Below are 250582 nucleotides of genomic sequence, written 5' to 3' on the forward strand. Positions count from 1 at the left end.
ACTGCTCTTCTTTAATCCCCTTTTCTGGCTTCTATGTTCAGAGGCTCACAAATGGAGTAGAGGCCAGAGTTCGAATCACGATGCGTCATGAAACTCATGACTCCCGTACTATCTCTCGCCCCAACCTACTTTATGAGGTGAAATGTCCAGGTTGCACAATCAGCTTTGATTTATTCGTTTGCTTGCAAGGGGACGGAATTGTGACAACCCAGACTTCTGCTGCGGCAGCACTGGAAAAACTTCCTTTGCGCTAGTTTCCTTTTGCAGAATCTCTTGTCTCGGATAATATTCCCTCCTTGAAGCCGCTAAGACCCTCGGAACCCCAGCTGGCCTCGTGGAATCATAGTCAGAAGGGACCCTATTCATACCTTCTTTGTATTTCCCAAAGGATTATCAACAAATGATAAACGCATCTCCTGCAAAAGCCCAAAGTTTATATATCTGCGTTAATATCTTCCATTCTTTTTCTCCTCCGTCCCCAACCCCAAAAAACCCGGTCAGAATGTAGCAGGCAGGGTCTTGATGAACCTAGTTTCACCTCTTTCCGTACGTTAACACAATTGTTCTGGAAAAGCGCTACAGTTTTTTTGTGTTAACCAAATACCCAAATATGCCAACTTTTTCCCACTCCAATGCCCGTTTTGTTTTGCAGATTTTTTTGGCCCGCATTTTAGTTTTATCTTCGTTTATATAGAAACCAGCTAAGTCTCCAAATTGTTTTATCTCCCTTCTTACCTGAGACACTGAGGTCCAGCTCCGAGGGCCTTCTGGCGGTTCCCTCGTTGCGAGAAGTGAGGTTACAAGGAACCAGGCAGAGGGCCTTCTTGGTGGTGGCGCCCGCCCTGTGGAACGCCCACCCATCAGATATCAAGGAAATAAACAACTGTCTGACTTTTAGAAGACATCTGAAGGCAGCCCTGTTTACGGAAGTTTTTAATGTTTGATGCTGTATTGTTTTTAACGCTCAATTGGGAGCTGACCAGAGTTGCTGGGGAAATTCAGCCAGATGGGTGGGGTATAAATAATAAGTTGTTGTTGTTGTTGTTGTTAATACTACTACTACTTGGACACGGGTGGTGCTGTGGGTTAAAACCACAGAGCCTAGGACTTGCCGATCAGAAGGTCGGCGGTTCGAATCCCCGCAATGACGGGGTGAGCTCTCGTTGCTCGGTCCCTGCTCCTGCCAACCTAGCAGTTCGAAAGCATGTCATGTGCAAGTAGATAAATAGGTACAGCTCCGGCGGGACGGTAAACAGTGTTTCCGTGTGCTGCTCTGGTTCGCCAGAAGCGGCTTAGTCCTGCTGGCCACATGACCCGGAAGCTGTACGCCGGCTCCCTCGGCCAATAAAGTGAGATGAGCGCCGCAACCCCAGAGTCGGTCACGACTGGACCTAATGGTCAGGGGTCCCTTTACCTATTTTTATTATTATTTATTTTTACTTACCGTCTTTGTATTTCACAAAGGATGATCAACAAATAATAACTGTGTCGCCCGCAAAAGCCCTAAGTTTATATATCTGTGTTTATATCCTCCTTTCTTTTTCTCCTCCCGGTCAGAATGCCGCGGGCAGGGTAGCCAACCTCCCACTGGTCAGTTCCGCCTACAGCATGGTCTCTGCGGCGTATACATCCACAAAGGAAAGCCATCCCTATGTGAAATCCGTCTGCGACGTGGCCGAGAAAGGCGTCAAGACCATTGCTTCGGCGGCTGCCAGCGGTGCTCAGCCCATCTTGAGCAAACTCGAGCCCCAGAGTGAGTGGCCTCCCCAGTTGCCGGGGGGGTTGCCACGGGGCAGGGTTTTTTGCCAGGGGGGGGTTGCCAAGGGGCGGGGGTTTTTGCCACGGGGCAGGGGGTTTTTGCCAGGGGGCGGGGTTTCTTTGCCAGGGGTGGGTTTTTTTGCCAGGGGTGGGTTTTTTTGCCAGGGGGTGGGGGTTTTTTTGCCACGGGTGGGTTTTTTTTGCCAGGGGTGGGGTTTTTTGCCAAGGGGCGGGGTTTTTTGCCAGGGGGTGGGGTTTTTTTGCCAGGGGGCGGGGGTTTTTTGCCAGGGGTGGGGTTTTTTGCCAGGGGTGGGTTTTTTTGCCAAGGGGCGGGGTTTTTTTGCCAGGGGTGAGATTTTTTTGCCAGGGGGTGGGATTTTTTGCCAGGGGTGGGTTTTTTTGCCAGGGGGCGGGGTTTTTTGCCAGGGGGTGGGTTTTTTTGCCAGGGGGCGGGGTTTTTTGCCAGGGGGTGGGGTTTTTTTGCCAAGGGGCGGGCTTTTTTGCCAGGGGTGGGGTTTTTTTGCCAGGGGTGGGGTTTTTTGCCAGGGGCGGGGTTTTTTGCCAGGGGGCGGGGTTTTTTGCCAGGGGGTGGGGTTTTTTGCCAAGGGGCGGGGTTTTTTGCCAGGGGGTGGGGCTTTTGCCAGGGGTGGGGTTTTTTGCCAGGGGTGGGGTTTTTTGCCAGGGGTGGGGGTTTTTTTGCCAGGGGTGGGTTTTTTTGCCAGGGGGCGGGGGGTTCTGCCATCCTGCTTGCTCTGGTATCAACGCTGCATTTTGCATTTCTTCTGCGTTTTGGAAGCCAACAGGAGACCTTGCCTTGATGATGATGATGATGATGATGATAATAATAATAAAATTTTTATTTATATCCCACCCTCCCCAGCCGAAGCCGGGCTCAGAGCGGCTAACAACAATAAAAGTAACACAGCATTCTAAAATCAGTTCATTTCAAAATCAATTCAAAATCAAATTAATGGCAACCATTGGGCTACAGTTCTGTGAGGATAACCAAAGGAGGGAGTCAGGCTGTGCCTTAGCCAAAGGCCTGGTGGAACAGCTCTGTCTTGCAGGCTCTGCGGAAAGGTGAACCTACAATCTAAAGTCCAGGGTACGTCGGAAGCCCAATTGCTTGGCTGCAGGAGTGCCAACTTGGCCCCGCGACCATGGGTTCCCAGGGCCGTGGGTAAACCGCCAAGCCTCTTGGACTTGCTGATCAGAAGGTCGGCGGTTCGAATCCCCGCGACGGGGTGAGCTCCCGTTGCTCGGTCCCTGCTCCTGCCAACCTAGCAGTTCGAAAGCACACCAGGGCAAGTAGATAAATAGGTACTACTGCAGCAGGAAGGTAAACAGCGTTTCCGTGCGCTCTGGTTTCCGTCATGGTGTCCCGTTGCACCACAAGCGGTTTATTCATGCTGGCTGCATGACTCGGAAAGCTGTCTGTGGACAAATGCCGGCTCCCTCGGCCTGAAAGTGAGATGAGCGCCGCAACCCCAGAGTCGCCTTTGACTGGAATTAACCGTCCAGGGGTCCTTTGCCTTTACCTTACCTTACCTTGCATGGCCCTCGCCCCTTCATGGGGAATTTTGTGGGTTCTTGAGCACCCAGGGTCCCATGGAGTTGACAAGTATGCTTGGTTGAAAGCTCTGGAGAACATAGTTATTATCTTTTGCATATTTAACTTTCATCCTGAAAGGAAGCCTGGGGCAGCAAACCAACTCCAGGATGATGATAATAATAATAATAATTTATTATTTATACCCCGCCCATCTGGCTGGGCCCCCCCAGCCACTCTGGGCGGCCTCCATAAAAACCAAAAATACAGTAAAATATCACACGTTAAAAACTTCCCTGAACAGGGCTGCCTTCAGATGTCTTCTGAATGTCAGGTAGTTGTTTATTGCTTTGACATCTGCTGGAAGGGCGTTCCACAGGGCGGGCGCCACTACCGAGAAGGCCCTCTACCTGGTTCCCTGTAACTTTGCTTCTCGCAATGAGGGAACCGCCAGAAGGCCCTTGGCGCTGGACCTCAGCGTCCGGGCAGAATGATGGGGGTGGAGACGCTCCTTCAGGTATACTGGACCGAGGCCGTTTAGGGCTTTCAAGGTCAGCACCAACACTTTGAATTGTGCTCGGAAACGTACTGGGATGATGATGATGATTAATATTTCACCCACCTGACTGGGAAAAGTTACAGAGAGAGACTGTAAAATTTACAATGTGCTGTGTGTTGAAGGACAACTATATGAAAATATTATTATTATTATTATTATTATTATTATTAATTTATTATTTATACCCCAGCCACTCTGGGTAGCTTCCAACAAATTTAAACACAGTAAGACATCAAAACATTAAAAACTTCTCTAAACAAGGCTGTCTTCAGATGTCTTCTAAAAGTCAGATAGTGGTTTATTTCCTTAACATCTGATGGGAGGGCCTTCCACAGGGCAGGCGCCACCACCGAGAAGGCCCTCTGCCTGGTTCCCTGTAACCTCACTTCTCGCAGGGAGGGAATTGCCAGAAGGCCCTCGGAGCTGGACCTCTGGGTCCCCTCTGTGAGATGCCCTCCCATCAGATAACAAGATGATGGGTAATGCTCCAACCTTTAGAAGACATCTGAAGGCAGCCCTCTATAGGGAAGCTTTTTAACATTTAATGTTTTATAGTGTTTTTATATGGCCAGAGCAACCCAGTCAGATGGGCGGGGTACAAATAAATAATAGTTATTAATTAAGAATGTGAAAAGGCGTGGGGAAAGAAAAGTATACTGTATCGCCAAAAGAATTAACAATTACAATTCCATATATTCTTCTCTAATATTATTGCTATTATTCCTCATTCAGTTTCAACAGCCAACGAGTTTGCCTGCAAAGGGCTGGACAAGCTGGAGGAAAACCTGCCGATTCTTCAACAGCCCACCGATAAGGTAAATTGAGATGTCCTTCCTGGAGGACAGGATTCACTTTTCCCTCTTCACGCATCCAGGGAATTCTGCAATGTGTATTAACTCTGCAACGTCCTGGTTGGGTTAAACAAGTTAGGGAAGTTAGGAAAGCATCCCAGGGAGAGATTAAGGGGCCGACTGCAGACTTGCTGTTTGTTTTAAGTGCATGCAAGTAAAAATGTGAACATCAGGCCGCCAATTTATTGTTTAAAGGTAAAGGTAAAGGGACCCCTGACCATTAGGTCCAGTCGTGGGGTTGTGGCGCTCATCTCGCTTTATTGGCCGAGGGAACCGGCGTACAGCTTCCGGGTCATGTGGCCAGCATGACTAAGCCGCTTCTGGCGAACCAGAGCAGCGCACGGAAACGCCGTTTACCTTCCCGCCAGAACGGTTATTTATCTACTTGCACTTTGACACGCTTTCGAACTGCTAGGTTGGCAGGAGCTGGGACTGAAAAATGGGAGCGCACCCCATCACACGGATTCGAACCGCCAACCTTCTGATTGGCAAGCCCTAGGCTCTGTGGTTTAACCCACAGCGCCACCTGCACCTATCTGGCTGGGCTTCCCAGCAGAATATTAAAAGCGCAATAAAACATACGGAACTGCCAAACTCCTTAGAGCTCTCCTACAAGTCCCCAAGTTTCAAACGCATGGGTTAGACTAGAAATGGGGATGATGAGAGTGGAGGCTTATATCCACCTAACATCAATCTATAAATGGCTGGCATTGAATCTGCTCCCCTGAGGAATATCCCTACTGATATTCTGCGACCGGCTCCAGTCAGGCTGGCAGACTGCACTCCTGAACACCCTTCAGAAACTGGGTTTTGCCCCTCAAGCCCTTCTAAGCCTGGGGTTGGGCCAGGCAAAAACTACGGTCAGGCAAAGAATCATAGACACCGAGAGACAACAGGACTGCTCAAGGTGCCCCGGCTATAAAATTTGAGAAATCGAGAGAGATATAGCCGCACCGGCAGCATATCTCTTCTTTCTCGTATCCAAAAATGCAAGAAGGGCTTTTACACTCGCCAGAAGCTCGGCTCTGCCCTCGCCGGTCCTGGAAGGATCCTTTCAAAAAGTCCCATATGCTCAGAGACTTTGCGCCTGTTCAATGGGGGAGATAGGAAGCCCAGAGCACTTGCTCTTTAGATGTCCCTTTTAGGAAGAGGCACGGAGTGAGACCATTGATCCCCTGCTGGTGAGGCTCGCTGACCTCCCAGAAAAGCAAAAATGTGACCTTTTCCTGTTAGGCAAAGATCATAAGACGACCCGGATGGTCGCCAGATTCTGTGTAGGTGCAGATCATCCCCCGACCCAAACTAGTTTAAGAAAATCCCCAAACTTGGTTCCATCGGTGACTCTGGGTCATCTCTCTGCGGTAGCTTATCTTAAAGTTTTAAGTGTCTATACGCTTATCGCAATTATAAATTTTAAATTTATTGTTGTACATTGTTTTATCCCTTCTGGGATTGCACCCCCAAGTGCATTTTATAAGCTGGTTTCCGACCGTAATAAATTATCTATCTATCTATCTATCTATCTATCTATCTATCTATCTATCTATCATACGGAACTGTCCTCTAGATCATTTCTTTTTTTTTTAGAAAATATTTATTAACATTTACCATTTTATACAAACCAAGAAAAAAAAGGAAAAAAATTAAAAAGAAAAAATATTAAAAACACATAAATTTCATATCTTATTTTTCAATAACATATTTCTCTGACCTCCTCATACCTCCCCTTCTTGTATTCCAGTTCAAATTGTTCATCCAGCAAATCCTTATCTCATAGCATTACAGCTAAAAGCCTTATTTCCTATCCGTCTTCTTAAATTATTGTAACTTATACTTTTACTTATATACAAAAAGAGAACTATTTTTTCATATTCTTTTATACCATTACAGCTGATAACCCCTTAATTTCAATCCAGCATCACTCAATATTCCTTAATATTACAATATTTTTGCAAATAATCTTTGAATTTCTTCCATTCTTCTTCTGCCGATTCTTCTCCCTGGTCACGGATTCTGCCAGTCAATTCTGCCAATCCTGTCCTCTAGATCATTTCAGGCACCAAAGATTTGGTGACCTCCACCATGACGGGAGCCAAGGACGCCATCAGCAGCACGGTCTCGGGTGCGAAGGACGCCGTTGCCAGCACTGTGACCGGGATGGTGGGTCGAACCAAGGAGGCGGTCCAGGGGGGCGTCGAGATGACCAGGTCGGCGGTGGCCAGCGGAGTCAACACAGTGATGGGTTCTTCTGTGGGGCAGATGGTGACCAGCGGTGTGGATGCTGTGCTGGGGAAATCGGAACAGCTGGTGGACCACTACCTTCCCATGACGGATGAGGAGCTGGGTGAGGCCCCTGCACGCTTTCAGCTCTCCACAGAGTTGGAAAAGACCCTGGCAGTCATCTAGACCAACCTGGGAAGAGTTGCTGGGTTGTCTCCCAAGGCTGACAATCTCAGCAGGCTGGGGTTAATGGGGCGACTCGCCTGCGACTCGCTTGCTACCTGGGTTTTCTAAAGTGGGGTTCGTTTAGGGAGAACTCTGAAATTCTTAACAAGAGCCCTGAGAGGGAGACCTCTTCCGTCTCCATAGAGGGACTGGTTCAGCTGCAAACAAGTGGGACTTGTGACAGAATATGAGGGTGCGTTCTGTCCTGCAAATAATAATAATAATAATAATAATTATGGTAATAGTAATAATTTGTTACTTATACCCTGCCCATCTGGCTGGGTTTCCCCAGCCACTCTGGGCAGCTCACAACAGAATATTAAAAATACAATAAAAGATCAAACATTAAAAGCTTCCCTAAACAGGGCTGCCTTCAGATGTCTTCTAAAAGTCTGGTGGTTGTTTATCTCCTTGAAATCTGGTGGGAGGGCGTTCCACAGGGCGGGTGCCACTACCGAGAAGGCCCTCTGCCTGGTTCCCTGTAACTTGGCTTCTTGCAGGGAGGGAACCGCCAGAAGGCCCTCGGAGCTGGACCTCTGTGTCCGGGCAGAACAATGGGGGTGGAGACGCTCCTTCAGGTATACTGAATTAAAGTTAATGCTTAATACATTACTTCTGGTCAATGAGCTGCCAGAGAGCTGTGAAAATTCAAGTCCCAGGCTTTTTAGACTCATCTACCCATGTACTAGGGACGCGGGTGGCGCTGTGGGTTAAACCACAGAGCCTAGGGCTTGCCGATCAGAAGGTCGGCGGTTCAAATCCCCACGACGGGGTGAGCTCCCGTTGCTCGGTCCCTGCTCCTGCCAACCTAGCAGTTCGAAAGCACGTCAAAGTGCAAGTAGATAAATAGGTCGCGCTCCGGCGGGAAGGTAAACGCCGTTTCCGTGCGCTGCTCTGGTTCGCCAGAAGCGGCTTAGTCATGCTGGCCACATGACCCGGAAGCTGTACGCCGGCTCCCTCGGCCGATAAAGCGAGATGAGCACCGCAACCTCAGAGTCGGCCACGACTGGACCTAATGGTCAGGGGTCCCTTTACCTTTACCCATGTACTATTTGAAATCCAAGGGGAGCCAGATGTGGATTATTTTTTCCCAGCTCTCCTATCCCCCTAGGGTTTTGCCTCAGGTGCCAGACTGTCTCTGGCCGGCCCTGAAGTGTTTCCAAGAAGACATTGAAAGGTCTTGGGTTTTCTCCTAGCTAAACTGGCCACCGCTGTCGAGGGTTTTGAGATCGCCACCGTGGAGCAGCAGAAGGAGCAGAGGAGCTACTTTGTGCGCCTGGGGTCTCTCTCGACCAAGGTCCGCCACCGAGCCTACCAACACTCTCTGGGCAAGCTGAGGGATGCCAAGCAAAGCACCCAAGATGCCCTCGCCCAGCTGCACCAAACCATTGAGCTGGTAAGAAGCATTCTGGGTAGAGCAAGGAGATGGGGCAGCCCAGATATTGCTGGGCTTGCAACTCCCACCAGGGCCCCAGACAGCATCAGTGATTTGGGGAGGGGTGGCGGACCTTCTGATCGGCAAGTCCTCGGCTCTGTGGTTTAACCCACAGCGCCACCTGCGTCCCGGGATATCAAATCCAAACTCCTCCTCCTCCTCCTCCCCTCCTCCTCCTCCTCCTCCTCCTCCTCCTCCTCCTCCTCCTCCTCCTCCTCCTTCTTCTTCTTCTTCTTCTTCTTCTTCTTCTTCTTCTTCTTCTTCTTCTTCTTTCCTCCCAGATGGAACATGTCAAACAAGGCATGGATCAGAAGATCCAAAGTGGTCAGGAGAAGGTTCACCAGATGTGGAAGCAATGGAGTCAGAAGCAGTCCCCCAAGCTGAGCCAGAAGAACGTCCCTGAGCCCGAGGTAAGTCTCTTTCGGAAGGTCCCTGCGATGTGTCCCGGCCTTTGCAAAACCTTGACGTGCTCTTGCCCTCTTCCAGCAGATGGAGACCCAAGCCTTGGAGGTCTCCCGCGGCCTGGCCCAGCAGATTCAGTCGGCCACCATGACGTTGGTCTCCAACCTCCAAGGCCTCCCGGCCAACCTCCAGGAAAAAGTGGGCCTCCTCCGCCAGAACGCTGAGGAGCTCCGCGTGGCCTTTGTGTCCGCCAATTCCTTCCGCGACCTCTCCAGCACCATCTTGGCCCAGAGCAGGGAGAAGGCCTCTAAGCTCCGCGAACTGACCGACGAGTTGATGGACCACGTGGTGCACAACGCCCCCCTGTCTTGGCTGGTGGGACCCTTTGCTGCGTCCGGCAAGGCGGAGGCAGAGGAAATAGAGATGCAGTAGTAGCGTAGAAGAGTGCCAGACCCTTTTTTAAAAGCATATACCGTATTTTTCGCTCTGTTAGACGCACTGGACGATTGGACGCACCTAGTTTTTAGCGGAGGCTCTCCGCTCCCCTGTGGAGACTTCATTCCGTGGCTAAGCCAGAAGCTAGAACAGCCAGCAGGATCCCAATCGCTGTCCTGGCTTCCTCTTTAGCCGCGCACAGCCTTCATCCCTTCCCGGGAGAGCCTGCGCGCGGCTAAGGCTCCCCCAAGAGCTGCGCTCCCTTTAAAGAGCGTGCGGAGTATGTGTGCGGCTCTTGGGGGCTTTTTCCTGAGGGAGAAGGGCAGCCCCCAAGAGCCGCACACACGCTCCATGCGCCTCTTTAAAGGGAGCGCTGACACAGCCTCCTGCCTGCATTCACTGCATAAGAAGCACACACATTTCCCCTTCCTTTTTAGGAGGGGAAAAGTGCGTCTTATAGAGCGAAAAATACGGTATATATATATTTGTTCCCAGCATCTAGGCAGGCCTTGAACCAAAGAGAAGACCCAACTCTAGGACACGTCCATTTCGTTCTAGAGCAGTAAATTTGAGAGGGAGTGTTTTGAGGGGTTGCTGTTTTTGCCTCTCTCTTCAGCTTAGCTGAAAAGTCATCTTGGACTCAACTCCTTGTGCTTTTCTGTATCCAAAGAAGGAGTACTTCTTGCTGAGGGGTGGTCCATGGGGCGAACCACAACCTAGCTAAGAGCAAATCCCATTTTCTTCTCCTTTCCTCCCAAAATACTTTCCTCTAAGTAAAGCTTAATTGACTGATCCTAAATCTCAAGACAACGGAATATTTGGGTGGAGGTGAAATGAGATTGCAGTTCAGCTTCCTCTCAGCCATCCATGTGTCCCTTAAAGCCTGTTCTTGTATGGAATTTGTCCCTCGACTTCCTCCTAGCTCCACGTGTCACATTATGTACGCTCAGTGCCTTGATTCGTAAATAAAACGCTTGTCGCATTGAAAACACGAGCCGTCTTGAATGAGCAGGGAGGTGGGCAGCAGTCTTGCTGGGTCAACAATCCATGGGGGCCACCTGTGAGGTCCTTTGTGGACCTGCTGGCACCTCCCAGAGAATGCACCTTCCCATGGACACCTGGGGGAGGTGGAATAGTGAGGACTAGAACCTTGATGGCGGATGACAGGAGGTGGGAAAGATCCTGCATGCAGTTCAGCATGAAGTTGGATGAACTGAGGAAACTGGAAGAAGTTGAGGACTTGGACCAGCCCAGAAAATGTCATAAACGTGTGGGGAATCTTAAGAATTGTAGGAAAGGGGGTATTGAGTAAGTATTATCCGCTAGTGAGTGATGTAGCAGAGCAGATTCCGCTCAATATAGCTTGAAGCTAGTTTGCAGATTCGGGAGGACCTTAACAAATAAAATGGCAACCCCATTTTATCAATATCAAATTACAATGCCCATCCAAATATAAATCAACTATACAACCAATTGAGGGACGCAGGTGACGCTGTGGGTTAAACCACAGAGCCTAGGGCTTGCCGATCAGAAGGTCGGCTGTTTGAATCCCCGCGACGGGGTGAGCTCCCATTGCTCGGTCCCTGCTCCTGCCAACCTAGCAGTTCGAAAGCACGTTGAAGTGCAAGTAGATAAATAGGTACCACTCCGGTGGGAAGGTAAACGGCGTTTCCGTGTGCTGCTCTGGTTCGCCAGAAGCGGCTTAGTCATGCCGGCCACATGACCTGGAAGCTGTACGCCGGCTCCCTCGGTCAGTAAAGCGAGATGCGCACTGCAACCCCAGAGTCGGCTACGACTGGACCTAATGGTCAGGGGTCCCTTTACCTTCCCACAAAGACCAGGCATGGGGCATCATCTTCAGTCAGGAAGTTCCATTTGTGGCCTTGGGCAACTTTCCAGGAGTTGTATAAGTTAGTGGCAGGTGGGCAGAATGTGACTCTGGACCTGTTATACGTTCAAGCTATGCAAAGCTTTCCTGCATACACACACCTCCATCCAAGTTAAGCAAGGTGCGTTCTCAAGAGTTCAGGAGCACATTCCCAGCAGGCGAAGACAACCCCTTGGGGCGTGTGGATTCACCCATTTGGGTTTCTGGTTGTAATTTCCCCAACCTTCAGTTCAGTTTGCAGTTTCCACTTCAGTTTTGCGTATCTTTCCGTTAAGGTCCTCCTGAAAGTTTGTTGGCGCGTTTCTCCCAATTTTCATGCTTTTGTACGCAGTTCTGCCTAACATGCACATTCTGTGCAAAGCAAGGCTCGCGGGTATAAAACGGATGCCTTCTTAAATGTCGTTTTCGCTCATATGCATTTTTATTCATACTTGACCCCAGTACGGTATATTGCAACACATTACAGTGGTACCTCGGGTTACAAACACTTCAGGTTACGGACTCCGCTAACCCAGATATAGTACCTCGGGTTAAGAACTTTGACCCACGATGAGAACAGAAATTGCGCAGCGGGAGGCCCCATTAGCTAAAGTGGTACCTCGGGTTAAGAACAGTATCAGGTTAAGAATGAATTCCGGAATGAATTAAGTTCGTAACCAGAGGTACCACTGTACATGTCTGGAGAACAGCATTGCAAAATTCAGAGAAGTGTGTGTTTTGAAAGAGGTCTGCGTTTCAGTTTGGGGTAAGTGTGAACTTGAAATATGGGATAGTATTGAGTTTCTTCCCATTCCTGTGTGAGGAGCAGGGCTGCTGAGGAGTGCAGTACAGTGGTACCTCAGGTTACAGACGCTTCAGGTTACAGACTCCGCTAACCCAGAAATAGTGCTTCAGATTAAGAACTTTGCTTCAGGATGAGAACAGAAATCGTGCTCTGGTGGTGCAGCGGCAGCGGGAGGCCCCATTAGCTAAAGTAGTGCTTTGGGTTAAGAACAGTTTCAGGTTAAGTACGGACCTCCGGAACAAATTAAGTACTTAACCCAAGGTACCTCTGTACTCAGGAGGCCTGAGATACAGAATTGTCCATAATGCACTGGGACAAAAACCCCACCCCCTATAAAAATGTCTTATTCAGTGACTCTTAACCTTTTTAAGGACACTGACCCCTTTGGGAATCTGATGAAAGCGAGCGACCCCACCCTCACCGAAGCAATGTGCGTAATAAATACACAACATTTTTGCATGCTGTTTATTTTATTGCATTGTGGTTGGGATTTGTCCAGATTACAGACTCCCATAGACCATAGCATAAGAAGTCCTTGTCTACTGAATTCTTCCATTTGAGTTGTTTTACTCATGGTGATGTAACCTATCACAGTCATTAATAATAGTGATAATTCAATAATAATAAGGCTGGGCCTCCCCGGCCATTCTGGGCGGCTCCCAACAGAATATTAAAAACACGATAAAGCATCAAACATTAAAATGCCTTCTAAAAGTTAGGTGGCTATTTATTTCCTTGACATCTGATGGGAGGGCGTTCCACAGGGCAGGCGCCACTACCGAGAAGGCCCTCTGCCTGGTTCCCTATAACCTCACTTCTCGCAGTTAGGGAACCGCCAGAAGACCCTCGGAGCTGGACCTCAGTGTCCAGGCAGAACGATGGAGGTGGAGACGCTCCTTCAGGTATAGTGGACCAAGGCAGTTTAGGGCTTTAAAGGTCAGCACCAAAATTTTGAATTGTGCTCGGAAATGTCCTGGGAGCCAGTGTAGGTCTTTCAAGACCGGTGTTATATGGTTCCATCAGCTGCTCCCAGTCACTAGTCTAGCTGCCGCATAAGTTGCAGTTTCCGGGTCACCTTCAAAGGCAGCTCCACAGAGAGCACATGGCAGTAGTCCACATGGGAGATAACCAGAGCATGCACCACTCTGGCAAGACAGTGCGCAGGCAGGGAGGGTCTCAACCTGCGTATCAAGTGATTCAGGAAAGCAACTTTAGCGTGTAGAGGATCTCTAGCTCCTGTGGGATGGGGAACTGAAAAATATACCCAAGGAATTTCCTGGTGATTCCTGCTTTGGGGAAAGAAGGCACTGGGAGACCGAATGCCCCATGGGATTTTGAAACACGGAAGCAAGAGTTGAGTTCCTCTTTGTCTAACACAACATACATGTGGTTCATTTGGGGGGCGTTTTGCTAATCCAATATACAGTGGTACCTCGGGTTAAGTACTTAATTCGTTCCGGAGGTCCGTACTTAACCTGAAACTGTTCTTAACCTGAAGCACCACTTTAGCTAATGGGGCCTCCTGCTGCTACCGCGCCGCATGAGCACGATTTCTGTTCTCATCCTGAAGCAAAGTTCTTAACCTGAAGCACTATTTCTGGGTTAGCGGAGTCTGTAACCTGAAGCGTATGTAACCCGAGGTACCACTGTATGTGGGGATTTTGACACTTAAATGCTCCCCACAAAAGCAATTTATGCAAGTACAGTGGTACCTTGGGTTACAGATGCTTCAGGTTACAGACTCCGCTAACCCAGAAATATTACCTCAGGTTAAGAAGTTTACTTCAGGATGAGAACAGAAATCATGCTCCTGTGGCAGCAGGAGGCTCCATTAGGTAAAGTGGTGCTTCAGGTTAAGAACAGTTTCAGGTTAAGAATGAATTAAGTTCTTAACCCGAGGTACCACTGTAGTTCCTTGCCCCCGGGGCAGTTTCAGTCTGGCCAAACAAAGCAAGCGAGTTTATGGCAGCTGAGAGAAGAGAGAAGCAGGCAAAATAAGTCGGCATTCTGCCTGTCGGGTCTTCGAAACGCTGAATAAACAGGTGGCCCCAAGACAGACTGGTCTTCTGGAAATGGTGCCGTCCCAAGCTCTGTGGGTTACCTACCCTTTCCCCCTCTGCTTTGCGTTTGTGGTCGTTCCAAAGCGCCCCTTTGGAAGGGAGAGCAGGGGCCCAGCGCCTGATCTGTGACGTCACACCTATGACATCACACCGCATCACAAGGGGGAATGGATGGAATGGTGGGGGGAGCTGAGGTGACCGCTCCTCAGCGGGGAGGCTGCAGGTCTCCTCTGCCTGCATGGGAAATGATGTTGCTTTGGTGATGCCATGATTTGGGCCCTGCCAGTTGGGCAGAGATCATGGCAGATAGTGAGTAGGACAGCAGGCTGGCATCCCCCCCCCCTCTCTCTTTCTCTCTCTGTCTCTCTCTGAATTATAGGATAGTTGATGATGAGCCTAGGACTTGCCGATCAGAAGGTCAGCGGTTCGAATCCCCGCAACGGGGTGAACTCTCGTTGCTCGGTCCCTGCTCCTGCCAACCTAGCTGTTCGAAAGCACAAAGTGCAAGTAGATAAATTGGTACCGCTCTGGCGGGAAGGTAAACGGCGTTTCTGTGCGCTGCTCTGGTTTGCCAGAAGCGGCTTAGTCCTGCTGGCCACATGACCCGGAAGCTGTATGCTGGCTCCCTCGGCCAGTAAAGCAAGATGACTGTAAAGGTCACGACTGGACCTAATGGTCAGGGGTCCCTTTACCTTTACCTTACACAGGTTGAGACCCTCCCTGCCCACACACTCTCTCGCCAGAGTGGTGCATGCTCTGGTTATCTCCCGCTTGGACTTCTGCAATGCGCTCTATGTGGGGCTGCCTTTGAAGGTGACCCAGAAATGACAACTAATCCAGAATGTGGCAGCTAGACTGGTGACTGGGAGCGGCCGCCGAGATCATATAACACCGGTCCTAAAGGAGATATACTGGTTTCCAGTATGTTTCCGAGCACAATTCAAAGTGTTGGTGCTGACCTTTGAAGGCCTAAATGGACTCAGCCCAGTATACCTGAAGGAGCGTCTCCACCCCCATCGTTCTGCCCAGACACTGAGGTCCAGCTCCCAGGGCCTTCTGGTGGTTCCCTCACAGTGAGAAGTGACAGGCGTGGAACCAATTCTGTGTCTGTCTTTCTAGATGCACCTACCTATCGAATCTTCTTTTTACCTTCCAGATTCCCCCCCCACCGCCCCCAGAAATACCTCTAACAGTCTGGGAAAGGGATACGTCCTTGCTGTGTTGCCTCCCCACTTCTCCTTTTAAATTACACCCAATCCCACAGATAATTCCTTTTCCCATCACCATCCACCACCCTTCACCCCCCCCATTGGAAGTAGACTTCCAATCTACTCAACTGCAATTTCTTTCCACTTCTATTACTTTCTTTCACACACCTTTGACCTAATTCCATGCTTCTTTTTCTATCACACATTGTTATCCATCTTATTTAGTATTTCAGCATTTAAAACGGAACTTGTTTATTCTAATAGTTCTGATTTTTCAATATGGTTTTGCAAGTATCCTTTAAACGCCTTCCAGTCCTTGTTTATCTTCTCTTTTGAGATCCTTCCAATTTCTCCCATTGTTTTGGATATATTGTAATACTCCAGTAATTTGGCAAGCCACTCTGCTTTTGTCGGTATAATACCACTTTTCCAATTTTTCGCAATCAGTAGCCTTGCGGCTACTGTTGCGTATAAATATAACGTCTTGTCTTCTTCCTTTAGACTTCCGGGTTCAGGATCCCCACTTATCCTTTCTGCCTACACTTCCCCTCTTAAGAATAAAAGAAATATCAAATTGTGGAGTTGGAAAAGACCACGAAGTATCGTTTGGTCCAAGCCCCCTGCAGGAATCTTTTGCCCAAGGTGGGGCTCAGACTCACCAGCTTCTGCCTCGTGGTGCAAACTGCAACTTGCTCGGAGGTTTCTGGCGTGGGCTAAGATCTAAACCCCACACCAAGGGGGCTGGTCTCTTTTACAGAGTAAAAGCAGTCTGCTGCTGGCCTCGAGGGAAGAGATGGGAGTCAGGATTCAAACGCGGAGGAGCAATGAGAAGTATCCATTCAAAGAAGTCCGGCTTCAGAGTTAGGGACAGATAGGTTCGCCATATTTCAAAAAGTGAAAATCTGGACATTTTTGGCCAAAGTTGAGCTTCTTTTATGGAGGGGGGGGTTTATGTCCGGGAAATTTCAGACGTATGGCAGGCGTAGAGATAGACATGCCATTTTGGTTCTCTCCCTTTCTCATTTCCCCAAACTTACACCCAGTTCCGCACGTTAGCTTTTGCAAGCAATTCTTATCAGGAGGCGAAAAAGGGATAGTGGAGCCCGTTAATTTGTTCCGTGCTTTGGGTCTAGTTAGCTCATCGGACGAACATCATGTGACTTCAGCATCAAAGGACCCTTCAGTCAACACACCTGGCACGAGGACGCAAGAGAATGAGGTTTGTACGTCACAGTACAGTGGTACCTTGGGTTACATACTCTTCAGGTTACATACGCTTCAGGTTACAGACTCCGCTAACCCAGAAATAGTACCTCGGGTTAAGAACTTTGCTTCAGGATGAGAACAGAAATCGTGCTCCGATGGTGTGGCGGCAGCAGGAGGCCCTATTAGGTAAAGTGGTGCTTCAGGTTAAGAACAGTTTCAGGTTAAGAACAGACCTCCAGAACGAAGGACGCGGGTGGCGCTGTGGGTTAAACCACAGAGCCTAGGACTTGCTGATCAGAAGGTCTGCGGTTCGAATCCCCACCACGGAGTGAGCTCCCGTTGCTCGGCCCCTGCTCCTGCCAACCTAGCAGTTCGAAAGCACGTCAAAGCGCAAGTAGATAAATAGGTACCGCTCCGGCGGGAAGGTAAACGGCGTTTTCGTGCGCTGCTCTGGTTCGCCAGAAGCGGCTTAGTCATGCTGGCCACATGACCCGGAAGCTGCACGCCGGCTCCCTCAGCCAATAAAGGGAGATGAGCGCCGCAATCCCAGAGTCGGACACAACTGGACCTAACCGTCAGGAGTCCCTTTACCTTTACCACTGTGCTTTCCCTTCCGAAAATAAGGAGCCAAATCAAACCACTTGGCCCCTATGGCTTGTTATTTGGCGACACAAGGGGTCGCCAAGCCATCATTTCTGGGCACCCACAGCCTCCTTCGCTGGTGTTCCCACCCAGCCAAGGGCCCTGGACTCTGAGCAATCGCATAATAGCCCCAGCTATGCTTGTGGGAGGTATGTGTGTGTGTTTGCCAAAGTTTAAACCTCAGGGAAATGGAGTGCAGCCAATGAGTGAAGTCAGAACTGTGATGGACAAGCGAGTTGTCTGCACACAGGAATCCCTCAGCGGCAGCTGTTTCCCCCCTTGAAAGCACTTTCCCTGCTTCTGTCGTATTTTCTGGGCAGAAATCCAACAGGTTGAGCCAGTGCCGGATTTACGTATAAGCTAAACAAGTTATAGCTTAGGGCTGCACTCTGTTGGGGGCCCCCCAAAAAATTAAAGGAAAAAGAAACTGGATGTGCATTTCCAAAATATAAGATAGAAACCAAAGCAACAGTACAGTGATACCTCAGGTTACATATGCTTCAGGTTACATACTCTTCAGGTTACATACACTTCAGGTTACAGACTCCGCTAACCCAGAAATAGTGCTTCAGGTTAAGAACTTTGCTTCAGGATGAGAACAGAAATCGTGCAGCGGCAGCAGGAGGCCCCATTAGCTAAAGTGGTGCTTCAGGTTAAGAACAGTTTCAGGTTAAGTACAGACCTCCAGAACGAATTAAGTACTTGACCCGAGGTACCACTGTGCATAGAGGGCTGCAGCGAGGTGTTTTCTTGTCACCCCCACAGACACCCCCACCCCCCCGTTGCAACGTCACTGAGGTAGATAAGATTAAGTGACCGGGACTGCAGCGCTTTCCTCGTTAAGAAACAGAACCTTGTTTTTTGGTTGTGTTAAGTTGTGGGTGAACATATCAGACGTCACAGCGATTCTTCAAACAGCTCTTGTTTATTCAGAGGCCAGGACAGAACTGAACTGAAGGGTTCAGCCAGCCTGCTTATATAGAGCTCCAGTACAACATAACTGAAACAACTTGCTGTAACTATCCAATCACTGAACGTCAGTTTCGATCCCTTATTTGCATAACTACCTACAGTATCCCCGTGCTGGACCAGGGTGAAAACTTCAGTACATAACAGGTTGTTTGGCGACTGTGCAAACCAACCTCCCCACCCCTTGTTTCTCAGCTTTCAGATACTACCCTCCACAACCCAAGCTGGCCTCCGGAGACGACAAACCCTCACACCACAAGCAGCATTCTGTGTGTCCCCGATGAAGCCATCCGGAGGATTTCCACCACGACCAAGAGCAACAGCCTCGCACCCTCTACCACGAGGTATTTAAGTGAGTACCAACCAGACTGGCGGGAAAGCGAGCGAAGACGGGGAGCTGGTAAGATGATGGATTTTTCGGAGCTAGCCGACCTAACCGGAAGAGTCCGCGACCAGAAGGAGGAGGAGTATCAGGAAGAATGGAATAAATTTAATGATTATCTAGTTAGATTTGTTAAGTTAAATTAACTGAAAATAGCTTGCAGATACTTAATGGGCTTAGGGTTTTATTTATGTTAAGTGATGAATTAATATGTTTAATTCCATAAGGCGAAGATCTAAGGATGTTAATGGGTGGTTGGTGGTTTAGTCGTGTCCGACTCTTCGTGACCCCCTGGACCAGAGCACGCCAGGCACTCCTGTCTTCCACTGCCTCCCGCAATTTGGCCAAACTCATGCTGGTAGCTTCGCGAACACTATCCAACCATCTCGTCCTCCGTTGTTCCCTTCTCCTTGTGCCCTCCATCTTTCCCAACATCAGGGTCTTTTCCAGGGAGTCTTCTCTTCTCCTGAGGTGGCCAAAGTCTTGGAGCCTCAGCTTCAGGATCTGTCCTTCCAGTGAGCACTCAGGGCTGATTTCCTTAAGAATGGATAGGTTTGATCTTCTTGCAGTCCATGGGACTCTCAAGAGTCTCCTCCAGCACCAAAATTCAAAAGCATCCATTCTACGGCAATCAGCGTTCTTTATGGTCCAGCTTTCACTTCCATACATCACTACTGGGAAAACCATAGCTTTAACTATACGGACCTTAGGATGTTAATGTTTAAGTAAAATTGGGATTTGGAAAAACCATTAAAAGGACATGCAATGAAATTCAACCAAGGGGAAGCAAGGAAGTCACTTAACAAAGTTAATAACTGTAATTTTCAATAAGGCTATGGTTTATGTCTGTTTGTTTTGTGTGTTTGTTTGTTTGTTTGTTTATAATATTGTGAAAACCACTGTATTTTTCACTCTATAAGACGCACCAGACCACAAGACGCACCTAGTTTTTGGAGGAGGAAAACAAGAAAAAAAATATTCTGATTCTCACAAGCCAGAACAGCATGAGGGATCGCTGCGCAGTGAAAGCAGCAATCCCTCTTGCTGTTCTGGCTTCTGGGATAGCTGCGCAGCCTGCATTCGCTCCATAAGATGCACACACATTTCCCCTTACTTTTTAGGAGGGAAAAAGTGAGTCTTATAGAGCAAAAAATACGGTAATAAAAAAAAGGGGGGAGAAGACGGGAAGCTGGTAAGCGGCGTCTCCAAGATGGGCTCACGGACAAGGAGGATAACACAATATGCTTTCTCTGCAGCCACAGAAGCTCAATCGAGACTCGAGAGGCAGCCCTCGCAGGATGAGGAGCTGCTGGGCACCAATGAGAACGAACTGGTGATGCAAATGACGATATCAGAATATGAGCTGTTCCCGGGACTGGGAGATAGCTTTTCTCAGGAGGGACCAGGGAGCGGGCTGCGACATTCCTTCGAAGAGCAACTTGCCGCTTACAGGGCTCCCCAAAATAAGATAGCGTCCCACCAGGAATTGCCAGAGGAGGTACGTTGTTGGTTTTTTTAAAAAAATCAGCAAGGTGGGGACTGTTTGGTTCACATTTATAGGAATGGTATGCAGGCTGAGGGGACACAGGTGGCGCTGTGGGTTAAACCACAGAGCCTAGGACTTGCTGATCAGAAGGTTGGTGGTTCGAATCCCCATGACGGAGTGAGCTCCCGTTGCTCGGTCCCTGCTCCTGCCAACCTAGCAGTTCGAAAGCACGTCAAAGTGCAAGTAGATAAATAGGTACTGCTCCGGCAGGAAGGTAAACAGTGTTTCTGTGCGCTGTTCTGGTTCGCCAGAAGCGGCTTAGTCCTGCTGGCCACATGACCCGGAAGCTGTATGCTGGCTCCCTCGGCCAGTAAAGCAAGATGACTGTAAAGGTCACGACTGGACCTAATGGTCAGGGGTCCCTTTACCTTTACCTTATACAGGCTGAGACCCTCCCTGCCCACACACTGTCTCTCCAGAGTGGTGCATGCTCTGGTTATCTCCCGCTTGGACTACAGCAATGCGCTCTATGTGGGGCTGCCTTTGAAGGTGACCCAGAAATGACAACTAATCCAGAATGTGGCAGCTAGACTGCTGACTGGGAGCGGCCGCCGAGATCATATAACACCGGTCCTAAAGGAGATACACTGGCTTTCAGTATGTTTCCGAGCACAATTCAAAGTGTTGGTGCTGACCTTTGAAGGCCTAAATGGACTCGGCCCAGTAGACCTGAAGGAGTGTCTCCACCGCCATCGTCTAGCCCGGACACTGAGGTCCAGCTCCAAGGGCCTTCTGGCAGTTCCCTCACTGTGAGAAGTGAGGTTATAGGGAACCAGGCAGAGGGCCTTCTCAGTAGTGGCTCCTGTCCTATGGAACGCCCTGATGTCAAGGAAATAAACAATCTTAGAAGACATCTGGGGATGCAGGTGGTGCTGTGGGTTAAGCCACAGAGCCTAGGGCTTACTGATCAGAATGTCGGTTCGAATCCCCGCGACGGGGGGAGCTCCCATTGTTTGGTCTCAGCTCCTGCCCACCTAGCAGTTTGAAAGCACGTCAAAGTGCAAATAGATAAATAGCTACCACTCCGGCGGGAAGGTAAACGGCATGCTCTGGTTCGCCAGAAGCGGCTTAGTCATGCTGGCCACCAGTCATGCTCGAATATGTCTGCGGACAAACGCCGGCTCCCTCGGCCTATAGAGCGAGATGAGCGCACAACCCCAGAGTTGTCCACGACTGGACCTAACGGTCAGGGGTCCCTTTCCCTTTTAGAAGACACCTGAAGGCAGCCTTGTACTGGGAAGTTTTTAATGTTTGATGCTTTATCGTGTTTTAAATACTCAATTCAGAACCACCCAGAGTGGCTGTGGAAACCCAGCCAGATGGGCGGGGTATAAATAATAAAATTATTGTATGCTCCCAGGATATTTCTTCTACAGAACTTGTCGCTTCTATTAAACTCCTTGGTCAGAAGCTCTGCGTTGCCAGTCTGTACTAAAAGGGATTTCTTTTCCCTAGGAAGAGGAGGAATGGAAGGAAACATCGGCAGAAAATTTACCGGGAGAGAAGGGGTCACAGGAATATGTGCTGGCGTCTTCACCTCCGCCAGAATCCATGCTACCGCCGCCACCAGCAGAAGGGGAGTGGGTGACCCCTCTAACAGCCCCAGAGAGGGAATGGGTGCCCCCTCCGACACCCCCGCAGAGGGGGCGAATGACTCCCCCAGTGCCACCTTTGGAGAGCGAGTGGGTGATATTCGAGAGGACACTTATAGAGAGGGAGAGGGTGCCCCCGCAGACTCCACCAACAGAGAGGGGGTCGCAAGTTTCTCTGCCGCCATCCCCTCAAGTGTTGCCTGTCGTTCCACAGCCACGGGACGAGGAACCTCAGCTAGCAGCCCCCACGGAAATAGCCGCCACGCACCAGCCACCGCTGCCAGGCCCTGATCTGCAGCCAGAGAAAGCGAGGACCCCCCCTCGGCAGATGTCGGAGGAAGAGCCGCTTATCCCCTGGGCTTCAGCCTCAAATGCGTTTTCGGTTTTCCAGACGGTGGAAAAGGTACTGTATTTTTTTGAGGAAAAAATATTATTTATCAAGACTGTTACTTCTTCAAGAGACAGTAAGCTGCAGAGGGAAATCTGGGGAAAGGAAGGAAAATGCAAAGCAACAACTCATTTTTGCTTTGTTATTTCTGCTGGTTTTGACCGGAACGAATCCTCTCAAAGGGCCTTTGGAAAAAACTGCCCATTGAGTAAATGTTTCTTTTTTTCTATCAGTCCTACTGGTCTGGAGAGCAACGCCTACTGGCAGATTTAGTCTCCTCAGGAAATCTTGAGGTGTCTTTTACATCCCCATGGAGTAAAGATAGGGAGGAGGGTCTCTCCAAGTGAACGAGGCTCCTGAGAACGTGAAGAGTGATTCTTTATTTATTTACTTATAATGCCCCCAGGTCTTTACGGTTGCTGAATGTTTTCTCAAGTAGCAGCGAAAGCTGAAAAGGTGCCGTAATATCAGGTTGCCTGTCTTCCAGAGAATGGGGTCTGGGGAGCAGAGCAGCAACGCCCCGTTAATTTATGGAAGGTGCATGCTTCTAGAGCAGCGTTTCCCAAAACTTGGGTCTCCGGTTGTTGTTGTACTACAACTCCCATTATCCCTAGCTAGCAGGGCCAGTGCCCAGGAATGATGGGAGTTGTAGTCCAAAAACAGCTGGCGACCCGAGTTTTGGGAAACACTGTTATAGAGCAAGGATAGGCATAGCTGTCAACCGTCCCTTATTTGGCGGGAAACTCCCTTATCCCAGCGCCGTGTCCCGCTGCTGTCCCTTATTGATGATGTCCCTTAAATTTCCCGGGTTTCATGCTCGCCCGGCTTGGGAGGGAAGCAGCGGCTCAGGGTCCTCCGCCGTGAGAGAGAGAGCGCGCACGAGCTGCCGCGTCTCTGTCTCTCCCTTTTCCCCCTCAGGGGCACGTCGTGAGGAGACGGGTGGCGGCGGGCGGGCAGGCAGCCCCTCTCTTGCGAGACTTCCACCACGCTGCCAGGGGAAGCCGGAGGCGGTGGCGGCAGCTGAGGAGGCGGCCTGAGGGAGGAGGAAGAGGAGGGGATGGGGAGGGACACAGAAGGGCGGCGCTTCGGCGGCGGCGGCGCAACTGCCTCATGCCGGGCTCACGGGCGGCGTGGGTGAGAGTCTCTCTCCCTCCCTCTCTCTTGGACAGGGAAGGGCCGATGGAACTCCTCGCACCAGGACGGCAGCCCCGACGTGCTGCTTAGCATCCCCTCCAACCAGTGCAGCATCTTAATGTAGTGATTTCCCCCTCTGCATCCCTTTCATAACTCTATTTTTATAAATCATTTGTCCATCCGTAGTTCAAATTTTTACTACAAGTCTTCTGTCAATCCTACCAATGTATGTAACTCTTGACAATAGCTTTTCAACTAAATTATAAACCTTCCCCGTTCTTTATTAAAGAGGTCCTCTTCCTGGTTTCTAATTCTGCCTGGAAGCTTTGCCATCTCGACGTCGTTCATCAGTTTTGTCTGCCACTCTTCTTTGGGTCAGAGTGGTAGACCCTTAGGATCATCTAGTCCCCTGCAAAACACAGTCATGGCAGCCAAAGCAGCATGGCTCCATCAGTGGCGGATTGATTTATAAGTTAAGCAAAATCCCTTATTTTGGCTGCTGATCCCTTATTTTCAAATCTGTAAGTTGACAGCTATGAGGATATATATATAGGGGACATCTGGGCCCCAACGATGTTGTTGGATTCCGGTTGATCTTTTAGTCCACCAGCAGCTACACTTCGGAACTCCCTGCCCCTTGACGCTGAGCGCCTTCACTGTACTATTTTCGGTGCTTGCTAAAAAACCTTTTTGTTTAGGCAAGACTTCCCAGATGTGTGGACGTGTGTTTCAGTCTGTTCTTAGTTTATCTCCCCCAATGTGTTTTAAATATGTTAAGTTGTGGGCGAACATATCAGACGACACAGCGATTCTTCAACAGCTCTTGTTTATTCAGAGCCCAGAACTGAACTGAACTGAAGAGCTCAGTCAGCCTGTTTATATAGAGCTCCAGAGCAACGTAACTGTTGCAACTTTCTAAAACTATCCAATCACTGAACGTCACTTTCGATCCTTCATTTCCATAACTATCTACAGGGCGAGAACTTCAGTACATAACAAAATAGTTGCTTTCAACTGTTTTTAACTGATGATTTTATTGTTTTTCTCTCTCTTTGTAAACCATTTTGAGGGTGTTAACAACCAAGCGATGTATAATTTCTATTAAGTAGACGAACTCCCAGCATGGCCCAAAATTCAAGGGGTGTTTTTTTTGTTGTTTTTTTTTTTGAGTACTTCCTACTACAGGGAAATATCTGGGGTCGTTCAAGAGAGTCGAAATAGCTTTGGGGTTGCTGCCCTGTACTAATTCAGATATGGTTTTACATGTTTCGTATTGCTGCAGGAATTTATGTATAGGTTGGGGGATAACACGCACATGCAGCCCACTACCAAAATCAGCACAATCGCTTTTGTGACTTTTGTGATTTGTCCCCACAAAGCACTTCGTCACAGTTTCTTCCTAACTATTCAAAGGGCCTCTGCTGCAGAATACCAAATGTAATAATTCACTGATCAATGTATCTCTGTACTGGCTCACTGGGAAAACTTCAGAAATTCATATAGACATGTGAGCTCAGCTACTCAGCAGCCCCTCTGCCTGAGTGATAATCCCTGGCATCCTGATACCTGAGTGGCAGACAGGTAGCCATTCCAGAAATAACAAACCCAGATGAAGACAAAAGGGTGTGATTCACTTGGCTGGGAAACAGGGAAATGTAAATATCTCTTTTGTTACACTTGGTGAGTGTTTGGTGGAGGGCAAGGAGAACCATGGGGCAGGGTCCAGGATGCTCAGATTACGGCCACCAGACCTCCCCTTTAATGATGTAACCGTGATGTAACCGTGATGTAGTTTTTTGGGGGGTGTAAGATGGGGATTAGCAGCTAATAAAAGTTTGGGTTCTCTTTTGTTCGGGGCTTCCATCCTGTTTCACCTGGTGGCAGGTGGGAGTCCTGTCGCGACCGTCTTCAATAAAGACCAAGCCTACTGGCTGCTGTTTTGCTCTGGTATTCCTGGCTGGTGTCCTTGCTTTTTGTCCAAGGGAGCCCTCAGATTTCTCCGTTAACAGTTTGTGTGTTTACCTTGTGCACCCATGAAAACCCATTCTGTTTTCAACACCCCGGAATTTGTGTCCCAATAGCCCTCTCCCTCCATGAATTTGCCTAATTCTTCTTTAAAGTCCTCCAAATTGGTAGCCATCATAGCATCTTGGGGCAGTGAACGCCACAGTTTGATTTTGCGGTGCGTGAATAAGTACTTTTGCCTGTCCCAAATCCCCCAACTTTCATCGCCTCTTGTCAGCGCTGCCCCTTTCATTCCTTTCCGCTTCCAGCCTGAAGCAGCCGCAGAGAAAGTCTCTAAGGAAACATCGCTAAGGAACTACGAACCTCCCATGGCCTCCCGCTCAGGAAAGGAGATTGTGACCCGAACGGAAACTAAGGTAGTCTTTGGCCAGCTAGAGCACGGTACTGTTATTGTTCCATTTCTTCTACGAACCAGTTCCTATAAACCATCTCAAAACGATTTCACAACAAAAACTTGTATTTCAAAAACTGCACATATAAAGACAGTTAAAGCCATTGTATAAGGGGAGCACGTGGCGCTGTGGTCTAAACCACTGAGCCTCTTGGGCTTGCCGATCGGAAGGTCGGCGGTTCGAATCCCCATGAAAAGATGAGCTCCCGTTGCTCTGTCCCAGCTCCTGCCAACCTAGTAGTTCGAAAGCACGCCGGCGCAAGTAGATAAATAGGTACCGCTGTGGCGGGAAGGTAAACGGCGTTTCTGTGCGCTCTGGTTTCCGTCACAGTGTCTTGTTGCTCCATAAGTGGTTTAGTCCTGCCGGCCACATGACCCAGAAAGCTGTCTGTGGACAAACGCCGGCTCTCTTGGCCTGAAAGCGAGATGAGCGCTGCAACCCCATAGTCACCTTGGACTGGACTTAACCATCCAGGGGTCCTTTGCTTTTTTACCTTTATATAGCCCTAACCCCGGCATGGCTTACGAAGTCTAAGAAACCAAAAAAACCAATTGAGTTTTGTCAGGGAATCAGGAGCAGGAGCACTGGGGAGAGAGGATTGGGAGAGCGAAGGGGAAGAATCCGAGGGCAGCGTAGGGGAGTATGACAGTGGCCCGAGAGATTCCATGAGCTTCTCCAGCGAATCAGAAGATTCCCAGAAGGGGGCGCCGATGGTCAGAGCAAGGGGGGTCCCAGGGGGGACGCACCAGAAACAAGGAGCCAGAGGGGAACCCCAAAGCAGCAGTGGAGGATCGGGACCAGTTTCCCCACCAGAGCGTAGTGGGGGGGGAAGAGTCACATGTGTCAGGGCCAGCGTCTCCTCCAGAGAGGGAGTCAGGGCTGACCACGCCTCCATCGGAGAGTGTAGGAACGGAAGGTAGGTCAGTTGCAGCTAGCCCCCCCGAAGGGGGAAGCAGTGATAGCAGCAGTGGAACGGTCAGGAGGAAAGCTGCTGGCTGGGCGCGTGCGCCAAGTTCAAATGTGGAGGCGCGCGGGACAGCAGGAGACCCGGATGGGGAACCAGCTCCTAAAGCCCTCCGAAGGGAGGGAGAAGGCTCCGGGGAATCAGCGTCAGAGGAGGCTAGAAAGGGCGAGACCCCGGCGGGCAGGCGGACCCAGAGGAGGAAGGAGCAGCGGAGAAGGTGGAGCAAGGCTAGAATCTTAAATTGGTGTCAAGGGGGAGGAGACTCAGACGGAGCATCAGTGGTCTGACACTTTAGACGTGGGGCTGCGCGCTGCGGCTCTGGAAGTGAAACTGAACTTCAATAAAGACTTTTATACTTAACAACGAAGCAGCGTTGGTCCTTTGTGAGCTGGGACCTAGGGTAGCTCTGACAAGTTTCAAAATCGGTTTTGAAAGTTTCAGCCTGCCCTCTTGTATCCAAGGATACAAAGCCCTGCTCCCTGGATCTCAGAAACCACCATGCAATATTTGGTTATAATATAGAATCATAGATTCGTAGAGTTGGAAGAGACCCTGAGCATAATCCAGTCCCACCCCCTGCAATGCAGAAATATGCAGTTGTCCCATACTGGGATTCGAACCTGCAACCTTGGCGTTATCAGTACTGCGCTCTAACCAACTGAGCTATGTCTTCAAATGTGTCCAAATGCAGAGCGAACAAACAACTTTCTGAAACATATGGTAGAGTAAGAATTAAAAACAACTGCCCATATAAAAACCAATTTAGACCCAGTACCTTGGTTCTCGAAGGTAATCTGTTTCGGGAGCCCGTCTGACTCCCGAAACGGTTCAAAAACCAAGGCGCGGCTTCCGATTGGTCGCAGGAGCTTCCTGCGCTCAATCGGAAGCCGCGTCGGACGTTCGGCTTCTGAAAAACATTCGCAAACCGGAACACTCACTTCTGGGTTTGCGGCGTTTGGAAGCTGATTTGTTTGGGAGCCAAACCGTTCGAGTACCAAGGTACCGCTGTACAGATATGGGGGGAATAGGGAGAATCTAACAGGTGAGAGCTAGGAGGGATCACTCTTCTGTCTTTGGAATAAGGGTTAAGCTATAATTGTGATAGATGGCTGTTTGTTTGTTTGTTTTTCTCCTCTCCTCTCTTCTCTTCCACCTTCTTTATTATCCTCCTTTTGCTTTGTTTTTTTTTATTCTTTCCTCTTTCTCTTCTTTAGATGAGTTTGCGCTTTTGTTGCACTTTATGTTGAAAACTCCGAATAAAAACTGATTTTTTTTTTAAAAAAGAAATTCCCTCCTGTCAAGATTGCAAATTGTACCGCCAAGTGGCGCGAACTCACAAACCCTCCATTCAACAGCACCAGATTATTTAGGGTGGTTCAGGCAGTTCCCCTGCACAGGGCATTGAGCCAATGGGGTGCAAATAATAATAATAATAATAATAATAATAATAATAATAATAATAATAATAATAATACCTATTTTTATATGGGTACCTACTGGGAAATGGGACGCGGGTGGCGCTGTGGGTTAAACCACTGAGCCTAGGACTTGGCGATCAGAAGGTTGCGGTTCGAATCCCTGCAACAGGGTGAGCTCCTGTTCCTCAGTCCCTGCTCCTGCCAACCTAGCAGTTCAAAAGCACGTCAAAGTGCAAGTAGATAAATAGGTACCGCTCTGGCAGGAAGGTAAATGGCGTTTCCGTGCGCGGCTCTGGTTCGCCAGAAGCGGCTTGGTTCTGCTGACCACATGACCCGGAAGCTGTACGCCGGCTCCCTCGGCCAGTAAAGCGAGATGAGAGCCGCAACCCCAGAGTCGGCCACGACTGGACCTAATGGTCAGCGGTCCCTTTATCTTTACCTACTGGGAAGAGCCATTTTAAAAACCAACCGGAATTATTGCGAAAATAAAGAAGTATTTGGGGAAGGAGTGGCCAGTTTTTGTCCTGGCTCAGGGCACCATATTGTCTAACCCTGTCCCTGTACGTGGGGCTACCTTTGAAGGTGACCTGGAAACTGCAATTAATCCAGAATGCGGCAGCTAGACTGGTGACTGGGGGCGGCCGCCGAGACCACATAACACCGGTCTTGAAAGACCTACATTGGCTCCCAGTACGTTTCCGAGCACAATTCAAAGTGATGGTGTTGACCTTTAAAGCCCTAAACGGCCTTGGTCCAGTATATCTGAAGGAGCATCTCCACCCCCATCATTCTGCCCGGACGCTGAGATCCAGCTCCGAGGGCCTTCTGGCGGTTCCCTCATTGCGAGAAGTGAGGCTACAGGGAACCAGGCAGAGGGCCTTCTCGGTGGTGGCGCCCACCCTGTGGAACGCCCTCCCATCAGATGTCAAAGCGATAAATAACTACCTGACATTCAGAAGACATCTTAAGGCAGCCCTGTTCAGGGAAGTTTTTAATCTGTGATATCTTAGTGTATCTTTGGTTTCTATGGAAGCCGCCCAGAGTGGCTGGGGAAACCCAGCCAGATGGGCGGGGTACAAATAAATTATTATTATTATTATTATTATTATTATTATTATTATTATTATTATTATCCCTGCTCCTAACATCTCTCCACCTCCTAGGCCTTGCCTGTGAGGGTGGACCCAACACCTTCAGACATGACGCGCTTCAAGCCCAAAGCGGCCGTGCTCACCCAGAGGGGAAAAGACAAGACGTTGCACGACGCCATGGAAGACATCGCCTCGCAGATGAAGGACGCCAGCACTTCCTCCATGGCAAATAGCATCAACTCGTTTGTGGACTCTCCGATTGGGAAGGTCTTTGCAAACACCATCGACCGAGCCCTGGAAAAGTCTGAGGAGTGGCTGAATTATTATCTTCCTCTACCAGACACCAGCGCCGGTGAGAAATAGGCAACCATTTTGGCAGCCAAGGTTGTTTGTTTGTTTAACTTTAAAGCAATGTCGCATATCATGTACTCGTTCTCTGAATATACAGCGGTCCCTTGATTCTCAAACGTAATTCATTCCGGACGTCCGCTCCAAAACCAAAGCGTTCCAAAACCAAGGTGTGCTTTCCCATAGAAAGTACAGTGGTACCTCGGGTTACATACGCTTCAGGTTACAGACACTTCAGGTTACAGACTCTGCTAACCCAGAAATAGTACCTCGGGTTAAGAACTTTGCTTCAGGATGAGAACAGAAATCGTGCGGTGGCAGCGGGAGGCCCCATTAGCTAAAGTGGTGCTTCAGGTTAAGAACGGACTTCCGGAACGAGTTAAGTATGTAACCAGAGGTACCACTGTAATGCAAAACGGATTAATCCATTCCAGACTTTGAAAAAGAACCCCTAAAACAGTAATTTAACAAGAATTTTACTAACGAGACCATTGAGCCATAAAATGAAAGCAATAATCAATGCACTATGCTATAAAATAAATAAGGCAATACGATATACGAAGAATAGAAATAAAAAGTCAATTATATAAAATACATTTTAGGGTTTTGAATCAATAGTCAAATAGTGGATCTTATTCTGAGTGCCCCAGCTAAAAACCTTGCCGCCTTTTGCTGTCACCTGCTCATCTTGATCTGCCAAGAGAAAGGACACTGGGGCAGTGGTTGGGCGACCCGGAATGGACAATAAAAGAGGGGTGATAATCTCATTCCTCAAGTCTTTATAAAGAGTGCAAGCCAGAAGGGCATGCGCCACCGATTCACGACTGCCATCTCCACAGGGACATAAGCGTTTCTCGTGTGGCATCTGTTGGAATCGTCCCTCAAGTCCAGCCGAGGGCAGTACATTCAATCAAGAGTAAAAGCGCGTCTATCTTTTAGATTTGCTAGGTTATGCAGATAGGGTGGCAGAGAGCCGAAACGGGAAGGTGGAAAATAGTCATACCACGGGCAAAATTTCCTTATTGCGGCCAAGTTGTTCCGACGTTCGATATCATTTAGGCGCTGACAAATTAGACTGTTTGCTTTACTGTAACCGAAAGCGAGTAGCTGTTGTGGGGATAAACCACAAGAGTGAAGTTTTTGATAGACAATTTTAGTCCAGGCACTCTTGTGACAATTTTGCAGCACTAGGGATATTAGACTGGGGAGATTTGAGTTTAGGCGAAGTCAATAGTTACCGTATTTTTCGCTCTATAAGACGCACCAGACCATAAGATGCACATAGTTTTTGGAGGAGGAAAACAAGGGAAAAAATATTCTGAATCTCAGAAGCCAGAACAGCAAGAGGGATCGCTGTGCAGTGAAAGCAGCAATCCCTCTTGCTGTTCTGGCTTCTGGGATAGCTGCGCAGCCTGCATTCGCTCCATAAGACGCACACACATTTCTCCTGACTTTTTAGGAGGGGAAAAGTGAGTCTTATAGAGCAAAAAATACGGTAAGTGTCCTACGCCAGATCCGTAATTCTACCGGGGGAACACAGAATGGTACAGAGAAAATTTGCCTTAAGAACTTTGATTGGACTGCTTCCGTAGATCCAAGGGGCGTGCCAGTCCAAATCTGAGCCCCATATAATTGCATCGCCTTGCGCCTCCTATCTGCATGTTTTTCTCAGCTGACGCTGGCGGTAAGAAAGAAGAGCGTGACACGTCGAAAGACGACCTCTGCAAGGAGGGCTGCTTCATGAGGATCAACTTCCTTTCCACCCAGCTGAGAAACCGGGCCTTCAGGTTTGTGCTGCACCGGCTGAAAGCGACCCGCAAGAACACCAATGAACAGCTCTCGCGGCTCGATCAGGTGTTGAACATGGTAAGTGAGGCTGAACATCGCCTCGCTGCAAATTCTCCGCCGTTGAGGGGAAGTGTGTGGAACAGGTCTCAGTGTTTCGAATTCTGGGAATGGAGTTGAGAGATGACCTAACCTGGGGAGAAAACAGCAAAGACCTGATGAAGAGAGCACAGCAGAGGTTTCCGTATTTTTTGCTCTATAAGACGCACCAGACCATAAGACACACCTAGTTTTTGGAGGAGGAAACCAAGAAAAAAAATATTCTAAATCTCAGAAGCCAGAACAACGAGAGGAAAATACCGCTGCACAGTGAAAGCAGCGATCCCTCTTGCTGTTCTGGCTTCTGGGATAGCTGCGCAGCCTGCATTCACTCCATAAGATGCACACACATTTCTCCTTACTTTTTAGAAGGGAAAAAGTGAGTCTTATAGAGCAAAAAATACGGTATATTTTCTGAGAATCCTCCAGAAAAAGAATCTCTCAAAGGATCTGTTGTTGGCATTTTACCATTGTACTGTGGAGAGTGTATTAACTTATGGTCTGTGTGTGTGGTTTGGGAGCTGCGCGGCCAGGGAAAAAACAATGCTGTCCAGGGTTGTAAAGACTGCGGAGAGAATAATTGGGTGCACTCTTCCCACCTTGGATCAAATCTATGCTTCCAGGTGCCATGTCACTGGGGAAACAAACAGTCTCTGTCCGCAGAACATTCAAAAATGGAGGCTTGTGCAAGGGGCTGGGGCCAGAAAGGGAGCCAGCGATTGACCACACATTCGCTCCATAAGACGCACAGACATTTCCCCTTACTTTTTAGGAGGAAAAAGGTGTGTCTTATGGAGCGAAAAATACGGTTCAGTCATACCTCGGGTTGAATGTGCTTTTGGTTGAGCGCGTTCGAGTTGCACTCCGCGGCATGGAGCATGTTACGTCCGGGTCTCGCCGCTTGCGCATGCGCAGATGCTCAAAATGACGTCACACGCATGCGCGGAAGCGGCAAAACACAACCCACACACGGGCAGACGCGCTGTCACTTGTTACGTTCGCTTCACGATGCAAGCAGGGCTCCAGAATGGATCCCATTCGCATCCCGGGGTACCACTGTAATTGGATTTCTGTGCAAGCCAGAGTCCTCCTTGTTTTGCTGCAGCAGTAACCCCCTCTCTCTTTCTCTTTCTCTCTCAATTCCCCCTCTCAGCTAGATCACTCCCTGAGCCCGGGCCCTTCCAGCTTCCAAAAGGTCTCCGAAAGCTTGTCAAACATTTTGCCGCAGTGGAATGCAAAGATGGAGGCTCCGTCCCAGAAGCCCAGCGTCGTCCAGAAGTCCCTCTCATTAATGCCTGAGGTATCTTGGTGAGGAACGGAGGCATCCAAGGGCAAATTGGCCAGATGGACTCTTGCCATCAGCGGAAACAGCCCTTCTAGGAAGGGGGATGCTGAGAAACACTATCAACCTCAGACTGCCTCTAGTGGCGAGGAGTGGAATTACGGGAACAAGCCATCTTCCTGAGAGATAAGGGGCGGAGCCTGAGAATGAAGGGCCAATCAAAGGGGAGAATCTGGGAGTGTTAGGGCGGCCCTCATTCAGTGGCGTAGCATGGGGAGGGCCACAGGGGCGCAAAATTGTTAGGGGTGCACAATTTCAATACAGCTGTGCACTTCCGTAGCTGTGAACCGGGAAGTGAACTCTCCAGACAATGGAATGACTCTTCATTTCTTATCTCTGTGGATGCGATCTCCTGTGTGATGTGGATGCCATTAGGCAGTTGAATGCACATGTATCCTCCGTCCGTTTCGCTCCCTCCGCATGGCTCCACGCACCGGCAACCCCTGCTATGCCACTGGCCTTAGTTAGGTGAAGTTCTCCCCGTTCCTCCATGGCGGACTGTTGCTCCACTTAAAAAGGGCTCTATCTTAAGGTTACCAGATTTTTTTCAATGAATCCAGGGACACTTTTCAACTTCAATAGGAATGATAGGATTTTGTATGGGGACAGATTTGTAAATCTGGGGACAGACCCTGTCCTCCTGGGCCGTGTCCAGAAAGTGGTGTTGGGGGATGAGTGTTCAGACCCCTGGGCTCTCACTTGTGGGGTGCCTCAGGTTTCCCTCCTCTCCCCCGTGCTTTTTAATATCTATATGAAGCCGCTGGGAGAGATCATCAGGGGGTTTGGGCTGAGTGTTCATCAGTATGCAGATGACACCCAGCTCTACCTCTCTTTCAAATCAGAACCAGTGAAGGTCCTGTGTGAGTGCCTGGAGGATGGATGGGGGCCAACAGATTGAGGTTGAATCCTGACAAGACAGAAGTACTGTTCTTGGGGTACAGGGGCAGGCGGGTGTGGGGGACTCCCTGGTCCTGAATGGGGCAACTGTGCCCCTGAAGGACCAGGTGTGCAGCCTGGGAGTCATTTTGGACTCACAGCTGTCCATGGAGGCGCAGGTCAATTCTGTATCCAGGGTGGCTGTCCACCAGCTCCACCTGGTACGCAGGATGAGACCCTATCAGCATGTGGACTGTCTGGCCAGAGTGGTGCATGCTCTGGTTATCTCCCGCTTGGACTACTGCAATGCGTTCTACGTGGGGCTACCTTTGAAGGTGACCCAGAAACTGCAATTAATCCAGAATGCTGCAGCTAGACTGGTGACTGGGAGTGGCCGCCAGGACCACATAACATCGGTCCTGAGAGATCTGCATTGGCTCCCAGTACATTTCCGAGCACAATTCAAAGTGTTGGTGCTAATCTTTAAAGCCCTAAATGGCCTCGGTCCTGTATACCTGAAGGAGCATCTCCACTCCCATTGTTCAGCCCGGACACTGAGGTCCAGCGCCGAGGGCCTTCTGGCGGTTCCCTCATTGCGAGAAGTGAGGTTACAGGGAACCAGACAGAGGGCCTTCTCGGTGGTGGCACCCGCCCTGTGGAACGCCCCCCCCTTCAGATGTGAAGGAAATAAGCAGCTATCTTCTCTTTAAAAGACATCTGAAGGCAGCCCTGTTTAGGGAAGTTTTTAATGTTTAATGCTGTATTGTTTTTAACACTTGATTGGAAGCTGCCCAGAGCGGCTGGGGAAACTCAGCCAGATGGGCGGGGTATAAATAATAAATTATTAGTAGTAGTACTAGTAGTATTGGGAAATGGGGATGTCTGGTAACCTTACTCTATCTTATCCTCTTTCAGCAACTGGAGATGAAAGCTTTGACCATGACCCGGGTCCTGGCCGACGAGTTGTACACAACCTACCGCAACCTCCTGCCACACGTCGCTGAGCTCCCCACTCACCTCCAGGAAAAAGTGACTCAGGTCTACCAGAGCATGGAAGACCTCCACTCTCACTTGTCCTCCGTCGCCTCCCTCAAGGATCTGCCAACCTACCTGATCCTACAGAGCCGAGAGAGAATCTCCATCGCCCGGGAGAACCTGGACGAACTGCTAGATTTCATGGCCCAAAGCCAGCCAGGTCAGTGGCTGTCTCAACCGAGTACTTCCAGGCCAGGGGTTCGACTGCTGTCGGCTGGGGTGAGGCCACCGACAACGGGGAACGCCGAAAGCAGAGGGGGAGAAGAAGGGTCCACGTCCTGGCAACGTTCGCCACCTCACCCGTCGCCTTCGTATCCAAAAGATTCCCAGCTCTAAAACCAGTTGAAGAGCGTTCCTCCATGGAACAGAAGCTTTGGGTTACTACAGCTCCGGTTTCGTGCAACCCGGGAACCGTAACCCCATGGAAGCCAACTTTGCCAGCGCCATCCTCTGCTTGTGATTCAGGCAACTGATCCCATTGCAATTAAAGGTCTCTCTGAAACAAGACTGCGCTTGCGTGCTCCTTTGAAAAAGGTTCTGTGCTCCCACTGGGATGGGGTCTTGTCAGCTAAGCAGCCTCGGCCCAGTGTACCTGAAGGAGCGTCTCCACCCCCATCGTTCAGCCCGGACGCTGAGGTCCAGCGCCGAGGGCCTTCTGGCGGTTCCCTCACTGCGAGAAGCCAAGTTACAGGGCCTTCTTGGTGGTGGCACCTGCCCTGTGGAACACCCTCCCACCAGATGTCAAGGAAATAAACAACTACCTGACTTTTAGAAGACATCTGAAGGCGGCCCTGTTTAGGGAAGTTTTTAATGTGTTACATTTTAATGTATTTTTAATCTTTGTTGGAAGCCGCCCAGAGTGGCTGGGGAAACCCAACGAGATGGGCAGAATATTATTATTATTACTATTATTATTATTATTAGCTGGGAGGCAGGTGGAAGCAGGGTAAAAGGAGAGGGTCAGTCTGTGCTGAGGGCTGTAGGGAGCCAGGTCAATCTGTTGGGGTCAGTGATGTCCAGGCCAAACTCAGCTACCTCCCTCTGGTAGCTCTTGCAATATCACCCCCTTGTCATACAATGGTGCTGCTGTGACGCACCATCTGTCCATTCGTTTCTTATATCTTTCCCATTTCTATGTTCAACTTCTCCACATTTCTGCATTGTTTTTATTTTTAATTATTTTTTGGGGGGACAAAGTAATGCGGGTGGCGCTGTGGGTTAAACCACAGAGCCTAGGACTTGCCGATCAGAAGGTCGGCGGTTCGAATCCCTGTGACGGGGTGAGCTCCCATTGCTCGGTCCCTGCTCCTGCCAACCCAGCAGTTCAAAAGCAAGTCAAAGTGCAAGTAGATCAATAGGTACCGCTCCGGCGGGAAGGTAAGCGGCGTTTCTGTGCGCTGCTCTGGTTCGCCAGAAGCGGCTTTGTCATGCTGGCCACATGACCCGGAAGCTGTACGCCGGCTCCCTCTGCCAATAAAGCAAGATGAGCACTGCAACCCCAGAGTCAGCCATGACTGGACCTAATGCTCAGAGGTCCCTTTACCTTTACCTAATAATCATAAATAAATAAGAATAAAAATGTGCACCCCACCACCGAGACCGTTCCATTGTAACTATCCAACCTCCCAAAATTTCAACACCTCTTGCGATGGTTTGACCCCCTTTCCATTTCCAAATTCTACAAACACCTTCCATATCTCCCCAGAATCATTCCTCCTGCATATTCCCCGTCTTACCTTAATGACACATGTTAATTTATCCAGGGCCGTCTTTATTATATGCACCACTGGGGTGCAAAGATCTGCCCAGGCCACCCCCAAAAAAATTTAGTTTAGCCCCCAAATTAACTTTTATTATGCTTATGCCACTATTGTCATTTGATAAATAGTGCTCACGCCTGCACAGCTCCAAAAGGAGGGTTTTTGTGTGTGTGTGTTTTGTTTAAAACCAACTTTTCTAAAGACAAAGAACACATTGGGAGTTGGTTTAAAGACTCCATGCATGTGCTGACTGTCGCAGGGAGGTGTCTGAAATATAAGACAGGCGGGCATTGTGCGCATGCGTTGGAGAACCATCTTGGGCAACCTTTCATTGTGGGAGCAACCTTATTCCTAGAGGAGCTTGGAGGGCCCTTGAGAGTGCGCATATACGAGTTCTTCTTGGGAAGGAGCCTGTGCACACTCCTGTCGCTAGATAGGCGCATTCTCTTTCTGTCTGTCTCTCCCTCTTCGGCGCCCGGGTGCCCCGGACCCCTTGCACCCCCGGGTGAAGACGGCCCTGAATTCATCATTAATAGCTATATGCCACACCTCTTCATACCCTTCTTCCATTTTATATTCTGCTTGCCCCTTCCACTTCCTGGCTATAATAATTCGTGCCGCTGTCAATAAATTTGCGAGCAAGTCCTGTGAACCTTCCATCTGCATCATTTTTTAAAGAAAAGGCCCTGGTGTAAATTCATCGGCATTCTAGCGTGACGTGCAAAATTTCTGGATGCGGGTTTTTTGGCCCAATAGGTTACATGTGTGTGCCAGAATCCCACCCCATTCAGGAACCCCTAGAACAGATTCTGTAGAAAGGTGAGATCTTTTGCACAGAGGCAATCATGCATCGCCCGAAGAACAGGAGCCAAGCTTGCTGAATCAGGCAGGGCTTTATGTATCGTTACACACCACCCAAGCGGTGCAGGATTTCATGGGTTCCTGGTGCTTACCCAGGGTTCATATTTCTTTTGGAAATGAGAGTGGTCCCTACTCACAAATCAATAGTCAATGGTAACAAAAACTAATCCATTCGAAAGTATGTATTCTGGCAAGGATTACAAACTCAAACAGAGATTACAAACTCAATCTCATAAGGATATGTATAACACAACAATTTGTTACAGAATTAAAGATAAGAGTTTATGAGTAGGGATAAGTTCATGTTAGTCCATAGTCAGATTCGACGTGAAGGTCTTAGTTTCAATCATTAAGCAGAAGTCAATTATGGATCAGAAACCAGGACACGGCCCTGTTTCGATGTATTCACCTTCATCAGCTAATTTTTAAGGGGTCGTGTAAGTTTGAAGAATTCTTATAAATATATCCTGTTATTTTCTATGTTTCTCAGAGATGACAACTAAGTATGGGTAGATCAACGTGTATCTTGAGCTTTTCTGGGTTCTTGGTGTGCTTTTTTCTTGGTATATTTAATAACAAGAACTCCAACTTATTTATCCTTTGGAAATGAGGCACGGCAGAGACCGTGGTGCCTTTATGATATATGGTTTATTTACACACATACAGAATGGCATATGCTAGAGCATGCTATATTCATGCTGTACTCACAGCAGACAAGTGTACTCACAGATGCGGGTGGCGCTGTGGTCTAAACCACTGAGCCTCTCAGGCTTGCCGATCGGAAGGTCGGCGGTTCGAATCCCCGTGACGGAGTGAGCTCCCGTTGCTCTGTCCCAGCTCTTGCCAACCTAGCAGTTCAAAAGCACGTCAAAGCGCAAGTAGATAAATAGGTACCGCTCCAGCGGGAAGGTAAACGGCGTTTCCGTGCGCTCTGGTTTCCGTCACGGTGTCCCGTTGCGCCAGAAGCAGTTTAGTCCTGCTGGCCACATGACCCGGAAAGCTGCCTGCGGACAAACGCCGGCTCCCTCGGCCTGAAAGCGAGATGAGCGCCGCAACCCCATAGTCACCTTTGACTGGACTGAACCATCCAGGGGTCCTCCTCCTTCTTTTACAGCAAATGGGCAGATGGAGTTCATCAACCTAGGAAGGGAGCCCATCTAAGAGAAGGAAAACTCTGACCCTAAACCTCCACTGCCTTAGGGGACATCTTCAGGAGAAGAATCAGGAGTAAACCCAACACATATCCAGAGCAGAGTCCCTAAGCTGGTTGGCTGGTGCCTGTCAGCCTCCTTCCAGCAATTCCTGCCGCCTTGCTGTTGCCAAACGTCTTGCTCTGCTTTCCTTTGGACCACATCAGTGAGGCCTGGAGGGTAGGGTCTTGTCGTCTGGGCCACCCAGGACACACCCTGGGACGGTCACTTCATTGCTGCTAACATACCGCATTGTTTTGCTCTAAGACTCACTTTTTCCCTCCTAAATAGTAAGGGGAAATATGTTTGCGCCTTATGGAGCGAATGCAGGCTGCGCAGCTATCCCAGAAGCCAGAACAGCAAGAGGGATTGCTGCTTTCGCTGCGCAGCGATCCCTCTTGCTGTTCTGGCTTCTGAGATCCAGAATATTTTTTTTCTTGTTTTCCTCCTCCAAAAACTAGGTGCCTCTTGTGGTCTGGTGCGTCCTATAGAGCGAAAAATACAGTACCTTCCAACATTTCTCCCATGAAAACAAGGACATCCTATTCTCCATCAGGAAGCTTCTCCAGTGTTTGATCTCACCATACACGTATATACATTGACATTGGTCACTTTCAGCCAATGACAACCTCTCTGCCTTGCCTACCTCACAGGATTGTTGTAAAGAAAAAACGTGCAAGGGAAGACATCATGTACAACAGATAAATGGAATGAAATAAAATTTCAGCTGCCTTGGTTCTCCCTGTCAGGGAAAAAGGCAAGATACTGTAGTCCTAGTAGTAATGAAAACTGAGGAAGATCAGGATACATGCCAGAGAGTAAGTCCTATTGAACTCAGTGGGACTTACTTCTGAGTAAAATGCGTAGGACTGCTGTGTAAAGCGGCCCAGTCTTGACCCAGTTACCTGGGAGTCAGCTCCATTGAATACAGTAGGACTTCCTTCTGAGTAGACAGTGTAAGGCTCCATTTACAATAAAGGAATAAACACGTTCTGCGTTTCCTAAGAAATGGGTGGTTGTGGAAGCACAGCAATGAAAGAATTAGAAGTGGATTGGTGACCTTTCTCTTCAAAATGATAGGGAGGGCTTTGCACACCAGCCTCCCCATTTGGGGCAGGGATTTCATTTTCTGTATAAAGGGGATTCCATTGTTGCAACACCACTTTTAATTGTTCTCCGAGACATGGGGAGGGGAAAAAGCAGAACTGGGACACACTGTGATCAATCCAGACACTGGGACGACTTCTGTCATTCCGGGACTGTCCCTGGAAAATAGGGGCACTTGGAGAACCTGGGCTAACGCAGCAGTTTGACTTTCCCCCTGGAGGCACACTCCATTGTTTATTGAGACAGACGGTTGCCAGCTCGCACCCTGAGCCTGGAGGGGGTTCAAAGCATTACACTCCAAGACGGTCCTGTTTCTCCCATTATTACCGCATTGGATAAAATAATATAAAACAAATCAGTCCCTCTGCTCAGCTTGCTGCCTTCAACAGACCCACTTTTTCTCTGCTAGCTACCTCTCCTGACCCACAGACACCCACTGCACTTCTCCCAGGTGATTTCCTAAGCATGGAAAAACTGGGTGGGCATGCATTGCGACGCTGCTAAATTCAGCATCTGGCAGCCCGATGCTCCAAGCCAGCGGTTCTCAACCTGTGGGTCCCCATCTTCCCTGAGCTCTGGCCTTGCTAGCTAGGGGTGATAAGTAGTTCAACAACACCTGGGGACCCACAGGTTGAGACAGGCTGCTCCAAGCATCGATTAAACTCCAACACCCACTTAAACCCAGGATTTTAGGGGAGTCAAGGCACGCCCAAACTCATAACAATATGTTAAAGCAAGACCGTAGGTGCATAGCTGTCAACTTACAGATTTCAAAATAAGGGACCAGCAGCCTTGAAAATAAGGGACCAGCAGCCAAAATAAGGGATTTTCCGAACACAGGTATGTTCAACTTCTGAGCCCCTCCGAGCCAAAGGCAGAAAGCCCAGGCAGCAGCCAAACGAATCCTCAAGCGGTGGTTCCCACAGCGCAGCAACCCGGCAAAGGGGATGCAGCAAGGAAAACCACCGTCACCTCTCCGCTGGGAAGCGCTGAGCAAAGGCGAGTCCCCAGGCAACGCGGCCAATTTGATCGGCACAAGGCATGCAAGCTCCACCCCCCCAGTCGTTCTTAGACTCCTTATTGGGTGAGCAACGCAGCCAAGCAACACAGTTGGAGCCTCCCTCCTCCCTGGCCGGCAGGGAGGGAGGGAGAGGAGCTGCTTCCTTTGAAACCCGGGAAATTTAAGGGACATCATCAATAAGGGACAGCAGCAGGACACTGCACTGGGATAAGGGACTTTCCCGCCAAATAAGGGACAGTTGACAGCTATGCTTAGGTGGTCACGGCAGAACCGTCAGAAACCTGGCAAAGCTATGGAGCCCGGCTGGTCCTCTTCCTCTAACCCGGTTCCTCTGCCAAGCGAAGTAACAATGATGATAATAAAAACCTTGCAATCTAGAACCGCTTTCTGAAGCAATGATGTCTTTCCCCCTTCCTCCTTAGGGCTGCTGGGAGTTAGAGGCACTGTGGCAAGTGAGCCAACGCCAGCCATCTATGACATCACCCAGCTTGACAACAGCTGCATGGAATTCTGGGAGTATCCTGGGCCCCAAGATCCCATGGAACGAAGGAAGATGCTGCCATGAACCCTGGGCTCTTTTTAGCCCACCCTGCCAGGCCAGAGACCGGAGACCATGGCTAAGGGTGAGTGTTAGGAGAGCGCGAGAGATCAGGGGGCCTCTATTTTGCATTGTTGTTTTGGGATCGGAAGGACATCTGCAGTGCAACATTCGCCCCTCGACGTGTTGCCTCCGTACCATACATTATAATACCAGAGAGCCAGTGTGGTGTAGTGGTTAAGAGCAGTGGACTCGTAATCTGGTGAACCAGGTTCGATTCCCCGCTCCTCCACATGCAGCTGCTGGGTGACCTTGGGCTAGTCACACTTCTCTGAAGTCTCTCAGCCCCACTAACCTCACAGAGTGTTTGTTGTGGGGGAGGAAGGGAAAGGAGAATGTTAGCCGCTTTGAGACTCCTTCAGGTAGTGATAAAGCGGGATATCAAATCCAAACTCTTCTTCTTCTACATCATAAGCTTGCGGGCTTCCCACCGGCCCTTGCGAGAACAGGGTGCAGCCAGCCTGTTCATACGTTCTTCAGACTTTTGCTTACGGTGCTAAGAACATACAGAGGCAGACCATTGGTCCATGGTAGCGCATAAGAACATAGAACCAGAGTCCCGTAGAGGAGATCACCTGTTGGATCAGGTCATTTGCTCATCTAGATCAACATCATGTTCTCCCACCAAATGCTTGTGGGTAGACCAGCAAGAGCCCTCTCCTCTCTCTGGCGGTTTCCAGTGGCTATAGTAATAACAATAACAATTTATTATTTATACTCCGCCCATCTGGCTGGGTTTCCCCAGCCACTCTGGGCGGCTTCCAACCAAATATTATAAACAATGCAGCATCAGACATTAAAAACTTGCCTAAACAGTTGTCTTTTAAAAGTAAAATAGTTGTTTATTGCCTTGACATCTGCTGGGAGGGCGTTCCACAGGGCGGGCGCCACCACCGAGAAGGCCCTCTGCCTGGTTCCCTGTAACCTTACTTCTCGCAGCGAGGGAACTGCCAGAAGGCCCTCGGAGCTGGACCTCAGTGTCCGGGCTGGACGATGGGAGTGGAGACACTCCTTCAGGTACCCCGGGCTGTTTAGGGCTTTAAAGGTCAGCACCAACACTTTGAATTGTGCTCAGAAATGTACTGGGAGCCAATGCAGATCTCTCAGGACCGGTGTTATGTGGTCTCGGTGGCCGCTCCCAGTCCCCAGTCTAGCTGCCTCACTCTGGATTGGTTGCAGTTTCCGGGTCACCTTCAAAGGTAGCCCCACGTACAGCGCATTGCATTAGTCCAAGCGGGAGATAACCAGAGCATGCACCACTCTGGCGAGGCAGCCTGCGGGCAGGAAGGGTCTCATCCTGTGTACCAGATGGAGCTGGTAGACAGCTGCCCTGGACACAGAATTAACCTGCGCCTCCATGGACAGCTGTGAGTCCAAAATGACTCCCAGGCCGTGCACCTGGTCCACGTGACAGCCCTTGCGATATTTGAAGATGACTTCCTGCAGCTTGCAGGTTGTTTGGTCTACTCTCCTACTCTATGTAGGGCTGAAGGCAGTTGGAAGCCGCCCAGAGTGGCTGGAGAAACTCAGCCAGATGGGCAGGGTATAAGTAATAAATTATTATTATTATTCAGCTTGTGCAGAATTCCAGGTTTCTCACCGGGGCAAGACGGGTTGAGCATATTACACCAATCCCGGCCTGATTGTGCTGCTTGCTGATTAATTTCCGGGCCCAATTCAAAGTGCTGGTTTTGACCTATAAAGCCTTAAACGGCTCAGGACCGCAACACCTCAAGGATCTCCTCTCCCCGTATAAACAAACAAGATGAATTTTAACAGGGAGAAATGTAAAGTATTGCACTTGGGCAAAAAAAAAATGAGAGGCACAAATACAAGATGGGTGACACCTGGCTTGAGAGCAGTACATGTGAAAAGGATCTAGGAGTCTTGGTTGACCACAAACTTGACATGAGCCAACAGTGTGACGCGGCAGCTAAAAAAGCCAATGCAATTCTGGGCTGCATCAATAGGAGTATAGCATCTAGATCAAGGGAAGTAATAGTGCCACTGTATTCTGCTCTGGTCAGACCTCACCTGGAGTACTGTGTCCAGTTCTGGGCACCACAGTTCAAGAAGGACACTGACAAACTGGAACGTGTCCAGAGGAGGGCAACCAAAATGGTCAAAGGCCTGGAAACGATGCCTTATGAGGAATGGCTAAGGGAGCTGGGCATGTTTAGCCTGGAGAAGAGGAGGTTAATTGGTGATATGATAGCCATGTTCAAATATATATAAAAGGATGTCACATAGAGGAGGGAGAAAGGTTGTTTTCTGCTGCTCCAGAGAAGCGGACACGGAGCAATAGATCCAAACTACAAGAAAGAAGATTCCACCTAAACATTAGGAAGAACTTCCTGACAGTAAGAGCTGTTCGACAGTGGAATTTGCTGCCAAGGAGTGTGGTGGAGTCTCCTTCTTTGGAGGTCTTTAAGCAGAGGCTTGACAACCATATGTCAGGAGTGCTCTGATGGTGTTTCCTGCTTGGCAGGGGGTTGGACTCGATGGCCCTTGTGGTCTCTTCCAACTCTATGATTCTATGAAACTGAGTAGCTCTGTATTCATCATCTAAGGCCCTTTGTTTGCCTCCTCCATGAGAGGTCCAGAGTGTGGCAAAGCGAGAACAGGGCCTTTTTTTGTGGTGGCTCCCCATTTGTGGGATGCTCTCCCAGGGAGGCTTGTCTGAGAGCACCTTCCCTCTGTCCCCCTTCTACCCGGCCTACCAATCTGTGTCCTTTTAAATGCGTTTGTGGGGTGGAGGTTAACGGGTCTTTGGTTTCTATGCTGGGAATTTTGTGTTTTCATTTTGTGCTTCTATGGCTGTAAACTGCCCTGCAATCTTTGGACATGAATTTAATAAATGAATGAGGGGAGACACTCCATCAGGCAAGGCCTTGCTCCATCTTCTAGTCTCTGCTTCTCAATTTGTATTGTATTATTTTATGTACTGTGGCCTGCCTTTGTTTTATTGATTATAGTTTAGAAATTATTTATTGTAACTGTTGAGTGGATTTCTGTTTAACTTTTATATGTTATTATTATTATTTAATACTATTCTAATGATTGTTAACTTTAAAATAGGCAACCTACATCAAAAAGTATGTTTCATTATCACATTTTTGTATTGCATTAGATTGTTATAAGATGCACATTTTTTGCTTCTTCAGCTTATAAACTGCCTTGAGTATTGTAAGATAGAAAGAGGGTATACAAATTAAAAATGACGATGATGATAATTTCATTTCCCTTTCATCCTCTCTTTGGAAATCCCACCCTGGATGACAACCAACGGATGGCAGTGCGAGACAGAGACCAGGTACCTTGGGGGCACAGCAGAGGAAAATGCAACGGCAGATAAGAACTCTGTCCATGCTCAGAGGCGCTAAGTGCTTTTCTTTTATCACAGCTAAGCATCGCATGCCATAGATCAGGGCTTCCTAAACCAGCCTATGGACCCGCGAGTTTCATTTGTGTGGCCCACAGTACTCCTGTGGAGAACATCTGGAATTTGAACCATGGAATTCATATTGTACAGTCGTTCCTTGGTTGTCGAACACTCCGGAACCTGTAAGTTTCGGCTCCTAAATGATCAAAAACTGGAAGTGCGTGTTCCGGTTTTCGAATGATTTTTGGAAGCCAAACATCCGGACGCTCCTGCAGCCAAACGGAAGCCACTTCTTGGTTTTTGAACAGTTCCGGAAGTCGAACAGATAACCAAGGTATGACTGTAATGGAATAAAATGGTTTATGACAAGAGAGGGTTGAAGACTCCTGCCTTAAATTTAGGACAAGGTGGTTTCGGTTGCCTGCTTTGTAATTCACATCTCTCATGCAAGCAGTTTGCCCCAGATGTAGAATTGACCATTCCCAAGAACAGAGGTAGGCAACCTAAAGCCACAAGCAGCCCACGGGGGGGTTGTTTAATCGGCCCACGAGCCGCCCGCTCAGCGAGTCTCTGCGCGCTGCACTAAACTGGCGTGGCGCAGCATGGGGACTCGCTTCCGCGGTGCCGGAAATCGCGTCTGCACGTGTGCAGATGCCACAAATTGCCTCTGCGCAGACGCAGACACTGGGAATCACATCTGCACAGATGTAGACACTGGAAATTGCTCAGTTGTTTAGATAAGAGTACAGCTATGGATTTGTCTTTGCTTGGGAACCACGTCGGGCAAAGAGTCCCGAAACCACTCTGAAATGCACCGTGCAGACACGTCCTAACAGATCCGTTCCTTGTGTTGGTTAGCTTAGCGAGAGAGAGACGGACAGCCTCGGTTCAGACTCGGTGTCCTTAAGGGATGAGGATTCCAGCATCTTCAATCTGGACCAAGAAGAGGAAGAGGAACAGTGTAAGTAAGGGGAACAGGGGCAAAACGCAAAGTGAGAGCCAAGAGGTTTGGTGGGAACCTCCCCAATTCAAAGTCCTCTGCGGCAGCCACTCTCCAGAGTTGTCAGAAGAGGCGGTGGAAGAAGATTGGAAGAAATTTAAAGACTATTTACAGAAATATTGCAAAATTAATGAATGTTAGAATGATGTTGGATAGAAATTAAGTGGTTTCCAGCTGTAATGCTTTAAGAATATGGAAGAAGGGTATAATTAGGTAAAAAAAAACAAAAACTAAAATGGTGTTGGATTGGAAATAAGTGGTATTGGCAACAAAGTTAATAAGAATATGCAAAAATGAATTGATAATGTATGAAAATATTGAGTTATAAAATGTTAAGCTATAGAGACAAGATAGATGAAAGAGGGTAAGGATTTGCTGATTTGATTATTAAAATGGGAATACAAGAAGGGGAGGTGTGAGGAAGTCAAAGAAACAAGCATACGAGTTTTATGTTATGGAAAATAATTGTTTTTAATTTTTCTTGTTGTTTCTGTATGTTTTATTTATCTTTTTATTTTTTCTCTTTTATTATTATGTGTTTTTGTATATTTGTCTTTGTAAAAGCTTAATAAATATTTCTTTAAAAAAAACAAAAAACAGAGTTGTCAGATCTGGCATGGGCAAGATCTTCTGGGTCAGGCCCAAGGCACAGCTGCTGCAACATCTTAATCAGATGCCTATTCGACACGAAGTGTAGGTGGATTCCCATGAGGCAAGACACAGCGATAACATTTAATATCCCATACATTTAATATACTTTCTAATACTTTCTTACAATCTAGCGTACCGATTTTCCTTTATTTCTTAATATTTTATGTACACAAGGGTCATTCAAACACTACCATAGATAATATGTCGCTGTTTTTTTTTTTTTTTTTGTAAGTATCTCTTAAACATTTCCCATTTTTGAAAAAATCCTTGTTTGGCGTTACCTCTTGACCTGTTTAAGGCACACAACTTTTGCCCCAGAGAGTCCGGAGGTGATTCAGCCACAAATAAATAAAAAAAATAAAAATAAAACAAAATATTGCTCAGTAGTTAAGTCTCACATGTGATCAGGCAACTAAACCCCAGATTCCTCTCTCCCCCAGTTCTCTCGCCTTCCAGGAGCAGGAGCAGAGATGAGGAACTGGAAGAGTTTGTCGAGGGGGTGGACGAAGGATGGAATACCGACGAACCATCTCCGGAAGTGTCTTTCATCATCCCAGAAGTAGTAACGGACCTCCTTTCGGAGACAGATCTGACAGAACGCGTACATCCCCCTAACCCTCCTCCTTCTCTGGAGGGGGTGTTCCGAAACAACCTGTTGGAAGAACCCAATTTCGCAATAGAGTCGGTGCGTTGACCCCAAATGCCACTTATGCCAAGGAGCCAAATCCTGCGGTGCCTTTTTCCCCCCGGGTAGGGGTCACGGGTGGCGCTGTGGGTTAAACCACAGAGCCTAGGGCTTGCCAATCAGAAGGTTGGCGGTTCGAATCCCTGCGACGGGGTGAGCTCCCGTTGCTAGGTCCCTGCTCCTGCCAACCCAGCAGTTCAAAAGCAAGTCAAAGTGCAAGTAGATAAATAGGTACCACTCCAGCGGGAAGGTAAAGGGGGTTTCCGTGCACTGCTCTGGTTCGCCAGAAGCAGCTTAGTTATGCTGGCCACATGACCCAGAAAAACTATCTGTGGACAAACGTTGGCTCCCTCGGCCAGTAAAGCGAGATGAGCGCTGCAACCCCCGAGTCGTCCACGACTAGACCTAACGGTCAGGGGTTATGTTTACCTTTACCTTAAACCGCCTTGAGGTTTTTCTTAAAAATATAAAGCGGTATAGAAATGAAATAAATAATAATACACTGGTACCTCGGGTTAGAGACACTTCAGGTTACAGACTCCGCTAACCCAGAAATATTACCTCAGGTTAAGAACTTTGCTTCAGGATGAGAACAGAAATCGTGCTCCGGCGGTGCGGCGGCAGCGGGAGGCCCCATTAGCTAAAGCGGCGCTTCAGGTTAAGAACAGTTTCAGGTTAAGAACGGACCTCCAAAACGAATTAAGTTCTTAACCCGAGGTACCACTGTAATAATAAATAATCAATCCAGTGACAACGCATGAATTGCTCCACTCTCTCTCACCTTCAGGTCTTGGGAGAAATAAGAGCAAATATCTTGACGGCGGCAGAGGAGGAAGCGAGGGCCCTGGCTAGCGAACTAAGGGACGACGAGGACGAAGATGACAACAGGGAATGTGAACCACACAGCGTCCTGACCTGCAGGATATGCCAGCTGTTTGTGCGAACCGTCGACAGGCTGCTGGACAAGTCGGAGGAGCTGATGGATCATTACCTACCTCTTACCGAAGAGGAGATCGGTAAGCATGTGAGCGTCACACCAGGAGAGAAGGCAGCTGAATCATAGAACCATATACCGTATTTTTCACTCTGTAAGACGCACCAGACCACAAGACGCACCTAGTTTTTGGAGGAGGAAAACAAGAAAAAAAATATTCTGAATCTCAGAAGCCAGAACAGCAAGAGGGGTTGCTGTGCAGTGAAAGCAGCAATCCCTCTTGCTGTTCTGGCTTCTGGGATAGCTGCGCAGCCTGCGTTCGCTCCATAAGACACACACACATTTCCCCTTACTTTTTAGGAGGGAAAAGGTGAGTCTTATAGAGCAAAAAATACGGTACGTGGTTGGAAGGGACTCCTGCAAGGCAGTAATCACAGCTAAAGAATCCCTGAACAGACAGCCGTTCGACCTCTGTATTAAAATCTCCCACAAAGGAGAGACCACCAGTTCCCGAGGGACATAGCTCACTCGGTTGGAGCATGGTGCCAAATACTAATACTAATACTAATTTATTCTTTATGCCTCGCCCATCTGGCTGGCTTTCCCCAGCGACTCTGGGCAGCTTCCAGCAAAATGCTGTATTAAAACACTTTTCAAAATAATCTTTTTATTATTTTATTATGTCCATCCGGCTTAGAAGTTTTGGAGGCTGAGGTTTCCTTTCTTTAAAAAAGGAAAGGGACACGTCTTTTGTCGCTTGTCTGGAAATGCAACCGAGCTACCTTTACATCCGCATTGGGGAAACCCAAGTACTGGAGGGGAAGTTATTGAGTCGCTGTGCTGGGTGCAGACGTTGGTAGTCCAAAATATGCGGCAGGCGAAGAAGGCAAACTATTTGGAACGAAGTACAGTCATACCTAAGGGACGCGGGTGGCGCTGTGGGTTAAACCACAGAGCCTAGGACTTGCCGATCAGAAGGTAGGCGGTTTGAATCCCTGCGACAGGGTCCCTGCTCCTGCCAACCTAGCAGTTCGAAAGCACGTCAAAGTGCAAGTAGATAAATAGGTACCACTCCGGCGGGAAGGTAAACGGCGTTTCCATGCGCTGCTCTGGTTCGCCAGAAGCGGCTTAGTCATGCTGGCCACATGACCCGGAAGCTGTACGCCAGCTCCCTTGGCCTGTAAAGCGAGATGAGCGCCGCAACCCGAGTCGTCCACGACTGGACCTAATGGTCAAGGGTTTCTTTACCTTTACTTTACAGTCATATCTCGGGTTACAACTGCTTCAGGTTGCGTCTATTCGGGTTGCGGACTGCCAAAACCCGGAAGTACCGGAACGGCACATGTGCAGAAACGCTAAATCACACTTTGAGCATAAGTGCAGAATCGCAACCTGCGTGTGCAAAGACGTGCCGCTGCGCGTTGCGAGTGTGCATCCCACACGGATCACGTTCACAACCCGAGCATCCACTGTATCCCTCTCCCTGTTGATAACCAAAGGACCAGGCCTGGTCTGCAAAAGAATCGCCCTCTGCCGTTTTACCAAGGTTGGATCCCCATATTTGAACACTGCCCAGAAACTTCAGCTGGCTCAAAAAGCTGCAGCCAAATTGCTGGCCTGGGCTGGTTGTAGGGAAGCAGACGACTTCCTTGCTACAATACAGCCCCCCTTTTTGCAGGCACAGTGCAAAGTGCCAGCCCATGACAAATAAAAGCCCTACATGGCTTAGGTCCAAGCTGCCTGAAAGATTGTATTCCATCATACGACTCTGCCCATCCTCCGAGATCCTTGGAGGCCTTTTTCTCAGCCCCGCCACCCTCACTGCCATGTTTGTTGGGGACGTAGGAGGGCCTTCTCGGTGGTGGCTCCTGCCAGACTTTGGAACTCCCTCGAGAAACCAGACTGGCTCCCTGCTTGCTGCCTTTCTGCCAGCAGGTGAAGAGCCCGCCTCATTCCAACAGGCTTTCGGGGACTGACTGCTTTTAACGAAAGGGCTCGTGCCCTGCTCTTTTTATTGTAATTATTTGTATGGTTTTAATTGAGGGAGAAAGGTTGTTTTCTGCTGCTCCAGAGAAGCGGACACGGAGCAATGGATCCAAACTACAAGAAAGAAGATTCCACCTAAACATTAGGAAGAACTTCCTGACAGTAAGAGCTGTTTGACAGTGGAATTTGCTGCCAAGGAGTGTGGTGGAGTCTCCTTCTTTGGAGGTCTTTAAGCAGAGGCTTGACAACCATATGTCAGGAGTGCTCTGATGGTGTTTCCTGCTTGGCAGGGGGTTGGACTCGATGGCCCTTGTGGTCTCTTCCAACTCTATGATTCTATGAGGGAAATGTGGGATATAAATAAATATATATTGATGTCGTCTTTCAGATATTTAGAACAATTCCCATAATCTGATGGGAGCTTTCGTCCAAAACATCTGGAGGGCACCTCCAGCCAGATTAATCTCTTACACCCTTTAAGGCAGGGGTCAGCAAACTATTTCAGCAGGGGGCCGGTCCACTGTCCCTCAGACCTTGTGGGGGGCCGGACTATATTTTTTATGGGAGGGGGGAATGAACGAATTCCTATGCCCCACAAATAACCCACAGATGCATTTTAAATAAAAGCACACAATTCTACTCATGTGAAAACACGACGATTCCTGGACCGTCCGCAGGCCGGATTTAGAATTGGGCGATTGGGCCGGATCCGGTCCCCGGGCCTTAGTTTGCCTACCCATGCTTTAAGGCAGCGGTTCTCAACCTGTGGGTCCCCAGATGTTGGACTACAACTCCCATCATCCCTTGCTAGCTAGGGGTGATGGGAGTTGTAGTTCATCAACATCTGGGAACCCACAGGTTGAAAAAGGCTGCTTTAAGGAGTCTTTGCCTAACTTACCCCTTCTGTCCAGAAACTTGGGGCTTTCCAAGGAAGGAAGGACACGAATAAATTTGTGGGTTTTCCAAAGCAATGTGCAGATTGGCGAAAGGGGTTGTCAGGTGTGCTCTGGTTCCTCAATCTCTCTCTGCTTTCCCCAAACCCCTCACCACTCCTGACTCGGAGCAGGAAATCTGAAGAAAGCTGTCGCCGAGATCGAAGATACGTCCATAGACCACCAAATGCAAGCCTGCCTTGTGAGGATCAACGATCTGTCCAACAAACTCCGTCAAAGGGCCTACATGATGGCACTGAGCAAGCTGCGCTTCACGAGACGCAGTACCCAAGCGAGCATCAATCAGCTCCACGAGACGTTGGAAGTGGTATGTCCAACTCTTATCTCCCTCCATCCCGATTTAACAATCCATCTCTCCCTGCAAGATCAATGTGCCTTTGGAATTCTTGCCCACTGAAGGGGTGTGTGTGGAATGTCTTGTTCAGAGGGACCCGGGTGGCGCTGTGGTCTAAACCACTGAGCCTCTTGGCCTTGCCGACCGGAAGGTTGGTGGTTCGAATCCCCACAACGGGGTGAGCTCCCGTTGCTCGGTCCCAGCTCCTGCCAACCTAGCAGTTCGAAAGCATGCCAGTGCAAGTAGATAAATAGGCATCACTGTGGTGGGAAGGTAAACAGTGTTTCCGTGTGCTCTGGTTTCCATCACGGTGTCCCGTTGCGCCAGAAGTGGTTTAGTCCTGCTGGGCACATTACCCAGAAAGCTGTCTGTGGACAAACGCCAGTTCCCTTGGCCTGCTCTGGTTCGCCAGAAGCGGCTTAGTCATGCTGGCCACATGACCCGGAAAAACTATCTGTGGACAAACGTCGGCTCCCTCGGTCAGTAAAGCGAGATGAGCACCGCAACCCCATAGTCACCTTTGACTGGACTTAACCATCCAGGGGTCCTTTACCTTTTTACCTAACAGGAGCTCAAGGTTCAGCTCCCACCATGGTGGGGGTCTCTGGAACGTCAATCTCTGAGTTAGGGTCCCGGTGACACAAAACAATCTTGAGACAAAACAATCACAGTAGCCAGTGAGTAGTGCGTAAAGGCAGAGAGGGAAATAATAAAGATAAGGATATCCCCCCCCCCAATCTGACTGGGTTGCCCCAGCCACTCTGGGAAGTTTCTAATAAATTAAAACACAGTGAGACATCAAACATTGAAACTTCCCTATACAGTCGTACCTTGGTTCTCGAACGTAATCCATTCCGACAGTCCGTTCAACTTCCGAAAACCAAGCCGCGGCTTCCAATTGGCTGCAGGAGCTTCCTGCACTTAATCGGAAGCTGCGTCCGACGTTCAGCTTCCAAAAAACATTCGCAGACCTGGACACTTACTTCCGGGTTTGTGAGCCAAAATGTACGAGTACCAAGGTGTTCGAGAACCAAGGTACGACTGCACAGGGCTGCTGTCAGGTGTCTTGTAAAAGACAGTTGTTTATTTCCTTGACATCTGATGTGAGGGCGTTCCACAGGGCGGGCGCCACCACCGAGAAGTCCCTCTGCCTGGTTCCATTTAACTTCACTTCTTGTACTGAGGGCACTGCTAGAACACACTTCCTCAACCTCGGCCCTCCAGATGTTTTGAGACTACAATTGCCATCACCCCTGACCACTGGTCCTGCTAGCTAGGGATCATGGGAGTTGTAGGCCAAAAACATCTGGAGTGCCGAGGTTGAGGAAGCCTGTGCTAGAAGGCCCTCGGAGCTGGACCTCAGTGTCCGGGCTGAACGATGGGGGTGGAGACGCTCCTGCAGGAATACAGGGCCAAGGGCTTTAAAGATCAGTACCAACACTTTGAATTGAGCTCAGAAATGTACTGGGAGCCAATGTTGAAAATGAGAAGAATTAGCCATGGAAAATGTCCCCAAACATCCCCAGCCAGTCTCCGACCTTTCTTGGAACACCGTCGGGAGACGGAAAGAGATTCTACAACCTCTCAGGGAATATCTGAAATCAATGGAACTAAAGGGCGGTTTGAACCCCTGTACCACGGGTGGCGCTGTGGGTTAAACCACAGAGCCTAGGACTTGCCAATCAGAAGGTCGGTGGTTCGAATCCCCGCAACGGGGTGAGCTCCCGTTGCTCGGTCCCTGCTCCTGCCCACCTAGCAGTTCGAAAGCACCTCAAAGTGCAAGTAGATAAATAGGTACCGCCCCGGCGGGAAGGTAAACGGCGTTTCCGTGCGCTGCTCTGGTTCGCCAGAAGTGGCTTAGTCATGCTGGCCACATGACCCGGAAGCTGTCTGCAGACAAACGGCAGCTGTCTCGGTCTATAGAGCGAGATGAGCGCTGCAACCCCAGAGTCGGCCACGATGGTCAGGGGTCCCTTTACCCTTTACCTTACCAACCCCCATTTGAGCTTTGTTCATGGGCTCCCTATATCCCATCTAACCAGGGTGGGTTTACAAAGAAATGCAGTGGTGGCTGGTCCAACCTCCGCCTGCCTTCACCAGCCAGTCATCTTACTTAAAATCAGCCCAGGGGGTGGGACTGTCAAGCTTCTTTGTCCTTGGTCCGAGTATTGCCCTCACTGAACTTGGCGAGGAGGAGGAAGATGACAAAACAAGGGTTGGTTGGCGCCAAACATCATTGCCTCTGGCTCCACCTCCTTCTGGGTTTCCGGCCCAACCAGACCCAATGGCGACAAGCCACCACGGCTGAAATCGTGTAACAGCAACACCTAACATTTCTCACTCGCACAGGGCTCAGCCAGGTCAGAAGAAACAGGCCCAAGTATTTGGTACCCTGGAGAGCTCCTGTGGGGCACAGGTGTGTCCACCTAATTCACTGTGTTATCCTCTTCTTTTTACCCATCCCACGGCCATTTCCAGATTGATCAGGTGCAGCACAGAGCAGAACTGGAGATTGGTCCGTCCAACGAAAGGATGAGCATGATCTGCGTGGAGTGGAGCGCGAACCCGCGTCGGAATTCTGCCCAGGGGAATGAAGATTTCAGCACCCTGGACGTTGGGGTGCCTCGTGCTCAGAGCACCATGGTCGGGAGAGAAGGACCTGGGGCGCCTCGCGAGCACAGCACCACGATCGAGTGCGAGGAAATTGGGCTGCCTGCTGCTCAGAGCACCATGATCGAGTGCGAGGAAATCGGGCTGCCTGCTGCTCAGAGCACCATGATCGAGTGCGAGGAAATTGGGCTGCCTCGTGCGCACAGCACCATCGTAGAGTGCGAGGAAATCACCTGCTCAGAGGTCGAGATGACGCCCACAGAGGTCGAGATGTTGCCCATACCAATCAGCCCCCCAGAAATAGTTGAGGTGCCACAACCAGCAATCATTATCCCGGTGAACGTTGAGGTGCCGCCCCCGCCAATCATCATTCCGGTGAAAGTTGAGATGGCACCCGCACCGATAATCATCCCAGTGAAAGTTGAGATGCCACCTGCACCCATCAGTCGCCGCAAGAAGGACCCCATCTACAGAGATGTGTCTAACATCACATTAACGGCACCTGGTTGCGATGAGGAGGACGAGATCACCCTACGGATGCGCGACGAGGAAGATGAGAATGACAGCCCTACCTCTGAGGTACCCTTTTCTTCAAATTCTGAGCCACCGTGTTGTTACAAGGGGTTGACGCTGGAGAACCTTCATGGTCCGTTCCAGCTCTACGATTCCATTATCTGCTGAAGTCCCCCTTACCTAAACCATGCTCCTCGGCACATTGTTGTGTTGTGGAAGCGCATTCAAATCTCCCATGAGCCCAAAGCACCACCCATAGATCGCTGCTTCTCTGGGCAAGTTACTGTTCCTGACTTCCAATCTGGGGGCATTTCCGGAAGCAGTGACTCTTACTGAGATATGCTCACTTCCAAGGATTTTATCTTAAACTTATCAACCTTTTCTAGCATAAGAACAGTGCCCCCAATTTCAATTCTCAGGGGGAGGGAAACAACCTTAAATTTGAAGTTTGGGGAACACGGGGTGGTCGAATAAAAGCAGCTCCTCTGTGCAGTTCTCGCAATAACCATGGTGGAGCTGAGAAACTGTGATTCACTACGACGCCAACCTGCCTTCTACAGTGGTGCCTCGCAAGACGAAATTAATTCGTTTCGCAAGTTTTTTCTTCTTGCGAGTTTTTCGTCTTGCGAAGCACGGTTTCCCATAGGAATGCATTGAAAATCAATTAATGTGTTCCTATGGAGACCGCTTGCCAGGCTGGCGGTGCGGAGAAGGGCTTTTCTCCCCACCGCAAGCCTTCAGGACAGGTACGGGAACAGAGGGGAAGGCGCGCAGCGCTTCTCCTCTGTTCCCGGGGCTTGCGGTGGGAGGAGGGTTTTTCCTCCCCACCGCCAACATTCAGAACAGCATTCTGAATGTTGGCGGTGGGAAGGAAAACCCTCCTCCCACCGCAAGTCTTCAGGACAGCCATCCGAAGGCTGCCGGCGGGAGGAGGTCTCTCCGCCCCACCGCCAGCCTTCGGAGGAGCCTTCCGAAGGCTGGCAGCGGGAGGAGGTCTCTCCGCCCCACCACCAGCCTTCGGAGGAGGTCCGAGGACAGTGGGGAAGACGCGCTGCGCTTCCCCGCTGTCCTGGAGATTTCCCTATGGGCTTTCGTCTTGCGAAGGAAGCCCATAGGGAAATTCGTTTTGCGAAGCGCCTCCAAAACGGAAAACCCTTTCGTCTAGCGGGTTTTTCGTCTTGCGAGGCGTTCGTTTTGCGGGGCACCACTGTATTCCTTTACGACCTCAGTTGCTTCTTTTAAAAAGAAGCAAAACACTGTATTTTATTACAATGCTTCGTTAATTCTAGCCAGTTCGGGCTGCTCATTTTGCAGATTCAGGCCCATCCTCTGCCTCCAGTCCTGCAGGGCTTATAGACCCTTTGGACTGGACCAGAAAATCCAAGGACTATCAGCCTCCTTCTCCAGCTCTCCAGAGGAAGGACGAGACCTTAGTGGGCAGGCAGTTTTCTTTTGCCCTGCTCCAGGGCTCTCCTAGGCCGCTTGCCGCCTGAAGCAGAACGGAAAAGGGCACACAGGCTTCTGCCTCCTCCTCCTCTGCCATCCCTCCCAACACAGCCTGAGACTGGAGGCACCCTGAAAAAGTCCTGGTTTGCTGCTTATAGAGGATTGCATAATAGATCTGGGAACTCCTGGCATGTTGATATGGAGGGTTTTTGGTTTTTTAAAGCACTCATAGCATTTAAGAGGAAGAGGAAGAAGCAGCTCTGAATTGTATGTAGTCGGTATTACAGAATAAGGCACGCGGGTGGCGCTGTGGGTTAAACCACAGAGCCTAGGACTTGCCGATCAGAAGGTCGGTGGTTCGAATCCCCGCAACAGGGTGAGCTCCCGTTGCTCGGTCCCTGCTCCCGCCAACCTAGCAGTTCGAAAGCACACCAGTGAAAGTAGATAAATAGGTACCGCTCCGACGGGAAGGTAAACGGCATTTCCATGTGCTGCTCTGGTTCACCAGAAGCGGCTTAGTCATGCTGGCCACATAACCCGGAAGCTGTACGCCGGCTCCCTTGGCCAGTAAAGCGAGATGAGCGCCGCAACCCCAGAGTCGGCCACGACTGGATCTGATGGTCAGGGGTCCCTTTACCTTTACTACAGAATAAAGATTTGGGGAGGTATTTGGTATGGGATAGAGTTAATGGGGGGTTAGAGCGGCAAATGTAAGAGATTAGGCAAGGTCATGGTTTGCTTGGGTTAGAGAACTGTGTAACAAAGGGAATAATGAGTGGGAAGTACATTAAGCCTGAGGGAAATGGACCTGTTTTGTGAAAAGGGGAATTGGGTAACAAGGTAAAACAGAATTATTTTCCTGGATGTGTAAAACTTGAGTATGGTTCACTAGGATGTTGTGAACTCAAAGACAGGATGATTTAAATTGTACTGGAGGAAGCACGATTTAAAATTACGATTCGTGGAGATCGATAAAGTAAGATTTTAATTCTGTTTGATTAATTGGTAAAATAGCTGGGTAAATGTCTAAACAGGAACTGAACATGTACCGTTGATGGAAATAGGAATGGATGGAAACCTATTAGAAATTAAGGGGGGGGGGGTCATTTTTTTACTGGTGAGCGGAAAAGGAGGGAGGGGAAAGGAGCATCTTCAAGGGGGAGGGGAAGAGTCAAATCCTAAATCTGGGTTAAATTTGAATTAATTTGTGTGTGTTTTTTGGAAAACTAATAAAAATTAATTGGCATGGTGCACAAAGACAAATGTAAAGTTTAGTGCTGGTAGCCATCATCCGCAGGAAATAATGGACCTTCCATGTTCAGAGACCGTCTACCTCCAAATTCCAGTTGGTTGATGGGATTTGTACATGAGGGCTGACGCTTTCAGATTCCGCTGAGGGGCTTCCCAGAGGCATCCCTGCTCAGCCACTGTGAGAACAGGATGTACACATCTTTCAGGGTCCTCATCTTTGGGCTGAAACAGCAGACGTACAAAGAGAGAGATTCTTGAATATTCTCCTTTGGTGGAGACTCTCTTCAAGGTGGCTAAGGGCCCTCGTATCTACGGGGCCGCCTCTCCTGGTCTGCCCCGCAGAGGACCTTAAGGTCCATGAATAACCATAGTTTAGAGGTCCCGGGCCCTAAGGAAGTCAGACTATCCTCCACCAGGGCCAGGGCCTTCTCAGTGATGGCCCCGACCTGGTGGAATGCTCTGTCCCAGGAGACCAGGGCCCTGCAGGATTTAACCTCCTTCCACAGGGCCTGTAAGACAGAGCTATTCCACCTGGCCTTTATTTAACTTGAATTCAGCCTGATCTTTTATTTCCCTCCTCTTCCCTCCCCCTCCCTTTTTATGAAGATCACCCACTCTGAGACATCCCCTGGTCTCTTCCCTGGCCCAAAAAGGACTAATTCAGCCAGCTAGCCCTAGGAATTATCTAATTGATTTTTGATTTTTATTGTTATTCGTGTTTTTATACCGTATTTTATGCTGCTTTTATAATTAAGTGTTTTAAATTTGTTGTTAGCCACCCTGAGCCCGGTTTTTGAACCGGGAAGGGTGGGGTATAAATAAAAATATATTATTATTTATTGTAAGGTGCTTCCATGAGCATCTGTCACACCTGTTAAGCTGGTGCTTCGAGCCCAGGGTGAAATGAGGGGGGATACCTTAGGGTTGGATGGAATTCTATTTGGTTTTGCGGAGGCTTCCTTGTGGACAGGGCACTATAAATCTGAGCAAGTGTCCTTTCTATTCTGACAGATAGAGGCCAAGACATTGGCAAAGTCCCGAAGCGTGACCCAGAACCTCCAAGGCACGTACGAGAACCTGGTAGCCAGCCTGAAAGACATCCCAGAAGAGCTCCGGAACAAGCTGTCCCAAACCAGCCGGCACATAAGGGAGCTCCACTCTGATTTTGTCTCAGCCCACAATTTTGGAGATTTGGCTGACAATGTCTTGAACAAGAGTTTTGCGATCATGGCTGAAGCCCAGGGCTCCATGGATGAACTGATGGAGTATGCTTTGCAAAGTCCCGAATCTCTCTTGCGGTTGAAGGACTACCTGCCTAACCCGGACATGAAGGAGGAAGAGGTGGTGAAGGATGCTCCCCTTTTCATGGAGAAAGAAGAGGAAGAGGTGCAATCTTCTCACAATCAGGAGTTGGAGCGGAACTCGTTGAAAAGCCAAAAGTCATACCAGCAAAAAGGAGGTGATGAAGAAAGTTCTTCAAATAAGGAAGAGGAGGTCCAACCTTCTCACAATCAAGAGTTAGAGCGGAACTCGTTGAAAAGCCAAAAGTCATACCAGCAAAAAGGAGGTGATGAAGAAAGTTCTTCAAATAAGGAAGAGGAGGTCCAACCTTCTCACAATCAGGAGTTGGAGCGGAACTCATTGAAAAGCCAAAAGTCATACCAGCCAAAAGGTGGTGATGAAGAAACTTTGAAGAAGGAAGAAGAGGTCCAATCTTTTCACAATCAGGAGTTGGAGCGGAACTCATTGAAAAGCCAAAAGTCATACCAGCAAAAAGGAGGTGATGAAGAAAGTTCTTCAAATAAGGAAGAGGAGGTCCAACCTTCTCACAATCAGGAGTTGGAGCGGAACTCGTTGAAAAGCCAAAAGTCATACCAGCCAAAAGGTGGTGCTGAAGAAACTTCTTCAAATAAGGAAGAAGAGGTCCAATCTTTTCACAATCAAGAGTTGGAGGAGCGGAACTCGTTGAAAAGCCAAAAGTCATACCAGCCAAAAGGTGGTGCTGAAGAAACTTCTTCAAATAAGGAAGAAGAGGTCCAATCTTTTCACAATCAAGAGTTGGAGGAGCGGAACTCACTGAAAAGCCAAAAGTCATACCAGCCAAAAGGTGGTGCTGAAGAAACTTCTTCAAATAAGGAAGAAGAGGTCCAATCTTTTCACAATCAAGAGTTGGAGGAGCGGAACTCACTGAAAAGCCAAAAGTCATACCAGCCAAAAGGTGGTGATGAAGAAACTTTTTCAAATAAGGAAGAGGAGGTAAAATCTTCTCACAATCAGGAGTTGGAGGAGCGGAACTCACTGAAAAGCCAAAAGTCATACCAGCAAAGCGGTGGGGCCAAGGAATCTTCTTCAAATAAGGAAGATGAGGTTCCACCTTCTGGCAAGCAGAAGACAGAGAAGCAGAACTCACTGAAACTCCAACAGGTCTACGAGCCAAAAGGTGGGGACAAGGAAACTTCTACAGATAAGGAAAAGGAGGTTCAACCTTCTCACAAGCAGGAGATGGAACGAAGGAGCATCCTCAAAATACAGGAGGCATACGACCCAAAAGATTGTGATGAGGAAGCTTCTACAAATAAGGAAGAGGAGGTTCAACCTTCTCAGAAGTGGGAGATGGAGGGACGGAACATCCTCAAAATCCAGCAGGCTTATGACCCGAAAGGTTGTGAAGAGGAAGAACCTTCTAACAAGGAGGAAGTGGTCCAACATTCTAGCAAACCGGTGGAGGACATCCTGAAAATCCAGGCGACCTACGACCCCAAGGGTTGTGACGATGAATCCTATACGGTCAAGGATGATGACGAAACTCCTTCTAGAAAAGAAGAGACCCCACCTTCTGGCAAAAAGGAGGCAAAGGAGTGGAATATACTGAAAATCTTGCAAGCTTACACACCAAAATTTGCTGATGATAGATGGGAAGAGATGGAGGAGGAGGCCACACCTACTAGCCAAGAGGAGGACAAAGAGAGGAATATACTGAAAATTCAACAGGCCTATGACCCAAAAGGTTGTGATGAGGAAGCTTCTATGAATGAGGAGGTTCAACCATCTGACAAGTGGGAGATGGAGGGGTGGAGTATTCTCAAACTCCAGCAGACTTATGACCCCAAAGGCTGCGATGAGGAAACACCTTCCAGTAAGGGAGAGGAAGCGGTCCAACTTTCTGGCCACGTAGTGGAGGACATCCTGAAAATCCAGGAGACCTACGACCCCAAAGGCTGCGATGATGAATCCTATACGGGCAAGGAGGAGAAGGTGTTCCGGACTTCTGGAACACAGGAAGTGGAGAATGACGAAGCTCCTTCTAGGAAAGAGGAGATTCCACCCGCTGGCAAAGAGGAAGCAAAAGAGTGGAAGATACTGAAAATCCTGCAAGCTTACACACCAAAATTTGCTGATGATAGATGGGAAGAGGAGGAGGATGACGTCGCACCTACTAGCCAAGAAGAGGACAAAGAGCGGAATATACTGAAAATTCAACAGGCCTATGACCCAATAGGTTGCCTCGAGGAAGCTTCTATGAACAAGGAAGAGGAGGTTCAGCCTTCTGGCAAGTGGGAGACAGAGGGGTGGAGCATTCTGCAACTCCAGCAGACTTACGACCCAAAAGGCTGCGATGAAGAAGCACCTTCCAGGAAGGGGGAGGAGGAAGTGGTCCAACATTCTGTCAAAGTGGTGGAGGACATCCTGAAAATCCAGGAGACCTATGACCCCAAAGGCTGTGATGATGAATCCTATACAGGTAAGGAGGAGAAGGTGTTCCGGACTTCTGGAACACAGGAGAACGATAAAACTCCTCCTAGGACAGAGATCCCACCTTCGGGGAAACAGCAGGCAAAGGACTGGGATATATTTCAAGTCCTGAAAGTTAATATGCCTAAATTTTCCGATGATGAATCACCTTCCAGTAGGAAGCAGATGGAAGTCCCACCTCCCAGTCAAGAGGACAAAGAGCGGAATATACTGAAAATTCAACAAGCCTACGACCCAAAAACTTGTGATGAGGAAGCTTCTACAAATAAGGAAGAGGTTCAATCTTCTGGCAAGCGGGAGATGGACAGACGGAACATCCTGAAAATCCAGCAGGCTTACGACCCAAAAAGTTGTGAAGAGGAAGCACCTTCAAGGAAGGAGGAGGTGCTCCAATCTTCTGGCAAACCGGTGGAGGACATCCTGAAAATCCAGGCGACCTACGACCCCAAAGGCTGTGATGATGAATCCTATACAGGCAAAGAGGCAAAGGTGTTCCGAACACCCGACAACGACAAGGTGCAGAATGACAAAACTCATTCTAGAAAAGAGGAAAAGGTCCCGCCTTCTGGCCAAGAGGAGGCAAAGGACTGGAAGATACTGAAAATGCTGCAAGCTTACACACCAAAGTTTTCTGACGGTGAATCGCCTTCTGGCAGGGAGAAAGCAGAAGTGGTGGTGAACCCACCTCCTCAAAGAGAGGTGAGGGAGTGGAACATACTGAAACTCCAACAGGCCTACGACCCAAAAGGGTGCGACGAAGACTCCTCCAACTACAGAGAGGAGGCCCAGCCTTCTGGCAAACCAGAAATGGAAGGCTGGAACATCCTCAAAATCCAACAGGCCTATGACCCAAAAGGTTGCGACGACGAAAGCCCCAAAGAGGAGTTCCAACATTTCGGCCAGTGGAACCTGCAGGGATATAACATACTGAAGATACAGCAAGCCTACGACCCCAAAAGCTGCCCTGACGATGATAAATAAGTCAAGACTCCGAAAGAGCAGAGCTACACGCTTCTGACCCCAACGAAGCCGGCAAACTGGGGTGGATTTCACTCGAAAGGCTTGCCCGAGTTTTCCAAGGGACAGGTCTGGGGCTCAGTCACTGAAATAAGAGAGGCAATTTGGAACTTCATTTCGGCCATCGATGTGTTTTGCTTGGGCAGTCCCTCCCTCCCCCGCTGGGCCTAGGCCATACAGGACAATGGCTGGCTGGTTGTGGTTTCTCCTAAGAGGTACCTGGTGGCTTGCTTGTGAGAGTTATTTTCCAACAATGTGAAGGTGCTGATGGGTGGGTTTTAAGTCTCTGGGGAGTAGAGGGCCATACTGTAGGCTAGGTGGGGTGGAGGAATTCCCTCTCACAAGACGGAATGGAACTCCGTCTTGAAAATGGGCCATGGGTGGTTTTAGCTGAGGTTCCTGCCTCGCAGGGGGTTGGACGAGATGACCCTCGCGGTCCTTTTCCAACTCTACTATTTGAAGAGGCAGTGATGGCCACTAGCTCTGATATCTTTAAAAGAGGAACAGACAAAATTCGTGGACGAAAAGGCTAGTGACCGGGGATGACCATCAAATGCAAGTAATGCTTCTGAGCACCAGCTGCTGGAAACGATGGGGTGTGGGGGGGGGGTGAATGCTCTTATGCTCAAGTCCTCTTTCTGGGACTTCTTATGGGCCATTGTGAGAACGGGCCACTAAATGGGCCACTTACGTCCTTACTGGACAACTTATCCCCATTTTATTCTCGTAACCCTGCGAGATAGGCTCCCCTCCCTCCCTGTTTTGGCTGCAACTGATGCTTCTTCCTGTACACCCATCTTCTGAATGACATTTTCAGGCAACATTTCCCCTCTGATTCTGTGTCCCGTCTCTTTTTGGCTGGTTGGAGCCATTTCAGGGGAAAACAAAAACATGGGGGGGGGGGGATCACGGATTAGAAATGTTACCATAGGAATCAATGTAAATCGTGGACTCGTTATACAAACACTTGCCTGGCAAATGATTTCTAAGGAATGCACTGTGTTCAGGAAGCGAGACTTGTGTGTTTTTGTGTGTACAGTGGTACCTCGGGTTACAGACGCTTCGGGTTACAAGCTCCACTAACTAGGAAGTGGTTGCTCCAGGTTAAGAACTTTGCCCCAGGATAAGAATGGAAATCGCGCACCAGTGGGAGGCCCCATTAGCGAAAGCATGCTTCAGGTTAAGAACTGTTTCAGGTTAAGAACGGACCTCTGGAATGAATTAAGTTCTTAAACCGAGGTACCACTGTATATATAATCAGCTGTAGTTCTTATAACAGCATAGTGAGAGCGCACTATAGCTGTGCTGGTAAGGTTCTGAAGGGCACCAGGTTAACAAAAACAGAAGTAGAACTTCGATTTTACTACCTAAACATATATAGAGCAATTAATAACGACTTGAAACAGCATCAAAGCCAGCGCCTGGCTTAAACCACCCGAGTAAAGACCTGTGCATTTCAACAGGAGCAGATTTTGACCAGGCTGCGTGCCCTTACGTTCAACCACTACCACTTCCTTCAAAAGTTAGTTCTGCACTGAAGGAACGAGTTTCCCAAATCTAAAACCTGACTGTGCAGTCAGTCTGATACGGGCCCCAAAATCCCATTTTTCCTTCTCCAAGGGTGCATTAGCTAAAAACCATTAACTTGAGCTCTTGAGCAAATGTATAACAGGAACACAGCTGTATAAACAAAGCTCTCTCCTTTATCAGTCCGTGATGCCTAATGAATGGCCTTGCCAGTTCCAAAGTGGAGCAGGGATGACACATCTGGGTCTTATCTTACATCCTGACCACACTGACCTTGTCAGCCCCCCCCCCCCGGGAATGGCGCCAGGAGTGCTCTTAGAGTTGGTGACCTTCTTACCCCAAGATAAGGAATACAGGAACAGGAACACCCTTTTATGGTCAAGAGTACAGGAACAGGAACACCCTTTTATGGTTAAGAGTACAGGAGCAGGAACATCTGTGTCTGGTTTCCTGGGGAAGGGGCGAGAGGGTGCCTGGAGGATATATATACTGCATGGAATCTCTCATTTCTTTGGACTTGCTGTGGACGGACCACGCAAGTGCCTTCTGCTATCCGGAGAGCAGAATAAACTCTTTCTCTGAACCAAAACCTCGGTGTCATTTGACTTCCTTCCTCCCGTCCGGGAGCATCGCTCACCCAACCAATCGGTAAAGTCCAATAAGGCTACAGCACTGCTTACCACACCCCTTCCTATGCTCTGCTTTCAAGAATTCTGCACCAAGGTTACTCCCTCCCAACACTCAGGAACAGGACTCTTCTTCAACCTGTATAAATTACGTAAATTAAACCTTTTCTCTTACCTTCCCTATTTTGTTCTTTTTTTCTGCAAGCGGTAAGGAGCCACAGCAGGAACTGACCCATCCAGACACTTTAACAACAAAGGGTTGCTTTAACAACAAAGGGTTGTCTCCAATGCCCGTCCTACTTTTAGCAGACCCGCCGAAATTAATGGGCACAGCTCAGTTAGGTTCATTAACTTCAATGGGTCTGCTCTAGCATTGGAAAAGACCCCAAACCCAAAAGGTGAGATACTTTGAAAGCATGATTCTGCAGCCAATTCAGCCGTTCTCTCTCCTGTGTTCTACAACTGACAGTCAAAACACTCCTCTTTCTTATCAGACAGGAACATCTTTATTTCATGGTTTCCAAAAACAAAATGATGCTTCAGACAGTATTTCGGCAGTTTCATCCTCTAATCTGGATTCTGCCTGGATAAAGCAGTTTGGAATTAAGTCTGCTTCAGTTGTTTAAAAAATAGGCATAATCTGAAACTCACGCAGAGACACCCACACCCTACTGTGTTCCAAATGCCAAGACTCTCTTCCACTAACCTAAGGAGAGAGAAAAAGAGAGACGCACGGAGGAACACAGAATTCGGAAATCCCATGAGAAGGTGTGGCCAAAACAGCCAACCGGCACTCACAGAGTGCCCTGTTGCATTTTGGGATTTGCCAAATCAGTAGCAGGGGTGGCGAGCGAGTGGAAAACCAACAGGACAGTGACATGTGACGAAATGGCATCTTTGCACCTGTGTGTGCAGGTTTTTGAGCCACGCTGTCACCCGCAGCCTTAGGAGGAGAGGGGGCAGGAAGAAAATTTGTGCTTTCTCAAACTGGCCTGCAAGGCACTGCTAAACGGAAGCCTCTATGATGCATTTGTCAAAGGGCAGGGGAGAGGAGACAGGATAGATGAGAGATGAGAGAGAGAGAGAGAGAGAGAGAGAGAGAGAGAGAGACTGACCTGCCTCTTCAGAGCTTCCCCAAACTTTGTCGCTCAATTGCTGCCCAAGGTAGTTGCTGGCACTAAGAGCTGGTTGCAGAATTGACTGTGCTGCTTCAGACACCACCCAGAATGCTTCCCCTTGCCTAGTAAGCTAGCTAGCCAGTCTCCTACCTACTCCCCTGCGGGGTGTGTTTTCTACCTGCGGAGAGGTTTTTTGGTTTTGGTTTTTTTTTACAGACATAAGAAGACCAACACCACCACCCGCCCAATAACACAGCATTTGAAAAGCGAAATGAAAATGCAAAACTGCTCAGCTAGTTTTGCACACACCAATGCCCAGCCTCTCCTCCTGATAGGGTTGAGACCAGTCTTGTGTTATTAAGGAGAATGAGGTGGTAGGATTCTTTCAGGGGAACGCTTAGGGGGCAGTCGGACACAACCCACACAAGGAGTTTTGGCTAGGCCGAGGCTGAAAGGCCAACAGCCTAGCGTTCTAGCCAGGCATTCTGATATCTTTGCAGCAGTGCGTGAGAGAATTATACTGTGCAGAAACCGACCCATATCGGCACAGCAACACTTCTTGAAAGGCCTCTCTTATCACGCCTGGAGAGGGTGGCGAACCAGCAACTATCATAAGCAGCAGCGTCCCAGGGAGGAGAGGAGGCACAACGGTGACAAAAAAGAGCTGGGAAAACTCACCTATAGGCCGTAACACAACTCAGAAAGGAGACAAAATCAAAGCTGAATGCCCTGCCAGGGCAACATAAAGAGAGAACCCCAGCAGGATTTTACAATAGAGAAGGAGAACCTTTGGCCCTCCTAGATGTTGCTCAGCTACAACTCCCATCAGCTCCAAGAAGCACGGCCAATGGCCCATTGATGGAATCTGTAGTTCTGCAACATCTGGAGCAGCGAGTGATCACTACGCCTTGTTTGAAATACAAAACAGTCCAGACCCTGCAGAAACAGAATTTGACGGGCGGCACCCTTGAAATCTGAAGCCACGGACTACCACAACCCTGGGGTGATTTAAGCAGAATCTTTCTCCCCGCCCCTCTATCTCTCTCCCCCACCGAGAAGAGAGAGAAACTCTAAATAAAGAAGTTTGACAAGGATGAATGGCATTTTCTTTTCATTAAAAAACAACCCTTTATATATTCATTTCACGTATGTTGAAATCACAAGAGTAAAAGGGGAAGGGTGGGTGGGGAGAGACTGGACAGAGAGTGGGGGAAATCAAAAACAGGGAACCAATACAAACATACATCGGTTGTGGGGCTGCCCCAGAAGTTCATAATCCTCCAAGGAGCGATAAGAGGACTGGGAAACGGGAGGGAGAGGGAGAGGAAGAGAAGAGGGCTCAGGGAGGAAGGGATATGACTTAGGAACAAGCTTCCCCAAGCAGGTGCCCTCCAGGCACTGCTGGACTCCAACTCCCATGAGCCCCCAGCTAGCACGGCCAACGGCCACGGGAGATGGGAGCAGAGGTCTAGGAAACAAAACGGAACCCGCACTCTGGGGGGCACCAAGTCAGGGAAGACAGACCTAGAACGTCATCTACTGTGTGGCTTGGAAAAGCATCTCAGACAGGGCAAGGCAGAGACCTCGCCTCCCCGGGGGCTGCAAGCGTCACAACCCGTCCGGCGCTGCTTCTTCGCAGGGGCCTCCCCCCCCTCGGTTTCAGCTCCCGTCATCTTCCTCCACGGAGTCCGACTCCATGTGGATCGTCTCCCGTTCTGCTCCTGCCCGCTCCGTCGCAGAATAGTCTTGCGTTCTGCAGTGGCACAGAGAGGAAGGGGTTGGGAGACAAGGAGGGACGTGAACCATCTTCTACCACCCCGAGGAAGGAAAACCAAGGCTTGGGGGGACAGGGGGACCCCTTGAGGCGGCTCCAGGGCCTGAGTTAGGTGGGCTAGGAGCCTGACTCTGGATAATGGAGCCTCCTCTGATCTCAGTAAGCGTCTTTCCCCATCCCTTGGAAAAATAACCTCATTCCGACTTCTGCCCAAGTTTGTCCAATTCTAAATTCCAAAATTGGGTGATATGGACGGCAGGGATTTTCTTTTAACACTCCCCCCCCCCCCGGGAAATCCCCCCGACTGCAACACTTTTCAGTGGCAGCCTCTGGGGTGTGGCGGCCCGTCACCTCCTCAGCAGCACAACCAAACCCACAAGAAAAGCCAGAAAGAACCCCTACTCGTTGTGGGTGTCTTCGGGGGAAGCCCCTCCCTTGACGTCCCCGGAAGTCCAGTCTTCATCTCTGTCCTTGTTCTCTGTCACACCTTCTCCTTTCTGGGCTCCCGACTCCCCATTCACAGGAGCTGGGAGGTCTGGGGAAGAAAAGAGATGTCAACCCCCAGGGGCGAGAGAACAGGAAGGGGCGATCTGTTGCCAGGAGTGTGGGCCGGCAATTAAAAAAAACAAGGCGTCAGTGAAGTCAACTCTTTATTCAAACAAACCAAAGCAGCGCAGACCTAGTGATCACAGCAACTCTTTCAAGTAGGTCTTGGCCCAATGAGGCAGTTGTGAGGACTTCCCACCGCTCTCTAAGGCTCTTCCTCTCCAAGGAGTTGCAAATGCCGTCTGCACACAACCAGCCTCTGCACTGCTTTTTTTTTAAGCTTCGCTGTGTGACCAGGGTCACGGGAGTAGCCAGGGGGGTGCAGCTGTACCCCCTAAATCAAGTAAATATAAAAATACTTGACTAACAGACCAGACAGGTTGCAGATAAATTGTTTCTGCCCCATCTAACATCTTACTCCCCCTAACATAAATCTTGGCTATGCCCATACCAGAGGGGAAGGGAGTTGGTCACAGCTGGAGGGGGAGACTCTCTGGATTCTTCAGCGGCCAGACTCCTCTCTGCCTCTTGGCCTCCCTCCTCATAGTCTGAACTGCTCTCTGCCACAGCCTCTTCCTGCTCAGTAAACCCTGTTGCCTCTTCAATTTCTGGCACCTCCTCTCATTCTGCTCCCTCTTCTCTCTCCAACCACTCATCATCATCATCCCACAAAAAGGTAAAGGAACCCTGGATGGTTAAGTCCAGTCAAAGGCGACTGTGGGGTTGCAGCGCTCATCTCGCTTTCAGGCCAAGGGAGCCAGCAATTGTCCACAGACAGCTTTCCGGGTCATGTGGCCAGCAGGACTAAACCGCTTCTGGCGCAACGGGACACAGTGACGGAAGCCAGAGCGCACAGATACGCCGTTTACCTTCCCGCAGCAATACCTATTTATTTACATGCACTGGCATGCTTTTGAACTGCTAGGTTGGCAGGAGCTGGGACAGAGCAATGGGAACTCACTCAGTCACTGGGATTTGAACCGCCGACCTTCCGATCGGCAAGTCCAAGAGGCTCAGTGGTTTAGACCACAATGTCACCCACATCCCTATCATCATCCCACAACCACTCCCCTGGCTTTGAGCCTTCTTCCCATGGGGTTTCCCTTGGGGGTTCCCCAGTTGGTGTCTCCCACCACTCCCTCTGCATCCAGCCAGTCCCAGACATCTGTTATAAAAAGTTTAAGCTCCTCCCAGTTCCTCCACCACTGTCCACTTGGGTTACCTGGCTGTGAAGGATTGAGGAAGGCTGATTGAAGAGAGTGGGATCAATCTCCAAGTCCCTTCCCTGCCTGTCCCTCCCTCCCTCCCCTCCCTCCCAACCAACCCCAATCCCACTCAGAGAGGGTCTCTCTTGCCGCCAGCCTCTTACCAGCACTCGTCTCTTCCTCGCCTGTCTCATTCTGCGTTTCTCCTTCAGGCACCTTCTCCTTGCCTTTGTCCCCCTCCCCTTTGTCCTTCTCCTTCTCCGAATCAGTCCTGTTGACTTTCTGGTTCGCCCCGACCTTTGGCCCCAGGACGCGGGACTTCAGGCATGTGTAGACCTCGGCTGCCTTCTCCATCACTTCTTTGTTGGCCTTGTAACGCCGAATCTTATTACAAACAAACACGGCGTTTTAGACGCTTTCAAATTAGGCACGGTAGTGGAGGTATAAAATGTAAAAGAAGGTACCTATTGATCTACTTGCACTGGCGTGCTTTCGAACTGCTAGGTTGGCAGGAGCTGGGACCGAGCAACGGGAGCTCCCTACGTCGCATAGATTCGAACCGCCAACCTTCCGATCGGTAAGCCCAAGAGGCTCAGTGGTTTAGACCACAGCGCCACCCGCGTCCTCAAGGCTGTGCACAAGCAGTGGGGCCTCCCCAGTCCCTCCCACCCCACCCTCTTACCTTTTTCAGAGTGGCCACGACGTTTGTGTGTTTCTGGAGGATCTGAGAGGTGACCTGAAGGCCGCCTAGTTCTTCCAACGCACTCAGACACCTCTTGACGTCCTAGAGAAACAGGATTTTGGGCACAGTGACCATTTGGCCCACCGGAGCTTACACAAAAACTGCTTACACAGAATAACCATAATAACGACAAGAACAACAATAATGTTGATGGTGATGGAATCCGCGACCAGGGAGAAGAGTCGGCAGAAGAAGAATGGAAGAAATTCAAGGACTATTTACAGAAATACTGCAATACTAATGAATGTTGAATGATGTTGGATTGAAATTAAGTGGTTTCTAGCTGTAATGGTATAAAAGAATATGAAAAAAATGGTTCTTTTTTTATATAAGTAAAAGTCTAAGCCACAATAATTTAAGATGTTGGATAGAAAATAAGGTGTTTTTTAACTGTAATGCTACGAGATAAGGATTTGCTGGACAAATAATTTGAACTAGAATACAAGAAGGGGAGGTATGAGGAGGTCAGGGAAATATGTTACTGAAAAATAAGTTGTGAACTTTATGTGTTTTTATTATTTTTTCTTTTTACCTTTTTCTTTGTTTGTATAAAATGGAAAACTCTAATAAATATCTTATAAAAAAATAATAATAATGGTAATGGTAATGGTGATGATTAGCCGCCCATCTAACTGGGTTGCTCCAGCTGCTCTTGGCAGCTCCCGACAAAATACTGAAAACACCACAAAACATCAAAAACTTCCCCATACAGTACTGACTTCAGATGTCTTCTGAAAGTTGTATAGTTACTCATCTCCTTGACATTTGATGGGAGGGCGTTCCGCAGGGAGGGCGCCACTACCGAGAAGGCCCCCTTGCCTGGTTCCCTGTAACTTCACTTCTCACAGTCAGGGAACCACTAGAAGGCCCTTGGTGCTGGACCCCTAGCAACGGGGATGGAGACGCTCCTTCAGTTATACACTGTTTATACCGTTAGAAGCATCACCTGGGGATGTCCTGTTCCCCGGCCTGTGTCAACTCAAGAGCGCAGGTGGAAAAGGAGGAGGGTTGTATGTCTGGATGTTCCACTGCAGTTCATTGGATTGGAGAAGGGGGAAACAGTGGAACAAGAGACCCGTCTCCTCGGCTCCAGGACTGGGGGGGACCTGCGGCCCTCCACTTGTGGATGCACCTACAACTGCCATCAGCCCCAATCAGCATGTCTAACCGTCAGGAATGGCAGGGGTTGGGATCCTGCACCATTTGGACAGCAGAAGGACCCCTGCCTCAGGTGGGCATCACAGAAGAGTTTTCCAGCAGCGGAAACGGCAAGCAAATCCTAAAGGCGGGCGGGAACATGCAGGCAGGCCCGGGACTTGTAAGCAGAGCTTTCCGGGGGGGGGGGGGGGAACAGGCTCAAAGGAGAGAGGGGCTCCAGCTTACCGGATTGTCAACTTTCAGAGCAAACTTGATCTCGCTGTGCAACTTCTGGAGTTTCTCCTCGATCGTGGGTTCTGCAGACAGCGCAAAGGTTTTTTGAAAGCCGGGGAAAGCATGTCACTTCCCCGCCTGCCAACCCCATCACCAAAGCAAACTCATGCTCCAGTCACATAATCCCTTTTTCCAGCCAGTTTTTCGTTTTTTTACCTTTTTTCTTCTCCACCCTCCTTTCAGGGAGCACTTCTGACTTTTTCCGGCCTCGTTCCGCTTTCAAAGCTCTAGAGACAGAAGAAAAAGAAGGTAAGAAGCAGAACTGGTGCTAAGAAGAAGGCTGTGTCTACTCCATGACTGGGGGGAAACCTGCAAACGGGCAACCCAAAATGTCAAGGCCTGAAGCTAGTTGGTTTGACTACTGCAACGTGCAGTAGGCTGCCCTTGAAGGTGGTCCAGAAACTGGAGCTAACAAAGAACTGGCTGCAAGACTCTAAACTGGGACTGCTCTTGCTGGGCACGTTCCTTGCCAGTAATAAAAGGACTTCACTTGTCACCAAACTGTTTCCAAGCTCGATTCAAGACCCAGGCGCTGAACTTTAAGGATCTGAATGATATGGACGGGCCCAAAAATGGGCAAGGGAAAGCTGCATTGACAAATTCAGTTCTCAGTGTGTTTGGAGGAAACGTAAGCTTAATGCTTGGCACTAGTTTTCTCTCCCAGCTCACCACAGAAGCTCTCCCTAGGTATGTTGTGAGCTGCCCTGAAATTTACGGATGAAGGGTGGCACACTAAAATGAGGAAGAGAAAAGTTGCCCCAAGCCGTTTAATCAAACTACATTAAACCTCCCTCCTCAAAGCATGTTGGGAACTGACTCAGGTATACAGGCTGAGGTATACGGCCTCGGCCCAGTATACCTGAAGGAGCGTCTCCACCCCCATCGTTCAGCCCGGACAACTGAGGTCCACCTCCGAGGGCCTTCTGGCAGTTCCCTCACTGTGAGAAGCAAAGCTACAGGGATGCAGGCAGAGGGCTTCTGGGTAGTGGCTCCTGTCCTGTGGAACGCCCTCCTATGAAATGTCAAGGAAATAAACAGCTATCTGACTTTTAGAAGACATCTGAAGGCAGCCCTGTTTAGGGAAGTTTTCAATGTTTGATGTTCTATCGTGTTTTTAATATTCTGTTGGGAGCCGCCCAAAGTGGCTGGGGAAATCCAGCCAGATGGGCGGGGTATAAATAATAAATTTATGATTATTATGATTATTATATAACCTGTTCCGGGTCTTCTCTTCTCCTTGGCCCCTCTTCTCCTTTTGACTCTGTTTCCTCGAGATCTCGGAGGGCTGCTGCTTCTTCAGGGGCTTTTTCACCTGGAGGGGGGAAGAAAACGAGAATGTCACAAGATAGGCTATCACATCCCAGTGAAAAACCTCCCAGGCTTCCCCTGCTCTTTGATCTTTGAAGGGCTATGGTAAAATAGCTGCTTTCCTATGTACAAGATCAGGACTGCAATGCCTCAAAGGACCGCCACTCCCTCTATGAACTAGCCCAGACACTTCTGTCGTCATCTGAGGCCCAGCCAGGGAAGGCAAGAGAATGGGCCTTTTCAGTGGTCTCACTGCAGGGACGTGGGTGGCGCTGTGGGTTAAACCACAGAGCCTAGGACCTGCCGATCAGAAGGTCAGCGGTTCGAATCCCCGTGACGGGGTGGGCTCCTGTTGCTCGGTCCCTGCTCCTGCCAACCTAGCAGTTCGAAAGCACATCAAAGTGCAAGTAGATAAATAGGTACCACTCTGGTGGGAAGGTAAACGGCGTTTCTGAGCGCTACTCTTGGTTCGCCAGAAGCGGCTTAGTCATGCTGGCCACATGACCCGGAAGCTGTACGTTGGCTCCCTCGGCCAATAAAGCGAGATGAGCGCCACAACCCCAGAGTCTATCACAACTGGACCTAATGGTCAGGGATCCCTTTACCTTTACCTTATTATTATTAGATGAAGTATTATTATTAGATGAAGTTCAGCCAGGCCCCTTTCCCAGGGGGCTCCCATCCCTGCCTTGCCAGCTCACCTCTTTCTCCACTTCTGAGTCGGAAGACGATGGGGCCTTGGGCCGCCCCTTCTTGCTCTTCTTGGGGACCTCGTTGTCCACACTGCTGTCGCTGTCCGAGTGCTCCACCTCCCCCTTCTCGGCCTTCTCCTTTTTCCGCTCCTTCTCTTCCCGCTCCTGTTCCCGGAGGCGGCGCAGCTCCTCCTCCTGCTCACGCTTCCGCTTCTCCTCTAGCTCCCGGCGGCGCTCCTCGTCGCGGCGTTTCCACTCACTGATGCGGTCCACGTCGCTGTCACTGTCGCTGGGAGGGGAAGCAGGCAAGGAAAGAGACAATAAATGACTGTGGGCGAATCGGAACGCAAGCTCCTGGCTACTCCCGAGCGCCAGACTTGTTAAAAAGATTGCAGGGTGCCTTGATGTGGCGACCGCGGCAAGCCACATCGTCGAATGTCCTGCGTAAATGCTACCAGACTAGTCTGTCCTTTATTTCAGTTGCCTGCACTGCTTGGTCCCTAGCTCAGGGAGGGCTGTGAGAGCTGAGAGGTGCACTTGTGCAGAGAGAGAGAGAGAGTGGAAAGATATACATTTGTGGCTGCATATATATGAGTGTGTATTTTCATCCTCTAATCTGGATTCCGCCTGGATAAAGCAGTTTGGAATTAAGTCTGCTTTAGTTGTTAAAATAACAGTAATACAGTGGTACCTCAGGTTACATGCGCTTCAGGTTACAGACTCCGCTAACCCAGAAATAGTGATTCAGGTTAAGAACTTTGCTTCAGGATGAGAACAGAAATCGTGCTCCGGCGGCACGGCAGCAGCAGGAGGCCCCATTAGCTAAAGTGGTGCTTCAGGTTAAGAACGGACCTCCGGAACGAATTAAGTACTTAACCCGAGGCACCACTGTTATCTGAAACTCACACAGACACCCACACCCTACTGTGCTCCAAAAGCCAAGACTCTCTTCCACTAACCTAAGGAGAGAGAAAAAGAGAGATGCACAGAGGAACACAGAATTCGTAAGTCCCATGAGAAGGGTTGCGCAAGCTTCCTCAACCTCGGCCCTCCAGATGTTTTGAGACTACAATTCCCAGCATCCCTGACCACTGGTCCTGCTAGCTAGGGATCATGGGAGTTGTAGGCCAAAAACATCTGGAGGGCTGAGGTTAAGGAAGCCTGGTGTGGCCAAAACAGCCAACTGGCACTCACAGAGTGCCCTGTTGCATTTTGGAATTTGCCAAATCAGTAGCAGGAGTGGCGAGCAAGTGAAAAATCAACAAGACAGTGACATGTGAAGAAATGGCATCTTTGCACCTGTGTGTGCAGGTTTTTGAGCCACGCTGTCACCCGCAGCCTTAGGAGGAGAGGGGGCAGGAAGAAAAATCTGTGCTTTCTCAAACTGGCCTGCAAGGCACTGCTAAACGGAAGCCTCTATGATGCATTTGTCAAAGGGCAGGGGAGAGGAGACAGGATGGATGAGAGAGAATAATAATAATAATAATAATAATAATAATAATAATAATAATTTATTTGTACCCCGCCCATCTGGCTGGGTCTCCCCAGCCACTCTGGGCAGCTTCTAACAAAGATTAAAAATACATTAAAATGTCACACATTAAAAACTTCCATGAGCCTTCAGATGTCTTCTAAATGTCAGGTAGTTGTTTATCTCTTTGACATCTGGTGGGAGGGCATTCCACAGGGCGGGCGCCACTACCAAGAAGGCCCTCTACCTGGTTCCCTGTAGCTTTGCTTCTCGCAGTGAGGGAACTGCCAGAAGGCCCATGGAGCTAGACCTCAGTGTCCAGGCAGAACGCTGGGGGTGGAGATGCTCCTTCAGGTATACTGGGCCGAGGCCGTTGAGGGTTTTAAAGGTCAACACCAACATTTTGAATTGTGGTCGTAAATGCACAGGCAGGAAAGGCAGGCAGGCAGGCTAGAACACTTCCTGACCTGCCTCTCCAGCGCTTCTCCATACTTTGTGAGAGGAAGAGGTGCACTTGTGCAGAGAGAGTGTGGAAATATATACAGTACATTTGTGACTGCATATATGAGTGTGTGTGTAAAAGAGAAGGGGAAAGGGGAATGTTCTCTGTTGTTATCAGACAGCAATAGCACTTAGTGTGTGTGACTAATCACTGTGTGATCTCCAGAGTCAGGACCAGCAGGACACAGGGGGTTTCCCGACAAGCACAACGTTATCGGGAGGGTCTCCCAAATTCTCTCCCAAATTCTGTGCTATGCCATCGCACCACCAACACCCACTTTGCAATTGATGCCCATGGCACCTTCTCTATACTCGAGACGTGCCTGCTGGTCCGGGGAGGTTAGCAGACCCCTGCTCTAGGTTCCCGCATTAAGCAGCGATGGCCGCGGTGTTCACGACAGCCCCACCTTCGCTCACCTGTCGCTGCTGGAGCTGCTAGGGAGCCTCTCTGCCTTTGGTTTCCTCCCACGAGGCTTCGGGGGCGGCTTTTCCGCTGCTGCCGGGGGGAGAGGAACAAGTAGAGAATTAGCTATAGCCATCTCCTAGCCACCCAGTTCCTCAAGTGAAGCAACCTGCCCGCATCCCATGTAAAAAGCTGCAGTCTTTTCCTGTGACTCGGGGAAGGGCATGAGCGACACAGGAACTCAGCTGCGGCGGAGGGGGAGAAGGGAAGCAAAGCCGCTCCTTTCCTCGAACCCCTTCCATTTGGACTGGGCATTGCAGGTGCCCGAGTTTGCTTCCGTGGCGCTGTGGGTTAAACCACAGAGCCTAGGGCTTGCCGATCAGAAGGTCGGCGGTTCGAATCCACCGTGATGGAGTGAGCTCCCGTTGCTCAGTCTCTGCTCCTGCCAACTTAGCAGTTCGAAAGCACGCCAGTGCAAGTAGATAAATAGGTACCGCTCAGGCGGGAAGGTAAACAGCATTTCCATGTGCTGCTCTGGTTCACCAGAAGCAGCTCTGTCATGCTGGCCACATGACCCGGAAGCTGTCTCCGGACAAACGCCGGCTCCCTCGGCCAATAAAGCGAGATGAGCGCCGCAACCCCAGAGTCGGTCACGACTGGACCTAACAGTCAGGGGTCCCTTTACCCTACTCTTCCCTTTGCATCGTGCATGTAGACCATTAAGCTTGAGAGGGAACAATCTGTCTTATTGATGTAAAAATGCTTCCAATGTGCGAGGGAACTAACAAACAGGAAGAGTCCAGCTAGATCAGTCCAGTCCAGCAAGCTCTCAGCTTACGCAGGGGTTACGTTCTGGGGGCCGCGCCTAAAGCCAAAATTGTGTATAATCAAAACACATTGGGTGCAATGTGCCCAAGCCTTTTTCCTCAGGCACCTGGCCTCTTCCCACCCTCTTTTTATTTATTATTATTTTTTGCCAAGTGCATAAAGCTGGATGTGCGCAAGTTGCGGGCTTACTGTTCCCTGTTTCTAGTGCCTCTAGGAATCCCGCAAACAGGGAGAGAAACAGTCGTCCCGCATCAAATGGCACTCAGGTGTCTACTGACGCACACACTTGCTTACACAAGCATTCTCTTGATCCCTTGAGAAGGATCTCCTGGTTTTAGCCTTATTCTTACCATACAGTTCTATGGTGCATTTGGGATTTCATACTTTGCAAAAAGCTTAGAAGACAGTCTAGGCATTAGGCAGTATATAAATCAATAAACAGCAGCAGCAGTCGTAGTGCTGGTATAGTAATGATAATAGGTTATTTACTTCTGAGTTTTCCATCTGGATTTAACGCACCAGAAGGTATGTAATCTCCTCCTCTTTCCCTCACAAGGACAAATGTGCCCGATGAACTCATGGCATGCTACAGCAGACCCAGGGGGCAATACTCATTGCGCTTGTCCTCCCCAGATCTGCTTCAGAGGGTTGGGAGAGCCCACAGAACAGATGGGGGGCAGGGGAGGGGAAAAGTTTTGTCATGCAAGAAGAAATCTTTGTCAGGAAACGAACAGGTTGCCTGGCAATACAGTGGAAGGAATACAAGAAACGACCAATTGACACGCCAATTGACACACGACCGCACCCAACCTGGAAGTGACTTTAAAAATGGCAAAAACAATCCTAAAAGAGCCCAGAAAGGGCAAAAGTAGTGCACAGCAATCCCACAAGACTTTGGAAGTGCAATCGTAAGAGCCTTTGCAACAGATGATTGAAGAGTTGGGAGTTTGAGCAAGGAGGTTTGGAGGGGGTGGTTGTGGCAGAACTTGGCCAGCCTGGTAAGCGCTGCTGGGTTTTTTAAAGGGGTTTCCAGAGGTTCAGAGGGCGTTTGCAGGCCTTTCCAACGGCGTTTCCAAATACATGCCATTTCACCGGCGAGCCGTAACCCCCACGTAAATGGGGAGTTGCCTGTACAGCATAGCATTAAAGGCAAATGTTTCGCCGGCAGCACAAGGCTTTCCGCTTGCACAATGGAACGTTCACCCGCCCCCCCACAAGTCTGCCCGGAAGACTTGACTGACAGCACACATGGAGGAGAGGGCAAGAAATCCTGTCGCACAAGCAGAAAGCCTTGTGCGTAAGTGGGACTAGCATGGGCCGCATCCTAACATCCCACAGTTCTCTCTTGCTCAGCAGCGATGTGGAGGTGGGACGCATGAGAAGTCAGAGAGCAGCTGCTGGCACTGCTGGGAGCTGGTCCAAAACAGATGGACGTAGCAGCCTGCAAGAGCCAGGTTTAACCCTAACATGGGGGGAGGGGGCCGCTGAAGAAGTACCTATTTCATGCCAAGACAGCCAAAGAAGATTTTTGAAGGCATCAACTCACCCTTTGGACAAAAACACACAACACACACCCATAAACGGGCCGAGCTACGGGAAGAAAACCAGGTCTCCTACCCGGCTTCCGTCCCCGGGAGGGCTTCTTGACGGACTCGTCCGAGTTGGAGTCGGAATCAGACTTGGGTGTGGGAGCCTTGGCATTCTCTCTGTCGTCGTCGTCATCCTCCTCCTCTTCCTCCGAATCAGCCTTAGCATCCGAGTCGGAGCCCGATTCGATTTTCTGCCAAGACACAACACGATGCAAGGAGACCCCTACCAGGCCAGAGCATGTGTGTGCCTCCCTGGCCAATGATCGATCAGGGCACAAAAGGAACAGGGTCAACTTGCCCACCACTTGGCAGCTGTGTTCCAAATTCTCCTGCATCCTAGTTCGACGGACCGCTAACCACTACACAACAGTGGCTCCCATGGGTCATTCCATGCCACGTGATCCAATGACTTTCACTTTACCATTTTATATTGATTTCAGTTTCCTAAAAGTAGTATAAGAGAAGTTCCCAAATCTCAGTTTTTAATTTTTTTTTACTCACCCTGTTGTCGAGTTATGAGGGTTTGAAATTTCAAACCAAAAAACCAAAAACTCTGACAATTTTGGTCTTGCTAGACTACACATAAACATTAAAAGCTCAGGCCAGAATTGCGATACAGTCAAACCTCAGTTGTCGAATGTAATCCATCCCGGAAGAGAGAGATAAAACTTTATTCACATTAGCCAGTGGCCATAGCAACAATAAAGCATTACAGTACGTGCAAAAAAGGAAATTTGATATAAAAGCACAATTTAAAGTCCTGAATCAGCCGTCAGTTAGTGGCCCTTATTCTGATTGCCCCTGCTATGAACCTAGGAACCTTTGCTGTTATCTGCACATTTTGATCTGATAGAAGAAAGGACATTGTGAATCCGTTCTGGAAGCCCATTTGGCTTCTGAAATGTTCGACAACTGAGGCACAGCTTCCGACTGGATGAAGGAACTTCCTGCACTAAGGAAGAATCTACGTCAGATGTTCGGCTTCTGAAAAACATTGGAAAACTGGAACATTTACTTCCGGGGTTTTCTGCGTTTGGGAGCCGAGGTTTGACTGTATTTCAAAACTAAAAACACCAATCTCTTCAAAACTTCGTGGGCTTTAATACGATATGTCACATGATGGACTTTAAATTTTAAATGTAAGTTTTACAAATTTTAAAAGCGATGTTTAAAAATGGAATACAGTTTTAAAATCCCCCCCAAAAGTATTATTTCATATTTCTAAGAGCTCCCTGCCAAATTTCATCTTGGAATCTCAATGAGATCACATTTTTTAAAAAAAAATATTTTGCACACCCACGCCTGCCTTATTGGGTTCCATTTAGGATAAATGGGTCTTCTTGGGAGTGAAATGTAACAGAATAAACAATACTTCAAACCTTAGCATCAGTTACTTAAGGCATTTCTTTAAAAAGCTGTTCGATTAAAAGGTTATCTGAAAAGCTGGTCAGGCTTTTCTTTTAAAATTAGGCTCCCAAGTGAGGCCTTTGTATTTAAAGGGCCCTTTACCTTTTTCTTCCAGCCGCCTGCAGCTGCCCTTCGTGGAGCCCTTGGCGGAGGCTTCTTCTCTGGAGTGAAGTCCTGCAAAGGGAGACACAGGAATTTAGGTGTGAGGCCAACACCCTTGGCCTGTCACAGGGGAAGAGGGAAATACTCTAGTTTTTTAAAAGCAATCTACAAAGGGACCTTTTAAGCAGGAAAGCACCTGGAAGGTCACCTGATTTCGGGCGGGAAACTAGGATTCACAGACTGATCAGAACCATTATCCCTACTTGACGGGCATAGAAAATGGGCACAGCTGGGCCTAAAGGCCACGTTCCCCTATGCAGCGCTCAGATGCCTACAAGGTAAGCGCAGTGCCAATCGCAACAGCAGTAGCTGGCAGTAACACCAGCCTCCTTCACAAATCCCCCGCTTTGCAGGGCTGCTTCGCAGGGGGGCTGGATGGGATGATGTCCAGGGTCCCTTCCAACTGCAAACTTCTGGCGGGGGAGAGTTCGGATGCAGGATCGTGGCTCCTGCACCCGCCCCAACCATCCCCTGAAACAGCAGCCAACTTAATACAATAATAACACAATAACAATTAATTAATTATTGTACCTCGCGCATCTGACTGGGTTGCCCTAGCCACTCTAGGAGCCATGGCAATAGGTAAAAGGTAAAGGTAAAGGACCCCTGGACGGTTAAGTCCAGTCAAAGGCGACTATGGGGTTGCGGCGCTCATCTCACTTTCAGGCCGAGGGAGCCGGGGTTTGTCCGCAGACAGCTTTCCGGGTCATGTGGCCAGCAGGACTGAACTGCTTCTGGTGCACGGAGGACCGTGACAAGTGCCAGAGTGAACAAAAATGACGTTTACCTTCCCGCTGCAGTGGTACCTATTTATTTACTTGCGCTGGCGTGCTTTTGAACTGCTAGGTTGGCAGGACCTGGGACACGGCAATGGGAACTCACCCCGTCGCAGGGATTGGAACCACTGACCTCCTTATCAGCCAGCCCAAGAGCAGGGATCAGCAACCTGCGGCCCATGGGGGTTGTTTAACCAGCTCATGAGCCAACCCTGAACCGAGCCGCCTGCTTGGCGAGTCCCCACACGCTGCACTAAACTGGCACAGCGTGGCATGGTGACTCGCTTCCTCAGCGCTGAAAATTGTGTCTGTGCAGACGCTGGAAATCGCAGGGATCTCCGCTGGAGTCAACCGGCCCCGGTGAGGTAAACCTTGTCAAGCCCTGCCCAAGAGGCTCGGGGGTTTAGACCACAGCGCCGCCCGCCACCCATTCATAAGAATGCAAAGTCTTGCTATCCTCTATTTTTCACTTAACACAATGGCTACACCGCTTGTTTGTAATAAAACCTCTGAGCTGTTTACAATGTACCATATTTTCCCATGTGCAAGATGCCCCCGTGTATAAGACGCCCCTTGTTTTGGGGACACCACATTAAGAAAATGGAAGAAGATTGTATTTGTGTATAAGACGACCCCCAATTTCAAACATATTTTATATAGGGAAATACCTAGTCTTATACACGGAAAAATACGGTATTTAAATTATAGGAAGTGCCATCTAAAAGATTGATTTCTTTTTTGCTTATAGCTATCCAATACCCTCATTACGTTCTTTCTAATTAGTTCATGCCCCAGAAATCAAATCTCTGTCTCATCAGAAGACAGCATCCAACACTATAGCCCCTTCATTTCAGAAGAAACCCTCCAGCTGAAAAGACACATGCCAACGTTGTACGGATTTTGGCATGCTGGGGGGGGGGGAGTTTTTATATCAGCAAACATGTCTGGAATGTTAATTTTAATCTGACCACTTTTTAAAATCCACTGTTTTATGTTGCACGTTATTCTGTATTTTATTCCGCTGCACATCACTTAAGAAATCTCAGGCCGCCTAAGATCACTGTCTACACTGACTGGCAGAAGCTCTCCAAGCTTTCTATAAATCTGTTAAATAGTAACAATCAATGGGGACGCGGGTGGCGCTGTGGGTTAAACCACAGAGCCTAGGACTTGCCGGCGGTTCGAATCCCCGCGACGGGGTTGCTCGGTCCCTGCTCCTACCAACCTAGCAGTTCGAAAGCACTTCAAAGTGCAAGTAGATCAATAGGTACCTCTCCGGCGGGAAGGTAAACGGCGTCTCCGTGCGCTGCTCTGGTTCGCCAGAAGCGGCTGAGTCCTGCTGGCCACATGACCCGGAAGCTGTACGCCGGCTCCCTCGGCCAATAAGGCGAGATGAGCGCCGCAACCCCAGGGTCGTTCGTGAATGGACCTAACGGCCAGGGTCCCTTTACCTTTACCAATCAATGAGCATTTCTCACAACCAGTGATTGGGCTGTATGAAAGGTAAATAAACCTGCTCCAAGTTGTCCAGGGCTTCATATGTCAATAACAGGATCTGCAAGACTCTTCCCATCAAAACCACACTTGCCACCTAGCCCTCCAGCCCAGATCAATTGAACCTCACCTGGTCGCTGTACTTCTCAGACTCAGAGGAGCTTTCAGAGTTTCCTCCTCCTCCGACGGCGACGGAGTGGCCTGGTCGAGGTCACTGGATGATTTCCGCGGCCGTTTCGCCGCTGGCATCTGAAACAGGGGAAAGCGCAAAGGATGGGGATGACTTGCTAGGCAAAATAGGGAAAAGCCTTCTCTTTGTAGGGGGAAAAAAGTATCAGCTCTAGGCAGCGAGACTGGAAAAACATGAGGAGCCCTGCCAGTGGTCCATCTGTTCTCACAGTGGCCAACCAGATACACTAACCCAGGGTTCACCAAACTTGGGTCTCCAGCTGTTTTTGGACCACAATTCCCATCTTCCCTGACACCTGGTCCTGCTAGCTGGGGATGACGGGAGTTGTAGTCCAAAAGCAGCTGGAGACCCAACTTTGGGAAACCCCCAACGCAACAGTACACAATAGCCCTCTCTCCTTCTTCCAGCAGCAGGCACTCAAATGGCAACAACTTTAAAAAGCTTCTCTGTACATGGCTGCCCTTCAGACTGCTTCTGACAGTTCCAAAGCAGACCCACTTTTCTTTGGGGCAAACAGCTGCTGTGAACTTCTTTGCCAGGGCTGGAGTTCTCTTATGGCAGCCATGTTGCAGACCGCCCCCCAACAAAAACACCCTCTGAGTTACAGCACCTATAAATGTCACACCGCCATGTAACAAGAATGTTACAGAGCTAGAGAATATGAAGGAATCTCTCCACCTGCATCGTTCAGCCCGGACACTGAGGTCCAGCTCTGAGGGCCTTCTGGCGGTTCCCTCCCTGCAAGAAGTGTGGTTACAGGGAACCAGGCAGAGGGCCTTCTCAGTGGTGGCACCCACCCCGTGGAATGCCCTCCCATCAGATGCCAAGGAAATAAACAACTACCTGACTTTTAGAAGACATCTGAAGGCAGCCCTGTTTGGTGACGTTTTTAATGACTGATGTTTTAATGTATTTTTAATATTTTGTTGGAAGCCACCCAACGTGGCTGGGGAAACCCAACCAGATGGGCAGGGTATAAATTTATTATGATGATGATGATGATGATGATGATGATGATAGAACAATGAAAATAATCCAAGGAACTGGAGCAACTCCCTTACCGCAATGTAACGAACGAATTTGCAAACGACACCAAAGTGGAAAGGGTAGAAGACAGAATTGGGATTCAAGATGACCTTAACAGATTGAGGAACTAAGCCTAAACTGACAGAATGAATTTCGATAGGTGAGGTTCTGCACTTAAAACAGGAAGAACCAGCTGTACAAACATGAGGGACCCTATAATGGCAATAGTACATGTGACACAGATCTAGGGGTTTTAGTGGACCACAGGCTTTACGTGAGTCAACAGTGTGGATGCAGCAGCAGAAGAAAAAGTCAATTTTTCTATTCTTGACTGCATAGTGTCCAGCTCAAGGGAAATACAGTCGTACCTCGGAAGTTGAACGGAATCCGTTCAGGAAGTCCATTCAACTTCCAAATGTTTGGAAACCAAGGCGTGGCTTCCTGCAGCCAATCAGAAGCCGTGCTGCACCTTCGGGTTCCAAAGAACGTTTGCAAACCAGAACACTCACTTCTGGGTTTGTGGTGGTCGGGAGCCAAAACATTTGAATCGCAAGACGTTCGGGATCCAAGGGACGACTGTAATAGTATTCTGCCTCAGTCAAATCCCCACTTGAAGACCTGGGAACTGGTTGTTGCCTCTTGGGCTCCCCAGAGGTATCTGTTCAGCCCAGGGGTTGTCAACCTGGTCCCTAACGCCCACTAGTGGGCGTTTCAGGATTCTAGGTGGGTGGTAGGGGGTTCTACAGGACAAGCTGAATCCTCCTTCCATCGAGCACTGGTGGGCGGCAAGGAAATTTTACCATCAAGAAAGATGCATTAGTGGGCGGTAGGTATAAAAAGGTTGACTACCCCTGGCTAACCACTGTGGGGAAGACAGGCCAGAGGTGGGGAATCTATGGCCCTCCAGATGTTGCCGGATTCAACTCCCATCACCCTTGACCACTGGCTATACTAGCCAGGGATTGTGGGAGTTGGGGTCCAACAACATCTGGAGGAGGGCTATGGGTCTCAAGCTACCCCTGAGACAGGCCTTTGGTCTGTTTAAACAGGGCTCTCCTTATAGTAAACAGAGAAGTCCCGTTGCCCAGACTGGCCAGTTTAGACAGGGAGCCCACAGTGGGAGACCAGGGCTGGGGGAGGGGGGGGTGGAAGCACTTTCACTCCCCAGCGGCTACACTCACTTTCATGGCTAATGGCTTCCGCTTCAGACCACTGTGATCGCTTCCCCTGTCCGACTCGTCGCCGCTCTGCACTTTCTCCACGGTCACTCCCGCAGCACCGACCGCTGCCATCGGGGCAGATTCCTCCTCCTCCGCGATGTCGCTTCCGGCTCCTCCGCCTCCGCCGACTATGGGGTCAATGTCGGGGACTTCGCTATCAGAGGAGCTTATTGGCTGATGGGGGATGGGAAGGAAGACAGGCAAACCGTTAAGACATTTTTCCTAAAAAAGTTGTAAATCCCCAAGCACCATTCCACAAAGAAAGAAACAGAGGGGGACGAAGCTGGGAGCATAAGTCTACCAACGGTGTCTGGGGAAACTCAGGTTCACCTCCTCACTCAGCCACGAACCTTGGGCCAGTCACTGTTGCTCAGGCTAACCTTCCTCACCTCCACCTCTTAATCTCAGGTTCAAGCCCCGTGTTGGGCAAGAGATTCCTGAATTGCAAGAGCTTACAACTCTACAGTGGTGCCCCGCAAGACGAATGCCTCGCAAGACGGAAAACTCGCTAGACGAAAGGGTTTTCCGTTTTTTGAGCTGCTTCGCAAGACGAATTTCCCTATGGGCTTGCTTCGCAAGACGAAAACGTCTTGCAAGTTTGTTTCCTTTTTCTTAACACTGTTAATCCAGTTGCGACTTGACTTCGAGGTGCAACTCATAGAACGCAGTGTACATAGTAGCCTTTTTTGAGGTTTTTAAAGACTTTGGTGATTTTTGAAGCTTTTCCAAAACTTCTTTTGCAGCCATTTGGTAAGTTAAGCTTTTAAAACTTTTTTTGGGGGTTTTGGATTTTGGGTTGGGGTGCTTGGAATTCAAGGACTTGGTGTTGGGGAGGGGTCTGCAAGAATCTGGAAGCTTGTGTGTGTTTTTTTCTGCATTTTTATGATTTTTTGTGACCATTGGGGCACTCTGCTGTTTTTTTTTAAAAAATCTGGATTTGAATTTCTGTGTGCTGGGTGGCTGGTGGAACAGTTGGGGAGGGGTTTGCAAGAATCTGGAAGCTTGTGTTTTTTTTCTGCATTTTTATGATTTTCTGTGACCATTGGGCCACTCTGCTGTTTTTTAAAAAAATTTCTGGGTTTGAATTTTGAAATGCTCTTTACAGTATGTGTGACTTTGAAGAGCACTTAACAAACTCTTGTTGTACCAAATTTGGCTTTGTTTGGACTTTTTTTGACCATAGGAACGCATTAATTGATTTTCAATGCATTCCTATGGGATTTCGTGCTTCGCAAGACGAAAAATTCGCTAGACGAAAAAATTCACGGAACGAATTAATTTCGTCTTGCGAGGCACCACTGTACAACTCTACGATTCTATAACCTATGCTCTGGTACCCCCTCTCGGCTAGATTACTGCAGTACGTTATATGTAGGCCTGCCCTTCAAGACTACTCTGAAGCTTCAGTTATTGCAGGCTGCCTGCTACAATTTTAACCAGTATAGCCAGAGTTGTTATTATTTATTTCATTTCTATACTATCTTTTTAGAAAAGCTCTTCATGTTACACCTATTTTGAAAGAATCATATTGCCTGCCTATTTGCTCCTGAGCTCAATTTAAAGTGCGGGTAAAAAGGTAAAAGGTAAAAAGTAAAGGACCCCTGGATGGTTAAGTCCAGTCAAAGGCGACTATGGGGTTGCGGCGCTCATCTCGCTTTCAGGTCGAGGGAGCCGGTGTTTGTCCACAGAAAGCTTTCCGGGTCATGTGGCTGGCATGACTATACTGCTTCTGGCACAACGGGACACTGTGACAGAAGCCAAAGTGAATGGAAACACCGTTTACCTTCCCAGCACAGCAGTACCTATTTATCTACTTGCACTGGTGTGCTTTTGAACTGCTAGGTTGGCAGGAGCTGGGACAGAGCAACAGGAGCTCACTCTGTCGCAAAGATTCGAACTGCCAACCTTCTGATCACTAAGCCCAAAAAGCTCTGTGCTTTAGACCACAGCACCTGTGTCCCTTGAAGTCCTGGTACTTACTTTTTAATGCCCTAAACAGCTTGGACCCAAAATACCTGAGGGAGGCCCTCCAATTTTTAAACCACGGTGTTAATTGGCTTCTCAGTGCCAGGATGTCTGTCTTACCAATGACAGCCTTGGTGTCACCATTGTGTCACCATTCATATTTTCTGCATTTCACTTCCTTCCAACCTTGCTGCGTACAGTCCGTCCCACCCCCCCCCCAAAACAACCCCAGCAGGTATATCTGCATCACGAATCTGGTGGACTGTAGACCAAGAAAGCTTGTGCCACTGTCAATCTGTAAGTCTTTTAACATGTTGTAAGGCTGTTGCTTTCGATGCAGACGACCGACGTGGCCCTAGTGCGGGTGCAGAATTATTTGTGTCAGGGGTTGGGAATGTTTGGCCCTCTAGACAGCAGGACCAACAGATGGGAGTTGCAGCCCCACGTTTGGAGGGTCAGAAGCTCCCCACCCCAATGTATGTTGCCCTGAGCGGGATGTACAAAGCCAACTATTGTAGCTCCAGCAGGGCTGTTCTTGACGCCACTTACCGGAGGCGCACTGTAACTGGCATGCGGGTTGTTCTGGATCTCCCACAATCCTTCGTTGAAGCCTTTCCGTTTGTTGGGCTTTCCATATTTGTCCTTGTATTTCTCGTAAGGGAAGAGGTCTTTGGGTCCCAAGAAGGCCCTGGGGCAGAGAAGGAAAGCAAAGGTTAGAGAATGGAGCAGGGCGGCATCGAGCAAACGAAACGCGGGAAAGCCGTGCCCTGCCCCAGATCCCGAGACCGGAACTTACGTCTCGTGGGTGCCGAAGAAGAAAATGGGATATTTGTTGGGCGGGGGCTTCACTGCGCCGTCAATGATATCGTCGATCTGAAAAGAAGAGAAAGTCAAATGGGATCAGCATGGCGGCTTGAGCGATTATCGCAGAAAACCACCTTGGTATCGTGGTTAAAGCGGGGCTGGCCAATGTGCAGTCCAGATTTTTGTTGGACTACAACTCCCATCATCCCTGTCCATTGGCCATGCTTGCTGGAGACGATGGGAGTTGTAGTCCCACAACATCTGCTACGCTTGGGTTAAGAGCACAGAAAAAGCATTTTGGTTCCTGAAATTCATTCTGATTGTGCGTATAAAAGATACCTGATAGAATTCTACAGGACAGTACAGTGGTACCTTGGGTTACGTACTTAATTCGTTCCGAAGGTTCGTTCTTAACCTGAAGAACCACTTTAGCTAATGGGGCCTCCCGCTGCTGCCATGCCGCTGCCGCACGATTTCTGTTCTCATCCTGAAGCAAAGTTCTTAACCCGAGGTTTAGCGGTTAGCGGAGTCTGTAACCTGAAGCGTATGTAACCTGAAGCGTATGTAACCTGAGGTACCACTGTAGTGTGTGAAAACAGTCAAAAAAACAGGCATGCTCTTAAAATTGCCCCTTTCCACTGCAAGTTCTCAGGCTTCCTTCAACAAACCCTGTTCAAGGGAGAGTCCTTTTAAGATTAGTTGAAGCGAAAAGGAGGAAGAAGCAAGGTCCTTTGGATCCGTCACCGTGTTTAAAAATAAAAAAGGTATCTCGTTAAATATTCATCATTATATCCACTCCCAACAGACTTACTCCACAAGAATAGTAGGTGATGACATCAATTTGTACAATGTGAACCTGAATAGGTTCAAAGTAACGGAGCCAGTAATTAATCATTTTAAGTTAGCGGCTGAATCAGAACTGAACAGGATGAGAGAGAAGAAATACCGTTAAACCTTTGGGTTCGGTTCAGCATTAGGGCAAGGTCTAGCTCTGCCAGTTTCAAAATGAGATTAAATTGCACACTTCAAGGAAAGGGTTTGCTGCTGCTGCTGCTGCTGCTGCTGCTGCGCTACTTTGCAAGTCAGCTGGTTCACAGCAGAAGATTGTGCTCTTTTGCTGAAGCGCTATGGCATGAGCCAGGTGACTTGCTTCATAGCAACAAAAAGATGCTGCTGTGTGCCTGCATGCCAGCCAGCCAGATGGTGGAGGTGTCAGGTGCCATCCTGGCACCCAGGTGTGCAAAATGCGCCTGGTGAGTCTTGATCACTGGGTGCAGGTGTGACTGTCAGCTAAGCCCTCCCTTTGCAAGACAGAAAGAACAACATGATGCCGTAACATCACAAATGCTGAGCATCCCTTCTCATGTTTGGCTTGGTGAGTGAAACCTTAAATATGTGGGCTGTTTCCCCCTCCCACCCCCAGATCTCTAGGAGCAAGAAAGCAGGTTGAGGGTACAAACTCCATGTACAGCGTCCTAAGTCAAAACCCCAAAGCTGCTAGAAAGGAGCTAGTCCCCGGATAACGACAGGATATACAGTGGTATCTCGGGCTAAGTACTTAATTTATTCCGGAGGTCTGTTCTTAACCTGAAACTGTTCTTAACCTGAAGCACCACTTTAGCTAATGGAGCCTCCTGAAGCCGCCGCGCTGCTACCACACGATTTCTGTTCTCATCCTGAAGCAAAGTTCTTAACCCAAGGTACAATTTCTGCGTTAGCGGAGTCTGTAAGCTGAAGCGTATGTAACCTGAGGTACCACTGTATAGGCAAAGGTTCTTGTCTGTCACAAGGTGCCTAGAACGCTTTCAAGGTGCAGAAGTGAAGATTTGGGGTAGCGGGGAGCCGACCACTGTACAGTGGTACCTTGGGTTACATACACTTCAGGTTACATACTAGCCCAGCACCCTGCCCTCAGAGTTACTGACCAGATGTTGCAGTAAGAAGCCAACAAGCACAACTGGAGTGTAACAGCCCTCTCCCCTCCTGTGGTTTTCAGCAACTGGCATTCAGAAGCACGCTGCCTCCAACAGCGAAGATACAGCAGAGCCATCGTGCCCCATGCTACATCAACAACAACAACAACAACAACAACAACAACAACAACAACAATAATAATAATAATAATAATTTATTTGTACCCCGCCCATATGGCTGGGTTTTCCCAGCCACTCTGGGCGGCTTCCTACAAAGATTAAAAATACGTTAAAATGTCACACATAAAAAACATCCCTGAACAGGGCTGCCTTCAGATGTCTTCTGAATGTCAGGTAGTTGTTTATCTCTGACATCTGATGGGAGGGCGTTTCACAGGGCGGGTGCCACCACCGAGAAGGCCCTCTGCCTGGTTCCCTGTAGCTTTGCTTCTCGCAGTGAGGGAACCGCCAGAAGGCCCTCGGCGCTGGACCTCAGTGTCCGGGCAGAATGATGGGGATGAAGATGCTCCTTCAGGTATACTGAGCCGAGGCCGTTCAGGGCTTTAAAGGTCAACACCAACGCTTTGAATTGTGCTCGGAAATGTACTGGGAGCCAATGTAAGGATGAAGCAGTCTTTGAGATCCCCCTGGTGCCAGGCCTGTTTTGCCACTGGCACGAGTCTAATTGTAATCACATGGAGATCTCTGGGTGGCAGGCTGGCGACTGACATCTCCATCTGGCTGGCCTCTCCAGCTTTCTTAAGCAGGTGAGCAAAAGACATTATTTATTGCATTTATACCCCACCTCCCCCCCCCCAAGGAGTACATGGTTCATGCCCCTCCTCCATTAATCCCTACAAAGACCCTATGAGGTAGGTAAAGAAGCTGTGACTGACTTCAAGGTCACCCAGTGAGCTTCATGACGGATCGGGGATTTGAGCCCTGATCTCCCAAGGTCCTAGTCCAACACTCTAGCCACTACCCCACCTTGGCTTCCTAGAGTCCTGTTATAGGGCCGATCTATACATTAAGTGGGACGCAGGTGGCGCTGTGGGTTAAACCACAGAGCCTAGGGCTGGCCGATCAGAAGGTCGGCGGTTCGAATCCCCGTGACGGGGTGAGCTCCCGTTGCTCGGTCCCTGCTCCTGTCAACCTAGCAGTTCGAAAGCACATCCAAGTGCAAGTAGATAAATAGGTACTGCTCTGGCGGGAAGGTAAACGGCTTTTCCGTGCGCTGCTCTGGTTCACCAGAGTCCTGCTGGCCACATGACCTGGAAGCTCCCTCGGCCAATAAAGCGAGATGAGCGCCACAACCCCAGAGTCGGTCACGACTGGACCTAATGATCAGGGGTCCCTTTACCTTTATACATTAAGTAGGTAAATAAATACAGTGGTACCTCGGGTTAAGTACTTAATTCGTTCCAGAGGTCCTTTCTTAATGTGGAACTGTTCTTAACCTGAAGCACCACTTTAGCTAATGGGGCCTCCCGCTGCCACCGGAGCACGATTTCTGTTCTCATGCTGAAGCAAAGTTCTTAACCTGAAGCACTATTTCTGGGTTAGCGGAGTCTGTAACCTGAAGCGTATGTAACCCGAGGTACCACTGTACAGGGAAAGAAAGTGTCTCTTAGAGAAGGAACTGTAATATTTTCCTGGAAGTCTGCATTTGTTTTAGAATCATCGTAGAGTTGGAAGGAGACCAAAGGTCATCTAGTCCAACCCCCTGCAATGCAGGAATCTCAGTTAAAGCATTCTGGATTGTTCAAATAAAACAATCCAGAATGCTTTAACTGAAAGTTTTAATGTCTTGTAAACGATTCTGAGATTTCCCCTTTAAAATATAAAGCAGTATAGAAGTGAAATGAATAATAAAAACAATATCAGTAACTTGAATGGCACCTGGACATCCCACTGTGGTGACAGCAGCCCAGGTTTTAAGGTGCCATTTGGCGATTAGCTTATATATCTGAGTTTCTGACCCTGAAGAGATTCCACTGGAAGTGCTAGAATCCCAAGGAAGTGCTAGTATGTGAATCCACGGTACAACAGGGGGGCAGGGAAGAGAACCCCATTTGGATAGCAAATGTATAGGCTGGGCTCTTGCAAAATAAAGTGTGTTTGGAATGTCAAGCTAGGACCTGAGAGATAGGGGTTCAAATTCTCACTCGGACGTTAAGTTCAAAGGGTAACCCTGGGCCAGTAAGTCTCTCAGCCTAAACTACCTCACAAAATGACAAAATGAGGGGGCGGATTGTAAGTGAAACAAATAAATAAAACAATGGGGAGCAGAAAACTGGAACCCTTCCCATTCCGTTCCAACACCCGTTTTATAACTGGGAAGGGGGATCCCAAGGCCCTGGGGCAACAAGGGGTATATTTTGTGCAAAATGTTATGCCTTGTGCCCAGCCCAGGTCCCGGAGGATACTATCATCATCATCATCACTGGTACCACTCATCAGTGGCGTAGCGTGGGGGGTGCAGGGGGGGCCGGCCGCACCGGGCGCAACATCGGGGGGGGGCGCGCTCGTCGCCTCCGGAGTCGCCGAAGAGCCTCGGGCGCAGGCTGTAGTAGAGCCCCATGTCTCGCGGAACCGACAAGCTGTGCGCGCGTCGGGGCTGAAGGCGTCCAGCAGGCAGCGGCTCTCAGCACTCGCCAGGGCCGCGGAGGGCGCGCCAGGCAGACCCTCCTCACAGCCCCCCCCCCGCCGCTGCAGCTGCTGGGCCATGTTGCATTTTCCTCACCTCTCTGCCCTCCTCCTCCTCCGGGCAAGCGGCGTCGTTTGGGCGGCAGCGCCAGCGGCAACTCGCCTCAGATCACCTGACACGGACCCGCCGCCGCCGCCACCTTACTGTAAATACCCCAGCCCAGGCAGCAGCAAGAAGAAGCTGGCAGCGGCGGCAGGTTAGGGGGCACAAATTACTTGCCTTGCCCTGGGTTAGGGGGCGCAAATTACTTGCCTTGCCCCGGGTGCTGACAACCCACGCTACGCCGCTGCCAGTCATCACATAATTATCATCACAGGCACCACTGTATATGAAGCCAATTGGCTCCATTGCACAACTGAGGGGGGGGGGAGCGATGAAAGAGGAAAAAATTGGGGTGGGGAAAGAAGCACCCCTCCCCTCAATTTTCCAAGGCTGGTGCACTAGGATGCCAATTATCTAGGGTTGCCCTATTGTATGATTCCTTTTACAGGAATAAGGGGCCTCAACACAATGATGGCAGACATTAGGGATAAACCCATCAGAACTCTTAGGGTACAGGAAAATGTACCTCTTCTCTCTCCTCATTGCACAACACTGCCCCAACAGAATATCACAAACAAGAGGCTGCTCACACACCGCACACACAGTTTTGGAGGGATACAAGTGGCATGTAAGGCCAACTGCATAGATAATCCTTGATGCAAAAAAATAAAAATGTACCCTGTCCCAAACTACCTACTGCACAAACATTTCTGCCACCAGTTTAACAAAAGTATTTGGTTACTGACTAATGCACAGTTGGGACGGAGATTCCAGGCAGACCCTCATGTTGTGTGTGTGAATATGTAGTTGGGGGGGGGATGCACAGACTGTACTTATTGTATCTCACAAGACCAGGGGTCAGCAAACTTTTTCAGCAGGGGGCTGGTCCACTGTCCCTCAGACCTTGTGGGGGGGCCGGACTATATTTTGAAGAAACTCCTATGCCTCACAAATAACCCAGAGATGCATTTTAAATAAAAGCACACATTCTACTCATGTAAAAGCACGCCGATTCCCGGACTGTCCGTGGGCCTGATTTAGAAGGCGATTGGGCCAGATTCAGCCCCCGGGCCTTAGTTTGCCTACCCATGGCATAGACGGATAAAAGGGCACACATAATAACATCTGAGTGAGTGAATGTGTGTGTGTGTGTGCATGTATGGATTGCATGAAGTCTTTCTTGTCAACGGTGGGAGGTCCCCCCCCCCCAATTCCACAGCCAGCATTATTTCTGAGGGAGTAGACAAGGCCCCCATTGGAGACCCTATATATAGAGCCTCCACAGGGGTCCCATTTCACCTCATTCCCCACCCCTCCCAAATTAGCGATTCCATTAACTATTAACATCCCGGTAGACATTGGAGCCACCTTGGCAAAGCTAAGCAGATCCAGATCTGGTCAGCACCCAGATAGACGACCGCCTAAGGAAGACATCTGGGGTTCCACGATGGAATAGGATATAAATATAATTAAATTTAAGTATTGTGCACACATGCCCAACACAATCCCTCCAACCCCCTCCTCGGACTTAAGAGGAGCATTCAGTGACAGGCTTCCTGACCCAAACCCCTCGGCGCCAAACCTTGAGGGCGAATCTCTCCTCAGCATTGCAAAGGCCTCACCCGTGTGCACCCACACCCGCTTCTTTGAACTCCATGCATACATGCATATATCACGTATGTTACCCACATAGCTTCTGTAGGCCCAAACTGGAGGGCCCACCCCTCCCCCCCCAAAATATGTACAAACAAGCAAATCCACGTTCATGCATGCATAATCCACAGCTGTCAACTTTTCCCTTTTCTTGCGTGGAATCCTATTCGGAATAAGGGAATTTCCCTTAAAAAAAGGGAAACGTTGACAGCTATGGCATAATCACATGCATTACAGTGGTACCTCGGGTTAAGTACTTAATTCGATCTGGAGGTCTGTTCTTAACCTGAAACTGTTCTTAACCTGAAGCACTACTTTAGCTAATGGGGCCTCCTGCTGCTGCTGCGCTGCCAGAGCACAATTTCTGTTCTCATCCTGAAGCAAAGTTCTTAACCCAAGGTCCTGTTTCTGGGTTAGCGGAGTCTGTAACCTGAAGCGTCTGTAACCCGAGGTACCACTGCATTATTATTAAAATTTGTATACTGCCGTAGCTTCTGTAGGCCCAATCTCCCCCTTGCTGGGGGGCCCACCCGCTCCCAAAATAAAAAAATCTGTACAAGCAAGCACACATACACATTCATGCATGCATAATCACATGCATTATTATTAAAATTTGTATACCGCCCTGGCTACCCGGGTTGACAGGACTGGAAACCACAATGCAAAACAAAAAAACACAAATACACAAAACTGCACATGCATTTTAGAGACACATTTGGGGCCAGGCTCCGCCGCACCCTCAGTCTCATACTGGGGGTGGGTTGCAATGCTAGCAGGAGCCCGGCCGGAGCACGATTTCTGTTCTCATCCTGAAGCAAAGTTCTTAACCTGAAGCACTACTTCCGGGTTAGTGGAGTCTGTAACCTGAAGCGTCTGTAACCCGAGGTACCGCTGCATTATTATTATTAAAATTTGTATACCGCCGTAGCTTCTGTAGGCCCAATCTCCCCCCCCCCCGCTCCAAAAATAAAAAATCTGTACAAGCAATCACACACACATTCATGCATGCACATTCATAATCATGAATGCATAATCACATGCATTATTATTAAAATTTGTATACCGCCGTAGCTTCTGTAGGCCCAATCTCCCCCCCCCCCGCTCCCAAAATAAAAAATCTGTACAAGCAATCACGCACACATTCATGCATGCATAATCACATGCATTATTATTAAAATTTGTATACCGCCCTGGCTACCCGGTTGACAGGACTGGAAATCACAATGCAAAACAAAAAAACACAAATACACAAAACTGCCCATGCATTTTAGAGACACATTTGGGGCCAGGCTCCGCCGCACCCTCAGTCTCATAGTGGGGGTGGGTTGCAATGCTAGCAGGAGCCCGGCCGGAGCACGATTTCTGTTCTCATCCTGAAGCAAAGTTCTTAACCTGAAGCACTACTTCTGGGTTAGTGGAGTCTGTAACCTGAAGCGCCTGTAACCCGAGGTACCGCTGTATTATTATTATTAAAATTTGTATACCGCCGTAGCTTCTGTAGGCCCAATCTCCCCCCCCCCGCTCCAAAAATAAAAAATCTGTACAAGCAATCACGCACACATTCATGCATGCACATTCATGCATGCATTATCACATGCATTATTATTAAAATTTGTATACCGCCGTAGCTTCTGTAGGCCCAATCTCCCTCCCCCCGCTCCAAAAATAAAAAATCTGTACAAGCAATCACGCACACATTCATGCATGCACATTCATGCATGCATAATCACATGCATTATTATTAAAATTTGTATACCGCCCCGGCTACCCGGTTGACAGGACTGGAAATCACAATGCAAAACAAAAAAACACAAATACACAAAACTGCCCATGCATTTTAGAGACACATTTGGGGCCAGGCTCCGCCGCACCCTCAGTCTCATAGTGGGGGTGGGTTGCAATGCTAGCAGGAGCCTGGCCGGAGCACGATTTCTGTTCTCATCCTGAAGCAAAGTTCTTAACCTGAAGCACTATTTCTGGGTTAGTGGAGTCTGTAACCTGAAGCCGAGTCTGTAACCCGAGGTACCGCTGTATTATTTTTAAAATTTGTATACCGCCGTAGCTTCTGTAGGCCCAATCTCCCCCCCCCCCGCTCCCAAAATAAAAAATCTGTACAAGCAATCACGCACACATTCATGCATGCACATTCATGCATGCATTATCACATGCATTATTATTAAAATTTGTATACCGCCGTAGCTTCTGTAGGCCCAATCTCCCCCCCCGCTCCCAAAATAAAAAATCTGTACAAGCAATCATGCACACATTCATGCATGCATAATCATGAATGCATAATCACATGCATTATTATTAAAATTTGTATACCGCCGTAGCTTCTGTAGGCCCAATCTCCCCCCCCCGCTCCCAAAATAAAAAATCTGTACAAGCAATCACGCACACATTCATGCATGCACATTTATGCATGCATAATCACATGCATTATTATTAAAATTTGTATACCGCCCCGGCTACCCGCTTGACAGGACTGGAAATCACAATGCAAAACAAAAAAAAAACACAAACACACAAAACTGCACATGCATTTTAGAGACACATTTGGGGCCAGGCAACCCCCCCCCGAATCTCATGGGGGGGAATTGCAATGCTAGCAAGAGCCCGGCCCCCTTCCTCTCTCTCCCTTGCCCCTACCCCCCCCCCAGCCTTGTTCTCGTGGGTGGAGGAAGAGGCCCAACATCACAAACACACAGCGATCGCACACACAAAAAGGCTCCTTCCAGGCTCCTCAAGGTGCTGCTCCCGCCTCCGCCGCTAGAGGGCGCCGTAGAACAGCCCCCTACGGCGCAGCCTCAGAAGCAAAGAGAGGAAAACGGGCGGGGGGGGGGAGAAAGAGAGACGTCACTCCCTCCCCCCCCCGTGGCGGTTGCTAAGCAACGAGGAGCCCCCCCTCCCCTCAGTATCTATATCTCCCCCGCCTCTCCCCTCACGCCATATATAGATATGGAGATAGAGGAATGTCCCTCACCCTGGCCGGCCAGTGCGGGTATCCCTTCATCTTGGCGAAGACGAGGTCTCCGGCCTTGAAGCCGTGCGGCATCTCGGCGGCTGGCGGGCGAGCAGGCCCCAGCCAGGCCTCAGGCTTCGCCAGGCAACCGGGAGCGCGGGTGGGCGTGGCCGCCGGGCCTCTTGAAGGGGAGAGGGCGGGGAGAGGGGGGGAAGGAAGGAGCCGATTGGTTCGCGCCGCCTGCCGCTCCGACGCCGCCCTCCTCGCTCATTGGCCGGCACCTCCCGCCCAATCGGAGGGGGGCCTCCCTCAGGGGGAGGCGGGGCCTTCTTGGGGAGGAAAAAAAAAAGCGAAGGAGCTGATTGGTTCTCGCCGCCTGCCGCTCCGCCGCCGCCCTCCTCGCTCATTGGCCGGCACCTCCCGCCCAATCGGAGGGGGGCCTCCCTCAGGGGGAGGCGGGGCCTTGTTGGGGAGGAAAAAAAAAAGCGGAGGAGCTGATTGGTTCTCGCCGCCTGCCGCTCCGCCGCCGCCCTCCTCGCTCATTGGCCGGCAGGCTTGGTTGGCGCGCGCGCGCGCGCCCTTCGACCAATGGGAGAGGGGCCTCCCTCAGAGGGGAGGCGGGGCCTTGTTGGGGCAGGCTGGGTAAAAAAAGGGGGGGGAATGATGAAAGGGGGCGGGGCTTTTTTTAAAAGGCGGGGCTGAGGGAAGAAAGCCCTTGGGACCCCTGGGGGTCATCTAGTCTGACCCCCGACCCTTGCAAGGCGAGGAATTGGGCTTGGGGCAACGTGGGGCTCCTCGGACCCACGAGATGTGAAAGAGCCTGGTGGCTCTGCTGCCTCAAGGGTTTGGGGAAGGGGAAGGGAGCGAGCACTCTGCACATGCTCTGGAGAGCTCTTGGTCTTCCCACAGCTGAATTCTCAGCCACATGGGAAAGAGCAGTTGCAGGGTTTTCTTGTTTCTCATTGCACGTTTTGCGTTCTCGCTTTGTGTTCCTACCGCTGCAAACTGCCCTGGGATCTTCGGATCAAAGGCTGTGTACAAATCTTCACTAATAAATGCAATTATTTCATCGAGCCTATTCTTGAGTTATTATTATTAGTATTTTAAATCATCGCTGAAACAGGTCTCTTCCTGGGCTAGAAAGTTTACACAACTATTAACACCTTGCAGGGGAATATTGGGCAGGGACAGGAAATGCAGAATAAACCTTCAGCTTTCTTTTAAAAATAAATTAATAATAATAAAAGAAAATGGTCATCGTTGTTATTTCTTAAATTTATATACCGCCCAAGGATCACAATTTTGTTTGTTGTGTTATTGTTGCATTTGTACTGTAAACTTCATCTTTCTTTTTAAAAGAAAAGAAAATTGTCATCATTAATTCTTAAATTTATATACCGCCGTGGCCCACGGGCCATAGGTTGCTGACCCCTAGGCTAGACTGTTAACAGAGGAAAAGGGTGTGACTGAGTCAAAGGCACCCAATCTATGTCCACTCCAACACTCTATAAATATAATGTAATATATAATTCGTGCTCAAGGGTGCATGAGAGTGCTATGCAAAGACTGTGTGTGTGTGAAAGAGGAAGCAGAAAAGGCATTGCATTTTATTGTTTTTTAAGCACCAGATCTTCTCTTTTAAATATCAGCTCTCCTAAAAGCAGCTACTTTTTTTTTAAAAGGATATTTATTGAGATTTTACAAAAACGTAAGTTTACAAAATAGAAAAAAGTCATATAGAAAGAAAAAGATACAAAAAAGAGAACATAGAAAAATACATAAAAAAGAAAACAGAAGAATAAAAATACAAAATACAAAAAACAAATAGATAAAAAAGAATTAAAAACAAATCCGTTTTTTGTAACTTTAAACTCATTAGCTTATTTCCTTGGCCTCCTCACACCTCCCCTTTTTGTATTCCCATTTAAATAATCAAATCAGCAAATCCTTACCCTCTTTCGTTTATCTTAACTCTATATCTTAACATATTATAACTCTATATTTTCATCCATTATCAATTCATTTTTGCATATTCTTATTAACTTTGTTGCTAATGCCACTTATTTTCAATCCAACATCATTTTAACATTCATTAATTTTACAGTGTTTCTGCAGATAGTCTTTAAATTTCTTCCAGTCTTCTTCCACCAACTCTTCTCCCTGGTCTCGGATTCTGCCAGTCATTTCCGCCAATTCCATATAATCCATCACCTTCATCTGCCACTCTTCCAGGGTGGGTAACTCTTGTGTCTTCCAATACTTTGCAATAAGTATTCTTGCTGCTGTTGTTGCGTACATAAAGAAAGTTCTATCCTTCTTTGGCACCAATTGGCCGACTCTAAAAGCAGCTACTTTAACGGTGCCGCCTGGAGCTGTGAAGCTGGCACCACGTTCCTAATTGGCATCTACAATCAGGCCCCGACCTGTGTTTTGCCCAAGGCTCCGAACTCTCAAGTGGAAAGGCGTTTTCACTTTTCCCCTGGGAAATAAAAGCACTAAATGTGCCTTAGGAGGACTAGTGATGCAGCATCATGGGCGAGGCGTCTCGTTTGCATAACAAATGCCTCTCTTCCAGATTTATCTTTTTCAACCAGGTCATACGATCTAAAAAACCCACGGGTATTTGCAAATAAGACTATGCTGGCTTTGGGGACGTTTGCTAGGACTGCTCTACCAAAATGCTTGTTTACAAAGCTATTGTACAGTGGTACCTCGGGTTAAGAACTTAATTCGTTCTGGAGGTCCGTTCTTAACCTGAAACTGTTCTTAACCTGAAGCACCACTTTAGCTAATGGGGCCTCCTGCCGCCGCCACGCGATTTCTGTCCTCATCCTGAAGCAAAGTTCTGAACCTGAGGTACTATTTCTGGGTTAGCGGAGTCTGTAACCTGAAGTGTCTGTAACCTGAAGCGTCTGTAACCCGAGGTACCACTGTACTACCAACCTTACTGTATGCTTGTGAAACATGGACCACTTATAAACGCCAAATCCAACTCCTCGAAAGATTCCATCAACGGTGTCTCCGATAATTTTTACACATCACTTGGGAAGACAGGCGAACTAATGCCAGTGTACTGGAAGAAGCAAAGATCACCCGTGTTGAAGCAATGATTCTTCAACATCAGCTTCGTTGGACTGGTCATGTTGTGCAGATGCCTGATTATCGTCTTCCGAAGCAACTTATTCCGAACTTAAAAATGGAAAGCGTAATGCTGGTGGTCAACAAAAGAGGTTCAAAGACTGTCTCAAGGCAAATCTAAAAAAATGTATACACAACAACTGGGAAACACTGGCCTGCGAGCATTCCAGTTGGAGAACACCTTTGCCAAGGGTGTCATGGGGTTTGAAGACACTCGAACTCAGGACGCAAGGGAGAAACGTGCTAAGAGGAAGGCACGCTTGGCGAACACCGTGATAAACTCCCGCCTGGGAACCAATGTCCCCACTGTGGAAGGACATGTGGATTCAGAATTGGCCTCCGCAGTCACTTAATAGATTCACTGTTAAGACTGTGTTCATGGAAGACAATCTTACTCGGCTACGAGTGATCGCCGAAGAAGAAGCAACAGCTTTAATAAAGATCAGGCTTACTAGCTGCTTTGCTTCTCAATAGTCTCTGGTTGGCCTCTGTTATTTCCTCCTACCGATGGAGAACCTACAAAGAACTCTATATGGGCTCTTGTGGACCCCATAAGGGAAAAGGAGCAGTTTTCGTTTACAACATTCAATATATGAAGTCTGCGAGTTGTGCATATTCTGTCAACTTAAGTTGCCACGCTTCTTTGGTTGGGACCTTGTTCGTTTTCCATTTTTTAACAGTGAGTCTGTAAATGACTGTGGAGGCCAATTCTGGATCCACACGTCCTTCCACAGTGGGGACCTTGGTTCCAGGGCAGGAGTTGATCACGGTGAGGGTTTGCCAAGCATGCCTTCCTCTTAGCACTTTTCTCCCTTGTGTCCCGAATTCGAGTGTCTCCAAAGCCCAGGACACCTTTGGCAAAAGCTGTTCTCCAACTGGAGCGCTCGCAGGCCAGTGTTTCCCAGTTGTCGGTTGCCACTTAAGTTGCTACTTATCTTAGATTGGGACCTCACTGGTTTTCCATTTTGGGGCTAACAAGGAAATCTTTTCTGGAATGAAATATAGAATATAGATGAGGCAGAACAGAAATGTAGTCCTGGATTGAAGGAAGGAACAAATATTGAGGCAGATCCTGGGGTCCTGCAAATACACAGGGAAGACCCTGGCCTTTAAATGTGCTTTATGCATGGAGGTTGCAGAGCTCCATTGGTTAGAGCACTGTGCTGATGACCCGAACGTTGCGGGTTTGATCCCCATATGGCAGGGGTCAGCAACCTTTTTCAGCCATGGGCCAGTGTTGTAAACAAAAATTGCCCTTTCTCCAAAACTAAGATTTTGTCAAGGGGAAGACACAAGATTTACCCACTTTGGAAGAATGGCAGATGAAGATGATGGACTATATGAGATTGGCAGAAATGACTGGCAGAATCCGGGACCAGGGAGAAGAGTCGGTGGAAGAAGATTGGAAGAAATTTAAAGACTACCTACAGAAATATTGCAAAATTAATGAATGTTAGAATGATGTTGGATAGAAATTAAGTGGTTTCCAGCTGTAATGCTTTAAGAATATGGAAGAAGGGCATAAATAAGTAAAAAAAAATAACTAAAATGGTGTTGGATTGGAAATAAGTGGTATTAGTAACAAAGTTAATAAGAATATGCAAAAATGAATTGATAATGGATGAAAATACTGAGTTATAAAATGTTAAGTTATAGAGATAAGATAAATGAAAGAGGGTAAGGATTTGCTGATTTGATTATTTAAATGGGAATACAAGAAGGGGAGGTGTGAGGAAGTCAAAGAAACAAGCAAATGAGTTTTAAATTATGAAAAAGAATTTTTAATTTTTTGTATTTTTTTGTGTGTTTACTCTTATTTTTTCTTGTTTTTATATTATGTGTTTTTGTATATGTTTTTTTGTAAAATCTTAATAAATATTTCTTTTTAAAAAAAATTGCCCTTTTCCCTTATGGGGTGTCCAAGAGCCCATATAGAGTCCTTACATCGGTTCTGTATTGGTAGGAGAAAATAACAGAGGCCAACCAGAGAGACTATATTTTTCAGCCATGGGGGGTCAGACTATTTTTTTTTGGGGGGGGGGGAATAATGAACGAATTCCTATGCCCCACAAATAACCCAGAGATGCATTTTAAATCAAAGCACACATTCTACTCATGTAAAGTTCTAACATTGTATATGCCATCAAATGCCAACAGTGTCCTTCAGCTCTCTATATTGGACAAACAGGCCAAACCTTACGCCAAAGAATAAACGGACATAAATCGGACATCAAGAATCACAAGACAGAGAAACCAGTAGGAGAACACTTCAATCTCCCAGGACATTCTATACAAGATCTCAAAGTAGCTGTATTACTACAAAGGAATTTCAGAAATAGACTGGAAAGTGAAGCTGCTAAATTGCAACTCATTACCTGGTCTGAACAAAGACATTGGATTCTTATCTCATTATACATGACAAAGCCATTTTTCACCTTCTCACCCCTTGCTTTTTCCTGTAAGACCTATTGCAGTCGTTAAGAGTCGTCAACAGGCTCATCTCAGCTATCTGCCAATCACCCATTCCCACCACCCTTCTGAGTAATACCCCTCCCCACCTTCTCACTATATAGAAGGATCTGGCAACTTCTGTTTCAGTGTATCTGAAGAAGTGTGCATGCACACGAAAGCTCATACCAAGAACTAACTTAGTTGGTCTTTAAGGTGCTACTGGAAGGAAAAAATTTTTTTTGTTTTTACTCATGTAAAAACACGCTGATTCCCAGACCACCCGCAGGCTGGATTTAGAAGGCCAGATCTGGCCCCCGGACCTTAGGTTGCCTACCCCTGCCATATGGGATAGCTGCATATTCCTGCATTGCAGCGGGTTGGGCTAGATGACCCTCAGGGTCCCTTCCAACTCCAGGACCCTATGGCCTCATTTAAGGACTTGGTAAACTTTGACCATGGAGAAGGAAGGTCACTCGCCTAGAGCGGCCTTCCCAGCCTGGAGCGGGAACCATAGACGTCTAACCAATCAGAAGCCCAGGGGTTCCACTTCCGGCTCGGCACTCTAGCGCTGAACCTCCCGCTTGAGTCCAGAGAGGCCGGCACGTGACCGGAAAGCGCGTCCCTCTGCCTTCCGGCAACCGACTTCCGCTTCCTGTTTACGGCGGAGCGGCGAGAGGAGACGAAAGTCGAGGGGCGGGCGCTGATATGTTTGGGGATTCGTGAGGTGAGGCGGGGGGGGGGGAGGGGCGCTTTCGACGCCGCCGCCGCCATGAAGAAGTTTTTCCAGGATATCAAAGCGGAGCTGCAGTTCAAGGGAGCCGGGCCGGGCCAGAAGCTCAGCGAGTCGCCTAGGTAACCAGCCCCCCCCCGCTCTGCGAATGGTGGGCGGGGTCCCCGTTGGGGGAGGGGGAGGAGAGAATGAGGGGGGCAGGGAAGGGGGCTACCCAGAGGTCATCTAGTCCAGCCCCCTCTGCAAGGCAGGGGTCTCAACTAGACCGAGGGCCATACAATGTTGCTGTTGTTTAGTCGCTTAGTCCTGTCCGCCTCTTCGTGACCCCCTGGACCAGAGCACGCCAGGCACTCCTGTCTTCCACTGCCTCCCATAGTTTGGTCAAACTCATGCTGGTAGCTTCGAGAACACTGTCCCACCATCTCGTCCTCTGCCGTCCCCTTCTCCTTGTGCCCTCCATCTTTCCCAGCATCAGGGCAGTGGCGTAGCGTGGGGGGTACCCCGAGGTACCACTGTATCATCGATAAAATGATATCAAAATGAGAGTACCCCTAAACATTTTTAAAGAAAAGAAGCACTGATGATGATGTCCAACTCTACAATGCTGTGATGCTATAATTCCAGTGATGCCAGATTTTTGGGGGGAGGGGGTTGCTTGGGGCCAGGAACCCTTTCCCTGTGGCACTTCGCAGAAAGATGCTAGGTTCCTCCGTCAGAGTCACTGCAGCTGGTTGGGCTAAATGACCCCTGGGGACCCCCCTTCCAGCTTCGCAATTCTTGTTGTTGTTGTTGAGTCGTTTAGTCGTGTCCGCCTCTTCGTGACCCCCTGGACCAGAGCACGCCAGGCCCTCCTGTCTTCCACTGCCTCCCACAGTTTGGTCAAACTCATGTTCGTAGCTTCGAGAACACTGTCCCACCATCTCGTCCTCTGTCGTCCCCTTCTCCTTGTGCCCTCCATCTTTCCCAACATCAGGGTCTTTTCCAGGGAGTCTTCTCTTCTCATGAGGTGGCCAAAGTCTTGGAGCCTCAGCTTCAGGATCCGTCCTTCCAGGGAGCACTCAGGGCTGATTTCCTTCAGAATGGAGAGGTTTGTTCTTCTTGCAGTCCATGGGACTCTCAAGAGTCTCCTCCAGCACCTGAATTCAAAAGCATCAATTCTTGGGCGATCAGCCTTCTTTATAGTCCAGCTCTCACTTCCATACATCACTACTGGGAAAACCAGAGCTTTAACTATGCGGACCTTTGTTGGCAAGGTGATGTCTCTGCTTTTTAAGATGCTGTCTAGGTTGGTCATTGCTTTTCTCCCAAGAAGCAGGCGTCTCTTAATTTCGCTTCAAGAACACTGTCCCACCATCTCATCCCACCACCTTCCATCCCAGTCGGAACAGGTTTTCTGCCTAATGTTCACTCAGAATATTTGAAGCCATGGGTTCGAGTTCTGCCCTCTAGAGCAGGAGAAAACAAGCTTGTTCCCTTCTCTGCGTGACAGCCCTTCAGAGACTTGAAGATGGCTCTCCTATCTCCTCCCAGTCTCCTCTTTTCCAAGCTAAACGTACCCAGCTCCTTCAAACGCTCCTCAGACCCTTGATGGTTGCAGCTTGTCAACATCCTTCTTAAATTGTGGCGCCCAGAATTGGACGTGGGTGGCGCTGTGGGTTAAACCACAGAGCCTAGGACTTGCCAATCAGAAAGTCGGCAGTTCGAATCCCCGCAATGGGGTGAGCTCCCATTGCTCGATCCCTGCTCCTGCCAACCTAGCAGTTCGAAAGCACGTCAAAGTGCAAGTAGATAAATAGGTACCGCTCCGGCGGGAAGGTAAACGGCGTTTCCGTGCGCTGCTCTGGTTCGCCAGAAGCGGCTTAGTCATGCTGGCCACATGACCCAGAAGCTGTACACCGGCTCCCTCAGCCAATAAAGCGAGATGAGCGCCACAACCCCAGAGTCGGTCACGACTGGACCTAATGGTCAGGGGTCCCTTTACCTATTACTTTCTTTGATCTGGACACTAGACTTCTGTTGGTGCAGCATAGAATAGCATTAGCCTTTTTTTGCTGCTGCATCACACAGTTGACTCATGTTCACCCTGTGGTCCACCAAGACCCCTAGATCCTTTCCACATGTACCGCTAGCAAGCCAGGTGTCCCCCCATCCTATATTTGTGCATTTGGTTCTTCCTGCCTAAGTGCAGAACCTTACATTTGTCCTTATCAAAATTCGTTTTGTTAGCTTGCGCCCAGTTCTCCAATCCATTAAGGTCTTTTTGAATCCCGATTCTGTTTCCTGCGGCATTTGCTACCCCTCCCAGTTTGGTGTCACCTGCAGATTTGACGAGCATCCCCTCAACTCCTTCATCCAAGACGTTCTGGGGGGCCTCTGGCTGCAAGTGGGTGCTCCCCAGCCCCTTTGTGATGGTGCTGTGACACTGTGGGGACAGTGGTGGCTGGACAGAGTCCATACTGCCTTGGCTTCTCTGCTGAGCTTGCATTTGCCAGGATGAGCAGAAAACCCCACCCCAGAGTGGTGTATGTACCCCCTTCACTATATCAGTCTCTTTTTTCTTCTGGGAGTATTTCTCTGTTTTGCGTGGAATTCCCTGCGCTATATGAATAGGTGTGTAAGTCATCTTCCTGGTCGTTTATCTGTAATTGGGCAGGTAGGTAGCCAGCCTTGCCCTGAGAGTTGTGAAAGACTGTAAGCTCCAATCCCAGCTCAGCCTGGGATGTACTCAGTAACTTCTAGGCGGAGACTTCTAAACATCAAGGAACAGATCGGCTCCATCTTGAAAGGCATTGGAGTTTAAACAGGCTGGTCATGTGTGTGTGTGTATCTATATCTATATCTATCTATCTATCTATCTATCTATCTATATAATAAATATTGATGATTTTTAGTTTTATAGTAAAGGTAAAGGTAACCCTGACCATTAGGTCCAGTCACAGACGACTCTGGGGTTACGTGCTCATCTCACTTTACTGGCCGAGGGAGCCGGCGTACAGCTTCTGGATCATGTGGCCAACATGACTAAGCTGCTTCTGGAGAACCAGAGCAGCGCACGGAAACGCCGTTTACCTTCCTGCCAGAGCGGTACCTATTTATCTACCTGCACTTTGACGTGCTTTCAAACTGCTAGGTGGGCAGGAGCAGGGACCGAACAACGGGAGCTTGCCCCGTTGCGGGGATTCGAACTGCTGACCTTCTGATCGGCAAGCCCTAGGCTCTGTGGTTTAGACCATAGCGCCACCTGGGTCCCTTTTAGTTTTATACATTTCAATAATTTTACAGTCATTTTAACATTTCAAAGCCTGACTTCCTTCCCCCCTCTTTCTGCGGTTCCTTAAATTTATTTTTAATACTTTCTGCATATCTAAATTAACTTAATTTGTTCATTTATTCATCTGCTTTAAGTATATACTTTTAAAATAAAACTGCAGGTTATTAAAATAACCCTGCCAGTGTTCTTATCTGTTTACAGTTTGCTTGGAAACATTCAATGGTCTGTGGACCTTTTAGTTCTCTTCGTTGGCGCAAAATTCCCGCCGTTTTATGAAATTCCTTCTGCAGGGGTGAGGGATCTGTAGCCCATCAGATGTTGTTGGGACTACATTTCCCATCATCCCTGACTGGGGCTAGTGGGACTTGGAGCCCAACAACAGCTAGAAGACCTCAAGTTCCTCAGCCCTGCCTTATGGCTTAAAAACCAAGCTAGCCTTCTCTTGGATTTGCTCCTTCCTTATGGGAGCTCTTCCGTAGCTTTCTTGACCCAGCTCTTTAGCTACACTCGCACCTTCTCTCTCTTTTTAAAAACGTTTTTATTTATACTTTTCAAGTTGAACCATTTCATTAGTTTTACGACCAATTTAACACTTCAAAGTTTGACTTCCTTCCCCCTCTTTCTGCGGTTCCTTAAATTTATTTTTTAATATCTCCTGCATATCCAAATTCATTTAATTTGCTCGTTTAGTTATCTACTTTAAATATATACTTTTATGAAACTGCAGGTTATTACAGTAACCCTGCCAATGTTTTTATCTGTTTGCAATTTATCTGGAAATAGTCAATCAACCATTTCCATTCTTTTATAAAAAAAAGTTGGTTGTCTTGATTTCTTATTCTTCCGGTAAGTTTCACCATTTCTGCATATTCCCTAAGTTTTTGTATCCATTCTTCCTTTGATGGGACTTCTTCTTTCCACTTTTGGGCAGTTAAGGTAAAGACAAAGGGACCCTTGACCATTAGGTCCAGTCGTGGCCAACTCTGGGGTTGCGGCGCTCATCTCGCTTTATTGGCCGAGGGAGCTGGCGTACAGCTTCCGGGTCATGGGGCCAGCATGACTAAGCCGCTTCTGGCGAATCAGAGCAGCGCACGGATACGCCGTTTACCTTCCCGCCGGAGCAGTACCTATTTATCTACTTGCACTTTAATGTGCTTTCGAACTGCTAGGTGGGCAGGAGCAGGGACCGAGCAACGGGAGCTCACCCCGTCATGGGGATTCGAACCACCGACCTTCTGATCGGCAAGTCCTCGGCTCTGTGGTTTAACCCACAGCGCCACCCGCGTCCCTTTGGGCAGGTAGCATTCATTAAATACATTTCTATGCAATTCAGGTAGTTCTGTCCCTACAATTCCCTAAAGAATTTTGGGCACACTGGAATCTTCTCAAACAGGTTTTCTCATTTGCTCACACCTACACCTTCACCTTCATCTCGAGGTAGAGGTGACTGGAGGCAGATACTGCTCCTGTTCCTTCTCGGTGTTCATGGCAAGGAACAGAAGGAACATACCCAGGGCTGCAGGCTGGGGATTGGCAGTGCTGCCCAGTGCTGCCAGCCCTGCCTCCAGCTTCTGGGGGCCACCACCTGGAAGGGGTTGGCCGCTCGTGATCCTCAGGGCGACAGTTTTGTTTGACAGGCTCCCTGGCGCTTGTGCTCTTTGCTGGGCCTTCAAAGCACTTGCGCTTCTCTGCCCTCAAATAATAATAATAATTTATTATTTATACCACGCCCATCTGGCTGGGTTTCCCCAGCCACTCTGAGCGGCTTCCAACAGAATATTAAAATACAGTAATCTATTATACATTAAAAGCTTCCCTGAACAGGGCTGCCTTCAGATGTCTTCTAAAAGTCCGGTAGTTGTTTATTTCCTTCACATCTGATAGGAGGGCATTTCTTTTTTTTTTTTTAAATATAAATTTTTATTAATTTTCCAACATATATTAAAACACAATACAACTGACAATACATAAACAAACAAACATATAAACACGTATAATTTCATAACCTCTTTTTCTTAAACCTTATTTCAACGACTTCCCCATACCTCCCTTTTCTGCATCCCTGTTTTAAACTTTTCCAGCAACCCCTAATTTCAGTTACTTATAATTCACTTTCTTTAATCCTTTTTCTCTTACCCAATTATTTGTCACTGCAATTCTGTTTTACATTACCCATGACATTTTAGCACTCATTAATTTTGCAACAGTTCTTAAGATAAACTTTAAATTTCTTCCAATCTTCTTCCACCGTCTCTTTTCCTTGGTCACGGATTCTGCCAGTGATAGGAGGGCATTTCACAGGGCAGGTGCCACTACCGAGAAGGCCCTCTGCCTGGTTCCCTGTAACTTCACTTCTCACAAGGAGGGAACCTCCAGAAGGCCCTAGGAGCTGGACCTCAGTATCCGGGCTGGACGATGGGGGTGGAGACGCTCCTTCAGGTATACTGGGCCGAGGCCGCTTAGAGCTTTAAAGGTCAGCACCAACACTTTGAATTGTGCTCGGAAATGTCCTGGGAGCCAACGTAGGTCTTTCAGGACCTGTGTTATATGGTCTCGGTGGCCACTCCCAGTCCCCAGTCTAGCTGCCGCATTCTGGATTAGTTGTAGTGTCCAACTGGCTTTCAAAGGTAGCCCCACGTAGAGCGCATTGCGGTAGTCCAAGCGAGAGTTAACTAGAGCATGCACCACTATGGCGAGACAGTCCGCGGGCAGGGAGGGTCTCAGCCTGCGTACCAGATGGAGCTGGTAGACAGCTGCCCTAGACACAGAATTGATCTGCGCCCCCTGGAAGGGGTTGGCCGCTTGTGAGTCTCATGGCAACAGTTCTGCTTGACAGGCTCCCTGGCGCTTGTGTTCTTTGCTGGGCCTTCAAAGCCCTTGCGCTTCTCTGCCCTCAAAGTGTCTCCATTTCTCCCCAACAGAGAAAGAGCTCCGAAGGAGAAGCCGAAAGCTGACCCTCCTCCCAAGTCTCGCCAAGGGCCGACCAATGAAGCTCAGATGGCGGCGGCGGCAGCCCTGGCCCGGCTGGAGCAGAAGCCCAAACCTCGTCCCCCCTCATCCCAAGACGCCATCCGGAATCAGGGTAAAAGGGCGAGGGGCAGGAGTTGCTGGCCTGCAAGTCTTAATGAAATCTCTCTCTCTTTTTGGTTAGTTGTTGATTTATATCACGGCTCAGCAACCTTTTTCAGCAGGGGGCCGGTCCACTGTCCCTCAGACCATGTGGTGGGCTGGACTATATAAAAATAAATAAATGAACAAATTCCTATGCCCCACAAATAACCCAGAGATGCATTTTAAATAAAAGGACACATTCTACTTATGTCAAAACACCAGGCAGGCCCCACAAACAACCCAGAGATGCATTTTAAATACCGTATTTTTCACTCCATAGGACGCACCCGACCATAGGACGCAACTTGTTTTAGAGGGGGAGAACAAGAAAAAAAATTCTTGCCCTCTCTCATCAGCGCCCCTTCAGCGAGGCGGCAGGAGAAACGGAGCCCCTTCCATTTCTCCTCCCGCTTCGCTGAAGGGGCACTGCGCAGCTCTCCCTCTCTGCTGAAGCCAGGAGCATCTTGCTCTCCCGGCTTCAGCAAAAGGAACCTGAAGCCTGCAGAGCGCAGCGGGAACTCGCGCTGCGCTCCGGAGGCTTCTCATTGCTTTCGCTGAAGCCTGGAGAGCGAGAAGGGTCGGTGAGCACTGACCCCTCTCTCCAAGCTTCAGCAAAAGCAACGCAAAACCTCTGGAGCATGGAGGGAGCGCTCCCTCTGCGCTTCGGAGGCTTCACGTTGCTATCACTGAAGCCAAGGAGGCTGCATTCGCTCCATAGGACGCACAAACATTTCCCCTTAATTTTTGGAGGGGAAAAAGTGCATCCTATAGAGCGAAAAATACGGTAAAAGGACACATTCTACTCATGTAAAAACACGCTGATTCCCGGACCGTCCACAGGCCGGATTGAGAAGGCGAAGGCAATTGGGCTGCATCCGGCCCCCGGGCCTTAGGTTGCCTACCCCTGATTTATATGTTCTGAGGATCCAGGGCAGCTCTCTCCATGGAAGGCAAGGGAAAGTGCAGTGCCTGTGCTTTTTGGGCAGTGAATCCAGTTTCCTACACACCTTGTGAAAAAGCATGCAAAGTGCTGCTCACAGAAGTCCAGTTGAAATGAACGGCAGCTCTTGCCACGCTGGAACGCTTGGACTTCCAGCAAAGCTGAATGGTGGAAGGTTCTGGAAGACCCACCCTGGAAGAGTGGCAGATGAAGGTGATGGATTATATGGAATTGGCGGAAATGACTGGCAGAATCCGAGACCTGGGAGAAGAGTTGGTGGAAGAAGACTGGAATAAATTTAAAGACTATCTTCAGAAATACTGCAAAATTAATGAATGTTAAAATGATGTTGGATTGAAAATAAGTGGCATTAGCAACAAAGTTAACAAGAGTATGCAAAATTGAACTGATAATGGATGAAAATATAAAGTTATAATATGTTAAGATACAGAGTTAAGATAAATGAAAGAGGGTAAGGATTTGCTGATTTGATTATTTAAATGGGAATATAAAAAGGGGAGGTGTGAGGAGGCCAAGGAAATAAGCTAATGAGTTCAAAGTTACAAAAAACGGATTTGTTTTTAATTTAATTCTTTAATTTTTTTTATTTATTCATCTTTTTTCTTTTTCATGTATTTCTCTATGTTCTTTTTTTTGTATCTTTTTCTTATTATATGACCTTTTTTCATTTTGTAAACTTTCGTTTTTGTGAAACTTCAATAAATACCTTTAAAAAAAAGAAAATGAATGGTGGAAGGTTCTGGACAGGCAAAAGAAAGTCCGTAGTGCAGGATTAAACTCTGGAACTCCGTGCCACAGGAGGCCCAACTGGGATGGCTTTGAAAGAGGATGGAAAAATCCATGGAGGAAAGGGCCATCAGGGGCAAAGCTATTCTTTGCCTCCAGGGTCAGAGGCACTAACTGAATATCAATTGCTGGAAACCACAGGAGGGGTGAGGCTTTGTGTGTGCTTGGGTCCTGCTAGCGCAGCCTTTCTCAACCTGTGGGTCCCCAGATGTTGTTGAACTACAACTCCCATCACCCCTAGCTAGCAAGGCCAGAGCTCAGGGATGATGGGAGTTGTAGTGCATCAACATCTGGGGACCCACAGGTTGATAACCGCTGGGCTTGGGGGTTCCCCACAGGCCTCTGGTTTGCCACTGTGAGAACGGGGACTAGATGAGCCATTGTTTTCAAATGTATTAGAGAATTTGCAAGGGTACACATTTTGTTTTTGTTGTACTAAATTACCGGTATGTATATTATGCAATAAGAATTACGGTGCTATCTAGTATACAGTGGTACCTTGGCTTAAGTATTTAATTTGTTCCGGAGGTCCGTACTTAACCTGAAACCGTTCTTAACCTGAAGCACCACTTTAGCTAATGGGGCCTCCTGCTGCTGCTGCGCCGCCGGAGCACGATTTCTGTTCTCATCCTGAAGCAAAGTTCTTAACCTGAAGCACTATTTCTGGGTTAGCGGAGTCTGTAACCTGAAGCGGATGTAACCTGAAGAATATGTAACTCGAGGTACCACTGTACTGGTCTTTGTGTTGCTTGTGCTGTTTGTTGTGTTAAGTTTGCAACACAGGGGTTTGTTGTTCTGTATTGTTCTGATCCAGCAGAAATCTTCTTATGTTAATGGGCCCGAGTCGTATCAGCTATTTTCATTGGGTCTACTTGCATTGAAGGTAATTGTGCGCAATGAGAGAGAGAGAGAGAGAGAGAAGGTGATGTAAATTTGGACAGAACATTAATTTATAGCACACAACCCATGGGTATAGATCCCAAATACCTGGTTGCTCCTCTCCCCAAATTTCACTTTTGATGCATATCTTTGTTTTAATTGTTCTTCTAGTGAAAAAGGAGCTTATGGCTGAAGCAGCAGCAAGCGACAAAGGAGCCTCTGTGGATCAGAAGGTAGGAACAGCTGCGTTTGTCGCCTCGCCATTTATTAGTAGGTTTTTGACCTGCTCTTTCAGTATTTCTTCAAAGGGTTGGGCTTTCCTTCATTTAGTTATTGTTTTCAATTTGTATGCCGCTTTTCTGTGTAAATCTGCTCCAAGCAGCTCACAAATGCAAAATCAAGGCATCGCTATTGCAGTAACAATCAGGTGTACAGGTAAATCATTTCAAAACCAATCAATACCTCAGATGGATCTATATCAGGGGTCATCAACCTGCGGCCCACGGGGGTCATTTAATTATTTTTTTTAAATAATTTTTATTAACTGGCCAATCACATCAAATTAAATCACATCACATAAATTCCAAATTACAAAGCCAAATTTTTAAATTTTGTTGGGGGAACCCATACTTCAAGATCCAAAGAGGGATTCAGATCATCTTCTTATTACTGCGTTAATGTCCAAATCAGTCCCAATCAGTCCAAACAAAATTCATAATTCTATCCAGTCTTATCTTGGTGTTTCCACATCATATCTTGTTCATTTAATTTCTATTTTTCCTTTACGATCTCTTCTGTTAGTCTCCTTAAGCCGATAAGCAAAATAATAATCCTGTGTGGATTTCCCGTTCCTCCAGATGGTTTCCATATATCTCCTTCGTAGATAACATCGCTCTTTCCATCATAAATTTGGCATTTGTCGCTCCTAAGTCCCACCGAGAAGTTGATCCACGATATGTAAACAACTCTATTTCTCTCTTTCTCCTCCCAGACCCAAGAGCTCCAACAATGCCTCCCAAAATGGCGACGGCATTTTTAACTGCGTCATTCCAAAACTCTTAGCTTTCCAGCTTCATCTTGAAACATTGCTTTGGTTCGAAAGTTTATCTCCACACAGCCTTAAATCCACAGCTTAAGTCCTTAGGTTCTGACTCATTAGGGGAGGGCTGCCGGCTCAGTGAGTCCCCGCGTGCTGCGCTAAACTGGTGCGGCACAGAGCAGGGACTCGCTTCCACACCACTGTAAATCGTGCCTGTGCAGACGCGACCCAGCCCACGGAGCGATCTCCGCGGGAGTGAACCAGCCCAGGCAAGGTAAACCTTGCCGACCCTGATCTATATCATGGGTCGGCAAACTAAGGCCCGTGGGCCAGATCAGGCCCAACGGCCTTCTGGATCCAGCCCGTAGATGGTCCGGGAATCGCCGTGTGGATCGCCAGTGCGCACGTTCTTTCCCTCTCCCTCACACGTCAGCGGCACTGCCTCCTCCCTCCCTCCTCCTGGCTTCTCCCCGCCCTGCCTAGAGGAGGAAGGGGGCTGGGCTTTGTTGCAGCAGCAGCACTTGAGCGGCCGCCCTTTTAAGCAGCCGCTCTCCAGAGTCCTTTCACATGCCGCTCATCTTCCCGCCGCCGGACGCCCCTGCTGCTTGCAAGACGCAGGTAAGCAGCCACCGGGGATCGTGGTGCTATTTCATCATTCCCACCCCCAATATAGTCCTGCCCCCCCACAAGGTCTGAGGGACAGTGGACCGGCCCCCTGCCGAAAAGGTTAGCTGACCCCTGATCTATATGATCATTGCAGTTGCTAAAATAGTGGCAAAACAAACTACAATGGCCATAGGCGTTTTCTTTTTCTTCCTCCAATGGAGCGCCTGTCTTATTTATTTATTTTTTTGAAGAGTTTTTATTATTAAAACAATTCAGCATTAATACACACATATTGTGAATATACAAGCATACAGACATACATTTCATACATGTTCAAACATACCTGCACTCAATTTCACAGATAATTCCTTTTCCCACCGGCTCACCCCACCTTTGTGTTACGACTTCCAATCTACTCAACTGCAATTTCTTTCCACTTCTATTACTTTCTTTCACACACCTTTGACCTAATTCCATGCTTCTTTTTCTATCACACATTGTTATCCATCTTATTTAGTATTTCAGTATTTACAACGGAACTTGTTTATTCTAATAGGAGTTCTGATTTTTCAATATGGTTTTGCAAGGATCCTTTAAACACCTTCCAGTCCCTGTCTATCTTCTCTTTTGAGATCCTTCCAATTTCTCCCATTGTTTTGGATATATTGTAATACTCCAATAATTTGGCATGTCACTCTGTTTTTGTCGGTGTAATACCACTTTTCCAATTTTTCCCAATCAGTAGCCTTGCGGCTACTGTTGCGTATAAATATAATGTCTTGTCTTCTTCCTTTAGACTTCCTGGTACTATTCCCAATAGGAAACCTTCTGATGTGTTCCTAAATGAATATCTGAACATTTCATTGTATATTGTTTCCCAAAATTGTTTGATGTTTAAACAATTCCACCATATATGCATCATACAGTGGTACCTCGCAAGACGAATGCCTCGCAAGACGAAAAACGCGCAAGACGAAAGAGTTTTCCGTTTTTTGAGTCGTTCCGCAAGACGAATTTCCCTATGGGCTTGCTTCGCAAGACAAAACGTCTTGCGAGTTCTTGCGAGTTTGTTTCCTTTTTTTTAAAGCTGCTAAGCCGTTAATAGCCGCTAATAGCCGCTAATAGCCGTGCTTCGCAAGACGAAAAAACCGCAAGACGAAGAGACTCGCGGAATGGATTAATTTCGTCTTGCGAGGCACCACTGTAGTACCTTTTTCAGTGTTGCATCGCCTGTCTTAAAATCACGCCTCTCTTTAGAATTCTTTACCTGCTCTTCAAGAAGAAGATCCCTCCATGCTGTCAGTCTCAGGAGTCTACTTCACTTGCCCTTTAACTGGGGCCACCGTCCGGAAGGATAAAAGAGAGGCACAGATCAAAAAGGCCATCCTTGAGGTAAGGTTATTTTGGGGAGTGTGTCCTCTGGTGTCTTGACAGAGAGTGCATTCCCCCCCGCCCCGGCTTTATTGATCTGTTAACGGGGGGGGGGGGGGAATGCAAACATAACAAGTTTTGCCTGAGAAGACAAAAGTACCAAAATGCAGCACAGCTGCAAAGGGATAATAAAGTATCATATCATTCAGAACTTGTGCATATACCATATTTTTCGCTCTATAGGACGCACCAGACCACAAGACGCACCTAGTTTTTGGAGGAGGAAAACAAGAAAAAAAATATTCTGAATCTCAGAAGCCAGAACAGCAAGAGGGATTGCTGCGCAGTGAAAGCAGCAATCCCTCTTGCTGTTCTGGCTTCTGGGATAGCTGTGCAGCCTGCATTCGCTCCATAAGACGCACACACATTTCCCCTTACTTTTTAGGAGGGAAAAGTGAGTCTTATAGAGCAAAAAATACGGTATATGTAGCTCCATAACCCGACTGTTTGGAATCCTGCTTCTGAGAGTTCACCAGGCACTGCTATTGTATTTCCAAGCCTATGTCCGCAACCTTGGGAAAATTAACTTCCTCAAATTAAAGCTGAGGTTCACAGAACACTGAATTACATGGCCAGTACCAAATAATTAGGGACGCGGGTGTCGCTGTGGGTTAAACCACAGAGCCTAGGACTTGCCGATCAGAAGGTCGGCGGTTCGAATCCCCATGACGGGGTGAGCTCCCGTTGCTCGGTCCCTGCTCCTGCCAACCTAGCAGTTCGAAAGCACATCAAAGTGCAAGTAGATAAATAGGTGCCACTCCGGCGGGAAGGTAAACGGTGCTTCCATGTGCTGCTCTGGTTCCCCAGAAGCGGCTTAGTCCTGCTGGCCACATGACCCAGAAGCTGTACGCCGGCTCCCTCAGCCAATAAAGCGAGATGAGTGTCACAACCCCAGAGTCGGCGACTGGACCTGATGGTCTGGGGTCCCTTTACCTTTTTACCAAATAATAAATTATCAATGCATGCAAAGGTTTCCTTTAAAAGAAACACATATAGATCAAAATAAAAGGAGTTGTAATGCAAAAGATTTTCCAAGTCCGTCTTGATACCATGCGGATGGCTGCATGCAAGACTTAATGTCTGTATAAGTATCTCTTGGCAGACAACGCTTTGGGTTCGGCAGTTTTTAAAATTATCAAAGTTTTGTAGAAGTAAATAAAAGTGTTCTCCACCGGTGAGCTCCATCATTATGGAGGACAAAAGGTTCGATATACAGTCGTACCTCGGAAGTCGAACAGAATCCGTTCCGGAAGTCCATCTGACTTCCAAAACGTTTGGCAACCAAGGCGTGGCTTCCGATCGGAAGCTCCTGCAGCCAATCGGAAGCTCCGTCGGACATTCGGGTTCCAAAGAACATTTGCAAACCGGAACACTCACGTTTGCAGCATTCAGGAGCCAAAACGTTCGAGAACTTAAGCTGTTCGAAAACCAAGGTACAACTGTAGTCTTAAATGAACCAGACATACCGGTGGTATTTGCATATACAGTGGTACCTCGGGTTACATATGCTTCAGGTTACGTACACTTCAGGTTACAGACTCCGTTAACCCAGAAATATTACCTCGGGTTAAGAACTTTGCTTCAGGATGAGAACAGAAATTGTGCAGCAGCAGCAGGAGGCCCCGTTAGCTAAAGTGGTGCTTCAGGTTAAGAACAGTTTCAGGTTAAGAACGGACCTCTGGAACGAATTAAGTACTTAACCCGAGGTACCACTGTATATATTGAATGACCATGTGCCTCTGTACGAGAAATAAAACCACGCTGCATAGCTCTGCCTTGTGGATCCTTCTAGTTTGTAAGGTGCCTTTTCAAGAAGGGAGTCTGCCAAGCCCTTGAATACCTGCAATTCAAGTTATTCAGATTAGAGGCCTTCCAGGATTTGGCAGAACAGCCCAGGGCATTTCTGTTTCTTCGTCTTCCCAGCATGCTGCCCAAGACCCCGTGGCTGCTGCCATCATGGAGATCCACACTTGCAACAGGGACCGGGAAAAGGTCAAACTCGGAGTGGAGACCATCGCAAAGTAAGTGGAGCCTGGTGTCTGTTGGTGTCCCCCCGCCCCCCGTTCCTTTTTTTGTAATAATTTTGTCCGGTCTTCCAATAGGAACCTGACATAGTGAGCCTCTGATTTTCCCGGGAAAGGTACCAGCAAGGGTAGTATCAGTTCAGCCCTGGCTTGCTCATATTTTGCACAGTGCAGCAAAATATGTTTTATGGAATCGATGTCTTGAGCACACGAGCAAAGTCTGTCCTGGTAGGGAACTCCTCTCAACCTGCCATCCAACACTGCAGAAGGAAAGACGTTTAGTCTGGCTTTGGTGAAAAGCCTTCAATAGTTTGGTACTGTCAGGTATTTGCAAGAACCAGTGATCCCTATATTCTGAACAAAATGCTTGTTTAACCTGGAGGTAGGCTGTATGAATTATGTATTGCTTTGTAACGATTTGTTGGGTCTCTGGACCGTAATAAAGATTGTTGTTGTAATAATTTTTTATTAAGTTTATTAAGTTTTATTAAGTTTTATTAAGTTTTACCATTTAATATTCAACACAATTATCATATATAAAAAATAGAATAAAACATGACTCCCCACCCCGTGCCTTTCCTCCACTTCCCCTTCTGGTTCTTTAACAATTTGCTTCTGCTTAATTTTTTTTTCATCTTTTAGCTGAATGCTCTTACATTCTTATCATTTTTGTACCAAATTTTCTTCCGGTTACTTCTTACCTTTCATTAATTTCCATATTGTTGTTTCTTCACCTTTCCTCTGGTTTTCTTAACCGTTAAGTGTTTTGCTCAAACCCTGCTAGTGAGTCCATTTCTTTACAATATTTCTGTAAATACAACATGAACGGTTCCCAGTCTTTTTTTTAAAGTCTCTGTTGTCTTTGTCTCTGAGTCTTCCTGTGAGTTTCGCCATTTCTGCATATTCCATATGTTTACCTTGCCATTCTTCTTTCGTTGGTGTCTTGTCTTCTTTCCTTTTGGGGGCTAGTAAAATCCTAGAGCCCTCCAGATGTTTGGGACTACAACTCCCATCATCCCTAGCTAACAGGACAAGTGGTCAGGGATGATGGGAATTGTAGTCCCAAACCTCTGGAGGGGCAGAGTTTGCCTATGCCTGTCCTAGCCACTGTCGTAGCATCCATGAATAGCTTCTTCTGCTCTTCTGGCAATTCCTGCCCTATAATACCTAAAAAGAAAGCTTCTTCTTTTAAACTTTAATTTGATTTCAGCCTGATCTTTATTTCCCTTCTTTTCCCTCCCCCTCCCCTTTTATGAAGAGCACCCGCTCTGAGACCCCACAGCTAATTCTCCCCTGGTGTCCTCCCAAGTAGGACTAATTCAGCCAGCTAGCCTGGGGATTATCTAATGCTTGTTTCCCCTAAATTGATTTCTGAATTTTGAATTTTACTGGTATTCGTGTTTTTATACTATATTTATGCTGCTTTTACAATTACCGTATTTTTCGCTCTATAAGACGCACCAGACCATAAGACGCCCCAAGTTTTTGGAGGAGGAAAACAAGAAAAAAAATATTCTGAATCTCAGAAGCCAGAACAGCAAGAGGGATCGCTGCGCAGCGAAAGCAGCAATCCCTCTTGCTGTTCTGGCTTCTGGGATAGCTGCGCAGCCTGCATTCGCTCCATAAGACGCACACACATTTCCCCTTGCTTTTTAGGAGGGAAAAAGTGAGTCTTATAGAGCAAAAAATACGGTAAGTGTTTTGTATTTGTTGTTAGCCGCCCTGAGCCCGGTTTTTGAACCCGGAAGGGCGGGGTATAAATAAAAAAATATTATTATTATTAAGGGGGGGAAACCCTTCTGACAAGCCTCCTATTTAAGAAAACCTATGAAAATGGTATAAAAAGTCCCTATTGAACTTGGTGGTACTTCCTTTTGAGAGGAAGCCTGAGCAAACTGGTGCCCAGAATGACAACTTGTCTTCCTTCCCAAGGTACCTTGACAACATCCACCTCCACCCAGAGGAAGAGAAGTACCGGAAAATCAAACTGCAGAACAAAGTGTTCCAGGTGGGTGCGTTTCAGAGGAGGGAGCTGCTGGAGTGCAAGTCCTCTCGTCCCAGACAACTGTCCCTGCCAGCAGCTGGGCCTTGTGGGAGTTGAGGGCCCAGTAATGGGACGCGGGTGTCGCTGTGGGTTAAACCACAGAGTCTAAGACTTGCCGATCAGAAGGTCGGCGGTTTGAATCCCCGCGACGGGGTGAGCTCCTGTTGCTCGGTCCCAGATCCTGCCCACCTAGCAGTTCGAAAGCATGTCAAAGTGCAAGTAGATAAATAGGTACCGCTCCGGCGGGAAGGTAAGCGGCGTTTCTGTGCGCTGCTCTGGTTCGCCAGAAGCGGCTTAGTCCTGCTGGCCACATGACCCGGAAGCTGTACGCCGGCTCCCTCGGCCAGTAAAGCGAGATGAGCGCCGCAACCCCAGAGTTGGTCACGGCTGGACTTAATGGTCAGGGGTCCCTTTACCTTCACGTTCCCAAACCCTGCTCTCGCTAGAGCTTGGCAGAAACCATCTCACAGAAAAATGAGGACTAGAAAAGTGGAGGATAAGCCCCATTTGGCATGTCAGCTCAGGGGGCTAAGATCGCTTGAAGCTAAGATTGTTGTGACATCAGGTGTAGGGCAGGTGGGCATGGTTTGTGGCCAGGCTCATGCTGGGTCAGATTTGGCCCACAGCTCACAGGGTCTCCACCCCTCACTTAAATCGCCTTATATTGTTGAACAGACTTTGGCAGGGTGCAGAGGCAAGCGACATAAAACCGAAACAAGCAGCCTCAGGGATTCTCTAGCTGGCTGGCTTTTGGAAGGTGTGTGGAATGGCAGGAAAAGCTTGCAGGAAAAGAAATAAACAGCACGGAAACATTTGTCTTCCTCCTAGGAAAGGATCCACTGCCTGGAGGGGACGCACAAGTTTTTCCAGGCTGTCGGGTTTGAAAAGGCCACCCTCAGTGTCCCGGGACAAGGTAAGGCTCAGCGTAGCAGCTGAAAGGCTGAGCTGCGCTTCCATGGACAGCTGTGAATCCGAAACGACTCCCAGGCTGCGCACCTGGTCCTTTAGGGGCAGTTACCCCATTCAGGGGTGGGACGCGGGTGGCGCTGTGGGTTAAGCCACAGAGCCTAGGACTTGCTGATCAGAAGGTCGGCGGTTCGAATCCCTGCGACGGGGTGAGCTCCCGTTGCTCGGTCCCTGCTCCTGCCAACCTAGCAGTTCGAAAGCACGTCAAAGTGCAAGTAGATAAATAGGTACCGCTCCGGCGGGAAGGTAAACGGTGTTTCCGTGCACTGCTCTGGTTCGCCAGAAGCGGCTTAGTCCTGCTGGCCACATGACCCGGAAGCTGTACGCCGGGTCCCTCGGCCAATAAAGCGAGATGAGCACCGCAACCCCAGAGTCGGCCACGACTGGACCTAATGGTCAGGGGTCCCTTTACCTTTACCTTACCCCATTCAGGACCAGGGAGTCCCCCACACCCGACTGCCCCCTTAGCAAGTGCTAAGTGCTAAGAGAATCCCCTCTCTTTCCCTCCCTGCTCCATCGCTTTAGAAGAGGCCACAGAGGACTTCTATGTCCTGAAGGAGGGGAAGCTGGGCGACCTGAAGGAGCAGAAGGAGAAGCTTCTGAGCGGGGAGCCACTCCGGGCCCAGCTGGACCGCCAGCTCCGTGTCTTCAAGCCGTCCCCCCAGGCCTCCCGCTTCGAGCTGCCAAGCGACTTCTTCAGCATCACCGCCGAGGAGCTCAAGCGGGAGCAGAGGCTCCGGTGAGTGATGCCGCCTCAACTGAAAGGCTCACAGGCCGCACGTATTTTTGTGTGTGTGTGTGTTTTTTTTATTTTATTAGATTTTCCACAAATATAACAAAAACCACAAAACAGAATAACACACAAAAACAAAGCAATACACAAATAATAACAAACTTAATTCTTTGAAAATCCCACCTTTTTAAACCTCTTAATTGACTTCCTCTAGTCCCTCCCTTCTGAGTTTCCTTATAATTGAATGGAACAGCTTTCTAATATCACTACTAAACTAAAGATCAGTCCAACACAGGCCACACGTTTTTGCCGCTGCCTCCCCAGCTCAGTCCAGGGGTTGCTTTGAAAATCATTTTTTTAAAATACATTTCGCAGGACATCGGGACTTGAACCCAGGAAGCTGTTGCTTCGTAGGGTCGTTAGTTGTTCAAAGCAGCACAATGGCAAACCTATTTTAAAACGGCTCCCTTAACTTTAAGCCACAAATAGAGTCTGCTGCCGGTGTGCCTGGGAACGGGGACTTTGGTTTCCACATCCCATAATACCAGGGGTCAGCAAACTTACTGCACCTTGGGCCGGTGTCTCCAGTGCCGATCATGCGGTGGGCACACGCATGGGCACACGCAATTTCCGGCGCACTTTCGGGTCGGAGGAGCACCGGAAATAGCTTGTGCACATGTGCACGGGCCTCCTCTGACCCGGATGTGCACCGGAAATAACGCCTGCGCATGCGCACAAGCGTTATTTGCGGTGCTCCTCCAACCCGGAAGTGGGCACCAAAAAAAGGAAAAGGCAGCCAGTGCAGGGCTGCTTTGAATGCGGTCCTCACTGTATTTTAGATCTGGAAACCGCTGCGGATGTGTCTGCAACACCACTTGTTGGGTCCAATGCGTTCCAATGTGGTCCCTCTTTCTTTTGCCTCTGAAGGACAGAAGCGGTTGAGAAGGCATCGATGCTGAGAACGAAAGCCATGCGGGAGAAAGAGGAGCAGAGGGAGCTGAGAAAGTACAACTACGCCTTGCTGCGCATCCGCTTCCCGGACGGGTACATCTTACAAGGTACGTGCGAAAGCTCTGGGTGCGAACCAGAGGCGGGCAGAGGCCGCCAACCACCCAATGCTCGGTCGTCACAGGTTGCTTCATCCTAAGTCTTTGGGCTGGAAGAATGGATGCCTTAAAGAAATATAGCACGATGACCTCGCGAGCAGCGTTAGAAACTGAGATATGAAAGCCAGCAGCTAAATGGCGCCTTAAACCTAGGTTATGGGCGCAGCAATGGAATGTACAGTGGTATCTCGGGTTACATACGCTTCAGGTTACAGAATTCGCTAACCCAGAAATAGTACCTCGGGTTAAGAACTTTGTTTCAGGATGAGAGCAGAAATCGCGTGACGGCAGCAGCGGGAGGCCCCATTAGCTAAAGTGGTGCTTCAGGTTAAGAACAGTTTCAGGTTAAGAACGGACCTCCGGAACGAATTAAGTACATAACCAGAGGTACCACTATTCTTATAGCAAGAATACAAAGCTGAAAAGGAATGAAATGCAGCTAAAATCTTATAGTCATTTTTTCACATGGTCTAGTTCAGGGATCAGCGAACTTTTTCAGCAGGGGGCCTGTCCCTCAGACCTTGTGGGGGGCCAGACTATATTTTGGAAAAAAAATATGAACGAATTCCTATGCCCCACAAACAACCCAGAGATGCATTTTAAATAAAAGCACACATTCTACTCATGTCAAAACACCAGGCAGGCCCCACAAATAACCCGGAGATGCATTTTATATAAAAGGACCCATTCTACTCATGTAGAAACACGCTGATTCCCGGACCACCCATGGTCTACTACTTCCCCTGCCCACCCCCACTAATATTCTTAAGAGGATGGGTAGATTTGCAATAGAGAAACCATGGTTCCTGGGATCCTTTTGAGTGAAGTCACAGGCTTCTATTGTGTGTTGAATGTGCTTCAAATGCATGGCGTGGGTTTGCCCTGAAACTTTCCAAATCTGCACAAAACACTGGAGAGTAAATTTCCTTTCTTTCTGGCGTAGGGACGTTCTACGCCCGGGAGCCCGTCTCAGCCCTTTACCAGTTTGTGCGAGAGACGCTGCAGAACAACTGGCTCCCCTTTGAGCTTCTGGCCCCCGGAGGCCACAAACTGACCGACGAGAGCATGGCACTGAATGAATGTGGCCTGGTAAGTGTGGCCACTTTGCTTAAGTCTCCTTGCCAATGACGGGGGGTCAGGTGCGGTCCTGTCCACGTCGAAACCTGAAGCAAGCACCACTGAATTGTTGAATTTGAAGGTTCATTATTGTTCCCCAAGATGTGTATGTCTTTAAGGGCCAGAGCAAATAACATGACCTAGTTTTACAGCTGTGAAGCAGTATAGCAGGTGCTGTTTAGTTGTGTTAATTAAGCTGTGTTAGCAATTGGGTATAGTATATAAAGAGCAGCTCTCTCAGTACCCTGGGGGTTGGGTTATGCTTATTGATATGCTTAGTGTAAAAGGAGTTTTTGTTTTTGTTAGTAAAACCTTGCTAAAGTTACCGTATTTTTCGCTCTATAAGACGCACCAGACCACAAGACGCACCTAGTTTTTGGAGGAGGAAACAAGAAAAAAAATATTTTGAATCTCAGAAGCCAGAACAGCAAGAGGGATCGCTGCGCAGTGAAAGCAGCAATCCCTCTTGCTGTTCTGGTTTCTGGGATAGCTGCGCAGCCTGCATTCGCTCCATAAGACGCACACACATTTCCCCTTACTTTTTAGGAGGGAAAAAGTGAGTCTTATAGAGCAAAAAATACGGTATTTTGCGTTCCTTGTAATGTGTGGTCTCCCCGGCAAGCTTTCTGTAGTGCATCTAATCTGCAAATAGCCAACCTGAATATGATGGGGTTTCATGTCCCTTAACGGCAGGATCCTTCCTTTGAACTCTGCTCCTCTAAGGAAGGTTGGGTTGGGAAGGACAGCTATGCACCCTGGGTGATTCAGTTGGAATTTTCATTTTGGCCTAGGTGATTTTTGGAAGAACTTGGGGAGCAGGGCAGGGGAGGAGAGGACTCTAAATGACAAGAGTCTGAAATCTGAGGATATGCACCGAGACCATATGACACCAGTCCTGAAAGACCTGCACTGGCTCCCAGTATGTTTCCGAGCACAATTCAAAGTCTTGGTGCTGACCTTTAAAGCCCTAAGCGGCCTCGGCCCAGTATACCTGAAGGAGCGTCTCCACTCCCATCGTCCAGCCCGGACACAGAGGTCCATCTCCTATGGCCTTCTGACGGTTCCCTCCCTGCGAGAAGTCAAGTTGCAGGGAACCAGGCAGAAGGCCTTCTCAGTAGTGGCGCCCGCCTTGTCGAACGCCCTCCCACCAGATGTCAAGGAAATAAAGAACTATCTGGCTTTTAGAAAACGCCTGAAGGCAGCCCTGTTTAGGGAAGTTGTTAATGTTTGATGTTTTATCGTGTTTTTCATATTCTGTTGGGAGTCACCCAGAGTGGATGGGAAGGCTCAGAAAAAACCCAGGGGGGGGAACCAGTGCGTCCCCCATTTTTTCCCCAAAGCCGTTTTTTAAAAGTCCATGAGAAAATGACAAAGAGCAAGAACAAGAAGAAATGGAAAATGATAGTAGTAGTTCAGAAAATGAGATAAACAGCATGTATATGTTGTATCTTCTGTTGTTTTTTAAAGCACTACTCAAAGGGTAGACCTTCTATGGAGCTTAAATTTTGAGGTGGACCTTAACTTTATTTGCTGTTGGTGCTAAGGGGCAAATCTGATTATTTTTTTATGTTGGTGGCTTCTTGCTTTTTTTTTTTTTTTGCTTTTGAGGGAAAGGGGGGTGGTTACCTGTTTTATTGCAAGCACAATACAGTGGTACCTCGGGTTACATACGCTTCAGGTTACGCATTCCGCTAACCCAGAAATAGTGCTTCAGGTTAAGAACTTTGCTTCAGGATAAGAACAGAAATTGGGCTGCGGCAGCAGCAGGAGGCCCCATTAGCTGAAGTGGTGCTTCAGGTTAAGAACAGTTTCAGGTTAAGAACGGACCTCCGGAACGAATTAAGTTCTTAACCCAAGGTACCACTGTACTTTTATCTACTCTGCGTTTCACGCAATTTGTAAAGCCACACTGAACTTTGTTTCAATTTTTCCAAAATTTCCATTTCCCCCCCGGAAAAAAAAATAGGGGGGAGGGAATGACATTTCCCACCCGCTCATGGCTTCAAAATTTCCGGAAATTTTACACCTCCAGTCCTAATAACGCCTTTGTTTCTTCCCCAAGGTGCCTTCTGCCCTTCTGACGTTCGCCTGGGATGCCGACGTCATGGCGGATATCAAGGCCTCCGGCGGGGAGCGCATGGAGAGCGTGTTGAAGCCGGACCTCCTGCTGGCCGTGCAGACCCTGTCCTGAAAATAAAAGCAAAGCGGGATTAGATCCAGCCCCGTCCCTCGTGGTCCCCTTCTCCCGTGTTTCTTACGGACGCTGCTTCGGACGCTCCAGTAACTCCCTGTCTTGTGAACACTAAATGGGGGCAGAAATAGGGGGTGGGGAGGAGGCTGCTGTTTTTCCTAGTATTAGGGCCCTGGAATCAGAGTAGCCGTGGCCGGAGCAGTAGCACATGGAGCACTTGGAACTGGTTCAAAACGAGTTGGATCAAGAGAGATATTTTTACAGTGCTGCTTCTTTCTCTTCTTTTATTTATAACCTTCCCTCGGAGGGGTCCTAACCTCTTTCTAGCCTCAAAACGAAGCTTCTCACTGGGGAAAAAACAAAGATCAAAACACTACCCTGCCCTGGCGACACGAATCGGCTTGTGCCGAGGGGCCAGGAGCGCTTCCTTTTTGCTTCCGTTCCACAAACCTTGTTCCTCCCCGATCCCCGGGCTAGGAAGAACCTTTTTTTTTTTGGTTTCGTTTTTGGTCTGTATCTGAGTCAGCCTACAGGCAGGAGAAGCTGTTGGCTTTATTAAAGGAAGATGTGCTGCCACGGGTACTTGGGGTGTTTTGTCTTCCAGAGCAGCAGGCGATGAGTGGCGAACGGCGTGAGGGGAGAGAGGTTGTGGCTTGGTGGTGGAGCATCTGATCCGCATGCAAGTGGGAGAGGGGACTCCCTGGTCCTGAATGGGGCAACTGTGCCCCTGAAGGACCAGGTGTGCAGCCTGGGAGTCGTTTTGGACTCACAGCTGTCCATGGAGGTGCAGGTCAATTCTGCGTGCAGGGCAGCTGTCTACCAGGCCCATCTGGTACGCAGGATAAGACCCTCCCTGCCCGCAGACTGTCTGGCCAGAGTGGTGCATGCTCTGGTTATCTCCCACTTGGACTACTGCCATGTGCTCCACGTGGGGCTACCTTTGAAAGCGAGTCGGAAACTTCAACTAATCCAGAATGCGGCTGCCAGACTGGTGACTGGGAGCGGCCGCCAGGACCATATAACACCAGTCCTGAAAGACCTGCATGTACGTTTCCAAGCACAATTCAAAGTGTTGGTGCTGACCTTTAAAGCCCTAAACAGCCTGGGCCCAGTATCCCTGAAGGAGCGTCTCCACCCCCATCGTCCAGCCCAGACACTGAGGTCCAGCTCCGAGGGTCTTCTGGCGGTTCCCTCCCTGCGAGAAGTGAGGTTACAGGGAACCAGGTGATAGTGCCCTCAGTGGAACGCCCTCCCCTCAGATGTCAAGGAAATAAAACTGACTTTTAGAAGACATCTGAAGGCAGCCCTGTATAGGGTTTTTAATGTTTGACATTTTATTATGGTTTTTCTGTGCCCAGAGTGGCTGGGGCAACCCAGCCAGATAAGGGGTATAAATAATAACAGTACTAGACCCCAGGTAAGATCTTGCATGTCGCCAGGGTAAGACATTGAAACTCTGCTATCCTCCTTCATGTTGCTCCCCCATTAGAGGTCTGGAGAGCGGCAACACGAGAACGGGCCTTCTCTGCGGTGGCTCCCCATTTGTGCAATGCTCTCTCCAGGGAGGCTTGCCTGGCACCTGCACCACCTATCTTTCAGGCGCCGGGCGAAAATGTTCTCTGTAACCAGGCTTTGACGGATTAGCATTTTGCAGCCTTTTAAATCTGTAGGAGGGAGAGGCCATTGGTTTTCGTTTTATGTATTTTACAGTCCCATTTTTTTAATTTTTATGTCGTGAGCTGCCCTGTGATCTTCGAATGAAGGGCAGTTACACAAATTTAATAATAAAAGTACTAGTACCACGACCTTCAGGTCTTATGGTGGCTTATAGCAATTTGAAACTCCTTATTAAATATTAAAAACAATTAAACTTCAGCTCTCTATATTGGACAAACAGGCCAAACCTTACGCCAAAGAATAAACGGACATAAATTGGACATCAAGAATCACAAGACAGAGAAACCAGTAGGAGAACACTTCAATCTCCCAGGACATTCTATACAAGATCTCAAAGTAGCTGTATTACTACAAAGGAATTTCAGAAATAGACTGGAAAGAGAAGCTGCTGAATTGCAACTCATTACCAAACTTAAAACCATGGAGAGACCTGGTCTGAACAAAGACATTGGATTCTTATCTCATTATACATGACAAAGCCATTTTTCACCTTCTCACCCCTTGCTTTTTCCTGTAAGACCTATTGCAGTCGTTAAGAGTCGTCAACAGGCTCATCACAGCTATCTGCCAATCACCCATTCCCACCACCCTTCTGAGTAATACCCCTCCCCACCTTCTCACTATATAGAAGGATCTGGCAACTTTTGTTTCAGTGTATCTGAAAAAGTGTGCATGCACACGAAAGCTCATACCAAGAACTAACTTAGTTGGTCTTTAAGGTGCTACTGGAAGGAAAAAAAATTTTTTAATTAAACTAGAGTCACAGGAATAGGGTGAGGGGTGGGAGAGCTGGGACCACTCTGGAAGTTGTTAAGTCTTACAAATAATGCTCAGAACGGGCAAGGATGAGGGCCCCCCACCTTTGCTTTACACCCAGAAGTTTCCATTTAGTCCCTGCCAGGGCAACTGCAGATTGCTTTGCAGAAACAAGTGTGTACCTTAGAGTGGAGGGATGAGCTATAGAAGAAGTTTGCTCTCTTCACTTGTTTTTGGATTAATCTGGAAGCGGGGTTTTCTGCTGAAAGGGATAGATGTCATCTTCTTTGGCGATCCCTTGTAGCCGAGTAAGATTGTCTTCCATGAACACGGTTTTAACAGCGAGTCTGTAAGTGACTGTGGAGGCCAATTCTGGATCCACACGTCCTTCCACAGTGGGGACATAGGTTTCCGGGCAGGGGTTGATCACGGTGTGGATTTGCCAAGCATGCCTTCCTCTTAGCACGTTTCTCCCTTGCATCCTGAGTTCGAGTGTCTTCAAAGCCCATGACACCTTTGGGAAAGGCTGTTCTCCAATTGGAGCGCTTGCAGGCCAGTGTTTCCCAGTTGTCGGTGTTTATACTGCATTTTTTTATATTTGCCTAGCTGTCCATGGAGGCGCGGGTTACCATGGGTAGGCAAACTAAGGCCCAGGGGCTGGATCCGGCCCAATCGCCTTCTAAAACTGGCCTACGGTCAGTCCGGGAATCAGCGTGTTTTTACGTGAGTAGAATGTGTCCTTTTATTTCAAATGCATCTTTGGGTTATTTGTGGGGCATAAGAATTCATTTGTCCCCCCCCCCAAAAAATATAGTCCCCCCCCCCCAGTGTCTGAGGGACAGTGGACCGGCCCCCTGCTGAAAAAGTTTGCTGACCCCTGTTTTATGCTTTCCCCTGGGACTAAGGAATGGGTCCTGCTCCTAGGCAACACTGTGTGTATCCTGAAGTATTATGGGATGTTCGCAGGACATAGCTGACTTCCCATGGTAATGAGGCCCCCGGGGAGCGGAAGCAGCGACAACTTAATGTTGTGCCATGCCCCACCACAAATTTCAGGACCGCTGCCCACTGAGCAAAAAAAGGTTGGGCGCTGCTTGTTAGCATTTCATTCCTCCGTCGCTGGGTGCGTGATTGTTGCATCACATGGCAGTGTTTACTTTCTAGGCTTGGAAAGTGTGAGAATGGAAGTCCGTCTTATCTCTCTTCTGCTATACTGTAAGGCAGGGGTGTCAAACTCAAATTCATCGGGGGCCGCATCAGCAGTTTGGTCACCCTCAAAGGGCCGGTTGTATCTATAGGACTCAATATGCGCTCAATATAAAAACAAGTGGAGGTTTCCTGTGTAGAACGGCCAGCGCCGCTAGAGGGCAGACGTTCTATGGCTTGTAGGCTGCCACGTATGCGCTGAAGAGGCGGCTTTCTTATGTCAAAAAAAAAAAAAAAAGAAGCGAGAATAAAAGGTGAAGGCTGGCGGCCGGCGGCGGCTACACGGGCCACATGACGAGGTCTGGCGGGCCAGATTTGGCCCGCGGGCCTTGTGTTTGACACCCGTGCTGTAAGGTAAAGGGACCCCTGACCATTAGGTCCAGTCATGGCCGACTCTGGGGTTGCGGCGCTCATCTCGCTTTATTGACCGAAGGAGCCGGCATACCGCTTCTGGGTCCTGTGGCCAGCATGACTAAGCCGCTTCTGGCGAACCAGAGCAGCGCACAGAAACGCCATTTACCTTCCCGCCGGAGCGGTACCTATTTATCTACTTGTACTTTGACGTGCTTTTGAACTGCTAGATTGTCAGGAGCAGGGACCGAGCAACGGGAGCTCACCCCGTCGTGAGGATTCGAACTGCCAACCTTCTGATCGGCAAGTCCTAGGCTCTGTGGTTTAACCCACAGCGCCACCCGCATCCCTTCTGCTATACTGTACTTTTGTACTTTTCTTTACTCTCTCTCTCTCGGAGAAGAACTGAGAGGACGCCATGATTGCTTTGTCCTGTATACACTGCTTAATAATACTTAGAATGCACACATGCTTCGCAATCGTTTCTGCTATACTCTGCTGATAGTGTGCACATGTCTTTAGATATGTGTGGCTGGTGCGCACAGGGACTGATCTGTGAACGTCCTGAGCTGCGCTTCATCAGGAAGACGCCCGGAGAGGTCTGTCTCATTCTGGGGGCTGCGTGTGCCCCCCCCCCAGACGTGTTCCGACGCTGCTGGTACAATCTCCAGTTTCTTTAGAGCATCGGATGGGGAAGATGCAAGACACCACCTGAAACACTGTGCTGCTGCCAGTTAAGGTAGACAGTGCAGAACTACATGGTCAAGAAGCAGCTTCCATGTTCCTAAAGGGAACGTACCGTATTTTTCGCTCCATAGGGCGCACCTAGTTTTTTTTTGGGGGGGGGGACAAAGAAAAAAAATTATTTCCCCCCCCCCAGCCCCAAAGAGCAAAGAAGCCAAGACAGCCAGCGGGATCCATCTCAGTGGCTGTCTTGGCTTCCTCTTTAGCCGCGGGGCTGGGACGGGGGAAGCCTGAGCAACCTCGCCTTCGCTCCCGGAGCTTGCTGCTATCCGCAAGCCTTCGGAGCCCGGTGGTAACTCCCGCCGGGCTCCGAAGGCTTGCAGATAGCTGCCCAAAGCCCGGGGTGTGCAGTGCTGCACTCCCCAGGATTCAGGCTGCTGCCTCCTATCTGCAAGCCTTGGAAGCCCAGCGGGAACTCCCACCGGGCTCCGAAGGCTTGCGGATAGCTTCCTGAAGCCTGGAGAGCGAGAGGGGTCGGTGCGCACCGACCCCTCTCGCTCTCCAGGCTTCAGCGAAAGCCTGCATTCACTCCATAGGACACACACACATTTCCCCTTCATTTTTGGAGGGGGGAAAGTGCGTCTTATAGGGCGAAAAATACGGTATTTCAAAGCCAACATCCATGCGCAGCTTTGTCACTTCTGGCGCCGGGTTTCCTCCTCCAGCTGCCAGAGTGGATGTGAAAGATCAGCTGAGACTGGGAAAGGAGACTAGGGGCCTTCATGCCGATGATGTGAATGGAATAGAAGGGATGAGCAGGCATGGATTTGAGTGTTCCTGGCATACTTTTAAACCCCTCTCCCCTCCTAGACAAAATGCGCCAGGTATCCCCATTTGTATGGGGCACACTGAAAAGGTCAATAATGCTTTTATTAGAGAGAGTATAAGTGTATTTTCATCTAAACCTGCCCCCCTCCCCCCAACTAAACCTCTAAAAAGTACGTCTTGTGCTTCCACTGATCTGAAGCAGAACAAAGTGCTGTCTTCTCTTTACAAGGAATACAGAGTATGTTCAAGTATCTTATACAATAAAAAAGATACAGAGGAGTTTTTTAAAAAAAACATTCTAAGGAATTCTACATACATACAGAGCAGTTAATGGGTGGGGTGGGGACTGTGTATATCAAACAGCATTAGAGGAGTCGACGGCAGCGACTGAAGTAGCTTGCTCTCCCTCAGATGCGATTTCCGGGGTCTCCAACGCAGGTGCTGTAAAGACACAAAAGTTTACTCTAAAAATAGAAAAGGTGCCTCCTGTTGTGAAGCTTCCTTTGGAGCTAACCTGTTACAGCTCCCAATTCTTTTCCCTAGGCCAGTCCCCCTTGGCTGAATTGTTCCCAGCTGACGTTTGGCTAATACCAAGATACACAATAAGCAGCTGCTCCTCTGTAGTTGTGGGCGCATCAGGAAGGGTTTTTCACTGTTTTTTTGTGTTCAGAAAAGTGATCAATTCCCCCCGCCGCACTTTTTATTAAGAATTGTAGTAATTATTATTATTATTATTATTATTATTATTATTATTATTATTATTATTATTTGTAGCCCGCCCATCTGGCTGGGTTTCCCCAGCCACTCTGGGCGGCTTCCACAGAAACAAAAAATACACTAAAATCACACATTAAAATCTGCCTTGAACAGGGCTGCCTTAAGATGTCTTCTGAATGTCAGGTAGTTGTTTATCGCTTTGACATCTGATGGGAGGGCGTTCCACAGGGCGGGTGCCACTACAGAGAAGGCCCTCTGCCTGGTTCCCTGTAATCTCACTTCTGGCAGTGAGGGAACCTCCAGAAGGCCCTCGGCGCTGGACCTCAGTGTCCGGGCTTGACGATGGGGTGGAGACGCTCCTTCAGATATACTGGACCGAGGCCGTTTAGGGCTTTAAAGGTCAGCACCAACGCTTTGAATTGGGCTCGGAAACGTACTGGGAGCCAATGTAGGTCTTTCAAGACCAGTGTTATATGGTCTCGGCGGCCAGTCCCAGTCACCGGTCTAGCTGCCGCATTGTAGAGTTGGAAGCAACACTCATGATTGTGCTCTTATATCAAATTTCCTTTTCTGCGTATACTGCGTATACTGTAATGTTTTACTGTTGCTATGGCCATTGGCTAATGCGAATAACGTTTTATCTATCTATCTCATGATGTAACAACCCCCCAATGATTAGCACTAAAACAGGAGTGTGTTTGTGTGTCCAACTTTTATTCTAGATCCAACAAGCCATGGTTTATTGAACTCAAGACTGACGTGGGGACAGAGTCAGGGCCTAGTTAACACTATACAGTGGTGCCTCGCAAGACGAAAAGAATCCGTTCCGCGAGTCTCTTCGTCTTGCGGTTTTTTCGTCTTGCGAAGCAAGCCCATTAGCGGCTTAGCGGATTAGCGCTATTAGCGGCTTAGCTGATAAGCGGCTTAGCGGATCAGCTGTTAAGCGGCTTAGCGGATCAGCTGATAAGCGGCTTAGCGGCTTGGGAAAAAGGGGGGGGGGAAGGAAAAAAACCCCACAGGAACTCGCAAGACATTTTCGTCTTGCGAAGCAAGCCCATAGGAAATTCGTTTTGCGAAGCACCTCCAAAACGGAAAACCCTTTCGTCTAGCGGGTTTTCCGTCTTGCGAGGCATTCATCTTGCGGGGCACCACTGTACAAAAAATTGAGGCATGACAGCTGTCACCGCAGGCCCTTCTTACTCTGCCCTTGAATGGCTGTATGGAACATACGGCCAAGAAACTGACCACCTAATTGCTAGCAAAGCAAGGAGGGGGGGGGCAATGGGCTGGGAAGATGGGAAGGAATTCCACCTCACAATGATGCCGTGTGTGTCAGAAGAGCGAGAAGTGGCCACAAACACAAGCTTGCATTAAGGCAGGCTTCCTCAACCTCGGCCCTCCAGATGTTTTGGGACTACAGTTCCCATCATCCCTGACCACTGGTCTTGCTAGCTAGGGATGATGGGAGTTGTAGGCCCAAAACATCTGGAGGGCCGAGTTTGCCTATGCCTGCATTAAGGGATCCTTCCGGAACAGAAATTAAACCCAAGTCTACTGAACATTAGGCCACTTGTTCACATGCACACAGCAGTTAATTCAGAGTGCTTGTTGTCCCACAGACCCCCCAGTCATTTCCTTTAAAGATGCATAAGCAAAAGCAAGGAAAGATTTTTCCATAGATGGCTCTGATCATCCTCTCGCCTCTGTGGGTTGACCTGTGTGTGAGACGTCTTGGGAAACAGCCGTGTGCTTGTTTTTCCAGTTCTTTAATTCTCTGCCACTGCGTTTTCTGAGTCCTGTCATGACAAGAGCTACAATCTTAAAAGCAGGCTTCCTAAGCCGGCTTGGGAGAGACCATGAGCATATGGCACACACAAAGACACTAGGCAGCTTCTGGAGGTGAGAGGGTGTACCTGTGCGTGGGTGGCCAACTGCCTAAACCAGGTGCCTCACCTTTGCTTTTCTGCACGTCCACAATCATGCATTCATCGTCATCCTCTTCCTCCGTGTCAGCCTGAAAGCCATCCATCTCTGTGGTTTCAGCCTTGGAACAAAGAGAAGGGGGTGGGGAAGGAAGGTGTTTTCAGACATCAGCAACCAATAGGCAGGTGAATTATGCCACCCACTAAATGGACTCTAAAATGAAAAAAACTATGACCCAAAAGAGTGGCAAGATTGAGCCCTGGAGGCAGAGCGGCTAGCAGGAGGAAAGAACAGAGAAGAGAGGGAAATCTCACAGGGAGCAGGGATGTGGGCCTAGATGATGCTGGGCTCTACAGTGGTACCTCGGGTTACATACGCTTCAGGTTACATACGCTTCAGTTTACAGACTCCGCTAACCCAGAAATAGTGCTTCAGGATGAGAACAGAAATCGTGCTCCGGTGGTGCAGCGGCAGCAGGAGGCCCCATTAGCTAAAGTGGTGCTTCAGGTTAAGAACAGTTTCAGGTTAAGAACAGACCTCCGGAATGAATTAAGTACTTAACCTGAGGTACCACTGCATATTCTTGTCTTCTCTGATCACTGGAGTTGGAATCCAACAGCTTTTGGAGGACCACAGGTTCCCTATTCCTTATGTGGGGTTGGGGACAAGAAAGCCTGTCTCCCTCCAGAAAGGCAAGGGAATTGAGGGACAGGACCACAGCTCAGTGGCAGAATACACTCTGCATGCGGATTCAGCCCCTAGAATCTCCCGTTAAAAAAATAATTGGGCAGCAGGTGATAGGAGAAAGACCATACCTGAGCCTTGGAGAGCCACTTCGAAGCCAGTATAGACGATACTGGCCTAAATGGACCATAGTCCCTGGCTGGCAGGGACTGATCCAATGAACCTCGTGGTTCATTGAGGGAGGATTCGAACCCACGCCACACTAGCTTGATCAGGGCTGGGGAAGCCGTCCCTCCATATATTGTTATGCTCCGGGATCCCTTATCAGCCCCAGCGAGTATGGCCAGTGGTCAGAGATGGTGGGAGCTGTCTAGGGCTGGGTGATAACACTGGTAAATTGTCTGAAACCGGTACTGCGTTCAGCTATTGAGCTGGTGATACATCACGCAGTGGCCAGGATGTATTCCCAGCTCAAATTGCCTGCAAAGGCGCAGGCAGGCAGATGGAGCCTGTGGTGGTTCTGGGCTCTGCCTGCGGCTTTGAGGAAGCCCCCCACCCCCCACTAGCCAGAGTGGTCTGGGGGCTTGCTCAGCTTTAGTGCTGGGTGATGTATCTCACCTGCCCCTTCCTCCCCTAAGGTGGGGAGGAAGAAGCTGCTGAGATACATTCCAGGCATCGAGATATATCAGCATATAGCGATATTTAGCTGCCGGATATATCATGATGTTGAAAACTGGGTAGCACCCAGTCATAGAGCTCTCATCCTCCAGACATTGCTGGGGACAGGCTGCTGCTGTTAAAATTTGCTAGTCGCTTTTCTCGCAGAGTGACCCAAAGCGGCTTACATTAAAGATAGCTTAAGGTCACAAGTGATGTATGGAAGTGAGAGCTGGACCGTAAAGAAAGCTGATCACCGAAGAATGGATGCTTTTGAATTCTGGTGCTGGAGGAGACTCTCGAGAGTCCCATGGACTGCAAGAAGACCAAACCTCTCCATTCTGAAGGAAATCAGCCCTGAGTGCTCACTGGAAGGACAGATCCTGAAGCTGAGGCTCCAAGCCTTTGGCCACCTCATGAGAAGAGAAGACTCCCTGGAAAAGACCCTGATGGTGGGAAAGATTGAGGGCGCAAGGAGAAGGGGACGACAGAGGACGAGATGGTGGGACAGTGTTCTTGAAGCTACCAGCATGAGTTTGACCAAACTGCAGTGGAATACAGGAGGGCCTGGCGTGCTCTGGTCCAGGGGGTCACAAAGAGTTGGACACGACTAAACAACAACAACAAGGCCACAAGAACCTAGAAACGCAGGAAAGAGGCAGAATTCACAAAATTCAACAATGCTACGCTTCAAATTAAGGGCCCTCTGCAGCAGGTTGCTAAGGGCTTGGGGAGCACGGCCGTACTAGTCTAGGCAGAAAACGGAGTGCCTGAAAGGAACCTCACCTGTTCAGCGCCAAGAGGCCTCTTCATGAACTTGGTGATGGACATGCTTCCTGTCGACTTCCGTTTCGCAGAGACCGGGGTGGTCTGTATCGCTGCCCCTCCCGGCAAACTGCTGCTGGCGTCCTCCTTGGAGACTTGGGTGACGTAATTCCACTGGCAAGGGACGGGCAAGTTCTCTTGGGCGTAGCTCTTCAGCACCTCGGGGTGCACGTACCAACACATCCGGTGGTCGGGCCTCTTCTCGTAGACGGAGTTCTCGGAGATGATTCGTTTTAGCCTGGCTTTGGAAGGGATGGCGGAGCCATCGTGGGCGGGGGCCTGGGCCCAGGAAGTGTTGGGGCTTGTGGGGCTGGCATCCCCGCTCTCCAAAGCAGAGGTGGAGCTGTTGCTGTTGCCCTGCAGGAGCCCCATGCGGCAGCACTCCTGGAACTCCTGGATGATGACCTTGCTTCCGTTAACGTTCCCGTGAAGCAGGGGAAGCAGCTGTCCCAAGACTGGAGCATGGCGAAAAGAAGAAAGAGAGGATTAGGATGCTGTTTCATACAGATGAAGGAGGGCAGTCAAGTCATCAAGAGATTGTCCGGCTGTCAACTTCTTCTTCTTTTTTTTTAATAAGATATTTATTAGAATTTTCCATTTTATACAAAGAAAAAATTAAAAAGAAAAAATAATAAAAACACATAAAGTTCATAACTTATTTTTCAATAACATATTTCCCTGACCTCCTCATGCCTCCCCTTCTTGTATTCCAGTTCAAATTGTTTATCCGGCAAATCCTTATCTCATAGCATTACAGTTAAAAAAACCCTTATTTTCTATCCATCTTCTTAAATTATTGTAGCTTAAACTTCTACTTATATACAAAGAAAAAAGAACCATTTTTTCATATTCTTTTGTACCATTACAGCTAGAAACCACTTAATTTCAATCCAACATCACTCAACATTCATTAATATTGCAGTGTTTTTGTAAGTAGTCCTTGAATTTCTTCCATTCTTGAGACTTCCGGGTTGGTGCCATTGTTTAATGGCGGATTCCCTCCGAGCTCCGGAGGGAATCGGCTCCGTAGTGTCTGGGTCTGGCCGCTGCGGCGAAGCGGGGACCCTTAAAATCACAGGCGCGGATGCCTGTGAACATAGAGACTCGGCGGGCACCATTTGCGCCCCCCCAATCCGCGACGGAGCCTTTTTAAAGGCTTCGGAACGGAGGCAGGGTAAGGCGTGGTGCTGAGAGTACTCCCTCGTCTACGGAGTGAAGCCGCAAGCCATTGACAGAGAGCGCCAACTTCTTCTAAGAGTGATTGGATCCTAAAACATCAACCCGTGAGTAATACGGAGATTGGAACTTTAAAAAATTTCTTATCTTGGATTTGGAACGAGCGGGAAGGGGCTAAAAAGGAAGTCCACCCCCCCCCTTTGTAAACAACTTAAAGCAAAGGACTGGGCAGCTAAGGTCGAGAGAATCTGTTTCTTGCTTTTTTTTAACTAAAGATCCTGACCTCACGGTTTGGACATTATAAGAGGATATTCTGGAGGATAAAAAGAATTTTGGGAGCTGAAACTACACCCCCCCCTAGACCCGGGAACGTCCGATGAGAAAGCCTGTTGCATGGAAGATTTTGACAGCTGTCAAGTGAGCTGCTAGTCAGCTAGTTGTCAGCTGGAAAAAGAGAACATTGTTTCTGCTGTTTTTGCTGGTTTATTTGGGATAACTTGTTGAAAATAAGGTTGATACAAAATAACTGGACTTTTGGTTTTTGAGCTGAAAGGAAGATCAAGGAATTAAATCCCCCTAGAGGGGTAACAAGGATACTACATTACAAAAATGGCTGGAGTGTCTAAATTCCAAGCAGAATTGGACAGAGCACTGGTTCTCTTGGGAAACTTACAAGATGAGTACGATGCTTTGTCTACAGAGGTAGCGCTATTACACTGGACAGTAAACAACAGCTTGGAGTCTGATAAGGATTTGAAACAGGAAGCCTATTCAACTGAACAAATAAATGAAACCGAAAGCGTAGACACGATGGAGCAATATGTTCTTTTTGAAGAAAACGAAGGAGGAGATGGAGGTTTGCAGGAGTCAAAGGAGAGCTACAATATGGGGCCTGACATGATGATAAAAAAGGACAATAAAAACTGGATGCGGAAAGCCTGGTTTGATTGGGAATTTGGAAAATGGAGAGATCCTCTTTTGAGGAGATCTGAAGACCTGAGGATTATAAATTTGTTGAAGGTGGAAGCTGGAGCTGTGGGGACATTTGGATTTGAAAGAAATTTGAAACAAGAGTTGGAATACCCCATAGGCTTTGCTTTTGCTTTTAAGTATGGAGGACTGGCTAGAAGCAACACCGATTCTGTTGGGCCGGAGCCCCTCCGAGACCTGGGGCTTAACATCAAGGTCTATCAAAGAGACCGGCAGAAAGGAACTGAGAGAGACATAAGGGCCTCGGACCTGAGATCTCCAGGCTAAATAAATAATATAAAGACTGATGGATATTGGTTGGGGACTGGAACCGGGAGAAGGGTGGGTGGAGGTTGGGAATCCAAAGGGTACATAAGGATAATTTGCATTGCTTTGTTTGTTTTATATTTTGTTAGTGGTAAGGAAATTGGGTAAACCGTGGAAGGGAAATTTTGGTCGACCTTAGGAAAAAGGTTCAAGAATAAATTAATGAGGTATAAGTATTGATGTGTAATTTTAATAAGGTGAAATTGGTTTTTTTTTTCTTTTTTTTTTTTTAAACTAAGTGAGAACAAGGCTGTTAAAAATAAATGGAGGAAATGGAAAAAAGAAGTAAAGTAAAATAACAGTATGTTAGAGTAAATGTTTAAGTTAAGGTGAAGAAATAAGTTAAGGACTTGCTGAATTGACAATTTAAATTGGAATACAAGAAGGGGAGGTGTGAGGAGGTCTGAGAAATAAGGTTGAGGAAAATAAGTATCAGAAACTGTATGTGTTTTTTCTATTTTTTTTGTTTAGTTTCGAATATTTTGTTTATTTTTTTTTGTTTTTGTTTGTTGTGTGTTTTTTGAAAATACCAATAAATATTTAATTAAAAAAAAAAAAATGAATTTCTTCCATTCTTCTTCTGCCGACTCTTCTCCCTGGTTGTCCGGCTGTCAACTTCAGGCCAGTCCCCTCCCCTTCCCAAATAATTTCCGAATACAGTGGTACCTCGGGTTAAGTACTTAATTCGTTCCGGAGGCCCGTTCTTAACCTGAAACTGTTCTTAACCTGAAGCACCACTTTAGCTAATGGGGCCTCCTGCTGCCGCCGCGCCGCCGGAGCCCGATTTCTGTTCTTATCCTGAAGCAAAGTTCTTAACCTGAAGTACTATTTCGGGGTTAGCGGAGTGTGTAACCTGAAGTGTATGTAACCGGAAGGTACCACTGTAATAATTTATTATTTATACCCCGCCCATCTGACTGGGTTTCCCCGAGCCACTCCGGGCGGCTTACAGCACCTAAAAAATTGTAAAATATTAGACATTTAAAACTTCCCGAAACAGGGCTGCCTTCAGGTGTCTTCTAAAAGTCAGATAGTTGTGTATTTCCTTGATATCTGGTGGGGAGGGCACCACCACCGAGAAGGCCCTGTGCCTGGTTCCTTGTAACGTCACTTCTAGGAGTGTGGGAATGGACCTCTGTGTCTGGGTTGAATTAGGCTGTTTAGGGCTTTAAAGGTCAGTACCAAGACTTTTGAATTCTGCTTGGAAACGTACTGTGATGTATCCCCAGAAAACCCTTTGTTAGGAAAGGGTTTGTGTAACAAGCCCAGAAATTCCACTGTTTCCTACAGGAACATTTCTAATCTGCTATCTCTCCCCCCCAATCCCACCACGGTTGCCTGCCAACCAGCAAAAGGGAGACAAAGGGAAAACTGATTCAGCTGATCTCTCTCCCAACTCCCTCGCTGTGGTTTGTGCCCGAAAATGGCTGGTAGCATCAACGTGCAGGCTCCCTCTGGCTTTTTTAGGAGGCTGACATCATGTATGCACATTTGTATTGATAAAGGCCTACTTTTCACTTAACACCTGAGTCTGTCTGCGTTCCATAGGGGAACCTGGTTAGGACGAACGCTTTACAAATTTCTCCAACAGATAAGCCAGCCACTTCCATAAACCAGGCGCACCCACCGGGTAGATTGTGATCTACCGGTAGATCACTGGACATTTGTGGTAGATCACTGGTTCCCCCCAAAGAAGCTCAAGAAGTTGGCTCCCCTAAAAAAAGCTCAAAGTTGTTGACCTGAACCCTTCAAAAGGGGGTAGATGATCACTGCCAGTCTTTAACTCCGTGAGTAGATCGCGGTCTCTTGGGAGTTGGTCACCCCTGCCATAAACCTTTCCTTACAGCCTCGTAACACCTTTAGCCGAAGCCACCCTTGCTCTGTGGAAGAGGCAGAGCTGTTCACTCTTCCTGCCTGTGGCTTACTTTGCTGGTCTTTCGTTTTCTTTTTGCTGCTTTTTTCTAACGGATCTTCATCAGCAATCGTTGAGTCCAGGATAGAAACTGTGAACTGCTGCAGGGGCCTCAGATCTGCGTCACTGTTTTCCTTGCCTTCCCAAACGCAGCCGATCTTCACAGGCTGAAGGACGCGGAATCTCTTCCCCTTGGTGATCAGCTCGTCCCACTCCTTCGCTTTCAGCTTCTGGCGAGCTTTGTAATTCTCGGGGTCACATTCCTGGAAGGGGAAGAAAAGCATTACTCTGATGAAGAAGGAGAACGGCTCAAAAGGTTGGGTGTTTGCATAACTAAAGATAAAGGTTTGGTCACTTTACTACTGAAGTACAGTCGTACCTCAGAAGTCGAATGCCTTGCGAGTCAAACGTTTTGGCTCCCGAACGCCGCAAACCCAGAAGTGAGTGTTCTGGTTTGTGAACATTCTTTGGAACCCAAACATCCGACGCATTTCTATCAGTGCCAGGGTTAGAAACTCAGATATATAATCTAATCACTAAATAGCGCCTTAAACCTAGGTTACACTTGCCACAGTAGAAGGTCTAGGTGCCATTCTCTCCCCCCCCCCCCACCAGTGAAGTTCTTTTCTATTACACTTGTGCCTTGGTTTTTGAACAGCTTAGTTTTCGAATGTTTTGGCTCCCAAATGCTGCAAACCCGGAAGTGACTGTTCTGGTTTGTGAACTATTTTTGGAAGCTGAACGTTCGATGCGGGTTCCGTGGGTTCTGATTGGCTGCAGGCATGGGGAGTAGCCACACCCACTTCAGACATGCCCACCAATGGCGTGCAGCGCTCGAAAGGTTGGTCAAGAGGGAAGGTGCCCCCCCTGGCTGTACATCCCGCCTACCTCCCAGCTTAGCTAGCCAATATGAGATCAGCGCTTTGAATTCTAAAACTTAGAACCGGAGATTTTTGTACAGTTTATAACCAGCAAGTTATTGGTGCCGCAAGGACTGTTGCATCACTGCCAAGCTGGGTAGATCAAGTTACCCTAATAATAATAATAATAATAATAATAATAATAATAATAATTTTTATTTCTACCTCGCCCTCCCCAGCCAAGGCCAGGCTCAGGGCGGCTAACAAGCAATAATAAAAACAAGTTGAATGAATACAACTTAAAAACAAAATTAAAATACAACATTAAAATATTGAAACATTAAAATATTAAAATGCAGCCTCATCACAGGAGGAGAAAGGAAAAAGGAAAAAGAGGGGGAGGGAATCAAATTGGCTCCAAGTCAACGGCCAGGAGGAACAACTCTGTCTTACAGGCCCTGCGGAAAGAAATCTGATCCTCCAGGGCCCTGGTCTCATGAGACAGAGCGTTCTACCAGGCCGGAGCCAGTTTTGAAAAGGCCCTGGCTCTGGTTGAAGCTAATCTAACTTCCTTAGGGCCCGGGACCACTAGGGTGTTGCTATTTATGGACCTTGAGGCTCTCCGTGGGGCAGACCGGGAGAGGCGGTCCCGTAGGTACGAGGGTCCTAGGCCATGAAGGGCTTTAAAGGTCAAAACCAGCATCTTAAATCTGACCCTGTACTCCACCGGGAGCCAATGCAGCTGGAAAAGCACTGGGTGAATATGCTCCCATGGCAGAGACCCCCTGAGGAGCCTCGCTGCTGCATTCTGCACCCGCTGGAGTTTCTGGGACAGCTTCAAGGGCAGCCCCGCGTAGAGCGAATTACAGTAGTCAAGCCTGGAGGTGACCGTCGCATGGATCACTGTGGCCACTGTACCCTACACAAGTAACCTTTTGCAAATTTATTCCCAAGGCAGTTCAGTCTTGTTGTAAGGTGCCCTGGAATTCTGTGGCTTACTTCAGTCACACCTTCATCCTCTGAGAGGTACCCATGGGGCACAAAGAAGCCGTCGTCATCGTCTTCCTCCTCTCCCCCCTCATCGTCATCATCCTGAAAGATTTAAAAGTAGACGTCAAGAAAACCTGGAAAGGGGCACGTTTTAAACGGTGTGGTGTCAGCCTCTTTCTAGAGCAAACAACAGCAAAAGACTTTTATTATCTTAAAGGTGAAACAAATTTATTACGGTGTAAACTTTTGATGGACTGGCATTCAAGCTCCAGCATATTATAAAAGTTGTTAGGCTTTAAGGTGCCACAAGAGTCATTTCGGTGCAATAGGGCAACACAGCCACCCCTCTGGAAACTTTTAATAAAGAGTATTGTCGGATCAGATGGGATATATGTACCTATATATCTAAAAAAGGTAAAGGTAAAGGCTCCCTGGATGGTTAAGTCCAGTCAAAGGTGACGATGGGGTTGCGGCGCTCATCTCGCTTTCAGGCCGAGGGAGCCGGGGTTTGTCCACAGACAGCTTTCCAGGTCATGTGGCCAACATGACTAAACCGCTACACACACAAACAAGGCAAGCTAGAGAATCTCCATGGTGCAAGCCTGGGCAGTATGTTTGGAGGTCTTGGGGCTGAGCAGACGACAAGACCACCCCCCCCCCGGGCTTGCTGATGTGGTCCAATGGAAAGCAAAGCAAGACGTTTGGCACTAGCTTGGCGGCAGGAGTTGCCAGGAGGAGTAGTACAAAGCGCCATCCAACTGCCTTAGGGACTCCACTCTGGATTTGTATTAGGTTTATTCCTTAACCTTTTCTTCTCCCAAAGGTGTCCCCCAAGGCAGTGGGAACTGATTTTTCCTTTGGGGTCCTTGGGTTCATGCCCAAAGCCTTTCTCATGAACCGCCTAACAGGACAAAGAATGCCTTTAACACATGACAAAAATAAGCCAGTGTAAAAGCTGCAGTATGGGCCAGGTAAGGCAACCTCCAGGTGTTCACTTGCTCAATTTACATCCCACCTCTCCTCCAAGGTGGCATACATGCTTCTCCTCCTCCCTAGTTTATCCTGAGGAGGTAGGATTAAGCTAAGGGCCAGGGACTGGACCCCAAAGTCATCCACCGAGCTTGATGCAGCTGAATGAGGATTTGATCCATGCGTGTTGAACCCTGTCTGGACAACAACATGCCCAACCATTGGCCTGTGCTGGCTGGGGATGATGGGAGCTGAGGTCCAGTAACCGCAAGCCCATTGGCAGGGCACCACACTGGCTGGCCCCTAATCCACAGCCTTAACCTCAGCATGAACTGTCCGAAAAAACAAGGCATGGCACTATGAGTGTACAGCTAAATATATTTAAAACCTTTACCCCTAAAACATACCCTACTGTAAGCATTTCTGCTTTTAAGACTCACTGAAAAGTCAGTAACGTCAGGTCAGCTGCAACTCCACTTATCAAGGTTTGCAAAATGGCATATAAATGTTTCCAAACATAAATTAAAAATAAACAAACTTGGTAGCACGGGGAAATTGCTTGCGTGCATCTGCAGTTCTGTCCTTGTTCAGAAAGGTATCACTGCAATTATTATTACTACGATGATTAAGATTTATATGCCACCCTCCATCGTAAGATATCAGGGCGCTTCACAAGGTAAAAGCACAAATATATAGTTAAAACAAAAACAAGGGGCGTCCAGTAGTGGAAGCTTCTGTCACACTCTGCAACACAAGAGGCAACTTATCCCTCCATGCATAAAGCTTCTATAAATAACCACAGTGCTGCTGGAACTTTGGTGGGGAAGATCTACGTATTGGCTTGTTGCTCTGACATCATGAGCCTACTCCCTCCCGAAAAGCCGGCCCAGTGAGGACTGAGCATGCTCAGTGTGGCCACAGAACACGGAACAACTGCTGGTCCCAGAAGATGGCATGGCTGGTTGCAACCCACGCTGCAGCATTTTCCTGCAGGTGATCCTGCTTGTCTCTATTACACCCGGAACCCTGGTTCCTTTGACAAAGAAGTCTCCTGCTTGCAGGCAGAAGGTGGCCATTCGTCCTTACCCCTTCGCTGTGAGAGAGAGACTCCCCAGGCTCCTCCTCCTCCCATTCTTCGTCACTCTCCACTTCGTAGTCCAGAAGTTTCTGCAGAGGAAAGGAGGAAACAAAAAAAGCAATACCGTACTGAAAAACTATTCTGCCTTGAGAAGTACTGCAGGCTGTACACAGGATTTTGGAGAAGGAACAAGAGGCTAGATCAGGGGTCAGCAAGGTTTATCTCGCCTGGGCCAGATCAGTCCCGCGGAGATCCCTCACACCTGCGATTTCTGGCACCTGCGCATGCACAGACGTGATTTCTGGTGCCACGGAAGCAAGTCCCCGCACTGTGCTGGCTTAACGCAGCGCGTGAGCAGACAACTCGGTTCAAGAGCAGCTCGTGGGCTGGTCAAATGACCACCGCGGGCCGCTTCTCGCCCATGGGCCTTAGGTTACCCCTGGGCTACATTCTAGCAACACTGTGCTGCCAGACTGGGAGGAGAGGGATCTGCAATACAGGACAGGGAGTGAGGGAATCGTCCTCTTTGCTCCCCAGGGAACAATATAAAGAGCAGAGACGGTGATTTTCCTTCACACTGCAGCACTGGGCAGGAAACCTCAGTTGCAGCTCACAGTCTGTTGCTTAGTGGAGGCAAAGTGAACTTATGAAGCCCATTGCCAAGCAGACAGAAAATAAAAGCCACAGAGCTGCACTAAACCACACAGAAAGCTGCCTTATGCCACGTCAGGCCATTGGATTCATCTATGTCTGTATCATCAGAACTGCCTGGCAGCAGCTCGCCAGAATTTCCCCAGTCCTACTTTCTATGGATCAGGGATTCTTTAGCTTCAAGTCCTCCCTTGCAGGTGGCCAGAGTAGATGCCGACCCTTGGGCTCCCTTCTGGCCCTACAAGTCTATGATTCTGTACCTGGAGGTGCTGAGGATTGCACAGCCCTCTGCGTACAGAAAAGGTGCTCTTATGGCTGAGCTACGGCCCTCGCCCATGGTCTCAGGCAGAGACCATGCCCAGCCCCAACTCCCAAGAGCCAATAAACTGGATAGTCCAGAGATTATAATTGGATGCAATTTCATATATACCCCACAGCTGAGGGCATGGTGGCAACCACAGCCTTATATATTGGCGATTTACACCTGGACTTCTCTGCTTAGCTGCCTAAGGGCTTGCCACTGAGTTACTTCAGCTGAAACAAGAGCAGTATCACGTGCTGACCTCCTCTTTTGACCAAGGGTTTCTTGGGCGTATGGCTGAGGATTTCTTGTTCCACGTGCCCCAGTAGGCAGGGCGGTGATTCTCACAGAACTGCAGGAGCTTCATCCTACCGAACTTCTTCCTCTCCGGCACATCTCCTGCTTGGCTGCTGCTCACAATGACCACATCGCTGTTGAAAGGAAAATGCTGTAATCAGTCACGGGTATGCAGCCCACCGGGGTTCCAAGCCAGTGAGAGAAAGACCACCGGCAGTTGACTGACGGCGTGAAAGACTCCTTTATCCCTGCTTTCCACTGAAAAGGATTTTTTTTATATAGAAGCAATGCTAAGATGGCAACACTGGACTAACAAGAAAAGGGGCTACTGCCCCCAATAAAGGTCTTTAGTTAAACCACTGAGCCTCTTGGGCTTGCTGATCAGAAGGTCGGTGGTTCGAATCCCCGCGACGGGGTGTGCTCCCGTTGCTCGGTCCCTGCTCCTGCCAACCTAGCAGTTCGAAAGCACGTCAAAGTGCAAGTAGATAAATAGGTACCGCTCTGGCGGGAAGGTAAACAGCATTTCCGTGCGCTGCTCTGGTTTGCCAAAAACGGCTTAGTCATGCTGGCTACATGACCTGGAAATTGTACGACGGCTCCCTTGGCCAGTAAAGCGAGATGAGCACCACAACCCCAGAGTCGTCCGTGACTGGACCTAACGGTCAGGGGTCCCTTTACCTTTAAACTAAACCAAGTTAAACCAAATGAAAGGAAGGAAGGAAAACTTTTCCTTCTTTTAGGTTTCTAACTCTCATAATTCCCTCTATCTGATGATGCCGGGGTGGGAGAACATGGTGGGAGGCAATGAGCCAACGTCGGACGTTGCAGAATGCCATGTGCCCTGCTGAGGAGGGTTTGAGAGCAAGTGCTGCAGATTAAGGCAGTAGCAGTGAGCAGCCTTCTACAAGTAGCGTAGCTCAAAAGCTCACAATACCAAGAAAACTAACCTGTTGAATGCATCAGCATTCGGGCTGCTGATGAGGGTGGGTCCAGTTTTACAGGGATCTCTGCTTTTCAGTTCTTCCAAGAAAGAAGCACTGTAGCTCTGAGCTTGCAGCAGCCAGTCTAACTGGTCCATGAGGTCCTGATCGACTGCAACTCGGCAGATTGGCGCGAGGACCATGTTCTCCTTGATCTCAAACGGAGCAAATCTGCCACACCAGCCAGCCAGAATCTGAAATCAGGAGGAAAATGTTATACACAAGCTCTTGGTCTCTCTCCATCCTCCCCTCCCAACTACCTTACTATCAGCACCAGCTTCCTATTCTCTCCTGGGCATAATTCATGTTTTGACCAATAAAGCCTGAAAAACATGTGGATACTGGATACATCTGGCTACTTTGATGTGATGGTCCCTTTTGCTGCCTGAAAAAGACCAAAAATGATGCTTCCTCTCTGGTTTGGGCTGATATTTGCTTCTTAATCCAGGTACCAATTTTTGCCACCATCTATTCCCTCCCTTCTTGGTGCTACTTGAAATTCACTTAGAGAGCCAGTGTGTTGTAGTGGTTTAGAGCGGTGGACTCGTAATCTGGGGAACCGGGTTCGCGCCTCCGCTCCTCCACATGGAGCTGCTGGGTGACCTTGGGCCGGTCACACTTCTCTGAAGTCTCTCAGCCTCACCTCACAAAGTGTTTGTTGTGGGGGAGGAAGGGAAAGGAGAACGTTAGCCGCTTTGAGACTCCTTCGGCTAGTGATAAAGCGGGATATCAAATCCAAACTCTTCTTAAGGCCTCTGCAAGCCATGGGTCAGCTATGCTTTCTGACCTTTTTTGATCTCCATAACTAGCTAAAGCAGGGTTGGGGAACCTGTAGCCTTCTTCCAGCATAAAAGATGATGGGAGCCGAGTCCAGCAATGTCCTTAGAACCACAGGTTCCCCAACCCCAGGCCTAAAAAACTCTCAGAAAGGCAAGCGGAGAAGGTACACCCAGTAGCTTCTTCAACAATATAAGAAGCCCACTTCTTCTGGAGCCACACCGCCCCAGCTTATTTTAGAATCAACACATGGAGGCATTTTTATTGGCTGGTTTTTGGTGATGGGCATTGAGGTGGCAGAGTGTTGGGCAAGAGTTTTTAAATTATGCATTTTTAAAAATTACTAGCAGGACTTCATATTTGTTTGTAGCACACTTGGCGCATATTCCTTGCGGGTGGGTAGAGCAATAGATCTAAAAATCAGGGTTTTGTGTTTGTATTCTACTTTTGATTTGATAGACAGGTGGAGTAAACATATTTTAAATAAAAAAGACATACATAGTTCAGAGGGTTCTGTGCATATACAACACAGCATTTAAAATGTGAACTGTGTTGGCCACCTTGAAGGCAATTTCCATTGCCCTGGAAATTTTGCATGGATTTAAATGGCATTGCAGGAGAGCCAGACAAAGGCAGACAAACAGCAAAACAAAACTCACCTTTGGAGCAGGCTGGGTTTTGGGCTTTTGGAAGAACCTGGTGATCTCTGCCTTCTCTGCTTTGATACGCTAGAGATGGAAATATGGACAAAATGAAATGCAAACGATTTGGATTATTTAAAAGCATTTCTGCGAAAGCTCTGGATAATTAAAAACACCACTGTGAATTCTGGCCCCGGCCACTTACTGATAACAACGTAATTCATAAAAACGTAAGAAGCTGGCTGAGCCAGACCCTTGTAGTCCACCAGGCTTAGTATTGTCTACACTGACCGGCAGAAGCAGGCTGGGATTTCCCGACGCATGGGCTAGGCTGGCCTTCCCCTCACCAGGATGTTTTTGCCGGGAAGCAAGGAAGGCAGCCTCCTCCAAGTCCTCAGCATCCAGCCAATGGCAGAGGCCAGAGTGTGCTTCCCTTCGGCTAGACCAGACTTTCCCAACTAGGTCCTCTCCAGATTATGGTGGACTACCAGTCCCACTGTATGCTGGCTGGGGCGGATGGGAACTGGAGCCCAACTGGAGGGCACGTGAAGGCTGAGCGAGACAAAACCCCAGTTACCTTTTCTTCCTCTTTCAACCGTTTCTCCTCTTCTCTCTTCCTTTTCTCTTCTTGCTTTGCCCTTTAAAACAAAAGCTTAATTTCAGGGAGGGTGGGGGGGGGGGAAACCAAGCAACCATGCACACATGTTCAAGCATGAGTCACACGTAAAAACAAACCCCACCAGAGAGTACAACTTACTCCAGAGCTTCCTGCTTCTCTTTCCGTTTTTCCTCTTTCGCCCGCAGCTTCTCAGCCTTCTCTTTCTCATCTTTCTCCCTTTTCTCCCTCCTTTCCTTATCCTTCAACTCTTTTTCTTCTTCCTTCTTCCTCTTCGCCTCCTCCCGGGCGCGTTCTTTTGCGGCCTTCGCCTCCTCCTTCAGCCTCCCCTTCTCCTCCCGCTCAGCTTGCTGCTTTTGAAGTTTCTCTGCACGTTCCTGATCCTGGGTTGCGAGAAACGACAACAGACACCCCCAAACAGAAGAGCTCTTTAGGCAACGCTCCACCAACATCCTAAGAAAGTCAAGCACTGCCTAATCGCAGGTGCCAAGAAGCTGCTCAATCAGGCTCCATTTCTGGTGAGAAGCCATTCGTTCCATCAGGCTCCTCACCTTCATCCACTGGTACCAGGCAGCATCCAGTCCACCACATGGCAGAACAAAGGGAGAAGGGAAGCAGGCAGACTTCACCAGTGCTGCTGAGGGACCAGCAACGTTAACCTCTTCCTCTCCCTGTTACCATTCCGGTTGACCATTGCAACCAAGCAGTAGCACCAAAGTTTGCTTCTCCTGCCCCTTCTCCCTCCTGATCCCCTTTTCCCCGCCTGAGGGTGGGACACGGGTGGCGCTGTGGGTTAAACCACAGAGCCTAGGACTCGCCGATCAGAAGGTTGGCGGTTTGAATCCCCGCGACAGGGTGAGCTTCCGTTGTTCGGTCCCTGCTCCTGCCAACCTAGCAGTTCGAAAGCACGTCAAAGTGCAAGTAGATAAATAGGGACCGCTCCGGCAGGAAGGTAAATGGCGTTTCCGTGTGCTGCTCTGGTTCGCCAGAAGCGGCTTAGTCATGCTGGCCACATGACCTGGAAGCTGTCTGCAGACAAACGCCGGCTCCCTCAGTCAATAAAGCGAGATGAGTGCCGCAAGCCCAGAGTCGGTCACGACTGGACCTAATGGTCAGGGGTCCCTTTACCTTTACCTATGCCTGAGGGCAGGGCTGCCATGTTACTGGTAACTAAGCTGCTCTGGAAGCCTGTAGGGTAGGGTAAAAATGCTTCAAAACAAACAGACAAAGCAGCACCTCCTTTCTGTACTCGAGCTAAAGTTCCCGCACCCTCCTACTCACTTCATCTATAGCTTCTTGAATCCTGGCATTGCTTGTAGAGAGAAAAGAATAACGCTTGAAGCAAGGGCACAGAAAACAAAAAGGCCCACAGCGCGAAACTTTAAAAAGCAGCAAGTCAATCTGAATAGGGGTGGGGGAACTTTTTCAGCCAGAGGGCAACCTTCGGGGTCCACATGCCAGTGGTGGCTTGGACCTTCAGCAGAGGTCAGGAAACCGGAAAAGGGATGTGCTCTCCGCTCATTACCAAAAGTGAACAAATAAGGTTTCTAGGTCAATGGGGGGGGGGGGGGAAACACCACTTTACCCTCTGCAGCTTTAGTTTCTCCTTCTCCTCAGAACTCCGGTGAATTTTCTGCGGTGCCTGGAATTGAGAGGACAGAGACAAGCATGCGTTATTTACACCCCTTTAAAGCAACAGAAACGAAGAGTCCCGTGGGACTAGCGGTCAACAGATTTGTTTTCTTATTACAGTGGTACCTCGCAAGACGAATGCCTCGCAAGACGAAAAACGTGCAAGACGAAAGAGTTTTCCGTTTTTTGAGTCGTTCCGCAAGACGAATTTCCCTATGGGCTTGCTTCGCAAGACGAAACGTCTTGCGAGTTTGTTTCCTTTTTCTTAAAGCCGCTAAGCCGTTAATAGCTGCTAAGCCGCTAATAGCCGTGCTTCGCAAGACGAAAAAACCGCAAGACGAAGAGACTCGTGGAACGGATTAATTTCGTCTTGCGAAAAAATCTGAATTCCTCAAGCATCCTTTAATAAAACTTGGGGAAGCTTTGGGTGCCGGAAGAAGGGTGCAGCTCTAAGCCAGGATTAAAAAAAAAATTTCGAAAAGGTTTCACAGGTGGAACCTGCAATAAAATGCTGCACTATGTAATCATCCAGTATTTGTTTATAGAATTTATATCCTGACTTTTCAGCCAAAGGAGTTCAGGGTAGCAGTGCGGAATACCTACAAGGCACTTTTCCAGAATACTCTATTACTGCTATCCCACCCTCACGAGCATCTTCAGTCCTCACTAAGTTCTTCACCCCCCCCCAATTTATACTTCTGTAAAACTTGGGAGTTTCTTCAAGCCTGTTGATACCTCATCCTTGGCCCAAGACTGAAAAAGGAAGCAGTTGAGCACTGCTACTACATTTGACTGGAGTATTGGATGTTAGATATCCAGGGAGTATCCAATGTTTGTCGAGACTAGAGTACAACACTGAAATTGACATTGCTAATTTAGGAACGTATAGTCGTACTTTGGTTGCTGAACGCCCTGGAACTCATACATTTCGGCTCCCAAACAATCTAAAACTGGAAGTGAGTGTTCCAGTTTTCGAATGATTTTTGGAAGTCGAACATCTGGCACGGCTTCCAATTGGCTGCAGGAACTTCCTGCAGCCAATCAGAAGCCACACTTTGGTTTCTGAACGTTTTGGAAGTCGAACGGACTTCCGGAACAGATTCCATTCGACTTCCAAGGTACGATTGTACTCCACTTATGGCTAAAACTGGATACAGCAGTTTCCAAAATGTTGCACAGAACGTCTTCAGGCTTTTGACCCAGGAGCACGAAACATCCTGTAATGGAAGACATTTGTGCTACATGGTTTCCCTTCCAAACTTCTCTTGGTTCCTGCTTGCGGTGGCCTCCTCCCTCGTGTGAAATCACACACAGAGAGCAACCACCTAATGTGAGCTAAAAAGCTCTCTTCAATACAGACAAACCTTGGGTTGTATTCAGCAATAGTCATACTCAGAAGAGATCCGTTCAAATTAATGGGCATGAATAACTTATGTACATTAAATCTTCACTGGACACAACCTGTTCCTCTTTCCAGAAGTCATGAAGCTGAAAGTAAAACCTGAGAAGCAGCTCTTGCATAAATTGATGTTATGAAATACACACACACACACACACACAAACTCACTCAAATTATCTTCCAAAATATACTTTCAAGGTGGGATGGAGTAAGATACAAAAGATGGCCAATCTTGCCCACCTAATTTACTATGATATTTATTGTGTATGATTATGTTATTCTGAGTGTTTCAGTACTGAGAAAGCACAGCTGATAGACCTACTGAATTGCATCTTAGGCTGTGTACGCACCACACATTTAAAGAGCATTGCTTTCCCCAAAGAATCCTGGGAACCATTGTTTACCCCCACAGAGCTACAATTCCCAGCACCCTCAACAAACTATCACTCCCAGGATTCTTTGGGGAAAGCCATGTGCTTCAAATGCATGCTCTGCATGTTATGTTATGTATATGGCTTTTTGGGAGAGATTTATCCTCTTTTTGCATGATAATACTCAGAGCCTCTACCAAAGGCGTCATGGACTTTGAAGAAGCACGAACTTGGGGCGAAAGGGAGAAACGAGCTGCAGGGGAACATCTCCCAGCCCTTCTGCACATAAAGCAAGATATTCTACCAATGAGTTATGGCCCTTTCCTGAGGGGCACTGAAAGAACAGGCATATGCAAGGATTGTGGAATTTAACAGTTAAAGCCACTTCAGCAGACAAGCCTTATAGGTTACGGAATGTCAGACGGCTGCAGTTCAGCTAAAAACTCTCCAGCTCCCAATATATTAGAATCAGGACTTCTGCGACAGCACTCACCGGAATAGAGCACAAGCATACACACCCCTCTTTTTTGCTGCATATGAAAGCCATTGTGTGCTGGCACCCCCAGCACTTTCATCAATACAAAATGCCGGCACCCCCCCAAAAACATCAACGCCTCCCATTAAATTTCAGTAGGGCCTGGGAAGAAACTGTGCCCCATCCAAGCAGCAGCAGCACAGCTCACGCCACACACCTTGCGCTGCACACGTATTTCCCCAGAACAATAAAAGGAGGTGATCAAAATAAAAGTGTGCCCCAGATTCTTCTGTTTAAACATTATCCGGTCTTTCTCTAGAATGCCATCCTTCCCTGACCTAAAATTAAGCAATACGGGGGGGGGGGGGATATTCTGGAGCCACAAGATTATATTTGAATTGCTGTATCTCCCGCACCTCACTTTTCTTGGGTTGGTTTCTTTTTTCAGGCCTTTACATCTCTCTACATGGGAGACTAACCACATTTCCACTGCTCTGTGTAGGCCAAAACACAGTCTGCTGAAGCCCCCCCCCCCCCCCGCTATATATGTCACAGCAAACATCCACGTTTCATGTGGGGTGAAACATTTCCCAGGGCTTTCTTTTTCCACAGCATTTTTTTCTATTTTACAGGATCTTTAGTAACAACGAATGGATGCCAATCACAAATACAGCATTAGGTACGCCCAGGGTGGATTTGATTTAAATCACGATTTAAATCACTAGTCAGTAAGACTTGATTTAAATCATTATTTTTTTTACCAAAAGACTCAATCTTGCTAGTATAATCTTAATATTTACAACCAGATGAAGGTTTCATTTTTGGAATAATAAATATTCAGAGTAGATTTTACAATTCTATCAAAAATTTCTGATTTGGTTATACTATTATAAATACATAGGCAGACAATTATGAAATTATTGTGTGGTTTAATAAGTTAACATCAGCAAGTTATATTTGGACAATTTTCTGATGTACTTTATTGGAAGGGGAATTCCCCCCCCCCATAATATCAATTTATTTAACTAAAACAATAACATTATAGCATATGTATCCATGTTTGTTAACTGATGTGGTTAAACAGTTTTTTAAAAAAACAAAACAAAAACTGAGCAGACATGAAAAACTGAAAACAAATTCTTATTTCCTGATGAATAGCCTGTGGACTATAATGTAACTTAAATAGAAAACTATATTTAGAGAGATTTCCCCTCCAAAATCATTTTATTTTAAAAATCCAATTTAAATTAAAAAAAAAATCTGTATTAAATCAAAAAATCCAAATTAAATAAAAAGTCTGCTTTTTTTTAATCATTAATTTTTATCCACCTTGGGTATGCCTGGCAGTTTCTAAGTTGGTATCTGAAGAAGTGTGCAAGCACACGAAAGCTCATACCAAGAACTAACTTAGTTGGTCTTTAAGGTGCTACTGGAAGGAAAAAAAAAAATTGTTTTAAGTTTTTAGCGTAACTTTATTAGGCACAAATAAGCATGCTAAATTAGATCACTCTGTTGGGCGCCAGAAAGCTTTCCAATAAAAGCTGAACTTTTTCCCAGTGCAAATTAGCTGACTATGCATAGGAGACCACCCCCTCCATCCCATTTCATCGCTACTGTGCCCGAGAGGAGACAGCTCCTGTCACACCAACAGAGTTATTTTTGAAGGGTTTGGCACTCAGGTGACTATTTCCAGCCTATAACACGTGGTGGCCAAAATTCCAACCAGTCAAAAAGAAGATCCAATAGAGTGAGTGTTAAATATATTTAGAACATGCCACTCCTTGCAAGACTTAGATTTCCACTTTGTATCTCAGCCAGCAGACTCTAATTCCCAACCTATGCTACCAATCAATCACTTAAGCCACATTCTAATAGCAACTTAAAACCCAAATATTTCCCTGTTCTAGTGATCTTTAGTTCTGAGAGCCTGCAGGTGAATTTTACCTAATCATGTGAAGTTGTACCTTTTTAAAAAGTGTGCTGGGGTGAGGAGAGACACCTCCTTTTTTTTTACTTTCTTTAACCAGACCTTCCCTGATTCTGATCAGGCTGCACCACCATGCGAAATCAGAAACATTGTATGTTCTTGCTCAGAATCAAGGATACAGTAACTTCAAGCAAAGCTACGGTTAGCCAGCTACCAGTCCCATGGAGCAACTGTACAGTACAGTGGTACCTTGGTTTACGAACTTAATCTGTTCCAGAGGTTCGTTCTTAAACCAAGGCGTGCTTTCCCATAGCTGCGGGGGACTCAATTTACAAATGGAACACACTCAACAGGTTCTGCTCCCAAGGCAAAGTTCACAAACCAAAACACCTGCTTCCGGGTTTGCAGCGTTCTTAATCCAAGTTGTTCATAAACTAAGCTGTTCTTAAACCAAGGTGCCACTGTATTTGACAACTGGCAGCTAAAGTAAGAAGTCTGCCCACACGTTTCACTTTTAAGGAGAGGAAGATAGCAATGAAAAGTCTAAAGAGTAAAGGGACCCCTGGCCATTAGGTCCAGTCGTGACCAACTCTGGGGTTGCGGCGCTCATCTCGCTTTATTGGCCGAGGGAGCCGGCGTACAGCTTCTGGGTCATGTGGCCAGCATGACTAAGCCGCCTCTGGTGAACCAGAGCAGCGCACGGAAACACAGTTTACCTTCCTGCTGGAGTGGTACCTATTTATCTACTTGCACTTTGATGTGCTTTTGAACTGCTAGGTTGGCAGGAGCAGGGACCGAGCAATGGGAGCTCACCCCGTCGCGGGGATTCGAACCGCCGACCTTCTGATCAGCAAGTCCTAGGCTCTGTGGTTTAACCCGCAGCGCCACCCGTGTCCCTACGTTTAGAGCATGGCATATTTCATGCTCTGGTGCGATGTCTTTCTTGCTTTTGTATGCTTAGTAGTGAGCTGGGCATTCACACGCTTGCTCCCTAAGTCAGGTCCTTAGTAGACATGACTTTACAACATCATAGAACTGTAGAGCCAGAAGGGACTACGAGGGAATGCAGGAATCTTTCATCCAACCTGGAGCTTGAACCCAGGACCCTGGGATTAAGAATCTAAAAACCCTGGGACAAACTGTCCATGGCCCTCTGGCAGCGATGGTGGCTCATTTACCAGAAGTAATGTACTTAGTGTTAACTCTGGAAGTGAATATACTTGATTCTGGCCAAATCTAAGCCTCCTAGAGGGACGCGGGTGGCGCTGTGGGTTAAACCACAGAGCCTAGGGCTTGCCGATCGGAAGGTCGGCGGTTCAAATCCCGTGACGGGGTGAGCTCCCATTGCTTGGTCCCTGCTCCTGCCAACCTAGCAGTTCGAAAGCACATCAAGTGCAAGTAGATAAACAGGTACTGCTCCGGCGGGAAGGTAAACGGCGTTTCCATGTGCTGCTCTGGTTCGCCAGATGGAGCTTAGTCATGCTGGTCACATGACCCAGAAGCTGTACGCCGGCTCCCTCGGCCAATAAAGCGAGATGAGCGCCGCAACCCCAGAGTCGGTCACGACTGGACCTAATGGTCAGGGGTCCCTTTACCTTTTAAGCCTCCTAGAGCAAAATATACATAGAAGATTCTAACTGCTCAGGATAAAAAACGGGGGATTCGAACCGCCGACCTTCTGATCGGCAAGCCCTAGGCTCTGTGGTTTAAACCACAGCACCACCCGCGTCCCTAACTGCTCAGGATGCAAGTATCCAAAAAAACCCAAAAAAACCCCTAACCCACTGACAGAAAAGAGAAATATGTAACATAGCTTTTAGAAGTCACTGTACAATGTGGAAACCTGTGTTTGAAGCTGAAATCCTGAGGGAGAACCTGATAGGGAAAGAGCTAGGACAGGCATGTCCAACTCCCAAGAGACTGTGATCTACTCCCAGTATAAAAGAAACAGGCAGTGATCTATCCATTGTCACTGGAGGGAGGAGAAGCGTGCGGTTTTGGGGGGGAGGATTGCCAAGAGTTGTTGATTGTGGGGGGCCTTTGACCCGACACTTTTAGCTTTTTTTGGGGGGGGCCTCAGCCAAAACTCCAGGACTCACAATTGCACGCAGCACTAAAGAAAAGATTACCGTATTTTTTGCTCTATAAGACTCACTTTTCCCTCCTAAAAAGTAAGGGGAAATGTGTGTGCATCTTCTGGAGCGAATGCAGGCTGCTCAGCTATCCCAGAAGCCAGAACAGCAAGAGGGATTGCTGCTTTCACTGCGCAGCGATCCCTCTTGCTGTTCTGGCTTCTGAGATTCAGAATATTTTTTTTTCTTGTTTTCCTCCTCCAAAAGACCTCCAGGTCTTGTGGCCTGGTGCGTCTTATAGAGCGAAAAATACGATACTTTCGCTTTCCACCTTGCCCGGCTTTCAATGCTGCTGCAGCGCCGATGGAGGAACCTAGCACCGGGGGCGGAATCATTCCTTGCCCATGATCGACCACGGTTCCATGATCTACCAGGAGCACCCCGGGGATCTACCTGTCAATTGCGGTCGACCGGTTGGACATGTCTGATGTAGGAGATACGACAGACGAGGACTGTAAAGGCACCAAAGCTGGAGTAAATTAAATGGGCAGAGAGAGGACACTTGAGAGATGAACATGTGGATAAGGCAGCAAAAGGAAGCTGGGAAAGAGAAGATCTTGCTAAGGAACATTTACCATCTTTATTGCTTCTATCTCAACACATACTATACCTTTCCAACAGGTGTTGAAGCAGCCATCGGACTAATATTGTCCTTGCATCCTTGTACACGCAGGGATTCAGGTGAACTGGTAAGGGAGGCGGAACTTAACGAGGAATTTGTATAATCCTTGCTTTCTCCAGGACAAGACTCAATTGTCTCATTTCCAGAAGACAGGCTCCTTTCCAAAGGTGAAGCTTGTGGAGATCTAGCCGTCATTATATCCTCCAGGACAATGACGGGCATTTTCCTTTCAAATATGACATTACTGTGTTTGCTCTCTGTAGTACTATTGGTTTCTGTTTTGGTCAACACCATATCTGATAATTCATCCTCATCTGGTGTAACTGGGCAAGTTGCCATCAGAACATCCACAGGGGTATTACAAACAGGCTTTTGTGGACCAGATTGGGCTTCCGTTTCCTCGTGAGTTTTCTCTACAGGTGCCGCTACTTTGTTCGATTTGCAGTGGTCTGTGTCAGTATCACTCAGTCTGTGGTTGGAATCCTCTGTCAAGTCTATGAAGGGCAACTGACTTGTGCTATTTTTTGTGCTTTTCTGCACAAAGTTATCTAACGGGCCCTTGCCGTTAATGAGTTTTGGAACAAATTGTGTCTCGGTTTCCTCATGGCAGCTGTTCTCCACATTGTCCGGTAACGGATGTGACAAACCAGGACAGGGCGTGTTTTGATCAAAGGCGTTTTGAGAGTTCCTGCCTCTTTTGACTCCCGGGTTTCCATCAAGTTTCTCCTTTGGTATGGGATTCAAACGCTTGAAAGGCAATCGTGCTGGAAGAGAAAAACAAGAAGCTGAAGAATGGTACAGTAGTTTACAATTTTGGGCAAGATAAAAAAAGAGGCAAGTGGTCTAACATATGGATGTATTTCCCCCCAATAAAAGTACATATTTTAGAAAGCTGGATCTGTGCACCCAAGCTTACTAAATAACACCCATTTGCAAGGGGGGGGGAGGATGGTGAGAAGGAAGAGGCCTTGGAGATAACCTAGCCAGCCCCCTATGCAATTACAGAATCCCTGATAGATGCTGAACTTCTGCTTAAATAGCTGCAGTGAAGAACAGCCCACATTTCCCAAGGCAGACTATTCCTGTATCAAACATCTCTTACAGTTAGGAAGTTTATGTTTTTAAATCAAAACTGTCTGCAGACCCCTTTGGTAACAAGCAACAAATGTTTAATACCACGAATAACAATTTCCTCCTGATGTTTAGCCAAATTCTACGTTGTTGCAATTTTCATTCATTAACTCTAGCCCTGCCCCATAGACCAGGGGTCAGCAAACTTTTCCTGCAGGGGGCCAGTCCACTGTCCCTCAGACCTTGTGGGGGGGCTGGACTTTTTTTGGGGAGAGGGGGAGAACAAATTCCTATGCCCCAGAAATAACCCAGAGATGCATTTTAAATAAAAGCACACATTCTACTCATGTAAAAACACGCTGATTCCCAGACCGTCCGCAGGCTGGATTTAGAAGGTGATTGGGCTGGATCTGGCCCCTGGGCCTTAGTATGCCTACCCATGCTGTAGACTGTAGAGCCACAGAGAACAAGCCTGCTCCGTACATGCAACAGCATGGTGTAGTTAAAAGATACTACACCATGTGTCCCTTCAGACGCTGTTGGGCTCTCAGCTTCTATCAGCCCAAAAACCAGCATGGCCAATGGTGAGAGATGAAGGGAATACCCGGAGGGACACAAGTTCCTCATCCCAGGTGCAGGCGATAGGTTAGGACTGGGAAGAACCAGGTTCAAAGATCACAAATAGATCACTGGGCGACTTTCAGCCTAACCCAACCCATAAAGTTGCTGTGTGGATAAGAGCAAATGCAGCCATATACCCCACCCTGAGCTCATGGATGGGATAAAACATGCAGCCCAAAACTGAATAAAAATGCAACTCTCATCTTTTAAACAGGAAAAAAAAAGGTGGCCACATATCAAGATGGTCCTGAGATGATAGAAAAATTTCCTCTTGCAAAAATCGTAACCGTTCACAAATACAACAAGTAGAATCATACTCCAAATATATGTATGACAGGGCACTGAATAACTTCTGCTTTGCAAAGATTGTAGCTAAACACCATTGCTTTCCCTCAAATTAAATCAATATTGCATTCCTGGAAATGTAGCATTCTGAGTTCAAAGGTTTATGTATAGTATCACACTTAATTATAGAGAAATCTAACAAGCATGAAGGAAAAGAGTTTAGCAAGTCTGTGCCATGCAGAAAGAATAGCCTGGGCTGAAAATGAGTCAGGGTTTTTTGTTTTTGCATGAAACGGGTTACCTTGTATCAGTTTCCGGGCTGGAACCGCTGATTTATCTTGACACTCCATAGCTGTCAATGGAAAACAATCAATTTAATTATAAACTGCATTTGATGAATGTGTCTATGGAAAAGGTTTACGAAAACAGTCTATAAACACAATAGTCTTAAAATATTGAAAAATGTAGTGTTGCAACGAATAATTCAACATTACATTGGAAACATCAAACATGCGCATGAACTGAAAGCTTCCCTAATTATTAGGCATCATCTAGGGTTGCATCCAATTACATGCAATTCAGAGCAGACCCACTGATATTAATAGAACTACGTTCGTCACTTCTATTTAACTTCCCACAGAACTGGAGAGGCTTGGCGGGTCTAATTAGGCTGATAGCCTAATTAGCTCTCCATTGCCACTGTACTCCACTGATTCCCCAGGGGTGACCAGTACCCCTTTCCCACACCCAACTCTCATTGCAAGTTACCAGTTGTTCCCTGTGTTCCCTCCCTGCCTCCTTCCTTGGATCCCACGCAGACCCAATCACTCCTCAAACCACAAGTCCTACTCCATCAGTATTCCACCCCCTCTACTAACACCCAGGTGTGGGGAACCTTTGCCCACAGTCACGGACACGGCCGAACCATACCTCCCATCAGACGCAGAAAACACAGCCTCAGATTATGAGAGGTGCGATTCGGCAACCTCTGGAGGGACAACGGCACCCAATGCCAACATTAACCTTTTAAATACAGTGGTACCTCGGGTTAAGTACTTAATTCGTTCCGGAGGTCCGTTCTTAACCTGAAACTGTTCTTAACCTGAAGCACCACTTTAGATAATGGGGCCTCCTTCTGCTGCTGTGCCACCGGAGCACGATTTCTGTTCTCATCCTGAAGCAAAGTTCTTAACCTGAAACACTATTTCTGGGTTAGCGGAGTCTGTAACCTGAAGCGTATGTAACCTGAAGCGTATGTAACCTGAGGTACTACTGTATTTTTGACAGCATCGGTTCTCCAAGCATGTCCCTTTACCTTTACCTTTAAGCCTGCACATCACTGACTTCCTTGCAAGTCCAAACATAGTGTCTTTCCAATCCATCACCCTCATTCCTACAGCAGCCAACTAGATGCCAACATGCCCTTCTTGATATTTTGGCCGGATGTTTACTTGCACCCCATTGCCAAGTTAACAAAAAACGCAGCCCACATGCCAGTTTTAAGACTGCGTTGCGTAATGGCTTGTGGTGCTAGAACAATATGCCAACAAATGGGCGCTTTACATTAACATATATGGTGCATATTCGTGCGCGATCACCACCAAACATTAACTCCGCTTCCTCAGCAACAAAAATGGTTGCCAAACGAAGGAACGCTCAGATGATAGAGGTCCACCTTATGCCTTGTGACAGCCCTACCCCCCTATAGATGTCATGATTCAAGATGAGTATAGCAGGGGGCTTTCATCAAGGGACTCCCCTCCCTTCTTAATTCAAGCTCTGGGAGTCACCCGCTGTGACCCATCCAACACTTGCTGGACCCAGGCTCTCCTTCCTTAACCCCCCCCAACCTGCCTCAATTTCCTCCCTGCCTCGGTTTCTCTCAGGCGGCAATATGTTCTCCATTTCCCTCCCTTGGGATCCCACTCCAAAAGCTCCATTTCCAGAGCCATAGAACTGTATAGTTGGAAGGGACCCCGGGGGTCATCCAGTCCAGCCCCCCTTGCAGTGCAAAAATCTCAGCTAAAGCATCCCTGACAGAGGGCTCCGTCCAACCTCTGCTTGAAAACCTGCAACATAGACATATCCCTGCCTCCCTTCTCCCCCCCCCCTAAAAAGTGTTTCCACTCACAGGGACTCTTGACACCCACACCAACTCATGTCTGCCCCCCACAACAGCTCCCTTGGCCCTGCCTCAGTTTCCCTCCCCAGCAGCCTGTAAGATATCCCCCCTCCCTCCCTCCCTCTCTGCTGCAGTGCCTCAGTTCCTCCTCTGAAAGCCTGCAGCCAGTGGTTAGAGAACATGGGTGTACAATTATCGTAGAACTGTACAGAGTTGGAAGGGAACCCTAGGGGTCATCCAGTCCAACCCCCTTGCAGCCCACCCATAAGGAATTTCCCTGTCCCTCCCTCCTTGCTGCAGCGCCTCAAGTTTCCCCTCTGAATCCCTGCAGAGCCAGTGGCTAGAGAACATGGGTGTGCAGTTATCGTAGAATCGTATAGAGTTGGAAGGGACCCCAGGGGTCATCCAGTCCAACCCCCTGCACGCAGGAGTCTCAGCCAAAGCATCCCTGGCAGATGACCCCATCTAGCCTCTGCTTGGAAACTTCCGAGATAAACATATCTCTGCTTTGCTTCTCCACCCACCCCAAAAAAGTTTTTCCCCAATTATCGTAGAATTGCATGTAGAGTTGGAAGGGACCCCCAGGGGTCATCCAGTCCAACCCCCTGCATGCAGGAGTCTCAGCCAAAGCATCCCTGGCAGATGACCCCATCCAACCTTTGCTTCGAAACCTCAGACATAAACATACCTCTGCTTCGCTTCTCCCCCCCCCCCCAATAAAAAAAAGTTTTTCCCAATTATCGTAGAATTGTACAGTGGTACCTCAGGTTAAGTACTTAATTTGTTCCGAAGGTCCGTACTTAACCAGAAACTGTTCTTAACCTGAAGCACCACTTTAGCTAATGGGGCCTCCTGCTGCCGCCATGCGATTTCTGTTCTCATTCTGAAGCAAAGTTCTTAACCCGAGGGAATATTTCTGGGTTAGCGGAGTCTGTAACCTGAAGCGTATGTAACCTGAGGTACCACTGTATAGAGTTGGAAGGGAACCCCAGGGGTCATCCAGTCCAACCCCCTGCATGCAGCTAATGGGGCCTCCTGCTGCCGCCGTGCGATTTCTGTTCTCATCCTGAAGCCAAGTTCTTAACCCGAGGTACTATTTCTGGGTTAGCGGAGTCTGTAACCTGAAGCGTATGCAACCTGAAGCGTATGTAACCTGAGGTACCGCTGTACTTCGCTTCTCCCCCCATCAAAAGAAAAGTGTTTTCCAATTATGGTAGAACTGTGTGTAGGGTTGGAAGGGAACCCCAGGGGTCATCCAGCCCAACCCCCAGCAGCCCATAAGATATTCCCTCCCTCCCACCCCTTCCCCCCCCCTCAGGACGACAATTATCCCCCCCCTCCAATATATCCACCTCAGCAGCCATGACATGCCTCAGTTCCCCCTCAGGAACCACCCCACCAGCACCTTAATACTCCCAGCGTGACAACACACAACCCCCCACCCCTTTTCCCCTCAAGACAATATCTCCCCCCCAAAAGTTTCCCCCCCAATTATCGTAGAACTGTGTGTAGAGTTGGAAGGGAACCCCAGGGGTCATCCAGCCCAACCCCCAGCAGCCCATAAGACATTCCCTCCCTCCCACCCCTTTCCCCCCCCCCTCAGGACGACAATTATTCCCCCCCTCCAATATATCCTCCTCAGCATCCACGACATGCCTCAGTTCCCCCTCAGGAACCACCCCACCCCTTTCCCCGCTTCAGTTTCCCCTCAAGGCAATCTCTCACCCCCCCCCCACAAACCCACGACCCTCCTTCCCCGACCTGCCTCAGTTTCCCTTCCCCTCGAGTCCTCCCTCCCTCCCCCCCCCCACGAAGGGTCGCGGGGCGAGACTTCATATCTTATATCCCCCCCCCTCTCTCTCACCTGCTGCGAAGTTTTCCCTCAGGACTGAGGCGCTGAGGGAAGAAGAGGAGGGAAAGGCCTCTCTCTCTCGCGCGCGCGGGAGAGAGGCCGAGCCGGGCTCCCCCTCACGAGAACCGGGGGGGGGTGAAGGGGGGGCGCGCGCGTCCCCGAGGCACGCTCCCGCGCCTGCCCCCTTCTTCACAACCCTCACAGGGGGAAAAAAAAAAACCACCACACAAAGCCGTCCGTTACCCGCGACGGCGGCTTTTTGTCCCCTCCGGCGCCCCGTCCGGCTCCCGCTTCCCTCGCGCCCGCTCGTATTTGGCGGGATCTCGGGAGGACTTCGCGCTCCGGCGCCCTGATTGGGCGGGACGCCGCGCCCCCACGTGACTCGGGTTTCCTTTCTCTTCTCTTCCGCCGCCTTCGTTAGGCTCGCGGAGTTGATGTAAGCGAACTCTCGCGAGAAGAGGAAGGGGGAAGGTCCTTGGAGGCGCATGCGCGGGTCGCTCCGCTTAGCCCCCGCCCCCTGGCCACGCCTCCCCGCTCACCCGGCCCAACGTCTTCTCGCATGTAGAGGTAGCGTGGGAAAAACATGACTAGTTCTCGCGATAACTGACGGGGAGTGTGACGCATGCGCCCGTTGTTCATTCGCCCGCCCATAGAGATAAAATGAGAGGCGCTAGATTAGAGGCTCAACTCTCGGGTCTAGTGCAAAAGTAATAGTAGTAACAAGTATTATTATTATTATTATTATTATTATTATTATTATTATTATTATTATTATTATTATTTTGTTATTGTTATTTTATCCATACCCCAATAATTATTCTCATTAATTATTAATTATTATTAATACGTATTATTAATAATAAATAATTATTAATACAATAATTAATGATAAAAAATAATTGTTGTTTTATCTATACCCCGCCGTTTTCCCTGACATGTGCTCAAGGCGGCTTAAAGAGAAAATAAGAAAATAAGTAAAACAATAATTCAACAGCAAGGGAGGCTCACATCTCTCGGAATGCCTGGGTTTTGATAATTATTTTAAACCATGTAACGCATTTTGATTCTGGTTTTCTATGGTTTTTGAAATATACTCGCAAAGTGATTTCATGCTCTTTATTCAGCTCATAGTGGTGAGGAGGAATGAATGAAAGTCCCCTCAAAGTATCTGCTTTATATACATTATTTACACAATGGGCTGCACATGATTGGCTAATTCCGGAATTCTACTGTAAGCCAATCAGGTTGTGGATTCACTTCTATCTGGAGCATGATTGGGTGGTTCCTTCCAACCAATCATACTGCTGCATTGTTCTAGGACCAATCAGGCTGCTGCATTCTGAATCCTATTGTTCTAGGACCAATCAGACTGCTGCAGTTTGGATCCTATTCAACTCAGTACATAACAGTTTTTTAAAATAACAACTGTTATTACTGCTACTGCTAATAATAACAATATGATTGTGAACTGATTTTAGAATGTATTTCAATTAATTGACTGTGATTTTATGTAAATTGTGCTAGTTTTTCTGTTGTTAGCCGCTCTGAGCCCGGCTTTGGCTGGGGAGGGCGGGATATAAATTATTATTAGTAGTAATAGTATTATATAATTTATAATAATAATAATTAATAATATATTAAAATATTACTATTAATAATATTATATTAAATATTTGTATTAATAATGAAATAATAAAATACTACTACTAATAAAATATTATTATAATAATATTATAATAAAATATTTTTATCATTATGGCGCCGTCCAGCCGCAAATTAATATAACTCGTATCTAACTGGTCACGTTTTCGCAAGGGATGATGGGAGTTGTAGTTCAGAACGACCAGGCGCGGGAGGCGGCGGCCGGCTACTACTGTACTGTAATCCTTCTCGATCCGAAGCTTCCTTCAAAGGACGACAGGGGGCGCTCTGGCTCCGCTCATTTGAAGCGCGGGATGGGCGTGGCCGCGGCGCGACGCCCTTTCGTTCTCGGCGCTCTATCCCACCCGCGTCTATGGTTAGAAGCGTGGAGCCCGGATCTCACTCTCCTCCTCCTCCTCTTTTCCACACCTTTATTTCCGGCGAAGGAGCGCGTATCCCTCCGCCTGCCTGCGCGCATGCGCGTTAGGCGGGGTGGCGGAAGTGAAGCGCCGAGGGGAGCCAGAGAGCGAGCTCAGCCCGAGCCTGGATGTTTTCCCCCGCACCCCGTGTCCTCCCCGTTCCTCTTCCCCGGCTGTTCCTCCGACCTGCCTCCTCTCCGCCTTTCGGGGGTGGGCGCGGGGATTACTTTGTGTGTCCGTCCGCCGTCTGAACCTGTCAGTCCTTGTCCTCCTTTCTGTCTCATTCCTCTCACCTCCCTCTCTTGAAGCCTTCTTTCTCAAAACAACCAAAGCCAAAAAGAGAAAAAAACATTCCCCTTCAGCCAAGCCTGGCCTCTCCTCCCTTTCCCTCTCTCTTCCTCAGGGACTACTTTTCCTCCCTTCCTTTGCCTCACTGAGGACTAGCCTCTTGAACCTCCTAAACTGCCCAGGAGCAGCTGTGTCAACTGTCTCTGCCTGTCTCCCTCCCTTTCTGTCCCCTTACACTCATTTGCCTCTCAGAAGCGTCTCTTGCCTTTGCAATTTTCATTTTCATTTTAGTTAGGGGGAGCTCCTTTCATCTGACGCTTTTGCCTTTTTCTGTGTCATTTTGGGGGTGTCTCTCTCTTTGTGTCAGGCACAGATTCTGTGTGTCCCCCGTTTTTCGGGCAACCTCTCTGCCTCTTGGGACAGGCTTAGTCTTCTCTTCGCCTCCGCCTGCTAACTTAACCAGTGGCCTCTTTATTTCAGGGGCTGGGGTCTGGCCCCCCACACTTCCACCAACCTCTGTGCCTCAAATCATATAGGGACACCTGCCTGCTCCCCTTTTTCCTCTGCCTCTTGTTCGTTTTCCCCTCCGCTGTGAGCTAGTTTTTCAGTAACTACAAGGAGGGCACCATGTCTGTGGCCGGGCTAAAGAAGCAGTTCTACAAAGCCAGCCAGGTGAGAAAAGCGAACATGTCTGTCTTATCTGTTTGGGAAAAAAGAATGGGGAAGGGTTGCACAGATGAGATACCCTTGGGTTTCAGATTGCCTCTGATCTAATTTCTTTTAACATAACTTTTTAAATTCATCTTCAATTACAACCCAATATCAGCCTAACAATACCAAATTATAATACAATTACTAATACATGTCATTCATATACCGAATTCTATAATTTAGGTGCCCCCCCCCCCCCGCTGCGTGTGCTAGAATTGATGGTTTGATGCTTTGCTTTATTTCTGCGTTCCAGGATCTTATTAATGTCAATTGCATTCCGGTCAAAATAATAACCCCTTCTACAACAACTGCGGTGTTAATAACTTGGTGTTGGCACGTTAAATGATTTACAGAGCTACAAGTGAGGCACTCAAACTACCGTATTTTTCGCTCTATAACACGCACTCGACCGTAACATGCACGTAGTTTTTAGAGGAGGAAAATCCATAGGCATGCCACCCGTAGGCATTCCCTCCATAACACGCACAGACATTTCTTTTTAGGAGGAAAAAAGTGAGTGTTATGGTGCAGAAAATACGGTATATCCTTGTCCTTCCTGTGTGTGGCAACCTCTGGGCTAATTCTTGATCCATCTTCCCTTTTAATGTCAGCCTCCCTCCCTCCCCCCCCCCCCACATTATGATGGTTCTTATAATTATCGCTGGTTGAAAACGGTTGGGCACCGAGTTTTGCTTGGAACAGTGCAACTCTAACTCACTGGTTTTCTTTGGAACAGGACAGGTGGATTGAGGAAGGTGTGTTGGCCCTAGTTGTTGTGAGCAAGCATTGCATCACCACAGCAGCTACACTGGTGCGGTGCCCTCTTAGTGCTTGGAAATGGAGTGGGGCAGCAACTGCCTAATTCTAGGACTTCCACTGTTGGGTCAGCACCACTGAACCAGCATTGGCCGGAAAGCGCGTTTGAACAAAATGCCGAAAACCCTGAGCCCAAGGGCAACATTTCTGGTTGGCTCGTTGCTTCATGGCAGAAAAGGTTTTTGTTATTCATGGCTTCGTGAGGTGGAATACCAGTTGCTTGGAATCAAAGGTGGACAGAGTGCTGTTGTGCCCAGGTCTTGCTTGTGGGCTGCCCTATGCCATATTTAGGTGCCCACTCGATGTGTCCTTATTATGTTCTTGTGTGGCGCCGGTTTGGGGTTAAGTTGGGTAGATTGCTCAGAGTCCCTCTTTGTAAAAGCTTTGCTTGGCTGGCGTGGCGAGGAACCATCACCTGTAGGCGACTAGAAACAGGTTGCGCTTCGCAGATATTTCTCCTTGCAAGGGCGTGGGGGCAGCTGCTGGCAGCCTGGTAGATTCCAGGTGAAGGAAGACACACACACACACACACACACACACACACACACGTTGCTGCCACCACCCCTCTTCTGACCACAGGATTTCCCCCCCCCACACACACCTGCCCCTGAAGCCAGGTGCCCCTGGCTTAATAGACTGCAATATGGAGTAAGCATAACTTTCATATGCCGTGGGAAACCCAAAAAATGGTGCGACTTGCTTTGTTCGGTTTATTGTGGTTATCTGGAGCAGAACACACAATATCGCGAGGAATGCCTGTATTTGCCTGCAGTACCTGAAGTACCGCCCCTTTCTATATAAACCAACCCGGACTCTGCATTCGTCATCCGAGGCCCTTTTTGTGTGCATCCTCCACATGTGGTCTGGAAGGTGGCAACACGAGAACAGGGCCTCTTCTGCGGTGGCTCCCCATTTGTGGAATGCTTCACCTTCATTGTATATTTTAGGCACCAGGTGAAAACGGTCCTCTTCAACCAGGCATTTGGAGGATTAATATTCTACAGCAGGGTTTCCCTGCAGCTTGGGTTCCCAGCTGTTTCGGGAACTACAACTCCCACCACCCCTAGTTAGCAGGACCAGTGGTCAGGGGTAGTGTGAATTGTAGTCCAAAAACAGCTGGAGACCCAAGCCTGGGAAACCTTGCCCTACTTGTAAATGTGTCTGTGGGAAGGGGTTGGTTATTGCTTTGTTTCACTTATTTTCATGCTTTTAAACTGTACAGTGGTGCCTTGGTTGTCGAACTTAATCCATTCTGGAGTCCGTTCGACTCCGGGAACAGTTCGGAAACCAAGGCGCAGCTTCTGATTGGTTGCAGGAGCTTCCATCACTGAATCGGAAGCTGCGGACGCCTCGTTGGACGTTTGCCTTCCGAAAAATGTTCGCAAACCGGAACACTCACTTCCGGCTTTGCGGCGTATGGGAGCCGATTTGTTCGGGAGCCAAGCCGTTTGACAACCAAGGTACCGCTGTAGTTTGCTCTATGAACCGCCCTGAGATCTTATGATGAAGGCTGGTATATAAATCTTAGTAAAGGTAAAGGGACCCCTGACCATTAGGTCCAGTAGTGGCCGACTCTGGGGTTGTGGCGCTCATCTCGCTTTATTGGCCGAGGGAGCCGGCGTACAGCTTCCGGGTCATGTGGCCAGCATGACTAAGCTGCTTCTGGCGAACCAGAGCAGCGCACGGAGACGCCGTTTACCTTCCCGCCGGAGCGGTACCTATTTATCTACTTGCACTTTGACGTGCTTTCGAACTGCTAGGTTGGCAGGAGCTGGGACCGAGCAACAGGAGCTCACCCCGTTGCGTGGATTTGAACTGCCGGCCTTCTGATCAGCAAGTCCTAGGCTCTGTGGTTTAACCCACAGCGCCACCCGCGTCCCATATAAATCTTAAGAAATAATAATAATAATATATACACAAATGAGCATGTGCAAGTGGCTTGTGGCTTTTGTTGAGTTCTGTGCTGGTCTGAATTATAGCTGTTTTTAAAAAAATAATAATAGTACAGTGTTGTGGGAGTTCTTTTTAATGTGCAAACTTCTAGAGTATATATCTCTAGGGACAGCGGGAAAAGGCTCCTGGTCTGAATTCCTGGAAAGACGCCAGGCAACGTTAAGGTGTAAGAACGGACAGAGTCGTGTGCTCCTAAAATGATCAGAATAGCACAAAGAGGGACAATCGCATGGGCCAAGCCAGGATTTTTTTGGTGGCGGGGGGAGGCCTTTTGTTAGGGGGGGCAGAACTTCAGTTTGCTATGTATTTTTATTGATTTGGGGGGGTTGTCAACAGTATATGACAAAAATAATCCTCCTGTTGAGCAACACAAAACCAAGCAAACCATGGAAGTCTGTAAAAATATGTAAATATACACACAAGGGAGTTGGAGTCCAGCAACATTCGGGGGCTGAAGGTTTTGCTGGATAGCCAACTCCTTAATCAGCCCCAGTCAGCAAGCCCATGTCGGAGTCCAGCAACATCTTGACACGTTCTGTAAGACAGCTTGGGTTTCTAATTACTTTGAATAAGATGCATAATTAGTATACCGGTGTGGGAGAGGTTCCTATACTTGCAAGGGACGCGGGTGGCGCTGTGGTCTAACCCACTGAGCCTCTTGGGCTTGCCGATCAGAAGGTCGGGGGTGAGCTCCCATTGCTCTGTCCCAGCTCCTGCCAACCTAGCAGCTGAAAGCATGCCAGTGCAAGTAGATAAATAGGTGCCGCTGCGGCGGGAAGGTAAATGGTGTTTCTGCGCGTTCCGGCTCCCGTCACGGTGTCCCGTTGCGCCAGAAGCGGTTTAGTCCTGCTGGCCGCATGACCCGGAAAGCTGTCTGTGGACCAACGCCGGCTCCCTCGGCCTGAAAGCGAGATAATCACCGCAACCCCATAGTCGCCTGGACTTAACCATCCAGGGGTCCTTTACCTTTACCTTTACCTTTTACTATACTTACAGAAACTCAGCAAGGTATGCAGAGGTGTGTTTTTTAAAAAAGTGCAAATTAAAAGTAAAGATCCACACCAGACATCCTTGTCCAATGAAAAGCGAGCATTCTCTATGCGCTCCTAGTTCCTTCTGGCTCCAGAAGTGTCATTGTGGGGATGGGGGGGGGGGCTGCAGAAAATGGTGGTGGAGATTGGATTGCTTGAGCCCTAGCAGCTTACAGTATTGCTGTGAAGGGGGTGGGGATGTACTGCAACAATTTGTTGCAGGTCCTCCTTGTAATGTATGTGTATTCCCCGCCCCCGCTCATGGGTTCTGGGTAGCTATTGTTATAAGAAACTGAATGGGCCTGTGTGCTACATCTGTGTGCATTTGTGTGGGGCGGAGGGGGGAGGGAATAATGTCCATTTGTCTTGTGCTGGCACCATGCCTACACTTATTAATATAAACTATATTGAAATGTGCAGGGTTGTCATAGTTCAAAATCCATTTTTTTTAAGGTGTGGCAGAACTGGGCTCCCCGCTTTCACTCCAGCCACAAAGTACAGTCCCTTCTGGCTGTAGAATAATTGTAAACTTGGATGCATTATCGGTGCTGGGCTGGGTGGGGACAATGATGATACGATAGCACATTTCGAGCGAGCCGCTCTGGTTGCGCAGAGAGGAATCAAAAGCCCTTTTCAGAGCACACATCTGTCAAACCCAACTGAGCTGAGAAATGCAGCGTTCTTACAACATGCCAATTTGCAAGTTTGCAGCCCTCCTCCCGAGCTACCGCAGGATGGGGAATGTATTATTCTGTCCAGGGCCTAGAAATTATCCCCAAGCCTCGCGAGATATCGTCTTGACGTCTCCACCATCTGGAGGTGAATGCTTGGGGGAGTCACTGGATCCTGACGGTTTTCATAAGCTAGCAACACGTCCTGTAGAATTCTATCCGTTCTGTTTTTACCTGCACAATCAGAACGAATTTCAGGAACCAAAATGCTTTTTCTGTGCGGCCTGAGCAAGAGCAGTGGACAACATTACAGTGGTACCTCGGCTTAAGTACTTAATTTGTTCTGGAGGTCCGTTCTTAACCTGAAACTGTTCTTAACCTGAAACACCACTTTAGCTAATGGGGCCTCCCGCTGCCACTGTGCCGCCGGAGCACGATTTCTGTTCTCATCCTGAAGCAAAGTTCTTAACCCGAGGTACTATTTCTGGGTTAGCGGAGTCTGTAACCTGAAGCGTCTGTAACCTGAAGTCTATGTAACCCGAGGTACCACTGTATAGCTAACTCTTGTCGCTTGTCTTCACTTACTCTCCCCTCCCGCCTTGCTCACAGTTATGAAGAATATTCCTACGTTATGAATGGTCCGAGTCACCATTAAGAAAAAAGAGGCCGGAATGGCCCAATCTATGTGTGTGGTCTGCCCCTGGATCTTCCTTAAGTTCTCAGAGTTCTTAACCTAGCTCAAGTTTCGCCAGCTAGCCAGATGTTTAATTGATAATCACAGTCAGTCCGTTGCTTGAAAAATAAAGACTTCAGAACCGCCTTGCCCCAAAATGTCACCTCTGGGCGTTCCATTTTGGTGACTGTAACCTTGGGACACTGGTGGCACTGTGGGTTAAACCACAGAGCCTAGGACTTGCCGATCAGAAGGTTGGTGGTTCGAATCCCCGCAATGGGGTGAGCTCCCGTTGCTCGGTCCCTGCTCCTGCCAACCTAGCAGTTCGAAAGCACGTCAAAGTGCAAGTAGATAAATAGGTACCGCTCTGGCGGGAAGGTAAACGGCGTTTCCGTGTGCTGCTCTGGTTCGCCAGAAGCGGCTTAGTCATGCTGGCCACATGACCCGGAAGCTGTACGCCGGCTCCTTCGGCCAATAAAGCGAGATGAGCGCTGCAATCCCAGAGTCGGTCATGACTGGACCTAATGGTCAGGGGTCCCTTTACCTTTACCTTAACCTTGGTTTAAGGAGCCATTTGGCGCCTAGCTTATATACCTGACTTTCTAACACTGCACAGTTGCAATTAGAAGCTTTGTCACGTTTGTGCAGTGGCCAAAGACGTTGGTAGCCTTGTACCCATCACTTGGTAATTCTGATTTCTAAGACAACAGAAATAAAAATCAGTGCAGTATTTGAGAAAAAATCAGCCTGCCATATTGATTCGAAATAGCATTCAGTTGTCTCCGAACATAGGAGAAACCTGTTCCTTGATTTGGCTATGGTACCCTAAAGAGAGGGAAGCGGGTGGTGCTATGGATTAAACCACAAAGCCTAGGACTTGCTGGTCAGAAGGTCGGCGGTTCGAATCCCCGTCATGGGGTGAGCTCCCGTTGCTCGGTCCCTGCTCCTGCCCACCTAGCAGTTCGAAAGCACATCAAAGTGCAAGTAGATAAATAGGTACCACTCTGGCGGGAAGGGAAACGGCATTTCCGTGCGCTGCTTAGTGCTGCTGGCCACATGACCCGGAAGCTGTAAGCCGGTTCCCTCGGTCAATAAAGCGAGATGAGAGCAGAAACCCCAGAGTCAGCCATGACTGGACCTAATGGTCAGGGGTCCCTTTACCTTTACCTTTACCTCAAAGAGGTGTTCCAATTCATAATGAATATATGTATATAAATATACATGCATGCGTGACATATATACCGCACCCTACAGTCGCTGAAAAAGATTAAAATAGACCTGCAACAAATGAAGTCACCAGCTATTTTGGTCTCGGATCTGATTCATAACAAAGTTGATTCATTCTCTCCCACGCCCCCACCATAAATTGAGCACTGTTTTAATTGCAGAGATGGAGTTTGTTTGCGGCTGGCCTCATCTTTTCACTGACTCTCGAGTCAAATCCCCAGGAACCAGTCGACAGTACTTGGTAGTTTTAAACAGTCCTCCCTTAGGGATGGATCAGGCCCTTAATATTTGTATAAAGATAAAGGGACCTTGAAGCTGTCCCAGAAACTCCAGCGGGTGCAGAATGCTGCAGCGAGGCTCCTCACAGGATCTGTGCCATGGGAGCATATTCACTCAGTGCTTTTCCAGCTGCACTGGCTCCCGGTGGAGTACAGGGTCAGATTTAAGGTACTGGTTTTGACCTTTAAAGCACTTCATGGCCTAGGACCCTCGTACCTATGGGACCGCCTCTCCCGGTATGCCCCACGGAGGACCTTAAGGTCCATTTATAGCAACACCCTACTGGTCCCGGGCCCTAAGGAAGTTAGATTAGCCTCAACCAGAGCCAGGGCCTTCTCAACACTGGCCCCGGCCTGGTGGAACGCTCTGTCTCCTGAGACCAGGGCCCTGCGGGATCTGATCTCTTTCCGCAAGGCCAGGTTGTTCCACCTGGCCTTTGGCTCGGAATCAGTTTGATTCCCTCCCCCTCTTTCTTTTTCCTTTCTCCTCCTATGAAGAGATTACACTCTAATGCTTTAATGTTGTATCTTAATCTTTTAAATTGTATTTTAATCAACTTGCTTTTATTATTGGTTGTTAGCCGCCCTGAGCCCAGTCTTGGCTGGGGAGGGCGGGGTATAAATAAAAAATTATTATTATTATTATTGGATAGCGTCTCGCACGGACAAATTGGAAACGCCGTGAGCGTGCCATGCATGGCCGTTCGAACACAGCCTAGGAGTCTGAAGCGCTTTGTTGACGCCTTGCTGCAAAACTCGCTTCAAGATTCGTTTCGGGGTCTTGTTGTAGCCGCCGACTGAGGATAAATCAGCTCTCTGTGTTGTTAACCGCAATACCGCATAAGAAGCAGCATGATTCTGAGCCGGAGAGTTGGTTACTGACGCTGTACTGACTGGAAGCAGCACCCCAGGGTTTCCTGGCTTGGCCTTGAGGCCTTCTGCATGCAAAGCAGATGTCCAGCCACCCAGCTTTTGCTCCCAGACCCCTGCCCCGTGCTGTATCTAGTTCACCTTTCCTTCTGCTCCCTCCGTATGGGGTGGAGAGAGCGAACAGATGGCCGCTTATTGTTATCCTGCCATCTTCCTCCTCCGTTGCAATTTGCTGCCGGTTGTGCATATCTTAAAACCATCTGTCCCTTTCTCTCGGCGCCGGGAACTTTTTATCCGTTCCGTTTGTCTCGGTGCATTTATACTGGCAAGCGCTCTGAGAGTATCTATGTGCTTGCATCAGGGGGTTTTTTGGGGCGGGTGGTGATCCTTCTGGAGGCCCAGCTTGCAAGCCTCGTTGCTTCAATGTGAGACAGTTTCCTGGTTCTGCGCTGGCTGCGGGAAGAACTTGCAGATATTTGCGGCTTGGGAAACAGGAAATGGTGACATCGTTGCGCTGAGAATCGTGGTTCAGAGAAGTCTCAGGCAAGGCAGGGGCGACGAGGTGCTTCTCGTTTTCAGTCAGCAAGTTGCTTAAGTAAAGAGTCGCATTACCATAAAAGCACAGGTAAAAACTCAGATATAAAAGCTGCTCTCCAAATGGCACCTTGAACCTAGGGTGCAGTCGCCACAACGAAATGTTGGAGGATGGATGGCGGCTAACAGATTGAGGTTGAATCCTGGCAAGATAGAAGTACTGTTTTGGGGGGACAGGGAGCGGGTGGGTGTGGAGGACTCCCTGGTCCTGAATGGGGTAACTGTGCCCCTGAAGGACCAGGTGCGCAGCCTGGGAGTCATTTTGGACTCGCAGCTGTCCATGGAGGCGCAGGTTAACTCTGTGTCCAGGGCAGCTGTCTGCCAGCTCCACCTGGTACGCAGGCTGAGACCCTCCCTGCCTGCGCACTGTCTTGCCAGAGTGGTGCATGATCTGGTTATCTCCCGCTTGGACTACTGCCATGCGCTCTACGTGGGGCTGCCTTTGAAGGTGACCTGGAAACTGCAATTAATCCAGAATGCGGCAGCTAGACTGGTGACTGGCCGGGACCACATAACACCGGTTCTGAGAGATCTGCATTGGCTCACAGGACGTTTCCGAGCACGATTCAAAGTGTTGGTGCTAACCTTGAAAGCCCTAAACGGCCTGGTCCTGTATACCTAAAGGAGCGTCTCCACCCCCATCGTTCAGCCTGGACGCTGAGGTCCAGCACCGAGGGCCTTCTGGTGGTTCCCTCATTGCGAGAAGTGAGGCTACAGGGAACCAGGCAGAGGGCCTTCTTGGTGGTGGCGCCCGCCCTGTGGAACGCCCTCCCATCAGATGTCAAAGAGATAAACAACTACCTGACATTCAGAAGACATCTTAAGGCAGCCCTGTTCAGGGAAGTTTTAAAAATGTAACGTATTGTTTTTAACACTTGATTGGGAGCCGCCCAGAGTGGCTGGGGAAACTCAGCCAGATGGGCGGGGTATAAATAATAAATTATTATTATTATATTATTATGTCTTTGCACCATCTTTCTCTTATTCCCCTTTTCTTTCTTTCTTTTTTGGCAGTGAAATTTGTCGTTGTCGGTTTTATTACTGTTCGTTTCATTTCTTTACTGCTTTACATAGGCATAAGCACGCACGGCCCTCCAGATGTTTTTGTGACTACAATTCCCATCATCCCTGACCACTAGTCCTGCTAGCTAGGGATGATGGGAGTTGTAGTCCCAAAACATCCGGAGGGCCGAGTTTTCCTATGCCATTTTAAATAAAACATTTCAAAGCGATTTATGAAACATACAATAAAATGATCCAAAATAAAACTAATGCCAGCTTCAAGGGATATATTTCACATCCTTCTCTAAGGGACATTTAGCTCTCCCCCTATTTGTTTACCTACTTAATTTATAGAGCTGCCCCATAGCAGGAGGACTCTAGGAAGACAGTGGGGTGTAGTGGTTAGAGTGTCAGATCAGGACCTGGGAGATCAGGGTTCAAATCCCCACTCCTCCAAGAAACTCACTGGGTGACCTTAGAGCTAGTCGCAGCCTCTTAAGCTACCTCGCAGGGGTGTTGGGATTACCTGTGGAGGGGGGGTGGACCATGTGCTCCTTGCAGAAAAAGGTGGGAGATGTTGTTGTTGTTGTTTAGTCGTTTAGTCGTGTCCGACTCTTTGTGACCCCATGGACCAGAGCATGCCAGGCACTCCTGTCTTCCACTGCCTCCCACAGTTTGGTCAGACTCATGTTTGTAGCTTCGAGAACACTGTCCCACCATCTCGTCCTCTGTCGTCCCCTTCTCCTTGTGCCCTCCATCTTTCCCAGCATCAGGGTCTTTTCCAGGGAGTCTTCTCTTCTCATGGGGTGGCCAAAGTATTGGAGCCTCAGCTTCAGGATCTGTCCTTCCAGTGAGCACTCAGGACTGATTTCCTTCAGAATGGAGAGGTTTGATCTTCTTGCAGTCCATGGGACTCTCAAGAGTCTCCTCCAGCACCAGAATTCAAAAGCATCAATTCTAATTCCTCTTCATGGATCACTGCCTTGCCGTGGCGAAGGGGCTTGAATAACTCAGAGAAGCTATGAACTATGCCGAGCAGAGCACCCAAGGTGGGAGATAAAATGCAATAAATGAGCTCTTCTGCTCACCTGCTTAAGGAAGCTGGAGGGTTCAGCCAGATGGAAATGTCAGTCGCCAGTGTAGCATCCAGACATCTCCACGTGTTTGCAAGTGGACCTGCGCCGGTCACAAAACACGCCTGGCTAATTTCTAACACTGTCTGGTGGTGGGAAGAGGGTTTATCTGGGAGGCAAGGCTGGCTGTACGATACTGCAGGGAGATATCGTCCGATGGGGTCAAGGAGGATAACGCATGGCCTGCACAGAACCACATTTCTGCTTTGGCAACGATTGCGTCCTCTCACCCAACTTGTTAGAGCTCTTTATCGAGTTCACAACTCCTCTCCCTGCTGCTTAAGTCCTAAACAATTAGATGAGGCCCTCGTTGACTTTTGAAGCAGTCACTCAACAGATACTCTTCCTTCCCTGCTCCACTTCCTGGACTTTGTGTGGAGCATTGACAAAAAAAACCTCAGGGGGTAGGGGGTGGAGAAGTCATTTATAGTGAACAAAGCCCTCTCAACTGCTTCCACACCTGCAGAACCGGCAGGGAATTGGTGTTAGAAATTAGCCAGGCGTGTTTTGCGATTGGTGCGGGTCCAGTTGCGACCACCTGAAGATCTCTGGGCGCTTAGAGAAGGAGCTGAAACGTTTTCCTTAAAGCTTGAATTTGTTTCATTCTAGATTGTTTGAATGGATGTTTTAACATGTAAAATGCTTTGAGAAGGGATGTGGGTGGCGCTGTGGGTTAAACCACAGAGCCTAGGACTTGCTGATCAGAAGGTCGGCGGTCCGAATCCCCGCGATGACGGGGTGAGCTCCTGTTGCTCGGTCCCTGCTCCTGCCAACCTAGCAGTTCGAAAGCACATCAGAGTGCAAGTAGATAAATAGGTACCACTCCGGCGGGAAGGTAAATGGCGTTTCCGTGCGCTGCTCTGGTTCACCAGAAGCGGCTTAGTCCTGCTGGCCACATGACCCGGAAGCTGTACGCCGGCTCCCTCGGCCAGTAAAGCGAGATGAGCGCCGCAACCCCAGAGTCGGCCACGACTGGACCTAATGGTCAGGGGTCCCTTTACCTTTTTAAAAGAGTAGGGGGACAGTTTCTCTCCTGTAGACCTTGACTCAGCTCTTCATTACTTTGGGGAAAGGGTCTGACCTGGTCGCCTACGCCTATCTTTCCATCGCTGACCCTGTCCTTTCTCCTGACCAAACATGCACTTGGTGTCAAGGATGCAGTTGAGAAAGAGGGAGAGCTTCCTTTCACTCGGCCTGTTTCCTGTTCTAAACATGGCATGGGAAATGAACTAGGCTAAAGGCGAACACATCCTCCCAGCTAGGTGTTGGGTGCTGCAATTCCCTTGGCAAGGAGAGAAGGAAAAGAGGCAGGCAGGCAGACAGGCAGACCTGGTCCCGCCTGGGTGGAGCTGCTCTCTGCAACTTAGGACTCTCGCCTCTTGAGCTCCGGTATCGGCTCAACTCGGCATGGAAGCTGCAGGCAGCCGTGCAGGAAATACCCGGTGCGCCAGATTCCTGGAAGTCTTAAGAGGCTGATTCACACCGCCACCTGATCTCCACTGGATCCCGTGGTTTTTTAAATTCGGTGTTTACATTAGCTCACGAGGTGTTCTTCTTCGTGGTGCTGCCTCCGAAGGTGGCCTGGAAGCTTCAGCAGTTGCGAAATTCAACGGCCAGGCTGCTCACCAGGGCAAAATGGCGTGAGCACATAGCCCCAAGCCTGGCCCGACTGCACTGGTTGCCAGCTAGCTCCCAGGCCCAATCCAACGAGCTGGTTTTGACCTATAAAGCCTTAAATGGCTCAAGACCTCTCCCTGTATGAACCAACCCAGACCCTGCAATCCTCACCCGAGGCCCTTCTTCGGGTGTCCCCTCCGCAAGAGGTCGGCAACACGAGAACGGGGCCTTCTCTGCAGTGGCTCCCCATTTGCGGACGCTCTCCCCAGGGAGGCTCGCCTGGCACCTTTGTTGCATATCTTTAGGCACCAGGCAGAAACGTTTCTTTTCTTCCAGTAAGCAATCTATGTCCTTGGTACTGAATTTTTTTTAAGCTGCTACCTTTCGTCCAGCCCCCCACCCCAGGGGTCAGCAAACCTTTTCAGCAGGGGGCCAGTCCACTGTCCCTTAAACCTTGTGGGGGGCCAGACTATATTTTTTTTTGGGTGGGGGGAATGAATTAATACCTATGCCCCACAAATAACCCAGAGATGCATTTTAAATATAGTCATACCTTGGGTTGAATGTGCTTCAGGATGAGCCCGTTCGAGTTGCACTCCGCAGCAAACCAGAAGTAACGGAGCGCGTTACTTCCAGGTTTCGCCACTTGCGCATGCGCAGGTGCTCAAAACGACATCACGCCCATGCACAGAAGCAGCGAAAAGCGACGCGTCCGTGCACAGATGTGCCATCGCTGGTTACTTTTGCTTCTAGATGCGAACGGGGCTCCGGAACGGATCCCGTTCGCATCTAGAGGTACCACTGTAAAAGGGCACATTCTGCTCATGTGAAAACACCAGGCAGGCCCCACAAATAACCCAGAGATGCATTTTAAATAAAAGGACACATTCTGCTCATGTAAAAACATGCTGATTCCCGGACCATCCGTGGGCCAGATTTAGAAGGCGATTGGGCCAGATCTGGCCCCTGGGCCTTGTGTTTGCCTACCCCATGCGTGCAGTAAGTCATAGGCTGAGCTCACGTTTCATGAAATGTTTGTTGAGCACTGCAGAAGAACGTTGAATGACAGAATCTCCGTCGAGAGGGAAGGGAGAGGCCAGGAATGTTTTAGCAAGAGGACTGGGTTTCCGGAGCTGACAGAAAGAAAATTGGCCACGGATGGAGCAGGGGAACTCGAGGAATGAATAGAGAGGGGAGGTCAACAGCTTGTGGGAGAGGGGAGTGGACAGGCAGAAGAGACCAGGATCTGGTGCCGGGAAGCAACAAGGAACTATTCAAACAGGAGGCATATCAAATGTGCTCCAAACAGGCTGAGCTTGATTTGGCCTGAATCGCGATGACCCGGCCGGACCTTGCAGAGCTTGTTCTTTTCCACAAACAGGTGTAGCAAGCATTAAATCTGCTTGCTGCGGTTGTGAAGCCAGGTCTCCTTTTCCCGGGCCTTGCCGGACGCTCCCCTCGATAACTGCAGAGCTGGGGGGCGCACGCTCTCTCCTTCCTCAAGAGCGCAGTTTCATCCTTCTTGCTGCGAACATCTTCAGCAATTAATGTGCTGCCCGCCAATTGCTTTTGTGTGGTGGCTCTTTAAGTTTTCTGCCCCAAAGTGCCCTCTTTCCAGAGCGAATTTTCTGTCTATTTGTCCATCTAGCCCAGAATTCTCTACTCTGACTGCCAGCAGCTCTGTCAGGTCTTGGGCAGAGAGAGCTCTTCACCATCGCCTGATATTTACAATTCTGACCGGCAGTATCTCTTCACAGTCAGGGGCAGAGCAACAACTTAGCTCTGCCAGCTTAAATCCTTTAACCAGAGGTTTGTTTTTGTCTCATTTCTTTCTTGGCCTTGCCCTCCAGAGAGATCAAGCTGGTACATGATTTCCTCCTGTTCTTCACAAACAAGCACACACTTTATCCTCTCAGCTGGATAGAAGGTTTCGTCGGCTGAAAGTGTGTGGCTTAAGATCGCCTGGTGAGCAGCAGTTTGATACAGGGGTAGCCAACATGCCCCCCCATGTGGTTTTCGACACACAGGGCTTGGAAATACAGTGGTACCTGGGGTTACAGACGCTTCAGGTTACAGACTCCGCTAACCCAGAAATAGTGCTTCAGGTTAAGAACTTTGCTTCAAGATGAGAGCAGAAATCAGGCTCCGGTGGCGCGGCAGCAGCAGGAGGCCCCATTAGCTAAAGTGGTGCTTCAGGTTAAGACCAGTTTCAGGTTAAGTACGGACGTCCGGAACGAATTAAGTACTTAACCCGAGGTACCACTGTATTCACTTCTTAATTGAAGTATTTCCGGTTCGCGTCCAGCCTGCACCCCAAAGGAACTAATTCCGATTCACGTTTGCCCCTTTGCAAAGCGAACTAATTTGGTTCGCCTTCAGTTCACCTAAGCCAGGGGTCCCTCAGACCTTGTGTGGGGGCTGGACTATATTGGAGGGGGTAATGAACGAATTCCTACGCCCCACAAATAACCCAGAGGTGCATTTTAAATAAAAGGACACATTCTACTCAGGTAAAAACACGCTGATTCCTGGACCGTCCGCGGGCCGGATTTAAAAGGTGATTGGGCTGGATCCGGCCCCTGGGCCTTAGTTTGCCTATCCATGACCTAAACAATGATTTTTCTCCCCCAGCCTTCAGAATGTTGCAGGCTCATGTACTGATGTGTAAAAATGCGCTTCGGAAGAAAACATCAAACCCATATGTGCACATAAATGTGAATGGTTCAATTTATATCCCCCAGCATTTAGGATAATAATAATAATAATAATTTTTATTTATACCCCGCTCTCCCCAGCCAAGGCCGGGCTCAGGGCGGCTAACAAGCAATGATGAAAACAAGTTGAATGAATGCAACTTAAAAACAAAATTAAGGATCTTGAAGCTTCGAGGCCCAAAGGGGTAAAATAATAATGATGATGATGATGATGATGATGCAAGAGAATGGACTTGAAGATCAGCTAGGAATCATTCAGAATTCAACTCCCGAAAACAATCTTTAATTCACGTTCAGTTTGGCCGGCAGTTAGGAGAACTGCTTTCAACTGCGCTTCGGAGGTTTTTTGCACTAATTCAGCAAACGTTAAGCCAAACTAGTTCACTCTGCAAGCATTGATCGAATGACATTTCCCAGCATCTTTGACCGTTCCAATCACGTAGGGAACAGCTACACTTCCTCTAGTAATGCAATTTTTTTGTTGCTGCCTCTACTCACCTGCAAACATAATTTGCTCGCCATAGGTGACCATGCAGAGTTGCTTTATGCTAACCAGGCTCCTGTTTAGTTTGAGCGTGGAGGAGAGGGGGGAGTTGTGTGTGTAGCTATTCTGCAGCTGTGTCCCCAGAGCTCTTCCTGTTAATGATTAGTCCCCCTTTGAGGGAGACGAATAACTATGCCTAATTAACCTTACTCCCTCGGTGTTAGATTCTTTTCCTGGCTCTTGCATGCATGCATCAGTAGCCCTCCCTGCATCCCATTTAAACCTCTCTCTCTTGAAAAAAAAGTGAGTCAGCAGCTTGTAAGGGGCGGGAAGGAAAGAATTGGGCAGGAGATCCTAGCGCTGCAGCGAAATGTGACTTTATCCGGGCCAGGGGCCAGGCCTGGAAAATGTCATCTAAAGTGGAATACGGACGTGGGCGGCTGTACGTTGCCGCCCTCTTTCCCCCAGAGATCTTTTCTTGCAAGCCATGCAAATAACCTTTCTCCAGATGCTGATGCCGTCTCTTCCATCCTAGGAAATTCTGTCCACAGAACTACGTTTTCTCTCGCAATACACCGTGTGGGTTGTTGCTGTTGTTGTTTTGCGCTCTGCAGAATGCAGTCTTTGTCTTTCCTTATGGACCCGGGGTACAGTGGTACCTCGGGTTACATACGCTTCAGGTTACATACACTTCAGGTCACAGACTCCGCTAACCCAGAAATAGTGCTTCAGGTTAAGAACTTTCCTTCAGGATGAGAACACAAATTGTGCTCCGGCGGCGCAGTGGCAGCAGCAGGAGGCCCCATTAGCTAAAGTGGTGCTTCAGGTTAAGAACAGTTTCAGGTTAAGTACGGACCTCCACAACGAATTAAGCACTTAACCCGAGGTACCACTGTATGTGTGTGTGCTGTATTAATTTAATAATGTTCCCTAGGTGGCTTACCAAGCAGTATTTAATTACTATTAATTAAAAGCAAGCAACAGAAATAAGAACCTAAGGGTTGAATCCAAAAGAACACCAAGACACAGACCACTCCTTGCAAGGATTTTTGTCGGTGCAATGGGATATCCACCTCGGTTGCAAATGCTAACTCTCTAGGTATTCCCTCAATCCTCTGCCGTAGATTCGGGGACGTGGAGTTTCTGTTCTGAAAATCCTTCCACTGATGGAACACCCTGTTTAGATCCTGCCCTAAGATGCCCTAAAAAACTCCTTATAACACTTTGCAGCTCGGGTTAAAACCACACTAAGCCCTCAACAGCTCTAATGCAATTAAAAAGCCCAAGAGAATAAATAAGTAAAAAATTGCAACCATACTTGAAAGCATGCAACGGTATCGTAGTAAAAATCAGGTCTACCGTCCGTTTTTCTTGGTCCCAGGCTCTCTTTGATTCCCTCGCCAGCTGAGATCTACACGTGATTTTCGAACGTGGGGAGAATTTGCATTGGCTAGAATTCTCCTTGAAATTTCCCTATTTCAATGCAAGAGTTAAAATGCCAAAACAGATGAACATTGCACCAACCTATGTCGGCTTGTCTAAGCAAGGATGTTTTCCTCTGGTGTCAAAAAGGCCATAGATAAGGAACAAGGCGAGCTTCTCTCAGGAAGCTATTGGATTACTGGGCCCACTACCAAGAAGGCCCCGTTCTCTAGTAGCTTATCTCTTCACTTTCTAGAACAGGGTCTTTGAAGGAAGATCTTAGTGTTCAGGTAGGCAAACGTGGCCACGTGAACAAACACCGAGAGAGGAGGGTCATGCGGCCGAGAGCTGTGGCTCTGGCCTGTTGTTGTCTTCCAAGTGTACAAACAGCAGGAGGAAATTTGGGTTTGTATCTAGGGCTGGATTGATCTGTCGGTTTCACTTTCTCCCGGTTGTTCTTTTTATTCTAGTCTTAAGTTCACATTTCCACATCGGTTTGTGATTTATTGTTTTTAAGCCCTCCTGAAAAGGAGAAGGTCTCTCCTAACACACACCCCCAGATTTGCCTAAAACACGTTTGCAAAGCAGTTGCCCCAATATAACACAACATGTTTTCACAAATACCATATTTTTTGCTCTATAAGACTCACTTTTTCCCTCCTAAAAAGTAAGGGGAAATGTGTGCGCGTCTTATGGGGTGAATGCAGGCTGCGCAGCTATCCCAGAAGCCAGAACAGCAAGAGAGATTGCTGCTTTCGCTGCGTAGCGATCCCTCTTGCTGTTCTGGCTTCTGAGATTCAGAATATTTTTTTTCTTGTTTTCCTCCTCCAAAAAACTAGGTGCGTCTTATGGTCTGGTGCGTCTTATAGAGCGAAAAATACGGTATATACACTTGTATGCACGCTTTACCCTAGTACTGTATATGCATGTTTTGCACGTGCTACTTGTTTGGAAAACTGCGCTGCAGAATTCTGAGAAGCGCACACTTTGAAGGATGTCTGGGTTCCATTCCCCCATGTTGTTTCAGGACGTGTGAATTAGGGAGGTTTGCCCTTAAATGTGAATTGCATTGAACCCCTCCCCACCCCATCCGTCCCTGGTTGTAAATTTTGCTAGGACTAAATCCAGTGCAATTGATGAACCTAAATCAGTAGAACGTGAGACTCTTAATCTCAGGGTTGCGGGTTTGAGCTCCAGGTTGGGCAAAAGATTCCTGCATTGCAGGAAGTTGAACCTTACGGTCCCTTCCGCTTCTATAATTCAAGTAAGGGATCCCCTTTTAATTTCAGTGGGTCTACTCTGAGGATAGCGAACTTTGACTACAACCTTTTGTAACTATGCTGCTGTGGGACGGAATATTTTCCAAAATGGGTGGTTTTCTGTGAAATGTTTCATTATTACAGCGATGTACAACCGGTCAGCGGCGGCCTGAAAGCGAGATGAGTTCCGCAACCCCATAGTAGCCTTTGACTGGACTTAACTGTCTAGGGGTCCTTTACCTTTAAAGGTAAAGGGACCCCTGACCATTAGGTCCAGTAGTGGCCGACTCTGGGGTTGCTGCACTCATCTCGCTTTATTGGCTGAGGGAGCCGACGTTTGTCCTCAGACAGTTTTTCCGGGTCATGTGGCCAGCAGGACTAAGCCGCTTCTGGCGAACCACAGCAGTGCACGGAAACGCCGTTTACCTTCCCGCCGGGGTGGTACCTATTTATCTACTTGCACTTTGACGTGCTTTCAAACTGCTAGGTTGGCAGGAGCAGGGACCGATCAGCAGGAGCTCACCCTGTTGCGGGGATTCGAACCGCCGACCTTCTGATCGGCAAGCCCTAGGCTCTGTGGTTTAACCCACAGCACCACCCGCGCCCCTTCCTTTACCTTTACCTTTTACCTTATATCATGCCACTTAGTTGCATGGCATAATTTGTTTGCTAAATAAGTATGCTAAATCAGATCTCCATTTATTTGGGGGTCTTGTACCTTGGGTGCAATGGGACCCTTCAACAGTGGAATGGTTTTACTCGGGAAGTTGTGGACTCTCCTTCCTTGGAGGTTTTTAAGCAGAGGTTGGATGGCTATTGGTCTAGATGAGATGCATTCTGCATTGCAGGGGGGTTGGACTAGATGACTCTGGGGATCCCTTCCAACTCTTATATGATACTGTGATTTTATGGGACAGGGCAGATGAGGTGCTGTGAAGCTTGAAAACCCCACGACTTACTTAGCAAGATTTGTACTGTAGATAAAACCCACAAGCAGCTTACCTAGAATATAAAAAACACGCTAAAATCGACGTCAAGAAACAAGTTTATGAAAAGCAAAATGACTACTGTCGACATTTCAAAGTGTGCATTCTGAACTAAAAGTGGATTCAAGCGCAGATCGACTTCACATGTCTAGGTAGGCTTGCACAGACAGAAACGTTTTGGGCGTCTGCCAAAGCACAACGCCTAGCGTCACTGAGCAGGGAGCCCCAGATTGTAGGAGCTGCCACGTGGAAAGATCTCAGCTCCTTACATAATGCCAGTTCCGCAGATCAAACCGGCCGTGTGGGGTAAAGGCTTTAAGCTGGGTAAACACTTGCGAAGAATTGTTGCTCCGTCACGAGGGCCAGAAACCAGCGAGTTATTTAGAAAAAAAGAACAAATATGCATGCATGGTGCTAGGAGTACACACAGCACAGAGAGCTTAAGTTCGGAGCAACGTAAAGTGGAAGTGATTTCTCCTGATTCTCCTGGCAGAGTTTGCTTGCAGCCAGGCGCAGTTCGTTCAGGGCAACCTCTTAAAAGCCCTGAAATAATAAATCTGCAGCAGGTGTTGTTGTTATTGTTGTTTAGTCGTTTGGTCGCCTCCGACTCTTCGTGACCCCCTGGACCAGAGCACGCCAGGCACTCCTGTCTTCCACTGCCTCCCGCAGTTTGGTCAAACTCATGCTGGTAGCTTCGAGAACACTGTCCCACCATCTCGTCCTCTGTCGTCCCCTTCTCCTTGTGCCCTCCATCTTTCCCAACATCAGGGTCTTTTCCAGGGAGTCTTCTCTTCTCATGAGGTGGCCAAAGTCTTGGAGCCTGAGCTTTAGGATCTGTCCTTCTAGTGAGCACTCAGGGCTGATTTCCTTCCGAATGGAGAGGTTTGATCTTCTTGCAGTCCATGGGACTCTCAAGAGTCTCCTCCAGCACCAGAATTCAAAAGCATCCATTCTTCGGCGATCAGCCTTCTTTATGGTCCAGCTCTCACTTCCATTCATCACTACTGCGAAAACCATAGCTTTAACTATACGGACCTTTGTTGGCTGCCGAGTAATCTCAGCTGCTCCCCGAGAAGCAGACAGCTTGATCAAAAAAATCAAATCCCCTGCAAAAAGTTCATCGGTCGGTTCCACGTGGCCTGCAAGAGGAAGCTCTTTGAAAATATTTTTGCTTGTTATCGGCCTTGGCGGAGCTCCTCTTTCAGCACTTTGGTTTATTTTTTCGGGGGGGGGGGGGTGAAGTACATCCTCCTTTTCACATGCGGTTTCCTCCGCCGCATCCCATCGAACTGCAAGCCCATCACTTTCTGAGGTTGGCGGTTGTTGACAGGAAGCGGAAGCGGGCAGGTCCAGCATCCCAGGCTGAGTTGGCTGCAGCCGAGATGCCCAGGTTGCAAAAGGAAGAAAGCAAATCTTGCTTCCCTGGGTCCGGAGCAGCGCTTTGGAGAACGGAGGGGGAGGTCTCTTGTTTGGGCATCTGCTGGTAGCCCTGGGGACAAACCCTGCAGGGGTCTTACATGCAAAACACTTGGGGCCGGATCTGACCCATAGCTGTCAACCTTCCCTTTTTATGTGGGAAATTCCCTTATTCCAGTGCCGTTTCCCGCTGCTATCCCGGATTGTTAGATATCCCGTAGACTGTCCCCGGGACAAGTGAGGCAGCTGATCCCTTACAGTGGTACCTCAGGTTAAGTACTTAATTCGTTCCGGAGGTCCGTTCTTAACCTGAAACTGTTCTTAACCTGAAGCACCGCTTTAGCTAATGGGGCCTCCCGCTGCTGCCACGCCACCGGAGCACGATTTCTGTTCTCATCCTGAAGCAAAGTTCTTAACCTGAAGCACTATTTCTGGGTTTGAGGAGTCTGTAACCTGAAGCGTATGTAACCTGAAGCGTATGTAACCCGAGGTGCCACTGTATTTTCGAGGCTGCTGATCCCTTATTTTCAAATCTGAAAGTTGACAGCTATGGTCTGGCCCCCGGGCCTTAGTTTGCCTACCCATGCTCAGTCTAAAGCAGGGGTCAGCAAACATTTTCATGTAAAACTTTCACATGTAAAAAATGCATTGCTCATCGAAGGGAGTGGGTGGGGTTATCTAATTCCATTTAACTCAGGCATAGGCAAACTCGGCCCTCCAGATGTTTTGGGACTACAACTCCCATCATCCCTGACCACTGGGCCTGTTAGCTAGGGATCATGGGAGTTGTAGTCCCCAAAACATCTGGAGGGCCGGGTTCGCCTATGCCTGATTTAACTGCTGCAGCAGGCGGAATGCTAAAATTTGGCACGTGAGGCTTTCCAGACTCCTGGCTTCCCCCAAAGGAGTTTGGAAACAGCGTTTTTATGCTTGAGAGTTGAGACGTGCAGTACAACTGAGACTGCAGCCAAGCGCTCCAGAGGAGACTGAGCCAAGCCGTCCAACAGCCTGGAATGCAGGGGTGGGCGGGGGTGATTTCCCCCCCCCCCTTGACACACTTGGACTGTACTCTGGTTGCAGGAGGCAGGAAGAAAGGGGGCTCACCAGGCCGGCCAAGGAGGAGTGGAAGCCGTGCCTGTGGAATGCAGTCTGGGTTCTGCCAATGCGCAGTCCGATTGAAAAGCAAAAGCAAAAAAAAAGCAAAAGCAGCCATGCTGGTACGTAATAAACTGTGGTCTAATAACGTAATAAACTGAGCCTCTTTTAGGCTTCCTGATCAGCAGGTCGGCGGTTCGAATCCCCGCAACGGGGTGAGCTCGCGTTCCTCCGTCCCAGCTCCTGCCAAGCTAGCAGTTCGAAAGCACGCCAGCGCAAGTAGATAAATAGGTACCACTGCGGCGGGAAGGTAAACGGCTCTGGTTTCCGTCATTGTGTCCTGTTGCGCCAGAAGCTGTTTAGGCCTGCTGGCCACACGACCCGGAAAGCTGTCTGCGGACAAATGCTGGCCTTAAAGCGAGATGAGCGCCGCAACCCCATGGTCACCTTTGACTGGACTTAACCGTCCAGGGGTCCTTTACCTTTTTACCTTTACCTAAATTCCAAAATACACAACAGGGCGGCACCTTTCTTTAGAGCCCAACCAAGTTGTCAAAACTTTCTGAAGGCAGCCCTGTTCTGGGAAGCTTTTAATGTACTTTTTATGTTCTGTTGGAAGCCGCCTAGAGCGGCAGGGGCAACACTGTCAAAGGGGCAGGGTACAAGGAACAAATGGTTGCTGTTCTTGTTGTTTTGCCTCAGGTGGAGAAACAGGCTGGGCTGCCAGTGCTCATGTTATAGGTACCTTTTGCCCATGTTGCTTCACTTGTAAATAGAGATGTGAAAACTTGGAAATCCCCCAGAAAAAAATACCCCCCCTTCATTTTTCCTCCCTCTTCCCCAAGCCCTCGCACCTGTATTTTCAGTGTGCCATGCACATAGATAAAAAGGTAAAGGGACCCCTGACCATTAGGTCCAGTCGTGGCTGACTCTGGGGTTGCGGCGCTCATCTCGCTTTATTGGCCAAGGGAGCTTCCGGGTCATGTGGCCAGCAGGACTAAGCCGCTTCTGGCGAACCAGAGCAGCGCATGGAAACGCCGTTTACCTTCCCGCTGGAGTGGTACCTATTTATCTACTTGCACTTTGATGTGCTTTCGAACTGCTAGGTTGGCAGGAGCAGGGACCGAGCAACGGGAGCTCACCCCGTCGCGGGGATTGGAACCGCCGACCTTCTGATTGGCAAGTCCTAGGCTCTGTGGTTTAACCCACAGCGCCACCCACGTCCCTTATGCACATAGACGGCACTGAGTAAATAAATGATCACAATGAGCCGTGGTAAGAGTTTTTTCTTTCTTTACATTCTCAAAGCTCCGGGCGTCTCTTTTGCACATCTCTGGAGAGCAGGCTTGGAGCTAGAAGGACCTGAGGGTTCACAGAAAGCTCTGAGCTGGCCTGCTCTCCCTTGCAGCACTGAAAGCAATATGGTTCCTTGTTCAGCAGCGTCAATTGCTGATGTGCGGCAAAGATTTAAATCTCCGGCCTATTAAGGCTTCTTAGGAGCACAGAAAGCTGCCTTGACACTAAACCAGTCTATAGGTCCGTCTAGGTAAAGGAAAAAAGGCAAAGGGCCCCTGGATGGTTAAGTCCAGTCAAAGGCGACTATGGGGTTGTGGCGCTCATCTCGCTTTCAGGCCAAGGGAGCCGGCGTTTGTCCACAGACAGCTTTCCGGGACATGTGGCCAGCAGGACTCAACCGCTTCTGGCGCAACGGGACACCGTGACGGAAACCAGAACACAGAGAAACGCCGCTTACCTTCCTGCCGCAGTGGTACCTATTTATCTACTTACACTGGTGTGCTTTCGAACTGCTAGGTTGGCAGGAGCTGGGCCTGAGCAACGGGAGCTCACCTCTTGTGCGGATTCGAACCACTGACCTTCTGAACGGCAAGCCCAAGAGGCTCAGTGGTTTAGATTGCAGTGTCTTGCTCGGTCCTATCTGTAGTGGGTCTCCAGAGTTCCAGGCCAGGGTTCCAGGGATCACGCTACACCCTGAGCTCTGGGCTCCGGAAAAATAGCTAGAGCACTTTGCACTGGGCGTAACTAGTTCAAAGTGAAAGTGCCAAAGGGAGAAAGTTGCACACAAACGTGCAGATCAGCCTAGTATTTATCTGCAGTCCGCAGCGCACTGTGTGCCCAAGTGAGTCATTTGTTGAAACTTCATGATAGCAGGATGTTTGTCTGTGTGGTGGGTTTTTTAGGTAAGGCATGTGTGCCACAGTTAGGAACTCAGATATATCGGCTAATCACCAAATGCCACCTTGAACCTGGGTCAGAGTCATGCGCAACACAATGTCTGGGGCCCATCTTTTCCCCTTTCATTATTTTAGTTATAATTATAATTAATTACTTTTCTATAGCACTGTGTGTTTTAAAGATAGGGACACGGGTGGCGCTGTGGGTTAAACCACAGAGCCTAGGACTTGCCGATCAGAAGGTTGGCGGTTCGAATCCCTGCGACGGGGTGAGCTTCCGTTGCTCGGTCCCTGCTCCTGCCAACCTAGCAGTTCGAAAGCACATCAAAGTGTAAGTAGATAAATAGGTACCGCTCCGGCGGGAAGGTAAATGGCGTTTCCGTGCGCTGCTCTGGTTCACCAGAAGCGGCTTAGTTCTGCTGGCCACATGACCCGGAAGCTGTACACCGGCTCCCTCAGCCTGTAAAGCGAGATGAGCGCCGCAACCCCAGAGTCGGCCATGACTGGACCGAATGGTCAGGGGTCCCTTTACCCTTTACCTTTATGTTTTAAAGAAAGAGTCTCAAAGCGGTTTACAACACCTTAAAACATCCAATAAAACAATCCAGAATAAAACAACTTCAAGCTTGAAGGAATATATTTCAGATCTTTCTCTACGTGGTGTTTGGCTTTCCACATATTTATTTACCTACTTAATTTATAGAGCTGCCCCATAACATCTGGACTCTAAGAAGCCAGGGTGGTGTCGTGGTTAGCAGCGGTTCTCAACCTGTGGGTCCCCAGATGTTGTTGGACTACAACTCCCATCATCCCTGAATCCTGGCCTTGCTAGCTAGGGGTGATGGGAGTTGTAGTCCAACAACATCTGGGGGCACACAGGTTGAGAAAGGCTGGGTTAGAGTGTCGGACCAGGACCTGGGAGATCAGGGTTCGAATCCCCGATCCGTCATGAAGCTCTTCGCCTACCTCACAAGGTCGTTGTGGGGATTAACTGAGATGGGGGCTGAACCATGTGCTCCCTGGAGAAAAAGGTGGGAGATAAATTACTGCTCTTCTGCCACCTGCTTAAGGAAGCTGGAAGGGCCAGCCAGATGGAGACGTCTGTCGCCAACCTGGCTTCCAGAGATCTCCATGTGGCTGCAGTTGGGCACGCGCCTGGCGCCTGGTGAATTTCTGTCGCCGATGTGGACAGCTCTTGTGCCACAGAATTGTGCATGGATGGATGTTGCCCACCCTCCTCTTTACAGGATCCTTTCTCAGGAAGGGCCTTGCCACTCAGTACAGTGGTACCTCTGGATGCGAACGGGATCCGTTCCGGAGCCCCGTTCGCATCCTGAAACGAACGCAACCTGCGTCTGCGTGGGTTGCAGTTCGCCGTGTCTGCGCATGCGCGTGAGGTCATTTTGAGCGTCTGCACATGCGCGAGCGGCGAAACTCAGAGGTTACGCGTTCCGTTACTTCCTGGTCGCCGTGGAGCCTAACCTGAAAACGCTCAACCTATAGCATATTTAACCCGAGGTATGACTATATCTAGTGATGTATGGAAGTGAAAGCTGGAGCATAAAGAAGGCTGATCGTCGGAAAATAGATGGTTTTGAATTCTGGTGCTGGAGGAGACTCTTGAGAGTCCCATGGACTGCAAGAAGATCAAACCTCTCCATTCTGAAGGAAATCAGCCCTGAGAGCTCACTGGAAGGACAGATCCTGAAGCTGAGGCTCCAATACTTTGGGCGCCTCATGAGAAGAGAAGACTCCCTGGAAAAGACTCTGATGTGGGGAAAGATGGAGGGCACAAGGAGAAGGGGACGATGGAGGACGAGATGGTTGGACAGTGTTCTGGAAGCTACCAACATGAGTTTGACCAAACTGCAGGAGGCAGTGGAAGACAGAAGTGCCTGGCATGCTCTGGTCCAGGGGGTCACGAAGAGTCGGACACGACTAAACAACAACAACAACGACTGTATCGGGGCTGAATGCTTCATCTTAGAAATTGCATCTTAGAAGTTGCAAAGGGACCGCGAGGGTCATCTACTCCAGCCCCCTGCAACGGAGGAATCTGCTGCTCAGTTTGGGGCTTGAACGCATGGCCCTGAGATGAAGAGTCTCGTGCTCCACAGACTGAGACTCTGCAGGCAGCCTCCCGCCTCTCCTCCAAGGGCATTGCTTTTCCCATAGAAGCGGGTGACCCTCCAGAGATGACCTTGCCGGTGGTGGTGGAAGGCAGGAAGGAAGGAATTGTCATCCTGGTGGAGACTACATCCGAAGGAGCACCTGCCCTCCCATTGACCTTATTGTGCACTGGAACAAACAGATGTCATCTTGCAGAGAAGAGTTTTAATCGTAGAGAAGGACCTCTACAGTGGTACCGTCCCATCCATGGAATCACTACCCCGCGGAGGCTCGCGTTTTCGGCACTTTGCCCAGACCTTTCTTTAACTGAGCTTTAAAACTCCGGCGGCCTTTATCCTCTTGTTTTTATAGGCTCAGCTAGAGCAATGTTTGTTCTGTGTCCGTCGCAACGATGAACGTGTTGTTGCAGAGAGAAAGGTACAGAGACGGAAACGAGAAAAGGGGAAGACCAAGCTACAACATTTTCCTTTTTTGAAATCGTTTTTATTTGATTTTGCCAAATGCATATCCATATCCATGTATAGAGATTTCTCTGAATCTCGAGACTTCCCCCCCACCCCCTCTGTGGGTCCTGTTGTTAACATTTAAAACTGCATATTATTCCGTAGCCTGTATTCCATATCAATCCATATTGTCCATAACGTTTGTTGCATTGCAAGTGAGATTAAAATCCTGCTAATGTTTTCATCTGCTTGCAGTGGTCCCCTAGGTAGATGCTAATTTTCCCCGATCATTTTTAAAGTTTTTGTCCTTGCTAAGCTACAACGTTTTTCTGATCAGATCCCCACCCCTTTTTGAAGGAAGGAAGGAAGGAAGGAAGGAAGGAAGGAAGGAAGGAAGGAAGGAAAAGAAAGAAAGAAAGAAAGAAAGAAAGAAAGAAAGAAAGAAAGAAAGAAAGAAAACTCTAGGTTAGGTTGGCTTCCTTCTGTCTTGGAAGACAACAAAAGGACCCCTGGATGGTTAAAGTCCAGTCAAAGGCAACCATGGGGTTGCGGCGCTCATCATTCTGGGTCATGTTTCTGGAGGACGAGATGGTGGGACAGTGTTCTGGAAGCTACCAGCATGAGTTTGACCAAACTGCGGGAGGCAGTGGAAGACAGGAGTGCCTGGCGTGCTCTGGTCCAGGGGGTCACGAAGAGTCGGACACCACTAAACGACTAAACAACAGCAACAAGAATAAAGCCTGGAAAAGACAGGTTGGAGTCTTGCCTGTTTGCTCTCGAGCAACCATACCACCACCTGACAGTTCTGAATGCTAGAAAAAATGCCAAGGACTGTTTGGAATAATTGGAACCAAACATTGAACGTAACTAGTGGATTCTGTGAAGGGATGAACGCGAACTGGAATCACTTCCGTTTTGGACGTCTTGAAATTGAACTAGTTCCTTTGAAAATGTGCTCTCTAGGCTCTGTCACTAGCAAGCTTCCTTGCTTACACTTACCCAGCATATTTGTAATCTGTTCTTCCCTAAGTGAAACTTGGTTGTGCTTGGATAAGGGTGTGAATTAAAAAATCGTGGAGGTGGAAGCGAGCTCCAGGTCTAGTCCCACTAAAGCATCCATGACAGGTGGACATCCATTAAATGTGTTGCTTTTTAGTTGTTGAAATAAATAAATAAAATTGTCCGGTAGCACCTTAGAGACCAACTAAGTTTGTTCTTTGTTGTTGTTTGTTCTTTGCACACATTCCTTTTTGCGCAACCAGGCAAGGAGTCACCTGCCTCAGGTAGGCAGAGATAAACAAGAACGCAGCAACGAATGGATCGAAATTTTACCTTTGTGCGGTCGTTTTTTCCCCCTGACGCACATTCACCTCCACTGGAGGTCCTCTGAATAATATAAATGGGTGTTCTCTAGCAGCATAAGGTGCCTTGTTGTTGTTTAGTCATTTAGTCATGTCCGACTCTTCGTGACCCCCTGGACCAGAGCACGCCAGACACTTCTGTCTTCCACTGCCACCCGCAGTTTGGTCAAACTCATGCTGGTAGCTTCGAGAACACTTTCCAACCATCGTCCTCTGTCATCCCCTTCTCCTTGTGCCCTCCATCTTTCCCAACATCAGGGTCTTTTCCAGGGAGTCTTCTCATGAGGTGGCCAAAGTATTGGAGCCTCAGCTTCAGGATCTGTCCTTCCAGTGAGCACTCAGGGCTGATTTCCTTCAGAATGGAGAGGTTTGATCTTCTTGCAGTCCATGGGACTCTCAAGAGTCTCCTCCAGCACCAGAATTCAAAAGCATCAATTCTTCGGCGATCAGCCTTCTTTATGGTCCAGCTTTCGCTTCCATACATCACTACTGGGAAAACCATAGCTTTTACTATACGGACCTTTGTCGGCAAGGTGATGTCTCTACTTTTTAAGATGCTGTCTAGGTTTGTCATTGCTTTTCTCCCAAGGAGCAGGCGTCTTTTAATTCCGTGGCTGCTGTCACCATCTGGAGTGTTCTAGGTTCTAAGTTCTAGGTATAAGCTTTTGTGTGCATGCACACTTCTTCAGATACCATGCACACAAAAGCTTATACCCAGAACAAACTTAGTTGGTCTCTAAGGTGCTACTGGACAATTTTTTAATTTATTTCGACTGCTTCAGACCAACACAGCTACCTACCTGTTTTTAGTTGTTGTTATGGAGAAAAAAATCCTCAATAAAAGAGCAAGATAATTGAAAGGTGCCCAATCTGTTTCTCCTGCAAAAAAGTAAGAAAAAAAAGTTGACAATTCTGAAATTGTGTGTTAGCTGAGCAGCTGCCTGCTGAAACGTGCTTTGTGTTTCTTGTTTTCTTTATAGATGGTCAGCGAGAAGGTTGGAGGAGCCGAGGGCACCAAGCTAGATGAAGACTTCAAGGAAATGGAAAAGGTGAGTAGAGGAAATGCAACATTGCACATGGGTGCAATGTGGGGATGGCACATTCATGTCTATGCTCTGCTAACCTCAAGGTTAGATTACCGCAATGCGTTATACGTAGGGCTGCCTCTGAAGACAGTTCGGAAACTTCACCTGGTGCAGAATTCAGCGGCCAGGTTGCTCACGGGACTGGCAAGACGGCTTGAGCATCTCACACCAATCCTGGTCCGATTGCACTGGCTGCCAGTTAGTTTCCTGGCCCAGTTCAAAGTGCTGGTCCTGACCTATACAGCCTTAAACGGCTCAGGACCTCAGTACCTCAAGGACCGCCTCTTTCCATATGAACCTACCCACACCCTGAGATCATCTTCCGAGGCCTTCCTTCATGTGCCTCCTCCTTGAGAGGTGCGGAGGGTGGCAACACGAGGACGGGGCCTTCTCTGCAGTGGCTCCCCGTCCGTGGAATGCTCTCCCCAGGGAAGTTGCCTGGCGCCTTCATTATACACCTTTAGGTACCAGGCAAAAGCGTTCCTTTTTAATCAGGCCTTTCGTTGACCTGATGGACATCCTATACGCTTTTGAAATGTGGCTCTTTTGGGGGGGTGTTATTGGGTTATTGCTTTTATTTTAATTTTATATACTGTGATCTTTTTATGTGAACCACCCTGAGACCTCTGGGTATAGAGCGGTATATAAATTTGATCATCATGATCACCACCATAATACATGAAATGAGTCCTCTGGCAACTGGACTCAACTTCAGGCTGGCTCACATCAGGGTTGAGGAACTCACACCATCCCTAGCTAACAGGACCAGTGGTCAGGGATAATAGGAATTGTAGTGTAACGATATCTGGGGACCCAAGGTTGAGAAAAGCTGGTACAGACCTTCCCCAAACGTATGCAGGGCACCCCTTGGGAAGGCTGTTCTAGGTCCTACAAAACATACACAGGTGGCACTGTGGTCTAAACCGCTGAGCCTCTTAGGCTTGCCGATCGGAAGGTCGGCAGTTCAAATCCCCGCGACGGGGTGAGCTCCTGTTGCTCTGTCCCAGCTCCTGCCAACCTAGCAGTTCGAAAGCACACCAGTGCAAGTAGATAAATAGGTACCGCTCCGGCGGGAAGGTAAAAGGCATTTGCATGCACTCTGGTTTCCGTCACGGTGTCCCGTTGCACCAGAAGCGGTTTAGTCTTGCTGGCCACATGACCCAGAAAGCTGTCTGTGGACAAACGCCGGCTCCCTCGGCCTGAAAGCAAGATGAGCGCCGCAACCCCATCGTCACCTTTGACTGGACTTAACCATCCAGGGGTCCTTTTACCATTACCTTTTTTATAACAATGTTCTGGATTTGCATTTCCACTGAAAGTGGTTAATCTTCTCCAGTCATTAGAGTTAACTGTGGCCTGCTACTGCTTTTGTATTGTCAAATCATTGCTTCCATTTCTACAGAAAGTGGATCTCACCAGCAAAGCTGTTACAGAAGTCTTGGCTAGGACTACGGAATACCTCCAACCCAATCCTGGTAAGGCCCTTTGCCATGGCTAAGTGGCAGCTGAGCTTTTTTCCCCATTTTGCGAATTTTGTCCAGAATTGTTTCTTTTTTAAAAAAAAAGCATTTGCTTTTCGAGACGAATTCTACTTCCTTCCTTGAGACCTTCTTGGGCTCCAGCTCCCAGCAGTCAGTGCAGCCAGCAGTAGGGAATGATGGGAACTGGAGTCTCACAACATCAGGCACAGGCAAACTCGGCCCTCCAGATGTTTTGGAACTACAACTCCCATCATCCCTAGCTAGCAGGACCAGTGGTCAGGGATGATGGGAGTTGTAGTCCCAGAAACATCTGGAGGGCCGAGTTTGCCTGTGCCTGGACAACATCCACAGCCCCCATTCCCCAGCACCCCAGAGTTTTTAAAAAAAGACAGCACGTAAAACAGCTCGGTGGCTGTTCGTTGCTAGACAAGAGGCGGTGCTCTTCCAGCAGAAAGCTGTGATTTTGATGTGGAACATCTGCATGGGAATTTTGGCACTCCGCTCGGGTGGAAAAAAACAGCGCAACCCGTTTCTGCAGCCAGAAAGGGACGGGTGGTTTTGTTTCGCTTAACGTTGCTCGATGCAACGTGAAATCTTTTGGCGTGATGGAGTCCCCTGCATCTTATTCTGTAGCTGGTGCTATCCACACACACACACACACACACACACACACACACACACACATACACCATTTCTTCACCGATACCACGGTCTCCGACTCTTGTTTTGTTTTTGCTTAGACCTCTCTGTGTGTTTTTTCTTACTTGATCTGTATTTTGTGGTCACGGGGGAAATAGTTTTTTGTTGAGTTTTCGTGGCGACTTCTTTGACTGCTTTTCGGTGATCAGATCCTGGTTTAATCAGCCGGGATGTGCTTGGGCTATGCACGCTTGCACCTTGCCCCTATTTTATTTATTCGTGTTGGTGGCTCTTACATCGCCTCGCATTCCAAAGGAAATCTCTTAAGCAGCTTGCGACATCCTAAAAATATCGGAAATAAAAAGCCAGATACAAGAAGCGCAGTGGGAGGGGAAATCCACATTTTAGAGTTGCGGAAGGAACACTTAAGACATCCAACTGAGCAGGCTCTTGAGAAGGTGTGCTATTTAAACCTGCCCCCTTTCCCACCTTTTCAAAGTCAGAAGACCCGAGGGGTAGCCCAGTGCCAGATAACTTCATGGCCCAGAAATATGGCACAGCGCCTCTCTTCTGCCTGCAGGGAGGACTCAAATTTAAGAAAATGGGGGGAGATAGCACAGAGTTGTTGAGGTTTTTTTGCTGTGGTTTACCCAGGGTTGTTCAGGGACGCGGGTGGTGCTGTGGTTAAACCACAGAGCCTAGGGCTTGCCGATCAGAAGGTCGGCGGTTCGAATCCCCGCGACGGGGTGAGCTCCTGTTGCTCGGTCCCTGCTCCTGCCAACCTAGCAGTTCAAAAGCTTGTCAGAGTGCAAGTAGATAAATAGGTACCACTCCGGCGGGAAGGTAAATGGCGTTTCTGTGCGCTGCTCTGGTTCTCCAGAAGCGGCTCAGTCCTGCTGGCCACATGACCCGGAAGCCGTACGCCGGCTCCCTCGGCCAATAAAGCGAGATGAGCGCCGCAACCCCAAAGTCGGCCACGACTGGACCTAATGGTCAGGGGTCCCTTTACCTTCACCTTTACCAGATGTCCCCAGGGACAGTCCCTGGATTTACAAATCAGTCCCCATACAAAATCTATTGAAGTTGAAAAGTGCCCCCGGATTCATTGAAAAAAATCTGGTAACCTTAACTTAGACGGCTGTGGGAAGGGGGGGACTTTCAGCCTCAGCAACTGATTCACAGGGTAAGAGGGATGAGCTTCTGTGCTCATTAGACCAGACACCCAGCCAAGCCTGGGGATATCATGCTTTTGCTAATAAAGAGTTAGCTCCCAACTTTGAACTGGCGGCTTGCTCTTTGACATGGGGTGGAGGGCTTGAAGCTGGGTCTTTCTGCACCACGCAGGGCAGATATTCTGCCACTGAGCTGTAAGCCCTCTTCCCAAAATAAAGCCTTCATGGTTCCTGTAAGGGAACTGCCATCGGAGCCAGAGGGAGAGGGAGGGCTCCAAAGGGATTCCGGAGAGCGTCCCGGGAGGGAGAGAAGCAGCACATCTTCTGGGGAAGGAAATCAGCGTAGCACCAGTGGAGAAGGGGGGCAGATGGGGGAATCGGCGAGGTGGCTCCATGACTCCTCGCCGGGGACCAGCGGGGAGAGCACGGGTCCTCCGCTGCCTACGCCCTCCTTGCGCAGAAGACTTCCGCGCAGGGAGAGTAGGAGGAGACTAGGCGTCAAAGAGCTTCTTTGCTGGAAGAAGTTCAAGAAACGCCCACTGACGGATTCTGCCAGTGATTGAGACAGCCACTGGAGAGTGGCTGTCCGGACAGAAAGAGTTCACTCAAGCAACCCAGCCAGGTGTGGCGCCGATTTACGCACGAGCAACCCCTAGAACCATTACAGTTCCAAATGAGCACATGATTTTGGGAGCACAGGAAGTTGCTTGAGAACTGAGTTGAGGCCACTGGCCTGTCCAGCCCAATATCACCTGCGCTGACCGTGGCATTCCAGGGTTTCAGCAAGAGAAGGGGTCTTCCCTACCCCCCGCTTGCTGACCTGTCCCTTTGAGCTGAAGGTGGCTTTCGACGCGCACTGTGTTTTCTGCTGCTGAGCCAGCCGGCAAGGCGGTCCGTGCGGCCTGCTCCCGATTCTTGGCATTTGGGTTGCATTCCAGCAGGCTTCCCGTAACCACTTCTGCAAAGAGGACCCCAGGGATTAATTTGGATCTTTGCCAGAAGATCAGGGAGTCCATAGCTTTCGCGCACACACCCCCCTCACTTCTGGCAAGTTCCAGGCTGGACTATTTTCTGCCTGCGATCCTGGAAAAACGACCATTACCTGATATTTCTGGGTCGTTCGAAGACAATAGAATTTTCTTTTCTTGGCCGGCGAGGCTGCCTCTCCTGTTTCCCTCCCCTGCTTAATTATTGGCAATCGCCTTGACTCGTTGGCAAGACGGTCTGATGGAAACTCTTGTGTGGCTGCCGTCCATAGCTGTCAACTGTCCCTTATTTGGCGGGAAAGACCCTTATCCCAGAGCTGTGTCTTATTGATGATGTCCCTTAAATTTCCCGGGTTTCAAAGGAAGCAGCTCCTCTCCCTCCCACCCTGCCGGCCAGGGAGGAGGGAGGCTCCAACTGTGTTGCTTGGGTGCCTGGCCCGCCCCCCTCCGGCCTCCTCTCACCAGCCTCGGCCCCCAGGAGCCCCTCCCCGCCGGGACTGGCGGGAGTCTCTGAACTGAGCGTCTCTGCCTGGGGCCTCCCCTCTGCCCGCCCCCGCCGCTCCCACTAGGCCGTACTGTGGCTGCGCCACCGAAGGACCCGGATGAGATGGGCATCCTGGCGCGGCCTACGAATTGCTGAGGAGCCTTGAGAGGAGAGCGAGGGCTACCATAGAGAAAGCAGTTCAGAGAGAGGAGGAGGAAGTGCGGGCAGGTGTTCCAAGGGCTACAAGGGAAGGACCGCAAGTGCATCTCCCATAGATTTGTAGTGGTAGACTAGCATAGATGGTCTGATCTGCGGGTTTACTTTGGGCGCTATTCCCCCCCACTTCCTCCCGCCCTGCCTGATGGAACTGAGAGCTGTAGATGGAGCACGAGAGAAAAGATACAGAACTGCAGCAGCATCTTCGTAGCTTGGACTTCGATTTGCGTGAAAAGTGGTTGCTGCTTGTAGTTATTTAGCGTATTTTTTGCTCTATAGGACGCACTTTTTCCCCTCCAAAAATTAAGGGGAAATGGGTGTGTGTCCTATGGAGCGAATGCAGGCTCCTTGGCTTCAGCAATAGCAACACGAAGTGCAGAGGGAGCGCTCCCTCCGCACTCCGGAGGCTTGGCGTTGCTTTCGCTGAAGCCTGGAGAGCGAGAAGGGTCGGTGCGCACCGACCCCTTGCTCTCCAGGCTTCAGGGATAGCCGCATGAAGCCTTTGGAGCGCAGCGGGACCTCGCGCTGCACTCCAAAGGCTTCGGGTTCCTTTAGCTGAAGCCAGGAGAGCAAGACTCTCCTGGCTTCAGCAGAGAGGGAGAGCTGTGCAGCGCCCCTTCAGCGAAGCGGGAGGAGAAATGGAAGGGGCTCCGTTTCTCCTGCCGCTTCGCTGAAGGGGCGCTGGGCAGAGAGGGGGAGACTTTTTTCCCCCTTGTTCTCCCCCTTAAAACAAGGTGCATCCTATGGTTGGGTGCGTCCTATAGAGCGAAAAATACGGTAATTGCAGTGTTTCATCGGCTGGTGTCTTGAGCAGCAACCTCTGGAAACGAAGGGCTAAAAACCGGCTGCTCTCCCAAATTATCTGGTCCCTTTTCACTTCGTATTTCAGCTGGTTGACTAAAATCCCTTATTTTGGTTGCTGATCCCTTATTTTCAAGGCTGCTGGTCCCTTATTTTCAAATCTGCAAGTTGACAGCAATGCTGCCGTCTCTTTTCTACACCAGCGTCCCGGGCCAAGCTGACCATGCTGAACACCGTGTCCAAAATTCGAGGGCAAGTGAAGAATCCAGGCTACCCGCAGTCGGAAGGCCTTCTTGGAGAGACCATGATCCGTTACGGAAAGGAGCTGGGCGAAGACTCCAATTTCGGTGAGGGCACCCTACCCATATTATTATTATCATTAGGTTGCTTGGTTGGCATCCGTCTGTGTCTCAGGTGACAATGGAAGAGGTTACTTTAACCATTGGAGAGTTACGGCGCCTCCTGTGGCCATAGAGGCCAATACAGGAGAGACATGTTTTGTTGCAGCTGGGGCAGAGAGAGGCGTCCCCTACCTGGGATCTTCCCCATGCAGAGCAGGCACTGTGTCGCCTGTCCGCTTTCACCCTTGTGGGTTTTGCACAGCCTTACCAAGGCTGCTTTGCTTTCTTGCTTTCCTTTTATTTATTTTATGTTTAAAATATATTTTGTTTTTTTTAGAATAGTTTTTATTTGATTTTACAAATTCATTCGCACTCCTGATCGCAAAAAATAAATAAATTAAAATTGCACAAGATTCTTTCGAATCTCAAAATGTCCCTCCTCCCCTCTGTGGGTTCTTTAAGTAACTTTTATAACTGTGTATTATAAGTCCTTCTTATTTACAGGGATGCAAATGAATGAATGGGACGCGGGTGGCGCTGTGGGTTAAACCACAGAGCCTAGGACTTGCTGATCAGGAGGTTGGCGGTTCGAATCCCCACCACAGGGTGAGCTCCCGTCGCTCGGTCCCTGCTCCTGCCAACCTAGCAGTTCGAAAGCACGTCAAAGTGCAAGTAGATAAATAGGTACCACTCCGGCGGGAAGGTAAACGGCGTTTCCGTGCGCTGCTCTGGTTCACCAGAAGCGGCTTAGTCCTGCTGGCCACATGACCCGGAAGCTGTACGCCGGCTCCCTGGGCCAATAAAGCAAGATGAGCGCCGCAACCCCAGAGTCGGTCATGACTGGACCTAATAGTCAGGGGTCCCTTTACCTTTACCTTATTGTATCCAAAGTTCATTGTAAGAGTTATTTAAAACCTGCCAAAGAGTGTTTACAGGGGTCTTTCAGATACGATATAAATTTGTCCCGTTCTTTTGATCCTCCTGATTTCTGATTTTCCTGGTTATTCTTGCCATCTCTGTGTAATCCAATAGTTTCATCTGCCAGTCCACCCTAGTAGGTATCTTGTCGTCTTTCCAACTCTGGGCAAGGAGCATCCTTGCAGCCGTTGAAGCGTACATAAACCATCTTTTCCATTCCTTTGGTATAAAGGTAAAGGGGACCCCTGACCATTAGGTCCAGTCGTGACCGACTCTGGGGTTGCAACGCTCATCTCGCTTTATTGGCCGAGGGAGCCGGCGTACAGCTTCCGGTTCATGTGGCCAGCATGACTAAGCCGCTTCTAGTGAACCAGAGCAGCGCACGGAAATGCCGTTTACCTTCCCGCTGGAGTGGTACCTATTTATCTACTTGCACTTTGATGTGCTTTCGAACTGCTAGGTTGACAGGAGCAGGGACCGAGCAACAGGAGCTCACCCCGTCGCGGGGATTCGAACTGCCAACCTTCTGTTTGGCGAGTCCTAGGCTCTGTGGTTTAACCCACAGCGCCACCTGCATACTTTCCTTTTAACCAGCTATCTTGTCTCTCCCTTCATCCCCGCTCTCCCGGCGCTGCTGTTTCCCTTTCGCCCCGCACGAAGGCGACGCGCTGCTGGACGCTGGCGAGTCCATGAAGCGCTTGGCTGAGGTTAAAGACTCTCTGGACATCGAGGTCAAGCAGAACTTCATCGACCCCCTTCAGAACTTGTGCGACAAGGACTTGAAAGAGATCCAGGTAACCGCGATTGCACTTGATAGGATAAGAACGTAGGCAGCTGCCTTGTCGTCGGGGGCATGCTGAGGAGCAGGAGGACAGTATAGATTTGAAACAGTGGTTTGCAGAGGGGCATAGTTCAGAAGACAGAAGTTGGGAAGAACTGGGGGGTGAACAGCTAGGAGGAGAAGAATTGGGAGAAAGAGAGTTTTTTTAAAAAAAATTACCGTATTTTTTGCTCTATAAGACTCACTTTTTCCCTCCTAAAAAGTAAGGGGAAATGTGTGTGCGTCTTATGGAGCAAATGCAGGCTGCGCAGCTATCCCAGAAGCCAGAACAGCAAGATCGCTGCGCAGTGAAAGCAGCGATCCCTCTTGCTGTTCTGGCTTCTGGGATTCAGAATATTTTTTTTCTTGTTTTCCTCCTCCAAAAACTAGGTGCGTCTTGTGGTCTGGTGCATCTTATAGAGAGAAAAATACGGTATTTAATCATTTTTTCGATACAAACAACAACCCCAAAAAACACTACAACAAAAACCATAATACAGTGGTACCTCGGGTTAAGTACTTAATTCGTTCCGGAGGTCTGTTCTTAACCTGAAACTGTTCTTAACCAGAAGCACCACTTTAGCTAATGGGGCCTCCTGCTGCTGCCGCACTGCCAGAGCCCGATTTCTGTTCTTATCCTGAAGCAAAGTTCTTAACCTGAAGCACTATTTCTGGGTTAGTGGAGTATGTAACCTGAAGTGTATGGAACCTGAAGCATATGTAACCCGAGGTACCACTGTAACAATAACACAATTTGACAATTCGGATTCAGAGAGAGAGAGTTAACAGACTCACTTTCTCTGGAAAGCGTCCATCTGATCAGCCCAAGGAGAGCAGATAAGTTGGCTGCACAGAAAGCACAGTGGTTGCGATAGCAGGTTGCAAGAGGCGGGAGTGATGGGGGTGACAAGGGGGGCAGTGAATGGAACCCTTAACTGGGAGCACCTCATCCCTAGGAATGGATGCTTTGTTCTTTCGCTGTAATCATTAAAACTTCGAACTGGTAAGAGACTCCTTTCGCTTTGTACTGCTTGTTGTTTAGTCGTGTCTGACTCTTCGTGACCCCCTGGACCAGAGCATGCCAGGGACTCCTGTCTTCCACTGCCTCCTGCAGTTTGGTCAAACTCATGCTAGTAGCTTCGAGAACACTGTCCCACCATCTCGTCCTCTGTCGTCCCCTTCTCCTTGTGCCCTCCATCTTTCCCAACATCAGGGTCTTTCCCAGGGAGTCTTCTCTTCTCATGAGGTGGCCAAAGTCTTGGAGCCTCAGCTTCAGGATCTGTCCTTCCAGTGAGCACTCAGGGCTGATTTCCTTCAGAATGGAGAGGTTTGATCTCCTTGCAGTCCATGGGACTCTCAAGAGTCTCCTCCAGCACCAGAATTCAAAAGCATCCATTCTTGGGCGATCAGCCTTCTTGATGGTCCAGCTCTCACTTCCATACATCACTACTGGGAAAACCATAGCTTTTACTATACGGACCTTTGTCGGCAAGGTGATGTCTACTTATTATTGTTCTGCTTATCTACTGCCAAAGGGCAGAGAGGAAGCAGAGTCCCTGAAGCCTGACAGTTGTGCTGGTCTGCCCGGCTCAGTATTGTCTACACGGACTGGCAGCAGCTCTCCAGAGTTTAAATGGGTTTCCCACCCCAAGACGATGTCGGGAATTTGAACCCGGGACCTTCTGCATGCAGAGCAGAGGCTGTGCCACCTAGCTACGGCTTTTGGCTTTGGGGAAACTCTCACAGGGCTTTTTATGCAGCTGTGCCATTTCATCTATTTATTTTGCGTAACGATCGCCTATATTTTTAATTGTGGTACAGGCGTACCTGGGACGCGGGTGGCGCTGTGGGTTAAGCCACAGAGCCTAGGGCTTGCCGATCAGAAGGTTGGCGGTTCGAATCCCCGCGACGGGGTGAGCTCTCGTTGTTCGGTCCCAGCTCCTGCCAACCTAGCAGTTTGAAGGCACATCAAAGTGCAAGTAGATAAATAGGTACCACTCCGGCAGGAAGGTGAACGGTGTTTCCGTGCGCTGCTCTGGTTCGCCAGAAGCAGCTTAATCCTGCTGGCCACATGACCCGGAAGCTGTACGCCGGCTCCCTCAGCCAGCAAAGCGAGATGAGCGCCGCAACCCCAGAGTCGGCCACGACTGGACCTAATGGTCAGGGGTCCCTTTACCTTTACAGGAGTACCTTGGTTTTTGAACAGCTTAGTTCTCGAACGTTTTGGCTCCCGAACGCCACAAACCCGGAAGTGACTTTTTAAACTGACTGTTCAATATCTGAATAGTGACTTTTTAAACTGACTATTTGGTATCTGAAGAAGTGTGAATGCTCGCGAAAGCTTATACCCAGAACAGACTTAGTTGGTCTCTAAGGTGCTACTGGACAATTTTTTAATTTATTTTGACTGCGTCAGATCACCATGGCTACGTATCTGTATTCAGTCACTAGTTAGAATTCTTTCTGTTGCTTTTAATAGTGTTTAATGTTCTGTAGTTGCACCCTGATACTTCTGATCGCCGCATTACAGGGGGTTGGACTAGAAGACCTTTGAAGGTCCCTTCCAGCTCTATGAGTCTATGATTCTGTGATGGGGCAGTGCAGAAATGCTTTTGTAAATAAGGAAATGCTGGCTGCTCTTCACTTCCCCCATCCCCTGCCCTGTTTATCCTCACAAGCCGACCCCATGAGCTTGGATAGATTGAGAGGCAATGAGTCATTTCATACCCAAACGGGGATTTTGAACCTTGGGTCTCAAGTCCTAGGGTGGAACTCAACCTTGCGCTGATACGATTGTTCTGTCAGCGAAATAAATAATAATTTATCGCTTGCACCCCGCCCATCTGACTGGGTTGCTCCAGCCGCTCCAACTGAATATAAAAGAGCACACGATGACGCCAGCCATCAAAGCTGCCTTCCGATGTCTTCTAAAAGTCAGATAGTTGTTTATTTCCTTGACATCTGCTGGGAGGGTGTTCCACAGGGCGGGTGCCACCACTGAGAAGGCCCTCTGCCTGGTTCCTTGTAACCTCACTTCTCGCAGGGAGGGAACCGCCAGGTGGCCCTCGGAGCTGGACTTCCATGTCCAGGCTGAACGATGGGGGTGGAGACGCTCCTTCAGGTCTACAGGACCCAGGCCATTTAGGGCTTTAAAGCTCAGCACCAGCAATTTAAATTGTGCTCAGAAACATCCTGGGAGCCAGTGTAGATCTTTTAGGACCAGTGTCCCCGCTTGCCTGACGGAACAATCTCTCCTCTCTTCCCCCTTGCTGGGAGTTCTCCCAACCCTCTGGGATTTGGGAGAGGCATGGGGGACGCAGGTGAAATGGGGGGGTGGAGACCCCTGTTGCGCTGTTTGGAGTCTTTGCACTGGCTTCTGCTAGCACACTGAATACGGCCCCTAGTCTCTTGACCACTTCGCTTGGCACTGGAAATGCCTCCCGGATGAGTCTTTATTCGTGGTTTGCACACGTCCTGCAAGATTTCTAATGCACTTCCGGATCGGGGCGAGGTTCAAGACCCAAAAACTTGCTGTTACAGTCACACCTCGTGTTGCGTTTGCTTCAGGTTGAGCGTTTTCAGGTTGCGTCCTGCGGCGACCCGGAAGTACAGTGGTACCTCAGGTTACATACGCTTCAGGTTACATATGCCTCAGGTTACAGACTCCGCTAACCCAGAAATAGTGCTTCAGGTTAAGAACTTTGCTTCAGGATGAGAACAGAAATCGGGCTCCGGCGGCGCAGTGGCAGCAGCAGGAGGCCCCATTAGCTAAAGTGGTGCTTCAGGTTAAGAACAGTTTCAGGTTAAGAACGGACCTCCGGAACGAATTAAGTACTTAACCTGAGGTACCACTGTACCACGCAGACGCTCAAAATGACATCATGCGCAGAGCGGCAAATCGCGACCCACGCAGACGCGGCTTGCGTTCTGCTCATGTTGCGAACAGGGCTCCGGAACGGATCCTGTTCGCAACCAGAGGTACCACTGCATTTGTGCTTCTACGGGGAGGAATTCACTTCCCTCCTCGACTTCTCCTCTCTGCAGCACCATCTGAAGAAGCTGGAAGGCCGGCGATTAGACTTTGACTACAAAAAGAAGCGGCAGGGGAAGATCCCGGACGAGGAGCTGCGGCAAGCGCTGGAGAAGTTCGAGGAGTCGAAGGAAGTGGCAGAGACGAGCATGCACAACCTTCTGGAGACGGACGTGAGTATGGTTTGGACCCAGGCTCCCCAGAACCCACACCCCTCTCCTCTGCAAGTTAAATCGCACGCTGATCCCATCGTGGGCGCCTCTGCCAAAAGCCAGGCTCTCTTTTTTAAGACAACAACAACAACAACAACAACAATTTATTTATATCCCGCGCTCCCCAGCCAAAGCCGGGCTCAGAGTGGCTAACAACAGCAAAATAATACAACATTCTAAAATCATTTCATTATAAAACAAAACACTGAACATTTGAAATACTTTATTGTCACTTGTACAACTTGTATACAGCGAGATTACACCAGCACCCCCCACTCCACTCTCTTAGTCTTAATTCCCCTCGTTTACTGACGCACGTTCGAATCCCCGCAATGACGGAGTGAGCTCCCGTTGCTCGGTCCCTGCTCCTGCCAACTTAGCAGTTCGAAAGCACGTCAAAGTGCAAGTAGATAAATAGGTACCACTCCAGCGGGAAGGTAAACGGCGTTTCCGCGCGCTGCTCTGGTTTGCCAGAAGCGGCTTAGTCCTGCTGGCCACATGCCCCGGAAGCTGTACGCCGGCTCCCTTGGCCAATAAAGCAAGATGAGCACCGCAACCCCAGAGTCTGTCACGACTGGACCTAATGGTCAGGGATCCCTTTACCTTTACCTTACTGACGCACACCCACCAAACCCGAAAGTCAGTTGCCCTGTTGTTACCTTTTCATTCAGCAGCCTAACAGCCCACGGATAGAAGCTGTTCTTTACCCTGTTGGTGTGACTAACCAGTCTCTTTTTCCATTTTACTGCAGATTGAGCAAGTCAGCCAGCTGTCCGCACTTGTAGACGCCCAGCTGGATTATCACAGGCAAGCAGTGCAAATCCTCGATGAGCTCGCAGACAAACTGAAACGCAGGTAAACACTACTGTGTGTGGTCCGGTCCCCCCCATAAAAAACACACACAAATCACTCATTTTGCTGCAGAATGCACAATTCGGCGTGCAGTCCACCGCTGTGGAACTGTCATAATAATAATAATAAATTTTTATTTATATCCCGCCCTCCCCAGCCAAAGCCGGGCTCAGGGCGGCTAACAACAATAAAATAATAATACATTCTAAAATCATTTCATTATAAAATCAATTCAAATCAAATTGATGGCAACCATTGGGCTAGAGTTCTGTGAAGATTGCCAAAGGAGGGAGTCAGGCTGTGCCCTGGCCAAAGGCCTGGTGGAACAGCTCTGTCTTGCAGGCCCTGCGGAAAGATGTCAAGTCCCGCAGGGCCCTAGTCTCTTGTGACAGCATGTTCCACCAGATCGGGGCCACGGCCGAAAAAGCCCTGGCTCTGGTTGAGGCCAGCCTAACCTCTCTGTGGCCTGGGACCTCCAAGATGTTTTTGTTTGAAGACCGTAAGTTCCTCTGTGGGGCATAGCAGGAGAGGCGGTCCCGTAGGTACGAGGGTCCTAGGCCTTATAGGGCTTTAAAGATCTTGGGCGTCATCTAATCCCACTTTTCCAACAGTATACTGCTCAAAGTGGCTAAAGAGAAATTAATCCAGGGACGGCCCGAACACGAGGCGGGCTGAGGAAGCTGCCTCGGGTGGTGCAACGCCAAGAGTTAGTGCCCCTGTGGACACTCTGCCACCTCCATTGCCAGTGGAGAAGTGGCGGTGGCTTCCGGCGCGATCTTGCGGAAATCTTGCCAGAACCTGCTGCCATGCAACCCAGGTTTTGCCTCGGGCGGCAAAGCATGACAGGCCCGCCCCTCTGTTGATCAGCTAGCAGGCTATACCTTAAAAATCACACACCAGGCGGATAAACAAAGACTTAAGTCATTGCTACAGCAGCGGAGAGGTCTCACGGCCCTGCGCTGTGCTTTGAAGCCCCGCCATTGGGGCTTCAAAGCGCAGCATTGCCCGATACCATATTGACATCAGGTGAGAAGCCAGAAAAAGTCTCCCACACGCTGCCGTACAGATTCCCTCACTCCCCAGGGAGTCTTGCAGCTGAGTAAGGACTTTTTATTTTATTGAGGCCTCCCAAGTCAGTTTCTATCTCATACGGCTTAAGATATTTCAGCCGGACGTTCCTTTCACGCTTCCAGTGTAGAAAGTTGGGGACATTGATATAAGCAAGAGCTGATAAATATTCATGGGAATAACTTGCATTTGTGCCTTTCTGTCTTCCTTAAGCTTTGAATAAATGGCGTGGAGAGCCATTCTGGCCCAGCAGGGCAGATCTTAATGTCCTATAACTTGCCTAGAATCAGCGCTCCACAGTTTAAGGGTACTGCTTTCCTCCTGAGCCAGTCCCAGGGTAGTGGTTTGAGTGCCGGACTCTAACCAGGGAGACCAGGGTTCGAATCCCCACCTGGCCATGAAGCTCACTGGGTGACCTTGGGCCCCTCGCTCACTCTCAGCCTAACCTACCTCGCAGGGTTGTTGTTGGGGGATAAAATGAGGAGGGGGAAAACCATGTAAGCCACCGTGAGCTCCATGGAGAAAAAGGAGGGGTTGTTGTTGTTGAGTCGTTTAGTCGTGTCCGACTCTTCGTGACCCCCTGGACCAGAGCACGCCAGGCACTCCTGTCTTCCACTGCCTCCCGCAGTTTGTTCAGACTCATGTTTGTAGCTTCGAAGACACTATCCAACCATCTCGTCCTCTGTCGTCCCCTTCTCCTTGTGCCCTCCATCTTTCCCAACATCAGGGTCTTCTCCAGGGAGTCTTCTCTTCTCATGAGGTGGCCAAAATCTTGGAGCCTCAGCTTCACGATCTGTCCTTCCAGTGAGCACTCAGGGCTGATTTCCTTCAGAATGGAGAGGTTGGATCTTCATGCAGCCCATGGGACTCTCAAGAGTCTCCTCCAGCACCATAATTCAAAAGCATCAATTCTTTGGATGATCAGCCTTCTTTATGGTCCAGCTCTCACTTCCATACATCACTACTGGCAAAACCATAGCTTTTACTAATCAGACCTTTGTTGGCAATAAATAAATAGAAATGAATAAAACCATCTCCCATTGACCAGCTGTATATTTCCTTGACTTTACTCTTTTAAAACGTGCGTTTAAATGTGGTATTGGCTGTTGGTCGTGTTTATAATCATTTGTATTTTAAAAGTAATAATCAAGTGAGTATTTTTAAAAAAATGGGGTAGGGGGAGTCTTTTTCGTCAATTGCAATACAGTCGTACCTTGGTTTTCAAACAGCTTTGTTCTCAAATGTTTTGGCTCCTGGACGCCGCAAACCCGGAAGTGACTGTTCCGGTTTGCAAACTATTCTTGGAAGCCGAACGTCCGACGGGGCTTCCGTGGCTTCCGATTGGCTGCAGGAGCTTCCTGCAGCCAATTGGAAGCCGCGCTTTGGTTTCCGGACATTTTGGAAGTTGAAGGGACTTCCGGAATGGATTCCGTTCGACTTCCAAGGTATGACTGTATTTGAAACTTGCTTTAATCTTGCTCCTCATGGCAAATCTTCTTCCTTCGTCCAGAGTGAGGGACACTTCCTCGCGCCCCAAGCGAGAATACAAGCCGAAACCGAGGGAGTCCTACGAGTTTGGAGAGAGCGACCAATCCAACGGCGGCTTTTCCTGCAACCCCGCCCCCAAAGTCTCAGGTAAGGGCGGGGCCAAAGTAGCCGCCTCTGTTTTTTGCCAAAAGAGCTCAACATCCGGATTTTCACTTTTTGAAATCTGGCAACCCTGTTTAAGTACACAATGGGTTGTATTCCACTCTAAAGTCTACTCTGAGTTTTCTGCTGCACAGACAAGGCAGCATCTCACCTGAGGGTCTGGAGAGTAGATTTGAACGGGATACCCGGGGGTGAGATCAATTCTCCAGCGGTTGCAGTGTCAAGGCGCACTGTAGCATGGAGTGCTTGGATTGTGATTCCTGAATTGCAGAAGGGGGGGGTTGGATTGGATGACCCTTTGAGACCCCTTCCAACTCCGTAATGAATGAGCTAGCCCTCCCATCAGCCCTGGCCACTATGGTCCAGCGTAGCCAAGGCTGACGCAAGTCATTGACCAACTGGTGTTTGGAATGAGCTAGTTCCAAAATTTTCGCGGAACCGGTTCAGAAAAACCTACTTGCGCCTAACGAACAGTTCCCAGAATTGCTGGATGGTTCACCTTGGGCGTCGAACTTTGAACAATTTCTAGTTCACACCTTCAAGTTCATTCTCTTATACGTTGGTTTTTTTAAGACCCTTTGGGCCTTGGAAGGTTAAAGATCATCACTGGGGGCAGAGGGAAATAAATTAAACCGTGTGTGTGTGTGTTTTAAAAAGTTTTCTTAAGTCTTCTAAAGTGCCGTATTTTTCCGTGTATAAGATGCCCCCTACATTTGGGGACCCCAAATTTAGAAAATGGGCATATGCACTATCCGTGTATAAGACGCCACCCCCCACCCCCCAGATTTTTAACCTTATTTCAAAGTTTTAAAAAACCTAGTCTTATACACAGAAAAGTACAGTATACTTTATTTTTCAACACAGCAGCTTGTAACATTCTGAATGCTCGGGGGGGGGGGGGCGTTGCGCAGGATTATTTTGATGGCTTAATAATAATAGCAATAACAATTTATTATTTATACCCCGCCCATCTGGCTGAGCCTCCCCAGCCACTCTGGGCGGCTTCCACAAAGACCAAAAATACACTTATGATGTCACACATTAAAAACTTCCCTGAACAGGGCTGCCTTCTGAATGTCAGGTAGTTGTTTATCTCTTTGACATCTGGTGGGAGCGCATTCCATAGGGCGGGTGCCGCTACCAAGAAGGCCCTCTGCCTGGTTCCCTGTAACCTCACTTCTCGCAATGAGGGAACCGCCAAAATGCCCTCGTAGCTGAACCTCAGTGAATGATGGGGGTGGAGACGCTCCTTCAGGTATACTGGGGCGAGGCCGTTTAGGGCTTTAAAGGTCAGCACCAACACTTTGAATTGTGCTTGGAAACGTCCTGGGAGCCAACGTAGGTCTTTCAGGACCAGTGTTATGTGGTCTCGGCGACCGCCCCCAGTCCCCATTCTAGCTGCCACATTCTGGATTAGTTGCAGTTTCCGTATCAGGATCCGTGCAAGGGTTCCCCCTCTCTCTGCATTGTGTCCTCAGCTTGGGGGGGGGGGATAGCAAAAGCAGATCGCACATCCCCTAACCTCTCGCTTCCATGGCTGTCCGTTGCTGACCCAAGCACCTCCTCACTAACAGACCTTCCACCACCCTGCAACTTTCCCCCGTCCCAATTTGTTTCCCGCGCCTCACATTTTTGGGTGTTTTGCATTAAACGTTTTGTAAGCATGTCTGTGTTTTTGTTTGTTTCCGTTTCTGGGAGCAGCTTCTTCCTCTTTCCGATCCGAAAAACCATCGCGGACCCCCAGCAGGATTTTTTGTGAGTTCCCTCCCCTGCTTTGAAACCGCTCCTCTCCTCTTCCTCCTCTCCCCATCCCATATCCCTTGCACGGCCTGTTCCCCTTCCTTCCTTCCTGCTTCCTTCCTCCATCCTCTGCCTAATCTGTTGCTGGCGTTCCCGTCCCGAGGCTAATATGATTCCCCACCTCTAAAAACACCCTCTCTTAACTGGAGGCTGTGCACTTTTGAGTCTTCGCAAGTCACTCTCCGCATGCAGGGATTTCGGTGCCCGTTGCAGAGCTCGTTTTGCAAACCCAAGTTCGTAGTCCTCATGGTCAAGAAAACAGAAACCAGGGCGGCACGGCTAGCCTATCTGAGACCACCTTCTTGCTTTTCCTGCATGCAAAATGCCCCAGAATTTCAAACTAAAGGGATCAGGTAGCAGGTTCGATGGGGAGGCGTATGAAACCCTAGAGAAACGGCTGCCAGCCAGAGTAGGCGAGTCAGAAGAGCTATGAGTCAAGCTCAGTGTTGTTGGCTGTTTTTGGAACTACAATTCCCATCATCCCTGACCACTGGTCCTGCTAGCTAGGGGTGATGGGAGTTGTAGTCTAAAAACAGCTGAAGACCCGACTTTAGGAAACCCTGGTGGAAGTCCTCTGTCCCCAAGTTCCTGCCTCATTCTGGAACAGTTAGCAAACCCTGGTTCGGAAGGAGCCAGGGTTACTTTTTAACCATGGTCAAAATCTAGGGTGCAGGCCTGCCCAGTGTTTTTGAACCCAGTGTTTCCCCAGAAGTTACGGGGAAAGGCTGTAACGCCAGGCTTGATCCCCACCGGCTGCATGCAGAGCTGGGGAAAGACTGAATCTCTTGAGAGAGCGGCTGTCGCTCCTTGTAAGCTCGATGGGCCCAGTGGCCTGACTCACTCCCTACGGTCCTGTTCACCAAACTGTGCTGCCTTCCTGTGTTTCGGCTCTCCATCGGCATTCCCACTCCCCCGGCACCAGCTATTGTTGGCTCGTTTTACCCACAAATTGCCTAAAGGGCCGTGGCGATGGTTCTATTTTTATTCCTTTAACACTTAGGCGAACAATAGGAAGCCAAAGAGGAAAGCCTTCATAGCCATTTCTGGGAACTAGCTTACTGTATTTTTTGCTCCATAGGACGCACCAGACCACAAGACGCACCTAGTTTTGAGCGGGGGAAATCGAGGAAAAAAATATTTCCCCCCTCCCCAGCCCCAAAGAGCAGTGGACAGGCTGCCGCGTCAGTCCCTTCTCCCTCCTGGGGAAAAGCCCACAAGAGCCATGCGAAGCTCTTGGGGGCTTTTCCTGCCTGCCTCCCCCCTGCATTCGCTCCATAGGACGCACAGACTTTCCCCCTTGGTTTTTAAGAGGGAAAAAGTGCGTCCTATGGAGCGAAAAATACGGTAGCTTTGTAGGAGAAGCGCAGGTTGAATCTAGATCTGGAGATCCGGAGCAGTAGGATTTCCCGGTTTAGGGAAGGAGGAGGTAGTGGTGGGGCTTGTCGTGCATGGTGCATTGGGTGGTGGTCAGCGGAGAGGCGATGCCCCTGCCCTAACTGACCCCCCCCCCGCTCCCCTTTGAATTCTGCAGCTGCCCATTTGGACCAACCGTGTTGCAAGGCATTGTACGACTTCGAGCCGGAGAACGACGGCGAGCTGGGCTTCAAGGAGGGCGACATCATCACGCTGACCAACCAGATCGACGAGAACTGGTACGAGGGCATGATCAACGGCCAGTCAGGCTTCTTCCCCCTCAACTACGTGGAAGTTCTGGTCCCGCTACCTCAGTGAAGGGGGACACACACACACACCCCTCCGCTCTCAAGCCGACTGCATCCGTTCTTCCTCTTCCTTCCTCTCCCGCCCCTTCTCTCCGCGGCCTCCCGTCCACCTTTGCACACCGACAGGGGGGCGAAAAAAGAGAGAGGCTGAGGGCCTACTCCTCCTCCCCACCCCTCGAACTTACATTCCATATACCCAACACTAATCCCCCGTCCAGCAAGCAGGAATGTGTGTGTGTGTTATTTTGGGGGGTAACTGTGCTCCTATCAGTATCCCGGCCTGGCGGAGGTGATGGGAGCTAATCTGTTTGACTGGAGCAATGCACAAACTGACCTTCCTGTCTCTCCTCCCTCTCTCTCTCTCTCTCTGCCCACCTGCCCGTTCTTTTCCGGGGCCTGGACCAAATGGGGGCCCTGTGCTTTGCACGCTTCGGCCTTCCGGTTTTGGTTTGCGATCTGGGCTCTCCTTAACGGCCCTGCCTTGGTTGCGTTTTTTTTTTTTTTGGTCTCTCCACCCCGGGCGAAGCACACACTGCCCACAGCCCCATTGTAGGGGGAGGCAGTCAGCTGCGATTGTCCGAGTCGTCTTCCTTGCGCAATTGCAGAAATCACCAGGCTGGCCTGGGGAACAGCCCTCTGCGGCAGCATGTGTGTGTGTTTGTGTGTGTGTGTGTCTTAGAAGCACAAAGCAGCTCAACGAGATGAGAAGTCACAGCCTTTTGCCGCGGGCCTGGCTCGTGTTAAACACTACCAGAGATCTTCTCCTTTTCCTCCTAATACCCGGGGCACTTGCACCATCAGAAACACGTCTGATCCCTTTCAAAATTTAAAACCCCTTTTTAAGTCATCTCAGGGTTTCTCTTCTCCCCCACCCCCCAGGCTTGGTTTGGAGCACGTAACCTGTGCACTAACACTGGACGGTGTCGTTTTAAAGGCACGTTCCCCCCTTTCATGGTTTTCTGGAAAGAGTGTGCAAGTCCCAAAGGCTTAGCCTTTTCTCCACCTCCCCAAATAACTTGGCCACAGCTGGCCAGCTGAGCGATGCCCTCTCTGTTCTCCGATTGCCTGACATTGCACCAGTTTTTCCCCATCTTCCTTGCTGGGGAGGGGGTCACCGTTCCCCCCTGGCAACAAGTTTTTAAGGGACCAGGCGGGCTCAATTTCAAAAGTGTGGGAACAGCCTCCGGGGAAGCCAGCAGGTCTTATGCGAAAAACCTCGCCTTACCGCCGCAACGGACCAGGCCTCCTCTTGCCTCACACCCAGTTGCAGGACCTTCTAAGCACACGACCCTCCGTGCGTTTTCTGTCCCCTCTCGATGTGCCTTGTCCCCTGCTTCCTCTCGAACGCTGGGTTCCAGTTCAGAAAGAGAGGAGGGGAGCGATTTGTACTCTTCCAGACCCCCATCCCTTTATTCCAAGCCGATGTCTCCAAAATACGCCTCTCCCTTTTGTAGTCCTCTGGCTTCCAGGCTCCGTCAATTCCCTCTAGGAAGGTTTTCAGAAGTCCTCTAGCCCGTCTGGCCAAAGAGTTGTGGGGGCCAAGTGTCCCAGAATGTGTTTTCTAATGAGCCTCCTTAGCTGCACTGCCTCAGTTTCCGGACTGTAAAGTAAGGGGGTGCCTTGCAGATGTTGCTGGTCTCCACCTCCCATCAGGCCAGCAGTGATGAGTTGGGAGTTCAGAAACATCTGGGCGGCGCCCCTGTTTAGCTACCCCTGCATGCAAGGTGCGGCAGTCTTACAGAAGCATTCCTTCGGGGGGAGTCAGACTGGGAGAAAGTGAGGCCCAAACGCCACCCCACCGCCTCAAACGGCCCCCGGTTATCGTTTATAGTGCCAGGGTTTGTGTTCCTGCGAGTCCACGATCCCAAAACTGAGCCGTCGCCTTGGCTAAGCCAAAGGGTCTTCCCTGAGAATCACCCACGTCGAAACCAGCGTAGAAGTGGATGCAGAGAAGCCCAGGAGGCTTCACTTAGAGGGGAGATATTGGGGGGGGGGGTGGAGCATCTTTACAAAAGGGCACACTGGGGCAGCGTCCCCTGACGCTTGCCTTTTTTTCTCCCTGACGCACAAGCTTTCTACATGCGGGGAGATTTTCTCCACACACCGTTCAAAAACCCTTTCCCTCCCAATAAGCAGCAGATAAGTCTGCAGTTTGGTGGTGAAAGCCCATTCTGCAAAATATATCAGAGGCGCGAGGCCAGGCAACGCTGCTGCAGTTCAATTTTTGTTTTGTTGTGCGAGGTACGGCATTGGACCATGGCCTTGCGAAGGGGCAGGCACACTCAGCCCTCAAACAAGGCGTCCGCCGTGATCGTCTTCCTACACTCCCCTCCCAAATATATAACGTTCCACTTGGCGTTCCCGTCCAGCAACAGAGAGGATGTATGGCTTCCGTGCTCCTCAGCCCCCAAACTCCCTTGCCCCCCAGTTCTGCAGCGAAAAGCAATAGTTGGGCCAACTTCTCCCAGCTTTGCAAACACCCTTCCGTAATTCTGACCCCCTTCCCTGTCTTCCTAATGTCTTCATGTTCTTCCACTGCGGGGCAGTGGTACTAAACACAGTTTTGAGGGGCGGGGTGCGTTTACGGTTCTGCAGTCTGCTCCTTCCCCCACAACCCTTCGTTTCTTCGCTGGGGGGGTGGGTCGGCAGAGGCAGCGATGCCCTTCGTCTTTCCAATCCCAACCACTCAGAGGGCTTTCGGGATTTCACACACACATCCACGGCGTTCCGGGCAGGTGGACAGAAGGCCATTGCTCTGGCTTTCCCCTTTTTTGGGGGCGGGGAGGCTCTGGGTTCAAGTGCACAAAAGGACTCTCTCTTGGGAACCCCCTCTATTTTGCCAGGGGGCCCTGGCAAGGCTTACTTGCACGGCCATCTTGTTTTTCACAGTGCACCAAAACAACATCGCAAATGGTTTTGGGGGGTGCGATGGAGGGAGGGCTGTGCTGGGATTTAAAAGGGGGCTGGACCCAACTCTCTGGCACAGCTGGTGCTACCCAGGACCGTTGCACCCCGAGGATCCGTGGTGCCGACCCGGGGGGGGGGGTTGGCAGAGGACCACGACAAGGTGGTAGACTGACCCAGCCTGTACCTATGAATTGTAGGGGGTGGGCTTTCTGACCCTCCACCCACCCTCTCAGAAATAGCCTTTTGTCTTTCTCCTTTCTCTCTTTCCTTCCCCCGACATTTCTCGTGCACATTCTATTTATATAGCTATATCCCAGCCAACTTATTCATAGTTAATTTCTCTCCCTTGTCCAGCGGAGAGTGTCGGGGTTTGGAGACGGCTGGTTTTCGCCCGCGATCGCCTCTCCTACAAGCTGCTTTATTTTTGTCCCCCCCCCACACACTTCACTGTCCTAACTTCAATATCCTGTTTAAATATTGTTGTAATATCCACCCTCCCCTCTACGCATTCATATAGTAAGATAATGTCATACGTTTTCCCCCTGACGTGACTCCCAAGGTATCGTCTGGCTGGAGTGAAAAGTTTGGTAGTCCATGTCTTCAGAACCTCTCTTCCCGCCCTTCCCTAAATTCACTAAGAAGCTATTTTGGGGTTCCAGACCCAATTGTGTGACGTGTGTGAGGCTGTTTTGCACCCCAGACTTCCATTCTCTCCCTCCCCCCCCTTCTCCCTCACCCCAAATATTTACCAGGACCACAGGAAGAACGAGCGAAACAAAACAAAACAAAAATATTGGGGAAGGGGCTTTGTAAATAACTAGCTTTTTAATCTGTAGCATTGTCACGCCAGGGCATAAATCCTGGCGCTTGTTCCGTTGGAGTGAAGCAAGTCTCTCTCTCTCTCTTTACTTACTCTGGACAATTTTATGTGGGGGTGGGCATGGGAAACACATCTTATTTTGTTCTTGTTAATGGGTTTATTTCTCCCCTTCTGTTTTGGAATAAAAAAAAACATGAAAAACCTTGTATCCTTGAAATAAAAAAGTATTAAATGTTTGAAGGCAGTGGGTTGTTGTTGTTTTTTCTTTTTCCTTTTGATTTTGGTGCCGTTCCTTTGTGCCATTTAAAAGAGGAATGGGGATCCTGCGGGGTGTCAGTGGACTCCCATCTTCCCCGGCTGGCCAGCAAAGCCATTCCTCAGGCATAATGGGATTTGTAGTCCCAACAGGGCCAGGTTCAAGGGGTTGCTCTTGGTACACGAAGCCTCATTTGTGGGTTTGTCATTCTTTTTTTTTTCAAATTTCAATTGCATATTTCTGTAGAAATGTTGGTAACTGAATTTGGAAAACTGCAGGTGGCAGATTCATTCAAAACTTTAGGGTTGGTTTTTTTGTTTTTTGCACCTAGTACCCAACTTCTCTTTGGGGGGGGGGGGAAGGAAACCTCCTCAAGAATTTATCTAAATCCTCCTTCAAAGTTTGGCAACTTGGTGGCCATCACTAATCTATGTGCTGTCCGAACTGCTTTCCTTAGTCTCTCCTGAATCTTCCAATATTCATCTTCATTGTTACCAAGTGCTAGGATTATGAAGGAGGGAGGAGAGAGAAAAATCTCTCTCCCCCCCCCCCATCGACTTTCTCTGCACCACACATCATTTTGCAACCCTCTGGCTTGCTTCCCCCCTAAACTAAAAAGCCCCAAAAGCCATGGAAGAAAACGACCCAAACCAGCAGCTTCAAATGAAAGAGCTGTAGTCTAGCTTTTCGTGGGTTTGTCATTCTGAAGGATTCAATCACAGGCGACTCCCTGTTTACGCGGGCGTTACGTTCCTGGCTCCTGCATGCGTAAGAGAAATTGCAGGAAATGGGGAGCACCCCGGAGAGTCGTCCTGGCACGGGAGGAGACCCACCCCATCCTGGAGAGGGCCTGCTTATGAGCCGGAGGATCAGCAGAGCTTTGTTGAGCTGCTTCGCCTCCCTGCTCAACAGCTGACATGCGGGGTAGCGCAACAGCAGTTGCCAAGGAAGCCAAAGCCCGGCTTGTCCAGAGACCCTCTCCAGAGCCCAAAGAGGACGTCCTCTGGGCTCTGGAGAGGGTCTTCTCGTGAGCCAGAGGCTTGTTGAGGCTGTTCAGCAAAGGCCTACTGATGCACGGGGAAGCTGAGCTGGTCAAGCAAGCCCTCGCATGAGCCAGAGGGACAGCGGGGCCCCAGTTGACCAAGTGCTCCTCATTTCTGGGCACCACTTGGCAAACAGAATACGTGTGAGCAGGGAGTTGCCTGTACATTCCACAACAACAGAAACCGGGACGGAACTGCCCCATCCCCAGCAGAGGCTGACCAGAGGGAGGCCAGGGCAGGACTGTACATCGGAAAGAGATGCGACAGGCAAATCTCCTCCTGGAGCAGCTTGTTCTGCAGAGCTGTTGGAACCAGTTTGCTGGGATTCCCAGCTCCGGTCATTCCTGCCAGGAGTCCAGAAACATCTGGAGCCTCACAGCTTCTCTACCCGAGAGCCACAGGAACAGATAGATGCACAGCTGCTTTTAAGGAACACAGAAAGGACAAAGCACAGGATGCGGGTGGCGCTGTGGGTTAAACCACAGAGCCTTGGGCTTGCCGATCAGAAGGTCGGCGGTTTCAATCCCCGCGTCAGGGTGAGCTCCCGTTGCTCGGTCCCTGCTCCTGCCAACCTAGCAGTTCGAAAGCACGTCAAAGTGCAAGTAGATAAATAGGTACCGCTCCGGCGGGAAGGTAAACGGCGTTTCCATGCGCTGCTCTTGTTCGCCAGAAGCGGTTTAGTCCTGCTGGCTACATGACCTGGAAGCTGTACGCTGGCTCCCTTGGCCAATAAAGCGAGATGAGCGCCGCAACCCCAGAGTCGGCCACAACTGGACCTTATGGTCAGGGGTCCCTTTACCCTTTAAGGACAAAGCAAGATTTTCACCAACTTGCCCACAACCCTGCTTTTACGCAAAGTACCGTATTTTTCGCCCTATAGGACGCACTTTTCCCCCTCCAAAAATGAAGGGGAAATGTGTGTGCGTCCTATGGGGCGAATGCAGGCTTTCACTGAAGCCTGGAGAGCGAGAGGGGTTGGTGCGCACCGACCCCTCTCGCTCTCCAGGCTTCAGGAAGCTATCCGCAAGCCTTGGGAGCCCGCGGGAGTTCCCGCTGGGCTCCCAAGGCTTGCGGACAGCAGCCTGCATCCTGAAGCCTGGGGTGCACTGAGCAGCGCACCCCGGGCTTCGGGCAGATATCCGCAAGCCTGGGGAGACCGGCGGGAGTTCCCGCCGGGCTCCCTAGGCTTGCGGATAGCAGCCTGTTCTGGGGGCTGGGGTCGGGGGAAGCTCGGGCTTCCCCCGCCCCAGCCCCGCGCCTGGGGGGGGAAAAATATTTTTTTTTCTTTATTCCCCCCCCCAAAAAAAACTAGGTGCCCCCTATGGGCCGGTGCGCCCTATGGGGTGAAAAATACGGTAAGCTTCCGTCCTTTTTAGCTTAAATCTGCTACCTTTTTACTCGGTTTTTGCTGCTTCTACAGATCCGTGAATTTTTTTAGAAAGGCAACACCACACTGCCCCTTTTTCTAATCTGCCCTCTTACCAGCTCAGATACACACAGGTGAGTTTCTCCCCGCCCTTCACAGCACGAGACATAAGACGAAACTGGAGAGGTGAGGGCTTTTGTTCCATCTCAGAAAACCTCAAGAGGAGATCAGCGGTGTTGACCAGTGCACAACACTGTGCTGGATCGAATTCGAGATCTACCAAGGGGTCCTTTTGAGGCCTCGCAAGCCAGGTTGCTTCATTCATCTATGAAATGGGTGTGTTCTGTCCCGTGACGCCAAGCCGAGTACAGAGGAACAGATAGCTTCTCTAGCTTCCGCATAGGCAAATCAAAGCGTGTTCTTGGCTGGTCCAGTGTCTCCTCTTAAACTCATGAAAAACCTTTCTTAAACACACACACACACAAACACAAAGGGTCTCCATTTCCCTCTCTACCTGCCAAGCAAGATTGGGCGGAAATGGGTTTCAAAGTGAGAGGCTTCTCACCTAAACGTCTTTCCCTAACCCCTGACTGACAGCTCCTTGAAGACATGGTTCCTCCTCCTGGTTTCAGCTGTATTGCTTGAGGATGCTGTAGACTTGTTCCAGGATGTGTCCGAAACCTTGGTCCTTGGGCGTCCTGGAAGCCAATGAGCCCTGCAAGGAGAGGATAGCAGCGTTCGTCATTCGAACAGGCAGGGAACTCGGACTGAAAGTGAGCTTGCTAAATGCACGTAGGCAAGAAAAATGGCTTCTCCCTTGCACGGCCCACCCACAAATCGCTGTGTGACACTTTCTAATTCTCATTAAATGTTTATGTTTTACAATTTAAAATACACATTTAAGCATCCTTAAGGTATAAATGACTTCCCCGTCTTCTCTTTCCATGGTTCATTTTGCATATCACAAGTCCCTGCATATTTTACACAAACTAAACCATTCAGTATTCCACTATTGTATCCATCAAAACTTATTTACCCTGTTGAGTTTCTCTTAATGCTGCCAATGTTTTCAGCTGTACACAATTCCCCCCCCCCGCCAAATATTCAATAAACGTTTTCCAATCTTCTCTAAACATATGTTCTTCTTGTTCTCTTATTCTATATGTTAAGTCTGCAAGCTGCACACATTCTGTCAGATTAAGTTGCCACTGTTCCTTGGTTGGGATCTTGCTCGTTTTCCATTTTTGGACCAACAAAACATGGGCTACAGTAGTGGCATACACAAATAACCGTTTTTGACACCTGGAAATTTCAGTCTGAATTATCCCCAACAAAAAGGACTATACTTTCACCAGTAAATCATCCTTCACAAATGATCCAACACCCTCTGCCTGGTTCCTTGTAACCTCACTTCTCGCAGGGAGGGAACCGCCAGAAGGCCCTCGGAGCTGGACCTCAGTGTCCGGGCAGAACGATGGGGGTGGAGACGCTCCTTCAGGTATACTGGGCCATTTAGGGCTTTCAAGGTCAGCACCAACACTTTGAATTGTGCTCGGAAACATCCTGGGAGCCAATGTAGGTCTTTCAGGACCGGTGTTATGTGGTCTCGGCGGCCGCTCCCAGTGCCCAGTCTAGCTACCGCATTCTGGATTAGCTGCAGTTTCCGGGTCACCTTCAAAGGCAGCCCCATGGAGAGCGCATAGCAGTAGTCCAGCTAACCAGAGCATGCATAACTAGAGACTTGTGGAGTCGGAAGGGACCCCCAAGGGTCATCCAGTCCAACCCCCTGCAGCCCAGGAATCCCAGTTTAACGAATGCCCACCCAACCCCTGCCTAAAAACCTCCAAGGAAGGAGAATCTACCACCTTCTCTGGAGGTCTGCTCCACTGCCGGACAACTCTTCCTCAAGATTACCTTTAGTTTATCCAAATAGGTCTGCTCCTGGCTCCACATCTCTTGAAACTTCACTACGTCGGGCGCCGCTTTGTAAAACTCCACCAGCAGCATCTGTGAGGAAGAAAGAACAATTGAATATAAATATAGATGGGAAACGGCTATGTATAGTGAATAGTTGTCTACTTTTAAAAATTTTCACCTATGATCCTTTTCTTTTACTTCTTTATTTTTTCTTTGTTCTTTTTTTCTTTTTTTCTGATACCTTTCATTTCACTCCTTTATTGTAAATAGCATTTTATAGAGGTATAAAGGTAAAGGTAAAGGGACCCCTGACCTTTAGGTCCAGTCGTGACCGACTCTGAGGTTGCGGCGCTCATCTTGCTTTATTGGCCGAGGGAGCCGGCGTACAGCTTCCGGGTCACGTGGCCAGCAGGACTAAGCCGCTTCTGGCGAACCAGAGCAGCGCACGGAAACGCCGTTTACCTTCCCGCCGGAGCGGTACCTATTGATCTACTTGCACTTTGACGTGCTTTCGAACTGCTAGGTGGGCAGGGGTTGGGATCGAGCAACGGGAGCTCACCCCGTCGTGGGGATTCGAACCGCCGACCTTCTGATCGGCAAGTCCTAGGCTCAGTGGTTTAGACCACAGCGCCACCCGTGTCCCTTATAGAGGTATAAATAACTGTAAATATGAAAAGAGGCAAAGTATTCTCTATTTTTTTTCCCTTGGTTATATGTATTTTCTTTTTCCTTTGTATTTTCTTTTGTTGTAAATATGTATGTTTTCCAATTTGTACTTAATAAAAATTATTTTAAAAAAAGAAAAGAAAAGAAAGAACAGGAATCACATTCGGACTATACCACAGGAGTGTTATGCACAGGGCCTTTTTCCCAGCCAGGACTCTGTTTTGGCAGCTCTCAGATGGCTGCCATTCTAAGAGAACAAGGCGAGTTCATGGCGAGTTCTGGCACCTCCTTCTCTAGAAAAGATCTCCCTTGCTTTCCTTCTACAGTGGTACCACGGCTTACAAACTTAATTCGTTCCAGAGGTCCATTCTTAACCCGAAACCGTTCTTAACCTGAGGCACACTTTCACTAATGGGGCCTCCCGCTGCCACCGCGTGATTTCCGTTCTTATCCTGGGGCAAAGTTCTCAACCTGAGGTACTACTTCCGAGTTAGCGGAGTTTGTAACCCAAAGTGTTTGTAACCCGAGGTACCACTGTACTGGTTTTCCTGCAGATAAAAACCCCTGCAAGTGGCGCTGTGATCTAAACCCCAGAGCCTCTTGGGCTTGCCGATCAGAAGGTCGGTGGTTTGAATCCCCGCGACGGGGTGAGCTCCCGTTGCTCTATCCCAGCTCCTGCCAACCTAGCAGTTCGAAAGCGCCCCAGCGCAAGTAGATAAATAGGTACCACTCCGGCAGGAAGGTAAACGGCGTTTCCGTGCGCTCTGGTTTCCATCACTGTGTCCTGTTGCACCAGAAGCGGTTTAGTCCTGCTGGCCACATGACCTGGAAAGCTGTCTGCGAACAAACGCCGGCTCCCTCGGCCTGAAAGCGAGATGAGCGCTGCAACCCCCAGTCACCTTTGACTGGACTTAACTGTCCAGGGATCCTTTAAGCTTTTTCTGCATTGCAGGGTGTTGCAATAGACTACCCTTGATGTCCCTTCCAACTCTACAATTCTACGGTTCATTTTTCTCTGAATGATAAACAGACTTAGGGGACATGGAGAGTTGGGCTCTAAAAGGCAACCCCAAATTTTCCCACAACACTGCGATCAGAGGCTTCTTAAGGGAATCTGGCTGGCAAGAATTCGAAGGAGCTTGGGTCTAAGACAGGCATAGGCAAACTCCAGCCCTCCAGATGTTTGGGACTACAACTCCCATCATCCCTAGCTAGCAGGACCAGTGGTCAGGGATGATGGGAATTGTAGTCCCAAACATCTGGAGGGCTGGAGTTTGCCTATGCCTGGTCTAAAAGGACTCTCAGGATTGACTGTCCAGCTCATACACAACGCTTGCATTGTGAATGCCCGCAGGGCTCTCTGAATGTAAGGATTGTTTTGCCATCAGTTACAAATTTTGTTTTTCAAGAGGCCTCGCTTTAGATCATCGCAGCCCTGTGTGTTTGGAACAAAAGGCGCTTTGGTGACACAACCCGACATTCTTCCCCCGAGCAGATGTGAAATTCAGATGGACCAAAGTTACCATCTCGTGGAGAACGTCGTTGGTGAGGAAGCTGTCTTGGACGTAGGTGACCTCAACTTCCATGGGGATGCCGTAATCATAAGGCCTTTGCTGGTGGAAGAGAAAATTTGGCCGGGGAAGGGGGGGGTGAAGAGAGAGACACAGAGAAGTGAATAATATCAAGTCCTTTCTCTCTCTCTCTCTCTCTTGACTTGCTCAGGAGAACCAAAGTTGTAAAGCGCCCCCTGGTGGCTTAGAGGTGCAGCTCCTCAGAATGCACCGCCTTTAATTGAGCCCACATACTTCCGAGCAACAAGTGATTTTACCCTTTTATTTATTGATTATAATATTTATACAGCACCAAATGACGAACACATACGCACACACGTTAACAGCAGCAAGCAATTGTCAGCGTACCAAACATCCCCTTGGGAATCAACACGGCTTAGGTCCGGAAAAATATCCTGCAGTCTTTTTCCCTCTGCTAGTGCAAATAATAATAATAATATTTATATTCCGCCCATCTGGCAGCTCCCAAAGGGTGTTCCACAGGGAGGGTGCCACCACCGAGAAGGCCCTCTGCCTGGTTCCCTGTAACCTCACTTCTCGCAATGAGGGAACCACCAGAAGGCCCTCGGAGCTGGACCTCCATGGACGATGGGGGTGGAGACACTCCTTCAGGTATGTTGTTTAGTCGTTTAGTCATGTCCGACTCTTCGTGACCCCCTGGACCAGAGCACGCCGGGCACTCCTGTCTTCCACTGCCTCCCGCAGTTTGGTCAGACTCATGTTTGTAGCTTAGAGAACACTGTCCAACCACCTTCAGGTATACTGGGCCATTTAGGACTTTAAAGGTCAGCACCAACACTTTGGATTGTGCCTGGAAGCGTACTGGGAGCCAGTGCAGGTCTTTCAGGACCAGTGTTATGTGGTCTTGGCAGCCGCTCCCAGTCACCAGTCCAGCAGCTGCATTCTTGGGCCCCAGACCTTAGTATGCCTACCCATCGTTTAAGGCTTTCTAGGTCAGAACCTAGTATGTATGGAAGTGAGAGCTGGATCATAAAGAAGGCTGATCGCCGAAGAATGGATGCTTTTGAATTCTGGTGCTGGAGGAGACTCTTGAGAGTCCCCTGGACTGCAAGAAGATCAAACCTCTCCATTCTGAAGGAAATCAGCCCTGAGTGCTCACTGGAAGGACAGATCCTGAAGCTGAGGCTCCAGTACTTTGGCCACCTCATGAGAAGAGAAGACTCCCTGGAAAAGACCCTGATGTTGGGAAAGATGGAGGGCACAAGGAGAAGGGGACAACAGAGGACGAGATGGTGGGACAGTGTTCTCAAAGCTACCAACATGAGTTTGACCAAACTGCGGGAGGCAGAGGAAGACAGGAGTGCCTGGCGTGCTCTGGTCCAGGGGGTCACGAAGAGGCGGACGTGACTAAATGACTAAACAACAGCAAGGCACCTTATGCTGCAAGAGATCGCCCATTTGTATTATTTAGAGGACCTCCAGCACTTTGAATTGGGCCCGGAAACTAACTGGTAGCCAGTGCAGTCGGACCAGATCTGTGTAATATGCTCAGACCGTCTTCCTTCAGTGAGCAAGCTGGGTGCTGAATTCTGCACCGGCTGAATTTTCCAAACCACTGGTCTGATTTGGTGTGAGGTACTTTCTTGCGCCCCCCGCTCTCCCAAAGAGCAGCTTGCTCAGGCCCTGCAGGACTCACCTCCGGAGGGGGCATAACCCAGAAGGGCGCAATCTTCGACTCCATGCCTTGGTTGGCATGGCAGTATGGACCTGAGGGGGCAATAAGACAGAAGAAGAGTTTGGATTTGATATCCCGCTTTATCACTACCCTAAGGAGTCTCAAAGCGGCTAACCTTCTCCTTTCCCTTCCTCCCCCACAACAAACACTCTGTGAGGTGAGTGGGGCTGAGAGACTTCAGAGAAGTGTGACTGGCCCAAGGTCACCCAGCAGCTGCAGGTGGAGGAGCGGAGACACGGACCCAGTTCCCCAGATTACGAGACTACTGCTCTTAACCGCTACACCACACTGGCTCTCCAGATCATTTGGGCACCTAGCATGGGAACAGTATAAGCTAAACAAATTTACGTATAAGCTAAACAAGCTGTAGCTTAGGGGCCCTCTTGGGAGCCCCAAAAATATTTAAAGAAAAAAAACTGGCTGTACATTTCCAAAATATAAGATAAAAAATAAAAACCTACATACAGGAACAGTGTTTTGTGTTGTGCAGGCTCCTATGATATAAGTCAGGCATAAGCAAACTCGGCCCTCCAGATGTTTTGGGACTACAATTCCCATTATCCCCGACCACTGGTCCTGCTAGCTAGGGATGATGGGAGTTGTAGTCCCAAAACATCTGGAGGGCCGAGTTTGCCTATGCCTGGTGTAAGTCATGGGCCCCGCCTACTAGCCTGCTCCCTAAAATATCACTGGTTTGCTCATTTCTATAGATAGGGTGGGACGCGGGTGGCGCTCTGGGACATACCAGGAGAGGCGGTGCCGAAGGTATGAGGGTCCTCTACCGTATAGGGCTTTAAAGGTTAAAACCAGCACCTTAAACCTGACCCTGTACTCCACCGGGAGCCAGTGCAGCTGGTATAGCACCAGGTAAACATGATCCCACGGCGAGGACCCCCGTAAGGAGCCTCGCTGTGGCATTCTGCACCCGATGGGAGTTTCTGGGTCAGTCTCAAGGGCAGCCCCACATAGAGTGAGTTACAGATGTGATTAGACACAGGAGCAATCCGTAAAGGAGAAACATTGGGAGAGGTACATTGCTGCCCGTTTCTGCACCTAACGTTTGCAGAGTGCTGCGAGACGGTGGGCTGTGCGATGGCCTGGGATTTGGACTCGGAGGCTGAACCTGAGGAATCCCAGCCTGCACAGGAGTCCCTGCCTCCAGAACCAGTTGAGCCGGGGCTGGGGCCTGAGCCCGAAGGGTCCTCACCTGTGCCGGATCCTCAGGAGCAGACACCAGCTGAATCTGCTCTGGCTCCGGAGGTGATGGAGGACCCATTGCCTGCAGGTGCTCCACTCTCAGCCCTGTCAGAGGAAGGTGAGGTTGCCTCTGGGTCCGGTAACCCTCCAGCCTCTCCTGAGCTGCAGAAGCTCAGGGCAGAGAGGCGGAGGGAACTAAGTTCCCGCAGGAGGAGTGCTTGCCTCCAGGCCAGGAGAGGCGAGTCACCTGTGGACGGGGGCCGCCCTGTGCCTCGGGGCAGATAAAAGCCAGCCAGCCCCAGTCCCAAGTTGCAGGAGCAACATTGTTGGTAGCCAGTTCCTGCCTGCACCCTGTCCTGTTGGAGCTCCTGACCTCACCCGACTCCCTGCCTTGGACCTAGTTTCAGCTTTGACGGACAGCCTCCATACTGCACCCTCGACCATGGACTGGACTTGGACCTCGCCTCACGGTTAACCCACGGGACCAGCACAGGCTGTTTCGTTGAGACGGACGGGCACCCTTCTGCCACTTACCGCAGATGAGTGCCAAGCAAGGCTGGAAGCTGTTGCTGGTTCCCTGGAGCTTCAGCTGGTAGTCCATTTGAGTATCGATGTCCTGGAGGGATGGCAGGGCATGGCTGAACGGGTGGCTGTGATACCAGCCCACCAGGGAAAGCCCACGCATAAAGAGGTTCTGGCATATCTGAAGACAAGAGGAAAAAGGATGTTGCTTTTCAGCAGTCTTAAGCATATCCAGAAGAATGGATGCTTTTGAATTCTGGTGCTGGAGGAGACTCTTGAGAGTCCCATGGACTGCAAGAAGATCAAACCTATCCATTCTGAAGGAAATCAGCCCTGAGTGCTCACTGGAAGGACAGATCCTGAAGCTGAGGCTCCAAGACTTTGGCCACCTCAGGAGAAGAGAAGACTCCCTGGAAAAGACCCTGATGTTGGGAAAGATGGAGGGCGCAAGGAGAAGGGGACAGAGGACAAGATGGTTGGACATTGTTCTCGAAGCTACCAGCATGAGTTTGAGCTGTTTGCCCGAGAGTTATACTTCCAAGACAGCTGGAGGGCAAAGGAAGAATCGAACAAACAATCCATGGGGCAGTCGTGGTGCCCGCTACCCCATGTTGAACTCCAGCACCACCATTACTAATGATATGAGCTCCTTACCTCTTCTTCCACAGCAGCTGCTAAGTCCCCGTCCGCAAGGCGTGATCGGCAAGGGAATGCCCTCAGCACCGTTAACACTGAAAGATTTAAAAAAGAAAAGATGGGTGTGAGCTTGAAAATCAATCTTGAGAGTCCTCTTAGACCAGGCATAGGTAAACTCCGGCCCTCCAGATGTTTGGGACTACAATTCCCATCACCCCTGACCACTGGTCCTGCTAGCTAGGGATGATGGGAATTGTAGTCCCAAACATCTGGAGGGCTGGAGTTTGCCTATGCCTGTCTTAGACCCAAGGCTCCTTCGAATTCTTGCCAGATTCCCTTAAGAAGCCCCTGATCGCAGTGTTGTAGGAAAATTTGGGGTTGCCTTTTAGTGCCCAACTCTCCACCAACTCTCAGTGTCCCCTAAGTCTGTTTATCGGTCGGAGAAAAATGAACCGTAGAATTGTAGAGTTGGAAGGGACGTCAAGGGTAGTCTATTGCAACGCCCTACAATGCAGGAAAAGGTAAAAAAAAAGTAAGTAAGTAAAGGAACCCTGGATGGTTAAGTCCAGTCAAAGGCGACTAGGGGGTTGCGGCGCTCATCTCGCTTTCAGGCCAATGGAGCCGGCGTTTGTCCGCAGACAGCTTTCCAGGTCATGTGGCCAGCAGGACTAAACCGCTTCTGGTGCAATGGGACACCGTGACGGAAACCAGAGAGCACGGAAATGCCGTTTACCTTCCCACCACAGCAGTACCTATTTATCTACTTGCACTGGTGTGCTTTCAAGCTGCTAGGTTGGCAGGAGCTGGGACGGAGCAACGGGAGCTCACTCCATTGCGGGGATTTGAACTGCCGACCTTCGGATCGGCAAGCCCAAGAGGCTCAGTGGTTTAGACCAGAGCCCCACCTGCGTCCCTACAACACTGAAAGAGAACCAAGGGATCACTGGTTTTGGTCAACCAATGCCCTCCTGCTTTGGGCCAGACATTAGCAGATATACTGACTTGAGGTTCTGTTTAGCTGCCCTAACTAACCCTCTCTTCTAAGGGTTTAGGAACGGAGCCAGATGCCCTATATCAAGTCAAAGCATCAATCCGTCTCTCCCAGTATCGTCTCCCCTGACTCTCTAGTCTAGGACAAGGGGAACGAACCTCTGCCAGATGGGCCAATCTTCTCTTTCCAGGAGTTCCGATTTGGCCTTCCAGGTCGGTTATATCAAAACCATGCCCACCTGTCAATCATCAGAGGCCCCTCCAATGGGCGAAGGAGACCAGCTGATTGGCAGGGTTGAATTTTAAGTCAATTAAATAATAATAAAAAGGAGTTTGGAACATTTCAGCTCCCTTGCTAGTTACCCCAGGGAAACTTACGCTGGCTGTTGGTGTCCCAACGACCGCCGAGATAGCCAGTTACTTCACTCTTCGTCAGGTGACTATGGAAGTCCTAAGAGGAAGGGGGAAAGAGCACAGGTTTGAAGGTTTGGTCACCCTTGGGTGCCATGGTCACACTCTAGATGCCGCTCCCATAATCCCTGCATTGCATGGGGGTCAGACTAGATGACTCTTAGTGTCCCTTCCAACTCTACAATGCTATATTCCTCATATCAGAGTCCAAGCTATCAGATTTGTGGATTCCTCCCTCCACCCCCGAAAGCTCTACCTCTCTTTTAAATCAGAACCAGTGAAGGCCTGTGTGAGTGTCTGGAGGCAGTTGGAGGATGGATGGCGGCTAACAGATTGCGGTTGAATCCTGACAAGACAGAAGTACTGTTTCTGGGGGACAGGAGGCGGGCGGGTGTGGAGGACTCCCTGGTCCTGAATGGGGTGACTGTGCCCCTGAAGGACCAGGTGTGCAGCCTTGGAGTCATTCTGGACTCACAGCTGTCCATGGAGGCGCAGGTCGATTCTGTGTCCAGGGCAGCTGTCTACCAGCTCCGTCTGGTACGCAGGATGAGACCCTCCCTGCCCACACTGTCTCGCCAGAGTGGTGCATGCTCTGGTTATCTCTTGCTTGGACTACTGCAATGTGCTCTACGTGGGGCTACCTTTGAAGGTAACCCAGAAACTACAACAACCTAGACTATAATATAATACTTGTCCTGAAAAACCTTCATTGGCTCCCAGGACATTTCCGAGCACAATTCAAAGTGTTGGTGCAGACCTTTCAATCCCTAAACAGCCTCGGTCCTGTATACCTGAAGGAGCGTCTCCACCCACATCGTTCAGCCCGGACACCGGGGTCCAGCTCTGAGGGCCTTCTGGCAGTTCCCTCTCTGCGAAAAGTGAGGTTACAGGGAACCAGGCAGAGGGCCTTGTCGGTGGTGGCACCCTCCCATCAGATGTCAAGGAAATAAACAACTATCTGACTTTTAGAAGACATCTGAAAGCAGCCCTGTTTAGGGAAGCTTTTAATGTTTGATGTTTTATTGTGCTTTTAATTTTGTTGAGAGCCACCCAGAGTGGCTGGGGAAACCCAGCCAGATGGGTAGGGTAGAAAGAATAATTTATTATTATATTATTACTGAGGTGATTGCTTCTCCCCTTGCCTCTTGGTGGGGCTGGCCAGCGCCCTGCCAAATGTCCACGTACCACTAACAAAAGGACGTTGCTGGAGATGGCGACGTTGAAAGGCTGGAACTTGTTAAGGGCTGCGAAAGACGTCACTTCCACCAAGGTGTGGGGATTCCTAAAGGCAGACAAAGAAATGGCCATCATGAGTACTAGTGGCATTAAACATATATATATATTAATGAGCCGACTGCAAAGGCTTTTAAATACGACTTAAGCTGACTTGGGGCAGTCAATCTTGTATTTATTTGTTAAACATCCGAGGATCACAGGAAGGCTTACCGTATAAACGAATCGCAGTATAAATGGATGGCATGTTTTGTTTGTGAAAAATTCTTTCCCAAACAAAGCCCATTAGTGGTTTACATCATCAAATATCCTTTATTAGGCATAAGGTAAAGGTAAAGGGACCCCTGACCGTTAGGTCCAGTCGCAGACGACTCTGGGGTTGCGGCACTCATCTCGCTTTATTGGCCGAGGGAGCCGGCATACATCTTCCGGGTCATGTGGCCAGCAGGACTAAGCCGCTTCTGGCGAACCAGAGCAGCGCACGGAAACGCCATTTACCTTCCCGCTGGAGTGGTACCTATTTATCTACTTGCACTTTGACGTGCTTTCGAACTGCTAGGTTGGCAGGAGCTGGGACTGAGCAATGGGAGCTCACCCCGTCGCAGGGATTCCAACCGCCGACCTTCTGATCGGCAAGCCCAAGGCTCTGTGGTTTAACCCACAGCGCCACCTGCTATTAGGCATAGCAAACCACATATTATCAAACAGACACCGTATACAAATTGTGCAAAATACGAGCTCAGCATAACAAGATTTGTCCCAGTCAGATCTTTAACGCCAGAGAAAATCAATTTGCATAAATTAAACAATACAACACTACCACATCACCAATCAATTAAGAACCACTAAATCTCTTTATAGTGGCCCAGGCTTTCTACATGGACAGCACTCAAAAATGCAGCCACTATTAAAGTACCGTATTTTTTGCTCTATAAGACTCACTTTTTCCCTCCTAAAAAGTAAGGGGAAATGTGTGTGCGTCTTATGGAGCGAATGCAGGCTGCACAGCTATCCCAGAAGCCAGGACAGCAAGAGGGATTGCTGCTTTCGCTGCGCAGCGATCCCTCTTGCTGTTCTGGCTTGTGAGATTCAGAATATTTTTTTTCTTGTTTTCCTCCTCCAAAAACTAGGTGCGTCTTGTGGTCTGGTGCGTCTTATAGAGTGAAAAATACGGTAATTTGATCAGTCCTGTCCGAAAGCAGGTCCTGAACCGTTGGTATCATAGAATTCAGCCTACTGAGTTGCAAGGCCTCTAATAATTGTCTTCTGGCATAAATGCCAAAATCACAAGAAAAGAAAATATGCCCAAAAGTATCAGGTTCCTCGTTAGAGTGGTTAAAAAACAACATTTTCTTCAGAATCGGTTTACGCAAATGTGTTCTAGACCCATCTTGCATTCAGCAAGTCGTTATTTTTGCTTTCTTACTATTTTGCCGAAAACTGCACAAACGCTGCGGCGTATCACAAAGTGCCGTTGCGAGGCGAGGGGAAACTGTTTCAGCCCGGGGGCCACACTCCCTTCCAGGGGCCAGAGCCAAAAGTGGGAGGAGCAATACATGTAAATTTCATGAATCTAATAACATTGACTCACCCCCTCTCTGCCCTCCCCAGCTAGCAAGAGGCCTTGCTAAAGGTTCCCTCACTGCAAGAAGCCAAGTTACAGGGAACCAGGCAGAGGGCCTTCTCGGTGGTGGCACCCGCCCTGTGGAACGCCCTCCCACCAGATGTCAAAGAGAACAACAACTACCAGACTTTTAGAAGACATCTGAAGGCAGCCCTGTTTAGGGAAGCTTTTAATGTCTGATGGACTACAGTGGTACCTCGGGTTAAGTACTTAATGTGTTCCAGAGGTCCATTCTTAACCTGAAACTGTTCTTAACCTGAAGCACCACTTTAGCTAATGGGGCCTCCTGTTGCTGCCACTCTGCCGGAGCACAATTTCTGTTCTCATCCTGAAGCAAAGTTCTTAACCTGAAGCACTATTTCTGGGTTAGCGGAGTCTGTAACCTGAAGCGTATGTAACCCGAGGTACCACTGTATTGTATTTTAATCTTTTGTTGGAAGCCGCCCAGAGTGGCTGGGGAAGCCCAGCCAGATGGGCGGGGTATAAGTAATATATTATTATTATTATTATTATTATTATTATTATTATTATTATTAAGCCCACGGGCATGTTCCGGCTTAGGGAAAACACTGTAGGAGAGTGCAAGAATTGTGGTCGCTTTCCAGGGGCCGACAAGAGAAGTCTAGAGGGCCACATTGTGAATCCCAGCCAGAGTTTTCTCTTTTACAACGTTGGCCGCATTTCAGCAAACTAGCTTCTCGAGCCGTGGCTGAAATCCTGCCTCCCCACCCACCAGCTCAAAACAGGCATCCATTCTCAAGTCTGCCTTTGTCTTGAGGACCAGAGCTTTTTAAATTAGACCTTGAGGTTGTCAGTATGCTGCACTCGGTTGCCAGATTTCACCCCCTGAGCACAGCTGCACACAAGCATAGCTGTCAAGTGTCCCTTATTTGAAGGGACAGTCCCTTATTCCAGCGCCATGTCCCGCTGCTGTCCCTTATTGATGGATGTCCCTTAAAGGATGTCCCTTAAATTTCAAAGGAAGCAGCTCCTCTCCCTCCCTCCCTGCCGGCCAGGGAGGAGGGAGGCTCCAACTGTGTTGCTTGGCTGTGTTGCTCACCCAATAAGAAGTCTAAGAACGACTGGGGGGTGGAGCTTGCATGCCTTGTGTGTGGCTAGTTAATGCAAGCTGAGGGGGTTTTTGAATGCTGGATGCCATTTTGATGCACGTGCTGCTGCAAACTTCGCAGTGCAAAGCCAGGCCGGGGAGCCATCTTAAGTTGAGGCTGCATAGGCCTTGTGGTGCATGTGATTCAGATTCTATTCAGTTGAACCTCTGGTTACAAAGTTGGTTGGACCGTGTTCTTGAAGCTACCAGCATGAGTTTGACCAGACTGCAGGAGGACAGGAAGACTGGAGTGCCTGGCACAGGTGAGGCTGCAGGTCCCTTATTTTGGCTGCTGGTCCCTTATTTTCAAGGCTGCTGGTCCCTTATTTTCAAATCTGTAAGCTGACAGCTATGCACACAAGACATCTGCCTCTAGCTACTGAAAGGATTTCATACATACGATGGACATACCTGGCAGAGTCCCGACTCCCCAGGCTGCAATAACGGACCGGGATTCGATTCCTGCAGTTCAGCCTTTTGCTGTTATCTGTGGTTAAAAACAAAGCAACTGGCCAGCACTGAGTTAAATTGATCCATGAAACGCAAAATTAAACATCTCCACCCTCCATTTCAACGCCTTCCATTGTTGCACCGTTTAAACAGGTTTCTTTTATTCTGCATTTTAATTGCGGGTGTTTGTGCTTCGTTTTGTTTACAAAATGTATTTTTTTATACATAGCAAAACCATTGTGGCCATTATCAAAGGGTAGCGCTAGCTCCTGGTTTTCCCAGTAGTGATGTATAGAAGTGAGAGCTGGACCATAAAGAAGGCTGATGGCCGAAGAGTGGATGCTTTTGAATTCTGGTGCTGGAGGAGACTCTTGAGAGTCCCCTGGACTGCAAGAAGATCAAACCTCTCCATCCTGAAGGAAATCAGCCCTGAGTGCTCACTGGAAGGACAGATCCTGAAGCTGAGGCTCCTAGACTTTGGCCACCTCATGAGAAGAGAAGACTCCCTGGAAAAGACCCTGATGTTGGGAAAGATGGAGGGCACAAGGAGAAGGGGACAACAGAGGACAAGATGGTTGAACAGTGTTCTCGAAGCAGCCAACATGAGTTTGACCAAACTGCGGGAGGCAGTGGAAAACAGGAGTACCTGGCGTGCTCTGGTCCAGGGGGTCATGAAGAGTCGGACACGACTAAACAACTAAACAACAGCGCTAGCCAGAATTCCTCCCTTCAGCGGGGGGAAGTCTGTTTTCCAAGAATCTGTGAGGACATCAGTTCTGACAAATTTCTTTTATTTCAGAGCGTCCTGCTGTATAAAGATCTGTTTGTGGAGTCAGACTGTTTTGCGGTCGCATATGTAATAAAACTATACAGTCGTACCTTGGTTGTCGAACACCTTGTGACTCAAACGTTTTGGCTCCCAAACACTGCAAACCCGGAAGTGAGTGTTCCAGTTTGCGAACTTTTTTTTGGAAGCCGAACATCCGACGCAGCTTCTGCGACTTCTGATTGGCTGCAGGAAGCTCCTGCAGCCAATCGGAAGCCGTGCCTTGGTTTTTGAACGTTTTTGGAATTTGAACGGACTTCCAGAATGGATTCCGTTTGAGAACCAAAGTATGACTGTACAGTGGTACCTCGGATTAAGTACTTAATTCGTTCCAGATGTCCGTTCTTAACCTGAAACTGTTCTTAACCTGAAGCACCACTTTAGCTAATGGGGCCTCCCGCTGCTGCTGCACGATTTCTGTTCTCATCCTCAAGCAAAGTTCTTTTTTTTTTTTTTTGAAATAATTTTTATTAATTTACATCAAAAACAATAAACAAGTTCTCATCCTCAAGCAAAGTTCTTAACCCGAGGTAATATTTCTGGGTTAGCAGAGTCTGTAACCTGAAGCGTATGTAACCTGAAGCATATATAACCCGAGATACCACTGTACTAAGTTTATGGGTGTTTTTAAAGGATGAGTGAAATTGTTTCATTGTGTATTTAAATCACAAGTAATAGGGTTTTTTTAAAAAAAATATATAATTGGTTTTACATTTGTAAACTGCTTAGAAGCCCAATTTGGCAAGTCAGTGGCATATAAATCAATACTACATTGACATACCTGAGCTGTGCAATTCTGCAAGACTTTTCGCCTGCTGCTTCCGGGTCTTGTCCTCCAATTTCTTAGCCAGCATGGACTCTGAGAGGACTGACTTAACCCCCTTGGCTTCTTCTTCCTCCTCATCGGCAAGCTCATCCTCTTCCCCTTCGCTCACTAAACTCTGGGGGAGGAAAAGAGATGCAAAAGCCGTCAGAGAGGACAGTCTCCCCACTGCTGCTCAGCCTACAAGAGCTCTCATGTGAGGAAGGAAGAACAGCCAATGCCCTCAGTTGCTCCAGACGGCTTCAGATCGAACATCCAGAGCTGTTTGACGGTGGGCCAGAATAAATAAGATAGAGGAAGCTTCTGCAATATACAGTTGCCGGCTCAAACTTGCGTGCATGAAAGAGTTAACCTGAGCCCGGAACCCAGGTAGCAAGTGGGTGTGGAGATCTTACAGCCTGCAACCCAAAGATTGCATGATCCTCTTTGGAAGTAAGTACAGTGGTACCTCGGGCTACATACGCTTCAGGTTACACTAACCCAGAAATAATACCTTGGGTTAAGAACTTTGCTTCAGAATGAGAACAGAAATTGTGCTCCGGCGACGCGGCAGCAGCGGGAGGCCCCATTAGCTAAAGTGGTGCTTCAGGTTAAGAACAGTTTCAGGTTAAGAACGGACTTCCGGAACAAATTAAGTACTTAACCCGAGGTGCCACTGTAAAGTTATTTTCTTTTAAAGTCATTTGAAACCTTTCTTCATTTTTGACTTACTGCCAGCTGACAGATTTGTCCATTTTAAATTCTGGAAACTCTATGAGCAAAAATAAATAAAGCACTTACTGTGATTTATTCTAGCCTAAGTATTTTTGCGGGGAACATTTGTTTTGAAAGTGGATGAGGGCATATGTGAAATCTAACCAAGTTTTAATGTGCTCTGTGCAATTGCTGTTGTGCTTAACTCTGCTGTGAGAAGGTAAGAATCTCCCTTCCCAACCTCTCTCCCCATCAGCGGTTGGTGCCCACATTAAATTATTAAATTTGTATGCAGCCCTTCATCCAAAGATCTCGGGGCAGAAAGCAGATAGCCCTTGATTTCTTAGCGTAAATGAAAACTGCATTAGTTATTCTTGCATGGAAGCACAAACAAAAGAGGGCAAATAACTGTGTCTCCATTAAGTATATATAAAAATTTAGAGTCTGTTTCCTTTATTTTTTTTAACCCATTAAAAGCAGCTTTTTTGCATTCACCATAATCTGATAAATCTAAACTGTTGCTTACTTAAGTAAAGGTAAAAGGACCCCTGACCATTAGGTCCAGTCGTGGCCAACTCTGGGGTTGCGGCGCTCATCTCGCTTTATTGGCCGAGGGAGCCGGCGTACAGCTTCCGGGTCATGTGGCCAGCAGGACTAAGCTGCTTCTGGCAAACCAGAGCAGCGCACGAAAACACCGTTTACCTTCCCGCCGGAGTGGTACCTATTTATCTACTTGCACTTTGACGTGCTTTCGAACTGCTAGGTTGGCAGGAGCAGGGACCGAGCAACGGGAGCTCACCCCGTCACAGGGATTCAAACCCTGATCGGCAAGTCCTAGGCTCTGTGGTTTAACCCACACCGCCACCCACATCCTTTGTTGCTTACTTAGCTTGTACATAAATGCAGTACTCTAACAAGTGAAAGAGAAATGAGGGTTTTCACTCACCTCCTCTGCAGGGGGCGTGTTGGGCTGGTACTTCTTCAGCCAAACAGCTTTATACTGGTCTAATTTCTGGCCCTTATACTTGACCGACGCCCAGCCACACCCAGACTTCTTGGCTGGGTTGACAAGCTTTTTGCAGTAGGTCGCCCAGGCGCTTGGGGAGTTGAACACTTGACCCGTCTCCTGCCAAACGATCTTGCCATCCGTCAAGAGGTCGCCCAAGAACTTCTTGCCCTGGGACAGGTGAGAGCGGAGACACAATGGGAATGTAAAAAAGTGGAAAACTTCTGGGAAACGATATATAATGAGACGAAAAAGATGTTGAAATATACATTTACAGTGGTACCTCGGGTTACATACGCTTCATGTTACATACGCTTCAGGTTACAGACTCCACTAACCCAGAAATAGTGCTTCAGGTTAAGAACTTTGCTTCAGGATGAGAACAGAAATCGGGCTCCGGCGGCACGGCAGCAGCAGCAGGCCCCATTAGCTAAAGTGGTGCTTCAGGTTAAGTACGGACCTCCGGAACGAATTAAGTACTTAACCCGAGGTACCACTGTATTAATAAAACCAGAAGCATTTTTAATTAGCATTGTAGGAGATGATATTAATAGACAGGACTGTAAGTTGTTTTTATATGCAATGACGGCAGCAAGAATATTATTGGCACAAAAATGGAAGCAAGAATTACTGATGAAAGAGGAATGGCTAATGAAATTAATGGACTATGCAGAATTAGACAACAGGAAGGCTTCGAAATCTGCGGGATCAGAGATTCTTAGAAGACTGGTGTAAATATTTGAACTATTTGAAAAGCAATTGTAACAAACAGATTATGCTAGTAGGACTGCAAGAAGATCTATGAGGAGGACTATTTGAAATATTGCAAGAAAGACTATGATGAGAATTATTGGTTAAGGATAATCAAAAGTAATAGAGAAATTAAGAAATGCAGAACAAATGATAAAGAGCGGAAAATCCTCAGAAGTGGTTGACGGAAGTCTAAAATATTGTATAAGATAAGAAGTTATGTTAAACGATTGTTGGAAATGATATGTTAAAAAAACCAATAAAAATGTAGAGAGAGAGAGAGAGAGAGAGAGAGAGAGAGAGAGAGAAGAGACAAAACGAAGGCATGGGTGGGTGTGCAGGAGAGAAATAGATGACTCCAGTCTTTTTCTAAGTTCATTTATGTTGTAACCAGTGCTTTTTCCCCAGTTCCAGCTCAGTTCCAGCTCCTCTCAAGTGGGTGCCATTCTTGGGAATGTTCAGGGAGGCAGGAGAGGATATATTGTTTATTAATATCCTTCCTAACTTGCGTTAGCAAGTTCCTTTGCTTACCAGAGTTTCACATTCCCCTTTCAAACGCACAGCGGGTAGCTGGTTGCAGGCTTGTGTAAGCGTCTCATTGTTAGCTTCCTGGTAAGTTCCCTTATACCCCTCTTAAAAGAATAAACACACCACAATCTTGTGTAAAGTATATATAAGCATAGCTGTCGTTTCCCTTTTTAAAAGAGAAATTCCCTTATTCCAAATAGGATTCCTCGCAAGAAAAGGGAAAAGTTGACAGCTATGTATATAAGTAGTTTACTCACATTCAGTTCACAGATGGATCTCTGAAGGCAGACTTAGTTACAAGGTATATACGTGGATCTATCCCATATGGAGATAGTCCCAGTGTCCTCTGTTGGCTGGAAGCTAATCTCTAGCTAAAAGCTGATCCAACAATGGAGGAATTAAAAGAGAGAGAGAGAGCTGCGTGCCCTGTCCCTTTTGTTACAGGTAAGGTCATGATCACCTCCAGGTAAAGGTAAAGGGATCCCTGACCATTAGGTCCAGTCATGGCCGACTCTGGGGTTGCGGCGCTCATCTCGCTTTACTGGCCGAGGAAGCTGGCGTACAGCTTCCGGGTCATGTGGCCAGCATGACTAAGCCACTTGTGGTGAACCAGAGCAGTGCATGGAAATGCCGTTTACCTTCCTGCCGGAGCGGTACCTATTTATCTACTTGCACTTTGACGTGCTTTCGAACTGCTAGGCTGGCAGGAGCAGGGACCAAGCAACGGGAGCTCACCCCGTCGCGGGGATTCGAATCTCCGACCTTCTGATCGGCAAGTCCTAGACTCTGTGGTTTAACCCACAGCGCCACCAGTGTCCCATATGCCCACCTCTAGTCATATGCAAAAGGAAGTATGTCCCAGCCAGGAGGAAACAGGAACATCCCTCCTGCATGGCCACTCTAGGAAAACAAGGAATGTTGTGCTTGACTGCTACTTAATTTATCACATCCCACACCATTGAGGACCAGCACTCCCCTTGCCCGCTTCTTGCAAGGAGAAGCGACGGAACGACGAGAGTGTCTTACCATTCTGTCTGGACGCTGAGGTCCAGCGCCGAGGGCCTTCTGGTGGTTCCCTCATTGCGAGAAGCAAAGCTACAGGGAACCAGGCAGAGGGCCTTCTCGGTAGTGGCACCCGCCCTGTGGAACGCCCTCCCACCAGATGTCAAAGAGATAAACAACTACCTGACATTCAGAAGACATCTGAAGGCAGCCCTGTTCAGGGAAGTTTTTAATGTATGACAAATTAGTGTATTTTTGGTATTTGTGGAAGCCACCCAGAGTGGCTGGGGAAACCCAGCCAGATGGGCGGGTTACAAACAAATTATTATTATTATTATTATTATTATTATTATTATTATTATTATTACCAGGTAGTAAATGGAGAGGACGCCCTCTCCGGGCTCAATCAGCCCATCCTTGAGAAGCACGCGCAGAGTGATTCCGCGACGGGTCAGAATGCAGCAGGTACGCCTGCCGGGAACCAGTAATTTCCCCACGTTCTCCTGGTCTTCCAAGCTCGCCTCCAGCTCCTCCTCGTCCTCTTCCAGGCAATCGTCTCCTCCGATGGATTCTGCATCTAGGGTTTGGGACATAGCTGTCAACTTACAGATTTGAAAATAAGGGACCAGCAGCCAAAATAAGGGATTTTCCAAGCACAGGTATGTTCGCCTTCTGAGCCCCTCCGAGCCAAAGGCAAAAAGCCCAGCCAGCAGCCAAACGAATCCTCAAGCGGTGGTTCCCACAGCGCAGCAACCTGGCAAAGGGGATGCAGCAAGGAAAACCACTGTCACCTCTCCGCTGGGAAGCGCTGAGCAAAAGCGAGTCCCCAGGCAACGCGGCCAATTTGATTGGCACAAGGCATGCAAGCTCCACCCCCAGTCGTTCTTAGACTCCTTGTTGGGTGAGCAACACAGCCAATCAACACAGCTGGAGCCTCCCTCCTCCCTGGCCGGCAGGGAGGGAGGGAGAGGAGCTGCTTCCTTTGAAACCCGGGAAATTTAAGGAACATCATCAATAAGGGACAGCAGCGGGACACGGCACTGGGATAAGGGACTTTCCCACCAAATAAGGGACGGTTGACAGGTATGGTTTGGGAAGAGTAAGCGCAGAAGGAATGATCAGGGAGCCGGGAGGGATCAGGCTGGGAAATTTAGGTTCGATCCCTGGCAAATCCAGGCGGGGTTGGGAATATTTCCCTACCCACCCTCAAGATCTAGTAGACACCAAACTGGGAAGGGTAGCTGATGCCGCAGAAGACAGAATCAGAATTCGAAATGACCTCAGCAGATTGCGGAGAACTGGGCCCAAGCTAGCAAAAGGAATTCTAATAGGGACAAATGTCTGGTTCTTCACTTAGGCAGGAAGAACCAGATGCACATATATAGGATGGAGGACACCCGAGTTACTAGAAACGTGTGAATAAGATCTAAGGGGTCTTGGTGGACCACAAGCTTAATGTGAGTCCACAGTGTGATGCAGCAGCAAAAAAAGGCTAAGGCTATTCTAGGCCACAGAATAAACCACAGAGCCTAGGGCTTGCTGCTCAGAAGGTCGGTGGTTCGAATCCCCGCAACGGGGTGAGCTCCCATTGCTCAGTCCCTGCTCCTGCCAACCTAGCAATTCGAAAGCACGTCAAAGTGCAAGTAGATAAATAGGTACCACTCCGGCAGGAAGGCAAACGGCGTTTCTGTGCGCTGCTCTGGTTCGCCAGAAGCGGCTTAGTCATGTTGGCCACATGACCCGGAAGCTGTACGCCGGCTCCCTCGGCCAATAAAGCGAAATGAGTGCTGCAACCCCAGAGGCAGCCACGACTGGACCTAATGGTCAGGGGTCCCTTTACCTTTTTATTCTAGGCTGCATCAGCAAAAGTCTAGTGTCCAGACCAGGCATAGGCAAACTCGGCCCTCCAGATGTTCTGGGACTACAACTCCCATCATCCCTCGCTAACAGGACCAGTGGTCAGGGATGATGGGAATTGTAGTCTCAAAACATCTGGAGGGCCGAGTTTGCCTATGCCTGGTCCAGACCAAGGTTGGCTGGCCGTCTGTCATGGATGCTTTAGCTGAGATTCCTGCACTGCTGGGACTCTAGAGGTCCCTTCCAACTCCGCAATACGATGATCTGCTACCTGCCATTGCAGGCTATACTGAGCCAGACAGATGGGCTTCCTCAGGAGAAAGCAGCTCCTTGTAGCTCCCAATTGTTTTGAAGTTGCTTTCCATACGGAGTGATTTGTGAATCAGAGAGCTGGGAAATCTCATGCAAAATCCAGCATCTAGGGTTCGGTGCCTTCTGTAAAAATTAAAAAGGAAGCTCCTAGTCCTTATGAAGGGACGCGGGTGGCGCTGTGGGTTAAACCACATAGCCTAGGACTTGCCGATCAGAAGGTTGGCGGTTCGAATCCTTGCGACAGGGTGAGCTCCCGTTGCTCGGTCCCTGCTCCTGCCAACCTTGCAGTTGGAAAGCACGTCAAAGTGCAAGTAGATAAATAGGTACCACTCCGGCAGGAAGGTAAACGGCATTTCCGTGCGCTGCTCTGGTTTGCCAGAAGCGGATTAGTTCTGCTGGCCACATGACCTGGAAGCTGTACGCCGTCTCCCTCGGCCAGTAAAGTGAGATGAGCGCCGCAACCCCAGAGTCGGCCACGACTGGACCTAATGGTCAGGTGTCCCTTTACCTTTACCTTAGTCCTTATGAAGGTGAAGATCAGCGGGACAGTTCTTGATGGACACGACTTTCGTGTTACCACTTGTGATCGTCCCCTGACCCCTTGTATAGAGAAGGGGCGTATGTTTGATTTGGCTAAGATTAGATGAGTCTGGGATTGCAGCTGGAGAGTTGCATAGGCCCTTCGATCTCCCCGCTCCCCTAATTAGAGTGGTACAGTAGTACCTTGGTTCCCAAATGTCTTGGTTCTCAAACACAAAAAACCCAGGAGTAACTGTTCCGGTTTTCGAATGTTTTTCGGAAGCCGAACATCCGATGCGGCTGTCGGCTATTGTTTCCTGTATGCCTGGACCAATCAAAAGCTGCGCCTTGGATTTTGAACATTTCGGAAGTCAAACGGACTTCTGCAATGGATTAAGTTTGGCGCTTTTGTTTTTGCTATTTATTTTGCGTTTTTGTGGCTTTTTCGGTTCATTTGTTTTCATGACTGTGTGGAACCCAGTTCAGCTAGTGATGGATTGTGTGACTGCAGAAATGGATAAAAGCCCCCCCCCTCCAAACAATGACTATCATCAGTGCACGTAAGAAAAAAATATATAAATTTTTATCACCTACAATACTGTCTTATTTATTGCAGTACATTGGTTATTGCTTTCATTTTATGGATCAACAGTATCTTTAGATAGTAAAATTCAGGTTAAATTGCTGCTTTAGGGGTTGTTTTTAAAAGTCTGGAACGGATTAATCCGTTCTGCATTACGTTCTATGGGGAAGCACACCTTGGTTTTGGAACGCTTTGGTTTTGGAACGGACTTCCAGAACGGATTAAGTTTGAGAACCAAGGTACCACTGTATTTGAAACTTTGTTTAATCTGGCAACCTGCCCCCCTCCTCATGGCAAATCTTCCGTCCCTCCAGAGTGAGGGATACTTCCTTGCACCCCAAGTGAGAATATAAGCCAAAACCGAGGGAGTCCTGCAAGTTTGGAGAGAGCGAATGAGAGAAGGGGAAGGAAAGAGGTTCTGGAACTTACAGCCTGCATAAACCCAACATGGGAAGCAGAAGGGACTACAGTGGTACCTCGGGTTACAGACACTTCAGGTTACATACACTTCAGGTTACAGACTCCGCTAACCCAGAAATAGTACCTCGGGTTAAGAACTTTGCTTCAGGATGAGAACAGAAATTGTGCTCCGGCGGCGTGGCAGCAGCAGGAGGCCCCATTAGCTAAAGTGGTGCTTCAGGTTAAGAACAGTTTCAGGTTAAGAACGGACCTCCAGAACGAATTAAGTACTTAGCCCGAGGTACCACTGTATTGGTTTATTTTCTTTCTTTTTTTCCCACTCTCTTCCTATAAATTAAACTTTCTTAATAAACTATTAATATAAAAAACCCCAGCATGAATAAACAAATAGATGTTTAGGTGTGGCCTGCCTTTCACTGGATATATTATTGAATAGTTGTTGTTTACTTGTCTCTGTTGTTGTTTTATCTTTCTGCAAACCGCCTTGAGGTTTGGGGGTTTTTTTGTCTTACAATTGTGGTGTCTAAATTTTGTGAAAATATATTAGGAAGAATGGATGGTTATAGGTTTTTTTTTTTACAATTATGCGGCATATAAATTTTGTAAAATTAATAATAAATAAAATAATATTTTTTTATTTATACCCCGCCCTTTACGGTTCAGAAAACCGGGCTCAGGGCGGCTAACAACAACTTCAAAACACTTAATTGATGCAACAAAAAACAGCATAAAATACAGTATAAAACGTGAATGACAATAAATTCAGAATTCAAAAATTAATATAATTGTACAGAGGGATGGAAGAATGGATGGATGGACAGAGAGAGACCGACAGATGATGCATATAAATCTTGACTCTGCAACAGAACCGCTGTTAGTCACGCCCTTTGTTTCCAATGGGTCTACTCTGAGCAGGGCTAACACCTGCCTACAACCCATCGGGGCAGGGAGATAAATGAGCAGGAGCTGCGGGTGCGCAGCCCCAACATCAGCACCATTCTCCATCCCTTAAGCTTGGGCTTTGCAGCCCTCTGTGCGCGCTCAGAGGACCAGCGCTCTCCATCCCGGCAGGAGTCCGCCTGGGAGCCGCGCGCCCTGGGCGCACAGCTGCAAAAGCAGGTTGCGGGGTCGAGAGCCCATCCTCTGAGCTGGGCTGGCTGCGGGGAGAAAGAGGGTCTGGATCCGAGCCGGGCCGGGAGCGCGCCTCCCTCCCTCCCTCCCTGCCGCCTACGGGCCCCGATCCCCGCCTCCCTCCCGGGTACCTGCTGCAGCCATGGCTCCGCTTCCCCCTCGCCGCTTCCTCTGCGCGTCACAGCGCGGAGGCTCCCGGCTGTCCCCGCCTCTCCCCGGGAGGAAAGGAGAACGGGAGAGAAAGGAAGACAAAGGAGAGAGGGGAAAGGAGGGAGGGAGGGAGAGCAGAAGAAGAAGGGAATGAGAAAGGGAAGACAAAGGAGAGGAAGCGCAGGAACAGGACCTGACCGGGAGGATCTTCAAATGATAGAATCCTAGAACTGCAAAGGACGCCCCAGGGTCATGTAGCCTCTGCAGCGCAGGAATTATAGGAGGCTAGATTGCCGGAAGAAATATCAACAACCTCAGATATGCAGATGACACAATCTTGATGGCAGAAAGTGAGGAGGAATTAAAGAACCTTTTAATGAGGGTGAAAGAGGAGAGCGAAAAATATGGTCTGAAGCTCAACATAAAAAAAACGAAGATCATGGCCACTGGGCCCATCACCTCCTGGCAAATAGAAGGGGAAGAAATGGAGGCAGTGAGAGGTTTTACTTTCTTGGGCTCCATGATCATTGCAGATGGTGACAGCAGTCACGAAATTAAAAGACGCCTGCTTCTTGGGAGAAAAGCAATGACAAACCGAGACAGCATCTTAAAAAGCAGAGACATCACCTTGCCAGCAAAGGTCCATATAGTTAAAGCTATGGTTTTCCCAGTAGTGATGTATGGAAGTGAGAGCTGGACCATAAAGAAGGCTAATCGCCGAAGAATGGATGCTTTTGAATTATGGTGCTGGAGGAGACTCTTGAGAGTCCCATGGACTGCAAGAAGATCAAACCTCTCCATTCTGAAGGAAATCAGCCCTGAGTGCTCACTGGAAGGACAGATCCTGAAGCTGAGACTCCAGTACATTGGCCACCTCATGAGAAGAGAAGACTCCCTGGAAAAGACCCTGATGTTGGGAAAGATGGAGGGCACAAGGAGAAGGGGACGACAGAGGATGAGATGGTGGGACAGTGTTCTCGAAGAAACCAACATGAGTTTGACCAAACTGCGGGAGGCAGAGGAAGACAGGAGGGCATCCATTCTTCGGCGATCAGCCTTCTTTATGGTCCAGCTCTCGCTTACATACATCACTACTGGGAAAACCATAGCTTTAACTGTACGGACCTTTGTCGGCAAGGTGGTGTGTCTCTGCTTTTTAAGATGCTGACACACTGTGATACCAAAATAATTCAACATCAGATAATACTGCTACATTTAAGTCTTAAATTGTTTAATGGCGACTTCCCCCCAACTCATTGCGGCTCCTTACTTATTCCTTAACTTTTTTACTGTGCCCCCCTTTAATTCATTGGTCTTTCATAATATACAATATCTACCTATTACAGTGGTACCTCAGGTTACAGACGCTTCAGGTTACAGACTCTGCTAACCCAGAAATAGTGCTTCAGGTTAACTTGCTTCAGGATGAGAACAGAAATTGTGCTCTGGTGGCACGGCAGCAGCAGGAGGCCCCATTAGCTAAAGTGGTGCTTCAGGTTAAGAACAGTTTCAGGTTAAGAACGGACCTCCGGAACGAATTAAGTACTTAACCCGAGGTACCACTGTATCTACTTTGTGAAAATTAGTCAAGGCATATTGAGGGTTTTTGTTTGGCAACTACCGGTATGTTTTTCCAAATACAACAGTGCCACTCGTTTTTGAATTTTTGGTTTGGTTTGTTCCTGATTGCCTCTGTGATTTTTGCTAATTCTAGGTATTCACATAATTTAATTTGCCATTCTTTCTTTGTGGGGTTTTCCTCTTCTTTCCAGTTTTTAGCAACTAGCATTCTCGCTGCTGTTGTAGCTTGTAAGATAACCCTCCTCTTATCATTTGGTACATCAGATGTCAGAATGCCTGGAAGAAAGACTTCTGACTTTTTCACAAATGTTGGTTTAGTCCGTAAGTGACTGTGGAGGCCAATTCTGGATCCATACGCCCTTCCACAGTGGGGACATAGGTTTCCGGGTGGGAGTTGATCATGATGTGGATTTGCCAAGCATGCCTTCCTCTTAGCACGTTTCTCCCTTGAGTCCTGAGTTCAAGTGTCTTCAAAGCCCATGACGCCTTTGGTCAAGGCTGTTCTCCAACTGGAACGCTCGCAGGCCAGTGTTTCCCACTTGTCAGTGTTTATACCACATTTTTAAAGATTTGCCTTGAGAGAGTCTTTGAACCTCTTTTGTTGACCACCAGCATTACGCTTTCCACTTTTAAATTCAGAATAGAGGAGTTGCTTTGGAAGACGATCATCAAGCATCTGCACAACATGACCAGTCCAACGAGGTTGATGTTGAAGAATCATTGCTTTGACACGGGTGATCTTTGCTTCTTCCCAGTACACTGGCATCAGTTCGCCTGTCTTCCCAAGTGATTTGTAGAATTTTTCGGAGACACCGTTGATGGAATCATTCGAGGAGTTGGAGATGGATGGAAAATGGATAGTTCTGCTTTGAGTCATCACTATTTGGCTAGCATTCTCACCCTCATCAGAGCGTAAGATGCTTGCAGCTGAATCGGAAAAACGTTGGAGGATTTGTGAAAAAGTGTTTTCTTTGTTGTTGTTGTTGTTGAGTCATTTAGTTGTGTCCGACTCTTCGTGACCCCCTGGACTAGAGCACGCCAGGCACTCCTGTCTTCCACTGCCTCCCACAGTTTGGTCAAACTCATGTTCGCAGCTTCGAGAACACTGTCCCACCATCTCGTCCTCTGCCGTCCCCTTCTCCTTGCGCCCTCCATCTTTCCCAACTTCAGGGTCTTTTCCAGGGAGTCTTCTCTTCTCATGAGGTGGCCAAAGTCTTGGAGCCTCAGCTTCAGGATCTGTCCTTCCAGTGAGCACTCAGGGCTGATTTCCTTCAGAATGAAGAGGTTTGATCTTCTTGCAGTCCATGGGACTCTCAAGAGTCTCCTCCAGCACCAGAATTCAAAAGCATCCATTCTTGGGCGATCAGCCTTCTTTATGGTCCAGCTCTCACTTCCATACATCACTAGTGTTTTCTTTAGTCTCTCCTGAATATTCAGGCAAAAGGCTTTAGGGGGCACGATATATAATGAAATCAAGAAGATTTGTGAAATGGCTTTCCCCAAGAGGCCACAAATCCTTCCTGCTCTCTCAGTGGTCCGGTGGCCTTACTTCTGCATTCCTATGCAGCAGGTCTACCAGGAAATGCACCTAGCGGGAAGTGCAGCTAACCGCTCTCTGACTCTAGAGAAAATCCACCTTAAGCCTCTTTGGCTAGGTGCCAAATTCCATCTACTAACTGTGCCAGATTTGTGCAGGAGCTTGTGAGTTTAATGCCCTTATACTTTATAACCGGAGTCAGTAAACTCTTGTGCCAAGTTCCTCATTCTGCTGGGTCGTAGGCCATACATTCAAAGTGCACAGCTTCGTCCAAAGAATCGCCGGAAACTGTAGTTTGCTCCCAGCATCCTTGATAAATGACAGCCCGCAGGATTCTTGGTGGGCGGGCGCAGGGCCTGATTCAGGTTCGATGAGGCCCTAAGCTCCTGAAGGTAATGGGGCCCTTTATATGTCCAGCTGTCCTTTGTCCACAACAATTTGTCGCTGTTTTTTGTGTTGAATATATGCTAGATAGGGACGTGGGTGGGGCTGTGAGTTAACCCACAGAGCCTAGGGCTTGCCGATCAGAAGGTCGGCATTTCGAATCCCCGCGATGGGGTGAGCTCCCGTTGCTCTGTCCCTGCTCCTGCCAACCTAGCAGTTCGAAAGCAAGCCAGCACAAGTAGATAAATAGGTACCACTCCGGTGGGAAGGGACACGGCGTTTCCGTGCGCTGCTCTGGTTCACCAGAAGCAGCTTAGTCCTGCTGGCCACATGACCCGGAAGCTGTACGCCGGCTCCTTCAGCCAATAAAGCGAGATGAGCGCCGCAACCCCAGAGTCGGCCACGACTGGACCTAATGGTCAGGGGTCCCTTTACCTATATGCTAGATGGTCATTTATGGACCTAATAGGTATCTAAAGCCATTTGCACATAACAAAATAAGTATTTTATCAAAGGAATTGTTGAACTGAAATACAGTTAAGGATTCCTGCGCTGCCAGAGTTGGGGTTCAGCTAGATGATCCCTGGGATCCCATCTACAATTCTCTGATTCTGTGAAAAATGCCTAAGGCTGATTCCTACAAAAAAAAACAACAAAAAAAGCCAAGCTTTTGGGGAGGACTGAGCATGCTGAATCTTGAGTGTTAGAAAAGAAAAATAGAAAACTCTCTCACTCACTCTCTTTGTGTAATGGCAGAAGACTTGACTGGCAGGCACTCTGAACAGCAACACTCCTGTTAGAAGACAAGGATACGCCACAACATTTTGTCGCAGCACGTCCCACTAGTTGTTCTGCTGAAGACAGGAGATGTGAGACGGAATTTGTCTAAATCATGGGTAGGCAAACTAAGGCCTGGGGGCCAGATCCGGCCCAATTGCCTTCTCAATCTGGCCCGCAGATGGTCTGGGAATCAGTGTGTTTTTACATGAGTAGAATGTGTGCTTTTATTTAAAATACATCTCTGGGTTATTTGTTGTTGTTGTTGTGTAGTCGTTTAGTCGTGTCCGCCTCTTCGTGACCCCCCTGGACCAGAGCACGCCAGGCACTCCTGTCTTCCACTGCCTCCCACAGTTTGGTCAGACTCATGTTTGTAGCTTCGAGAACACTGTCCAACCATCTCGTCCTCTGTCGTCCCCTTCGCCTTGTGCCCTCCATCTTTCCCAGCATCAGGGTCTTTTCCAGGGAGTCTTCTCTTCTCATGAGGTGGCCAAAGTCTAGGAGCCTCAGCTTCAGGATCTGTCCTTCCAGTGAGCACTCAGGGCTGATTTCCTTCAGAATGGATTGGTTTGTTCTTCTTGCAGTCCATGGGACTCTCAAGAGTCTCCTCCAGCACCATAATCCAAAAGCATCAAGGAATTCGTTCATTTTTTTATCCAAAATATAGTCCGCCCCCCCCCAAGGTCTGAGGGACATTAGATCGGCCCTTTGTTGAAAAAGTTTGCTGACCCCGGGTCTAAATGATGAGGTCATTGCAAAAGGCTTTTGATACTCTGAAAGGCGACGTCAGAGCCAATTATGAAGTGTGTGTGTGTGTGCGGGGGAAATTCCTTCCCCTTCTAACCACAACACCCTGGGCCTCATCCGGACTCTTCCCATCATCTTCAAATAAATATTTGTTCAGGTATAAAGGCCGAGTCGCCTCATGCGGGAAGGAAGAACCTGCAAGGAAAAAACAAAAAAGGTCTTTTGTAAGAATCTAACATGCTGAGACAAGTTGTTTGGAGGGCTGTGGGGTTGCCAACTGCTCAGGAAATGCCAGCTTTGGTGCGTGCCTCTGCCTTTGGCAGAGATTTGACGCGCAAACATCGGGAAGTGGAGTTTTTTTTTTCTCCTGGCACAGAGTCAAGGGTGATTACCTGCCAGGTCCAATTCCTCTTTCAAGGACAAAGGAGGCTGGTTTCAAAGTTCGGATGGTGGGGCAGGAGTGCGGATTCTGCCAAGGGGCGAAGACAGAGGCACCGCTACCAATATTGTTGAGGAAAATGGGTTCTAAACAGGCAGAGGGGTCCTTTCCCACTCAGGATCTGAGAGCCATCCTGACGTTTCCTGAGCCCATCCTGAAAATGTGTGCATGGGACATACACTCTGTACATGCTCAGATGCCTTCTTGTTGCTGGGCCAACCCCCTGCCCCTTCTAGTCCCATTTCCATTTCCAAAATGCGAGGCGCTACCCGGAGGCCAAACCGTCCTCACGTCCTCAGGCGGACTTGGGCAGTGAGAGCACTCTGCATGCACTCAGAGAGCCTCCTTCGCTGGATGAACGGTTGAAGGATCTGGGTATGTTTAGCCTGGAAAAGATGAGACTGAGAGGAGACATGAGAGCCATCTTGAAATATCTCAAGGGTTTTCCTACAGAAGAGGGAGCGACCTTGTTTTTTCCTGCTACGGAGGGTAGGATTCGAACCCGAACCAATGGATTCAAGATAAGGAACGAGATTTGTGAGAGCCATTTGGCAGTGGAACGGTCAGGAGGCAGTGGGCTCTCCTTCCTTGGAGGTTTTTAAGCAGAGGCTAGACGGCTTTCGGTCATGGATACGTGTATTGCGGGGGGTTGGACTAGACGACCCTTGGTGTCACTTCCCTAAACACGATTCTATGATTCTCTCCTTTTCATACGCTTGCATGCTGGAAGACTGTATGCTAGTTCATGTACACGACAACAGCCGCACGGACATTGAAGGTAAAGGGACCCCTGACCATTAGGTCCAGTCGTGACCAACTCTGGGGTTACGGCGCTCATCTCGCTTTATTGGCCGAGGGAGTTGGTGTACAGCTTCCAGGTCATGTGGCCAGCAGGACTAAGCCGCTTCTGGAGAACCAGAGCAGCGCACGGAAACGCCGTTTACCTTCCCGCTGGAGCGGTACCTATTGATCTACTTGCACTTTGATGTGCTTTCGAACTGCTAGGTGGGCAGGAGCAGGGACCGAGCAACAGGAGCTCACCCCGTTGCGGGGATTCGAACTGCTGACCTTCTGATCGGCAAGCCCAAGGCTCTGTGGTTTAACCCACAACGCCAACCGCCAGCCCAGAAATGAAGGAAGAGACTATCCCCTGCTTGAAGATCCCGGGCCCCAGGGAAATTAGACTGGCCTCGACTAGAGCCAGGGCCTTTTCGGCCGTGGCCCCGGCCTGGTGGAACGCTCTCCCACAAGAGACCAGGGCCCTGCGGGATTTGACATCTTTCCGCAGGGCCTGCAAGACTGAGCTGTTCTGTCTGGCCTTTGGGCAGGATGTAGTTTGACTTCCTTTCCTTTGTATAAAACAAGCCCGAATTAGCCCCCAACCCGCTCACAGGTCCTTGTATGGAAAAAGTTGGCCCTGGCAATTATTAACCACTCTCAGTTCCACCCTGATAATTGCCACCTGCCCGAATTTTAACTTGTCTGAATTGATTTTAAGATGCATTTTAATTAATTGATGTCTGTTTTTATGCTTATTGTGTTGTTTTTATGTTGTTAGCCGCTCTCAGCCCGGTCTCGGCTGGGGAGGGCGGGATACAAATAAAATATTATTATTAAAGAAGAGTGGCAAACCAAGTTGACGGACTATGCCAAAATGGCAAAATTAACCAGGAAGCTCGGGAACCAAGAAGATGAGAACTTTAAAAAAGAGCGGGC

The 250582-nt window shown here is 48.8% G+C and overlaps 8 protein-coding genes and 2 long non-coding RNA genes across 23 annotated transcripts in view; 6 read left to right on the forward strand and 4 right to left on the reverse strand.

Annotated features, from left to right (window-relative positions):
* The window catches only part of LOC310753215 (uncharacterized protein), a 41245-nt gene extending 30822 nt beyond the window's left edge, over positions 1 to 10423 (forward strand). The window contains exons 11-16 of the mRNA XM_083594274.1: positions 1558 to 1753; positions 4599 to 4681; positions 6764 to 7061; positions 8359 to 8558; positions 8879 to 9007; positions 9084 to 10423. Of these exons, the coding sequence (XP_083450400.1) occupies positions 1558 to 1753; positions 4599 to 4681; positions 6764 to 7061; positions 8359 to 8558; positions 8879 to 9007; positions 9084 to 9431 (1254 nt within the window). The 3' untranslated portion in view covers positions 9432 to 10423. The remainder of the gene's footprint in view (positions 1 to 1557; positions 1754 to 4598; positions 4682 to 6763; positions 7062 to 8358; positions 8559 to 8878; positions 9008 to 9083) is intronic.
* Positions 10424 to 14315: 3892 nt separating this feature from the next.
* LOC310753320 (uncharacterized protein) lies at positions 14316 to 35113 on the forward strand. Of its 5 annotated transcripts, none has more exons than XM_083594477.1 (10): positions 14316 to 14475; positions 16508 to 16593; positions 18387 to 18543; positions 19830 to 20071; positions 21575 to 22114; positions 25507 to 25614; positions 29196 to 29475; positions 31144 to 31337; positions 32509 to 32655; positions 34489 to 35113. In XM_083594477.1, the coding sequence occupies exons 1-10, from the start codon at positions 14466 to 14468 to the stop codon at positions 34942 to 34944; spliced, it is 2220 nt and encodes a 739-aa protein (XP_083450603.1). In that variant the 5' UTR covers positions 14316 to 14465; the 3' UTR covers positions 34945 to 35113. The 5 variants fall into 5 exon arrangements, with proteins under 5 accessions (XP_083450603.1, XP_083450605.1, XP_083450606.1 ...); XM_083594479.1 differs by having other exon boundaries at positions 18387 to 18535; XM_083594480.1 differs by lacking the exon at positions 14316 to 14475 and adding an exon at positions 16184 to 16205 and having other exon boundaries at positions 16418 to 16593; positions 32509 to 32663.
* A 5892-nt stretch (positions 35114 to 41005) lies between these two features.
* On the forward strand, positions 41006 to 61775 carry LOC310753257 (uncharacterized protein). Of its 4 annotated transcripts, none has more exons than XM_083594346.1 (9): positions 41006 to 41170; positions 44442 to 44458; positions 45391 to 45488; positions 46619 to 46863; positions 47651 to 47879; positions 50850 to 51043; positions 53549 to 54259; positions 57902 to 59368; positions 59480 to 61775. In XM_083594346.1, the coding sequence occupies exons 1-9, from the start codon at positions 41021 to 41023 to the stop codon at positions 61622 to 61624; spliced, it is 5256 nt and encodes a 1751-aa protein (XP_083450472.1). In that variant the 5' UTR covers positions 41006 to 41020; the 3' UTR covers positions 61625 to 61775. The 4 variants fall into 4 exon arrangements, with proteins under 4 accessions (XP_083450472.1, XP_083450474.1, XP_083450471.1 ...); XM_083594348.1 differs by having other exon boundaries at positions 59930 to 61775; XM_083594345.1 differs by having other exon boundaries at positions 57902 to 61775.
* Positions 61776 to 66034: 4259 nt separating this feature from the next.
* Positions 66035 to 95930, reverse strand: HDGFL2 (HDGF like 2). The gene is given in 17 exon segments (XM_083594551.1): positions 66035 to 66684; positions 67108 to 67240; positions 68621 to 68840; positions 69139 to 69240; positions 70582 to 70652; positions 70786 to 70856; positions 71844 to 71941; positions 72639 to 72918; positions 75019 to 75097; positions 77450 to 77612; positions 78931 to 79002; positions 81391 to 81432; positions 81435 to 81509; positions 83658 to 83870; positions 86211 to 86349; positions 86458 to 86534; positions 95764 to 95930. Coding segments are annotated over 17 exon segments (2001 nt in total). The 5' UTR covers positions 95836 to 95930; the 3' UTR covers positions 66035 to 66590.
* LOC310753641 lies at positions 66691 to 131480 on the forward strand. Its single transcript, XR_014543414.1, has 2 exons — positions 66691 to 66870; positions 131341 to 131480. It is a non-coding gene; the product is annotated as an uncharacterized lncRNA (long non-coding RNA).
* UBXN6 (UBX domain protein 6) lies at positions 101903 to 124902 on the forward strand. 3 transcript variants are annotated; one of them, XM_083594727.1, is made up of 11 exons: positions 101903 to 102183; positions 108254 to 108414; positions 111241 to 111302; positions 113972 to 114106; positions 116069 to 116166; positions 118102 to 118177; positions 119042 to 119126; positions 119705 to 119918; positions 120840 to 120970; positions 121962 to 122107; positions 124197 to 124902. In XM_083594727.1, the coding sequence occupies exons 1-11, from the start codon at positions 102101 to 102103 to the stop codon at positions 124323 to 124325; spliced, it is 1320 nt and encodes a 439-aa protein (XP_083450853.1). In that variant the 5' UTR covers positions 101903 to 102100; the 3' UTR covers positions 124326 to 124902. The 3 variants fall into 3 exon arrangements, with proteins under 3 accessions (XP_083450853.1, XP_083450854.1, XP_083450855.1); XM_083594728.1 differs by lacking the exon at positions 101903 to 102183 and adding an exon at positions 104480 to 104583; XM_083594729.1 differs by lacking the exon at positions 101903 to 102183 and adding an exon at positions 104539 to 104671.
* On the reverse strand, positions 124290 to 126860 carry LOC310753622. The gene is made up of 2 exons (XR_014543394.1): positions 126767 to 126860; positions 124290 to 126205 (listed from the first exon to the last, which is right to left on the reverse strand). It is a non-coding gene; the product is annotated as an uncharacterized lncRNA (long non-coding RNA).
* On the reverse strand, positions 129909 to 162071 carry CHAF1A (chromatin assembly factor 1 subunit A). 2 transcript variants are annotated; one of them, XM_083594452.1, is made up of 15 exons: positions 161930 to 162071; positions 158014 to 158064; positions 155724 to 156499; positions 148763 to 148819; positions 147319 to 147560; positions 147139 to 147199; positions 146580 to 146648; positions 145111 to 145337; positions 144129 to 144297; positions 142923 to 143003; positions 140877 to 140969; positions 139031 to 139280; positions 134595 to 135088; positions 132498 to 132588; positions 129909 to 130268 (listed from the first exon to the last, which is right to left on the reverse strand). In XM_083594452.1, exons 2-15 carry the CDS (start codon positions 158060 to 158062, stop codon positions 130183 to 130185), a joined length of 2745 nt encoding a protein of 914 aa, XP_083450578.1. In that variant the 5' UTR covers positions 158063 to 158064; positions 161930 to 162071; the 3' UTR covers positions 129909 to 130182. The 2 variants fall into 2 exon arrangements, with proteins under 2 accessions (XP_083450578.1, XP_083450577.1); XM_083594451.1 differs by having other exon boundaries at positions 161699 to 162061.
* Positions 162072 to 163750: 1679 nt separating this feature from the next.
* SH3GL1 (SH3 domain containing GRB2 like 1, endophilin A2) lies at positions 163751 to 216351 on the forward strand. 2 transcript variants are annotated; one of them, XM_083594802.1, is made up of 10 exons: positions 163795 to 164706; positions 193093 to 193161; positions 194600 to 194672; positions 199180 to 199323; positions 200896 to 201029; positions 205100 to 205258; positions 206049 to 206152; positions 208728 to 208852; positions 210569 to 210622; positions 212199 to 216351. In XM_083594802.1, the coding sequence occupies exons 1-10, from the start codon at positions 164662 to 164664 to the stop codon at positions 212396 to 212398; spliced, it is 1107 nt and encodes a 368-aa protein (XP_083450928.1). In that variant the 5' UTR covers positions 163795 to 164661; the 3' UTR covers positions 212399 to 216351. The 2 variants fall into 2 exon arrangements, with proteins under 2 accessions (XP_083450929.1, XP_083450928.1); XM_083594803.1 differs by lacking the exon at positions 210569 to 210622 and having other exon boundaries at positions 163751 to 164706.
* A 2448-nt stretch (positions 216352 to 218799) lies between these two features.
* Positions 218800 to 243493, reverse strand: MPND (MPN domain containing; the record flags this gene model as incomplete). Of its 3 annotated transcripts, XM_083594696.1 has the most annotated exons (13): positions 218800 to 219495; positions 220695 to 220787; positions 222887 to 222976; positions 224592 to 224662; positions 226362 to 226530; positions 227004 to 227080; positions 228354 to 228426; positions 229572 to 229668; positions 232763 to 232838; positions 234409 to 234568; positions 236090 to 236320; positions 238798 to 239006; positions 243383 to 243493. In XM_083594696.1, the coding sequence occupies 13 exons, from the start codon at positions 243393 to 243395 to the stop codon at positions 219409 to 219411; spliced, it is 1446 nt and encodes a 481-aa protein (XP_083450822.1). In that variant the 3' UTR covers positions 218800 to 219408. The 3 variants fall into 3 exon arrangements, with proteins under 3 accessions (XP_083450822.1, XP_083450821.1, XP_083450823.1); XM_083594695.1 differs by lacking the exon at positions 243383 to 243493 and having other exon boundaries at positions 218919 to 219495; positions 238798 to 239022; XM_083594697.1 differs by lacking the exons at positions 228354 to 228426; positions 229572 to 229668; positions 232763 to 232838; positions 243383 to 243493 and having other exon boundaries at positions 218919 to 219495; positions 238798 to 239022.
* Between the last annotated feature and the right edge of the window lie 7089 nt (positions 243494 to 250582).

This window comes from Podarcis filfolensis (assembly GCF_964270895.1).
Source record: "Podarcis filfolensis genome assembly, chromosome: 18".
Lineage (NCBI taxonomy): Eukaryota > Metazoa > Chordata > Lepidosauria > Squamata > Lacertidae > Podarcis > Podarcis filfolensis.

Bases quoted from the DNA above. Each gene is read 5' to 3' on its own strand.
- UBXN6 (XM_083594729.1), top strand. From the start codon at position 104,586: ATGTACCCCCTTCACTATATCAGTCTCTTTTTTCTTCTGGGAGTATTT. The intron at 116,167-118,101 runs GTAAGTGGAGCC...TTCCTTCCCAAG, and splicing joins GGAGTGGAGACCATCGCAAA to GTACCTTGACAACATCCACC. The intron at 120,971-121,961 runs GTACGTGCGAAA...TTTCTGGCGTAG, and splicing joins GGACGGGTACATCTTACAAG to GGACGTTCTACGCCCGGGAG.
- LOC310753320 (XM_083594476.1), top strand. The intron at 18,544-19,829 runs GTGAGTACCAAC...CTTTCTCTGCAG, and splicing joins CTCTACCACGAGGTATTTAA to CCACAGAAGCTCAATCGAGA. The intron at 22,115-25,506 runs GTACTGTATTTT...TTCCGCTTCCAG, and splicing joins TTTTCCAGACGGTGGAAAAG to CCTGAAGCAGCCGCAGAGAA.
- CHAF1A (XM_083594452.1), bottom strand. From the start codon at position 158,062: ATGGAGTGTCAAGATAAATCAGCGGTTCCAGCCCGGAAACTGATACAA. The intron at 147,200-147,318 runs GTAAGTTGTACT...TTTGTTTTAAAG, and splicing joins GAGAAGCAGGAAGCTCTGGA to GGCAAAGCAAGAAGAGAAAA. The intron at 146,649-147,138 runs GTAACTGGGGTT...TTCCATCTCTAG, and splicing joins GGTTGAAAGAGGAAGAAAAG to CGTATCAAAGCAGAGAAGGC.
- LOC310753257 (XM_083594345.1), top strand. From the start codon at position 41,021: ATGACATCACCCAGCTTGACAACAGCTGCATGGAATTCTGGGAGTATC. The intron at 46,864-47,650 runs GTGCGTTGACCC...TCTCACCTTCAG, and splicing joins CCAATTTCGCAATAGAGTCG to GTCTTGGGAGAAATAAGAGC. The intron at 54,260-57,901 runs GTACCCTTTTCT...CTATTCTGACAG, and splicing joins ATGACAGCCCTACCTCTGAG to ATAGAGGCCAAGACATTGGC.
- SH3GL1 (XM_083594802.1), top strand. From the start codon at position 164,662: ATGTCTGTGGCCGGGCTAAAGAAGCAGTTCTACAAAGCCAGCCAG. The intron at 194,673-199,179 runs GTAAGGCCCTTT...TTTCTACACCAG, and splicing joins ATACCTCCAACCCAATCCTG to CGTCCCGGGCCAAGCTGACC. The intron at 199,324-200,895 runs GTGAGGGCACCC...CCCCGCACGAAG, and splicing joins GGGCGAAGACTCCAATTTCG to GCGACGCGCTGCTGGACGCT.